The sequence below is a fragment of the Cnephaeus nilssonii genome (assembly GCF_951640355.1).
Source record: "Cnephaeus nilssonii genome assembly, chromosome: 10".
Taxonomy (NCBI): domain Eukaryota; kingdom Metazoa; phylum Chordata; class Mammalia; order Chiroptera; family Vespertilionidae; genus Cnephaeus; species Cnephaeus nilssonii.
In genome coordinates, this window is record NC_137081.1 from 92,006,957 (window position 1) to 92,295,314 (window position 288,358).

General features: G+C 46.3%; 3 protein-coding genes, 1 long non-coding RNA gene and 1 pseudogene across 7 annotated transcripts in view; 2 read left to right on the forward strand and 3 right to left on the reverse strand.

Annotated features, from left to right (window-relative positions):
* Positions 1-59,799: 59,799 nt before the first annotated feature.
* On the reverse strand, positions 59,800-101,299 carry ERCC3 (ERCC excision repair 3, TFIIH core complex helicase subunit). The gene is made up of 15 exons (XM_079781782.1): positions 101,182-101,299; positions 100,776-100,981; positions 99,599-99,835; positions 97,648-97,697; positions 97,236-97,371; positions 96,891-97,055; positions 96,496-96,700; positions 94,694-95,008; positions 88,334-88,518; positions 81,575-81,777; positions 74,810-74,906; positions 73,647-73,764; positions 70,212-70,330; positions 68,286-68,438; positions 59,800-66,666 (listed from the first exon to the last, which is right to left on the reverse strand). The coding sequence occupies exons 1-15, from the start codon at positions 101,207-101,209 to the stop codon at positions 66,535-66,537; spliced, it is 2,349 nt and encodes a 782-aa protein (XP_079637908.1). The 5' UTR covers positions 101,210-101,299; the 3' UTR covers positions 59,800-66,534.
* On the reverse strand, positions 81,788-88,316 carry LOC307105870 (D-3-phosphoglycerate dehydrogenase-like; annotated as a pseudogene). Its single transcript has one exon. The product of its transcript is annotated as a D-3-phosphoglycerate dehydrogenase-like (transcript).
* A 50-nt stretch (positions 101,300-101,349) lies between the features above and the next one.
* Positions 101,350-117,673, forward strand: LOC307105874. Of its 2 annotated transcripts, none has more exons than XR_013814065.1 (3): positions 101,350-101,487; positions 113,820-114,001; positions 117,212-117,673. It is a non-coding gene; the product is annotated as an uncharacterized lncRNA (long non-coding RNA). The 2 variants fall into 2 exon arrangements; XR_013814066.1 differs by lacking the exon at positions 101,350-101,487 and adding an exon at positions 105,569-106,284.
* On the reverse strand, positions 117,647-223,082 carry MAP3K2 (mitogen-activated protein kinase kinase kinase 2). 2 transcript variants are annotated; one of them, XM_079781784.1, is made up of 18 exons: positions 222,018-223,082; positions 200,270-200,423; positions 162,838-162,906; positions 159,196-159,314; positions 158,062-158,102; positions 156,320-156,419; positions 144,898-145,011; positions 144,436-144,523; positions 140,432-140,562; positions 138,591-138,670; positions 137,365-137,432; positions 137,100-137,192; positions 136,146-136,352; positions 134,315-134,463; positions 133,816-133,947; positions 129,537-129,666; positions 124,363-124,540; positions 117,647-123,104 (listed from the first exon to the last, which is right to left on the reverse strand). In XM_079781784.1, exons 3-18 carry the CDS (start codon positions 162,842-162,844, stop codon positions 122,879-122,881), a joined length of 1,863 nt encoding a protein of 620 aa, XP_079637910.1. In that variant the 5' UTR covers positions 162,845-162,906; positions 200,270-200,423; positions 222,018-223,082; the 3' UTR covers positions 117,647-122,878. The 2 variants fall into 2 exon arrangements, with proteins under 2 accessions (XP_079637910.1, XP_079637909.1); XM_079781783.1 differs by lacking the exon at positions 200,270-200,423.
* Positions 223,083-274,947: 51,865 nt separating this feature from the next.
* Positions 274,948-288,358, forward strand: part of PROC (protein C, inactivator of coagulation factors Va and VIIIa) — a gene marked incomplete at both ends in the record, with an annotated part of 14,862 nt that continues 1,451 nt past the window's right edge. The window contains 8 exons of the mRNA XM_079782092.1: positions 274,948-274,993; positions 276,363-276,446; positions 283,242-283,408; positions 284,555-284,579; positions 284,688-284,828; positions 286,150-286,284; positions 287,869-288,008; positions 288,214-288,331. Of these exons, the coding sequence (XP_079638218.1) occupies positions 274,948-274,993; positions 276,363-276,446; positions 283,242-283,408; positions 284,555-284,579; positions 284,688-284,828; positions 286,150-286,284; positions 287,869-288,008; positions 288,214-288,331 (856 nt within the window). The remainder of the gene's footprint in view (positions 274,994-276,362; positions 276,447-283,241; positions 283,409-284,554; positions 284,580-284,687; positions 284,829-286,149; positions 286,285-287,868; positions 288,009-288,213; positions 288,332-288,358) is intronic.

Consider the following 288,358-nt stretch of genomic DNA (forward strand, 5'->3'; position numbering starts at 1 on the left):
AGGGGGTGATCAGGCTGGCAGGCAGAAGTGGTTAGGGGCAATCAGGAAGGCAGGCAGGCAAGCAGTTGGGAGCCAGCAGTCCTGGATTGTGAGAGGGATGTCCGACTGCCCGTTTAGGCCCAATCGGTGGGATCAGGCCTAAAAGGGCAGTCGGACATCCCTCCAGGGGTCCCCGATTGGATAGGGTACAGGCTGGGCTGAGGAACAACCCCCCTCCATGCACGAATTTCATGCACCGGGCCTCTAGTGGAAATTATAAAAGAATGGGCAGATTTTATATGTCAGTATTGGCATCAAGCCAAGAGAAGGGCAAACAACTTCAAAATGCTCCATTAAAGGGTTTGACAAAAGTTTGGGGAGAGGAAGTGGTTGGAAAATGGAGTCTTCTCATGACATGTAGTTCTATGGGCACGCTGCACCTGAAATTAAAACAGCAGCAAGAGCTGGCATCACTGGTCACCCTAAAAACATGATTTATTTTTAGTAAAACAATAGCCTTCATCACATTTTTTCTAACTTTTTCTAATGGAAAATGTTAAACATAAAGAAAAATGGAAAGAATCACCTCAATACAACAGTGTGAATACTTTGCCACATGTTATATATGTGCTCAAAATTATGTAAGTGTGGTAAAAATTACATGTGCATATATGTAAACTATATGTATATTATGATGTATAGTATATGTAGCGCTTACATGTATAATATGTATGAACCATTTGAGAGTCAGTTGCAGATACCATGACACCTCATTCCTAGAGACTTCAGTGTGCATCTCCTAAGAATAAGGGATTTCATAAATTCATCATCTAAAAAATTTAGCAATAATATGTTTCATATCATCTAATATCCAATGCATATTACATTAGATTTACTTTTGCCAGTTGTCACAAATACATATTTATAGGGTGAGGTTTTGTGGAGGAACAGGATTCAATGAGGCGTGACACATTGTATTTGTTGCTGAGACCTTTTAGTCCATTTTGAACAGCCCCTCCCTCACCTTTTGGAGGCTATGATATTGCCTGTTGGAAGACACCAGGTCAAGTGTCTTATAGAATGTCCCATATTCCAAATTATGTTTCCTGGGGGTTTGCTCTGACCTGTTCCCTGGGTGACGGTAAACTGGAAGCTAAGTCTAACCACTCTCTGGCAGGCGCCCTTGGCCTGAGGTGCTGTGTACTTCACACTAGATCACAACAGGAAGTGCCTAAAGGTAGTGGGTCCCACTGTGAGTGACACGCGGTTTGGTCCCTAGGCTAAGGCAGTGGCAGCCTGTGCTCCCCATTGTGAAGGTATTTCATCTTGCAATTAGCAGATGAGCTGTGGTGTAGTAGTTTGGAACCACATAAGTATTGTATCCTCAGCAAGCTTTCAACTACTTATTATTCATTGGGAATGCAAAATGGCTATTTTCTAATTCTAACTTTACTTGTACATTTCCTGCTTAAAATATACTATAAATGCTTAATTCTTTCTCTTCATTTTCAGAATAAGGAATTGGTATAATAGTCATCAATAGTGTTAAATAAGGTGGGTTTTTCCTCTTTATCTTTCTCTCTTTTCAAATAAAAACCCGTGAGTCCCAATTGCTCTGGACTCCTGGGTGTTTATTGACACCTGACTCCATGTCCTTTTGATATGCCCCATTAGTCTTTGAAGGTGTCTCAGACAGGATTCTCCAGAGATACCAAGCCAATGCGATATATATACATATGTGTGTGTATGTATATAAATTTGTATGTATATAAATATATTATTGTAAGGATTAGTTCACATACTTGTTGGGAATGAGCAAGTTTGAAATCTACGGAGCAACCCACAGGGTTTTTATGTTATTTTCAGGCAGAATGCCTTCTGCTCTAGAAAAACCTCAGCTTTTGCCCTGAAAGCCTTCAACTTTAAGATGTGTCACCCACATTATCAAGGGTTAACCCCTGTAGTTAAAGCTCACTGATTGTAGATGTTCACACATCTATGATACCCTCACAGCAACATCTAGACTTGTATTTGACCAAATGACTGGGCAGCACAGCCTCGCCAAGTTGACACACAAAATTTACCATCACAAAAGGCTTTCTTAATCGCTGGCATAAGATATCCAAAACTCACCTTGTATTGATCCCTCCATCCCTGAAATCAGTCCTTTCTCTAAGAGATCTCATTTTTTTAAACTGGAAAGTGGTATTTAAAAAAACAAAAAACAAAATCTGGGGGCTCATTGGTCCCTATATGTGATTGTTCTTGGGCCCTTTTAGTGGACATACCAGAAAAAATAAGTTTACAAAAAACATGCATTCTAATTGATATTTCTAATTCAAATGTAATGCTATAGGGTTTTTCCTCCTTAACTTCTTTTATTTTATATTTATACTAGAGGCCCAGTGCACAAAATTTGTGCACGGGGGTTGGGGTCTGTGTGTCCCTCAGCCCAGCCTGCACCCACTCCAATCTGGGACATTTCTCTCACAATCCAGGACTGCTGACTCCCAACTGATTGCCTGCCTGCCTGCCTGATTGCCCCTAACCACTTCTGCCTACCAGCCTGATCACCCCCTAACCAATCCCCTGCCAGCCTGATCAACACCTAACCGCTCCCCTGCCGGCCTGATTGCCCCTAACTGTCCTCCCCTACCGTCCTGGTCACCCCTAACTGCCCTCCCCTGCAGGCCTGGTCACCCTTAACTGCCCTCCCCTGGTGGCTGGTTGCCCCCAACTGCCCTCCCTTGCAGCCCTGGTCCTACCCAACTTCCCTCCTCTGCCGGCCTGGTCACCCCCACCTGCCCTCCCCTGCAGGCCTGGTCACCCCTAACTGCCCTCCGCTGGTGGCTGGTTGCCCCCAACTGCCCTCCCTTGCAGGCCTGGTCACCCCTAACTGTCCTCCCCTTCCAGTCTGGTCCCCCCAACTGCCCTCCCCTGCTGTCCTGGTCCCCCGCCCAACTGCCCTCCCCTGCAGGCCTTGTTCCTCCCAACTTCCCTCCCTGCAGGCCTGGTCACCCCCAACTGCCCTCCCCTGCTTGCCTGGTTCCCCCCAACTGCCCTCCTCTGCCGGCCCAGTCACCCCTAACTGCCCTCCCCTGCAGGCCTGATTGCCCCCAACTGCCCTCCCCTGCTGGCCATCTTGTGGCAGCCATCTTGTGTCCACATGGGGGCGGCCATCTTTGACCACATGGGGGCGGCCATCTTGTGTGTTGGAGTGACGGTCATTTTGCATATTATCTCTTTATTAGATAGGATATCTCTTCTCTTAAACTGAAAATCTTGGCTTCAATTAGTATATTTACTTACTTTAACCTACAACATGTATCAAATAATTTAAAAATTTTGGGCACAGCCCCAGTAGGGGGTGTGCAAGAGGCAGCTGATCGATGTTTCTCTCTCATTGATGTTTCTAACTCTCTATCCCTCTCTCTTCCTCTCTGTAAAAAATCAATAAAATATATTTTAAAAAAAAGAAGAAAAAAAAAATAATTTAAAAATTTTAAAGTTTACTCAGAGGACAAAAACTACTGACTGAAGTTTAAGACTAATTATTAATTTTTTTATCCTTGAAAGTCCAGATGGGCTGAACAAAGGCAAAGGGAAACAAAAGCACCCACACAAGGAAAGACACAGTTTCCAGTCAAGATGGCAGAGTAAGTAAATGCTGTACTTGCCTCCTCCCGTGACTGCATCAAAATTATAGAACCACCATCATTGGGAACCAGCTGAACCAGCTGAACACAAGTCCTATAACTAGGGTCTAAAGAAGGACACAACAGCTTGTCCACTGTGTCATAGCCAGCCCTCACAGCCACTCCCACAGTGTGCCATTAAGAATAGGGAGGACTATCTCAGCTGTGGAGGGCCCCCTGGAGAGCAAAATGTCCCAGCCCCACACCTGGCTTCCCAGCCTGGCACCAGCACTGGAACACGGTCCCCGTAACAGCTGGCTGTGAAACCAATGGAGATTGCGTCTGAATGAGACAAAGTGCTTCTGAAGTTCGAGGCATCCCTCTTGAGGGGCTACACATGTACTCACTCACTTACAGACTCTTTCATTCTGAGCTCCAGTGTGAGAACAATAGCTCAAAGAGGGCCAGGAACAAATAGGGAGGAACATTGATCGGCTTCAGGGCAAGGGCTGGAAGTGGAGGGGTCAGGAAGGCTCTCTTCTGGACAAAAGAGCTGGCAGGTGTCATTGCTCCTTTCCTGACCCTTCTTATCCCCATCCAGTCATCAGATGCACATATGGACCAAATCTGATCTCTATTAACACTATTGCCCTGCCCTGGTGACTCCCTGAGACCCTGTCCACCCAGCTCATGAGACCAACCCAAGCTGCTTCCAGCAGCCTTTTCACACAAGTGGCCTGCCTTGGCTGATGCTGCAGACTTTTCTAAAAACCCTCAAAAGTCCACAAATTGCAAACAAGCAGCACCTTGCCTTAGCATGCCCTCTACCTCTTGCGAAGCAGCCCTGAGCACAGCACAAGCAGTGACCTGTCTTAACTTGCATTGTAACTCCCATCAAGTGGCCCCAAGCCTGGCATAAGCTAAGGCCAGTGTTGATCTGGAAGGTGGCTTCAACTAAGCAGCCAAAAACCCAGCACAAGCAACTGGCCTTGGCCGGCATCACGGTGCCCATCAAAGTGCACCAAGCTGCATTAGTTGCATCCAGTCTCTGTTCACAGGATAAGCTCTCCCAGTGTTTCCAAGTCCAACATAAACAGCAACCAACTGAAGATGACTTTGTAGCACCCACCAGGAAGCCCCAAGCTCAGGAAAAAAAAAAAACCAGCAGCTGAATTCTCACACTGAAACCCTCGCAACAACAGCTTCCAGAATGAACACACTGGGTGGCCAGTTTCAACCACCATAGCACCACCCATCCAACTCCACAAATGGCACACCCAAAGGGAAGACTCAGGTGGCACCAGAGTCTTGCTAAAGTCACTCCCATTCAGTGGGGGCAGCTCCTGCACAACAGCTTGTCCACTGTGTCATAGCCAGCCCTCACAGCCAGTCAGCCTAAAGGCCAATCCCACCAACTATAGTGTCAATAGCAATCAAGGCTCAACTATAACAGGCGTTCATACACAACCCACACAGGGAAAACACCTGGAGCACCCAGTTCAGATGACCCGGGAGACTGCAACACTGGACCCCATAGGACACCTGCTATGTAAGGCCACCATGCCAAGACTTGGAGACATAGCAAATCTACCTAATATATAGAAACAAACATAGAGAGGCTGTAAAAATGGGAAGATAAAGAAACATGTTCCAGATGAAAAAAAAAGGACAAAATGGAATTGAAACAAGCCATCTATCATCTCCAGAGTTCATACCACTGGTTATAGGATGCTCAATGAGTTTAGGTGATGAATAGATGAACTCACTTAGAACCCCACAAAAATATAGAAACCATAAAAAAGATCCAGTCATAAATAAAAAATAAAATAAAGGAAATGAAGAATACATTAGAGAGAATCAATAGCAGATTAGATAAAGCAGAGGATCAAATCAGCAATTGGGAAGTCAAGGTAGCAGAAAATGCTTACTCAGAACACCAAAAAGAAAACAAAATTTTAAATATAAGGAGAGTTTTAGGTACTTTGTGGACAGCATCAAGCATACCAACATTCATTTCAAAGGGGTACCAGAAGGAGAAGAGAGAGAAAATAAAGTTTAAAACCTATTTGAAGAAATAATAACTAAATTTTTTTTCTAACCTGGCAAAGGAAATAAACATACAAGTCCAGGAAGCACAGAGTCCCAAACAAGATGAACCCAAAGACAAAACATAATTAAAATATCAAAGGTTAAAGACAAAAAAAGAATCCTAAAAGTAGTAAGAGAAAACCAGTTAGTCATGTACAAAGGAGCTCCCATAAGATTGTCAGCTGATTTTCAACAGAATTTTTGCAAGCCAGCAGGGAATCGCATAAAATAGTCAAAGTGATGAAAAGCAAAGACCTGCAACCAAAACACTCTACATAGCAAGGCTATCATTTATAATTGAAGGATTTATAAAGAGTTTTCCAGAGAAATAAAAGGTCAAAGGAGTCCATCAGCACTAAACTAGTATTACAAGAAATGTTTAAGTAGAAAAGATTAAAAAAAAAATAGGAAAAAATTTCTCACTAACAAAGGCAAACACAATAAAAGCAGTAGACCATCCACTACAAAAATAGTAAAAAGGTTAAAAGTAGAAACATCATGTGTAATTACAATAATAAGTTAAGGGATAAACAAAAAAGAAGTAAAAAATAATGATAAAAACATAAATGTGGAGGGGGTGAGTAAAAATTGTAGTGATTTTAGAATGTGTTCAAACTTAAGCAAACAACAACTTAAACTGCATTAAATATTGTTTAGTATATATGAAACACATGGTAACCAAAATAAAAAATCTTCAAGAGATATGCAAGAAAAAAAGACATCTAAACACAACACTACAGAAAGAGCAGGGGAATAAGAAAGGAGCAGAGAGGAACCATAAAAATTCAGAAAGCAATCAATAAAATGGCAATAACTACATACCTATCCATAATTACTTTAAATAAATAGATTAAATGCTCCAATCAAAAGTCATAGGGTGGCTGAAAGGATAAGAAAACAAAATCCATACAAGATAGCCAATTCACCTGGGTCCAGGTGAGGCCGTGGGTCCCTGGATCCGGGTGAGCCTGGCCCCGGGTCCGGGTGAGGCCGTGGGTCCCTGGATCCGGGTGAGCCTGGGTCCCGGGCCCAGGTGAGGCCGTGGGCCCCTGGATCCGGGTGAGCCTGGGTCCCGGGTCCGAGTGAGGCCGTGGGCCCCTGGATCCGGGTGAGCCTGGCCCCGGGTCCGGGTGAGGCCGTGGGTCCCTGGATCCGGGTGAGCCTGGGTCCCGGGCCCAGGTGAGGCCGTGGGCCCCTGGATCTGGGTGAGCCTGGGTCCCGGGTCCGGGTGAGGCCGTGGGCCCCTGGATCTGGGTGAGGCCACGCGACCCTGGGTCTGGGAGAGGCCACGCGACCCTGGGTCTGGGAGAGGCCACACGCCCCTGGGTCCGGGGGAAGCTAGATCCCGGGTCCGGGCGAGGCCGTGTGCCCCTGGATCCGGGTGAGGCTGGATCCTGGGCCCGGGAGAGGCCACGCGCCCCTGGGTCCAGGTGAGGCCATGCGCCCCTGGGTCCGGGTGAAGCTGAATCCTGGGTCTGGGCGAGGCCGTGTGCCCCTGGATCCGGGTGAGGCTGGGTCCCGGGTCCGGGTGAGGCCGTGGGCCCCTGGATCCGGGTGAAGCCGTGCCCCTGGGTCCGGCCGAGACCAAACCAGAGGGAGTCGGACCTGCATTACCACCATTTGTCCACCATCCAGAGCTGAGGGGTCAGTACCGACATGTACTCATAAGGAACTGGTGGACATTGATATTGGGTCTCAAAAGAACTGTTGGTCCAGAAAGAAACTCACTACAGACTGATTCATTTGCCTGTCAGCATAACTATTATTGCTCCTCGCACATTCAATTCCTATAAGTATATCTCTAGTGACACATGATTTCGCTCATCTAGGGGAAATGATGAACAACATAGACTGATGAACAAGAACAGAACCAGAAACAAGGAGGCATCGATCGGACTATCGGGCCTCAGAGGGAGGATAGGGGAGGGTGGGGGGAGGGGGGAGAGATCAACCAAAGGTCTTGTGTGCACGCATATGAGCCTAACCAATGGTTAAGTTCAACAGGGGGTTGGGGCATCCATGGGGAGGGGTGTGGGAGGGGAATGGGGGGATGAGGACAAATATGTGACACCTTAATCAATAAAGAAATTTAAATATATATTTAAAAAAAAGATAGCCAATTCAGATCAAAGATACACACAAACTGAAAGTAAAGAGATAGAAAAGATATTTCACACAGTTGAAAAAAAATGCTGGGGTAACAGTACTTATATTAGACAAAATAGATTTTAAAACAAAGACTATAATAAGAGCCAATGAAGGGCATTTCACAATAATAAATGAATTGATTTATAAAAGGACATAATTCTCACAAACAACTATGCACCTAAGGTAGGAGCACCTAAATACATAAAGAAAATATTGCTGGACATAAAGGGAACGATTAACAGTAATACAGTAATACTAAGGGTCTTGAACACCCAATTCATATCAATGGCTGTTCAATTGTATAGACAGAAAATCATTTAAGTGGCCTCAAATGACACAGAAAACCAGATGGATTTCAGCAATATTCTTTTGACATTGCCCCTAAAAGGAGGAGAATGCATATTCTTTTCAAGGATACATTGACCATTTCCTATGAAACATTTTCCAGGATAGACCACAAAACAAGACTCAATAAATTTTAAAAGATTGTAAATATATCAAGCATCTTCTCTGATCACTATAGTATGAAACTAAAAATCAATTACATAAGGGAAAAAAAAAACATACAAACACTTGAAGCCAAAATAACATGCTTTAAACAATGAATGGGTTAAACACAAGTACAGGAAGAAATAAAAAGATGCCTTGAAACAAATGAAAATATAGACATAATGAGCCAAATTTTATGGGACACAGTCAAAGCAGTTCTAAGAGGGAAATTTATGCAATATAAGTCTATCTCAAGAGACAAGAAAAATCTCAATATAACCTTACACCTAAAAGAACTAGAAAAAGAAAAACAAAGCCCAAAGTAAATAGAAGGAATGAAATAATAATGATCAGAGCTGAGATAAATTAAATAGTCTAAAAAGGCAATATAAAGATCAATAGGTAATGCATACACATTCTTCGGTTCATTTCTTCCCACTCCCCACCGCCCTTCCCTTCCCTCTAAGGTTCATCAGTGTGTTTTGTTTCCATGCCTCTGATTCTGTTTTATTCATCAGTTTATTTTTTTCATTAGATTCTTTGTTCATTTATTTTGATTTTTAGATTCAATTGTTGATAGCTATATATTTATTGCCATTTTATTGTTCTCCTCCTCCTCCTCCTCCTCCTCCTCCTCCTCCTCCTCCTCCTTCTTCCTCTTCTTCTTTTCCTCCTCTTTTTCTTAAAAAACACCTTCAACACTTCATGTAATACTGGTTTAGTGATGATGAACTCCTTTAGCTTTTTCTTGTCTATGAAGCTCTTTATCTGACCTTCAATTCTAAATGAGAGCTTTGCTGGGTAGAGTAATCTTGGTTGTAGGTCCTTGATATTCATCACTTTGAATATTTCTTGCCACTACCTTCTGACCTGCAAAGATTCTATTGAGAAATCAGCTGACAGTCATATGGGCACTCCCTTATAGGTAACTAACTACCTTTCTCTTGCTGTTTTTAAGATTCTTTCTTTGGCATTTTGAATATGATGTGTCTTGGTATGGGCCTCTTTGGGTTCCTCTTGTTTGGGACTATCTGCACTTCCTGGACTTGTAAGTGTAGTTCTTTCACAAGTTAGGGGAAGTTTTCTGTCACTATTTCTTCAAAATAAGTGTTCAATATCTTTCTCTCTCTTCTCCTTCTGGCACCCTATAATGTGAATGTTGGTATACTTGAAGTTGTCCCAGAGGCTCCTTACACTATCTTCATTCTTTTTTCTCTTCCAATTGTGTGTTTTGTGCTTTCTCATATTCCAAATTGCTGATTTTATTCTTGGCATCCTCTACTGTTGATTTCCTGTAAATTATTCATTTCAGTTAGTGTATCCTTCACTTCTGACTGGTTCTTTTCCATGTCTTTGATGTTCTCACTAATTTCCTTGAAATTCTCACTAAGTCTCTTGAAGCTCTCATTAAGTATTTTTTAAAAATTCTTTATTGTTGAAAGTATTACAGATGTCCCCTTCCCCCCCGCCCCAACATTGTCCTCTTAAGCCTGCCCCAGTCCACCAGCCCTGGCCTTCACTCCCCCCCCCCCCGCCATTGTCTGTGTCCATTGGTTATGCTTCTATGCATACAAGCTCTTTGGTTATCACTTATGCCCCCACCTATCCACCCTATTTTGTCACATATAAGTATTGCTACCCTAATTTTTTTTCATTTCCATTTGCCTAAAAATTTTTTTCCCATCCCTTCACTTTCCATATGTGCTAGTACTTTGTTTTGAGATGGGTCTCTTGTACACAGCATATATATGGGTCATGATACTATTTAACCAAGGAGTTAAAAGATCTGTACTCAAATAACTACAAGACATTGAAGGGGAAAAAAACTGAAAAAGACACAAATAAATGGAAGCATAGATCATGCTCATGATAAGAAGAATTGACATTGTTAAAATGTCTATGCTACCTGCTGAGAGCTAATTCCAGCATGTCATAAATGCAAGAAGTTCATCAAAAGGTTGGTGGACCTGGAGGCTTCAGCAGGGCTGAATACATATTATTGCCTGCTGGAATAGCTGAAAGCATTTCCCCAAACCTGAAAATCTGCATATATTATTGCCTGCTACTGGGACAGCCGAAGGCAGTTCCCCCAACCTGACAATGCCTACTGTATACCAAACCTTACCTTTGATATGTATTTCTGCTTTGCTTTAGGGCAATTTGTGTTAATAAAAAGCTAGGGATCCAGAGACTCAAAGAACTTGGTTACTGAAGCTAGTCTACTCTGGCTCCTCAAAATGCCTTCCAAATTTATATTTCATGTCTAGCCTCTTTATTAATTTACTCACAGCCCTTCTCCAGATTCCTGAACCCTTCTAGATGCTGAGAATCACCCTGGCAGCTACCCAAAGCAATCTATAAATTTAATGTAATCCATACCAAAATACCAATAGCATTTCTCACAGAAGTAAAATAAATAATCCTAGGATAGAACCAAGATGATGGCATAGATAAACATGGTATTCATCACCTCCCACAACCTCATCAAAATTACAACTAAGATACAGAATAACAATCATTTAGAACAACCTGAAATCTGGCTGAATGGAAGTTCTACAACTAGAGAAGTAAAAAAGAAAGCACATTGAGTCTGGTAGGAGGGGTGGAGGTGAAGAATGGGCTGGTCTGACACCACACGTGGTGTTTCCTTAATTGGGAGGGATATCTAGGCTGTGGAGGCCTCCCTTGAGGAGCAAGGGGTCCCAGCCCCACACTAGACCTCTCATCCAAGGGTTCCAGTGCTGTTAAGAGAAGCCCATGTAACTTTGGCTGTATAAACCAGCAGGGATTGAAGCTGAGTGACACGGAGGCTACTGGATACCCAGGCAGTTCCTTATAAAGAGCCAGTGCAAAGACTTCCTCAGACACAGTTCCCTCTGAGCTCAAGTGCTGTGGCAGTGGCTTGGTGGAATCCAGGGACAGACAGGAAGGAATTGGATAGTCTGGCATTGGAGCAAGAACTTGGGGGCAGCTTTCTCCAGTCAGGAGCACTCAAATACATAAAAAACCTTCTGGAAGATATCAAGGGAGAGATCAATAGCAAATCATAGTAGGAAACCTTAATACCCCATTGACATCACTGGAAAAATCTTCTAGACAAAAAATCAACAAAGAAACATCCATCCTAAACAACTCACTAGATCAGATGGAACTAATTGACATCTTCAGAATATTTTACCCCAAAGCTATGGAATATACATTCTTCTCAAGTGCACACAGGACATTTTCAAAGATAGACCATATATTAGGACACAGGCAAAATCTCTTCAAATTCAAGAGGATTGAAATCATATCAAGCATCTTCTCAGATCACAATGGCATAAAATTAGAAATCAACTACAATAAAAACAATCATAAAAAAATCAAACACTTGGAGGCTAAATAACAGGCTATTAAACAATGATTGGGTTACCAAAGAGATAAAATAAGAAATTTAAAAAAAAACATCCTGGAGACAAATGACAATGAAAACACAACAATCCAAAATCTATGGGACACATTGAAAGCAGTCCTGAGAGGGAAGTTCATAGCACTATAGGCCTACCTCAAAAATAAGAAAAACTTGTAATAAATTATCTAACCTATAATTTAAAGAATTAGAAAGAGAGCAACAAGAAAAGCCCATAGTAAGCAGAAGGAAAGAAATAATAAAGATCAGAGTGAAAATAAATGACATAGAGACCAAAATATTAATTAATTAACTAATTAATTAATACAAAAGATCAATAGAACCAAGAGCTGGTTTTTTGAAAGAGTAAACATGATTGATGAACCTCTAGGCATGCTCACCAAGAAGCAAAGAGAGAGACCCCAAATAAACAAAATTAGAAATGAAAGAGGTGAAGTAACCACCAACCCCACAGAAATACAAAGGATTATGAAAAAATACTATGAACAACTCTATTCCAACAAAATGGACAACCTAGACAAAATGGACATATTCTTAGAAAAATACAAGCTTTCAAAACTCAATCAGGAAGAATAAAAAAAAATTTTGAATAGGCCGATAACTACTGAGGAAATTGAAGCATTAAGCAAAAAACTTCCAGCAAACAAAAGCCCTGGGCCAGACGGCTTTACAGGGGAGTTTTACCAAACATTCAAAGAACTAAAACCTACCCTCCTCAGACTATTCCAAAAAATTCAAGAAGGAGTACTTCCAAGCTCTTTCTATGAAGCCAGCATTATCCTAATCCTGAAACCAGATAAAGACACTACAAAAAAGAGAATTACAGGCCAATATCCCTGATGAACATAGATGCAAAAATCCTCAACAAAATACTAGCAAATCACATCTAACAATACATTAAAAAGATCATACACCATGACCAACTGGGATTTATTCCAGGGATGCAAGGCTGGTACAATATCTGCACATCAATAAACATGATACATCACATAAACAAATTTAGAGATAAAATCCATATAATCATATCAATTGATGCAGAAAAAACATTAGACAAAATCCAACACCCATCCTAATATATAAAAACCCTGGGTCCACAACGACCAGGAGGCTCGACCAACCTGAAGTCAGTCCTGCAGTCAGCACTGGGTTGCTGTGGTGACCCAGCACTGACTGCTGAGGGGGCTGCGAATCAGGCCCAGAGAGAGGCCTGAAGAGAGAAGAAGGGTCTGATCTGTTGATCAGCACTTGCCTCTCTCTTTAGCTCCGGGCCTGATCAGCACTTGCCTCTCTCTTTAGCTCCACGCCTCCATTTCTCTCCAGGCCTCCAGTTAGGCTGCTAATCAGCCCTGCCGTTCTAATCAGGCCCCGTTTATAGGCCCAGAGACACTGACTGGCATAGAAACTGACCAATCAGAACCAAATTGGCCAGCAGAGGAGGGCAGTTAGAACGAGATCAGGTCTGCAGGGGAGGGCAGTTGGGAATGAGATCAGGTTGGCAAGGGAGGGCAGTTAGGGGTGATCAGGCAGGCAGAGGCAGTTGGGGGCAAGATCAGGCTGGCAGGGGAGGGCAGTTGGGGGCGATCAGGCTGGCAGAGGAGGGCAGTTGGGGGCAATCGGAGCAGTTAGGTGTTAATTAGGCCATCAGGGGAGTGGTTAGAGGGTGATCAGGCTGGCAGGCAGAAGTGGTTAGGAGCAATCAGTCAGGCAGGCAGGCTAGTGGTTAGGAGCCAGCAGTCCCGGGTTGTGAGAGGGATGTCAGACTGCCAGTTTAGGCCCGATCCCTGTGCATGAATTTCATGCACCAGGTCACTAGTTGTTGATAAAAGCCCTCAGCAAAGTGAGAATAGAGGGAGCATATCTCAACATGATAAAGGCCATATATGACAAACCTACTTAACAGACAAAATTAAAACATTTCCCCTAAGAAAAGGAACAAGACAGGGATGTCTGCTTTCACCACTCTTACTCATCATAGTACTGGAAATCCTAGCCACAGTGGTCAGACAAGAAGAAAACATAAAAGCACCCAAATTGGAAAAGAGGGAGTAAAAGTGTCATTTGCAGATGACATGATATTGTACATTGAATACCCCCAAAGACTTCACAAAAAACTACTGGATTTAATAAACGAATTGGGCAATGTAACAGGATACAAAATTAACACCCAGAAATCCATGGCATTTTTATATGCCAATAATGAATTCTCAGAAAGAGGAACTAAACAAATAATCCCATTTACCATTGCAAGAATAACAACAAAAGGATATTTAGAAATAAACTTAACCAAGGAGATAAAAGACCTGTACTCGGAAAACTACAGGACACTGAAAAAAGAGCTAGGGGAAGATATAAACAAGTGGAAGAATATACTGTGTTTATCGATTGGTAGAATCAACATCATTAAAATGCCCATACTACCTAAAGCAATCTATAGATTCAATGCAATCCCTATTAAAATACCAACAGCATATTTTACAGGTCTAGAACAAATATTCCAAAAATTTATGTGGAACCACAAAAGACCCCGAATATCCGCAGCATTTTTGAGAAAGAAGAACAAAGTCGGAGGGAATCACAATACCAGACAGTCTCTTCAATAAATGGTGCTGGGAAAATTAGTCAGATACATGCAAAAAAATGAAACCAGACCACCAACTTACACCATACACAAAAACAAACTCAAAATGGAAAAGGACTTAAACGTAAGATGGAAAACCATAAAAATCTTAGAAGAATTCATAGGCAGTAAAATCTCAGACATCTCTCTTAATGACAGGGCAAAGGAAACTAAGGAGAAAATCAACAAATGGGACTATATCAAAATAAAAAGCTTCTGCACAGCAAAAGAAACCATCAAATGAAAAGGGAATCCACAGTATGGAAGAATATATTTGGCAATGATACATCTGATAAAGATTTAATATCCAAAGTATATAAGGAACTTATACAACTTAACAAAAGAAAGACAAACAATCCAATTTAAAAAATGGACAAAGGACCTAAATAGACACTTCTCCAAAGAGGACATACAGAAGGCCAAGAGACATGAAAACATGCTCAAAGTCACTGATCATCCGAGAGATGCAAATTAAAACGACAATGAGGTACCACCTCACACCTATCAGAATAGCTACCATCAACACATCAACAAACGACAAGTGAGGATGTGGCGAGAAGGGAACCCTGTGCACTGCTGGTGGGAATGCAGACTGGTGCAGCCACTATGGAAAACAGTATGGCATTTCCTCAAAAGTTAAATATGGAACTGCTAGTGATCCCACTTCTAGGACTATATCCTAAGAAACCCAAAGCACCAGTCAGAGAATGTATTCACTCCTATCTCCATAGCAGCACAATTTACAATAGCTACGAGCTGGAAACAGCCCCAGTGCCCATCAGTAGATGAGTGGATAAAAAGCTGTGGTACATTTACACCATAGAATACTATGCTGCTGTAAAAAAAGGATCTCTTACCCTTTGAGACAGCATGAAGGGACCTGGAGAGCATTTTGCTAAGTGAAATAAGCCAGTCAGAGAAAGACAATTATCACATGGTCTCACTCATATGTGGAATCTAATGAACAAAATAAACTGATGAACAAAATAGTTCCGGAGACACAGAAGCATAGAACAGACTGTAGAACCTAAGAGGCAAGGCGGGGGAGGGTGGTGGGTGTGTGGGAAGAGATCAAGGAACTTGTATGCATATATGCATAACCCATGGATGCAGACAATAGGGCAGTGGGGGTAGGCTAGAAGGGGTCAATGGGATAAAAAGGGGACATACGTAATACTTTCAACAGTAAAGATTTAATAAAATAAAATAAATGGAAGAATGTTCTTGGGTGAGAACAAAAAGAAATGGCAAAAATGCACAAATTCAGTTTTTGTATTTTTCTATAATGAGTGACTTCTATAAAAGCTTGTATCATTCCTTCGAACTAAAAAATAATTTAAAAAACAAAGCTATCTGTAAGATATTATGTAAGCCCACACTTGTTTTTCTGTATAAATGACGAGCACTGCTATCGGCCCAGACTGGCTTTAGAAAGAGCAGACGTTCCTGGTGCTGCTGGAGGAATCACAAAGAGGTGGCTGCCTTGGAGGCAGGCCAAGTAAGGAGCCCAGGTGCCCTGGCTCATTATTTTATGGCAGAAAATGATGGGCTTGTCCACGCTGCCTCTTCCCCACACTCCGCCTGAGCCAGCCTTGGAGATGGAGCCACTCTGAGGGTGTGCCGTCCAGTGGTCCCGCCTCGCACACCCACTGCAGCTTTCTACCTGTCTTGTTGACTCGGTGCAAGGGTTGCTTTTCACTTTTTTACGTTTAAATATATTTAAAATGTTATTCATGTTTGACATCATGTTGATTGCCATCTCTTCCCAACACATTACTGTATACATCTATATCATTTTTATTTTTGTTTTATTACGTAACTAGAAGCCTGGTGCATGAAATTTGTGCACTCGGGGTGGGGGTCCCTCAGCCCTGCCTACGCCCTCTCGCAGTCTGGGAGCCCTTGAGGGGTGTCCAACTGCCAGCTGTGAGCCCGGCTTCTGGGATTCTGGTTGAGCGATGCACCCCCTATGGGAGTGCACTGACCACTAGAGGGCAGCTCCTGTGTTGAGCGTCTGCCCCCTGGTGGTCACTGCACATCATAGCGACCAGTTGTTCTGCTGTTCTGTCGATTTGCATATTAGCCTTTTACTATATAGGATTTTTTTTATTTTTCTGTTAGCGTTGACATACAATATTATATTAGTTTTAGTTGTACAACATAGTGATTAGCCATTTGTATAACTTACAAAGTGAGCACTTTAATAAGTCTAGTACCCATCTGACTCCATATGGAGTTATTACAATATTATATGCTATATTCCCTTGCTGTACTTTACATTCCCATGACTCTTTTTATAATTTGTAATGTTTTTGAAATTTGTATTCCTTAACCTCATACACTTTTCACCCATCCCCCCCACCCCTATTTTCCCCTCCCTTCTGGCAACCAACAAAATGTTTTCTGTATCTATGAATTTGTTTGTTTTGTTTGTTGGTGTATTTATTTTTTTAATTAAGCATATAACCGAAATCGTATGACATTTCTCTTTCTCTGTATGACCCATTTCACTTAGCATGATATCCTCTAGGTCCATCCACATCAGAAATGGCAAAATTTTATTCTTTTTATGGCTAATATGCCATTGTATGTATATATGTACCACTTCTTCTTTAGTCAATCAACCATCAATGGACATTTAGGTTGCTTCTATATCTTGGCTATTGCAAACAATGCTGCAATGAACATATATCAATGTATATGTCTTTTTGAATTAGTGTTTTGGTGTTTTTTTTTATAAATATCCAGAAGTTGAATTGCTGTGTTCTTCTCTGTCTCCTGTTGTAGTCCTTGTTTTTAAATCTATTTTGTCTGATATAAGTATTTCTACCTCAGATTTTTCATGAAATATTTTTCCATCCCTTTAATTTCAGTCTATGTGTCTCTTAATCTGAAGTGAGTCATAGGTAGTATATGTATGGTCTTATTTTCTTATCCATTCAGCATGTGATTGGAACATTTTGGCTATTTAAATTTAAAGTGATTATTAATAAATATGTAGTTATCTCCATTTTCTTATTCATTTTTTACCCTTTTTTTTTTCTTCTTAAAAAAGTCCCTTTAACATTTTTTATAATACTGGTTTAGTAATGATGAACTCCTTTAGCATTTTCTTGTCTGGAAAACTCTTTATCTCTCCTTTCATTTTACCTGACAGCCTTGCTGGTTAGAGTAGTCTTAGTTGTAGATAAAGCATGTCAAACTCAAAGGCTATGCCGAAACCGGTTTGGCTCAGTGGATAGAGTGTCGGCCTGCGGACTGAAAGGTCCCAGGTTCGATTCCGGTCAAGGGCATGTACCTTGGTTGCGGGCACATCCCCAGTAGGGGGTGTGCAAGAGGCAGCTGATCGATGTTTCTCTCTCATCGATGTTTCTAGCTCTCTATCCCTCTCTCTTCCTCTCTGTAAAAAATCAATAAAATATATATTAAAAAAAAAAACTCAAAGGCTAACACGGGCCAAATAAACAAGGTTTAAGTTTATGTGGGCTGCAAAAAAAAAACAAAAGCTTCCATTTTCATAGAAATGTAGGTTTATTTTGATAGAGACATGCTGAATACAAAGGGCTGAAATAAATGAGTAATCATTAACATAAAATAATAGAACATTTTAATAAAAATTAATACTTTTTCTTGAACATTAACTTACCAGACACTGAATAAGTGCATAAATTAATAAGCATAATGCAAATAAACCTATTTTTCTTGTTCTCCGAAAGCGAAATATTCCCTGTTGCGCAAACCAAGCAAGTCAGTACAAGACTAATAAAGTAGCAATATTCGCTGCTAGTATTAGTGGAAAAAAATGGTGCGCCTGCGCGTGAGGTGCATAAGGGAAATGAATGCAACACAATTATAGTAATCAGTCATTAGCGAATGTTATAGTTCAGTATTAATGATTATGTAGTGGTATAATAGGATATTGTAAAAATTAAGTTACAAAATTTTTATTAAAATGTTTCTTACACACCATTATATTAGCTGGGCCACAAAAATATTCGTTGTGGGCCGCGTGCGACCCGTAGGCCATGAGTTTGACATGTTTGTTGTAGATCATTGTTTTTCATCACTTTGAATATTTCTTGTCACTCCCTTCTGGCCTGAAATGATTCTGTTGAGAAATCAGCTGACAGTCTTATGAGAGCTCCTTTGTTGGTAACTGTCTTTCTCTTGCTGCTATTAAGATTCTCTCTTTGTTTTTAACCTATGACATTTACATTATGATGTGTCTTGGTGTGGGCCTCTCTGGGTTCATCTTGTTTGGGATGCTCTGTGCTTTCTGAACTTGTATGTCTATTTCTTTACCAGGTTAAAAACATTTTCTGTCATTATTTCTTCAAATAGATTTCAATTCTTTGCTCTCTCTTTCTCTGATCCTTCTGGTATCCCTATAATGTACATTGATATGCTTAATGTTGTCCCAGTGCCTGTTAAATTAGCCTCTTTTTTTAGAGTTTTTTTTTTCTTTTTTCTGCTGTTCTGAGTTGGTGTTTTCTGTTACCTTATCTCCCCAATTGCTGATTCAATTCTGTTTTATCTAATCTGCTCTTGTGTATTCTTCATTTCAGTTATTGTATTCTTCATTTCTGACTGGTTCCTTATTTTCCTTTTACATTTTTATGTTTCTTTTCTCTTTGTATAAGTTCCTCACTGAGTTCATCTGTTATTCACCTAAGTTCATTAAGCATCCTTATAACCAGTGCTTTGAACCCTGCATCTGATAGATTGTTTATCTTTATTTTCTGTTGTTTCTTTCTGGGTTTGTGTTCTGTGCTTTCATATGGGACATGTTTCTTTGTTTCCTTGTTTTGGCTGCCTTCCTGTATTTGTTCCTATATATTAGGTAGACCTGCTTGGTCTTGGTAGAGTAACTTTACATAGTAGGTGTCCAATGGGGCCCAGTGGCATCATCTCCCTGTTCATCTGAGCCAGGTGCTCCAGGTGTGTCCCTGGTGTGGGTTTTATGTGCCCTCCTGTTGTACTTGGGCCTTGATTGCTATTGGTACACCAATGGGAGGGATTCACCCTCAACCTGACTGGCTGTGAGGACTGGCTAAGATTACAATGGATGAGCTGTTGTGCAGGGATTCACTTTAGCAGCGCTCTGTTGCCTGCTAAATCTGCCTTTTGGGTGTCATCTAGGATGACCTTTGGGTGGTGTCTGGTGTGATCTGAAGCTAGCCACCAGGTGTTTTGGTTCTGGGGCCTCTTGGGGGGGTTCTGGTTCAGGCCAAGTTCAGCTGCTGCCTGTTCCCTGCACTGCACCTCCTGGTATGAGCTACAAAGTGATGTGAAATGGTTGCCACTTGTGCTGGGCTTAGACGTGACGCTAGATATTAAGCTGTAAACTGAGGGTGACTGCCACTAGTGCCTGGCTTGGGGCCACTTAGCAAGAGGTACAGGTCACATCAAGACCAGGCACTACTTGTCTGGGGTTTGTGGACCTTTGAGAGATTTTTAAGAAACTTTGCAGCATGAGCCAAGGCAGGCCATTTGTATGGAAAAGCCACTGGAAGTGTCTTGGGTGAGTCCACAAGTTCAGCTGGGCAGGGTCTTAGGAATCACCAGGTCAGGCAGAATGGTTTACACAGTTGGATGCAGACTCTAACTTGATGCCCACTTGCATTTGCAGACTGAGTGAGGGAGGGCTCCACAAAGGAGCAATGGCTCTGCCAGCACTTGTGTCTTGAGAAAGCTGCTTCTCCAGCCTTCACCTTGAAGCCAAACAATTCAGTTCCTCCCCTGGTGCTTTCTGCTCTGCTGCCCCAGCGCTGTTGCTCAGAGCAAGTGAGTCTGAGTGAGTCCATTCATGGGCCCTTTAAAGGAATGCCTGGGTCTCCGCAACCCTCTATCTCACTCAGCTATAATCCTCTCAGCCACTCCCCACTGGTTTTTACTGTGAGAAGTTATGAGGACTTCTTTCCCCAGCACTAGGACTCTGAGCAGGGTACCCAGTGTGGGGCTGGAACCTCTTGTTCTTCAGGGGGCACATCCAAAGCAGAGAGATCCCTTTGGATACTCAACCACCATGCGTAGGTGTGGGGCAGGCCTGTCCCGTATCTCTGCCCCTCCTACCAGTGTCAAAGTGGCTTCTTCTGTGTCTCCTTAGTTACAGAACTTCTGTTCAGCTGGTCTGCAGGTGGTTCTCAATGATGGCTGTTCTATAATTTAGTTGTAATTTTGATGTGGTTGTGGGAGGAGGCGAGCACAGTGTTTACCTACCCCACCATCCTGACCAGAAGTCGGGGATGCTGTTCAATGCCTATAAATGCATCCATATCTATGGTATGCACATGTATACACAACTCTTTGCCTTCCACCCTGTTCTTCCTTCCTCTCTGACCTTCTGATTTCATGAAGCTAGATCATAAAAGCTAGAAAGACCATCACACACCATCTTGTTCACATTTTAGGAGTCTAGAAACCTCATTCTAGGAGTCTAGAAACCAAATTCCAGAGAGGAGAACTAACTAGCCGATGTCCACGTATCTAGTAAAGCAAACTTCCTGCTCCTGTTCTGAATTCTGTACTTGACTTTTTTCTCCTGTGTCCTCTAGGCACACTTGACAAGTTCACAAAATGCTTCTCTCCCACAATTCCACCTGAAAAAGGAGGGCGTGAGGACCATGAACTGGGCAGCAGAGAGCAATTAATTCAAACAATGGGATTTCTCCCACAATCCCTTGCTGCCTCCCTTAAAAGCCTGAGAAAGTTAAATGCTTACTTTACTAGCACCCCTCAAACTGAGTGGACATTGGACGTAGCTCTGGGAAATGGGGCTTCAGTGAAAATTTTCTGGGATTGGGTAAAGTTTCCGCTTTTTGTGATTGAAGGAAATATACAACTGGCACTTCTTTTCTCCTTCATGCTATCTTGAATACAAATATAATGCCTGGTGCTGCTACAACTGTTTGGGAATCGTGAGGCAACAAACAAAAGGAATTGCAGCTAAGACCTCATGAGCTGTGGAACCAATGCAAGCAGTTCCCTGGTTTGGAGAATCTTGTCATATGACTACGCCTCTATAAATGGGATTTTCTGTTGTTGTTTTGTAGCAAAAAAAAAAAAAGCATTTTAATTGACACAAAGATACACCACTTGCAAACAACTTAATTTAACAGATATTTACTCAGCACCTATCCTGAACCTGAATCTAAGGACCCAGACATGAATAAGGCATGGCCCCTGACCTCAAGGAACTCACAGCACCAGGATTATATTTTCGTTCTCACAATTCTATAAAACAAACATTGCCCCCATTTGGCAGATGGGATAAATGGAGGCTCAGAGAGGTGAAGGAACTTGCTAAAGTTCACACAGTTCTTGGAGTTAACCCTGATCCATCAGGGCAATCAGTCCTGAAGAAGCTGGCCACCAAGACAGGATTACAATGGTGATGAGTGCAGCCACCAGAAACTTCCCAGAACCCCTCTCCCAGGTTTCTTCTTCTTTGAATTGGGAACTCAGGGATCAGCTGGTCAGCAAGGTATGCTGAAGTGAAAATTCATGAGGGGGAAACACCCCCGGAGTAAGGAGCACGGGGTGGGGATTGAAGTGAGGAAAGGAAAGAGGACTGGGGAGGGAGGGGGAGGTGGGAGGGTAGGGGAGAGAGGAGAGCAAACATGCAGAGCCAGGATGGCAGCAGTGTGGGGCCAGGCCCAGCCGGAAGCAGCTGCAGCTGAACCTACGGCATCCCAGGAGGACAGAAGCTGTGGTGGCACCACAGGAAGCAAGAGGAGAGCCGGAGTGCCCGCCCGAGCCGGAGCAGAGCCACTGGGCCTCAGGGAACTCCTCCTCAGTCTGTAAGAATGTGGCCACTCATTTTGCTCTGACACTGAAACAACTCCATCTCAGGTTCGAATAACAGACACTGAATAAGGTCAACTCAAGCAAGCGGGGATGCATGGCACAAACTCAGATGACAGTCCAGGGCTCCGGGCCCCATGCCACTTCCCCTCCCCTGACTCCTCACTCAGCCCTCTTCCCACAGAGCACTCACTGAGCAGAGACCTGGGAGGGGGAGGCTCCTCAGAGTTGGGGTCTCCAGTGCCCAGGCCTTCAGCCCCGACCCACAAAAACCACTCCCGCAACACTCACACCAGGACCTACGCTGACTATTCTGGAAACTGGGGCTTTAAATCGGCTTTAAACACAAACAAAAATGAAGCCCAAACCTCTGTTCTGCTTTCTTTACATTTCTTTTTCCTCTTTTTGCTTTCAGAAGTCACCAGAGAAGACTAGGGAAGGAGGCACGGGAAGGTGGAAGTAGAGAGAAAGGGGAAGTCTCAGTACTGACTGGGAGGACCGCTCCCTTCTCCTCACCTCCTCGTCCTCTCCCTCTTCGTCCTCCTCTTTGTTGTCCTGCTCCCCCCCGCCCCCCCCGTGTCCTCCTCCTCCCCCTAATCCTTGAGAACTGCCTGGCTGTCACCACCACACCTGCGGGCAGGCGCTGCCCCAGGAGGCTCCCTGCTTACCACGCCTACCACTGTGCCAAGTTCGGAGAAGACACTCATGCTGTTGACCAGGGGTCCTCAAACATTTTAAACAGGGGGCCAGTTCACTGTCCCTCAGACCATTGGAGGGCCGGACTATAGTTTTAAAAAAAAACCTATGAACAAATTCCTATGCACACTGCTAAGTCAGCTGCTAAGCAGGACAGGCAGCGGCGGCAAAAACACCCGGCGGGCCGGATAAATGTCCTCGGCGGGCCGCATGTGGCCCGCGGGCTGTAGTTTGAGGACCCCTGCTGTTGATAAACAGTTACCGAGAGCCCCATGCTGAGCCTGTGCTCCCAGCAGGCACTGTGCACGTGCTCCCCATGCAGTCTCTACTTTAACCTCATAACAACCCTGTGATCTCATCCCCTCTTTCTGAGTAGCTGAGTGACACCCCCCAAATCTCTCTGAAAACCAGTGGTAGGATCTGACTCCAAAGCCTGTGTTCTGGATACCTCATCAGAGGCTGCCAAGCGAGGGCCCTGGCGCCGACTGCAGCCTGCACACAGGTTTGACTTGACTCACATGATTGCCGCCTGCCCGGTGTTTTAAATTGGATTTGTTGTCAACATTTGACAATCAGGAGATTTTACATAAAAGTTCATGTTTCTGGATTCTCTAGAAAAATTCTTTTATCAGACCCCACTGAGCCCACATCTGCTCCCTACTTCCCCCAGTCTTCACCACTCCCTGTTGCATCTCCAGCACAAGTGAGAGCATCAAAGGCCACTGATCATCCTCCTTCTGGTCTGGTCCACTCACTCATGATACCCCATGGTCCTGTGAACAACTGAGTTTGGGAACCTGCACAAAGCAACACTGCTTCATGGAAGGAAAGAAGGAAGGGAGGATGGGTGGATGGATGGGTAGATGGATGGTGGAAGGAAGGATGGGTGTATGGATGGTGGGTGGATGGGTGGGTGGAAGGATGGGTGGATGGATGGTGGGTGGATGGGTGGGTGGAAGGATGGGTGGATGGATGGTGGGTGGATGGGTGGGTGGAAGGATGGGTGGATGGATGGTGGGTGGATGGGTGGAAGGAAGGATGGGTGTACGGATGGTGGGTGGATGGGTGGGTGGAAGGATGGGTGGATGGATGGTGGGTGGATGGGTGGGTGGAAGGATGGGTGTATGGATGGTGGGTGGATGGGTGGGTGGAAGGATGGGTGGATGGATGGTGGGTGGATGGGTGGGTGGAAGGATGGGTGGATGGATGGTGAGTGGATGGGTGGGTGGAAGGATGGGTGGATGGATGGTGAGTGGATGGGTGGGTGGAAGGATGGGTGGATGGATGGTGGGTGGATGGGTGGAAGGATGGTGGGTGGATGGGTGGAAGGATGGGTGGATGGATGGTGGGTGGATGGATGGTGGGTGGATGGGTGGGTGGAAGGATAGGTGGATGGTCCCGGGCCCGGGTGAGGCCGCGCACCCCTGGGTCCGGGAGAGGCCACACGCCCCTGGGTCTGGGTGAGGCTGGGACCCAAGCCCGGGTGAGGCCGCACGCCCCTGGGTCCGGGAGAGGCCACGCGCCCCTGGGTCTGGGTGAAGCTGGATCCCGGGTCTGGGTGAGGCCGTGCACCCCTGGATCCGGGTGAGGCCACGCACCCCTGGGTCTGGGTGAAGCTGGATCCCGGGTCCGGGTGAGGCCATGCGCCCCTGGGTCCAGGTGAAGCTGGATCCCGGGTCCGGGTGAGGCCGTGCACCCCTGGGTCTGGGAGAGGCCACGCGCCCCTGGGTCCGGATGAGGCTGGGTCCCGGGCCCGGGTGAGGCCGCGCGCCCCTGGGTCCGGGTGAGGCTGGATCCCGGGTATGGGTGAGGCCGCGCGCCCCTGGGTCAGGGTGAGGCTGGAGCCCGGGTCCAGGAGAGGCCATGCGCCCCTGGGTCCGGGTGAGGCCACGCGCCCCTGGGTCCGGGTGAAGCTGGATCCCGGGTCTGGGTGAGGCCGTGCGCCCCTGGATCTGGGTGAGGCTGGGTCCCAGGTCCAGGTGAGGCCATGCCCCTGGGTCCGGGAGAGGCCACGCGCCCCTGGGTCCGGATGAGGCTGGGTCCCAGGCCCGGGTGAGGCCGCGCGCCCCTGGGTCCGGGTGAGACCACGTGCCCCTGGGTCCGGGTGAGGCCACGTGCCCCGGGGCCTGGGTGATGCTGGGTCCCAGGTCCAGGTGAGGCTGCGCCCCTGGGTCCGGGTGAGACCAAACCAGAGGGAGTCGGACCTGCATTACCACCATTTGTCCACCATCCAGAGCTGAAAAGTCAGTGCCGACATGTACACATAAGGAACTGGTGGACATTGAAATTGGGTCTCAAAAGAACTGTTGGTCCAGAAAGAAACTCACTACAGACTGATTCATTTGCCTGTCAGCATAACCATTATTGCTTGTCTCACATTCGGTTCTTATAAGTATACTAGTAGCCCGTTTGCACGAAGATTCGTGTAATAGACCTTCATTCACCGGGCTGCCTGCACCAGTTTTCTGCCAGCACCGGGGACCCAGGCCTTGGCTGTGGCCACCGCCTTCTGCTTTCTTTCAGGGTCGGGGCTTGGCCCCGGGCAGTGGTCTTGGGCTCGGCCGCACCCAACATCCCTGCTAAGGATCGCAGGAGCCGACCCCCAGTGGTTTCCTGCGATCCGTGCAGGCTCCCCGCTGGTGCCCAAGGCCGGGAAAGCCTCGGGCAGCTTTCCTGGCGTTGGGCTCGGCCGCACCCATCGTCCCTGCTACGGATCGTAGGAGCCGACCCCCTGGTCGTTGCCTGCGATCCATGCAGGCTCCCTGCTGGTGCCCAAGGCCGGGAAAGCCTCTGCCCGAGGCTTTCCCGGCCTTGGGCTCCGCCACACCCCAAAGTCCCTGCAATGTTTTCCTGGTGGGCGTGGTTGGTGGGCGTGGCTTGGTTGGTGGGCGTGGCTTGGGCGTGGTGAAGGTGCGGTCAATTTGCATATTTGTCTATTATAAGGTAAGATTTCTAGTAACACATGATCTCACTCATCTAGGGGAAATGATGAACAACATAGACTGATAAACAAGAACAGACCCAGAAACAAGGAGGCATCGATCGGACTGTTGGGCCTCAGAGGGAGGGTAGGGGAGGGTCGAGGTAGGGGGGAGAGATCAACCAAAGGACTTGTGTGCATGCATACGAGCCTAACCAATGGTTAAGGACAATAGGGGGATGGGGGAATCCATGGGGAGGGGTGTGGGATGGGAATGGGGGGATGAGGACAAATATGTGACACCTTAATCAATAAAGAAATTTAAAAAAAAAAAGAAGGATAGGTGGATGGATGGTGGGTGGATGGGTGGGTGGAAGGATGGGTGTATGGATGGTAGGTGGATGGGTGGGTGGAAGGATGGGTGCATGGATGGTGGGTGGATGGGTGGAAGGATGGGTGGATGGATGGTAGGTGGATGGGTGGGTGGAAGGATGGGTGGATGGATGGTGGGTGGATGGGTGGGTGGAAGGATGGATGGTGGGTGGATGGGTGGGTGTACAGAAGAGCTCAGGTATCTCCGCTCCTGCCCAGGAAGTATCTATGGACAATGCTCAGCATCCTGTCAGCCAACTCACCAAGTCCAGGACATGTGTCCTAACAAGTCAGCCTGGCCACTCACCCTCTTGCCCCTGAAACGCAGACATGAAGAGTCCCCAGTCCCATGGAATGATTCGCCCCTCATTCATCTGTCCCTGTCAGGGCATCACTCTATGTCAACACCTGGGGCAGAAGGTCCCTAGAAGGGCAGAGCACTCACTTGTTTCCCGAGCTGTGAGGCACACAGCACCTAAACACAGGTTTTTTGTGAGGACGAGCCAGGAGCGATGGGTGGCCTCTGGGAGTGGATGGCACCCAGTCCCACTGGGCTCATTACGGACACCTGCAACAGTCAGACACCAATACATGAGCTGACAGTAAAAAGTTCAGCTGCCAAGGTCCTGGGTTCCCCTATGTGGCTGGCATGTCCTCTCCCCATGGGAGCATTGCTCTGGGAGGCCCCAAAACAGCTAGGAATTTCTGGGTGAGACTGGCTTAGTGCTAACGGAAATGGTTGGTCAAACCTAACGGCCCTTGGCCTCAACCTATTTCACCCTGATGGCCCCTCTTTGCATCCCCTGCCACAAGGACCAGGAAGTCAGGCGTTGGGGCCAAGACCTCACCTGAGGCCAGAGCTCCAGTCTCCTTGGTTGAATCAGTTTTCCAGCAGCCCTTCTAGCGACGTGCACTTCCTTCAGTCCCACGGGCAGGGTCTGAAAATGGCCGTCTCTGAGGCACAGGACATGCACCCAGGTGCTCATGCATGTCTGTGTGTGTCTTTTCGACAGCAGCATTGACAGGCCCTGTCCTAGAGGTCACGCAGCCTCACGGCGGGCGTGGGGGGCCTACCCTGCAGGGCCGCACATGCAGGGAGACCACACCCATTCCACACAGCCTTCATCAGTCTGGCTCCAACTCTTTTTTTTTACATTATTTTTTATTTCAAGAAAAACTATTTTAAATATGTTACATGCAATAAACATCCATATTTCAAGAAAAACAATTTTAAATATAATAATGTTACATGCAATAAACATTAATATTTCAAGAAAAACAATTTTAAATATAATAATGTTACCATATTTCAAGAAAAATGATTTTATTTTTTTTAAGAAAAATTATTTTAAATATATTACATGCAATAAATATTAATATTTTAAGAAAAAAAGATTTCAAATATAATAATATTACCAAAACTGTACTAACATAGTATAATATCACAAAAGTTGTAGGAAATATTAAAAATCTGCAAATAACAGGATTATTTCTAGTATATTCTACAATATTTTTCCCCTGGCTCTATTTTTATTCATTTATGTTGCTCATTATATTCCACAAATGAGTGAGATCATGTGATATTTATCTTTCTCTGACTGGCTTATTTCTCTTAGGATAATGCTCTTCAGTTCCATCCATGCTGTTGCAAATGGTAAGAATTCCTTCTTTTTTACAGCAGCGTAGTATTCCATTGTGTAGATGTACCACAGTTTTCTAATCCACTCATCTGCTGATGGGCATTTAGGCTGTTTACAAATCTTAGCTATTGTAAATTGTGTTTCTATGAACATAGGGGTGCATATATCCTTTCTGATTGGTGTTTCTGATTTCTTGGGATATATTCCTAGAAGTGGGATTACTGGGTCAAATGGCAGTTCCATTTTTAATTTTTTAAGGAAACTCCATACTGTTCTCCACAGTGGCTGCACCAGTCTGCATTCCCACCAGCAGTGCACGAGGGTTTCTTTTTCTCCATATCCTCACCAGCACTTGTCGTTTGTTGATTTGTTGATGATAGCCATTCTGACATGTGTGATGGTACCTCATTGTCGTTTAGATTTGCATCTCTCAAATGAATAGTGACTTTGAGCATGTTTTCATATGTCTCTTGGCCTTCTGTATGTCCTATTTCAAAAAGTGTCGATTTAGGTCTTTTGCCCAATTTTTTTATTGGATTGTTTATCTTCTTTTTGTTAAATTGTATGAGTTCTCTGTAAATTTTGGAGATTAAACCCTTATCGAAGATAACATTGGCAAATATGATCTCCTGTGCAGTGGGCTTTCTTGTTGTTTTGTTGATGGTTTATTTTGCTGTGCAGAAGCTTTTTATTTTGATGTAGTCCCATTTGTTTATTTTCTCCTTAGTTTTCATTGCCTTAGGAGCTGTATCGGTAAATATATTGCTATGACATATGTCTGATATTTTGCTGTCTATGGAGTCTTCTAAGATTTTTATGGTTTCTCGTCTTATGTTTAAGTCCTTTATCCATTTGGAGTTTATTTTTGTGTATGGTGTAAGTTGGTGATCTAGTTTCATTTTTTTGCATGTATCTGTCCTATTTTCCCAACACCATTTATTGAAGAGACTGTCTTGACTCCATTGTATGTTCATGCCTCCTTTGTCAAATATTAATTGAGCATAATGGCTTGGGTCGACTTCTGGGTTCTCTATTCGGTTCCATTGGTCTATATGTCTGCTCTTGTGCCAGTACCAGGCAGTTCTGAAAACAGTGGCTTTGTAATACAGCTTGATATCTGGTGTTGTGATCCCTCCAACTTTGTTCTTCTTTCTCAAAATTGCTGTGGCTATCCAGGGTCTTTTTTTATTCTAGATGAATTTTGGAGAGTTTGTTCTAGGTCTGTGAAATATTCCATTGGTATCTTAATGGAGATTGCATTGAATCTATAGATTGCTTTGGGTAGTATGGACATTTCAATGATGTTGATTCTACCAACCCATGAACATGGTATATTCTTCCATTTGTTTATGTCTTACTCTATCTCTTTTTTTCAATGTCCTGTAGTTTCCCAAGTACAGGTCTTTTACCTCCTTGGGTAAGTTTATTCTTAGGTATCTTAATTTTTTTGTTGCAATGGTAAATGGGATTTTTTTTCCGTTTCTTTTTCTGTTAGTTCTTTATTGGTGTATAAAAAAAGTCATAGATTTCTGGGTGTTAATTTAGTATCCTGATACATTGCTGAATTCATTTATTAAGTCTAATAATTTTTGATGGGGTCTTTGGGGTTTTCTATGTACAATATCATGTCATCTGCAAAAAAAGACAGTTTTACTTCTTCTTTTCCAATTTGGATGCCTTTTATTTCTTCTTCTTGTCTGATCACTATGGCTAGCTCTTCTAGAACTATATCAAATAAGAGTGGTAAAAGTGGGAATCCCTGTCTTGTTCCTGTTCTTAGGGGAAATGGTTTTAGTTTTTGCCCATTGATTATGATGTTGGCTGTAGGTTTGTCATATAAGGCTTTTATTATGTTGAGGTATGATCCCTCTACTCCCACTTTGCTGAGTGGGAGTAGAGGGATCATAATCATGGATGTTGGATTTATGGAATTCTTTTTCTGCAACTATTGATATGATCAGTTTGTTTATGTGATGTAGCAGGTTGATTGATTTGTGAATATTTGTTTATGTGATGTAGCAGGTTGATTGATTTGTTTTTCAGTTTGTTTATGTGATGTAGCAGGTTGATTGATTTGTGAATATTGTACCAGCCTTGCATCCCTGGAATAAATCCCACTTGATCATGGTGTATGATCTTTTTAATATATTGCTGGATCCGATTTGCTAATATTGTGTTGAGGATTTTAGCATCCATGTTCATCAGGGATATTGGCCTGTAATTCTCTTTCTTTGTAGTGTCTTTATCTGGTTTTGGAATTAGGGTAATGCTGGACTCAGAAAAAGAATTTGAAAATGTTCCTTCCTCTTCATGGATTTTCTGAAATAGTTTGAGGAGTATAGATCTTAGTTCTTTTTTGAATGTTTGGTAAAACTCTCCTGTGAAGCTGTCCGGACCTGGGCTTTTGTTTGGTAGGAGTTTTTTTTTATTATTATTATTTCTGCTTCTATTTTATCAGTTGTTTTGTTCTATTCAGGTTTTTCTGATTCTTCCCGACTCAGTTTTTGAAGATTGTATTTTTCTAGGAATTTGTCTATTTCATCCACATTTCCAGCTTGTTGGCATATAGTTGTTTATAGTATTTTCTTACAATCCTTTGTATTTCTGTGGTGTCAGAGGTTACTTCTCGACTTTCGTTTCTGATTTTGCTTATTTGTGTCTTCTCTCTTTGTTTCTTGATATGTCTAGCTAATGGTTTATCAATTTTGTTTTTCCTTTCAAAGAACCAGCTCTTGGTTTCATTGATTTTTTGTATTGTTTTTTTTTTAGTCCCTATGTTGTTTATTTCTGCTCTAGTCTTTATTATTTCCTTCCTTCTACTTACTCGGGGCATTTCTTGTTGTTCTATTTCTAGTTCTTTAAGTTTAAGTCTAGTTGTTTAAGTTGTAGATTTAAACAGTTTATTGCTGATTTTTTTTGAGCTATGCCTGTAGTGCTATGAATTTCCCTGTCAGAACTGCTTTTGCTGTGTCCCAGAGATTTTGAGTTGTTGTGTGTTCCATTTTCATTTGTTTCCAGGAAGTTTATGATTTCTTTCTTGGCCTCATTGGTAACCCATTCATCCTATATAATAAAAAGCTAATATGCAAATCGACTAATCAGCAGAACTACCAGTTGCTATGATGCACACTTACCACCAGGGGGAAGATGCTCAACGCAGGAGCTGCCCCCTGGTGTTCAGTGCGCTCCCACAGGGGGAACACCGCTCAGCCAGAAGCTGGGCTAACGGCTGGCAAGCGCAGCGGCAGTGGCATGAGCCTCTCCCGCCTCCGCGGCAGTGTTAAGAATGTCCAACTGATGTCTTAGGCCCATGGGGAGCAGGCCTAAGCCATCAGTTGTACATCCCCCAAGGGCTCTCAGACGGCAAGAGGGTGCAGGCCAGGCTGAGGGACCCTCCGGAGTGCATGAATTTCATGCACCAGTCCTCTAGTTGTTTAATAACATGCTATTTAGCCTCCATGTGTTTGAATATTTTTTAGTGTTTTTACTGTAGTTGATTTCTAATTTCATTCCACTGTGATCTGATGTGTTTTTTATTTGTGTGATATCATTCTTTATCTCAGACTGTTCTTTTTTCATAGTTACTATATCTTTTCTCACGCTGTTGAGCATCTTTACCATCATTACTATGAATTCTGTTTCAGATAAATTTCTTATCTCTGCTTCATTTATCTCTTCTTCTGGACAATTCTCTAGTTCTTTCATTTTGGGGTTGCTTCTTTGTCTACTCATTTTGGCTTCCTGTTTGGTTTTGTGACTATGTATTAGGTAGATACTCCTACACCTCTCAGTCTCTAGTACAGGACTGTTAAAGGTTGTTTCTGACTAATAACATCAAGCAAAGACTCAAGGCCTCCAGAGACCACCTCTTCCTACAGACTGATAGGATTCTGACTTGAATTGCCCACCAGGCAGTCATCCTCAGGTGTGGGAGAGTTTTTTTCAGCAGGGTGGGGCAGTTGCTTCTGCCTGGAGGCTAATTGTTGTTTTTAATCTCTTCAGTGGGCTTGGGGCAAGGTGTTTTCCAATAGGGTGTGTTGACTGTCTTCCCCCCAGGCAGGGCAAAGGTCTCTGTGGGAAAGATGTCCTCTGCTGTGTGAGGGAATGACTCAGCCCACGAAACTTGGGGGTCTGCCTTCTGAGCTCTATCTCCCAAGTCCCCAGTCCTGGCTTCTGCTCTCACAGCTCCAGTCCACTTCACCCTCCCTTTGTCAGAACACAAGGTGGGTGGCTCCACAGGGAATTTTGTGCCTTGGTCCTTTAAGAGGGTGCCCCAACTTTCAGCTGTTACTCTCTGGCAGACAGCACCCCACTGCTTTTAATAGCTGGATGTTATGTGGGTACCCTCCTCAGTCTGGTGCTCTCTGCTGGGAGGCCCAAATTGGGGATTAGATCCCAGAGCTCTCCATGGCAACCCCCCCACAGCTGAGCTATCTCTCTGGAACTTCAGCTGCTGTCTGTGGGAGCCCGGCCAGCCCTTTCACACCTCTGCCCCCCCACCAGTCTCTATGTGGTCTCCACTTTCAGTCCTCGGGTATCAGGGTTCTCTCCTGTGAGTCTTCCATTGATTATTCAGGAAGTTTTTCTGTATTTTAGTTGTAATTCCAGTTTGTCCCTGGGAGCGTGTTAGTGCAGCATCCATTTACTCTGACTTACTTTTAATCCTCTGACTCCAAGTCTTGAATGAAGATTGATGTCACTGCTTACTGCTGAACCACCAGCAGGCCAACTAAGCCCAAGTAAGCAGTGGCACTAAGAAACGAGAAGGAAAATCTTCTAAAATAATTGCTATTGAACCTTGACCCATAGGATGGAGCCTGGGCACGGCTTCAGCAGCTCAGCCCTGCCCCCGGTGAGCGGTGAGCGGTGAGCGGTGAGCGGTGAGCTGGTTGCCCGTCCTCTGCTCTGCCTGTCTCGGTGTTGATTTTGCCCAGCTGCTCGCCTAACCCTGACACAGAGAGGAGGTGTCAAGTCTCCTGGTGTCTCTCTTGGAGAATGACACTTCTTGTCTGTGGTAAAATACACATAACCAAACTTGCCATTAGTGTAAGGTGACCGGATTTTAACATTGGTGAAGCGGGACACCATTGACCGGGGGGCGGGTTCTTGATTAAAAATTTGGTCTATATGGAGCAACAAAAATTTTCATAGAACGCAAAAATAGTATTGTAATATTTTTTTAAATTTCAATGTAAGTACAATTTACAAATATAATAAATAAAAAATTATGTATAGTATTATTTTATTCTTTGGCATATTTCTCATTTGAGTGAATTTTTTTAGTAGATTGCTGTCGTTTAAAAGGTCATGAATTTGCCGTAACGTAAGTCGTAAGTGTCACTTTCAAGGCCGGCGCTAGACTTTTTGCTGCCACTATAAAATATAAATAATACGAGTACTGTCTGCTAAATTCAAGAAAATTTATGTATTTATGAAATAAATAAATAAATTACTTACCTAAATTATCTGAATAGCTGATTTGTAATGACATCACTTGTTTAACTAGCTTACTAGCACGCAGTACGATGTGTATTGTCTGAGAGACAGTTACAAAATGTTTTCCTCGTTGCCAATCCCCAAAAATGCCATTGTTCATTAAGTCCAAACAATGGTGGTCGAATTCTAACAACTGATCAACAATTCGAACTTTGATAAGCAGTTCTCGATAATCAGTTCTCAGCAATTATTTGTTATTATTAAAGTTTAACATTATAAAATTAACAAAAATAATATAAAACTCATATCCTGGCTAAATAGCCACCTGGCCGCCGAAAACCGTATATTCCCTTCCCGTTCTCCCGCCGTTCCCTAGCTTGTCGTGCATTCTTTCCAAAAATCGGGACTTTTTTAAAACGCCACGGGACGCGGGACAAATTGTTAAAAATCGGGACTGTCCCGCCAAAAGCGGGACGTCTGGTCACCTTATCTTTGGGGCGAAAAGCAGGAGAGGACATGGGAGGGAGCCGACGCGGCCGGGGCTGCTGGGAGCGGGAGGGGGTGCGCCTGCCCGGGGGAGGGGGGCTGGTGGGAGCGGGAGGGGGTGCGCCTGCCCGGGGGAGGGGGGCTGGTGGGAGCGGGAGGGGGTGCGCCTGCCCGGGGGAGGGGGGCTGGTGGGAGCGGGAGGGGGTGCGCCTGCCCGGGGAGGGGGGCTGGTGGGAGCGGGAGGGGGCAAATGGGACGCGGGTGCTGCCTTCGGCCAGGGCGGCCTGTGCAATCCCTCCGCTCCGAGTCGCCCCAACCCACGAAGTCTGGATAAACTTCATGGTCCCGTTTGCTGCCTCAGAGAGCTCGCAGGCCGGTGTTTACACAGTGCAAACTGCCTTCCAGAAGCTTCTGTGTGGCCACAGGCGTGGGCGTGGAGGGCCGTGTAAAGGCAATCACCCCCACGCCGGCTCTCCCTCCGGAGGCTCCGGCCGAGGACGCGTTTCTTATCTCTGGGATTGAGGGATTTGCTAAAAGCATCAGAAGGAAATGATCAATACGCCAACAAGCTTTCTCTCAGAAGATGGATTCCCAGTAATTATCGCTTTCATCTTAAGAGCTTTCGGTATCATCTGAGTTGTTTTACAATGATTATACTCAACACTTTTAATCAGAAAAAAATCTTAAACAGCTTTGTATACTTTGGACTTAGTGTGTACCTAAATTCCTTTAATTAGACCGAAGGACAGAGTACTAAAATATCCATCACCTGTCACCCTCCTTTTGAGAAAGCAAACCCCTGGCCGTAAAAATAGCCCCTCAGAGGGGAGGGTTTTAAAAATAAAAAAAGGTAAAGGAACAGGAAAAGCAGAAGGAAATTGTCTGTTAGCAAAGTCTAAGTCAGACCCATGTCTGAGGGACTGAAAGATGGGGTGGTGCCGGCCCAGCTCCCCAAGTTCCCTCTGCGGGGGGAGGGCTGGGTGGGTGGCTGCAGGTTAATTTTAGAAGCCCTGACATGCCTGCCCTCCGAGGTGGCCTGCCTGGGGCTCCCAGCCAGCTTCTCGGGTGTCCTGGCCTCTGCTCCGCAGCTGGGGGGGGGGGGGGGGGGCTTGTTCCCGTGGGCAGTGCCATCTCACCGCGAAGGACTGGGACCACCCACCCAAACACACGCTGCGAGTCCCGCCAGGCCTATTTCATGGGCAATTCAGAGACAGCCGGCAGGAGCATACCCGTCAGAAAGCTGACTCCAGCCTTTCCCTTATGTCAGCAACTATAAAGCACCTACAGTATACAAACACGGTGTGGGCGATGACCCCCAGACCAGTGGTCGGCAAACTCATTAGGCAACAGAGCCAAATATCAACAGTACGACAATTGAAATTTCTTTTGAGAGCCAAATTTTTTAAACTTAAACTTCTTCTAATGCCACTTCTTCAAAATAGACTCGCCCAGGCCGTGGTATCTTGTCAAAGAGCCACACTCAAGGGGCCAAAGAGCCGCATGTGGCTCGCGAGCCGTGGTTTGCCGACCACGGCCCCAGACCTAATCATCCATGTCCATAGGAAGCTTATTAAAATATAGATGCCGGGGCCAGCTCCAAGTTGCCGGTTCAGACATCTGAGAAGGGGCCCTGGTCATCCAGGTCTGGGAACCACTGCTGGGGGGCGTGAGGGGGGGAGGGGCATCCACAACTGAGTGGCCCGACCAGGGAGCAGACCAGCTAACGGGCGAGCTGGGCCATGGTCCACTCCTGGCTGGGTGGGCGTTGTCTCATCCCAACACATGGGCTGAGAGAAGTAGGGGGTCCCCAAAGGAAACCGGGGTGGTTGTTATGGAAAAGGGGGATGAGTGTTAGGCTGACAAAAAATAGCAAATGTCAACCTCAGTCCACTATCTCAGCAGCTTACCACCCCAAGCAGCTTCAGCATCGAAGAATCCAGTAAGCATCGTGGGGCAAACACCATTTTCACCTGCACATTCCTCTACAAAGGTCAGACCCTCTGCCCCCTCAGCCACAGTCTGACCACGCGAGCTCCTGACGGGGGTGGGGCCCCGCAGAGAGCTTCCCGGGAGTCTGAACTGGGGGGGCAGGCGGAGGTCGTGTTCCTCGCTGGGCGAAGAAGGCCGAGGGGGAGAATAAGGGCAGATCCACACAGAAGCAGGAGTCACCAAAGAGGGGCATCTGGTGACGCTGAGGCCCGTCAGCACAGCTACTACTCAAGTTTTTGGGTTGGGTTTCTGTCACTTGCAACCAAACAGTTATAACTAATATTCATGTTGCACAGTATATTAATTTACCCAAAAAGAGGATAAATAGGCTGAAAAGAACTACTGGGGCCAGAGTCCCCCCTCACACTGGACAGACCTACCTCTCACACAGCACTGATCTATTCATCGGCCAAGTTCAGGTCTCGTCGTTACAGGATTCAATCAGAGATGCCTGGCAAAATCAAGGCAGGCCCTGGAGGAGGGGCCTTTAAAGCTGGATTTGAGGGGAGGGACCGCAAAGCACTCCCAAGCAGCATGGCAGGCCCGGGCTCTGTTCCAGGAAGGAACATAAAGTGCACTGATTCACGCTGCAACGTGGGTAACGTCTGCAATACTCGGGGCTCCATGGGAGGGCCTTTTGAGGCGCACACACTGTACTCACTGTTCTCAGCAACAGGCGTGGCTCAGGAGGGCTCAGAGCCCAGGGCCTCACGTCCTGAGGGGAGGATGAGCTGGCCCCTCACCTGTACTGCCCTGATCAGCTAGTGAGCTTGTCAGTGTGCACTGGACTCACATGGCAGCTGGGACTAAAGCTGAGGCGCTCCAAGAGGCTTCCCTGGGGAATGGCTGAGTTGGAAGCGTGTGCAACTGACATGCTCCTTAAAACCCAACGGATGGAGGCGATGCACCCTGAGAACTCGGAAGGACCTTGTCCCCACGGGCTGGACAGCATTAGCCAGTTGGTCTTCATCGCCGTCACTCTGCGTGGGATTCTGGGCTTGCCTCTCTTCCAGCGTGGGTTACGGGACCCACAGAGATCCTCAGCTGTCTCTTGCAAAAGGTCTCGGTAATAGATTGACAGGGACAGGGATTCCTGGCGTCTCAAGATTTCTCCTAAAACATCTGTATGCATTTTTAACAGCTTTATTAAGATTTAATTCCCATACCATACAGTTCACACATTGGAAGTATGGTTTTTAGTATATTCACATAGTTGTGCAACTATTACTGCAATCAGTAATAGAACATTTTCATCACTCCAAAAAGAAACCCCTTACCTTTGAAGCCATTATGTCCCGTGAACCCCCACCCCCTGCAGCCCTGATCTACTTTCTGTCTCTATAGATTTGACTATTTGGGGGCATTTCATATAAATGGGGTTATACAATAAGTTCCCCTTTGTGGGGTTCTTTCACTTACCTTACTGTTTTCAAATTTTATCCATGCTGTAGCATGAATCAGCACATTTTTATGGCTGAATAATATTCCATTGTATGGATATGCCACATTTGTTTATTCCCTAGTTGATAGACATTTGGCTGCTATGAAAATGCTGCTATGAACATTCATGTTCAAGTCCTGTCTGGATATATGTTTTCATTTCTCTTGGATATATGCTAGGGGTGATATTGCTGGGTAAAATAGTGACTCAGTCGGCTATTTCAGGAGCTCATCAAGCAGCTTCAACATCAAAGAATCCAGTAAGGTCCATTAATGGACATAATTTGTTGAAAAAGTGCACCTTCTTCTATAAAGGATTTGACTCTCCCCTCAGCCATGTAGTTTGACCCACCTCCTGGCCTCAGTAATTGGTTGAGAGGTGAGTACCTGAACTGCCAGACTGTTCCCAGTGGCTGTACCATCTTATTTTCCCACCAGCACTGTATAAGGGTTTGGATTTCTCCATATCCTTGCAAACACTTGCTACTAACTGTCTTTTTTATCATTGTTATCCTACTGGGTGTGAACTTGTATTTCATTGTGCTTTTGATTTGCATTTCACATTTCACTAATGACTAATGAATTTGAGCATATTTTCATGTGTTTTTTGGCTATTTGAATATCTTCTTTGGGGAAATATTTATTCAGATTCATTGCTTTTTTACTGGGTTGTCTTTTTTAGTTATAGGAGTTCTTTACGTATTCTGGTTACAGTCCTTATCAGATATAGGACTTTCAAATACTCTGTCCCATTCTTTGGGTTAGCTTTTACTTCCTTGCTGGTGCCCTTTGAAACACAAAAGTGTTTAATTTCAATGAAGTTCAATTTATTTTTAAATTTTGTTTCTTATGTTTTTGATGCCATAATTAAAAACTATTACCAAACCCAAAGTTATAAATTTATAAAGAGCTTTAGCTCTTACATTGGGTTATTAATCCATTTTGAGTTAATTGTTATATGTGGTATGAGGTAAGGGTTCAACTTCGTTTTGTTTTGTTTTTGTTTTGCATGTGGATGTCCAGTGGTCTCAGCACCATTTATGGAAAGGAATTGTTTTTGCCTATTGAATTGGTTTTACACCGTTGTCAATAATTAATTGACCATAAATGTGAGACATTTTCAGATTTTCATCTATTTCAATTCTTCTTTGAAAGAATGTTCTAGCCCAGTGGTCGGCAAACTCATTAGTCAACAGAGCCAAATATCAACAGTACAACAATTGGAATTTCTTTTGAGAGCCGAAAACCGACTTCTGTGCATGTGACACGAAGTTTCAATCGCACTGAACGTGCACGCCCGCACGTGGTATTTTGTGGAAGAGCCACACTCAAGGGGCCAAAGAGCCGCATGTGGCTCACGAGCCGCAGTTTGCCGACCACTGTTCTAGCCATTCTGGGCTTCCATATGAATTTTAGAATCAGCTAGTTAATTTCTACAAAAAAAAAACAACTCAGGTCCTGATAGGGATTGCATTGAATTTGTAAATCTATTTGGGGTCTATTGCCATCTTAATAATATTAAATCTTCCAATTCATGAACATGGAATATCTTCCCATTTATTTAAATTTTCTTTAATTTCTTCCAATGAGATTTTTTGGTTTTCATATGCAGTCTTATACATCATTTGTTAAGTTTATTCCAGAGTATTTTATTCTTCTTAATGCTATTGTAAGTGGAATTATTTGGTTATTTAATTTTTATATTTTTCATTCCTAATGTATAGAAACACAACTGACTTTGCCCTGGGCAGTGTGGCTCATTGTCCCAGGCACCAAAGGGTTGCTTGTTTGATTCCCTGTGAGTACGTGCAGGAGGCAGCTGATCAATGTTCCACTCTGACATCAGTGTTTCTCTCTCTCCCTCTCTCACCCTCTCTCTCTAAAACAATTCAATAAAAATGTTTTTTTTTAAAAGAAATACAACTGGCCTGCCCAGTGTGGCTCAGTGGTTGAGTGTCAACCTATGAACCAGAAGGTCATGGTGTGATTCCCAGTCAGGGCACATGCCCAGTTTGTGAGCTCAATCCACAGTAGGGGGTGTTCAAGAGGGAGTCAATCAATGATTCTCTCTCATCATTGATGTTTCTATCTCTCTCCTTCTCCCATCCTCTCTAAAATCAATAAAAATATATTTTTTAAAAGGAATACAATTGATTTTTGTATATTAAGCTTGTGTCCTCCAACCTTGCTGAACTTGTTTGTTGGTGCTAATATGTTTTTTGTAGATGAGTGGATAAAAAAGCTGTGGTACATTTACACAAAATGAAAACTACTTGGTTGTAAAGAAGAAAAAGCTCTTACCCTTTGTGATAGTATGAATGGACCTCGAGATTATTATGCTAAGTGAAATAAAGCAGTCAGAGAAAGACAAATATCATATGATCTCACTTATTTGTGGAATCTAATGAAAAAATAAACTGATGAGCCAAATAGAGGCATGGATACATGGAACAGACTGACAGAGGTCAGAGGAGGATGGTGAGGGCGGCTGGATAAAGACGGTGAAGAGAGGAGACAAAGAACATATATGCGTAGTCCATGGGCACAGACAACACAGTGGTGATGGCCAGGGGAGGGGTAGGAGGGGCTGGGGGTTGAAGGGCAAAAGGGAGGAAATGGGGAAAATCTGTCTTAATATCAACAACAAAAAATCTAACTTCACATTTAAGGGAACTGGAAAAGAGCATCAAACAAAGCCCAAAGTGAACAGAAGAAAGGAAATAATAAAGATCAGAGCAGAGATTAACAAAATAAAGTCTAAAAACAACAACAACAACAAAATATCAATAAATCCAAGAGATGGTTCTTTAAAAAAGATATAAAAAGATTGACAAATCTTTAACCAGACTAATCAAGAAACAGAGAGGACACAAATAAATAAATCAGAAATATAAGAGGAGAAATAACAACTGACATCACAGAAATACAAAGTATTTTAACAAAATACTATAAAAAATATATGCCAACAAATTGGACAACCTGGGTGAAATGGACAAATTTCTAAAAATGCACAATCCTCCGAACTGAATGAGGAAAATCAGAGAACCTGAATAGACAGAATACAATGAATGAAATTAAAGCAGTAATAATTAAAAAAAATCTGACAAAAGCCCTGGACAAGATGGCTTCGAGGAGAATTTTACCAAACATTCAAAGAACTGACACTTACCTTTCTAAAACTATTCCGAAAAATGCAAGCGGAGAAAAGACTCCCAAGCTCATCGTATGAGACAGCATTACCCTAATTCTAAAACCAGATGAAGACACTACAAGTAAAGAGAATCATAGGCCAATATCCCTGATGAACATGGATGCTAAAATCCTCAAGAAAATATTAGCAAACTGGCTCCAGCATTACATTTTTTAAAAATTGCACACCATGTCCAAGTGAGATTTCTTCTGGGGATGTAAGGTTGGTACACTATCTGCAAGTCAATAAACTTGACACACCACATAAACAGCATGAAGGATAAAAGCCATATGATCATATCAATAGGTGCAGAAAACACATTTGAGAAAAACCAGCACCCATTTAGGATAAAAACTCTCCACAAAGTAGAAATAGAGGGGTCACATCTCAATGTAATATAAGCCATATATGACAGACCGACAGCCAACATCATATTCAATGGGCAAAAACTAAAAGCATTTTCCTTAAGATCAAAAACAAAACAGGGATGTCCGCTTTTACCACTCTCATTCAACATAGTCCTAGCCACAGCAAAAAGACAAGAAAAATAAATAAAAGACATCCAAATTGGAAAGGAGGAAGTAACACTGTCATTATTTGCAGATGACATGATATGGTCCATAGAAAACCCTAGACCACCAAAACGATACTGCATCTAATAAATATGTTTACTGCAAAGTAGCAGATTACACAATTAATATTCAGAAATCAGTGGCATTTTTATACACCACTAATGAACTATCAAAATATAAACTAAGAAACAATCCAATTTACTATTGCATCAAAAAATAAGGTACCTAGGAATAAATACATTTAACCAAAGAGGTAAAAGATCTGTACTCAGAAAACTCTAGGGCAGGGGTCGGCAAACCTTGGCTCGCGAGCCACATGCGGCTCTTTGGCCCCCTGAGTGTTCTAACACCACTTCTTCAAAACAGACTTGCCCAGGCCGAAAACCGACTTCTGCGCATGGGCCACCAAGTTTCAATCGCACTGTACGTGCGCGCCCGCACGTGGTATTTTGTGGAAGAGCCACACTCAAGGGGCCAAAGAGCCGCATGTGGCTCGCGAGCCGCGGTTTGCCAACCACTGCTCTAGGGCATTGAAGAAAGAAATTGAAAAAGATACAAATAAGTGAAAGCATATACCATATTCATGGATTGGAAGAATTAACATCATTAAAATTCCATACTATTCAAAGCAATCTATAGATAGATTCAACACAATTCCTATTAAAATACCAATGTCTGGGGGACATCTGTAATACTGTCAACAATAAACAACTTAACTTTACAAAAGAAAAATAAATTTTAAAATACCAATGGCCTATTTCACAGATCTATAACAAATATTCCAAAAATTTATATGAAACCAAAAAAGACCCCAAATAGGCTCAGCAATCTTGAGAAAGAAGAACAAAGTTGGAGGGATTACAATACTTGATATCAAGCTATACTACAAGGCCATTATAATCAAAACAGACTGGTCCTGGCATAAGAACAAACATATAGAGCAATAGAACAAAACAGACAGCCCAGAAATCAGTGCAACCCTATATAGTCAATTACTATTTGACAAAGGAGGCAAGAGCATACAATGGAGTAAAGGCAGTCTCTTCAATAAATGGTGCTGGGAAAACTGGACAGACACATGCAAAAAAATGAAACGACCACCAGCTTACGCCATACACAAAAATAAACTCAAAATGGATAAAAGACTTAAATGTAAATCAAGAAACTATAAAAATTCTTGAAAAAAACAATAGGCAATAAAATCTCAAACTTCTCTTGTAACAATATTTTTGCCAATATGTTTCCTAGGGCGAGGAAAGCAAAGAAAAAAATTTTAAAATGTGATTATATCAAATTAAAAGCTTCTGCCCAGCAAAAGAAACCATAAATAAAAAGAAAAGGGAGCCCACTCTATGGGAGAACATATCCGCCAATGATAAATCTGTTAAGGGGTTAATCACCAAAATACATGAACTTATACAACTCAACACCAGGAAAACAAACAAACAATCCAATTAACAAATGGGCAGAGGACCCTGGCTGGTGGCTCAGTGGGTTGGAGCATTGTCCTGTACACCAAAGGTTACAGGTTTGAATCCTGGTCAGGGCACATATGTAGGTTGCAGGTTCAATCCCCAATCTGGGAACATATAGGGGGCAACCAATCAATGTTTCTCTCTCTCTCTCTCTCTCTCTCTCTCTCTCTCTCTCTCTCTCTCTCTCTCTCTCTTCTTCCTTCCTTCTCTCTCTAAGATTGATAAAAACATACCCCCAAGTGAGAATAAATTAAAAAAAAAAAACACTTGGCCCGGTACCTCAGTTGGTTAGAGCATTGTCCTGATACCCCAAGGTTGTGGGTTCGATCCCATCAGGATATAGACAAGATCAACCAATAAATGCATAAATAAGTGGAACAACAAATCAATGTTTCTCTCTCTCCCTCCATTCCTCTCTCTAAAATAAATAAATAAATAAATAAATAAATAAATAAATAAATAAAATAAAACTCAGAAGAGAGAAGAAAAATGGGAAAAGGGCCTAAATAGACCCTTCTCCAAAGAGGATATACAATTGGCCAATAGACATGAAAAATGCTCAGTCTCTAATCATCAGAGAGATGCAAATTAAAACCACAATGAGATACCACCTCACAGGTGGCCGCCATCAATAAACGACAAGTGTTATTGGTTTACTATTGTTACTTTTCTCCATGATATGTAAATGTTATATTAGATGCAGAAAAGCAAAACGTAAGACAAACAGCAAAAAGACTCGGATCATGGTGGCTCAAAAATTAGAAATGATCCAGAATACTTTTTAACAAGGACATATGGGATCTGACTGCCTCCCATTTACCTGCCTTTTTAAAATATATATAATTCGACCTTAAATGCCATCTAAGGTTATGGTCTTGCCCCCATCCCCAGTGGTCCACCTGTTCAGCAAGACATGCTGACACTGAGACATCCTAGGAATGAGCCTTCCTAGCATCATGGGACTCCATTATCCAACCAAAAGGTTGGTCATCAACGCATCCTTTGGATTGATTTATGACCAAAAGGGGGATGTGTGGACGAAAGGAGCCACATGCTAACCTGACATAGCTCAGGGGAGGCCTACATGGCAGTCTTGCAAACTCAGAGACCTAAAATAACCACAAAAGATGGTTTGAAAATTAAATATTTAACTACAAACAGGTTATAGTGGGTAGTCATGTCCTAGGCCAATATTTTCCCTGACAAAGATCAACTTAGATCTTCTTTACTGAACCCATTTTGCTTTTTTGCCTCTAAGATAACATATCTGTGAGATGTCTGGGTAACTTGTAACTTCCCTTTTATCCCAGACTCCTCAGGGCACAACAAATGGCACCAGGACATTTCCTCATTGTTATTGTTATCAAGTTAATTGTCAACTGTTAATTATGTTAAAGTATCCTGTATCCATCTCTGTAAGAGAAGCACATGTCCATCATTTCACTTTTCACCCTATCCCAGAGTTTTCTCCCCTTTGCTTTATCCCACCTCCTTAAACAATCACCAATGAATTTCATGTAACTCACCTACATCCCTTTCCTTTGATTGCAATGTATAAATATAGATGTAACCCTCCATTCTCCAGAGCATTATCTCAATTCATTGAGGTTCTGCTTCCCGGCATATGTCGACAGTTTGGCTCAAAGAAACTCACAAAAAATTCTTTACAGGTTTCAATGGTTGTTTTTTTTCGTTAACAACTTTAACAACAAAGATGGTAGGTTTGTTGTTAAAGTGACAGGGATAATATTTGTTTCATTTAAGGCTTATTTTGCAGAATGATTAAAGAGGGGAATGATTCATGGTATAGATTAGAAGGAAAATAATATTGCATTGATTGTGTAAAAACAATTATGGAATTGAGAGGAAGGGTTCAGTCATGATGCGCAGAGAGCATTCTGCAATCCTGTTTGTTTACCGGGCACCAGCCAGCGGCATGGCGGGCAGCTCGAATCTCACATGAGCACCCACAGCCGGCCTCTGGGGTCGGACATGCAAAACAACACCTCGAAGATAAACACATGGTTTTGTCTGTAGCGTGTCTGTTCATACATTTATTTTTCCTTGAAATAACAATGTTCTAGTTAGTTTTCCATGACGCCTGTCGAATTTTCAGTTCTTCCGTATCTGTTGGTATTTAGGTTTGATTAGAAAACCGAATTATTTTTCATTTCGCCAGTTTTAATTTGTGAGTATTTCTTTCACACAGAAACTAAAACTGTTCCTTCGGAGCCGTGAACAGGGAGGAGCACCAGCTGGGGAGACAGTGGCGGTCCCCTTCGCGCCCGCCCCCCGCAGGACCGGTCTGGTGCTCGGGCGGAGCGTTCCGGGCCGTCCCCGTGTCCCTCTTCCGATGCCCGGCCGGCTGCGGGCCCTGAGGCGGCGGCACCGCACGGGGGCTGCGGGGACGGGGACGGGACAGCCGCTGTGCCCCGGGGGCAGGTACCCGGGCTCTCGGTGACCCACTCAGCCTCCCGGGGCCCTTCCCTCCCGCACCGAGGGCGGCGGGGCGTGCGTCCCGCCTGCTGACCGTCCGTGCGCGGCTCCGACAGCTTTAGTCCCCAGGAGGCTCCGTCTCAGACGCCGAAGCGGGAAGACAGAGAGGGAAGGGCGTCAGCCTGAGGCGCAGGCAAGTCCGAGGGTCCCCCTGCGGGCCGAGGGCTGCGGGGGGCCCGGCGGGGGGGGGGGGGGGGCCTGGCCGCTGCAGCTCCCGGAGCCCGCCTGGGCCCGAGCCGGGGGCGGCTGACAGCGCGGAGCAGACCGTGCCGGGACTCGCCTGTCCCGCCGCTTCCGCCCTCAGCCTCGGCCCAGAGGGGGGCGGGCGGGGGGACCCGGCGTGCTGCTGGGAGGCTGCGGCCACCCGACACCCAGGCGGACAGGGGCGCCGGACGGACCGGCAGAGCTGCCGCCGGAGCAGGGGTCCCCCACGCCCCCCGGAAGGCGGCGGCCGGAGCCGTCCTCGGGTGGGCGGACACCGCTTGCTGGGAGAGAAGGCCCTCCGGTGCTGGTGTGCTCGTGGCTGTTGAATGTTACCCGTTATTGGGGGGGGGGGGGGGGGGGGGGGCGGGGGCATTATGTAATCTTTCTCCTTTGATTTGTCGTCGAGATAAGTTCAGTCGGCAGGTTTTCTGGTCGTGGGCCACCCTTGCATCCCGAACAGCTGACTTGGTGTGGCTGCATTTCTGTTTCACGCGTTGCTGGATTTAATTCGCCAATGTTTCATTTAGGCTTTTCATGTTCCTTAATATTTCAGCTTGGCCTGTAGTTTCCTTTCTCAGATTATCCTTTCCCGGTCTGAATGCGAAGGTGAGCACGGAGCTGCCTCTTGCTACTCTGTCTTTGTGTGAGATGGTGATGGCCCGTTCACGGAAGGTCTGACAGAACTTGACAAACCGTCGGGCTCTGGAACATTTTGGAAGTAGTTCTGTTTACCACTGACTCAATGTAGCAATATCTGGGGTCAATTCTCTTTTGAGTCAATTTGTGTAATTTACATTTTTTAGTAAATTGTACATTTTATATAAATCTTCAAATGTATTAGAAAAAAGCTGTTGCAGATTTTCTTTATTAAAAAAATCATCGACTGCATCTCCTTTATTATTCCTACTGCTGTTTATATGTGCGTTCTCTTTAACTTGGCAGCTACTAATAATGACGCTCCTTTTCTATACCTGCTCAAGTGGAAATAAGAAGTCTTTAAACAAAAACTTCAACAGGTGTATTTGTACGTTAATAGTGTAAGCAACAATATAAACGGAGCCATTTTGCTAAACAGAATGTGTAGTATCTGGAAAATGTTTCTTGAGTTTAAAAGATCTGTATTTAAAACTAAATTTCTGTCACTAAAGGTGGGGCAATTTTTCAATTTCCCCATTTGTAAAATAGTGGTGGTACACTTGGTTCGTTAGCACTGTAAAGATTTCATGAATGTACACACAAGGCTTAGCATGATGCCTGGTGCCAGAGGTCAAAACCAGCTGTAGTTAGCATGTTAATGCGATATTAAGCAGGGCTGAAAATCAGCATAATATTGCCCTGCTGTTGGCCAAATGGCTGAAGGCAATTTCCTAACCTGATAATCCTTTTACTGTTTACCAAACTTTACCTTTGATATGCCTGTTTGCCTTCCTAAAGGGCAAATGTGTATTCAAGTGAATAAAAGCAGATGGGACCCAGAAGTCAGGGAGCTTCCCCACTAGAGGGAGGTTTCCAGCCTGGCCCCCATGCCTTCTAAGTTCACATTTCTTGTCTTGTGCATTCGTTCGTGTGCGGCCCTTTTCCAGATCCTGAATCCTTGCTGCAAAAGGTTGCGGCAGCCTGGGACACAAGAAATGCTCAATAAGTGATAACTGCCATTTTTGGCAAGTGACCATTCTCCCATCTTTTCTACCTGCTGACATCACCTCACCTTCCATTGACTATTTGAAGAAAAGGTCATTGACATTGGTCACAGTTTCTCCATCTTCTGCCTGGCTCTTGAAGATGTAGATTCTTTTAATTAAATCAGCAATAGCATGGTTGATTTCTCCTGGGGAAAAAAAAATGTCTGCCTCTTTCAACTTCAGAATTCTTTGTCTCAATACACTTCTCTTCTTGAGCCACTGCTCATCTCCCTGGAAGAATAAAGTGAGAGTCAGATCATCCTACTTACAGTGTCATTCCAGAACACAATTCAGGGGATGTCTGAAAACTGTCCTGCAACAAAGATCAGCAAGATCTGCCCATGCAATGGAGTGAAGCAGGGAGGACGGTGTGCAGAGGGCGAATCTCAGCCTCAGAGTCCGTTAGAACTTAAGCTGTTGCCCTTGGAGCAGACGTTAAGGAGGAAAATGCCACTGGAAATCATTTCTATTAAAATTAATTTTACTTCATTTTAAAAACCTTGCAATAATCTAAATAATAAAAGCGTAATATGCTAATTAGACTGGATGTCCTTCCAGACGTCCTTCCTTCCAGACAAAGCTGCAGCAGGCGGAGGCCACGGCAGTGGTGGGCAGGGACCACAGTGGTGGCAGAGGCCCCTGGCTGTGGCAGCAGTGAGTGGGGACCACGGCAAAGGTCCCCAGCTGCTGCGGCAGTGGGCAGGGGCAGGGGCTGGGGCCAAGGCCCTTGACCAAATTTTGCCCGCCCTGCCAGCCTGGTCACCCCTAACTGCACAACCCCCCGCTGGCCTGGTCACCCCTATCTGCCCCCCCCCAACATCCTGATCACCTCTTACTGCCCCCCTCCGTGCTGTCCTGGTCACCCCCAACTGTCCCCCCTGCCGGCCTGGTCGCCCCACGCAGCCTGCTTGTTCAGTCATTTGGTCATCCCTCACTAATCCCCCTGTCCACCTGGTTGTAGGCAGCCATCTTGTGAGGGCGTGAGGGTCAATTTGCATATTACCTCTTTATTATATAGGATTACACTGGAGGTGCCAACCAGGGCAATTAGACAAGAAAAAGAAAAACATATTGGAAAGGAAGAAGTAAATCGATTTCTGTTTGCAAATGACATGAACTCTCATATAGAAAATTGCAAGGAAGACACACACACTAAAGCCAACAATTTGAGCTAACAAACAAGTTGAGCAAAATTGCAAGCTACAAGGTCAATATACAAAATTGGTAGTGTCTCTGTATACTAGCAATGAACAACCAAAGAGAAACTAATAAAACAGGTTCACTTACAACAGCACCAAAAGAATAAACTAGTTAATTTTTTTCATTCGGAAAAAAATGGTAGAAGACCTGAAAAGACATTTCCCCAAAGAAGACATTTTTTTATCCTCACCCGAGGATATGTTTATTGATTTTTAGAGAGAGAGGAAGGGGGAGTGGGGGGAGGGGGGGAGAGAAACATTGATGTGAGAGAGAAATATTAATCAGTTACCTCCTGTATGCACCCCAATTGGGGGTCAAACCCACGACTAGGTATGTGCCCTAAGCAGGAATCGAACCCACAGCCCTTTGGTGCACAGTGCTCCAATAACCTGGGTCACCTGGCCTGGGCGGTAACGCTCGCTTTAAGTGAAGTACAGTTGACTTACGGTATTATCTTAGTTTCAGGTGAACAACAGGGTGATTTTGTTGGACACAGGGGGTCCGTGCTGCCTGTCACTACTTGAGCCAAACTAAGCAGAGACAGGGTGGAATCCTTCAGGCATGTTTATTCCGATCCTGCCGGCAATGTGGGGGAGCAGTCCGTCACACTGGAAATTCTGCTCCAACCCCTCGCCAGTTGACCGGTTACACACACGAGGGAGAAGATAGCTACATGCAACTGCAGTGCAACAAGGCAAGGGGCGGGAGGGTCTGCAGTCAGCCTGCAGGAGCTCAGAGTCCGATGACAAGGTGGCTAATCTTCTGTGATGTGGCACAGCTCAGCCCGTTCCTGGGACCAGAGGCTGGTCAGTGTTCCTGAGAGAAACGCCCGAGGGGGTCAGGGTCTGGGCAACCAAGTCAAAGCGTGTCCTGTCCTTGTCTGTTCTCAAGATGTATTTCTTCTCTGAGTAGTGGACCCATCGAGGCATCTTACCTTTTTACAGTCTGTTTCATCTGTAAGAAAACTTTTCATCTGCACTGAGTAAGGTGACAATTGTTAGACAACTGTGGCTGTCTTCATCACATGACTTCCCCACTAGCAGCTTCATATTCCTGTGCCTTACAAAGCGGTCCCCATGAGAAGTCCAGAGCCATCCATCACCATACAAAGTTACTGCGATTTTATTGACTGTATTCCCTATGCCTACCTTAAATGTTTGTGACTTATTTTTGTTATAAGTTTGTACCTCTTAATCCCCTTCACTTTTTTGCCCATCCCCCACTTCCCAACCCTCGGGCAACTATTAGTTTGTACTCTGTATCGATGAGTCTGTCTGTTTTGTTTTGTTTGTTTTTGTTTGTTAGTTTTTTAGTTTCCACATATAAGTGAAATGAAATCGTATTTGTCTTTCTATGACATCTCACTTAGCGTGACATCCTCCAGGTCTGTCTACCCACGTTGTCACACATGCAAGATTTCATTCTCTCTATGGCTGAGTAACATCCTCACCTCCTCTTTGCTCATCTATGAATGGCCGCCCAGGCTGCTTCCATATCATGGCTCCGGTAAATAATGCTGTGTGAACATAGGGGTGAGCTATCTTTTCCAATTAGTCTTTTTGTTTCCTTCAGATAAAAGCCCAGAACTGAAACTGCTAGATGGTATGGCACTTCCATTCTGTTTGTGGAAACTTCACACGGTTCTCCACAGAAGCCGTGCAATTTGCAATCCCACCAACAGTGCACAGGGTTTCCTGTAGTCCACATCCACCCACACTTGTCTCCTGTGGTTTGGGCCAGCCATGCTGACAGCTGTGCGGTGACACCTCGTGGTGGTTTTACTTGCATTTCCCTGGTGATGAGGGATGTTGAGCATCTTTTCATGTCACTTGGCCATCCATATGTCTTACCTGGGGAAATGTGTTTTCAGGTCTTCTACCATTTTTTAATTGAATATCTTTTTTTATGCAGAGTTTTATACATTTTTATATATTTTGGATGCCAACCCCTTATCAGTATATCATTTGCTAATGTCTTCCTTCATTCAGGAGTTTGACATTATGTTTTGTTGATGGTTCCCTTCCCTGTGAAGTGTTTTGGTCTAATGTAATTCCACCTGTTTATGGTTTATTTTGTTGCCCTTGCCCAAGGACGTATTTCTAAGACTGACGTCAGAGAGTTTCCTCCTGTTTTCCTCTAGGAGTTTCATGATTTCAGGTCTTAAATTTAAGTCTTTAAGCCATTTTGAGGGTTTTTTTGTATAGTATAAGAAAGTGGTACAGTTTAAAATTTTTTGCATGCAGCTGTCCCGTTTTCCCAACAGCATTCGTTGAAGACCTTCCCCCATTGTACACGCTCACCTTCTTTGTTGTAAACTTAAGTGATGATAAAAGTGTGGGTTGATCCTGCCGGTTGCTCAGTGGTTAGAGCATTGGCCCTCTTGCCTAAGGGTCGCAGGTTTGATTCCTGGTCAAGGGCACACACCTAGGTTGCAGGTTCAATTCCAGGCCCCCATCAGGATGCATGTGGGAGGCAACCAATCAATGTGTGTCTCTTATCTCTCTCTCTCTCTCTCTATCTCTCTCTCGCTCTCTCGCTCTCTCTGTCTCTCTCTTCATCCCCTCCTCCCTTTCACTCTCTCTCTGAAATCAGTGGAAAAATATCATTGGGTGAGGATTAACAACAACAACAAAAAGATAAGGCCCGTCCAGTGCTGCTCAGTGGTTCAGTATTGACCTATGAACCAGGAGGTCATGGTGCAATTTCCCATCAGGACACATGCCCAGGTTGGGGGCTTGATCCCCAGTAGGGGGTGTGTGGAAGACAGCTGATCAATGATTCTCTCTCATCATCGATGCTTCTCTCTCTCCCTGTCCCTTCTTCTCTGAAATAAATAAAAATATAGGGGTGTGTGTGGTTTTTTAAGGTAGGTTTATTTCTGGGCTCTTAATTCGTTTCCATTAACCTATATGTCTGTTTTTGTGCAAGTACCATACTGTTTTGGTTACCACAGCTTTTGAATATACTTTAAAATCAGGGAGAGTGAGGTCTCTAACTTCAATTTCATTTACTTGTCTTTATTACTTCCTTCCTTCTCCTAACTTTGGACTTTTTAATATGAATTTATTGGGGTGACACTAGTTAACAAAATTGTACTGGTTTCAGGTGAACAACTCTATAACACATCATCTGAACACTGTAATGTTTGTTCACCACCCACTTCAAATGTCTATCCACCACCATTTAGCCCCCCCATATCTTCCTCCACTGCCCCCCACCCTCTCTCCCACACTGTTGTCCAGGTCCATGAGGTATTACCTTTTTTCCCTCTATCCCTCTGCCCTCCCCACCCAGCCCACACCCCACCCCACCCTGGAGAGCTGTCAGCCTGCTCTCTATCTATGAGCCCGTCTCTATTTTGCTTGTTAGTTCATTTTGTTCATTAGATTCCACATGAGTGAAATCACATGGTACTTGTCTTTTTCTGACTGGTTTATTTCACTTAGCATATTGCTCTCCAGGTCCATCCATGCTGTTGCAAAGGGTAAGATTTTCTTCTTTTTACTGCCAAATAGTATTCCATTGTGTAAATGTACCACAGCTTTTATACGTATATCTACTCATCTACTGATGAGCACTTGGCTATTGTAAATGGCACTGCAATGAACATAGGGGTGCATATATTCTTTCCATTTAGGATTTCAGGATTATTAGGATATATTCCCAGAAGTGGGACTGCTGCAAGGCAGTGTCATTTTTAATTTTCTGAGGAAACTCCATACAGTTCTCCACAGTGGCTACACCAGTCTGCATTCCCACCAGCAGTGCACGAGGGTTCCCTTTTTTCCACATCCTCGCCAGCTCTGGCTCTTTGTTGACTCATTGATGATAGACATTATGACATGTGGGAGGTGCTATCTCATTGGGGTTTTAATTTGTGTTCCTCTGTTGATTAATGGCATTGAGCATCTTTTCATATGTCTATTGGCATCTGCATGTCCTCTTTGGAGAAGTGTCTATTCAGGTCTGTTGCCCATTTTTTAATTGGATCACTTGTTTTTTGGTGTTGAGTTTTATAAGTTCTTTATAAATTTTGGATATTAACCCCTTATTAGATATATCATTGGTCAATATGTTCTCCCACTGAATGGGAGAACATATTTTATTTTAATGGTTTCCTTTGCTGTGTAGAATTTTTTTTTTACTTCGATGTAGTCCTGTTTATTTCTGTTTTTATTATCTTGCCTGAGAAGATGTATCACAAGAAATATTGCTATAAGAAATTTCTGAGACTTTACTGTCTATGTTTTCTTCTAGGATTTTTATGGTTTCAAGTCTAACATTTAATCCATTTTGAGTTTATTCTTGTGTTTGATGGTCGTTTCACCATTTTTGCACAAATTTGTCCAGTATTTTCAACTCCATTTATTGAGTAGACTCTTTACTCCATTATAATCTTTTGCCTCCTTTGTAAAATATTAATGACTTTATAAGCACAGGTTTATTTCTGGACTCTCTATTCTGTTCGATTGATCTGTGTGTCTGTTCTTGTGCCAGTACCATGTTGTTTTCATTATCATGACCTTGTAGTATAGTTTGATATCCGGTAGCATGATTCCTCCAACTTTGTTCTTCTTTCTCAAGATCGCTGTTGTTATTTGGGGTCTTTCGTTGTTCCATATAAATTTTTGGACTATTTGTTATAGTTCTGTGAAATATGCTGTTGGTATCTTGATAGGAATTGCATTGAATCTAGAGATTGCTTTAGGTAGTATGGACATTTTAATGATGTTAATTCTTCCTATCCATGAACACGGTATGTATTATTTGTATCTTTTTTTATTTCTTTCTTCCATGTCTTTAATGTTTAATGTCTTATAATTTTCTGAGTACAGGTCTTTTAATTTCTTGATTTAATTTATTCTTAGATATTTTATTCTTTTTGAAGCTTTCCTACATGAAGTCAATAACCCACACACTACTGGCCAGCCCAAGGAAGACCTGCTCTGGACCCTGACCCTTTCTGCTGATATATTTTGGCAGCCCAGATGGGCCCGAGTTGTTTTCTCTATACTTTCTCTCTAACTCATCTTTCCTGCACTCCTCATCATCAGTGTGGGGAAACCTACCTGTCAGCAGCCGAGTAAAGCCTTTGTCAAAACACACCTCATCAGCCCTAACTGGTTTGGCTCAGTGGATAGAGTGTCGGCCTGTGGACTGAAAGGTCCCAGGTTTGATTCCAGTCAAGGGCATGTACCTTGTTTGCGGGCACATCCCCAATAGGAGGTGTGCAAGAGGCAGGTGATAGATGTCTCTCTCTCATCGATGTTTCTAGTTCTCTATCCCTCTCCCTTACTCTCTGTAAAAAAATCAATAAAATATATTTAAAACATACACACACGCACGCACACACACACACACACACACCCCTCATCAGTGCTGAGATGGAAGGAAAGCCTGAGCTCTGGACATGAAGTCATCTACCCACATGACCATTCTCAGGTGACACCTAGGTGACAGGGTCCAGTGAGTCAGGACCTGATCACCCCTGATGTCCAAAAGGACCCCTCCCCCCTCATTTTGCCAGTGTGGACTTGAGTCCCCTGTCTGAGCTGGGTAAATCCCTCCTGGCCACCACCATGATCATTGATAAGACCATTCTCAGGTCACATGGTAAAAATGTCCACAGGACAAACACACTTTCTCTTTGTATTTCTTCTCTCTCTCTCTCTCTCTCTCTCTCTCTCTCTCTCTCTCTCTCTCTCTTTCTCTCTCTCTCTCTCTCCTCTCTTTTATGTTTTTATTGATGTGAGAGAGAAAGGAAGCAAGAGGGAAAGAAGCATCAATGTGAGGGAGAAACATCGATCAGTTACCTCCTGCACACACCCCAACCAGGGATGGAACCCACAACCTGGTCATATGCCCTGACCAGGAATCAAACCAGCAACCTCTTGGTGCACTGGACAACACTCCAACCAACTGAGCCACACCAGTGTTCTCTCTCTCTCTCTCTCTCTCTCTCTCTTACTCTCTCTCTTTCTCTCTCTCTCTCTTACTCTCTCTCTTTCTCTCTCTCCCTCTCTCTCTCTTACTCTCTCCCTCTCTCTCTCTCTCTTACTCTCTCTCTCTCTCTCTCTCTGGCTCTCCATCTGGAGCATTTATCACAGCAATTTTGACAACTTCATTCTTGTCATGTCACATCTTATCTACTGTCACCACTTTTAACAACTTTTATGATGTTACATATGTAATTTCTTGAATTGGGGTAGAGATTTTTTTGTTTTCACTGTCCATTGACCGCCCTTAAAGGGTTCATTTACAGTCGTAATAGGTCTTCCTGCTGAATAATTAGAATCTACCTCCCCTTCTCCAGTCTCCTTGAAAGTTGTCAATAGCAAGTGAAAAACATATTGTGCCTTCTCTACAAAGTTAGTGATTCAGATCATGTGTATGGTCCTTTTGTGACATACACTCATCTGTGTATGATATGTGGTACCTTTTCTGCCTCTGGATGGCATCACTATGATGTAATATTTTATTAGCTTAAAGATAATAAATGCTCATAAGCAGGATCACATGGTCTGGAGAAAATATTTAATACTAAAACTGGTTTAAGTTTGGTTGATGTCTTTAGAGTTATTACCATAAAACATGTTTGTTTTACCTGAGTTTATAAGAAGTTTATGTTAATATCTTATGTTTGACAACTTTCCCAAGGTTTAAATTTTAAGAAACTTTTTTTCTCAATCTAGAAATGACTTTGGGTTATTCCAATGGGCCCCTTGAGTGCCTCAAGGATTTGTTCTCTCTCCTTATAAAAGAGAAGTTTTAAATTAATTAGGTCTAGTTTATATGTTTGAAATTACATGGGAAGCTTTCACAAATAAAAAATAATAATGACTATGTTCTATTTGTACACATATATTTTTATCAAAATGGATATTTTAGAGATTATATAAAAACTAGAGGCCTGGTGCACGAAATTCATGCACGGGGGGTGGTGTCCCTCAGCCCAGCCTGCACCCTCTCCAATCTGGGACCCCTTGAGGGATGTCCGACTGCCCGTTTAGGCCCGATCCCTCTCACAATCCAGGACTGCTGGCTCACCTGCCTGCCTTCCTGATTGCCCCTAACCACTTCTTCCTGCCAGCCTGATCCCCTAAACTCTCCCATGCCAGCCTGATTGATGCCTAACTGCTCCCCTGCAGGCCTGGTCACCCCTAACTATTGTCCCCTGCAGGCCTGGTCCCCCCCAACTGCTCTCCACTGCAGGCCTGGGTCCCCCCCCCCAACTGCCCTTCCCTGCATGCCCGGTCACCCCCAACTTCCCCCCTCTGCTGGCCTGGTCCCTCCCAACTGCCCTCCCCTGCTGGCCATCTTGTGGCAACCATCTTGTGTCCACATGGGGGCAGGATCTTTGACCACATGGGGGCAACAATCTTGTGTGTGTGATGGTCAATCTGCATATTACTCTTTTATTAGATAGGATAGAGGCCTGGTGCACGGGTGGGGGCCGGCTGGTTTGCCCTGAAGGATGTCCCAGATCAGCGTGGGGGTTCCCTTGGAGCATGGGGCAGCCTGGGCGAGGGGCCTGTGGTGGTTTGCAGGCCGGCCACACCCCCTGGCGACCCAAGCAGAGGCCCTGGTATCTGGGGTTTATTTATCTTCTACAATTGAATCTTTGTAGCCTGGAGCAGAGCCAAGCCTCCTGCTCGCTCCGTGGCAGCAGCCATTTCTGTTGGAACTTATGTATCTTCTATAATTGAAACTTTGTAGCCTTAAGCGGAGGCCTGGGCCGGCCAGGGCTTCAGAAGCTTGGCTTCCTCCATTGCCAGGGGCAACCCTAGCCTCCTGCTCTTCCAGCTCCATGGCTGCTGCCATTTCTGTTTGGATTTGTTTACCTTCTATAATTGAAACTTTGTAGCCTTGAGTGGAGGCCTAGGCCGGCAAGGGCAGGCAGAAAGCTTGGCTTCCTCCATTGCCTGGGAAACGCAAGCCTCCCTCCTGCTCTCTGTGGCTGTAGCCATCTTGGTTGGGTTTATTTGCATATTCGCTCCTGATTGGCTGATGGGCGTGGCTTTTGGGGCATGGCTTATGGGTGTAGCAGAGTGATGGCTAATTTGCATATTACACTTTTATTAGATAGGATTTCCAACATTCTACAAAGTTGTGATATACTTTCATTCGTAATTCTAATTGTTATCTTGTAATGTTATATCTTACAGGGATAAAAGTTCTTTATCAAAATTGCATTATAACCAAGTCTATAATCATGTCATTTTAAGTTTATCATATCCAGATAGTCATTGTTCTACTATGATGCATTTGCAAATAGGTTTCATCTTTAAAATCTATGGAAAGAAACATTCCAAAAATGGGTGGATGGGTTTGTCAGTCCTTTGGGTGACAATCCAATTCTTGAGATATTAAAAATGATGTCCTTGTCTTAAAAATGAAGTCTTTACAGGACCAGAGGTGTGGCTCCAGAAACAATTCAAAGCCCAGACTCTAGGGATAATTTAATGGATGCTTCATCCCATGTCCAACATCCTGGTACTGAAGGCTCATAACCAGTTATCAGCTGTATTGCCAGGTAAAAAAGAGATGAAATGGGCAGCGCTAAAAGCATTCCCGAGATTCCTCCTAGGTGTCTTCTTATTGGGCCACCTTTAAGAGTGAGGACCAAAAGGGGAACAAGCCTCATTTTCCCTCACAGTGCCACCTGGCCTCAGTACAAACTCGATGACCGGGAAGTCAGGCCTGTAACTGGATCTCTGAATGATAATACTATTTTCCAGTTACCGTAGATTTGTTTTGCAAAAATGAAAGCAAATGGAGTGAAATATCCTGTATTCAGTGTTCATGGCCCTTTAGCAAGATAGGGATTTAAGGAAGTTTTGTAGTATGTGCATTGCCACAGTGCCAGACGAATTCGATGACACCATCCTCACAGCCCAGCAAGATGCCCACTCTGTCCCTATGGACCAAACAGGACAGCCTGCTTCCCAGCTCACTCCCCTGCTGTCCCCTAAAATGTAGCCACCATAATCTGAGTGGCCAGATTATTATGACCACCCCATCAGTACTTCGTTGGGCCACCTTTTGCCTTCAATACTGTGGCGATTCTTCTTGGCATTGACTCCACGAGATGTTGAAAGGTGATGTGAGGAATCTGACACCATGCCTGATGAATAGCACTGTCCAGTTCTGGGAGATTTGATGGTTGTGGAACCAGCTGCCTGATGGCTCTTTTAACTTCATCCCACAAATGCTCACTTGGATTGAGATCTGGTGATTGTGGGGGCCACCTAAGCAAGGTAAAGTCTCCCTCATGTTCTTGAAACCACTCCTGCACAATACGAGCACCATGGCATGGCGCATTGTCTTGTTGGAAGAAGCCATCACTATTGGGATACGCCATCAACATGATAGGATGAACTTGATCAGCAACAGTACTTAGGTATGTTGTGCTATTCAGACGTTGTTCCACACCAGTGGTCGGCAAACGGCAGCTCGCGAGCCACATGCGGCTCTTTGGCCCCTTGAGTGTGGCTCTTCCACAAAATACCACGTCGGGCGCGCACATACAGTGCGATTGAAACTTCGTGGCCCATGCGCAAAAGTCTATTTTGAAGAAGTGGTTCTAACGCCGAGCCACACTCAAGGGGCCAAAGAGCTGCATGTGGCTCGCGAGCCATGGCTTGCCGACCACTGTTCCACACAAATTCAAGGGCCCAAATCATGCCAGGAAAACCTGCCCCAAACCATAACACTGCCCCCACCAGCTTGAAGGGTTGTACTCATGCATGTGGGGTGCATGCTTTCATGCTGTTTCTGCGAAATTCTCACTCTGCCATCTGCATGATGCAACTGGAAACGTGATTCATCGGACCACATGGCTTTTTTCCAATGTTCGACTGTCCGATCCTTGTGTTCCTGTGCGAATTGGAGACGTTTTATCTTGGTAACTGCGGACAGCAAAGGTGTTCGAACAGGCCTTCGGCTTTCATATCCCATACGATGCAGTGTACGGCTAATTTGCCTACAAACGTCAGGTGGTCATAATAATCTGGCCACCCAGTGTATAATCCCTCCTCCACTACAGAGCAGCCGTACCCAGAGGAATTATCTGGGTACATGTTGCCTTCTCTATTTCTGACCTGGCCTTTTGCAAAGAAAAACTCAGTCTGTTTTCTGAGGACTCTAGCAAATTCACAGAGGCTTCAATCACCTAGCACTGACTTGTGACTTAATTTGGAGAGATTTCCAGATTGTCCTCTCCTGCTGCTACACCGCAGATCAAAGGCAGCATGTACAGAGGCCACGCTGATCAACTAGCTGCACATTGCATACTCCCGCCTGAGGGAGACACAGCTCAGGTCGGGACGCTCACTGGGTCTATCAGGCAGGGACAGATGAAGGACGAGAAGGAAGGCAGCGCCGGACTCCTCTGTTTCCTTGTCTCATAGACTGGATGAAAAGAGGTATTATCAAGCCTGTAATTATGCAAAATGAAAGGGGATACTCAAGGAAATGATGAAAACCGGGCTTTCTTGGGGGCAATTAACAGAAGTTTAACGAAAGTACACAAATACTGACCCCCAGCCTGCCGATTCTGAGCAGTTCTGGGGATGCATATTACCCAGCAGGCAGCCCCAGACATTAGCAGAAAGTTAAAAAACTAGCCTTGGGACCCCAGACCCCCACGTTCAGTGTTTATACCGCTGAGACAGGGCAGAGACCAAAAAGCCCGATGAAAGCAGAAGGTTCACTTGCTGGCCACAGCTTGAAGTCCTGCGGCACCTCAGGGTCGCTGAGGCTACAACAGACTTCAAGGGTGATGCTGCTCCTGCGACCAGAGGGACCCGTGCCAGTAAAGCGGGGTGTCCACACGAGCTCTGGCTCGGCTGCCTCCGCACTGTGCCCTCTGGAGAGGAAAGGCCATTGCCAGAGTGAGGGTCCTAGGCTCCAAGGGGAACCTCGTGCCTCCAAGCCAATGATGGCTGCAGCTCCGGAGCTGAGGGTGCCAGAGGCTTCCTTCCACCCCCGCCAACCTCGCCATCGTGCCAGAGGCGCCTCGGGTCACGCTTGATGTGGCTCCAGGAATTCCCGCCCAGCCCCGCTGTGGAAGAGCCAGCGCCTAGCCCCTGACCCAGTCTCAGACCCAGGCCCCTGTCCCCTTAGGTCAGGCAGGAACCACAACCCTCGTCACAGGAAGCAGTTACTGAAGATGGACCTTCCTCCCTCACCAACCCTGAAAGATTTTAGGGATGGAGTCTCTGAGGGGTGAGTGAGCCAGGACATGTGGAATAGGGAAACTGAGACCGATAGCTCAGTGGGTGAGCAGTTTGCAGTTATCTAGCTAACCCCCAAACCCCACCTTCCCTAACTGCAGACACGCAGAGGAAAATGGCCTGCACGCCTCCCCACCAAGCCCGCCCTTTGTTTCACTGTCCCCAGCTTTAATAAATGGACTCTTGCCCGGCTGGCGTGGCTCGGTGGTTGAGCATCAACCTATGAATCAGGAGGTCACGGTTCGATTCCTGGTCAGTGCACATGCCCAGGTTGCGGGTTTGATCCCCAGTGTAGGACATGCAGGAGGCAGCTGATCAATGATTCTCTCCCTCATTGATGTTTCTCTCTCTCCCTCTGTGTGCTCACGGGTTTCCTCTCTACCAGCCTGTGCAGCACGAGCTCTGTGTCTCCTCCTCTTCTTGTGAGAGCACTAACCCCGTCCTGGGGGCCCCACCCTCACCCAGATCCAGTCCCCTCCCAAAGGTCAAGGCTGTAACGTAAGAACCCTGAGAGCACACAGACCTAACTGTGACTGAACTATGGACACTCACAAGGAGCCACTACGGGGTAGTAAAGCATAAACAGAGGAAGATGTCTGCAAACTGGTATGATTTCCGGGAATTACTTGTTAAGTTTTTAAAAAGCGAAGTGCAAAAGGTTATTTAGATAGAGTGTACTATCTATTGTGTAAGAAAGGAATAATAATAAAGAAAATACACATGATCTACGCGTCTGAGCAATAATAAACACAGGCAAGGTAACCCATAAGCAGAGACTGGGCGCCTACAGGCCTGTCAGGGAATGAATGGAACGACAGCGGAAATACGTGTGCAGGAGAAATACTTCTCCAAATATAATTTTTGATGGGGTCCAGACTTTTGGAGCCATGTTAATGTTTCACATACTCAAAAAGGAAAATAAGGAAAGTCACTAAGGTTGGGGAAATTTTAATACAATGTAAAATTTAATAACAAACACAAATGAACCAAACCATGTATTAAATGAATAACAACCACAGTGAAGGGCCTGGGAAAGGACCCACGGAATGTCTGACTCAGTGTTAGAACTACATGCCAGCAGAGTAAAAGCCCAACGTCACACGCAAACACTGAACTCTAATTACCAAACGGCTTTTCCACAGAGGCAGAAGTTAAGGCTTCTGAAACCACCTGACCTGCATTCTAGGAAGAGCAAATAAAGATGTTGTCTGAATGGGAGCAGTTTCTCACTGTCAGAGAAAGAAGTGTAACATGAAAAGAAGGATAAAGTAAATGTCGTGTGGTGAATGAGAATTACAGGTTTTAATGTGAACTCATAGGGAGATGGATAGATGATAGCTGATTAGATTATATATATAGATAGATAGATGATAGAGGATAGATAGATAGATAGATAGATAATAGATAAATGTAGGGAAGGAAAGACGAAGAAAGAAATAAAGAGGGAGGGAGGGAACAAGGGAGGGAAATATTAGATAACTAGGGGCCCGGTGCACGAAATTCGTGCACTGGGGGTGGAGGGTCCCTCAGCCCAGCTTGCCCCCTCTCACATACTGGGAGCCCTCAGGGGATGTCCTACTGACGGCTTAGGCCCGATCCCCGTTGGGAGTGGACCTAAGCCCCAGCCTGGCCTCCCTTTGTGGGAGGCAACCGGGCTGATCAGGGGAAGGCGCCAGCCCCATCACCCCACTGCTGCAGCCACTGCCAGTCACCACAGCCACCAAGGTGTTTTCATCAACACGACTCCAGGCCCCTCACCAAGAAAAAATGACAACTTTCTTTAGGCATTTTCAAGATGTGTCTTTCATAGGATATGCATTTCTTTCTTTATTTTTCTTTTTATCCTCACCTGAGGATATGTTTCCATTGATTTTTCCCCCTTCCCTCCGATCCCAGGCTCGGCCCTTGCCCAAGCCAAAATCCTCCACCCCAGGTTTAGGCTTGGGAAGGGGACCCCCTGCCCCTCTGATCGCAGGCTCAGCCCCTTCCCAAGCCTAAAGCCTCCACCCGATGGCCGGCTGGGAGTGACCTGGGTGCCGAGGAGGTTCCCAGGACCCAGGTATGTATGCAAATTAACCATCTTTGTTGGGTTAATTTGCATACTCACTCTGATTGGCTGTGGGCATAGCGGAGGTACGGTCAATTTACATGTTTCTCTATTATTAGGTAAGATACTAAATGCATGTATAAGCATGAGGTGTGTATAGACACTCACATCATGCTACTTCTATCACAGATCAAATTTTAAACAATGAGCCTTTTTCTAGGCTTTCTATTTCATCCCATTCATGACATTTTCTGTTCCTGTGCCTACAGCAGTCTTCTTATAAATTATCTTTAATGTTTTTGTTTACTCTTTGATATTTATTCCATAATTAGCTTGTAAATTTCCATAAAAACACCTGGTTAATATTGTGATTTAAAATCCTACCTAATAAAGAGGGAATATGCTAATTGACCCTCATGCCGTCGCAAAGATGGCGGTGCCCACAACCAATAAGTAGGGAATATGCTGATTTCCCCGCCCTCAAAGATGGTGGTGCCCACAGCCACAAGATGGTGGTGCCCAGTCCCCTCAGCCCCACCAGGATGGCAGGCGCACGGCTGCCTCCAGATTCTCCCAGTCCCCTCAGCCCCCCAGCCACCCAGCGTCAGCCCGAGGCTCAGGCAAGCCTCGGATGGCGGCTGCCCAGCCATCCAGGGTCGCCTGAGTTTCAGGTAACCAGGGCTGGCCGAGGCTTGTGCTGCCGGCAGTGGCAGCAGCAGAGGTGTGATGGGGCCTTCCCGATTGCCGGGTCGCCTCCTGCCCCTGAGGGCTCTCGGACTGTGAAAGGGGGCAGGCCAGGCTGAGGGACCCCTCCTCTAGTGCATGAATTTTCATGCACTGGGCCTCTAGTAGATTTAATATATAAGGTAAGCAGAATTGGTATATTTTGTTATATTAACCCTAAGCACTTCATATTTTTGCTATTGTATTTTTGTTTCAATTTTTTTGGTGCTGGTTTGTAATAACTGTTATATGTTGATATTATATCCTGAAACCATGCAAATTCATTCATTAGTCCTAGGAGCTTTTTCTGTAGATTCCATGAGGTTTTTTATATAAATATTTAATCTGTAAGTAAGGATAGTTTATTTCCTTTCCTTCCAGTCTGTATTACTTTTACTTTTTTTCTTACTTTTATTGCACTGGCTAGAGTCTCCAGGACAATGCCAAACAACAGGAGTGAAAATGGACATGCTTGCCTTGTACCTAATCTTAGCAGGAAAGCATTCCGTCTTTCGACATGAAATGTGATGCTAGCTGTAGGTTTTCCTGAAGATGGATGCCCTACATGGGTTTGAGAAAGTTTCATCTACTCCTGGTTTCAGATTATCTACTGAGTCCTCTGCTTCCTTATTAAATCTACTGTTGATTCCCTCTAGTGTATTCTTCCTTTCAGTTACTGTATTCATTTATGGCTGGTTCTTTTTTGTTTCCAGACCTTTTTTATGCTTACTATCTCTTGTTGAAGTTCTCATTGAGTTTATCTATTCTACCCCTAAGTCCCTTGAACAACCTTGTAACAAACATTTTAAATTCTGCATCTCAGAGATTGCTTGTCTCGGTTTTGTTTAGTTCTTTTTCTGAAAGTTTGCCATGTTCTTCCATTTGGAACTTCTTTGTCCCCTCATGTTGGCTGCCTCCCGTGTTTGTTTCTATATATTAGGTAAATTTGCTCCATCTCTCAATCTTAGCAGGTGACCTTAAGTAGTAGGCATCCTGTGGGGTCCAGCAGCAGTCTCCCTAGTCACCTGAGCCTGGTGCTCCAAGGGTGTCCTTTGTGTGGGTTGTGTGTGCCCTCCTGTTGTAGTTGAGCCTTGACTGCTGTTAGCATGTCAATGGATGGCGTTGTCCCTCAGGCTGACGAACTGTGGAGGCTGGCCATGACTGCAGCAGGTGAGCTGCTGTGTGGGGCTGACCCCATGGAGCAGAATCACTTTTGCAGAGCTCTAGTGTCAGCTGAGTCCACCCTTTAGGTATGTCATTTGTAGAGCTGGTGGCTGGCACTTTGTTGTGGTCTGAAGCGGGCCACTGGGTGTGTTGGTTCTGAAGCCTCGTGGGAGGGGTTTGGGTGCAGATCACTGTTAGCACCTGCTTGTGCCTAGCTCAGGCCACCTGGGAGGAGCTACAAAGTGCTCTGCAGCTGGCTGCCATTGTGCTGGGCTTGGAGGTGCTTGGAAGAAGCTGTTCTGCAAACCAAGGCTGGCTACCGCTTGTAACACCTCCCTGTGAGCTGAGGCAAGCTGCCATGTGGGACAGGTTTGCGCCACTCAATGGAGGCTATGTTCCAAGCGGAGACTGGCCACTGTGCATGCCAGGCTTGGGTTACCTGATAAAGTTACAATGCCAGTTGATACCCATCATTGCTTGTGTTGGACTTGGGGTTCCCTAGCAAGAGGTATGAGGAATGCAGAGGCCAGCTATGGCTTGTTTGGAATTTAGGGACCTTTGAAAGATTTTAGGAAAGTCCGCAACATGAGCTGAGAAGGGCCACTTGTGTGGGAAAGCCACTCATTGGTAGAGAGCTCAGATTTGGCACTCGCCCCTTGGTCCATTGGGTGGGGAGAGGGCTCAACAACTTGTGCCTTCCAGCTCTTTCGTCCTCGGAGAGAGCAGGCCTGACCGCCCCCCAGCCCTTGCCCTGAAGCTGGCCAGTTTAGTTTCTTCCTCTAGGTCCCTGGTGGTTTTGAGCTGCTGCCTCTACACGGGAGCTCAGGGAGTCTGAGTCTGTGCAGGAGCCCTTCAGACTGCAAGGCCTCGGTCCCCAGCAGCCTTCCCGCTCACTCAGATGCAATCCCACAGGTTCCACCATGTCAGGGAGACTTCTATTCCCAGCACTGGAGCTCTGGGCTGAGCAGCTGTGTGGGCCTGGGACACCTCACTCCTCAGGGGAGACTCCTCAGCGGAGATATCGCTCCCAATTCTTAAATCAGCACACCGTGGGCACGGCCTGCCTGTTCCACAGTCCAACCCTGGGTAAGCTCTCCCTAACCTTGTCCTGTGGCTCCTTCCCACTGAGGCAGCTCCCTCCTGGGCATGCTCACCAGTGCTTAGGGGGACTCGAGGGGCCCTGCGCAAACCTCTACAGCCCCTTGTGCAGCTCTCCGATTTTGGTCTTGTTCTTGCGAACCCCCTGCCACTGGATGTGAGGGCTGATTCCGGGGACCAGCAGGAGGAAGGATCCCGGGGTAGACTGTCACCAGTGGACATCTCACTCAGCCTTCCTAAGGCACAGACAGGCGGGGCTACTGGGTTCAAGTCCATAAGCTTTGCAAAGTGTCCAACTGAATAATCACTGGGTAGCTACTATATGCCAGCTATCGGGGTAGGGATAAAACTCAAACTGAGAAGATACACACGTGAAAACCGAAAGAGGGAGAGAGCATGAAGGACGTAGCACAGCAGGGGATACTATCAGGGGTAGGAGCAGGAGCGAGCTTCCTGGGGATGCTCTCAGCTTCCTTTCAGAGAATAAACAGGCATTTGTTACATGGGGTCAAATAAAAAACAAACCCAGACTTGGTAAAGAGAGACTTGATGTGAAAGAATTATTTCAAAGGGGGTGGGGCAGCTATTGCACAAGGGAGCACACACCGACTCGGAGACCTAGGTCTTAAGGGTTAGGCCGAGTTCTACCGGGAGGAGGAAACGAGGAGGAAGCGTGTCAGGAAGGAGGACAGCCGGGAGGCACCGCCAGTCAGTTTACCGAGTCAGCCTGTTCTCGGGAGGGGCTGTCAGCAAGGGGGGCCGAAACCCTGGGGCCAGGCGGAAGGAGAAGCCTACCCAAGGTTTGGGTAATAAGCATTTTGTTCCAATTGATCAGTGGGGAGACAAGTCAACTGATCGTTTGAGGCAAGGGATGGGTATTTGGAAGGCCTGTGTCCGGGCTTCTCACAGGTAGTCCGGGGGCACCCATGGCTCTTATCTAATCATATGGGAAGGCGGCTCTCTGCACAAACGGTTTTCCAGAACACAGAAAATGGGGTTTGACGCCCCTGCTTTTCAAGGTCACAAAGCTCAGCTCAAATTCAACGTTAGATTAGGGAAGAAGGAAGCAGCCGGTGCCCGCCCGCTGGGGAGGGACAGGCAGGTCTGCAGGCCTAGGCACAGGCCTCGGTACAACTGCTCAGGGCCATCTCCAGGGTTTGCACTTTCGCGGAGCAGCCTATGGAGTGAGGGCAGGGGGGCTGGGGATTGACAAGCAGCCTATGGAGCGAGGGCAGGGGGGCTGGGGATTCACAAGCAGCCTATGGGGTGAGGGCAGGGAGGCTGGGGATTGACAAGCAGCCTATGGGGTGAGGGCAGGGAGGCTGGGGATTCACAAGCAGCCTATGGAGTGAGGGCAGGGAGGCTGGGGATTGACAAGCAGCCTATGGGGTGAGGGCAGGGAGGCTGGGGAGCAGATGTGGACGCAGGGTCGGGGCTGCCACTGGCACAGGCTCTCGGCACACCCCACGGGAATGCTGCTGCACATTAGAGTGAGTTTCCTTCCTGACCGATGCCTGTGTGCGCCGTCTCTTAGGGAGCAATTCTGCCTTGTCTTTTCCTTAACACCTTTCTTTCAGACCAGGAGCAAGAGAAAAAAAGCCCATCTGTTCAGAATAAAGGAACCAGCTCCTGAAGGCTCAAGGTACCCAGCTGCTAGTAAAAGCGGAATCCAGCCTCCCGGAAGTACCAGAAATGCATCTGGGAGAATAAGAGGTCCGCCATCAGCTGAGTGCACTGTGCTTCCCACGAGTGATGGCCTTCGGGCACCTAGAGGACCTACCCCGAGTGCCCTCTGTGGAACCCCCCAGGGCTCAGCAGGAACAGGCAGCACGCAAGCTGTTCAAGCTCTTCCCTGTACCCCGTCCCCCAACCCTTCAACACCAAAGAGCAAGTCTCCCCTCGGCACGCCAGCAGCTCCCTGGGAAGGGCTCCACCTCACTGCTCTGCCTGCTACAAGGGTGGCCTTGATGGAGGGCTGGCACCCAGACGTGACCCGTGCCTGACAAGAATAAGGACATCCACAGCGAAGAGTGGTTCAATGGTCCATTTGTTCATTCAAGAGAACAGGAAGGAAAGTATACCTTAAATATTGCAAATTTTATATACTGGAACAACCACTCCCAACAAGTTTGAAGAGTGGTCTGAAAAGACCATAAAAATAGAGTCCTCTACTTTTTTAAACCCTGGACTAACGCATGAAGACAGACCCACGTTCTTACACATTTTCTTCAACAGTCAGACCCTAAACCGACATCAGCCTGGCCGAGGCTGGAGGAGAGCGGCTTCACAGGCCTGGCCCCCATCACTTCCGGAAGCGCTTGAACAGCGGGTGCACGTGCTTGCTGGCAGCCTTGCTCCGCGCCGAGTGGTACTCCATGTACACGGTGTCGTCCGCCCCAGACATGGAGCTCATGGTCCCAAAGCGCCGGGACACCTGGGGGGACATTTACCACAGTTTGATACAATGTCTCCGTTTAACGACTCTTATTACTTTAACACCACATCTACCCACCACTCCCCGTCTCAGGCGTGGTTCTAAGCGGTACACAGGCGTGGCAAGTTCTCACTTACCCAGCTCACGCCTTCATCACCCCGCTTTAAGAGGAGGGGGCCGACGCAGAGTTCAGTAGCTTGTAGGCGAGCAGTCAGCTCTCGAAGGGCAGGCTGGCTGCGGAGTCCCTTCCTTACCCTGACGCTGCCCTGCCTCTCTTCATGACAAGTTCTGAAGAGAATTTTCTAACAGTGAGGGCAGACGTCCCTCAAAATTCCCTAAGGCCCCGCCATGAGGCTGTAAGCGAGAGGAAAGCCAGGGCCCTGTGCCGAGCCTGGCTCTACGCAACACGTGACCCTGGGCACACACGAAAGCCTGCGCCAGTGACGTCACTTCCAGGGGGACAACACACTTGCCAGGCCTGGGTGGAATGAACAGAAACCCAGAGCCCGGCCCACCCGTGGGCATCACAGCGAAGGAGACAGGCCCGGTCAGCGCCTGCAGCAGCGTGGCCGCAGGGGCCACTGCAGGTGGACTCACTCGGTCCGACGCAAGACGCTTCCCGGGGCTTCCCTGCAGCGTCCAGAGATCCAGCCCCAGCTCAGCCCCAGGGGAAAGGGTCTCGGGCTGCAGGGAGGGCAGCACCCTGCCCCAGGTGACGCTGCTTCTCCCTTTCCTTGTTCCAACCATTGCTCACCTTTCGGCTCTAATTCCAGTTTACTTTCAAAAGCACCAGCTCACATTTCTCACCTTGCAGGGCCTGATTAAGAATTTTCTATGATACTTTCATCTATTATGCCCTATATCTGCCTGACACACAGTAGACATTCAATAAGTATTTGCAAAATAAAACGTTGCGTCTTTTCCGAACCTACTTTTTTTCACAGTAAGTACTGAAACTACACGAGCTGGTCCTCAGGCTGTCTGACAGGCTGGAAGGCTGTGGCTGAGGAGGAAACGAGTGACGAGTGACTTGCCCAAGGCCCAGAGTGGCGTCCCCGCCTGTCACACTCCTGGGCGCAGCCACCCTGGTGAGACCTGGGGCCAGGCTTGCCATCCTGGGCTCCAACATAAAAACACTAACAAATGTTCACACCAGGCTGTTTTGTGAACAGAGCAAGAGACCAATGACAGCCACTGTGGGCTCAGCCATGAAAACAGTATGTACAGAAGGAATGATACAGCCCGGCCAGCATGGCTCAGTAGCTGAGCATCAACCTATGAACCAGGTCACCGGTTTGATTCCCAGTCAGGGCACATGCCCAGGTTTCGGGCTCAATCCCCAGTGGGGGGCATGCAGGAGGCAGCCGATCCCTCAATAACTCTCTCATCACTGATGTTTCCATCCCACTCCTCCTCTCCCTTCCTTCTCTGAAATCAATAAAAACATTTTTTTAAAAAGAAGGAATGAGACATACCAACAGCTTAGCAAGTCATTACTATTCTCCTCTCTACACGTTTTCAGAAAGCTGCACAGGCACATTCCCACATGAGGGTACGTGTGTGTCTAACCACTCGTTCCTTCCGGAGAATGGCACCTGGAGCCTCACCCACTCACTCACCTGGCTGGACTTCGAGCCAAATTCTCCTGCCACCACCTCTTCCTCAGCGTCCAGGTCAGTGGCGGCCAGGACTTTCTGTAAGAGCTGCTGCTGTTCTTCTTTCGTTGAAAATGCCAACTCTTCCTCCTCCATGCCAGCAAGCTTTGTGATCACCTGCAAAGCCAAAACCAGCAGGCGACTCATCCATCTCCTCTTCCTTACTCCCCACCCCACCCCCGCCTTCTCCTGGCCTCACTTGCTCAGTCACTGCCTCCCCCAGGCCATGGAGCGCCCCACAGAGCAGGTGGCTAGCAGTGGGGCTCCTTGGGCAGTCCAGAGACTAGCTTTAGGAGTCACCTTCAAAACAGAGAGTAACCCATGACTGCAAGACAAATGCTAAGAAAATTCCAGAGAAATCTGCTCCCAAGCCACGGCAGCTAAATGATCATTACAGATCAGCAGGATCTTGGCAATTTTAAAGCCCCTGCAGCAGGCGATGAAGGGGACCAGAGCGGCTGCCTCCTCCCCGGCCCCCAAGAAGGGCTGCAACCTCCTGGCTTGGACCCAGGGCTCCCAGCAGGAGGGAGCACTTACAAATAACAAAATGTCGAGAACAGATTTATAGGATATTTTTTCAAAGAGCAGGATGCCAGCCTGGTGCATCTGGTTTTTATTTCTTTGCAGATAACTTACTACAAGGCCTACCTATACCTGCAAAAAACTTGGATTGATTATGTAAAGGGAACCTTTTTCCTCTCTCTGATTCTTCTCATAATTTTAATTAAAAGAAAACACCTAGAAGCAAGGATGTGGCTGGCTCTCCCGGGGACCACGACCTGGAGCACAACATGGGGCCCCTCTGCGCTGGCTGGCCCGCCCCACGAGTCACGCTTCTGGGAACTCCGGTCGGCTGCTCGCCCTGCAGCACCAAAGGTGAGGCACACAGAGAAGCTGCCACAACACCGACAACCCCGTGGCAGGGCCTTCTCGTCAAGCGCACCCGTCAGAGAGCCCAGAGCGCTCCTGAGCCGGCGCTGCTGCGACCCCGCCTCGCCCAGGGACCCAGAGCAGGAATGCTGTCAGCAGCCAAGGCCACGCTGCAAGGCCTTCGGCACTGCTCCCGGAGCCCTGTCCCCCAGCCCAGCAGGGGCGTCCGCGTGTCCCTGCCTCTGGCTAAGGCAGGTGGTGTCAGACCACGCTACCCTCTTGTCTAAGGCTGCTAACAGAACCTCTGTCAACACACCGTAGTCTCTCTCAAGTCAAGACCCTGGGAGCCTGTACACCAAGTCCTAGTGGTCCTCTTAGTCCCCTGCTCCCAGCATCTCCCTCCCCACCCCTCAAACAAACCTCCTGGGACACTAACCCCTGATAAAAGCTTACTATCTGTGTCAGCAGGAAAGAAAATGCCTCAGCAAATGAAAGCTAAAGCTTTAGAATTTCCCAAGTTATTCAAATACCTGGTTTGTAGTAGACCGGGTGGCTCTCCTGTCTGTGAGGCCCACTGAGGCCCAGACTCACCAGCTGACTATGGCAGAGCTGTCCCAGGCACCCGGAGGGAGTGCCCCTTAAGAAAGTAACTCCCGGCGCTGACTAACATACTTAGGGCCAGTTTCTTAGCGCCTCAAGTCCTCTTAGCCTTGCACATTTCCCACCAACATCTAATGTTCTTTGCATAAGACAACTGTAAATTGTGACTAAGCAGATTCCAGCTTCTTGCTTCAGAGGTTCTTTGACCATTCGCTGGGATGGTGGCAGGAGGGGATCCACGCAGTACGTTCCCTCACAGCCCCCTGCAATTCACAGAGGGCGTCTGCAGAGGGCGCCCAGCCTGGCAGCGCGCGCCTGAGCTCTGCCCCACCCTGGGACTACAGGGCCCCACTTCTCCTAGAAGCCCGAGTGCAGAAACGCTGTGGTCCTGTTCTGACCAAAGACCAAATAGAAACATACCTTAAAGCTATAACCCTGATCTACCAAGAACCTCTGCCGCTTGGTTGAGTAAGCCATTTCCTGTGTGTCCTGGGAGACCAGCGAGTAGAAGAAGGCGTTGTACTCCTCTGCAACCATCCCTGGGGAGAGGGCAGGAGAAAGGACATGAGCTGTGAGCACGCAGGAACTCAGGGTCCAGGGCTCAAAAGCAATCAATTCGGTGGGAGAGTTCTGCAGGCAGGGCGACTGCCCTGATTTGGCATGGGGACTTCTTCAAAATTAAACACTTCTGCACTTCAAAGAACACATCAGAAAACTGAAAAACCCACAGAATGGGAGGAAATGTTTACAAAGTATATATCTGATAAAGGACTTGTATCTAGGTTACATAAAGAACTATTACAACTCAATAATAAGACAGCCCGCCAGTGTGGCTCAAAGGTTGATTGTCGACCCATGAACTAAGAGGTCGCAGTTCAATTCTGTCAGATACATACCCAGAAGTGGAACTGCTGGATATCATGGTAGTTCTACCTTTAAGGTTCTGAGGAACCTTTATACTGCTTCCCATGGGGGCTGTACCAATTTACAATCCTTCTAACAGTAGGCACCAGGGGTGCCCTGTTGCCCACATCCTTGCCACCATTTCTCTCCTGTCTCTTTGATGACAGCCATTCTAACAGGCACCGTGGTTTTGCTTTGCTTTTCCCTGATGATTAGTGATGAGCATCCTTTCACGTACCTGTGCCCATTCTTTATTGGGCTTATTTTGGCTTTTTGCTATTGAGTTGTATGAGGTCTTCATATTAACCTCTTAAGATATCGTTTGCAATTTTTTCTCCAATTCCATAGTTTTGCTGATTATGCCATAGGTTTGCTGAACATTTCTTTCACTGTGCAGAAACTTTTTAGTTTGAGGTGATTTCAACTTTTTATTTTAATCCTCACCAGAGGATATGTTTTCCATTGACTTTTAGAGAGCAGATGGGAGGGGGGGGGAGGGAGAAGGAAACATGGATGTGTGATTGGCTGCCTCCCGCACATGCACCAACCAGGGCCGGGGATCGAACCTGCAACCCAAGTACGTTTCTTTGACCAGGAACTGCACCTGAGACCCTGCGGTGCACGGGCTGCCACCCTACCTGCTGAGCAGCAGGGCCAGCTGTTGACTTTTGCTTGCTGCTTCAGGTGTCTTATCCAAAAAATCATGGCGCAGACACGCATCAAGGAGTTTTTTTCCCCGCATGAGTTTTACGTTTTCTGGTCTTACATTTAAGCCTTTAATCCATTTCAAGTTAATTTTCTAAGTGGTATGAGAATGGGGTCTAGTTTCATGCTTTTACATGTGAATATCCCATTTTCCCAGCACCATTTACTGAAGAAACTTCTTCTCTCGGTTGCGTATTCTCGGCCCCCTTGTCACATATTAGCTGACCATATTCCCTCAAGTTTCTTTCTGGGCTCTTGACTCTGTAACACTGTCTGTGTGTTTCTGTGCCAGTGCCACACTGCTTTGATTACTTTGGCTTTATAATATAGCTTGAAATCTACAGGGTGATGCCCCCACTTTCCTCTTTCTTGGGACTGTTTTGGCTATTCAGGGTCTTCTGTGGTTCCTTATAAATTTTGGGATTTTTTTTCTCATTCTGTTAAAAATGACATAGGTGTCTTCACAGATATTTTACAGTGAATCTATAGATGGCTTTAGGTAGTGTGGACATTTTAACAATATTAATTCTCCTAATCCATGTACACAGGATATCTTTCCATTTACTTGTGTTCAATTTCTTTCATCAATGTCTTGTAGTTTTCAGTGTAGAGATCTTTTCACCTCCACGGTTAAATTTATTCCTAAGTACTTTATTATTTTTTTATGCTACTGTAAATGGGATCATTTTCTTTATTTCTCTTTCAGAAAATTCATTGTTAATATACAAAAACACTGGCTGGCTCTCCCGGGGACCAGCCACCCAGCATCAGCCCGAGGCTCAGGCAAGCCTTGAATGGCGGCTGCCCAGACTGTTTTGGCTATTTATGTGTTACCATTTTAATAAACTGCAACTTTACTGAATTCATTGATTAGATCTGAACAGTTTTTTTGGTGGAGTCTTTAGGATTTTCTATTGGAAATCATGTCATCTGCAAATAAAAACAATTTTACTTCTTCCTTTCCAATTCTGATGACTTTCATTTTTTTTCCTGCCTGCTTGCTTTGGTTAGGACTTCACTATGCTGAATAAAAGTGATGAGAGTGGGCATCCCTGTCTTGTTCCTGATCTTAGAGGAAAAGCTTTCAAGCTTTCAGCCTTTCACCATTGCTAGTTTGCCAACATTCAGTTCGCTAGTATTTTAATGAGAATTTTTGCATCTATACTCATTAGGGATATTGGCCGGTAATTTTCGTTTCAATAGTGTCCTTTTCTGGTTTTGGTATCAGAGTAATACTTGGGAAATAAGTCAAATATATATATATATATATATATTTTTTTTTTAATTCTAATTCAAATTCAAAGGGGTTTTCAAATGACAATTGTTTCTTTTTTGTGGAGAAAAGTAAGGAATAAGTCATAAATTACTTTCACACATGTTAATCAGGTTATGCATGTCAGGCTATAATTTGTCCAACAGCCTGCTATACTCTGCTACGTAAGTCTCACTCCTCATAATAGTCCTGCAGGATAGGCTGTCCCTCCTACTTTAGAGGGGAAATCAAGGCTCAGAGGGACAAATTACTTGTCCAAGGCCACATGGTGGCCTGTGCTCAAGTCCATGCTTGCTATTTCTAATTTGCTCTGTTCTCCACTTTCAACACAATCAATTATGCTTCTTAAACATATTCAGATACAGTACGCTTCCACCATGTGCCCACCCGTTTTGTCATTTTCAAACTTCCTACCAGTCCAGATGCCTCCTAAGTACGTGGATTCCTTGAGCACAACCGAAGTCCAAGGCCTGTTACCGCCCACAGTGAACAAGCAGAGCAGCCACGCCCTGCGCTTCCCCCTTCACAGGGCACCACAACTCAGACTGGGAGGGCATGGCCACCTGTGGCTGCTCAGTAACCTGTGGCTACTCCTAACTGGAGCTTCAGGGGACAACTTCCAGCTCTGACTCTTGCACCGGCGGTCGAGCTCCGCTTTCTCCCTTCTATGTCTACGTCCTTAAGCACTGCATCCTAGCTCCTCTTACTATCTACGTGTAAGAGCTCAATTTAGAGGGTATGTGTGAGTTCCAGGCAGCTGTCATGGAAAACATCCACATACTCAGCCCCAATGCATGACAAATAACAAGGGCCAAGGACCCCTCAGTCCTCGCCTTGGGACTGCCGTCCTCAGAGTCTGCCTGGCCCAGGAGCACCAGGTCACCATCACACAAACACAGCAGCTCAGGCCTCCCCTCCCATCTGCGGTGGCTCAGGAGGGACCTCCCAGAGCAGAAGGGTAAGGCCACCTTTACCTTTCTTGGCTCGGAGCACTCGCCCTAGCCTCTGGGCCTCCTGCCGCCGGGAGCCACCGTGAGAGGAGATCTGAATGAGGACATTTGCTTCTGGCAGATCAAACGATGTGTCACCCACCTACAGAAATGAAGCAGCTGTGTGTCTGGGAAGGTTTTCATATATGAGGCGACAAGAGAAAAACATAAACTGGCCTCACATTAAGTAAGCTCTGCAGATAACTTAGAAAGGCAATCATGACCCTCTTCTCTATGCCAGGCCCTTCAGATGCAGCAGCCCTCGAACCCAGTGCGAATGCTCCTGAGAGCTGTACCCCTTACCCATCAGGGCCCACAGGCACCACCATCCTCTCAGCCACACTCTGTGTGGGCTGCTAACAGACCAAGACAAGAGGGTCCTATCAACACAGACTGTCGGTGAGTTGCTCTTCTTGTTTTTTGCTACAGAAATACGTCTGCATTAACCACCCACACTCTTACTCCTAAACGAGGCCACTGGGACCAGCAGCACGTGTCAGACAGGTGACCTAATGGCTGGATTCTGATTCAGAGCAACTGTGTCAGTTTGGGGGCTACAACCACAGAGATCCCCCCTTTTCCTCTCCCCTCCCCTCCCCCGACATCCAAGTTTGGTACTTCCAGACCCAGCCAAGGTCACTTTTATGGGTAAATCTCATTTTGGGGGGGTGGGTTCTGGGTCTATTCTAATCTGAATGACTGTTCCAAACAGCTGGGCCACAGCTTCTAACTGCAAATGAAAGCCATCCCCAAGCCTGGCCGACACAAGCTCAGCACCCACCACAGCACAGCAGGAGCCAGGCCCAAGGCCACCCGCACCTGTAGGAACCGCCAACTCCATAGAGAATCTAATCCAATGCCTACTTTTTCCCTAGTAGGTCATGAACTTTTTCCCTTTTATAAAGAAAATACAACTTAAAATTCCTGCATCCCAAAAAGAGATGGGAAAACTTTAGTCAAGCAGAAGGACTTTAGAGATTCTGCATAATACATAAATCCTAAACCTGCTTCTTTACCGCCCTGACACACGGGAAGGAAAACCAACATGTGGTGCTCCTTCAACCACCACCACCTCACTGCCCAGATATCACCAGTGTCCCCCAGGCCTCGGGCTGCGAGGGCCTCCCACCACTGCACGCCAGACAGACCTTGGATATGAAGATGGTGTTGATTTTGGGGTTGTGCTTGAAATTCTGGAGGATCTGCATCCTTTCTCCCTGAGATGTAGGACCATAGATATAGGGTCTAGAGAAGAAGAAGACCATATTAGGAAGACCACAGAATCACTCCGTTATCCTAGAAACACGAGAGGGAAAAGGCGCTCCTGCCAAGTACTCTCTCCCAGGAGGCCGGCCACCCAGGAACACCTGGAGGAGGCCCATTAACATGAGTGGCAATGCACCTTCCCCACCCCCTTCCAAAACACACACACACGCCACCCTTCACCGCTGAGTGAGGTTCAAGGTCACCATTCTCCCTGGGATCCCTTCTTTACCTTTTCTGTTTTTGGACTGGGTCTCTAGCTCCAAGTTCAGTGTCTATACAAAGAGAACCCCCGGATTTCAGGAAGCTCAATGGGGACGCAAAGGGAACAATGCTATTTGCAAACCAAAGCTTGGAAACAACCCTTTTCCTAACGACACAGACATCCTCCAAGAAAGGGGTAGAAAGGCGCAAAGAGCCCCTTCCAGACTTTTCTCTACTGACCTCCTTCAACACCAAGTTCAAACCCATCTATTTAATTCCCAGTTCTCGGCCAAAGAGCACAACCGTATCGGCCGGCCTCGCTGGTCATCCATCACCTCTTGGCACCTGGCAATGCCATTCATGGAATGACCTAGTTTCTGTGGCTTTCCCGGGGTAATAACAGTGATGATGATGATTACAAGGACGACTACCTGATATGATACACAGGTCCCCCACACACCAAACACCACGCAAGACACCATGTTGAAAAAACCCATACATCCCTGCCGACAGTCCTGCCTGTAAAAGGTAAGCTTCACATTCCCGCTTACACACGAGGAACTAAGGGGCAGGAGACTGAAGAGGCTGAACCCAAGTGTAAACGTCCACCGCTCAGGCCATTGCATGGAGGCTCAGGAAGCACCGTTTCTGACCCTCCACACGCTTCCCAGCCCTGTGCTGCTAACGAGGAATGGGTGTACCTGAGAGCGCACAACCCTTGCCGTGAGGAAGCGGGCTGGGGCCTGGGACAGATGGACACCCAGGGGGATGGCCTCGGTTCACCCCAAACACTGCAAGCCTGTCATACAAGAGTGTTCAGGCACCATACAAATCTTGTTCTTTCCTCTGCGTGTCATGCTGGGAAAACCCCCTCTTCAGAACCACCTGTCTCTCAACACCCAAGTTTTATGTGGTTCTTCTCCTCCTCCCCCATCGTAAGAAACTACTCACATGATGGCGAGCCCTGTTTCTGAAGACTCCCCCCACAGGAAATGAACAGAAGGGGAATCGGCCTGCAGAAGAGCCCCTCACATAAGCCGAGCACCGATTAATGCTGGGCACAAGAATCGTGAGGCGGGGGTGGTAGGTGAGCCCACGTGACAGAGCGAGAGGAGGCCGGGAGAGGTACACAGCACTCCTGAGGGGGCACAGCTAACAGGAGGAGCTGCTGGGAGTCAGATCCAGCCGTCAGAATCCAAAGTGGTGTCATTCCCACCTCAGATACCAAACAAGCCCAGTCTCTCCTGCAAAGTGCTGAGGGACACCTACTCCTTTCTTAGCAAGGCTGGATGAACCAGAGCTCGGAGACTCCCTGCCCCACCTCAGTCCTAAGCACATGCCCAGGACCCACAGGATCATTTTAAAGCAAGAAAACAAGACAAGCAAAAGCACTTCATATACTTAAAGGCCAGAGGTACACAAGAAAGGGAAGTAAAAGTTGTAATGATCTTTCCAGTATCCCTGAGAGAGCCATGACCTGCTGCCCTCCAATTAACAAATGCTTCAATAGAAGGGCTGGCAGACAAAGGGAGAAAAAAAATAGAAAAAAGAGAACTGGGGAAGTTGTTCAAAGATCTAACATCTTACAACAGGGATTCAAGGAAAGACAGAACAGAAAAAAACAGAGAAGATGAGTTAACAAAGAAAAAAACAGAAATTCTCAAAACTGAAACGAGTTTTCATATTAAAAAGGTCTAATGTCCCTGGCCGGCATCGGCCCCAAGCACTGAAGGGTCACAGGTTCAATTCCGGTCAAGGGCACATACCTGGGTTGCAGGTTCGAACCCCAGGCCCGGTAGGTTGGGGGGTGTGCGGGAGGCAACCAATCAATGTGTCTCAGGTGAGGATTAACCAAAAAAGGGTTAAGGACTGCCCATCACAATGAAAGAAAATGACCACACTAGACATAGAGTTTTGAAATCTCAAAAAAAGATTCTAAAAGCTTTCTGAGAAGGAAACAGATACTACCGCAGATCCTGTGCAGAGAGGGATCCGAAGGGCACCAGGCTTCCCAGCAGTCACAACGGAAGCCCCAGCAACACTGAGCCTGCCTTTAACATTCTGAGGCTCAGCCAAACTACTCGTCAAGTGTAAAGCTGAATAATTAATTTGCAAGGAAAGTCTCAAAAATGTTTCTTCCCTCAGAAATCTACTGGAGGACATGCTCCTTCAAAATGAGTGACCAAGAAAGAGGAGACTTGCGATACAGAAAAGGGGGCTCCCACACAGGGAAGCGGTCAGGGAAGGACAGGGCTGTCAGAGGGAGCCCACCGACTCTGCCGAGCAGCTGTTCTCGTCAGAGAATGGTATGCTGGTAGGCACCCCACCAGGGAGAGAGATTTAGAAAGTACTATGTGTCTGACCCTGTGGAGAAGGGTTCAGGGTTGCAAGAGGGGTCTGAAGAGGAACAATTAAGTGTGTCTTAAAAAAAACACAAAAAAACACAAAAACTAAAGCAATGACAAGGTAATTACTAACTCCAGAAAAAAAAAATATTTTTTAAGTCTTAGTGTTTTTTTGTTTGTTTTACATTGATTTTTAAAGAGAGAGGAAGAGAGAAGAGATTGAGAAATACTGATGAGAGAGAAGCATCACTGATTGGCTGCCACCTGCACATTCCCCTTTGGGGGTCAAGCCCACAACCCAGGCCTGAACCCTGACCAGGAATTGAACCAGGGAGCTCTTGGTTCCTGGGCTGATGTTCAGCCACTGAGCCACACCAGCTGGGGCAGGAAAAAATATTTTTACAAAAATAATGTAGTCATAATACACTATGTGCCTTGGCTTGAACAATACACATACAGTCAGTCACTGAATTCTAACTTAACACCAAACATACTGCGAGAATGGGGGCAATACATGCAAGAGAGCTAAATCCTAAACTCACATATTAGAAAGTTAACAGGCAATCTCTATAGTTAATAATAAAGAAATTGCTATATAAATTATTACTTAGAAATATGGAGAATAGAGTTGAAGGTGGCTCGCCTTGGGGAGAACCAAGATGGCGGCATAGGTAACCTCCAGTACTTGCTGCCTCCATACCATGTCAAAATTACAACTAAAACAGAACCACCATCATTCAGAACTGCCTGAAATCTGGCTGAATGGAAGTCCTACAACTAGGGAAGTGAAGAAGGCACAACGAGAGTGGTAGGAGGGGCAGAGGTGCAGAACAGGCTGGTGTGGCATGTTTTTAATCGGGAGGGATTTCTCCACTGCAGAGACCTCTTGAGGAGCAAGGAGTCCTAGCTCCATACCAGACCCCCAGCCCAGGATTCCAGAGCTGGGAAAAGTCCCTTAATGTTGGGCTGTAAAAACCAGAGGGGATTGTGGCTGAGTGACACAGAAGGTGCTGGAGCCCCAGGCAGTTCCTCTTAAAGGGCCAGCACATGAACTTACAAGGCCCCACTTCCTCTGAGCTCCAGCACCAGGCAGCGGTACTGGGGGATCCAGACACATAAGGAGAGGAATTGCATTGTCTGGCATCAGGAAAGGAACTCAGCAGTGGCCTCCTCTCAGAAAGAGGCAGGGGGGAGGAGGGTGTGCTTTCAGGGGTCATTGCTCCTGTGCTAGGACCTCCCCTGTCACTGAGCTGACTGGCAGCCATATCTGACTTTCCATCAGCCTGGCTCACACAGTTTGCTCCACCCTGGTAATTCCCCGAGAATCCATCCCATTCCAACCTGCAGCTCTACCCAAGCTGTTTGCAACAGCTTTCCATATGGCCTGTCCTGGCTCAGGCCTCAGACTTTCCTAAAATCTCTTAAACAAGCAGCAGCTGGTGTCAGTGTACTCCAAACCTATAAATAAAAAGCCCAAGACCTAGCTCTAGCACCAGCCTGCCTTGCTTCACAGCTGGGCCTCACCTGGGCACTTCCAAGCCTATCTGCAGATCTCTCTGTAGCTCCTGTCAGGTGGCCCCAGCCAGTGGCTGACTTTGCCCCTCCCTGGAGGCACCAGAGCCAGTGCACCTGGTGGACAGCTTCAGACCACAGCAGATTACAACTCCACACATCCACAAGCAACACATGCAAGGAGCAGACTCAGTGAGCACCAAAGCCCACTGAAGCAAGTCCTGCCCCATAAGAGTGTCTCCTGCACAGCAGCTCTCCCACTGTAGTCAGAGCTGGTCCTCGCAGCCAATTGGCCTGGAGGTCAACTCCTTCCAGAGATGCCAACAGCAATCGAGGCTCAACTACAAAACTGTGCACACAGCCCACATGGGTGCACCCAGAGTGCCCAGCTCAAGTGACTGGGGAGGCTGAGCCACTGGGCTTTACAGGACACCTACTACACAAGGTTACTACCAATTCCAGGAGACATAGCAGCTCTACCTAATACATAGAAACAAACACAGGGGAGCAGTCAAATGTGGAGAAAAAGAAACGTTACAAATGACAGAATGGAAACAAGCGAACTACTGGATACAGAGCTCAAAACCACGGTAATAAGGTAACTCAAGGATCTTAATGAAAGCTTCAAGGAACCCAGTGAGACTTTCAAGGATTTTAGTGAGAATGTTAAAGACATGAAAAAGGAATAGTCAAAAATTAAGCATAAACTAACTAAAATAAAGAAGTTTACAGATTCATCAGTAGAGTAGAGGATTTCAAGAATCAAAAAACACCTATTCGGGAGAGCAAAAAGAAAAAAAATCAAAAGAATATGAAGAGAGTGTAAGGAGCCTCTGGGACAACTTCAAGTGTACCAACATTCACATTATAGGTGTGCCAGGAGAAGAGAGAGAGCAAAATATTGAAAACCTATTTGAAGAAATAATGACAGAGCTCAGCTGCCATGGCTCATTGGTTAAGGGTTGACCTATGAACCAGGAGGTTGCGGTTTGGTTCCCAGAGTCAGAGCACATGCCTAGGTTTCGGGCTCAATCCCCAGTAGGAGCGTACAGGAGACAGCCGATCAATGATTCTTTCTTATCATTGATGTTTCTTATCTCTCCCTCTCCCTTCCTCTCTGAAATCAATAATACATATTTTATATAAATCGAAAGAAATAATGACAGAAAACATCCCTTACCTGATGAAAAACCCAAACAAGAGGAACCCAAAGAGGCCCACACCAAAAAATGATTAAAATTCCAAGAGTTAAAGACAAAATCAAGGGAAACCAAGATGGCGGCATAGGTAAACACCTAAATTGCTGCCTCGCACAACAATTTCAAAACTACAACTAAAAGACAAAACGTCTATCACCCAGAACCACGGGAAAGCTGGCTGAGTGGAAGTTCTACAACTAGAAGGAAAGAGAAAAGAGCACTGAGATGTGCATAAGCGCTGAAAAGCTAAGGTACGGAGGTGGGCGAATCGGGCTGGCAGCGGGCAACTGGGTGCGCTACTTTTTTTAACCCGAAGGGAGACAAGTTCCCAATTACTCTGAACTCCAGTTTCTGGGGAGACGCTGGGGACCCAAACTCCTCTGGGAGAAGCGGACTGTCTGCCATCGGGTCGGAATGTGAGGGTGACTTTCTTGCAGAGGTGCGTGCAGCAATCATTGTTTACTGCGCTGGAGCGTGGGACACGGGGACTTGGAAACGCGGAGACGCAGAGACGGCTGACTGGCAGCCATCGCTGTTTGCCACGCCCTAGCCTAGTGACTCCCTGAGACCCCGCCCTGCACAATCTACAAACCCGCCCAAGCTCCACACAGCGGCTTTTGCATATAAATGGCCTGCCCTATCGCAGCTTAACCTAACAAACTGCAGCTCTTGCCAGACAGCTCCAAAACCTCCAAACCCCAAGCAAAGAGGAGAAAACTGTAGTTCTCGCTGTAGCTCCTGCTGGGTGGCCTCAGACAGTAGCTGACCTGCACCCCGTTGGAGATCCAAAGCCAGTGTACCTAGTGGTCAGTGTGAGACGACACCAGATTTCAACTACTCACATTCATAAGTGACACATTCAAGAGGCAGACTCAGTGAGCACCAAAGCCCCACTGAAGCAAGTCCTGCCCCATAAGCGTGTCTCCAGCACGGCAGTTCTTCCATTATAGACAGAGCACAGTCCTCATCCTCCTCACTGGCAGGGAATTTACAATAGCCAGGCTTTACACACAGGCAGGTGGGCTGGTGAGGACTCTGATATGTCCTAAGAAGCTCTTTCTCAATGGGAGGCCATAACAGGGATGCTGGCCCAGTCTGCCTTGCCTCCCTGGTCCCTGGCCCATACAGTCTGACCTCATCACAACCCACAGTGCTCACTTGGTCTGAAACTTCCAATGCCAACCTCTGCCCACCCTTGGGAGTCCAGGTCCAAAGCAGCATTACTCTAGTCCCTGCTCCTCTGTCTTTCCTGGTTCCTGGGTTGGGGCCACAGAACCAGACCTTTGGATCCTAGAAGTTCCTAAAAGCTTCAAAAAAACCAGGCACTTCTGCACTCTCACAAAGGGAAGGTAACTGGCTTAGGAGCCAACTTCAACTTTTCAATGCTTACTTGTTCAGTCGAATGGCATATTCCTTCAGGGCAAACACATTATCAGCAAAGACAATAATCTTGTCATTCCTCCTTTCATGAAACTTAATCAGAAACTGGCAAGCTCTGAATTTGTTGGGGTTCATGGTGTACAGCAAGATTCGTTTCTTGGTTTTGATTGCTACATACTCCCTGTAAAACTCAGGAGACATCGGGCACCAAACCTGTGATACAATAAGAATCACAGGTTAGTGTGCAAGTTTAATTACACAATTAGAAACTTGTGAAGACCATTCATTTAGCAGAATTAACTTTAAAACAAAGGTTTGTAAATTATATCTCAATACAACTGTAAACACACACCCACACAGAGACACACACCCACACAAACCAAAACCAGACCTAATAGGTAATGTGGAGCCAGGGCACTCCACATGCTAAAACACTGCTTGGAGTGAAGCATAGTGATCCCCTCTTTGGAAAACTGCTGTTTGAACTACTCTGTTATTCTTAGATAGTCTCTTATCCTGTAGGTCAACTCTGTTATTTTTAGACTAGAGGCCCAGTGCACAAATTCGTGCATGAGTGGGGCCCATTGGGCAAGGCCAATGGGGGAGAGAGGCTGAAGGTGGTTGGCCAGCTGGCCCCGCCCTCAATCGAGGTGTTGGGGGCCGATCAGGGGCAAGGCAGCCTGGGGGCGGGGGCCGATCAGGCCTGGATCAGGCTGGTTGGCTGCTTGCTGTAGTGTGGGTCATAGCCACCAGTCGTTCTGGTTGTTCTAGTTGTTCTGCTGTTCTGGTGGCTGGGCTTTTATATATATAGACTAGTGGCCCAGTGCACAAACTTCGTTCACTGAGGGGGGTTCCCTCAGCTCAGCCTGCACCCTCTCCAATTGGGGACCCTTTGGGGGATAACCGGCAGTCAGACATCCCTCTTGCAATCTGGGACCACTGGCTCCTAACCGCTCACTTGCCTGCCTGCCAGATCGCCCCTAACTGCCTATGCCTACCTGATCACCCCTAACTGCCTCTTCCTGCCTGCCTGATTGCCCCTAACCCCTCTGCCTGCCTGCCTGATCACCCCTAACTGCCTCTGCCTGCCTGCCTGATTGCCCCTAACTGCCCTCCCCTGCTGGCCTGATCTTGCCCCAACTGCCCTCCCTTGCAGGCCTGGTTTCCCACAACTACCCCACCCTGTCAGCCTGATCTCGCTCCCAACTGCCCTCCTCTGCTGGCCTGATCTCACCCCCAACTGCCCTCCTCTGCAGGCCTGATCTCACCCCCAAGGGTCCTCCCCTGCTAGCCAATTTGGTTCTGATTGGTCAGTTTCTATTCCAGTCAGAGTCAAAAGCTCTGCCTCCTAGGCAGCCATTGGCTCCTCACAGTTGACCCAGATTTGGTTCCCTTTTTTTTTTTTGGGTGGGGGGGCTGTTTATTAAGTGGTTATCACAGGGGTCAGACCACATCAGTGGGGTCAGCCCCAGGAATGTGACCTGTCAATGTTGATCACAAAGCCCCCAAGGCTGGTCCTGGTGAGCCCCAAGGTCAGAAATGAAACTGAAAGGCCTCGGTCACATGCTGCTTCCAGGCGTCCAGGCTGAGCAGCAGGGAGGAGATGTCCATGACGTGCCAAGTCTCCCCATCGGACACCACCGAGGTCTAGTAGGACACCAGCTGCACGCCTGCCTCTGCCAGGAGCCTAATCATGGTAGGCAGCATGGCAGGGTTGGAGGGCTGAGCCCGGAACAAGAGCAGGGACAGACTCCTGCTGAGAGGCACTTTTGGTCTGAAGGCAGCTCTACTGAGTGCCTGCAGCACAGGTCTGGTGCCCTGGACAAAGCCCACAGCCTGGTAGGGGGCACCTGCCAGGGCCACGCTCAGGAGACCTTCCCTGCATCCTTGCTCTCCTGGCACAGTGGGGTTATGGGAGGTGGTTACATTGAGGCCGGCCTCCTTCACCAGCAGCTTGGCGTTCACCAAATTCACATCCACAGATTAGAAGCGTCTTTGAGGAGGCTGACAATGAATGCTGCGCTCAGGTAGTTCCCGGCATTCTTCAGGGATAAGCCCTGTGTTACCACCTGGATGGTCCCTTTGGGGAACCCTGCCCAGGCTCGCATCAGTCCCCAGATCTTTTGCCAGACCAATGCAAGGTTTGGTGTGTGGAGAGAAGGTGCTGGTAAGGGCCTGGGCATTCACGAGCCCTGCGAGGGCTCTCCCCTTCACCATGTCCACGAACTAAACTGTGACCTCCTCCCCGCAACGGCTCTGGGCCTCCTTGGTGCTGGCGCCCAGGTGGGGGCAGCTGATGACGTACTGGTGGTCCACCAAGGCGCGGTCCCGAGGTGACACCTCCATGAACACGTCCAGCACTGTGCCTGCACACTGCCCCAACTGCAGGGCCCAGAGCAGGACACAGTTCACCACGCGCACGGCCTTCTTGCACAGGGCGAAGGTGCTGTTGTTCAGCAGGCCTGTCGTGGAGGGCAGGAGAGGGGTATGCACGGTGATGAAGTCACAGAGGGGCCAGATCTCCTCCAGGGGCAGCTGCTGAATGCCGAAGGAGGCCGAGACCTCTGGTGAGATGATGGGGTCGTACCCTACAGTCTTCATCCCGAAGAACTGCATCCGGACGGCCACCTCTCTCCCGATCCTCCCCAGGCCAAGAATTCCCAGGGTCTTTCCATTCAACTCGGTTCCCATGAACTTCTTTCGGTCCCATATGCTATCCTTCATTGAAGCTGTCACCTGGGGAACCTGCCTGGCCAGACACATGATCATCCCACAGGTGAGCTCCGCAGCACTAAGACTGTTCCCATTGGGAGTGTTCAAGACCAGGATACCCTTCCTCGTGGCAGCCTTCAAATTCATGTTGTCCACACCGGTGCTGGCCCTGCCCACCACCTGGAGCTCCTGTGATGCATTGATGACATCTGCGGTCACCTTGGTGGCCGAGCGGACGATAAGGCCTTCACAGTCTGCAGCTCAGCTATCAGCTCCTCTTTGCTCAGGTTCTGCTTCTCCACCACCTGCAGCCCTCCACCTTGCAGGATCTTCTGGCAGCAAGGGTCCAAGCTGTCACTGATGAGCACTTTCTGTAGATTTGGGAAGGCCATTGCTGGAGCCGGCCTCGGGATCAACCCCTCTCTCTGGACAGAAACACCTCTAAGCCCTTAGAGATTTGGTTCTGATTAGTCAGTTTCTATGCCAGTCAATGTCAAAAGCTCTGCCTCCTAGGCAGCCATTGGTTCCTCACACTTACCCAGATTTGGTTCTGATAGGTCAGTTTCTATGCCAGTCAGCGTCTCTGGGCCTATCAACAGGGCCTGACCAGAAAGGTGGGGTTGATCAGCAGCCCTGGTGGAGGCCTGGAGAGAAATGGAGGCGCGGCTGCTGACCAGACTGGGAGAGAAAAAGAGAGGCAAGTGCTGGTCAAAGCTGCCACAGAGGCAATGATCAGTCCCTGCTTCTCTCTTCAGGCCTCTCTCTGGCCCTGATTCGCAGCCCCCTCAGCAGTCAGTGCTGGAGCACCGCACCTGCAGCTGAAGCAATCAGCTCTGGGTTGCCACGGCAACCCAGCACTGACTTCTGGTCTGGTCAAGCTTCGGTTGTAATGGTTGCTACACCCTGGCTCTTTATTATGGAGATAGTCTCTTATTCTGTAAAATAACTGTTTTAGTTTGAATAATAAAAAAAGATAAAAACTTAGCTGTCTGACCATGCAAGCTAGCCATCTGATGCAATAGACTAATACTGATAATAAGTCCCATATTCTTATGCCAAGTGTTGATTCATTAGGTTTTCAAGGTTACAAACTGTTTGTAACAATAACCTACACAGAGCTCTTTGTGAAATCTGCAAAGAAACTCGAAAGGTATAAATGCGGAAAACTTCCTGTATGTTTTTGCTCAGAAATTTGGGAAACACCTCCCTCTGGGCAGCGCAAATAAAGATGACTCCTAACTAATTGGCTCATTAAGGCGTCTTATCTAGCTCGCTGATTTGCGATACAACAGAAGACCTTTCAGTGTCTCTGTGTGCAGGGAATTGTTTTCACACCAGCTTCACGAGGGCACCAGACTGTCCACCACTAGTGCGAGGGTCCCTCTCAATTGGACCCACCTCCACAGGGAGAACTGCACACACACTTCCTAGCTCTGCCTGTTCAGTGAGCCCAGGAATGACACCCTAGTAGCAATGGATGCACCTAACACTCAGAAATTGGTTTGCAAGTTACATTCTCCACTGAAAGAGCTCCGTGGAAAATGACCGATTCCAGGGCGAGGGCAGGACAAGTATTAGATAAGTCAGGAATATACTGCTGGGCCAGGAAGCAAGGAAGTGCTCACAGAATGATGGGGACATGTCATCTGGCCATAGAAGCCAGCTTGAAGGTGGTCTGCCTCGTTGGTCACATCTAAAACAATCTGAGCACCCAAATAAGAATGACAGTAACACTGCCGAGGGCCTCTTCTGTGCTAGGCCCTGGGCTTGGGCTGCTGACAAGCTAAAGGAAGCTCAGGCAAATACAATGACTGATGTGCTGTGAGTTTCAAAGGTCTCAAGGCTGCATACAAATACACAATGACCCCCTGGGAGCTCCGCACTGGAACAGGCCACACAGACCACACTAACAGACCGAGTTTCTGGCCAGGACCAGTGCACCTCCACATGAGCACCACAAGCCACTGCATGCTGCCACCCCCTGCGTGCCGCTCAAATCCGTGAGTTTTGCTGTTCATGTTTCCTGGTTTCCTCTGAGTCATCTCCTGTCATGACTCCATTAGAATTTCTCATTCTTTATAATCACAGCAATTCTTTTCTCACAGTAAAGTGTTTAAAATCCTGCAATTCACAAAATATGAAACATAAGTGGCTAATAACTATCTGATAAGACTCTCATTGTCATTAGTAAAGCAGAAAACACAAATTAAGACCATAAAGGAATGCCATTTCACACTTACCAGGTTAGCAAAAGTTAAAAGAAAACAAGTAGCTACTGGGCAGTGGAGGTGTGGCATGCCCTCACTCGCCCGATGGGGGTTAACTGGCACACTCCCTCTGGGAAAGTCTGCCGTAGCATGACGAGGAGAGCAACCCTCCAAGGAGCCTTCAGCCCAGCAGTGTCACTTCGAGGGGCATGTGCCAGAGCAGTGGCCTATAAACTGGGATTACGTTACATCACAACCTAAACATTCACACACACAAGCACAATTCTATGAAACAATATATACCCTTAATACATATTATGCATCCTGGTAGATTCTATTCTATCCTGACCATGCCCCACCAAATGGTGATGTCACAGTCCACAGCATGAACAACAATGCTTTAGAGAAACTGGCATGAGGGCCCCAGGAAATGGGTACAAAAACATCTGCAGCAATGTCATAAGCTATAATCTATAGAGACAGAGAACAAATCAGTGGCTACCTAGAGCGAGAGTACAAGCAAAGCTTCACTACAAATGGTCACAAGGGAACTTTGGGGATAACGGAAATGTTCTAACACAAGATTGTGGGGATACATTAACTAAAATCAAATAAGTTATAAATCACAGTATCTACTTAAAACAGGTCAATGTTGCAGAATGCAAACTAAATTTTGATAAAAGCATTAAAAACTTTAAACAACTTAGCAACCCAAATGTCTGTCAACATTGGACGATTAATAGCCCTAAGACAGCGGGCCCCCTGGAGGGACAGGGCTCCCAAGGTTCTGGCAACTCTGTCTCATGGGATGGGTGGTGATTACAGAGACACAACTAGAGATAAGGAAGTTTTCAACAGAGCAAGTCTACCTGCACACGGTCTTCACACTCTCCCTTACCCAACAGCCCCTTTCCACCCTTTCATGACAAAGGCCACCCTACTCTAACCACTAAGTCATTTTTAGGTGCCAGAAAGAATTCTTGTTCTTGTTCCTTCTGAGAAGACTTATCTTTGAAGATATATTTTTATCATATACTTGTGCAGGTAGGTATTCATTATAGAACAACTAGAGGCCCAATGCACGAAATTCATGCATGGGTAGGGTCCCTAGGCCTGGCCGGCAATCAGGGCCAATCTGTGGGTCGACTTGGTGGGGCGATCAGGGTCCCCCTGCTGGCACCTGCCTTGGCCAGCCTGGCGCTGCCTGCTCGCCGGTCCTGCCCCCTGCCGCCAGTCGTCTCTCTCTGTGGGAGGCAACTGGCAGGTGATTGGGGGCCCCTGCTGGAACCCACCTTGGCTGGCCTAGGGCCTGCGGGCTGGGGGCAGCTCCTGCATTGAGTGTCTGCCCCCTGGTGGTGAGTGCACATCATGGTGACTGGTTGTTCCGCCATTCAGTCAATTTGCGTATTAGGCTTTTATTATATAGGACACTGGGGAAAATGCCATCTTAGAAATAAAATGATCAAGGCCACGGGCGCCTTCTGGGGGCCACAGGTGTTGACCACTAGGCTTTGGCAGTAGGGGTGGCCAGGATGACTGCCCACGTAGGACCAGCCCAGTGAAGGTGGGCACTCACTCCCAGAAAGGAGGCGAGTGGACTCTGGAGCCAAGCCAGCCTGGATTAGCGCCCTCACCTGGCCACTCCCTGCATGCCCTGGACAGTGGTTGTTTCCCACTTCTGTGAAGTGGCAGAACCGCACCCAGCTCACAGGGACAGAGGGTGCACGAGATGCAGCAATTTTGCTCAGGACCTGACTTGTGTATCTGTCTGGGAAGAACGTACCTGATGCACTTCCCCTGACCCCAGGAGGAGCCACTCCCCAAGAGGCTGCAAGGAAGGGGACAGCTACCTCAGCACACTGGACTTTGGCGATGTAGCCGTTGTTCTGCAGCTCCATCCAGTTGGCTTCATAGAGCTTGGGCCCGATCAGAAAATTTAAGTCGACAATTTTGTCATCTTCCCGGACCAGGGTTGCGGTCAAACCCAGCTTGCAGTGGGCCTGCACAATGGTGAGCACCCGTCGAAACATCTTGGCTGGGGAAACAATCGGTAATTCACACTGTCACTTTTGTAAATGCTCAGATACCACATACAGCCTTGCGACTTCACATTGGCCTGTGACATACGTGGCTGACCCCGGGTTCCTGGACCACAGGAGCCCGTCTGGACAGGAATGACCATGTGGGACTCACACTCATCACAGCCAGAACTCTAAAAAGAAGGGGGACAGGAGAGCAAGGGAGCAGCTGCCAGGGAGCTCCATGTGAGCACTCCAGCACTGCCTATTTGAGAGCACCAGTGGCAATTCGAAGTGGGAACGACAGCACTGACCATGCCACCGAGCTCTGAATTAGCCAAAGGATTTGCCACCCTGAGACTTGCACTGAGGTTACCAGGAAGATGGTTGGGCACATGGAGACCAGAGGAACCAAGGGAGCCAGACCTGCATGACTTCCCATCATCTCCCCAGAAACCAAGGAGAGAGCAGGGGGACGAGCCAGGTTTAGGAAGCTCTCTTCTCCACAGCCCTCCAACCAGCTGGCAGAGCAGCAACTTCCCGTCTTCCTTTCTTTTGAACGTTGTATCTTTCTGATTTATCAAATTAAATAAAATAAACACATAAAAGGAGGTTTACTTTTAAAGACCCAATTTACGGGTTTCCATGGGCTCACCTTTTTCAAATTCTAATAGTTAGCCCTTGAACACCGCAAGTTTAAAATGCATGGCTCCATGACACCACTGTGTTTTCTACCTGAGGTGGGGAATCTCACCGAGTATGCTGAGGACCAGCTTCAGTTATACAGAGGCTTTTCTGATTCACGAGGACCGGCGCCTCTAACCCCCGAGTTATTCAAGGGTCAACTGTACTCTGAAGGAAAGTTAAAATGCTCATCTTACCACAGTTAAAGGTAAAACCTGATAATGATCTGAGGAATTCGAGGTCAGACTGCACCAAAACACGAACCAAAACCTAACAGTGAAATAGCAGAGGGCTGTCCAACCCCAGGCAAACAACAAGATCTTACAGAGTTCCACATACTGCAGCATAACGTGGATCTCACACACACACACACACACACACACACACACACACACACACACGGGAAACAAACAAAAAACCAGAGTCTGGGGTAGCTCCAAAAGAATAGCCGAGAACTCCAGACCAGGTTCCCCACATCTGGACATGGTTGCCACGGCAATGGAGGCACCAACCTAACGTGGGCCCCAGGAGGCAGCACTACAGATGGGCCAGGGATTACCGGCTTCAGGGATGCACGAGTTGGACGCTGCTGGGTACTCGAGCCCCAACACGCCCTTCCTGGAGCATTTGTCTGCAAACCAGTGACATGGCTGCAGCATCTCGGACAGCCGTGACAGCTGCCCCGGGGAAGAACTCCCAGCTGCTGAAGCACAGGGCTGGTAAATGTTTACACAGGTACACACCTGCAGAGCCATCCAGGTCAAGATATGAGTGACCTTAGCACCCAAAGCCTCTCCTCTGACCGCTGGTCAACACCCTCAAGGCTCTCCCTCAAGGCACCAAGGCTCTGGCTTGTCGTCAGGATGTCTGAATTTCAGATCAACAGTCACAGCAGGTGCTTCTTGTGCGTGGCCTGTTTCGCTGCACATTATGTCAGTTGTTGTTTGACATTTACTTGTGTGATTCTTTGTTTCGTGCCAAGCACAGTGCCTGCCCCTTAAAAGGTTCTCAATATTAATACTTGAAATTGGCACAGTGCCTCCCATACAGTAACCACTTAATATATACAAATGCTGTACTAAGAATTTCTTATTCATATAATGGTCTAACAGGGCTCCTTTTGGAAGATCTGTAAAAGAGCACAGCCTAACAGTCAAGAAACTCCAATTTGCTAGAATTCCCTTACTTAACATTTGCTCTCGGCTCAGTTGAGGGCCTGACCTCAAAACTCTTTAGAGCTGTTTGGTTTCCCTCTTCTACTAACCACAGGAGACAAAAATCACATAATCTTATCAATCGATGCAGAAAAAAACATTTGACAAAACCCAACACCCTTTCTTGATAAAAACTCTCAGCGAAGTGTGAATAGAGGGATCGTACCTCAACATAATAAGAGCCATATATGACAAACCTACAGCCAACATCATACTCAATGGGAAAAATTAAACTCATTTCCCCTAAGAACAGGAACAAGACAGGGATGCCCATTTTCACCACTCCTGTTCAACATAGTACTGGAAGTGCTAGCCATAGTGATCAGACAAGAAGAAGAGACAAAAAATATTTAAATTGGAAAAGAACAAGTAAAACTGTTTTTATTCACAAAATGACATGATACTGTACATAGAAAACCCCAAAGACTCCATCAAAAAACTACTAGACCTAATAAATGAACTTGACAATGTAGCAGGATACAAAATTAACACCCAGAAATCTATGGCCTTTTTATACACCAATAAGAAACTCACAGAAAGAGAAGCAAAAAAAAAAAAAAAAAAAAAATTCCATTTACCATTGCACCAAAAAAAATTAAGATACCTAAGAATAAACTTAACTAAGGACATAAAAGACCGATACTCAGAAAACTACAGGACATTGAAAAAAAGAGATAAAGGAAGACATAAACAAATGGAAGAACATACCATGTTCATGGATTGGTAGAATCAACATCATAGAAATGTCCATACTACCCAAAGCAATCTATAGATTCAATGCACTCCCCATTAAAATACCAATGGCATTTTTCAAAGATCTAGAACAAACTCCAAAAATTCATCTGGAATTAAAAAGGCCCCAAATAGCCACAGCAATCCTGAGAAAGAACAAAGTTGGAGGGATCACAATACCAGATATCAAGCTGTATTACAAAGCCACGGTTCTTAAAACTTCCTGGTACTGGCACAAGAACAGACATATAGACCAATGGAACAGAACAGAGTACCCGAAAATCAAATCAAGCCAGTATGCTCAATTAATATTTGACAAAGGAGGCAAGAGCATACAATGGAGTCAAGACAGTCTCTTCAATAAATGGTGCTGAGAAATTTGGTCAGATACATGCAAAAAAATGAAACTAGATCACCAACTTAAACCATACACAAAAACAAACTCCAAATGGATAAAGGACTTAAATGTAAGACAGGAAACCATAAAATCCTACAAGACTCCATAGGCAGCAAAATAGCAGACATGTCGTAGCAATATCTTTACAGACACAGCTCCTGGGGCAATGGAGACTAAGGAGAAAATTAACAAATGGGACATCAAAATAAAAAGCTTCTGCACAGCAAAAGAAACCATCAACAAAACAACAAGAAAGCCCAATGCATGGGAGAACATATTTGCCAATGATATTTCCAGTAAGGGTTTGATCTCTAACATTTACAGAGAACTCAGAAAGTTTAACAAAAGGAAGATAAACAATCCAATCAAAAAATGGGCAAGGCACCTAAATAGACACTTTTCGAAAGAGGACATACAGAAGGACGAGAGACATATGAAAACACATTCAAAGTCACTAATCATCTGAGAGATGCAAATCAAAACAATGCGGTACCATCTCAACCTATCAGAATGGCTATCATCAACAAATCAACAAACGACAGGTGCTGTCGAGGATGCGGAGAAAAAGGAACCCTCATGCACTGCTGGTGGGAATGCAGACTGGTGCAGCCACTGTGGAAAACAGTATGGAGTTTCCTCATAAAATTAACAATGGAACTCTCATTTGATCCTGTGATCCTACTTCTAGGAATACATCCCAACAAAACAGAAACACCCATCAGAAAGGATATATGCACCCCTATGTTCATAGCAGCACAATTTACAATAGCTAAGATTTAGAAACAACCTAAGTGCCCATCAGCCCATGAGTGGATTAGAAAACTGTGGTACATCTACACAATGTAACACTATGCAGCTATAAAAAAGAAGGAACTCTTACCATCTGCCACAGCATGGACGGACCTGGATAGCATTATGCTAAGCAAAGTAAGCTAGTCGGAGAAAGATAAATATCACATGATCTCACTCATTTATGGGATATAATGATCAACATAAACTTATGAACAAAAATAGATCCAGAGACAAGGGGCGGGGAGGGCGGGGCGGTTAGAGATCAACGAAAAAACTTGTATGCATGCAATTAGCATAACGAATGGACACAGACAAAGGGGCAGTGGGACCTGCCCTCGGGGGTGGCAGTGGCGGGGAGGGGGATCAATCAGGGAAAAAGGAGACAGATGTAATACTTTAAACAAAAACAAACAAACAAAAAAGAATGTCCTAACACAGGCACGGCACCCTATGTACCCTGAGACAGGCCAAGCACTCCGCCGGCTGCCTGCGATCCGGCCAGGCTGTCACATGCAGCAGCAGGGTGGCCTTCACTGCGGAGCAGTGTCCGGGGACTGATGCCCGAGTCTGTCTCTCTAGTCTCCTGATGAACATGACGGTTGTTCTGGAGACTGACTAGAGCGGGAATAAACATTCACATACAGGTTTTTGTGTGAAGTTACATCTTCATTTCTCTGGCACAGACACGCGGTGGGACCGAGAGCCATGTGGTAACTAATACCCTGCCCCACTCTCCCAGGGACTGCGCTTTGCACTTCCTCTGGCAACGCGTGGAAGTTGCTCTGCGCTCCGCCAGTACTTGGTTGCGAGCTTTTTATTTGGCCACTCTCCGGTGCGTGGTAGTGTTCCATTGTGCTTTTAATATGCATTTCCCTGAGAGCTAGTGATGCAGACCTTTTCAAGGGCCAATAGGGATCTGTACATTCTCTTTGGTCAAGTGTCTCTTCGTGTTTTCTGCCCATTTCTGACATTTTTGCCATTGCCTGAATGTCTAAAGGCAATCAGATTAACACGTCTGAAGCCCAATCCTCATCGGCACTCTCCAGGCCTGTCCTCTACTAGTCCGGTTTCTCCTCCCAAGTAACGTCCGCTCTCGCCTTCCAAGTGTCCCGTCACACCCGACAGCCATCTCACCTTCTCTTCCTCAGCTCCACATCCAACAGCTGATCTTTCACAACACATCCAGAACCAGGCCACCTTTACTCTGACTGGGTCACGCCTCTTGTTGGGATTCCACAACCTAACCCACTTAGCTGCTTCTACCCGCTTCCTTCGATGACTGCCAGCACAACAGCCCGAGTCAGGCCATGTCACCTCTGCTCCAATCCCTCCAATGGCTTCCCGCCCACCAAGAGTATCAGCCTTACTGTGACCACAAGGCCTACCCTGCCCACCGCCCCTCACCTCAACCTGACTGCTCTCCTCTGCCCCCTCTGGTCACTGGGCCACCTTGCTGTGGTCAGGCCACGCCAAGTCCTCTCCCGCCTCAGGACCGGCACCCGGTTCCTTCTACCCGAGCGCCCTGATCTCCGCCTGGTGCTGTGAGCATCCAGGCATCGTCAGACACCCAGAGGTGGAGTACTCCATTCACACAGAGCAGATGGTAGAGCCATTCTGACAATATTGTGAATACTCATGTGAGAATGCCTCTGCTGCCATTTCATTAATCATATTCTTAATGAAATTCATCCAATTCCTCCAATTTGTCTTGAGAGGTTTGCCTGGAACACTGCTCAGCAGTGAGAGGACACTATCGACACATGTCCAGCGGGGAAGAGCCCTGAGCGGTGGAAGCAGCAGACACAGGAAGAGATGGATGCTGCTGCTCACAGGTTTCAGAAAAGGCCAGGCTACAGCCACGGCGCAGCTCAGCGGCCGCCTGGGGGGAGTGAGATGACTATGAGCGTGAGGAGGAAGGTCTCAAACTGGAGCATGGTGAGCAGCATACAGCTCCATAAAGTCACTAACAATCCTGAACTGTATGCTAGTAATGAGTGGCTGCTATAGTTCATACATTTTGTCAGAAGAGCTACTTCTAAAACTGGATTGCCTGCGACACTGGAAGTAACATACTAAGGATCACTACGTTAGCCTTCAAATGAAACAAACACTACTGCAAAGGATGCTCAGTACTCTAGTCCTTTCGCAGGGTAAGCTGAACTCCAGCAGTAAGATGCAAAGAGGAGAAACACACCATCTCTTAAAGAACTCCTCTGGCCAGTGATTCAGGAAGCTGTGACTGTGCCCGCCCTCACCCCATGTGCTATGACTTATGGAAAAGCTTTCCCCAGGAAGGCCCTCCCTCTGCCCCACAGCTGGAAATCCCTTCCTGTCCCTACAGTGAGTGGGCAGCTCAGCTCCTATCCTGCTCACCAGGTATGGTGTGGACCTCGTCCAGGATCATGAGGCCCCACTCCTGAGTTCTGAGCCACTCCATGACGCGCTCCGCCTCCCAGGACCTCTTGGTGGTATGGCCCAGCATGGAGTAGGTGCTAATGGCAATGGAGCAGCCGATGGGCTTGTCCTTGGCATCGGAGGTGAAGCGGCAGATCTGGCTGTCGTCGATGGTGGACCACATCTTGAACTGGGCTTTCCACTGCTCCACAGACACAGCGGAGTTGCCCAGCACCAGACAGCGTTTTCTGACAGTGCAGGCAGCTGTCACGCCAACCAGGGACTTCCCAGCACCTACGAGAAACCAAGGAATAATTCTACCCAAGGCCAGCCTGAAACACGGGACAGAGACAGGCAGACTCGTGAGCACACAGAGCTGAGCAAATTATTTCTACCCATCTTCACAGCTGACACTGTGAGGCACTAACTGCTCTGGAGCCTCTGTTTTCTTCTTGATAAAGAGGAGACATGCCCACTTTACACACAAACGTAAGAAGCAGAGACAAGTCCCAGCCCCTATTGTAGCGTTTTATGTGTATCTTGTTTAAATGCTAACATCTCCAAACAGAGATAAGAGACACGATTACTGCCACTTCAACATGGTCAAACTAAAGCCAGGGCCTGGCAGTCTGCCCAGCACACGGCTGCACCACGGAGGCCACAGCAGGACAGCTGCTGTCACCCCACAACCAACTTGGCTGAGCCATCAGAGGTGCAGGTGTGGGCACTGCTGGGGAAGACGGAGAGCCTGCAGGAGCCTCCAGGAGCCTCCACGTTTACTCCCACTCACCATTCGAAGATTAAGATAAAAATCAAGCTATTCCTCTAAACAGCAATTCTTCCTTTACCAGGAATGTGCATCAAAATAGCTCATGGAGCGTTAACAGAACCACCACCTGAGGGCACAGGTCCCTCCCCTGAGCATCTGCCTCCTTAAATCAGGGACAGGGCCACCCTCCCCTGAGCATCTGCCTCCTTAAGTCAGGGACAGGGCCACCCTCCCCTGAGCATCTGCCTCCTTAAGTCAGGGACAGGGCCACCCTCCCCTGAGCATCTGCCTCCTTAAGTCTGGGACAGGGCCACCCTCCCCTGAGCATCTGCCTCCTTAAGTCTGGGACAGGGCCACCCTCCCCTGAGCATCTGCCTCCTTAAGTCTGGGACAGGGCCACCCTCCCCTGAGCATCTGCCTCCTTAAGTCAGGGACAGGGCCACCCTCCCCTGAGCATCTGCCTCCTTAAGTCAGGGACAGGGCCACTGGGTGAGTCTGTTGCAACTGCTGGCCACGAAGGCAGGCCAGGAGCTGGCAGGACTCAGGACAAGCACCGTCTGACAGGAGCCCAGGGGCTGCCGCTGCCTTTCAGGATATGCACACTGTAACAAGCTCTCCAGGAACAAGCCCCGTTTCTGTGCTGGGGAGCCCCCCAGACAGACCTCCCAGACTCGCTGCAGAGAGCAAGAACCCAACCCCAGCCTGTAAAGTAACACACTCCCAGCATCACCATCTCACCCCTCACAATGCTCAGCTTTTCCTCGCTGCCCAACACGTCACCAGTGCTCAGGCGATTTGTCCTGCATCTGCCTGCACCTCACGAGACTCAGCCTACGATCAGGAGCCCCCCAGTGTGAAGGTCAGGGCCCGCGCACAGCAGCACTCACATACTTGTCGAGTCTTGAATCAGGGAGTCATCTGAGCGGGGCTGCTCCTGGCCAGGGATGATTTAGAGAAGGGTACAGGGAGAGGGGAGGGAGCCTGGACATCTCCTTCACTGAGTCTGACTTACCGCAAGGAAGCACAATGACCCCTGACCGCGCACGCCCATTCCCAAACATCTTCCGCAGGCTCTTCTCCTGGTAAGGCCTAAGGACAGCGGTGGGTTTCAGGTCAATGTTGATATCAGGGTTAACAGAATCGTTCCGAAAGTCATATTCTGCCAACAGAGGGTACTCAAGGTGGATGCAACGTTTCTGAAGTTCCTCAATCATCTCCTGTGGAGGAAGCACAACGCGTTTATAGTCTTAACTCCAAAGCCTGCTCATGAGCAGCACATATTCTAAGGCAGTGGTCGGCAAACTCATTAGTCAACAGAGCCAAATATCAACAGTACGACTGAAATTTCTTTGGAGAGCCAAATTTTTTAAACTAGAGAAGGAACAAGGAGGGGACCTCTTCACTAACCTGCTTGACTTCAAAAGATACTGTCTGTGTCTCTTCTTCCTCCTCCTCATCCTTGTCCATTTGCTCATAAAAGTCAAAGAGGTCCGTGGGGATGTCAGATTTACCCTGTGGATCTGTCTCCCGGGAAGTGGAGGGCCCACCACTGCCTTCAGCAGTCTTTGCGATCTGTCCGAGAAAGACAGGGTCTATATGAGCATGCAACGTTTAACTCCACTGTTACCAAGCAAGTCCTATAGTTGCAAGAAAACTGCAGGGTCACTAGGCTGCAAAGACTGAACTAGAAGCATCTGAGGGAGCTGCAGTACTAAATGCCCCCACCCCAGAGGGACCCAAAAGCTCACGCACAGCAGATCTGCTTGTGAAAGTCTCTGTGATGAGCTCAGTGGCCTCCCCCTCGGAGCTCCTCAGGCGGCACTCCCGAATCACTGGATCCTGAAGAAGATGCTGGATAACATCAGGGTGGGAGCTTTCAACAAAGTACCTACAAGAGAAAGGATGTGCCTACTGACCAGCCACCATTTTCAGAAGGTTCCGCTGCTCAATTACATGGTCTAAAAACACTGGCCTCAGGCCTCTCCCAAGACCCTTCGCCAAGTGTGAGCTATGAACCATTGGCTATGATATAACCTATGAGGGATGTGGGCAAAGCCATACTTTAAAGACAAATAAGCCGGGATCTGAGCCTCCCCTCCACTGCTTGGGGGAACATGGTGGCCAGTGAAAGTGCCTTCGACGAGCCTGTTATGGCATCCCTTACCTGTTGTGCTTCAGGACCAACTTGACTTTTCCATAACTGACAGTACACAACTGCAAGTGACAAATCAAAAGGCAAAATTAGCAGCCTGTAGCTCACTCAGAACGCACTCATTCCCAGGTCCTACCACCATGACCCAAGTGGAGAGTTCAAGTTAGTGTGGGAAACTCAACATGCAATCCTAATAGGGTCAGAACTGCCTAGATTGAGCTTTTTCTATCAGCCTCTTCTTTTTTAGAGCAAAACCTTCCTCTTGACTGGTTAGTTTTGATGCACATCTCTTAATTAATTAGACACAGCTTAAAATCTTTATATTCCCTTTCTTCTTCACTCCCATAGGCCCCATCCTAACCCACAGGTCCATCCTGCTACACCAACATTCCTCCAGCTCCCAGCACACAGCTAGCCAGTGAGTGTGCTCAGTAACTGTTTGCTGTGTAAATTAAATGCAAAGCCTCCTCGACTCCTCCCCAGATTCCCTATTTCCCCAACAGCTTGCAAGCTTCTCTATGACAGAGACTACAATGCACAACCTTCCCAGTCCCAGCAGTCTTCAGGGTGGTATGCAGCAGAGGCGGTGTGTTGTCCACGAAAAGCCACCCCTCAGACTCAGGGCTGCTGTCCTTCTGAGAGGACCCACCACTGCACCCACATTCCTGCAGGCTGCTCCCAGCAAGGACTGAGGACAGCAGGGTGCTGATAGGGGCTCATTCCAGCAAGGTGCAGTCCCTTCTCCTGGGGCAGCCTTACATACACCAGGGAAGAGCTCTCCCAGGGCCTGCCAGCTTCTGAGGGTAGAGGCATTCTGTCCCCCGGAGGCCGGAGGCACTCACCTTCTGCCACTCAGACTTGGGGTCTGAAACCAACTTCCTTTAGGTCAGCAGAGGGCAAGGAAAGCCATTGTCCATCTCTTCTGAACGGCATTCGCGTATCGCGCAGAACAAACCCAAGCATGCTCACGTGGAACCCTGCCCACTTCAACATTTGAAGTCCTTTTTGACTTTCCCTAATGAAAATTGTTGACTGTTTTCTGGTGCAGATACTCAACTCAACCTTAGATGGAGTTTACCATCTGTATTAGTCTACTTGGCTATTATATAGAACAACAAAGACTGGGTGGTTTAACAACAGAAACTTATTTCTGGAAGTCCACAATGAAGGTGCCAGTGACCCCGTTCCCGCCTGGCTCACAGAGGCTACTTCCTTGCTGTGTACTCCCATGTACATGCAGAGAGAAAGAGCGCACAGGCCTTCTGCTGTCTCTTCTTGTAAGGACACTAATCCTTTTGGATCAGGGCCCACTCTTACTTCCTTACTCCAAATACAACTCATTAGTGGTTAGGGGCCCAAGATATTAATTGTGGAGAGTACACAATTCAGTACGTAACACCAACAACTTTGGGCTGCATTCCTAAATAACCCTGGCCAGTGTGAGCCCACTGGCTAAGGGCAGCTCCTGGGAAGTGTGGCCTCAGCAGGGACACAGTGCTGGATCCACAGGAGTAGCAGCTGGAATAATCCGTTATTTTGCTCCCCACACTAGTTCTGAATGGCATTCTCTTTTTTTAATCCTTACTCGAGGATATGTTTTTATTGACTTGACAGAGGGAAAGAGGGGCGGAGGGGGAGAGACTGTAAGAGGGAGAGAGGGAGAGAGGGAGAAGGAGAGAGGAAGAGAGGGAGAAGGGGAGGGGGGGGAGAGAGAGAGCGAGAGAGAAACATGTGAGAGAGACAGACATCCTGACCTGAGATCAAACCCGCAGCCTAGGTATGTGCCCTGAACGGGAATCAAACCTAAAACTTTTCTGGTGTGCAGGACAATGCTCCCACCGAGTGAGCCCCCGGCCAGGGCTGACAGGCACTTTCTTGACTCCACAGCTAACCATGTGTCGCACTTGTCCCCATTATTACTATAGCAACGGAGAGCAGAAGTGCCGCCTTTGCCCCCACTTGCCTTAATAAACTGAACAATTCCATCGGGGACTCCCGTCTTGCTGAGCTTCCTGAGGTACTCAGTGATGTCACTGGTCTGCAGCCCCACGCTGACGGCCGCATACAGGGAGTAAGCGGTCAGTTTGTACTCATGCACATGGGCTGGCCGGCACACTGGCTCTGCAATAGCCACCAGGAAGTCTTGGGCATATTTGTACACTGGAGAGAAGGCTTCTAAGAAAATGTGGCCATCAGGAGCCTGAGAAACACCAAACGGACACGAAGAAACTAGTGAGTTTCAGACTATTAGGTTCTTTTCCGTATCATCTCTCTATAAAAATAAAAGCATAATATGCTAATTAGACCGGATGTCCTTCCACAAAGCCAGGTTTGGGAGGGAAGCCCTGGTCCCAGGTGCCAGAGGGAAGCTGGTGCCAGAAGCAGGGGAAGGGTGCCCACAGGCGGGGGAAGGAAGGTGTACTCTTGCACAAATTTCCTGCATTAGGCCTCTAGATACCTATAAAAGACACGCTGCCCCAAAAGTGGTCTTTAACCCTTTTTACGCCATAAGCGTCTATAGATGCTTTAAGAGCATTTTTGTAAGAATTTTCAACTGAAAATATTCAAGACCACCCGAATTGTAATATATTTCTTTTTATAATATTCATTGCAAATTGATTTTTAAAATTAAATTCAAAATATTGTGGCGTGTGGGGATAGTTTCTGTTTTGGACACGTGGCAGTTAACTGGTTAACCTACCCAACACCAGGGATATTTTTGTGCCTATTCATTCGGCCAACTGTTGGCCAGTTTGATCAGATACAGCAGTGCAGAGAAAATAGAATAAAGTTTGTAAAATCAGTAGCTGCTTCCCACTACTCTTCACATGAAAATTCACCTCACTAGCTATCTTCAAGTTACCGTTTGGCTAGATTTCAAATGAACGTAGAACATTAATTGCTCCAAGTTGAGCAAAAAAACTGCCTAGCAAATATGTCTTCAATTCATTTTTTAAAGTTGGGAATTAAACTGTTACATAAATGTCATTTATTCGGTAGATAAAAGTATTCCCAAATCTGCGGCAGAGCTGGCGAGAAAGAGTGAAAGGAGGGATTAGAGACGAAGGAAGCCCACCGCCCCTCCCCCCGGGCCAGCACCGGTGCGGCCCGCTGCTGCCTGCCCCGGAGGGCGCGCTCACCACCCAGAGGGGCCGGGAGGGGTGGTCGTCCTTCAGCGGCATCTGCGGCCGGTAGTCCTTGGCTCCGTACTCGTCCAGCTTCGTGCTGGCCTCCTCCACCTGCTTCCCCGCAGCCGAGGGCACCGCCTCCTGCGGGTCGTTTCCAGGGGCGTCGTCTTCATCTTCCTCCTCGTCCTCGTAGTGCCGCCTCTTGGCCTTCTTCTTGTCTGCGGGACCACACGCAGTGAGCCGGCCGCCGAGGTCCGGGCCGCCGCCTCAGGAGCCCCGCCCGGCCAGACTCCGGCGCCCCGGCCCCGCCCCCGCACTGCCCCGCGGGCGCCCCTGCCCCGCCCCCGCACTGCCCCGCGGGCCCGGCCAGACTCCGGCGCCCCTGCCCCACCCCAGGCGCCCAAGCGGGGAAGCTCACCGCGCTCCGCCCGGTCCCGCTTGCCCATGGCGCGCACAGGGAACGCGCGGCCTCCGGGGGCTGCTCCCGGGACACTTCCGGTCTACCCGGAAATTCTCGGTGCCGACACAGGAAGTCCCGCCTCCGGACCTTGGCCGGCCGCAGAGAGCTGTGACCCGAGCGCGTTTCCTCCCGTCCTTCGCCGCCGCGGGAGCACCTCGGGCGCCTGGTAGGGTCTCGGCGGCTTCGGCCGCGCTCCGGACGGCGAGCGACGCCAGGACCCGGCCGCCCGCCCCCGAGAGCCACGGAGGCCGCGGGCGCGCGCAGGTGCTAGGAGCGGGGCCCAGAGTGCGAACCCCTCGCCCCGGGGCTGGTATTGGGGCCCAGAGCTGGAGGAAGGGAGGGCAACAGTCCAACAGATGTCGTCGGGGCCAGTCCGATGTCAGTAGGAATCCCCAACTTGGGATGCCCTGAGAAGGAAACAATATTCAGTGCAAAACTGCTCCATTGTGACCCAGCAGGCTGTGGGGCTCCAGCTAGACGCTCTGCCCTGCACTGCCCTGCCCTGCGCTGGCTCTGCCCTGCCCTGCCCTACACTGCCCTGCCCTGCCCTACACTTCCCTGCCCTACACTTCCCTGTCCTGCCCTGCCCTGCCCTGCCCTGCGCTGGCTCTGCCCTGCCCTGCCCTGGCTCTGCCCTGCCCTGCCCTGCCCTGCCCTGCGCTGGCTCTGCCCTGCCCTGCCCTGGCTCTGCCCTGCCCTGCCCTGCCCTGCCCTGCGCTGGCTCTGCCCTCCCCAGGCTGGTCTGGAGCGGAAACCCCCGTCTTCAGTCTTCTGTGCACAGGGAAGGCGCGCTCCCTGAGCCAGGGGAGCTGACGTATAAACAGAAGTCTTCCTTCCTGGCCCCTGGTTAGTCCATCCTCATCAAATAAATCCTCCCAGTTTGGTGCAGACTGCACTGCTCTGGTTGGATGGGCACTGTGTGTTGGTTGAAATGGGATCCCAGTCCTTTGTAAGGCTGCTCAGCTGGCAGGAGCCTTGAGCAGGCAGGCAGTTCAGCGCAGAGGCAGTTCTGTGCAGGCTTCTCCCTGAAGTGCGGTTTGCAGTGGGAGGCCCTGTGGAAAGGGCTGCTAGGCTCTGTGGTGGTGGTTTTTTCATTTGAGCCCTGTTTAGTAGGTACCTGCTTTCTCAAGGTCCACAGCAGGTGTGCCAGTTCAGAGTCTGGACCAAAATGGGCTCTATAATAAATCTGACAAATGCAGTTAGGAAGAGGAACCGCACAGGGTGATCTGGTTACAAATCCCTAACTGGGCAGTCAGGGTGGGCAGTGATGTTCTGGGCCTTTAGCACTCTTAGCAAAGGTCAGTGTTTACCTTAAGTGGGTCCTGTCCATTGTTCTTGTGCATCTAGGTTCACACACCTTTGAAATGCCTCTTTTTGCAGCACTCGAGTTGAGAAATGGCTGGCTTATGAACCCAAAGAGGCCCACAGCAAAACATAATAATTAAAATGGCACAGGACAGAGACAAAGAGAGAATCTTAAAAACAGCAAGAGAAAAGCAGCTTACAGGGGGACTCCCATAAGACTATCAGCTGATTTCTCAACAGAAACGGCAGGCCAGAGGGGTTGGCATGAAATACTCTATCAATGTAAGAAATGTCCAAACATGTAGAGAATTTTTATATTTGAGCCAAACTGATGACATACGTTGGGGAGCAGGATCTCAAGTGCTTCAAAGAATAACAGTTTTGCAGCACCTTTTAAAGATTTGAAATTAAGGAGGGAACTAAGGAAGATAACATGAAGGTGAGAGAAAGCAGGGTGGAAATTGGGTAACAAGACAGTTAACAAGATGATGTGCTCTCTTGAGAGTGGTTTCAGTTTATTTCAAAGCTTAACCTGGATGCACAGAAACAATGAGCAGGGCTTGCATAAGGCAAAGATAAGCCTTTTACTACAAAGCTATGTGCCTGGGGTTTGACTGCCCACCATGACCTGCCCAGATAGGAATTTGTGATCAGATCACCCTGAGAGATTACTTTCCATGGAAAATGCCCACATACACACACCTTTTTTTTGTTCACAATTCAAAGGACCTACAACCAAGATGACTCTATTCACAAAGGCTATAAAAAAAAATTCAGAGTCACAGGAGAAATAAAGAGCTTCCCAGACAAGAAAATCTAAAGTCCATCACAGTAACCCAGCATTATAAGATGTTAAAGGGACTTAACAGTAATGGGGGGGGGGGGAAAGAAAGGAATAAAAAATATGAATAAGAAAATATCTCCAAAAAAAAAATTCGCACAGGCAAAGGCAAACAATAAAAGCAATGGATCAACCAACACTAAAGCTAGTACAAAGCTTAAAGGCAAAAGTCGGAAGATCATGTGTAATTACAACAGTAAATTAAGGAGTACACACATACACAAAAGAAGTAAAAAATAATGACAAGCCCTAGCTGGTTTGGCTCAATGGATAGAGCATCAGCCTGCAGACTGAAGGGTCCCAGGTTCGATTTCAGTCAAGGGCACATGCCTGGGTTGCAGGCTTGATCCCCTGTAGGGGATGTGCAGGAGGCAGCCAATCAATGATTCTCATCATTGATGTTTCTATCTCTCCCTCTCCCTTCCTCTCTGAAATCAATAATGATATATTTTTAAAAAATAATAATGACAAAAACAAATGCGGAGAGTGAGTAAAAATGATAGTGATTTTAGAATGTGTTTGAACTTAAACCATCATCAACTTAAAATAGACTGCTATAAACATAGTTTGGTATATATGAAGCATATGGTAACCACAAATCAGAGATATACAAAAAATAAAGAGAAAGGAATCCAAACACAAAATTTCAGAAAGTCAACATACAAGACAGAACAAGAAAATAAAGGAACAGAGAAAAACTACGAAAACAATGTAATGGCAATAACTATATACCTGTCAATAATTACTTCCAATTATTGTATTATTGTAAATGTATTAAGTGCTCTAGTCAAAAGACCAAAGGATAAAGATATGGTGCATATACACAATGAAATATCACTCAGCCATAAAAATCATGACAGTTTACCATTTGTGACAATATTATGGACCTAAGGATATGATGCTGAGTGAAATAAAGGCAGAGAGAGAAAAACAAATATATGATTTTACTTATATGTGGAATCTAAAAGACAAAATAAAACAGAAAGATATTCATAGACACAGAGAAGAAATTGATGGTTGCCAGATGGGAGGGGCTTGGGGGACTGGGTGAAAAAAGTGAAGGGATTAAGAAGTACATATTGGCAGTTACAAATAGTCCTGTGATGTAAAAGTACAGCTTAGGGAATATAGTCAATAATATTGTAATAAATATGGTGTCAGGTGGGTGCTAGACTTATTGGGGGGATCACTTCATAGTTTATGTGTCTAACCACTATGTTGTACACCTGAAATTAGTGTAATATATATTTTTTAATATATTTTATTGATTTTTTCCAGAGAGGAAGGGAGAGGGATAGACAGAAACATCGATGAGAGAGAAACATCGATCAGCTGCCTCCTGCACACCCCCTACTGGGGATGTGCCCACAACCAAGGTATGTGCCCTTGACTGGAATCGAACCTGGGACCCTTGAGTCCGAAGGCCAACGCTCTATCCACTGAGCCAAACCGGTTTTGGCTGAAACTAGTGTAATATTGAATGTCAACTGTAACGGAAATTTTTAAAAAGTTGATTTTAAAAGAAATTGCTGCCCTAGCTGGTTTGGCTCAGTGGATTAAAGGGTCCTGGGTTTGATTCCAGCCAAGGGCACATGCCTGGGTTGCGGGCTTGATCCCCCAGTGTGAGGTGTGCAGGAAGCAGCCAGTCAATGATTCTCTCTCATCGTTGATGTTTCTATCTCTCCCTCTCTGAAAGCAATAAAAAATAATAAATAAACTGTGAAAAAAGATTAAAAAATAAATAAAAGAAATTGCTGGCTTTTCCAGTGTGGTTGGTAGGGGTGAAGGTCCCAAATAGTGGTTCACTTCTGAATATATTTTGAAGATAGAGCTGGAGGAGTGAAGGATAAGTCTAAGACTTTGGGCCTGAGAAACTGCATAAATGATGTTCTTAGGAAAGTTCAAATTTGAAGGGTAGTTTTAGACATACTGTATTGAATGTGAGTAGTTTGTATTAGTCTCCTCCAGTGTAACAACAAAATTCAGCAGACTGTATGAGTTAAACAACAAAAATTTATTTTCTCACCCTAACCGGTTTGGCTCAGTGGATAGAGCGTTGGCCTGCAGACTGAAGGGTCCCAGGTTCGATTCCGGTCAAGAGCATGTACCTTGGTTGCGGGCACATCCCCAGTAGGGGGTGTGCAGGAGGCAGCTGATGGATGTTTCTAACTATCTCCCTCCCTCTCTGTAAAAAATCAATAAAAAAAATATTTTTAAAAAATATATGTTTTCTCAAAGTTCTGGAGACTGAAATATATGCTCAGGGTCTTGCTCTCTTCCTGGCTTACAGATGACGCCTCTGACCTTCTTGCTGTACCCTCACATGGGGGTTGGGAAGGACCAGCTCTCTGGTGTCCCTTACTCCGTACATAGGCTCATCAGCTTTGTTGGATTAGGGCCCCACCCTTATTACCTAATTTACCTTTATCACCTCCTCACAGCCTCTATTTCCAAATACAGTCCCATTGGGGTTTAGGGCTTTAAGCAATGAATTGTGGGAAGGGTGCAATCCAGTCCATAGAAGTGGCCTATTAGACAATTAAATGCTATGTCAAGAAAGCAGTTGCACATCAGTCCAAAGTTCTGGGACCTAGAAATATAATCTTGGGAACTGTCAACATGTCTGGTGCTGAAGCTGTTGAACTAATCAAGGTTGCCTGGGGGATGCCTGTGTGTGGAGGAAAGGTCTGAGAACACATCGGTGAAGAGGCTGGCAGATGAGGGAGGACTGGGCACCCCCAGCTGGGGAACAGTCCGTGAGAAAGGAAAAGCAGGGTCCTGGGAGTCCTGCTTCCAATTCGTTGTAGTTCACGGTGGAGGAACTGTTGTGATTAGCTGAGTGAACTGAAGACTGAGGTTCAGCCCCAGGACGTGCACACGGAGATCAGTCTCAGGAAGATGTCTTCAATGAATGGGTGAGTTGGTCCCTGCTTCACATACATTTCACTTGTTCAAGAAGTGGAGGAGCCAAGCCTTTAAAACTGGCTTTTGCATTTTACTATTTTCTCCACTTAAAGGAATACATGTCATGCAAAATCTTGGAAAACAAAGGAAAGCACAGTGAAGGCTACTTAAATCGCGCACAGCACCTCTAGCTGTCCACAGTTTGCATTTTGGTTTCTTTTCGTCCAGGATGTATGTATATATGTTGCCTGTAGGTGCTTTTACACCATGAAGATATTACTTGGACATATATCATTTTATGTTCTCCTGACATAAGCTTTGTTCACCTTTCATTAAAAAGAATGCCCAAGGACTACTTTTCACTGTAGGCAATATCGTACTTTACTTACCCATGCCATGACGTCAGGTATTGGGATGGTTCCAGTGTATCTCATTATAAGTAGCTCTGTGATGGATATCCCTGGATATAAATCTTTAGCTGCATTTTGGGTGGTTTTCTTAAAAGCAAATTCTGAGAAATAGAAATGTTAAACATATGTCCTTTTTAAAACTATTTTTTAAATCCTCATCTGAGGATATGTTTTTATTGATTTTTGGAAAGAGAGGAAGGGAGAGAGAGAGAGAGAGAGAGAGAGAGAGAGAGAGAGAGAGAGAGAGATATTGACATGAGAAACATTGATTGGTTGCCTCCCATACATGTCTCGACCTGGAACCTGAAACTTTGGCATGTGCCCTGACCAGGAATCGAACCCACAGCCTTTTGGTGTACGGGATGATGCTACCACCAACTGAGCCACAGGGCTGGGTCAAACATGTCCTTTTAAAAGCTCTTCCTAACAAATCTTCTATTTTACTGAAGGAGATGATGAGGAAGAATGAGTAATATAACATTTTCATAATTAAGAAAATATTTCGTGAACAATACTCAATGGGTAAAAGACAGTCTCTTCAATGAATGTGTTAGGAACACTGGATAACCACGTGCAGAAGACTGAAATGGGTTGCCTATCTTACACCACTCACAAGGTTAACTCAGAATGGATTAGAGACTAAAACATAAGACCTGGAAACATATAACTCCTAAAAGAAAATATAGGGAAAGGAATTCTTGACATTGATCTTAGCAACATTTTTTGGATATGACAACAAAAGTAATGAAGGCAAAAATAAGTGGGACTACATGAAAATTAAGAGGTTCTGCACAACAGCAAAAGATCAACAAAATGAAAAGACAACCTCAAAATTGAGAAAATATCTGCAAACCACACATCTGATAAGGGGCTAGTATCCAAAATATACTAAAACTTATACAACTCAATGCAAAAAATAACCCAACCAAAAATTGGGCCAAGGGACTGAATAGACATGTTTCCAGAGACATACAAATGGCTAGCAGGCACGTGAAAAGGTGCTCATCCGCAGTGATCCTCAGGGAACGCAAATCAAAACCACAATGAGACTACCTCACACCTGTGAGAACGGCTGTCATAATAAAAATGAGAGGCCAAAATTGTTGGTGAGGATATGGAGAAAAGGGAACCCTTGTCACTGTTGGTGGGAATGTAAATTGGTGCAGCCTCTATGGGAAACAGTATAGAGTCCTCAAAAACTTAAACATAGATCTAGCATATGACCCAGGATATCTACCTCTGGGTATATATCCAAAGGAAGTGAAAACAGAATCTTGAAGAGATAGCTGCACTCACATATTTATTACAGCATTGTTCACAGTAGCCAAGATGTGGAAACAACACACACACACACCACACACACACACACACACACACACACACTGGAATAGTATTCAAGCCAAGGGAAATCCTGTTATTGTAACAACATGAATGGACTTTGAGGGCATTATGCTAAGTGAAATAAGTCAGGCAGAGAAAGACAAATACCACATGCTATCATATAAATGTGAAATCTAAAAGAGAATGTGACCTTCTAGAAACAGAGTAGAGTGGTGGTTACTTGGGTCTAAGCGGTGGGGGAAATGTGAAGATGTTGGTGAAAGTGTAAAACTTCCATTTACTAGTAAAAGATGAGTGAGTTCTGGGAATGTAATTTACAAGATGTTTGTAATAATTAACAATGCTGTATTATACTTGAAAGTTACTAAGAGTGTACATCTTAATGTTCTCACCACAAAAAAAGAAGTGGCAATTATGTGGTATGATGGATGATGCTATGGTAGTAATATTGCAGTATATGTGTATCAAATCAACATATTGTACACCTTGAACTTACACCATGTTGTATGTCAATTATATCTCAATAAAGCTGAGAAAAAGAAGAAAATATTTTGTACTAAGCAAAACACCCACATTGTCATACAAGTTTAAAATTACAGATAAGCAAAAATAATCACTTATAACTCCTCCAACCACTTGAGTGACACCCAATATTTTTTCTATTCTTTTTTTTTAATGCACTCAAGCAGATATATATATTTTAAAACTCAAAAAATAGAAACGAATACATGTGTATATGTGTATAATATACTAGTACATTACATTTATATACATATATTCTATCTATGTTTATATACATATAATTTTTTTAAAGGAACCTGACTTTTGAGATTGGACTCTGTCTTAGGTGGTTGAGTCATGGGTCAGAGCTTGCATTGTCGACTGCTGTGTGTTTATAAGCGATGCCATCTTGTCCAGAAGGCCCAGACAGAGAACCCAGAATGGTGCCGCAGTTCTTACACTCCCCCTCAGTGTTGGGCTCTCCTCCCTGTGATCCAGTCTCCTGCCATTATTCTTTCTTCTGTGTTGTTGTTATTGTTTTTCTTTTGATCTCCTTTGCATATTCTTATGAGAACAGCACAGGCCCCTGTACTTTACTCCCAGATACACACTACCATGTTATTCCAATATTTTTTCTATTCTTAGACAAAAAGTGAGATCATAGTATACATCTCATGTAACTTGCTCTCTCTTTTAAAAGAATATATTTTATTGACTTTCTACAGAGAGGAAGAGAGGGATAGAGAGTTAGAAACATCAATGGGAGAGAAACACCAATCAGCTGCCTCCTGCACACCTCCCACTGGGGATGTGCCCACAACCCAGGTGCATGCCCTTGACCGGAATCGAACCTGGGACCTTTCAGTCCGCAGGCCGATGCTCTATCCACTGAGCCAAACCGGCTAGGGCTAACTTGCTCTCTTTTAATCAATAATGTAAGAGTTCCATTATGTGGATCTCCTACAATTTATTTGCTTAATCCATATGGTCAACTTGGCTAGGCTTTGGTGTTCAGTTGTTTTGTCAAATACCAATCGTGATATTACTCTTAAGGTATTTTTAAGATATAAGTAACATTTACAATTAGCATCCAATCAGTTGAAGGCCTTAAGAGTAAAGACAAGTTTCCCAAGAAAAACAAAAATTATGCCTCTAGAATGCAACTCAGAAGTTCTGCTTCTCTGGAGAGTGCTGATACAGATTTTGTTAAATGAAAGGGATGTGCTGCTGTAACAAACACCTAAAAATGTGGGAGTGGCTTAGAAATTGGGTAATGGGTGGAGGATGGAAGAATTTTGAGATGCATGATAGGAAAAGCCTAGATTGCCTTGAAGAGACTGTTGCTAGAAACATGGATATCAAAGGTGATTCTGCTAAGTGCTCAGATGGAAATGAGAAATGTTATTGGAAACTAGAGGAAAATGATCCTTGCTTTAAAGTGGTAGATGACTTAACTAAATTGTGTTCTGTTGTGTGGAAAGAACTTGTAAGTGATGAAACTGGTTATTTAGCTGAAAACTTTGAAGCACAAGTTGAAGGTTTAGCCTTACTACTAATAGTAATGTGAAGGAAGAGATCGGTTGAAGAAGGAATTGTTAAGCAAAAAGGAACCAGAATTTGAAGATTTGGGAAATTCTCATCCTAATCATACTACAAATAATGAGAAAGTATGCTCTGGAGAAAACACCAGGGTGTGTGGCTGAACAACTATTTGCTAAAGAGATCAGGCTGTGGCTTACGGGCACAGTCAGCAATCGGGGCAGAAACCCCGCCCGTTTAGACAGAAGGAACTAAAGGAAGGAAGGCTGCCAGACCTGGACCTCTGTGGGCAGGAAAGGACTGATAGAGCTGTTTGGCTGCAACCACGTTCTACTTTCAGGAAAGGGAAGAGTGACTGGAAGGCAGTCCAAAGGCTGTGGGCACAGGCTGGGAGGCACAGGCACGGAGGGGGTGCCTTCGGGGCACCTCCTGGGTCCTGAGGGAGTAATGCCACACACAGTGGGCTCCTCAGGACAGAGCACGGGGCCCATGAGGTTTCCCTCCAGTCTTACCATCGAATGAAGCCTGTTGGCCCTGTTAGGTTTGACTTGCTTGGGACCTAAACCCTTTTCCTTCTGCTTTCTCCCTTCTGAAGTAGAACTGTCTACCCTCCATCTGTCCCACTTGAAAGCACTTAGTCTGGTTTGATAGGTTCACAGATGAAAAGGACTTTTGCTCCAGCATGAACCATACACCAAGTCTAACCAGTGATTGATTTGAATGATTTAGATGATGATTTTGAGTTGTTCAGATGAATATTGGCCTTTGCGTGGATGCTGGAATTATTGACTGGTATATGGTGGGATGGGATGAATGTGTTTTGCATGTGAATAGAATGTGAATTTTTAGGGGCCACATAACTGACTACAGTGGGTTTGCATTTCCCCCAGAAGAGAAGTTTTGATGTCCTAACCTCTGGTACCTCGGAACGTGACCTTATTTGGAAACAGGGTTTTTAGAGGTAATCAAGTTAAAATTAGGTCATCAGGGTGCGCCCTAATCCAATATGACTGTGGTGTCCTTATAAAAACGGGACACACACACAGAGGGTAGACAGAAAGAGAGGGACACCATGTGAAGACAGAAGGCAGAGAATGCAGCTGCCAGCACGAGCCACGGAGAACCTGGACCACCGAGAGCTGGAAGAAGCGGGAGACTGCCCTGTGCTTTCACAGGAAGCATGGCCCTGCCGACACCTTGATTTTGAACTTCTAGCCTCCAGAGTTGACAAATTTCTAATGTTATAGGATACCAGCCCGATTGTGGTATTTTGTTACAATAACCCCCATTGTTGAATACAGCCTCAATTTGGGGCTTTTATAGCTACACTACAGGCCCAGTGCATGAAATTCGTGCATGGGGGTGGGGAGTCCCCTCAGCCCAGCCTACACCTTCTCCAATCTGGGACCCGTTGGGGCTATCCGGCTGCTGGTTTAGGCCCGATCCCCAGGACAGACATCCAGCAGCCAGACATCCCTCTCACAATCCTGGACTGTGGCTCCTAATCGCTCACCTGCCTGCCTGCCTGCTCACCCCTAACTGCCCCCCTCTGCCAGCCTGGTTGCCCCTAACTGGTTCCCCCCCCCCCCCCCGCTGGCCTGGTCGCCCCCAACTGCCCCCCCCACCCCGCTGGCCTGGTTGCTCCATGCAGCCTACTGTTCAGTCATTTGGTCATCCCTCATTAACCCCCCTCCCAACCTAGTTGCCCCACGCAGCCTGCTTGTTCAGTTGTTTGGTCGTTCCTCACTAACCCCCTTGCCAGCCTGGTCGCCCCACGTAGCCTGCTTGTTCAGTCGTTTGGTTGCCCCTCACTAACCCCCCTGCCGGCCTGGTCATAGGCAGCCATCTTGTGAGGGTGTGAGGGTCAATTTGCATACTACCCCTTTATTATATAGGACTAGAGGCCCGGTGCACGAAATTTGTGCACTGGGTGGGTGGGGTCCCTCAGCCCAGCCTGCCCCCTCTCACAGTCCGGGGAGCAGGCCTAAACCAGTCTGACCTCCCTCTGTGGGCTGATCAGTGGAAGACGCCACCCCCATCACCCCGCTGCTGCTGCCACTGCTGGCTGCCAAGGTGTTTTCATCAACACGGACTCTAGTCCCTTCACCACGAAAAGACAACTTCAGGCATTTTCAAGATGTGTCTTTCATAGGATATGACATTTCTTTCTTTTTTTAAATCCTCACCTGAGGATATTTTTCCATTGATTTTTAGAGAGTGTGGAAGAGAGAGGGAGAGACAGAGAGAAACATCAATGTGAGAGGGATTCTTTGATTGGTTGCCTCCTGCATGAGCCCTGACCTGGGCCCTGGCCAGGGAGGAGCCTGCAACCTAGGTACATGCCCTTGATCAGAATCGAACCCGGACCTGCAGTCCGCAGGCCGAGGCTCTATCCACTGAGCCAAACTGGCTAGGGCAGGATATGACATTTCTTAGCCCTCCAGCAGTGGACCTTCGTTTTTTTTCCTCCAGGAGCGAGGTGGAAAAACCCTAATCACCTTCTTGGATTCTTATTACCCAAGTTACCAAGAACAGTGTGAGTGGCATACTGGGAACTTAGCCAGTGAGCGGTCAGAAATGTGTTTCCTCTGCAGCTCACGTGCAGAGGCGGGACTGCAGGGGCGCTGTCTCCCGGCGGTGGTGGCCTGGGCACGCCTCCCCCCCCCCCCCCCCCGCCTCTCTGCTCCTGTTCCCGGGCAGGTGGCGGGGGCAGCCTGGGCGCACCCCCCTGCCTCACCATTCCCACTCCAGGGCCTGCTGGGGCCGGCAGGCGGGGGTGGTGGCCTGGGCACACCTCCCCTCGTGTTGTTCTCTCAGGCTCCGGGCCATGCCCGGCCCCTCCTCCTTAGCTGGTCATGACCGTTACGGCGTCCCACCCTAATTTGCATATTGCTTACACACACACACACACACACACACATATATATATATATATATATATATATATATATATATATAGAGAGAGAGAGAGAGAGAGAGAGAGAGAGAGAGAGAGAGAGAGGGGGGGGGGCCTGGTGCACAGATTTGTGCACTAGTGGGGTCCCTTAGCCAGGCCTGCGGGGATCAGGCTGAAAAGAGCTCTCCAACATCCCCCAAGGGGTCCCAGATTGCGAGAGGGCGCAGGCCAGGCTGAGGGACCCCACTGGTGCATGAATCCATGCACTGGGCCTCTAGTATGCATATAGGATCTTTGGTTAATTTCTTCCCACCTTCTCCCCTCCCTCCTCCTCTCTTCGATTCATCAGTCTGTTTCATGTTTCCATGTCTGTGGTTTCTGCTCCTGCATTGAGCATCTGCCCCCTGATGGTGAGTGCATGTCATAGCTAGTGGCCAGCTGGTCACTTAGGCTTTTATATATATTAGCTATATTTTCTAACCCAGCAATTGTTAGAAAAAAGTTGCAATCATTGCCACAGAATTAATTCATAGATACAGAATAGCTGGGTTAGAAAATATACAAGATTCTGAGCCTTTCAACTTGCATTGCTAAGTTGCCCTCTATGTGAAAGTATTAATTTAAACGATCTCTTGGTGACAGAAGATTTGACTTTGGGTGGTGGGCACATGGTGTAATATACAGATCTTGTAACATGCAAACTCACACCTAAAGCCTATATGTTTATGTTGACCAATGTCACTCCAATCAACTTAATAAATAAATATAAAAAAAGAATAATTTAAATGATCTCCAATAATGTGGGAACGCCCATTCCTTACACTTTGACTAAGTAGGCTTTGTTCATGCTATTTTTTAGAAATGTTTTTAAAAGAGCAGTTCAGTTGAGCGCTGAAGAGCCCTTATAACAAGCCCTTGGACTCTACACTGTTGCTTGGCCATGAAGCTACGCCCAAGACCTGTGAGGCTCAAAGGGAGTGTTTATGCTGTTCCTCATCACTGTTAACTTCTGACTAGAGTAATCAAGGTGTCCAGAAAAAGGTATGCCAGAGCATGGGGGTAGGACATTACAGGTTTACATCCTGGAAAGACTTAGTTGCAATGTTTCTAGGTTGGTCAGTGCTTGAGCTCCTAGAAAGGGATCAGCTCAGGCCAGGGAGGGACAAGTAGGAGGAACACACTGCGTCCCAGAACAGATTTGGACAAACCATCACAGTGGAAATAAATATTAGCTTTATTAACACTCAGAGTGCCGTTCATTTATATTCCATAACCCAGGTTACTTAGAGTAACCCTTTGCACCACAATCTTTCAAATGAATTAACATGTTTAAAAAAAAAAAAGCAATTTTCATTGTGCTAATTATTGCAGCCTTCATGCATGATAAATCTAAAAAAATGTGTGCCAACAATATACAAATTTTCATATAAACAAAGTCACTGATCACTAACAAAATATAAACATGGTTTCTTTCACATTAGATTTTTCAAAAGCTATTTACCAGCAAGAAAAACAAATACATAAAAACTCCGAAATTTTATACATTTTTACAAGCACAACTTTCAATGAACAACACAAAGTCAAAATATGCATGAAATGTGGCACATACCACGCTGTATCTGGCTTCTGGGAGGTGTTAATCATACTGGCTCTTGTAACATAATAAGCTTAGTGACATTCAACTTCAACAGCGGACTGTATTCCTAACACAAGTAACCTTACGTGGTACCGCATATTAAAAACAAGGATTTCCTTAAGTACAAGAACATTGTCAGATTGGAAATTTAATTGCCAATTCTTTTTTCTGCCAGTTACTTAGCATACACAGTACAGTATAGAGACACTCAATGTATGTTTGGACATTTCTAAACCAATTTATAGTCAATTGCAGAGAATCATAAACGAGGTCTGACCTTGCCCAGTAAGAAAAAACCTAACTGTTAACATCCTTTAGGGTAGGATGAAGGAAACAGTCAACAACAGTAGGACCAGCCAAGAGAGTCTGGAGACATAAAAGTCTTGGCATCTTTTCAAGATGAGTAATTTTCTCACGTTTTTTCATAGCTCTGAGCATTCAAAGGCCATTTTAGTTGGCAGTGTGTTTTTGCTACTGCTTAAGATCTCTTTTTTCCTCTTAATTTGCACTTCAGAGAATTCTCAAAAGAGAATCAATGCTCTTCCTTCCAGGAGTATTTTTAACTTATATCTAAGTAAACTTGTATCTAATTCGGAAATACAAACATGTTTTGCATGGTTAAAAACAAAATTTTAAAAATATTTTTGATCAGCCAGCTGAAAATATATTCATATAGTAAATAATCTCTCAGAAAGATTTATATATATTTAATTCTAACTAAACAGTACCCTTATAAAAAACAAGTTCATAAAAATGTAGAAACAAATGAAAACAAGAAATTTCTGGGATATATAAATGTGCCTACAGACAGACAGAGACATTTCCACACACAACATCCCCTGATACATGGAGTTGCAAGCATACTTTCAACTTAGTCATAGATTTTCAAATACATATAAAATCAGAAAGTGAGTTGAACTCCTGAGTTCTTCAACAAAGAGAACCAAGATGAGCATCCGTTGTAAAAGCAGTAAGGTCCATTTAAGTCTGTGACAGCAGTGCAGTTACTGACCACATGCTGACAGAAGTTAAAACAGAGACTCAGACAGTAGTTCAATGCACACATTCATGATGCTCATACACACATCAACAATTATTGGTCAAAGTAGTACATCAGTGTACAAATTAAAAACTTCCAAAAATGTGCAAAAAGTCAACCTTGTAGGAAAAAAACATTATTATTTGTACATTATTATAAACTGCCCAGCATTGAACTGAGATTAAAATTTTTTACAGAGAGAAACTAATAGGTTAAATATAAAGAATGTAATGGCTACATTAAAAAAATGTACATTAGGCCAAAAAGTAAATTTACAAATTGATAATTATAGTTTGTAACAATTAAAGTTTATTCTCAAACTTATCCAAGTTTACTTTTATTTATGATGATATTTGAATAAAAAGAACCATGTGAAATGTAAGAGATGTCAGACATTAAAAGTATTCTTGGTATTAACGATTTTATAATATTTCTGAATGCAGAGTAGCAAATTTTAAAACCAACAGCAATAGAAAAAATGTAAACCTTTTACTAATGAACATTGTATTAAAAACAATCATGTTTTTAAAGAAGTATTCTTACCCTCAGACACGGTGCTTTTGCTTGAATAGGGTATATTGCAAGGTTTGGCCCACTTTCCCACTTTCTTTTGCCCATAAGCCTTTTCATCTCAGTGTTTCCATTAGTCCTCCCTTCTTATTCTAGGTGGGAAAAAAAAGTCTTTGGAAAAATTAGAATATGGCATTTTGGAATCTAATTATCTACTAGAGTTTAAGATATAATTTTGTTACTTATCTTTCCCCTCTAAGTAATGCTAATGCTAAAATCACCACTAGTTACATATGCTTTTAAAAATTAAATTCTAAAAAAAAGTAAATGAACATAAAAGTGCTTTTCAGTACAATCACAAACTTTACTGTTCTCAACTGTCATTAAGGGACTCAGATATCCTTATTTGTGGACAAATGCTGCATATACACTGGAATGCAGACTCTTTTTTATGTTCCAAAGTGTCTATGGCACAAAGCAGACATCGGACTATAATTTACATGTCTTCACAGCTTTCCTGAAATGTCTTTCAAGTCAATCATAAGTTTGTGAGGACACTAGGAAGAAAGTACACTTCCAACTTCAGGCATCGCTAGTCAATGTGTCCATGGTCAGCTGATGTTAGTAAGATTGGCCGGAGTACAAGCTCCAATTTGCAATGTCTATATAGTTCCATCAGAGCTGAAGGGAATTCTGCTGCCTCAATGCAAACACGGAGCACCTCTCCTTTTACCTGAAGGGTAGACTGAGCTGCAGACTCTACCAGTACCTACTTTATCCTTTCTATCCTATTAGCTAACTGGTGGGCAGAAGTAACAGTGGAATCATTTTGGCAATGTGTGCAGGGAATATAAAAGCTTTGGTTTAAAGTGATTCTGATAATGCAGATTGTGAATGCAATCAGGAGTAACAGGCATAGGGAATAACAGGACTCAATACTTTAATGCCTTTGCTGTTTTAACAAACATATATTACTGTCAATTAAAATGCAGAATGATGAAAAACATGAAGAATTACATAAAAGACTGGGTGCAGGCAACAGGTAAGATTCTATTCTTTTCTCTAGCTGACTCCTCCCTGTACTTCTGAAACGAATCACCATCACGTCCGCTCTTGCTATCACCGAGAGGAGTCTCCAGACTCTCCTAAGAGCACGAGGCGAGCATGGGAACTGCTGGCTCTGACCCTTCGCTTGCCTGCTACGGCATCCCGCTCAGATGGGCAAGGTCAAGCACAGCTGACGACCCCTGTGAAGCAGGATCGGTGGCTCCACAGCATGCGCTCCCTAGCCAATCAGGAAGAGTTGTAAGAAAATTTCCTTCTGAACGTTTCATAAACTAAGGAAGCTGGTTTTGATAATGTCTGGCAGAATTTCTATCCCAAAGAGTTCATGAAGAACTATGCAAAATCAATTACTTTCTATTTAAGGGTTATATATAAGCTATTATACACACATACAAATTTAATTTTAATCTACTTTTAGCAACCAAGAGCTTGGCAATTCACAATAAATACCTTTATTAAACAATCATTTGTACTAGTTACTGGTGGAGAATGCTGGTATTCCTACCCAAGGATGATTACTCACCCATCATCAGTAGGTCATACACATTTGAGTTGTTCCTCCAAGAACAGAAACTAATCTAACTGAACATTCATACCTTTCCTCTCTTCCCATCCCTGTTCCACTCCACACACACACACACACACACACACTTCACAGAAATGTAAGTTAGAGTTTTCATTACAATATTAGATTAGAAATTTGCTATCCCTGGGTTTCTTGCTCATTGCCCTAAGTCTCATTGCCTGCACATTTGTAAACCATTTAAATACCTCTTTAGGGCAAAAACAACCATTCTACCTCTGCGATGATAATCAGAACTGAACCATGATATACAGAGAATCGGGACAGTGTCAATCTGATTGAAAATCAAGTAACCCACCCGGAAGACACTTGACCGTCTGTCTTTAGAATTAGAATACTCTCTCCTATCTGAGCAGCCCACATCCAGTGGAGATGTGGTGTGTCTGTGCAGATTAATGCTGATATTTGTCTTCTAACATTAAAAAAGGAGGTAGGAAAGGGTAGGAGGACGAAGCAGGCAGTAAGAAATATTGAAGGGCTAATACACAGTCTCAGGCCAAATCAATTCTTGAAACTCCTGATTTTGGGGAAAAAACCTTCAGTTTGGTGGCTAACATGAATTATTTATATAAAATAAAATTAAGGCATAGAGAGAAAAAGGCACTACCAAAAATTAACAATTAAATTGCTTTTCATTAACATTTAACCGATCTTAAAATTCAAATAAATATGAACATTACATTCGTAACAAAGGGCAAACCTAATATAAAACAGGAAGGTTTCATAAATTGCCCGGATCTTAGTATAAATAACACTGTTGACAGAATTCAATTTCTATAACATTTTGTTAGGTATTTTGACAACTTAGACCAAAAGAAAGGTGTTTTTTTTTTTCTTTAAAAGAAACAGAAGGAAAAAGTACTATTTATGGAATAAATGCCCTTCATTGCCGGAGCTGTTTGAGCAGAGGCTGGGTTTGTGCGAGGGAGTCCTGAGAGAGGCTGCCTGAACAATGGAGGTGCCTCTGATTTGGGGCTACTTTTAATCCATGTTGTTAATGACATTTTAGTTTATAACAGCCAATAATTACCCCAAATTGCTATTTCCTTACATCACAAAAAACCGTAAGATTTAAAACATCATTGCTGAGCTTTCAGAGTTAGGTACTGTGAGCCCATGTTTCCTCCCATACTGTGATCGCCTGAAGTTAATTCAGTACTGATACAATAAGCCACAGTTACTGAATAAGCAAATAAAAAAGATTCATCTTATTTAAAAAAACCACAAAACTGATAGATTACTATACTTGACTGACACCAGATGATCTTATATCCAAGCTATTGGTCCCTAGACCCCAAATGAACCCCCTGGCTCGGAACTCTGCCATGGGCCAAGGCGTTGGCATGTGGCAAACATCTTGGCTTTTGAGCCCCTATAAACTATTTTGAGCCCTGGCTGGTGTTGCTCAGTGGATAGAGCGTCCGCCTGCGGACTGAAGGTCCCAGGTTCGATTCCGGTCAGGGGCATGTACCTTGGTTGTGGACACATCCCCAGTAGGGGGTGTGCAGGAGGCAGCTGATCGATGTTTCTAGCTCTCTATCCCTCTCCCTTCCTCTGTAAAAAAATCAATAAAATATATTTTAAAAAAAACCAAAACTATTTGGAGTCCCTATAAACTATTCAGATGTGATTTTCCTAATGACTTCACACATCCTTCCCAACTCCATCTCAGAAATACTAGAGATCAGACCTGACACATGTAAGAGGTAAAGTAGCAGAAAGCTGCTCTAAGCAAACAATTTTCCTTTTTAACGTAGTTTCTAGAGAATAAGATAGACTCTCAAGTGAAAGCCAATTCAATTTACTCTAAAATAAGCTTTAATTTTTTTGTAGTTCATTCAACCTGTGCGTTTCAATCTCAGATAAATATGGAAGGTTGACGATGCCTCTGAAAACTGTCTAAGGCAACAGTCTTTAGCCATTTTTTCAAGTGAGACACATGTTTGTAAATGAGGAAAATGAAAAAATTTAAAGATATTCATACAGAAAATTTTAAATGCATTTGAAAGAATTACTAACCATTACTAAATTTCCATTAGTCATTCATTTTTCAACCCTTTTATTCAATGCATTTTGTTTGCAATGTAAAATCTATTGGCCAAAACCGAGGGCCTGCCATTTTGATTCCTGCAGGGCCAAGTAGAGACACTTCCTGAAAAGCACGTCAGACTGCCGGGACCTCTCCAGCACCAAAGTCCGCCACAGTCAGAGCGCGGCATCGTCAAGGCACAAGTCAGCAGTCTGACCCCTTTCCAGCCTCAGCAAAGCACTACCGTACAGGAGAATGAGCTGTGCATCTAAAAAACGAAACACATTTCGAGTCATCTTAAAAAGTTCAAATTTCATTTGTTGATCCATACCATTATTAGAAAAAAAAAGGGTGGAGTGTTATATCTAATTGCCCCTGATAAAGGTGTTTTATCTCAAAAATTTATTTTTAAAATTTACTTTTGGTCTTCCATATGTCATCCTACTTCAAGCTTTTTTGTTCTAGTAGCTTTTATATATATTAACTTTTCTTGTGGTTTTGGTACCTTTACAACTTATTTAAAATAAATTCACATCACATTTTATATAATAACTCTGTAAACTATTAGTCTATTTTTAAGTCTTTACATAAAGAACAGTACTTTCCCATAGCTAATAATATTTTCCCTATAAAACAAAGGTCTTCTGCAGCAGTGTTAAAGTAGCGATTTCTTTTCAGGTGATTTGTTTTCTATGCATTTAAAAGTCAAAGGGAGACCAAAAAAAGCAAACAATTTTGCTTTGGGTGTCACAGTCTCCCAAGATCTCTCTAAAGAGCATTTGTCTCAGATTCTGCACCACCGGTGACCCCGACAGACACCGGGTCAGCAGGAACCACAAAGACAGAACAAAGGAAAAGCCCTCGGCCCAGACACTGGCTCGCTCCAGCAGAAGCGATGCCTTCCCTCATGAGAAGATGAGAAACGGGACAGCTCCTTGTCCTCGGGACTGTGCTCACAGCACAGGGGTGCCGCTGACTTCCCAGGGGAGACCACTGAGTCATATTCTTCCTGTGAACTGCTTCCGTTGATTAGAGGGTATGAGAATCTTTGTGTTTTGACTTCTCCTCAGACTAGCTGGTAGAACTTCAAATTTCCTACAGGGAATGACAGATAGGACCTGATACAGTAAATCTAACGAACTTCAGAAACAGCAAAGTCCCCAAAGACATACTTTTTAGCAGAAAATAAAGTATCTGCATCCCCTATGAATCCCCTAAAAGGCATCACATGGAGGGCCTCCAGGAAGCCTACTGTTTTCTAGATCTTTAAACATAAAGAACTTCGCACTTGCTTTAATAAACTGGGAAATATTGCAAGTGGCCACATCACTGATATCATTCATATTTTTCAGTAGCTCCAGTCCGTCAGGGATCATGGCTTCTCCTAGCTGTCTCCTTCCATTCAAAGTCCCTGCTCTTAGTGGATACACACTAGAAATGCCTGGCAGCTTTAACTTTCCTATGAAGTAGTTAATACTTGTTTTGATATGCTTTGCTTTTCCCACGACTACAAGCTGAGTTGAGGAAAGAACATACGCAGACAGCAGAGTTAATGAGCCGTGTGGAAAGCCATTCTGTCTCCAGCACGGGAGTCCTGCGTTGGGTGCGACGAGCAGCTGGAAGGCATGGCGGCTACTCCTGGTGCTGATTACCCGACTGGACGTAGTGGTATTTGCTCTTGTAACACACTCACTGTGCACCGTATCGCCTTCTCTCTGCAACTACTGCTTGCAAAGAGCCTGCTTTGTGAACGGCTGTGGCAGCCTGTACCTGGAGCTGGTCTTTACCACCGGCTCCTGAGCTTTGGCACTCGGACATGCTGAGCAGGATGGTTCTGTTGGGAGCAGGTGCGGTCCTCTACACTGTGGTCTGTTTAGCAGCATCCCTGCCTCGACTCACTAGATGCCGTTGGCAGCCTCCTAAGCTGTGAAGCCAAAACTGTCTCCAGGCCTTGCAGGTTGGAGGGAAGCAGCCCGCCCGCCCTGAGAGCCGCGGTTGCACTATTTCTGAGTGGCCTAGTATTCTGTGATCCCAAGAACAAGGGTTTCTCTCATGGAAACTCCAGGTTAAACTCTTAGTTCCTAAGAAATGTTACCCTGTGGGGAATCAGGAGCTAGAAATAGGAAGATATAATATACATTATTTTGATTATTTCTCCTTTCTCTTAATTTTGGGACTTTCTCTTTCAGGTAAAGATCACACTTTAAAATACACTAAACAACACATACTTCTGCTTCTCATTATTTCTCTTGATTGGCAAACGTGGACGCTTCTACTGCGCACACATTAATTAAAGCAACCTCCTTCTGTCTTTTAATTTGGATTTGATCATTGACTTTCATATCTGTTTTAAAATAAAATAGTATCTTTTTTTTTTTTAAACAGAAAGCTATCCCACAAGGTTTATAGATCCTAGTAACATGGATCTTCTATAGTGTATTTGCTTATTGTACTGGTTAGGATTAACAAATAAACATAGCTCTTAGACATTCATATTTTCTATCATGATTCCTACTGAGCAAGAAGCTTGGTATACAGAGGTTAGGATCTAAAGAATACAGATATAAGGAGGAACCTATATTCTTTAAGTTGAGTACCCACCCTAGACTCAAGTTTAGGGCTCAAACCCCCAAATGAGGATCTATTTTAAGTACTATCATTAAAAACTACAAAGTAGATATCATTTTCTTCTTGTTTTCCATGTCTCTCAATCACCACCGATTTGCCAGTAGCACAGAGAAAGACGCTCCAACCTTTAGGTGTTCCAGATGATTTGTTTGTACTAGAAAGAGTGACCATGTACTAAAGTGCTTTATATGTCTGAACCACATCAGTACACTATAAAAAATTTAAAAAAAGTTTCAAGTTCTTGTAAAGGAAAAAACGATTAAATATAAAAAATTTATGTTACTATTATTAAACAAATTTAACCAAGAATCAAGAGAAACACTTTCCCTCTTGTCTTTTTTCTCCCCATCTCTCTTTTTTATAAAAAGAAAAGTGCCGTCAGAGAGAAGGTGCAGGGCCAGATGGGAGCCGGGGGCAGGGAGGGGCTGCTAGTGGCAGTGCACGAACATGTGCCTCAGCAGCTCCTCCGCCGATGGCCTCAGCTTGGCCTCTGTGAAGATGCGCTGGAGGAAATCTCGGGTGTAGTCTGAGACGTGAGGGGGCAGCTTGGGGTTTGTTGGCTGAGTGGCGATTTTAAAGATGGCAGCCATTGCTTCATATTCTGCCCACGGAGGCTTTTCAGTTAGCATTTCTACCACAGTACAGCCCACACTCCTGAAAAGGAATTTAAAAATTACATTACACAAACAATATCATCATAAAGAAAGTTACTACAAAATGAGAAACAGGAGTGAATATACATTAAGTGTGACTTGATTTCAAGTTTAATTTCATTAAAAGGTTGTAACTATATATAACATCCTATGTAATAGAAGTAATATGCAAATTGACCATCACTCCAACACACAAGATGGCCTCCCCATGTGGTCAGATAGCTGCCCCCATGTGGACACAAGATGGCTGCCACAAGATGGCCAGCAGGGGAGGGCAGTTGTGGGCAATCAGGCCAGCAGGGGAGGGCAGTTGGAGGGAACCAGGCCTGCAGGGGAGGGCAGTTAGGGATGACTGGGCCAGCAGGGGAGGACAGCTAGGAGCAATCGGGCCTGCAGGGGAGGGCAGTTGGGGGTGACCAGGCTGGCAGGGGAGGGCAGTTAGGGGCAACCAGGCTGGCAAGGGAGGGGTTAGGGATGACTGAGTCAGCAGGGAAGGACTGTTGGGAGGGACCCAGGCCTGCAGGGGAGGGCAGTTGGGGGCGACCAAGCCGGTAGGGGAGGGCAGTTAGGGTTGACCAGGCCAGCAGGGGAGGGCAGTTAGGGGCAATCGGGCTGGCAGGGGAGCAGTTAGGTGTCAATCAGGCTGGCAGGGGAGTGGTTAGGGGGTGATCAGGCTGGCAGGCAGAAGCGGTTAGGGGCAATCAGGCAGGCAGGCAGGCGAGGGGTTGGGAGCCAGCAGTCCTGGATTGTGAGAGGGACCAGACCAGATCAGGCCTAAACGGGCAGTCAGACATCCCTCGAAGAGTCCCATATTGAAGAGGGTGCAGGCTGGGCTGAGGGACAAGCCATCCCCCGCACGAATTTCGTGCACCGGGCCTCTAGTAGTTTAAAGATAAAAATCAATGAAAATAAACCACAATTTAAGGACTGACTCAAATGGTTAAGCACAAAGAATTACTTTAAGAATAGCTGAATTATAAGAGACTAACAGTAAAAATTAATTACTTCTAAAGTTCTTAGGGAAATGAAAAGTAGTTTTCTAGTGCTGAAGTTGCTTAAAATAAAACCCTGCGTAAAGAATGGAAGACAGGCCCAGGAGCTCTCTGTATTTAGTCAATGATTAAGCTTCAATGAGGCAAATTAAAACATTCACCCTGTAACCCTGACATCCTATTTCAAAAGTGCGAAGGTTTCAGACTTGGCGCAGACACTGCCACCCCGCGGAGAAGGCAGGCCGCGCAGCCCCACAGCAGACCTACCAGATGTCCGCTTTCCGGCCGTAGCCTTCCCCGCTGATCACCTCGGGGCTCATCCAGTAGGGCGTGCCCGTCACAGACTTCATTCCTGTCCCCGAAAGGCAGATTGTTTGAAGCCGTTTGCTGGCCCCAAAATCTCCTAGCTTAACGTTGCCTGTTGAATCTCGCAGAATATTTGCGCCTAAAAATACAAAACATCCTCATTTCATTCTTTCTATTGGCAGTTTGTAATGTATAAAAGGACAACAGCAGAGAATTAAATGCAGCAGACTCTTCAATCTGTCTCCAAACTGCCGCTTGCACTGCCAGTCACGGGCAGTGCCCAGAAGGGTTCACTCACACACTGAAGATTTAGCAGCAGGGTGTGCGTGACGCCCCGGAAAGGCAAAGTGGGTGCGGGGGGGGGGGGGGGGGAGGGGAGGGAGGGGCAGCGAAGGGAAGGGGAGGGCAGAGAGGGAGGGGCAGCACAGCAGGCTCTGGGCCAGTGTCTCTGTCCTAAAGCAAGAGGCTGCGGCTAAAGCTCATTTCCCTGAGGAGGAATGCCCATCATCAAAACTTCCAGCACTTTCCTCTCCTGCTATAACTTAATATTAGTTATCTTATATAGTTTCTCTAAATATTGGGTTTTGCTTTATATTAATGTTACTTCTCAATTTCTACATGTTAAATCTCTTCTAAGCAAGCTTCCAGCTTTCTGTTTTTAGGTTTCATTTATTTTTATAATAAACTTATTATAAACTGGCTTGAGGTTGTGGAAGTCTCTACGGTGAAGTGCCCCTTTCCCTCGCCACAGTGTCCCTGCGAGGGCGCGCACAGCAGGCGAGCGGAGACGGGAGTTACTGGGGATCATTCTGCACAGGAGCTTGTCTCCTCCCCCCCTGGCTTCTTCGCCCATTTGTTGGTATCAGTGTGAACACAGGCTGTGTCTTTTCCTTTGGGTTATAACTAACGTGACGTTCTCGTTGCTCAGTGTTCCAGCTTCGGCCAGTGGGAACTTTCTATTGGCTCCCGTGTCCCTTGGTCATAACCCATCGCAGCGTTCCTGTTTTTGGTGTGGGGTTGGTTTTTAGTATCTTCTTACTTTTGGGCACTATTAGATGCTCAAGTCCTAGAATCAGCCCTCTCTCCAAAGAGCCCTAGTTACTTTCATTTTTTAAAATATATTTTTATTGATTTCAGAGAGGAAGGGAGAGGGAGAAAGAGAAACATCAGTGAGAGAGAATCATCGATCAGATGCCTCCTGCACACCCCACACACTGGGGATCGAGCTCACAACCTGGGCATGTACCCTGACCAGGAATCACACTGTGACTTCCTGATTCATAGGTCGATGCTCAACCATTGAGCCACACCGGCTGGGCCCTAGTCACTTTTAATGGTATCAGAAACCAAGACCCAGGGGCTAGGTTCATTTATGTTTTTATTCTCTATTTCCCCTTTATTTACCATTTTAAAACTCAATCTTTTCTTCTGGAATTACAAGTCTTGTTTCTGTCTTATGTAAATTATTTCTATTCTCATTTTTAGCTTTTCCTATAAACTACCAGTTTTTAAATAAGCAATTTATTTTAACCTATCTAATTTTGAAACTTCATTATTTTTTAAAAATATTTTTATTGATTTTGAATGAGGAAGGGAGAGGGAGAAAGAGAAACATTGATATGAGAGCAGAACACGGATTGGCTGCCTCCTGCTTGCCCCCCGAACCTGCAACCCGGGCATATGCCCTGATCAGGAATTGAACCAGCAACACTTTGGTGCACTGGACAACAACCAACAGAGCCACAGTGGCCAGGGTGACTTTGTTATTTTTTAAGTCTCCTTTAACCATAACTACATATTTTTTTAAGTGGAGGGGAAATGATAAAAGGTCTTTTAAGTATTTTCTTTTTATTGATTTGAGAGAGAGAAGGAGGGAGAGAGAAACATTGATCAGTTGTCTCCTGTATACACCCCAACTGGTGATCAAACCCGCAACTGGGTGTGTGCCCCAACTGGGAATCAAACTGGCAATCTTTTGGTGCATGGGACAACCGATGCTCACTGAACTGAACCACACTGGCCTAGGCTTAACCATCTATCTCTATATATAAAAGCCTAAGTGATCAGGCGACCAGCCGGTCACTATGACACACACTGACCACCAGGGGGCAGATGCTCACCACAGGAGCTGCCACCTGGTGGTCAGTGTGCTCCCACAGCAGGAGCACCACTCAGCTGACAGATGGGCACCAGACGCCAGGCTCACAACTGGCAAGCGCAGCTGCGGCCGCGAGCCTCTCCTGCGGACACTCCCCTGTACGACTGAGGGGCAGTGGCACAGGCACAGCGGGGCCAGGATGAGGAGTGGTGTGGTGCCCAGCCTAGGCTCGGGCTCCTCCCCGGCCCCTGCTGCTTCCCGCACTGCTTCGTGCTGTGCGAGACCTACATGGACAGTGGGCTGGAGCCCAATGAGCTGGCAGGTAAGGCTGGGCTGCAGCAGTGTGGAGGTCCACTGATCCCCGCAGGCCAGGCCAAGGGACCCCACCAGTGCACCAATCCGTGCACCAGACCTCTAGTATTTCATATTTTTAAAAATCCTTTTCTTCTTCTTCCTTTTTTTTTTTTTAATGGCCTCTAAGGAGAGTGAGTAGTGGAGAAAAGCTACACTATAGACGGGAGCTTCCCACTGTGAGCTTCCGTACTTGTCTCTGTTCTCCCAGAACCCCCAGCCTGGTGGGGGTGGCTCTCCGCAGCTCTGCCCATACCGGATGCCCTCCCAGCGAGCCGCAGGTCTGAGGGAGGCACACACCAGTTGTCCTGCGGAACAGCACTGTCCACCCTGTTCAACATCTCCCTGGTCACCATGCAGAGAGGACTCTGTCAAAAAAAGCCACTATCTCTCAAATATTTAACCAGGGAAGGACAACAAACAAGTCAGATTTTACTGGCTACAAGCAGGGAAGGAACAGTGCCAGGCGGATCACAGACAGGCAGAGCTAACGCTGGGGAGTAATCACCCATGGTGAATCAATGCCCATCCACACAAAGGGCTGAGTGAAAAACGTGTAACCAGGTTCCCAATATAGACTCCTAAGTTTTCAAAACTTATTTTGGACACCTTAAAAGAAAACTATGAAGGAGATTTTCACACATATACAAAAGCAGGCAGAATAGTATATCTATCCATGCCCCAGCCTCTCCCCATCCCCCTCGCATATCATTTGAAACAAATGCAGACTTCCTGATCGATAGTTCATTAGCTTGCAAAGATAATGGCTCTTATTACACTGAACAGGATGGACAGTAACTCCTTAACAATGTTAAATATATACTCAGTGGTTTTTACATTAAAAAAAAATCAGAATCCAAATCAGGCCCATACATTGAGACTCAATGCCTCATATTTTAAGCCTCCCCTGATCTGAAAGTCCCTGTGATATTTTCCCTGCACGTTAGGAGGGACCTGAGTTGTCTGCCCGTGGCTTTTCTAGTGTCTAGGTCTGCTGACTCCGTCCCAAGGCATCCTATTTGCCATGTCCGTTTGCTGACATGCATGTTCTACAATTCTACAATTTGGTAGCTGAATCTATAGACTCAGATTATTATTATTTTTTTTTTTTGCAAAACTACTTCATAGATATGATGATGTAATTTAAAGATAGGAAGTATGTCATGCTCAACTGTCTATGTTTTATTTTTTAAAAATATATTTTTATTGATTTTTTACAGAGAGGAAGGGAGAGGGATAGAGAGTTAGAAACATCAATGGAAGAGAAACATCTATCAGCTGCCTCCTGCACACCCCCCACTGGGGATGTGCCTGCAACCAAGGTACATGCCCTTGACTGGAATCGAACCTGGGACCCTTAAGTCCGTGGGCCGATGCTCTATCCACTAAGCCAAACCGGTTAGGGCTCAACTGTCTATGTTTTAGATGTCAGCACCTGTTAATGTTTAATGCTTATACCTATTAATTCATCAGTGGTTGTAAAATGGCACTATTCCATAATTCCTTCTTCATTTATTAGCCAAAATAGTGCTATAAAGACAAGTTTTCTTTTACCCACTATGTGGTCCTCAATGGCACAGTCAGTAAAAGAAAGGCAGAATAAAGGGACCCTGTTATGAAATAATGAGTTGGTTCCCTAGCAATAATGATCAGTTAGTTTTTTCTTTTTTTAATATATTTTATTGATTTTTTACAGAGAGGAAGAGAGAGGGATAGAGAGTCAGAAACATCAATGAGAGAGAAACATCGATCAGCTGCCTCTTGCACACCCCCTACTGGGGATGTGCCCGCAACCAAGGTCCATGCCCTTGACCAGAATCGAACCTGGGACCCTTCAGTCCGCAGGCCGACGCTCTATCCACTGAGCCAAACCGGTTTCGGTAATCAGTTAGTTTTTATCCTAGGGTTCATTATGAACTCACAGGCCTAAGTTTAAAAGTCATCAACTATCTTTCTTTTTCCCTCACAATTTAAAAATTTCTCATCATAAAATTTGGGAAACACAGAAAAAGTAAAAACTGTGTCAAAGAAAACAATTATCATTCATTCATCCTGCCATTTGGAAGTGACCACTGTTAATCATATGAACATTTTTCTTCTAGGCAATACTTTCATTTTACAAACGTGTGATCATATTGCATCTCTAACTTACACTTGACGTTCCTCCTCTCCATGTATTTGCCCTATCATGATTGTAAGTCAGCTTGTTTCCAGATTCATCTGACTAGTGTGGTTCATCACTCCTGGCAAGCCCGTCTGGGGTAGCTCCCCTGTCCCTGTACCTCGTCTCATTATGAGTACTAAAGAGAAACGGGCTTGAATAGAGATCATTCCTAAAAGAATAACCCCCAGTGTGGTTCTTTAAGTTGTCAGCTGTCCTTGACACCTGAGGCCTGCCTACGCGGACAGATCTTGAAATGAAAGCAAGCTCCTATCTCTTCCCGTCATGAGCCACTTCCTTCTCTCGTACGCTTCCTTCTGGTGCGATGGTCTGGCTCAGCGTTCTGTAGCAGAATCCACTCTACCACTAGACACTGGACATCAGAACTTCCGCAATATGACTGAGTCCTACATTATTTTAAAGGCAGATGTATTGGTTTAGATGTTGAATTTCTTAAGCATATTACTCTTTTTATTCACACACACAAAAACTGTGTATTTCAAATGAAAAGGCCTCATTCCTTACCTTTGATGTCTCTATGAACAATCATATTACTATGCAAATAGTGGATGCCTTCCAGAATCTGACGGGTGTACTTCCTAGTTACATTCTCAGTAAGAGCTCCATATGCTTTTAATTGGTCCTTAATTGAACCCTAAATGAAAACAAAAGAAAACTATGGTTTTCTTTGAAATGAACCACTATATTACATCTTTATTTTTTAAAGAATCCTAGCTGAGTGGGAAAGCACGGGAATTCTCAGTAAGAGCGCATATGCCATCTCATTTACATACAACTCAATTATATGTTCCCTGACAAGAGCTGTGGAAGAGCATGCATCACCACTAAAGGAAGCCTTTACAGCGGTTCTTGATCCTTGTCTGTATCACTATCTTGGTTCTAACTATCTCATATTCCTTGCAACTGTGTTTCTAAAAATTCTCTTGTACTTTCATATCGTTTTGCCCAGAATATATTTTTGCTTTTCCTATTTGTTCTTCTATATAGGTCCCACTTAATTATGTGTTTCTTTCTTTCTGCTTTTAGAAGCGTTTTATTATTATTATTTTATTTAGAAGCGTTTTATTGATATTTGCCAATTTATTTCTCAGGAGAAAGAATGGGTATGATCAGAAAATCAGAACACATGAAATTTAAGTTTTTCCTTTATATACTCAACATGCTAATTCAAAACATGAGAAAATATACTAAAGAGGAATTTCAAATTTTCCTAAGTGTTTTTAAGGCAGGACGAGGTGCCATCTCTGAGAATGCTCAGTCTGAGGTGAGACAGACACTTGAAGTTTACAACAGCTGCCCTACTGGTTCCAATGTGCGAATCCGATGAATAACAAACACTTCAAAAGATGGAAAGAAAATGCTTCCCGAGGGACAGGTCTTCTCTCTTAAGATTTACTAGTGCCTACAGCACTAACGATCCATGGTGTAGCTGTTTTACCTTCGTGCACCATAAAACGTCACCTTCTTCAGTAGGAACAATTGGAATGGGTTGGGAAGCACTGTGCTAGCTAAAAATTGCATGTGTGTATGTAAAATTAACAGAGATAAAAACGACTGCTAGTTCAGGTACTGAAAATAAAGGAAGTTATAGTTCTAGTCTGAAAGTAGTTCTAGATACACTAAGGAATGGGGTGCCGTGCTGACAATTTTGGCAAATCTTGAATCCAGCACACTTAATTTACTGAGAGAAATTATACAGCATCATTCACAAACTTGGAGATTCAGGAAAGTCTAGGAACATGGACCGTATGTCCAATCCGCTGATGCCATGGGCTTATCATATTTACAATTCATTCAGATTGTCAATTAACTATAACTAATTTGGTAATGAGCTTTTCAAATTCAAGGAATTGAAATCTATACTTTGACGAGATAGCTGCTTTTACAAAACCAAGTGTAGGTAATGAGAAACGTGATCTAACACCTCTTCCTGAAGAGTCCTGGTTTATCCAAAGATTGCTAACTATATAAAGATTATCCATCTCCATTTGGGATATAAATCAGTTTTAACCAATTAATCATTTTAATTAATCTTATCTTCAACAATCTGAGTCTCTATTCACTGTTACTCATAATTATTTTCTAACTTAATTTAAATATTTATTGCACAAACAGTAATGAAAATAAAAAGACAAATCCCAATCCCAATATAACAAATTTTTCATTTTCCTAAGTTTCTCTGTCCTTGTCCAAATACAGATACTTTTAAAATATCATAATCATTATTTAAAAGCACTTTATATTCTTTTTTTCTTTCTTTATGTAAGTACTTCCTTCAACTTTGCCACAATTTTAATTTTTAACATTATTTTCTTGGACAATGCCATCATAATTTACTTCCACCATGGGCAATGAATTTCCATTTTCCCCATCACAGATAATACTATATAATAAAATAAATATATGCAGCTTTTTCCTTCTTTTGGATTACTTCTGTAGAATAAATTTCTGTGAGATTACCAGGTCAAAAGGCTTCAACATTTTTATGGCCTTTAATACATCCCACCAATTTGTTTTCCAAATGGGTTTTTTAAAAACTAATTTACATTGCCAACAGAATATCTGAAAATTAAAAGTAGCAATAATGAGTAAAAGCAGAATCACTATAAACAACCCATAATTCAGGATAACAGAAACAAAGTAAGGTTTGCTGTTGCCCTTGTGAGACTGAGGATGGTGAGGACCATTACTATCAGATGCTGGTCCTTTTTATGACCCATAACCTTACCCTGCAACCTTGTACATTCTACATATAATTCTAACAAACTATTCCCTTCAAGATCCATAAACCAATCCTTTTTTTCTATCACATACGGCTTATTAAATTACAAGAATGCATGTATTTTTAAAATATAGATATATTTTTATTTCAGAGAGGAAGGGAGAGGGAGAGAGATAGAAACATCAATGAAGAGAATCATTGATTGGCTGCCTCTTGCATGCCCCCTACTGGGGATTGAGTCCCCAACCCAGGCATGTGCCCAGGCCAGGAATCAAACCATGACCTGCTAGTTGATAGGCCGATTGATGCTCAACCAATCACTGAGCAACACTGGCCAGATTGCATTTATTTTTAAAGATGGAATGTTAACATACCATCTTTAAAATCATTAGTATTAGAATGTATTCTATTAGTACATATTATAAAAATAACACAGAGGGATGACAGAGTTTTGCAAATCACATTTTGCAGCTCCTAATGAAATTATTTACTGAGACGATTAATACCAAACTGTGTTATAAACATTAGGTGATGGCTGAAAAGGAATTGTGTGTCACTGCTCTAGCTCATTACTTTCTGGTCTTCAGGAAAAAAACAAAACTTGACAATGGAAGAATCAGGGTATCGAGCACCCTAATCTAGCCATCAATCTTAGCATCACTAACGATGAAACAACCAAAAACTGTATCTCCTAATGGGATGCAACATAAAGTACACAGCATGATCTATGGCACATTCTAATAAAAAATGTTAAATTTGAATCTAACTTAGACTTTAGATCTAACCTGGAGTTTATAAAAAATAAGGGGATAAAGGAACAAATTATACAATGCCATATGAGATGAGACTGTCAACAGAAAAATAGCCTATCAAATCTGTCACATAAAGACTGCTCTAGAGTAAAAGAGGCGCGCCCGGCTGCTGTGGCTCAGGGGTTGAGTGTCGACCTATGAACCAGGAGGTCTCGGTTTGATTCCTGGTCAGGGCACTTGCCCAGGTTGCAGGCTTGATCCCAGTGTGGGGTGTGCAGGAGGCAGCCAATCAATGATTCTCTCTCATCACTGATGTTTCTATCTCTCTCTCCCTGTCCCTTCCTCTCTGAAATCAATAATAACATATTAAAAAATAAAAATAAAAGAGGAGTAAGGCATATAGCAGCTAAATGTACTTTGTGGTCCTGAACTGGATCCTGGTTTGGACAAACCAGCTATTATGAATATTTTTAAGGCTCTTAGAGAAATCTCAGTATGGACTATGATGCTTGTAACCTACTTTAGTATATATCAGAATTTTTAAAAATGAGTTAAAAAATAAAAAGATAGATGAAGATAGAAAATAAAATTGGAGAGCATTATGCTAAGCGAAATAAGCCCGTTGGAGAAAGATAAATACCACATGATCTCACTCATTTGTGGAATATAATGAACAATATAAAATGATGAACAAAAACAGTCATAGAAGCATCAAACAGACTGTCAAACCTCAGAGGGAAGGCAGGGGTGGTGGTGGGGGTAAGAGATCAACCAAAGGACGTGTATGCACGCATATGAGCATGACCAATGGGCACAGACAGTAGGGGGTTTAGGGCATGTGCGGGGGTGGGGGGTGGGAGCGGCTGGGGAGAGGTCAATGGAGGAAAAAGGAGACATATGTAATACTTTAAACAATAAAGAATTTAATTTAAAAAAATAAAGAAAAGAAAATTATATTACTAATTTAAAGTAATTCCAAAATTTCATTAACTAGGTATAACATTTTATAAATCAAAGTTTTATTATTTTTCGTTCCTCAACTAAATCTTTAAATAAAATGTCTATTTTTTTCATATGTTTTTATTGATTTCAAAAAGAGGAAGAGAGAGGGAGAGATAAAAACATCAATGATGAGAGAGAACCATTGATCAGCTGCCTCCTGCACGCCCCCTACTGGGGATCAAGCCCACAACCTGGACACATGCCCTGATCAGGAATCCAACCATGACATCCTGGTTCTGGGTCAATGCTCAACCATTGAGCCATGCTGGCCGAAAGCATGTTACTTTTCAATGATATGCTAACTTACCCCTGGCATATATTCCATAAATATGGAAAGTTTTTTTTCCTGGAGATCCCGCAAACAGCCATAATATTGAACGATTCGTTCATGCAGTAAATTTTTCAACAACTGAATTTCACACTCAAGTGCATTTACTTCCTGAAAGACAGAACTCACTCTTAAATCTTTACAGCATTGTTAGTAAAAGCAAAAAATTAGAATTTCATTGATCATCAAGGTGATTTAATTCTGAAATTTTTACATCCTAAGGAATAAATATTTTAAAGTCTGTAAATAATAACTGTTATAACAGTCCTTGAAAGTATGCTAAAGCAACACTAAATCAGAATGTAACTGAGCATTAAAAGAGAAAAATCCACAGAACAATGTAGATAAACATATCTAATAAATGATTTATTTTGCAAATAATTTGTGTTAGGAAAAAATAAACATTCTATCATGTGTTACATTTATTTTATTAAAAACACTTGTTTTCTGTGTGCAGCGACTGTGCAGCGATTCTTACCTTGCTGGTCTCAGGTCTATCAGGGTCAAACTGAACTTGCTTAACCGCCAACTCTCTTCCTGTATCGACATCATAACAGAGGTAGACCCTGCCAAAGGCTCCCTGGCCAAGCAGTTTGCCCAATCTCCAGTTTATTGGAGCACGAGGTGCTAAAAAAGAACACTTTCTTAAAATGAAATATCTAGATTGCACAAAAATGGTTAAGGACTAAATGAGCATGTTGCATTTAGTAACATTCTTAATTGAATATGCTTGGGTGTGAGGGAAAATCATGGTCATCCAAGTTCATAATGATCATCATGTTTTGGGTTTTTTAAACATTTTCTTTATTGATTTTTAGAGAGAGAGGATGGGAGAGAGAGAGAGAAATGTCGATCGGCCACCTCCTGCACACCGCTACCTGGGCATGTGTCTTGACTGGGAATTGAATCAACAACCTTTCAGTGCACAGAACAACACTCAGCCAAGTGAGCCACACAGGCCAGTGCATGATCACCATCTTTTAAAAATTGACTCTTCAGTCAATTTTCTAAGAATTCTAAACCCAAACAAGGTTCGTCATCCCATACTCATTTTTTTCCAATGCAATGGGATTATTTTCTTTCTTGGTTATAAATGTAATAGTATCTTTCACTCAATCTAAGATGCCACTGCTTATAAGACAGACTATCATCTTTGCTGCAGCAATATTTATAGTCAGTTTTCCATCTGCCTATGATGTAGAAAGATGGAAAAAGCACCACTCTAATTCTAACAAAAGAAAACCTTGAAAACAGCCAGAGGGGGAAAAAAGCAAATTACAGGCAAAGGAACAAAGACAAAAACTACAGAACACTTCTCCTCAGAAAGTATAAAAGCCAAAAAACTATGAAGAAATATCTTTAAAGTGCTGAAAGGAAAAAAACAAAACTCCAGAATTCTACACCCAGAAAATAAAATCTTTCAAAAAGAAAGGAGAAACAAAGACCTTTTTCAAAAAAACAAAACCTGAAAGAACTTATTACCAGCAGACTTGTATTAGAAGAAAGGTTAAAGTAGTTATTCAAGCAGAAGAAATTTAATACCTGACAGAATCTTAGATCTACATAAAGATCTACAGCAATAAACCGAAGGTATATATAAAAGGCTTTTTTTTCCTCTTATTTTTTACTCCTTTAAAAGACAGCTGTCTAAGGCAAATGTAGTGTGAGGGCATAGATGTAAAAGTAAAATATGATGATGCTAGCACAAAAGGGAGGAATTCAGAGAATGCAAATATTGCTGCAATCTTTGAGCGTGCATCTTTGTATGCTCAGATTACATGATAAAGTTCAAATACTTCATAATCTGACCTGAGTTACCATTCTAGTCCTATTTCTACTCTTCCAAGTAAGATAGCCTCCCCTTCAGCCAAAAATAAACTATTCCCCATCTTCAGAATATGCCATGGCCTCTGCACATGTCACCTCCTTACTGGTGAATTCTTACTCACATGTAAGATCTAGACTGAATGTTACACTATAATTACTGCTCCAGATATCATTCTGGAGACTGTATCTTCTTAGAGAGTGTATTTGAAACCTCAGTGCAGGAACTCAACACAGAAATGTGAAATGAATAAACGGATGACTAATTGATGACACTTCTCCCAATGAAAGAGGACAGAATCATCTAAAGTAATTCAGCAGCATAGCATGCTTATACCTGCCATTCCAATCACCTTTAGAAATGCAACTCTGTTGAGAAGTTGGTCTCACTCTTGAGGACTGGCTTGATATTTATTCTTTTTAATACTATACAATTCTGCACAGGTTCTATTATACATTTCATGATGCCAATGGCTCTTACTTACAGCGGCTAGGTGGGCTGATGTCCATTACAGTCAAAGTAGGGTTATCTATGTCACTTCCCCTTCTTCTTATTCGACTATCATCATACTCTGGGGTAAAGATACTGCTTCCGCTACTAGTGCTTAAGGAGTGGTCAGTAGGACTGAAACTCACAGGAGACCGGAAGCTGGTCCCCTGCGTCCTTCTAGCTCTTGGAAAAGTTTTACGACCTACAAAACAAAAATAGAATCACCTTAAAACTTTTATTAATATGCTGCAATTGAATGTTTTTAAAATTTGTAATGTAAGGAACAGAAATTTGTCCCATGACTAGGCTAAGAAATGAAACAGCAATGATTATTTAATTATATGTTTTAAACCTAAAATTAGTATTTTTTAAAGAGTTCAAGGAAAAATCCTTGTTAACAATAAATTATAAAGTGAATAACAAAAATACAAGGAAAAAAGGTGAACGCAGAAATGAAAAATAGGAGAAAAACCAACATGATCTGAATACAAATTCAAATAATTCTTATGTTAACACATAGATACACACATTCATAAAAATCATAGACCTCTCACTTTGGGATAAAAAGTAGAAAAAATATAATTTAGTCTCATTTCTAATCACGATTTAAAATATAAAAAAAAATTGGAAAGTTAAAGATAGCAATATTTTTTTCCCTTAAAAGGGCCATGCAAGTATGAATTTTATGAAGGAGTAACTTTCTGAATAATATTTTTAATTACTCCTTTCCTTCTAAGGGAAAGATAAATACTATGAGGTAAGTTGGCATAAAGCTAAGATGTTATTATAATTTTAGTTATGACCCAATTTAAAAAATGTTAGGCAGGAAACTAAATGATTGAGAAACAAGTTTATTTCTAATAGTATTACTTAAATATGAAATTTTTATTTTTTATTATTTTTGAGAATTTTCACAAACTGTTCTGTGGTCTGAATGCCAGCAACTTACCATCATTATAGTCTTGATGGTGATATGAAACATGATACCTCCTTGGGTAGGTTCCTCCTTTTCCAAATTTCTCAAAGATAGGGTTGTCATAGTCTATTAAGACACATAAGAAACTTATGTTATTAAAAAAGCCAAGTACCTCTTTCAAATAATGAAAAACATATTTATGTTTTATTTTATTTTTAAAACAATTCCCCTCACCCTTCCCGCTAAACCATTATTTAATAGCATAAACATTAAACATTTAGAATGTGGATAATCTAACCTGAAAATTCCTGATGATTATCTGGGTAGCTCTGTGCCCTAGGCATCCGTGATTTTGGATAGCTGTCTCTAAAAGTAGAAAATGTCACATTAAATTGAGAGAATGTAAATAAAACATTAAAAAACTATATGCAATATCAATATCTGTATCTATGTGTGGAGACCATATATATATATAAAGGAGCTCATTCTGAAATGTTAACATAACTCAAAAAAGAGGAACTTCTCCTTAAACTCTTGTTTGGTACATGCAGACACGAAGCGTGGCTTTAAAGGTGAGCCCACGGAGTTCAGTGGTCAGATGATGTGCTTAGGAACACGTGCTCGGGAATGCCTGTGTTTGATCCTAGCTGTCACTGCACTAGCTTCTGTAACCTTGAAAGCACCTTTCTGAGACTGCTTCCACATCTATAAAAAGGAGGCAATTTCTGACTCATCAAGTATATATATTTTACATTACTATTTCCCTGAATTTCTTAAATGTTTTAAATGACTGTCTTGATGTAGATGCAGGCAAAGACAAAAGCTTCATGTACACAGGTAACAGAAAATTAAATGTCTATTCCCTTACAATATTAGTTATATTTTTATAATTTGCTTTCACAAAGCAATCCCAGAGGAGATTAAATAGATAAAGATTTTAATAAAGACACTGACTGTATGTCCTAATTAAGACCAGGAGAGAGGGAGCACTTATAACAAAAAATTCACTTGATCCGCCTTATATTTTTGAACAGCTATTTCACAAAACAATAGTATTTCCATTTTAAATCACAACCAACATACTGGGCCACAACTACCAAGACTGTTAAGTTATTTATAATTTGGTGCCAGAACAATCATAATTCTGAAAAGGTGAAACAACTCACAAAATCTCCAAAATAAAAAATCTGATAGCAGTTTTGCCAACACAGTTTTAAAAGTAAACGTACATAAATTCTAAGCTTGCATTTAACTTCAAAACACTATTATGGCAAGCAGGAATACTCAAAATATTATAATAAAGTGTCAGTTTTAATTAATAATGATACTGAGTCCCATGAGGTTAAGGGATTTGTCTACACTATACAAAAATTAATTTGCCATAAGTATGTATAAATAGTATCGGTTATATTCCTCTGAATGTAGAACAAAAACACTGATAACTCAACATACTGCATATGTACATGTATATGTATGCATATTTACCCACATATGTTAAAAAACAAAAAATACAATCAACATTACCCATCCAAAGGACTATCAAGTGATGGACAACTTCCTGAGCCAGAATTCTCAGGGCTGCTTAAAAATAACGGGTCCAGCATCTAGAAAAACAGAGAGTTCCACCATCTGATGTGATGTAACCAGAAGTTACTGTTTTTTAAGAAACAGCTTTATTGAGATATAGATCATGTAACATAAAATTCATTCATTTCAAGTGTACAATTTAATGGTTTTTAGCAAACATATTGAGAGCTGTGCGACCTCTTGACAATCTCAGAACACGGTCAGTCCCTGAAAGAGAAACCCCAGACCCAATAGCAGTCACCCTCAGAGCTACTCATTTTTAAATGTTTAAAATGGATATGTTCCTTATAGGCAGGCTACAAATTCAAAATATCCTGAGAGAAAAAGGTTGTTTCTCTATGGACTAAATCATGAAAAGCTAAAAGATTTCACATAATTTTTCTTACTGTAAACTGAACAAAGGCCCCACTCAAATGAGACTAAAGACGCGACGGCTACATTAGAAAATGAAAACTGCAATAGAAACAGCCAGTACAACGTTACGGAAACTGAAGGAACTCCGTGGAAATATTCCAATACTGCAAAACTTTTCATAACATTTTTTCTATTTTGTTCATTAGATTCCACAAAACTATGGAGCGCCCCATGAGTTCGTTGTCACCCTCGAGCAGGGGACATGCTCATCTTCTCTGTCTGGGTCACTTATCGGTACATACTGCCGGAGTGAGCACTTAGTAACTTTTTTTACATGTGCCTTTTTAAACAATATATTTTTATTGATTTCAGAGAATAAGGGAAGGGAGAAAAACATCGATGATGAGAGAGAATCAGCAATTGGCTGCCTCCTACACACCCCTTTCCAGGGATTGAGATAGAAACCCAGGCTTGTACCCTGACCAGGAATCAAACTAACTTCCTGGTTCATAGGTTGATGCTCAGCTGAGCTACAGCAGCCTGGCAGCATTTAGAAACATTTAAAAATGTTTTAGAAAGTTGATAAACCTCATCTTCACAAAGTTAAATGTTTGTTGTTTTGACTATATGTTTCAAATATTAATTTAAAAATCTGAATATTAACCCCAGGATTACAAATACATGCAGTCATTTATTTATGGACTAGAGGCCCGGTGCATGAAATTCATGCACGGGGGTGTGTGTCCCTCAGCCTAGCCTGTACCTTTTCCAATCTGGGACCCCTCGAGGGATGTCCGACTGCCTGTTTAGGCCCAATCACGATAGGATTGGGCCTAAACGGGCAGTCGGACATCCCTCTCACAATCCAGGACTGCTGGCTCCCAACTGCTCACCTGCCTGCCTTCCTGATTGCCCCTAACCACTTCTGCCTGCCAGCCTGATCACCCCCTAACCACTCCCCTGCCAGCCTGATTGATGCCTAACTGCTCCCCTGCCAGCCTTTTTGCCCCTAACTGCCCTCCCCTGCAGGCTTGATAGCCCCCAACTGCCCTCCCTTGCAGGCCTGGTCCCTCCCAACTACCCTCCCCTGCTGGCCATCTTGTGTGTTGGAATGATGATCAATTTGCATATTACTCTTTTATTAGACAGGCTGGGCAATATAAAATAATCCACCTTACCCTAACTTCCTTTATGCACAAATGCACACAGGCACACATAAATTAGTGTAGGAAATTAGGCATTTTCCTACACTTTTTACTATTTTGTTCACTTAAGGAAGATATGGGATTGAAGAAGAGGTGTAATACACACACACACACACACACACACACACACACACACTCACACACACACACACACACACACACACTGACCTAGGCACATCCCTTTAATAAAATGAAAAACCACACCCAACTCCTGCTTACTTGGTCCATGCTCTCTGGAATGAACTCCCCTTCACTGTGGATGCTGGTGAAGGACCCGTTCCTGGCGACCTGATGTAATTCATCCGGAATGTATCCTGGGGGAGGGGAGCTTTGATCTCTACTAGTGGAACCTCAAAGAAGAAAATTATATGATTTTATAAAAATCAGCATGGAATCAATGTTTGTTTTAATGAAATATACATAGAACTTCTGGACTATATTACCAATAATATTAGCAACTGAAACCCAGTTTTTATTAAAGCTTATCAAAACTTTCATGTCTGTAAAACTTCAAATATTTTTATACCTTCCTAACTCCCACCTACTGTAATTATTGCCTCACGGTAACATTCATTCACACTTAGGTGGTGCCTTATTCTGGCTGCTGACACGCACTAGGGGCTGATAATACAAGGAAGCTCTCCAGATGAGTGCCACTGCTCTGAGCTCCCGGAGGCCACTGTGCCCGGTGCGACCTGTGTCATGCACGGAAGGCATCCCGATGTAGTGGAGAGAACATGGCTTCAGAGTCAGACCTAGTGTAAATCCCAGTTCTAGCTATTTGTCAGCTCTATGTCTTTGGGAAAGTGACCCAATCCCCAGAAACCTGTTTCCTCACCGGTAAACATGGGACTAAATCCCTTCTCTGCAAGAGTACTGTGACTATAAAATTATTCGTAATGAGCATATGCTGTGCACATCTGGCTCCACGATTTTCCTTCCATTCCCTCTTTTTAATCTTTTTTAAAAATATATATTTTATTGAATTTTTACAGAGAGGAAGGGAGAGGGATAGAGAGTTAGAAACATCGATGAGAGAGAAACATCGATCAGCTGCCTCCTGCACACCCCCTACTGGATATGTGTCCGCAACCAAGGTACATGCCCTTGACCGGAATTGAACCTGGGACCCTTCAGTCCGCAGGCCGACGCTCCATCCACTGAGCCAAACCGGTTAGGGCCCTCTCTTTAATCTGAAATGACTTTAAAGTGAGATGACTTCTCTCTTTAAAGTGAGATGACTTCTTAACCATGTAGCTTGTATTAGAGTGCTTTCAATTTGGAGTCCTGAATTTTATTATTGGATACTTAAAATTAGGCTGCTGTTTTTTGTGGCAAGCCATGTTCCTGAAATGTACATTTCATAATGTTGAAAATTGGAGAATCTAATATAGTTGGTCTAATTCATCACTTAATTTCTTATTAGACAATAATCCACTTTATTTTTACCTGGATGTACAGAAATAATGTCATGTTTATTAACACAGTTTCTCTCTGTTCCTAATTTTTTTAACTTAAACTTTAAAAAACATATGGGGAAGTTACATGAGCATTAAAAGCTCTGGTCAGATTTAAAAGAAAAGAAGTTGAACCTTATGTAAAGGGGTCATTGTGAATACACGCCAGTATCTGTTAGCGATGAGACCAGGAAGAGTATGAAATGAGTACCAGGAGATGTGCACAAAGAGATTCTTTTCCACACTGGACTCTGAAGTGAGTAGGGACTCAACTCTAAGCCAGAGGCTGACTCAGGCTTTGTCACAACTATGACCACATTGCCCGGATGTTTTTATGTCTTCCATATGCCCTTGATTATAGAAGAAGACCAATATACTCGTTACTAAAACGAGACAGGGAAGAAAAAAAGACTATAAAAGTGTCTTCATCTCCTTACTTAATAACCCATTTTTCTTAACTTTTGTTAGTAATGGGTATGCCAATGCACTCATGGTCAAAACCTCCGCACCAGTATAGAATCCCATCTCAAAGGAAGTTTTCCTCTTGCTAGCTTTTATGAAAATAATTAAAGGGAATAATTGTTAGTAAATAAGGAAAGAAGATAATGATCGTATCTATCAAAGCCATTCCAAGTTTAAAGAAGTAGCAAATGGAAGACCAGTAATTTTTTAATTTGCAATTTACAATTTCTTATCTAGCAGTGACATCAAACAAGAATGTTTATAACAAGAATAAGAGTGAGCCATTCAGTATAATTGTAATTAAAAATGAATTGAAAATGTCAATTTAACTAATACATTTAGCTTGTTCTGTCTAATTCGACTAAAATAAATCGGCAATGTTTGCCCTGGCTGGACCAGCTCAGGTGGTTGGAACTTAGTCCTGTGCATCAGAAGGTGGCAGGTTCAATCCCGGTCAGGGCACAGGCCCAGGCTCTGGGTTTGATCCCCGGTCAGGGCGCGTATGGGAGGCAATCGACCAATGCTTCTCCACATCGATATTTCTCTCTCTCCCCCTAAAACCAATTAAAAAATAATTATAAATAAAAATAAATTGAGAATATTTTACTTTAAAATGATAGGTACTAAAATGTGACAAGGGAAGAAAGAAATGTATAATTACTAGTAGCCATGCTTCCTAGTTTGAAAAGCAAAATGTACTTTAAAGGTGCTCTCTCAATTTATTGCTACAACAATCCCATAATTTAAAGTGGACAAAGTTACAGAGCTCAATCAGAGAGATGGAACTGAAATTCAGGTAACCCTAATGTTCTTTCAACAGACTTTTAAATTATATAAAAATATAGTCAAATGAAGACAAACAATTTTTGTTTTACTTGTATATTTTCTTTGTTGCTCACATTTTCAGCATTTCTGAACAGTAGAATTTATGTAAGGACCAAATTCAGAAGGACCAAACAGAAGATAAATAACCGATATTTTTTGGTGATTCACATGCTAATTTAATCTTTTCTCTCGTAATTAACAAATCTCTTCTGTTACCAGTCTTAGATTCCCAATCACATCTCTTATTTTGTCATACTTCCTGCTTCCTCCCTATCCATCTGTTTGCCTCTTCTACTTCTTCCCTTTAAACCCTTCGCTCAAATATGTTTTCGTTCTATCTTTAATGACCATAATCACTGCTAAACACATTTACACCGGTGGTTTCTGAGCAATGTAATGCTCCTGCAATATAAAAACGTGGCTTATCAGTGTTCCATACAAAGAGAAGACTGGGGAGCTCCGAGCACCTCTGCCCAACCCATGCCCCTCTAACAGGCCTCCTGGAAAACACGGCACACAGCATCCATTTCTCTTTGCACCATAGCTTAATTGTAACAGTATATCATTACTGAGAAATAAAAACTGAATACTAATCCTATATAACAAAGAGCTAATATGCTAATTAGACAGAACAGCAGAAGGACCCTCCGGACGGAGCTGGGGCTGTGAGGGCCAAGCCCCTTGCACGAATTTCATGCATTGGGCCTCCAGTAAAGTAATAATGAAGCATAATCTGGAAACTCTTTATTTTGATAACATTCTTGACATTAACTAAAACACAGAGAAAGGCTTATGAACATAGTCCATCCATTAATTTTAGTTTTTAATCCTCACACAAGGTCATGCTTTTAGAGAAGAAGGAAGGGAGGGAGGGAGACAGAGAAGGAGGGGAGGGGAGGAGAGGGGAGGGGAGGGGAGGGGAGGGGAGGGGAGGGGAGGGGAGGGGAGGGGAGGGGAGGGGAGGGGAGGGGAGAGGAGAGGAGAGATCAATGTGAGAGAGAAACATTGATCAGCTGCCTCCGCATGCTGCCCGACTGGAGATCAAACCTGAAACCCAGGAATGTGCCCTGACGGGGAATTGAATGGCAACCTTTCAGTGCAGGGACGATCCTCAACCAAGCGAGCCCCTCTGGACAGGCCATCTATTAATTTTAATATATTAAAATACTTCTTTTAATTTTTTCCCTCCAGTTCATTTGTATAGTTAAAATTTCTATGAGTAATTTGAATTTGTTCAACATTAAAATACCCTGGGGGTGTATAAAGAAAGAGAATGTGTAAATTGGAGATTGCTAATCCTGTAATACTTGACATAATTTTTCAAGAAATATCAGATACTAGAACATAGTTAACTTAGATAAATTATAGAGAGTTAGAGATAGCCTGCTATTTATCAGGGTTATGTTTAGGATATATAAAAGGTTAGAGAAAAAAACTGAGAAATCACCCTTTTCACGATTCAGATACTAGCTCTCTTACCTATTACAGAAAGCCGTTTTTTCCTCTCTGCTTCAAATACTGTGTTATCCAAATCATCTAGTGATGGCGATGGTTCTAAATTAGTAGCCTACAGAGGAAAAAGGATGATTAATGCGATTCTTCTCCTTTAAGGTTTTAAACAAAATCCTCTCCCCTACTATAAACATCCTAGATATTCTATATTGTTTGTGAGTGTTATCAAAACTACTCTTTAAAATTTTAACATTACTTCTTCCCAAGTTCTCAGTTTCTGCTAGTTTCATATGTACAATATATTACACTTGTAATATTGGCTATAGAGTTTTGAGGAGTAAGGATATTAAACGATAGCAGTTACAATGTGTAAGTTTTCATTTAATCATATTGAAAATATATTAATAATTATAGACTGTAACTATGTTTCATATATTAATTTTCACAGGCACAAACCCTATAGTCCTTACTGACAATCCTGATTCATACCTGTGTACTTCCATTTACTACAAGTAATATCTTGAGGCTCTTCATATGAACACTGCGATCCAGCAGCTCCACAGCTTTGTCCAAGTCATCTTGAGTAGTTAATGGGATCACCAGCTACACAAAAAGGAACGTCAGGAATCATGCAGCCATCAGGTCCTTCCAGGACCATCTCATTCCTATGGGATTATAACTTAGAGCCCTCAGAATACCTGCCTCTTTGATTTGTCAATATAATGGAATTACGAAAGAATATATGTATCCAGACTGCTTTGCTCTTCCGATCCTACCACCACTAAAATCACAGAATAAATATAAACACCTTTTTTGCTTCATGAATCATTAAATTATTCCAGAAACACATTTAAAATTAATTATCTAGGATATTTCCATAATATTGCTAAACTTAAGTTATAGTACCTTCACTCCAAAACAGCATTAAAGAGTACACACAAAACTATCCTATCCTATATAATAAAACCCTAATATGCAAATCAACCGAACGGTGGGGCAACTGGCCGCTATGGCATGCACTGCCCCCCAAGAAGGAAGTGACTGGTGGCGGCGATCGGGGGGCGGGGCTGGCCAGCGAGCGCCCTGCCGGTTGCCTCCCACAGAGGAAGGGGACCGGCGGCAGTGATCGGGGAGTGGGGCCGGCCAGTGGGGGGCCTCCCTAATCGCCCTGCCTGCAGGTCGCCACACAGATTGGCCCTGATTGCTGGCCAGGTGTAGGGACCATACCCTATATATTGGGAACAGTCTCTTAGATTTAAAAATTAAAACCTGGCAAGGCTACTGTAACACTGAAAAAACAGGATGATGCAGCGATGACATGCATGGACTCTGGCTTACACATTTTGTGGTCAGCCCTGATTCTGACACTTATAACTGTGTGGCAAAGCCAATTACTTAACTTCTCTCTGCTTCAGTTTTTCCACCCATAAGATGGGGAAATGGTACTACTGCCTCAAAAGGATCATGTTATGTACTACTTTATATAATCAGGGCAAAAAAATGTAACTGCCCATACAACAGCAAGATGCCTTTCACCTGTATGAAAAGTATGGTTGCTCTAACCAGTTTGGCTCAGTGGATAGAGCGTCGGCCTGCAGACTGATTTTTGATTCCGGTCAAGGGCATGTACTTTGGTTGCGGGCACATACCCAGTAGGGAGTGTGCAGGAGGCAGCTGATCGATGTTTCTCTCTCATCGATGTTTCTAACTCTCTATCCCTCTCCCTTCCTATCTATAAAAAAAATTAATAAAAAATATATATTAAAAAAAAGTATGGTCACTGGTGCATGCAGCGTCCCGGATTGTGAGAGAGATGTCCAACTGCCAGTTTAGGCCCAACATCCCCCGAGAGATCCCAGATTGCGAGAGGATGCAGGCCGGGCTGAGGGACACCTCCTCTGTGCACGAATCTCATGCACCAGGCCTCTAGTCTACACTAATAAAAGAGAAACATGCAAATTGACCATCCGTCTGCTACGCCCACCAGCCAATCAGGAGCGAGTATGCAAATTAACCCAACAAAGATAGTGGCGGCCATGGAGCTGGAGCGAGCAGAAGACTGGGGTTGCCCCTGGCGATGGAGGAAGCCAAGCTTCCCACCCGCCCTTGCTGCCTCTCAAGGAGGGGCTGGAGAAAAAAAAAAAGGAGGGGCTGGGAGCCTGGGTCGCCGGGGAGCATGGCTAGCCTGAAAACGGCCCTCAGGCCCTTACCCAGGCTGGCCACACCCCCACTGAGTAAGAGTCCTCGCTGGGGGCGTGGCCAGCCTGCAAACAGCCATTAGCCCCTCGCCCAGGCCGCCCCACACCCCAAGGGAAGCCCTAACCTGATCCGGGACACCATTCAGGGCAAATTAGCCAGCCACTACCCATCCATCAGGCATCTATCTATACTAATAAAAGGGTAATATGCTAATTAGACTGGGAGACCTTCCGGACGTTCTTCTGGACAAAGCCATGGTGGCACAGCTGAGGTAAAGGCAGTTAGAGGCCAACAGAGGAGGGCAGTTGTGGGTGATCAGGCCAGGATGGGACGGCAGTTGTGGGTGATCAGGAAAATGGGGGGGGGGGGCGCGCGTTGGGGGTGATCAGGCCGGCGCGAGGGGGCAGTTAGGAGTGAGCAGATCAGCAGGGGAGCCAGTTGGGGGCGAGCAGGCCGACAGTGGGGGTCAGTTGGGGGAGATCAGGACAGCAGGGGGGGGGCAGTTGGGGTAAGCAGGCCAGCAGGGGGACAGTTGGGGGTGAGCAGGCCAGTGGAGAGGGAAGATGGGGGTGAGCAGGCCAGCAGGGGGGCAGCTGGGGGAGAGCAGGCCAGCAGGGAAGGCAGTTGGGGGCAAGCACACTGGCACGGGGGGTAGTTGGGGGTGATCAGGCTGGCAGGGGGGCATTTGGGGGTGAGCAGGCCAGCGGCGGGGGGCAGTTGAGGGCAAGCAGGCCAGCAGGCAGAGTGGTTAGGGGCAATCAGGCAGGCAGGAAGGTGAGTGGTTAGGAGCCAGCAGTCCCAGATTGCGAGAGGTATGTCCAACTGCCGGTTTAGGCCCAATCCCTGTAAAATGGCAGTAGGACATCCTTTGAGGAGTCCCAGATTGGAGAGGGTGCAGGCCGGGCTGAGGGACACCCCCCTTCCGTGAACGAATTTCGTGCATCATGCCACTAGTCCTATATAATAAAGAGCTAATATACAAATTAGACCAAACAGCCAAACGACCTTCCAGACAAAGCCGACCTGCAAGGGACTGCGAGGGCCAGCCAAGGCTGTGAGGGCTGAAGCCCTTGCACGAATTTTGTGCATCGGGCCTCTAGTATAAAATAAAAGGTACTGTTATGTTTCACTGATGAAACTTTAAGTTGTTTTTTTAATAGGAATGATGAATTTGCATTCTCACTGGCTGTGCTTAGCTATATCCCAACACAAAGAGTATCTGTGACAGCTGCAATGGAGGGGCTCATCTCCCTAACCCTGGTGACTTGACCACTACACTCTAAACAAATATAAGCTAAATAGCAAATCCTGAATGTGGAAATCTGCTTTCAAGTCTGGTCTCCTACTGGATCAGACATTATACAAGACTAAAGCACCTGGGGGATATATGAGAACAAGCATGATACAATTAAACAAAATCAAAATACCTTTTTCTTTTTAAAACACATTGCAAACTTAGCATAAGATGACTCTTTCAATAACCTTCAAAGTATATCCCATTTCATTAAAAGAACAGAATAAAAACTGTGAACATATCCCACACTTAGCCTGCTCTAACTAACACTGTAAATAAGCCACTCAAATGTAAAGGCCTAGTTAGTTTGGAGTCCTAGCCTATATAATAAAAACCTAATATGCAAATCAACCAAATGGTGGAACAACCGGTCACTATGACATGCACTGACCACCAGGGGACAGACGCTCAATGCAGGAGCTGGCCCCAGCCCGCAGGCCCCAGGCCAGCCAAGGCAGGTGCCAGTGGGAGCTCGCCCCCATTTGCCCCACAGAGGGAGGTGACTGGTGGCGACAGGGCGATCGCGGGGTGGGGCCGGCCAGCAAGCAGGTTGGCGCCACCCCCTGATCTCCCTGCTGGTTGCCTCTAAGGCAGGTGCCAGCAGGGGTCCCCCGATCGCCCCGCCAGTCGCCCCACAGATCGACCCTGATCGTTGGCCAGGCCTAGGGACCCTACCCATGTACGAATGTCGTGCACTGGGCCTCTAGTACAGTGTAAATTCCTTGAAGACAAGGATGCTGCTCCGCACTCACCCCCCAAACACACACACTGCCAGTTAACATGGAGCACACAGAAGAGAGCGAACACTTGCTAAATGTTGTTTAATAAGTATCATAGAGTGAAAGCTTCACCTACACCCAAACCCACTAGCTGATATGGTGTGCATTCCTTCTCTACTGATTTATGAAAAAAATTCCTTGTTTTAAGAAAGACTGACAGAAACCAAGATGGCGGCATAGGTAAATACCTGAACTGCTGCCTCGCACAACAATTTCAAAACTACAACTAAAAGACAAAATGGACGTCATCCAGAACCACAGGAAGGCTGGCTGAGTGGAAATTCTACAACTAGAAGGAAAGAGAAAAGCACACTGAGACTCAGAGGAGCTGCAGAATGCAGAGGTGCGGAAGGCAGAGGTGCGGAGGCGCGTGCGCGCGGAGAGGGCTGGCAACTGAGTACGCGGCTGGCTTTTTCAATCTGGAGGGAGAAAAAAAGCTCCCGACTGCTCTGAACTCCAGTTCCGGGTGAGACTCTGGGGACCCAGACTCATACGGGGAGAAACTGGACTGTCTGGCTGCGGGTGAAACTCGAGGGAGGCTTTCTCTCAGAGGTGCCTGCAGCAATTACCGCAGGACACGGAGACCCAGGGGCATCTTAGGGCAGGGCTGATGGGAAGCCATTGTGGTTTGCTCCGCCCTGAGATCCCGCCCCATGAAGCCATTGCTGCTTGCTCCGCCCTGAGATTCCAACCCATCCAAGCTGAGCACAGAGGCTTTTGCATATGAATGGCCTGGTCCTTTGAATTCTAAACTTACCTAACAAACTGCAGCTGAGTCAGTGAGACCCAGAACATCCAAAAGAAGGCCCAAGGCCCCGCAGCAGCTTGCATTGCTTCACAGCTGGGCCTCATCTGTGCACCTCCAAAACCCAAACAAAGAAGAGGAATCTGCAGATCTTTCCATAGCTCCTGCTGGGTGGCCTCAGGCAGAGGCTAAATTAGCACCTCCTTGGAGATCCAAGAGCCAGTGTACCCAGGGGTCAGAGTGGGACCATCCAGATTACAACTCCTCAGATTCATAAGGGACACACTCAGGGGGCAGACTCAGTGAGCACCAAAGCCCCACTAAAGCAAGTCTTGTCTCATAAGGGTGTCTCCAGCACAGAAGTTCTCCCAGCATAGACATAGCTGATCCTCACAGCCAATTGGCCTGGAGGTCAATTCCTCCCAGTGATACCAACAACAATCAAGGCTTAACTACAACAAGACTGTGCACACAGCCCACAAAGGGGTGCACCAAGAGTGTCCACCTCAGGTAACTGGGGAGGCTGAGCCACTGGTCCCTATAGGACACCTAGCACACAAAGCCACTCTATCAACTCAGAGAAGCAGCCAAAATGCAGAGACAAAGAAACATGTCACAAATGAAAGAAATGGAGGAAAGTAAATGACTGGATATAGAGTTCAAAACCACGGTTATAAGGTTTTTCAAGAATTTTCTAGAAAAGGCCGATAAATTTAGTGAGATCCTTGAGGATATGAAAAAGGACCAACTAGAAATTAAGCATACACTGACTAAAATAAAGAATAATATACAGAGATCCAACAGCAGACTAGAGGAATGCAAGAATCAAGTCAAAGATTTGAAATACAAAGAAGCAAAAAACACCCAACTGGAAAAGCAAAAAGAATCCAAAAATATGAAGATAGTGTAAGGAGCCTCTGGGACAACTTCAAGTGTACAAATATCTGAATTATGGGGGTGCCAGAAGAAGAGAGAGAGCAAGATACTGAAAACCTATTTGAAGAAATAATGACAGAAAACTTGCCCTACCTGGTGAAAGAAATAGACTTACAAGTCCAGGAAGCGCAGAGAACCACAAACAAAGGGAATCCAAAGAGGGCCACACCAAGACACATCATAATTAAAATGATAAGAGCAAAAGACAAAGAGAGAATCTTACAAGCAGCAAGAGAAAAGCAGTTAGTTACCTACAAGGGAGCACCCATATGATTGTCAGCTGATTCCTCAACAGAAATTATGCAGGCCAGATGGGAGTGGCAAGAAATATTCAAAGTGATGAATAGCAAGAACCTACAACCAAGTTACTCTACCCAGCAAAGCTATCATTCAGAATTGAAGGTCAGATAAAGAGCTTCACAGATAAGAAAAAACTAAAGGAGTTCATCACTGCGAAACCAGTATTATATGAAATGCTGAAAGGTATTCTTTAAGAAGAGGAATAAGAAGAAAAAGGTAAAGATAAAAATTATGAACAACAAATACATATCTATCAACAAGTGAATCTAAAAATAAAGTAAATAAAAAATCTGATGAACAGAATAAACTGGTGAATATAATAGAATCAGGGGCATAGAAAGGGAGTGGACTGACAATTCTCGGGGGGAAAGGGGTGTGGGGGGTGCGGGAAGAGACTGGACAAAAATCGTACACCTATGGATGAGGACAGTGGTGGTGGGGGTTAAGGGCAGAGGTTGCGGTGGGAACCGGGTGGAGGGGAGCTATGTGGGAAAAAAAGAGGAACAATTGTAATAATCTGAACAATAAAGATTAAACAAAACAAAACAAAACACACACACACACACACACACACACACACACACACACACACACAAAAGAAAGAAAGGCTACCAGACACAAATACACAGGTCCTGATGTGCAGGAACGTAACTCTGTTTATTTCAATTAGCCTGTGGTAAAATTGGTTCCATTATAAGTTGTTTTGCTTAAAGTCACAGAACCTGTCCATACTATTAACCTTTTGCACTCGGATGTCGAGTGTGACTCGACACGGTTAGCATCGGTAGCAGCTCTTTTTATACTCTTTGAATGTATCAATAATTTGAAATATAAAAAAATCCAAATAAATAAATTTGTATGAAAAGAAACTCCAGTTTTTTATTCTACTGCCGCGCTTTGTAAAATCTGGGGTATTTAAAAAATTAAATCCTGAGTAGAATAAAGGAATCGAGAAAAAAGCAAGCAAGTCCAAAGGGTTAAGTGAGGCCTCACCGGACTAATAAGAAAGAATTCACCCGGCCAGTGTGGCTAAGTGGTTGAGCATCGACCTATGAACCAGGAGGTCATGGTTCCATTCCCATTCAGGGCTCATGCCTGGCTTGCAGGCTCCATTCCCAGTGGGGGACTGTGCAGGAGGCAGCCAATCAATGATTCTCTCTCATCATTGATGTTTCTATCTCTCTCTCTCTCCCTCTCCCTTCCTCTCTGAAGTCAATAAAAATATTTTTAAAAAAGAAAAGAAAGAATTCCATCATACAATCTGTTTCTGTTAACTTACTCAGTGCTTGAAATTATATTCCCAATTTCTTTGAGTAGTTAATTTTATACATTACAACTTATCAACTAGCCAGACCCTTTGTTTCTCTATGAGAATTTTTTTCTAATAATAAAAAAAATTAACTGTTTGGTATTATAGAACAAGCCTAATCTCCTTAAATTATTTTCATTATCTATCAATTATGAACCATATTGGTATATCTTGTTCCTATCTTTAATATTCTTTTTTATTATATCTTAAGCACTAGAAAACATTTTAATGAAATGAAGATTGTTTTGCCAATTTTTCATTTGAGGGGAAAACCTGAATATTTACTTTTACTATACATTTAATTATAATTGGAATTATTTACTTCTCCACAATATTGTTGCTTTGAGGGAAAACGCTGGTTTAAATTACAGTATCAAAATATTACGGAGAGTGATTTTGCTCTTCTTCGTTTGCAAACATGAGATGTGGACATTCTGGAGCGGGTGCCTGGAGCAGAGCCTGGACTGCTGCCTGTAGTTCTGATGGGTTCCTTGTATGTTCTAAGGCCACCTGTTACAAATTTTACAAGTCCCTGCTTGTCTAAATTATATTAAATAAATCACCCAACATTTTCCTGCTTCATAAATTCAATTTAGGCTAATTTATGAAATCTATTTCCTTCTTGCTTATTATTGATAAACCAGTTGTGTGCTAATATTAAGCCCTTCTGGAAAGGAAACTAAAAATTGAGTTTAAAAACCCACTAAACAGAAACTAAATTTGAAAGGAGTAAATTATTTTCCTGACTTTACATAGTGAAACATGAAAACAGGCCATAAAAAGGTTTTCCAAATGGAAATGATCTTAAAAATCCATTTACTTTCTTTTTCCCCCCCTCTGTTAATCCTCACCTAAGGATATATTTTTATTGAATTTCAGAGAGAGAGGAAATGGGGAGAGAGAAACCTAGATGTGAGAGAGAAACACTGATCTGTTGCTTCCTGTATGTGTCCTGATCAGGGATCAAACCGGCAATTGAACCCCCAACTTTTTGGTGTACAGGACAGGACGACACTCCAACCAACTGAGCCAACCAGCCAGGGCAGAATATCCACTTACTTTATTTCAATGCACACCCCACATTTACCCGCCACGGTAAAGCACACAGACAGAGTCACCTGACACATTTGACATAAACAGGAGCCCAACTAACAAATCCAATCATTGGCTTAAAGTTACTGGTTGTTTTGATTCTGGCAAGCTAGAAGTTTATAGAATAACTAGTAGCCCTGTGCACAAATATGTGCACCAGTAGCTCGCTGCCACCCTCCAGTAGCTCTCTGCCTGCTGCCCCGCCCTCCTGTAGCTTTCCCCGCCCTCCCTCATAGCTTGCTGCCCTGCCCCGTCCTGCAGCTCTCCGCCGCCCACTTGTAGCTCGCTGCCCCACCCGCCTGATGATCCATGATCCGGTCGTTACACATCAAGGCGTAACGACTATTTGCATATTACATCTCTATTATATAGAACTAGAGGCCCAGTGCATGATTAAATCATGCACGTGTAGGGTCCCCTACACGCTTTCGCTTTCGATCACGGGAGCTGGATGCCTGTCCGCTGGTGCACCAGGCCTTTCGGAAGCCTCCGGCTCAGCGGAGGCTTCTGAAAGGCCTGGTGCCGGAGCAGACAGGCACCCAGCTCCCCCCCTTGATGGTCCGCGGCGGGACGTGAGCTCGCTGCCCCAAAGGCTGTCGACGCGAGCTCAGCGTCCTGCTGGCCCAATCGGCTACCCCGGCCACCCCGAGTCCCGCCCCCTGTGCCTCCCGCTGGCCCAATTGTGGGCGTAGCAGAGTGATGGTAATTTACATATTACCATTTTATTAGGTAGGATGGCCCTTTTGGAAAAAATATTATATTACACTAGAAAAAATATTTATAGACCTGGAATAACAACAGTATAAATGAGTTTTTGCTTATCCACAGGCCAAGAAAACTAACATTCCTTGTAAGTTCTTTCCTAGTGCACCCATGTCCAAGGAGGGGCACTGAGTTTGTCATGATGTAACTTATAACATGGCTAATTCACAGAATCACAGGTTCTCACAGAATCTGAGCTGCAAGAAAATTTTAAACAACATAATCTCATCCTAATGCCTCCTCTACCACATCCCACCCAGAGATATTGGCGGAACCATTCCCAAAAATCCTTCAAAAGTATGGGGGGAGGGGGGGAGATACCTGTCAATGGGGAAGTTTTTCAATTTTTAGAACATGGAAGAGGGTTCCTAAAACAACAGATCAATTAGCTTGATGTCAGTCCTCAAGAAAACCCTACAAAAATGTATATATAAACAAATTTGGAGAACTCAGAAAAAAAAAAACACAGTAATTCTAGGAACAAGAACAGGTACAGTATGAAAAAGTAATGCCAACTAACATCATTTTTCTTGATAGACCTATTTGCCTGGTAGATCAAGACAATACTGTAGTTTTAATGTACTTGATATCTGAAAATTTTCTATGAAAGAATTCTAGAACAAACAAAAACAAAGATGCATCTGGGTTCCCCTAGAATCATACCATGAGATAAAGATTCAAGTTAGGTAAGACTGTTTTGCTTTAAATCAATTCATTCATATTTTCAAATGTTTTTATTTGCAGAATGTTTCACATGTTTTCTAAAATTAATTTTTACTAAGCTTCCTGTAGGAACCCTGTCTAGAGTACACCAGATGTTCAAGGCCACTCTGAGCGTGGGAATCCTAATCAGGGTGTTCAAAGCTAACTTACTATAAGCAGGTGCAAAAGCAAGGGCGCAGAAAGCTATACACTGTGCAGGCATACCTGTCTGTAGCCCAAATACTGAGGTCACTATTTGGCATGAAGCCTCTTTTGTTTGAGCTTAAGCTGTATATAAGTTGCTTCTGACCAGCCCATACGGGGCTCATTATAGGGAAGATGTATTACTGATCAGCGGTGTGTGGCTGCTTGGTCAGGCTACTTTGTTAGCAGTGGCTCCCGTGTTTGCTACTATATTAGCAAGGGCTACTGGGTCTTCAATAAAGTCTCTCTTATATGCCTATGACTGCTCATATCTTCTCCGTCTGATACCTGGCATCCAAGGAGGTCCAGTCCCTGGCATAGGGACTCGGACACAACACTTCCCCTGTCACTCCATTCCCACTAGGACTTCTGTCCCTGGAGCGCAGAAGTCTTTTCCAGGTTAGGGCCTCCCACTGCTCACAAGCTGCTTTCTCTACAAAGAATGTTCTTTCTCTCAAAGTCTTTGCAGGGTTGTCTTTTCCTACCTCAATTTTCAGTAATTAAACATTAGCACCTCAGTCAGTTCTTCCTTAGTACTATCTAAATAGAATACCTACTGCCCTTGCCTTTATTCTTTATCACAATATTTTATGCATTTCCTTCAAAGAACTTAATATATTTAAACAGTTCATTTATTAACTAACTGCTTCTACTACTATCCTATCTAATAAAGACAGAGTATGCAAATTGACCGTAACTTTGCAACGAAGATGGTGGCACCCACAGCCAATAAGGAGGGAATATGTAAATTGATGCAACTAGGAGAGAGGTGGAAGGCAGCTCTGGGCCGGAGTGAAGGCGGTGCCAGCAGCCAAGGGAAGGAAGGCCTATTCTTGCACGAATCTTTGTGTATTGGGCCTCTAGTAAGTCTATAAATTCCATAAGGGGCTGTAATTCCTAACTCATAGCATTATGCCTAGCAAATTCAACAGGTATTTTCTCAGTGGGTAAACAAACAAACAAACAAAAGTACAAATTAACCAGTTAACTACATTGTCCCTGAAAATTTTAAGGTCTTGAGATCTTGAGATCTCTTCATAGGATCTGAAAGAAACCTCAGAGATCATCAAATCTAATCCAGATTTTACAGAAGTTTCAAAAGGGGTTCCCCCAGAACACAGAGCTCCTCAGGGCCACAACAAGCCCTTAAGATCATGTACCAACTCCCAAATATAAACATGATCTAATCATGTCTTAACCACCATGAAAATAATCCTGTAAGTTTTAACTAAACTCACTACCAAAGCTCTACTGTCTCTTTAGTAAGTATAGAGTATGAGAAAAGATAATTTATCAATAAAGCACACAGAGTAAAAATAAAATATAAATAAACAGCAAATGTTTAAATAACACATATATATTTCCTCCTTTAGTAGATTCTCAATTATCTTCACATTAGTACCTTTTAATATTTTGACAATGGAAAAATCCATTTTAATTAAATTTACAAATTTGTGCTCTATCATTCCTCTAACATACCATATCTGCATCAATCCCTGAATAAAAACACAACAGTCCTAAAACAGTCTCTGAAATGAATACACTACTTTCCAAAACAAGAACGACTTGAAGTTAAACTTCCCATTTACCTCGTTATTGGTGTAATGGAGCTCCATGGACTGTCCAAAGGCAGTTCTAGCTTTCGACCTCAGATGCTCCAGTCTAACTGGTCTGGGGAATTGAAGGATTCTGTGTGAACGAAATTTTAAAACATTTCATTTTCTTAGGAATAGCTGGCATGACTCAACAGTTATCTTTTGGGTAAATTAAAATTAAGTAAAGATATAAACACCCACTGTACCTGAGCACCACAATGGCTTGTTTTTGATCAAGTGCACTAATTCTCAACACAAAGTCCACAAATGCTGAGTCTGTTCTATTTGAATACAAATTATAAAAAGGGAATCCTTACAAAGCTGTGCAGTTTGTAATTTGCACTGAAACTGTTATATGAGTATTAAAGGGAAATGTAAAATTTTTGCTGAAGAAAATAATTAACTATGTCATATTCATACCATGAAATGGACTAAAACTTTTAAAAAGAATAAAGTCATTCTTTGGGGGTTCAAATTTTGATTTCCCGTACCCTTATCAACTCAACGTTTAAATATAAATATTTTTAAAGAATTAAAAAAAATTAATTATAGTATTTCTTCCTATGTTGCAACGGATTGGCCTGTGCTGCTCCCGGGAACATGCACCTAAGCCTGGAACTACTCTACTAGCCTGGAAACTCTGTAAAGGAGGGACCACCTGCTCCACTGACTGTCACCTCAGGGCCTGGCAGATAAGAAACACTCAATAAATAGTACTCCATGAATGAAAAAAACAAACTGAAATGTCCATGAAAGAACTGTAAATAGAAAAAGTAGAATGGACTAGACTTACATAGTATATCTAGCATACCGCATTTTTAAAAACCATGTATCTGTGTAAAACATTTTACATCTCAGGTTGTATGATTTCTGAGCCTTTTTAAAGTCCTTAAAATGGATAGATCTTTCATTATATTAATGAGACACGAATAACAAACATGGAATCTGATATTCTCCAACTCCAAATAGTCTTGTTAATAATTCTGTTGTTAACCATCACCACCCACCTCTACTACTGTATGGAGATACAGACCCAGAAGAAGACTAGACTTCCCTCTCCTAGATAATTCACAGCCACCATTCCAACTCATTTCCCTCAATGTTACTCATTAAGTACATGTTGTATGTTGAGAATAATCAAAATTGTGAATGTTGCCCAGTCAGTGTGGCTCAGTGGTTGAGTGTCAACCTATGAACCAAGAAGTCACGGTTCGATTCCCAGTCAGGGCACATGATCGGGTTGTGGGCTTGATCCCCAGTGTGAGGCATGCAGGAGGCAGGTGATCATTGGTACTCTCTCATCATTGATGTTTCTCTCTCTCTCTCTCTCTCTCTTTCTCTCTGAAATCAATAAAAAATATATATATTTTAAAAATTGTGAATGTTAAGTCCACATACATAATTCTGTAGAGTATAATATGTATGATAAGGAGATAATATGATTACGATAAGTAAAAATAAAAGAAAATGGCAATATTCAAAGGCTGCATTACGTAATGATCTTATTTACTTCCGAATATTGCAAAGTAAAAACATTTATCTTTGTAATGTTTAGCCTGAATTTTGACAGTTTCTATCTTAAGTTTAAATACATGCTACACGTTACCAAGGACTATTCCATTCTCAATCTGTAAGCCAAGAGCCTTCATTAAAATATAGAAAGAACCTCTAATGGCTTTAACTAGAACACGCATTTAATTAAATTGATAATCTGAAAGGTAATGTTCCTTCCTTACCTTTTTTCTCCTCTATGTTCAAATTTGACTCGGACATCATTCTGTAATGAAATGATAAATCATTTCAGAAATTAAATAAAATTTCTTTTTTTTTTCTTAGTCACGTATTTAAAACAGAGCAGAGGGGCCCTAGCCGGCTTGGCTCAGTGGATAGAGTGTCGGCCTGCAGACTAAAGGGCCCCAGGTTCGATTCTGGTCAAGGGCATGTGCCTCATTTGCAGGCTCAATCCCCAGGAGGGGCCGTGCAGGAGGCAGTCCATCGATGATGTTCCTCTCTCATAAATGTTTCTCTCTCTCTATCCCACTCCCTTCCTCTACTCTCCAAAAATCAATAATAATAATAATAATAAATCACAGAGCTGACGGGGAAGGTTTCATTTCAGTATCAACTCCAATAAATTGATAGGGTCTGCCAAAGAGCCAGATTGAGAATTATGTTGCTGAATTTGGGGTCAAGAGGGAAGATCAACAGGATCTGTTAATGATGGCATCATGGGCATGAGACATTTGCTAATCCTGTTAGAGGGAAATTTAGCATACTGTATTTCTACTTTTTAGGGCAACATCCCAAACAAATTTTATCTATAAGAATCAAAATGGCCCTGGCTGGTGTTGCTAAATGGGTAGAGCCTTGGCCCCAGCACTGAAGGTTTCAGATTCGATTCCTGGTCAAGGGCACATAGCTGGGTTGTGGGTTCGATCCCCACCCCCTGGTCAGGGCACATGCGAAAGGCAACCGGGGATGTGTCTCTCTCACATCGATCTCTCTCTCTCCCTCCCTCCTCCCTCCCTCCTTTACTCTCTGAAAAGCAATGAAAAAAATATCCTCTGTTGAGGATTAACCAAGAATCGAAATGATCCTCATTTGTAAAAATATACAGAATAGATGACTTTAAATAAAAAAAATTGTTAAGTGCTTTAAGAATGAATTAAACAACTTCAGAGAACAGTTACCAGATTAAATGTAATTCTACCATTTTTAAACACACACTCATAAAAAATGTTTAACAAAATATTTGATTCAAAAGTATAAAATTTAAGTACTTTAAACAAAACCTCTATAAGATCAAGATATTCAAGAAAAATAATTCATAAAACAATATAAATTTATTAAAATATTATTGAAACAAATACCTGTTTTTTTGGTGATAAAGATTTTGTTTTTCTGGTTTCTTGTAAGGATAATGCTGGTCGACTGGCCTTATGAAGAACAGCCAAATCTTGCATGATTGAGTTCAAAGCTTGCTGATCATCTAGGTATTTTTAAAATAATACACTCAGACTTGTAATTTCAATATGTATTTACTATTGACATCAAACACAACATTTATAATAAAATTTAATGCAAAAATCTAGAACATTTTCAATGCCTATGCTTGTTATTTTGGTGAAATAAAATTTTTATTTAAAAACTGAAGGCCAGTAATGTTAAAATTGCACTGGACACAAGCAATAGCATCGTACTGGGTGTCCACACAGGAGACTTTTCCAGGCAAAATAAAGTCATTCTGCTTCTTCCAATGATGTACCATCCTAGAATATAGGTCGGAACAGCCCTGTTATGACAAGTTCTTTTCTATGACACCTAAACAAAACAGTACATCTAAAATCTTACATAATAAAAAGGTAATATTTAAATTACCATCACTCCGCTACGCCCACGATTGGGCCAGCGGGAGACACAGGGGGCGGGACTCGGGGTGGCTGGGGTGGTGATTGGGCCGGCAGGATGCTGAGCTCGGGTTGCCAGCGGCTGGCGACGCGAGCTCAGCGACGGGCCTCGGGGGCAGCGAGCCCAGCCAGCGTTTTGGAGGTTTGGAGGCGGGGGGTGGGGTGGGGGGTGGGTGGGGGGGTGGGGGGGGGCGCGGGGAGGGCAGGCGGCGCGGCTCCCCGGGGAGGAGTCTGGCGGCAGTTGGGCCGCAGGAGCACGTGGTGGCGGCCCCAGCCTTCCTGGGCGGGAGGCAAAGGCAAGACCCCGGCCTGGGCTCTGGCGCAGGAGGACCACGCCCCGGCCCCGCCTCGCCCTAGGGGCCCAGGGACTTCGGAGCTGCCGACCAGCGGACAGACAGCTTACACGTGCATGATTAAATCATGCACTGGGCTTCTAGTATTAAATAAAACAAGTGTGTGTGGGAGGATAACTTTCTATAAATACCATCTTTACTTAGCATTTATGTTCAAAGTACAGAATTCCTTTTAGAGTTTTTCTCTTTCATCAGACTTCAAGTCAGAAACAACAAAAGCTTTGCCTACTGATTTTATGAAGTGTTTTCTTGAACTTCTCCATAAGGTTCAATAAGACAAAGATCTTTAATGATCTCAGCCAGGAACAATTCAAAAGGTAACAATACAAGAAAATCCATTCCCAAGGGAAAAAACACTAAACCCATAAAACTGAGTAAAAGAATCATGAACCATAAATTTTTAATTTTTTCCAGACAGAAAAGATTTATTCATATGACTATGAGCATGAGCCTCCTAGTAATGCCAATTATATACTCTCTGGAAAACTTCAGGGACAACGTAATTGATTTTCACTAGTAAATCAATTCCACTAATAATAAACAATTGGTTTAAAAAAAAAAAAAAGGAACTGAGAGACTTTACAGCTTACATTTTAAAATGTAATCATTTTGACCCAGCCAGTGTGGCTCAGTGGCTGAGTGTTGACCTGTGAACCAGGAGGTCACAGTTGGAGTCCCAGTCAGGGCACATGCCTGGGTTTCGGGCTCAGTCCCTATTAGGGAGTGTGCAAGAGGCAGCCAATCTATGATTCTTTCTCATAATTGATGTTTCTATCTCTCCCTCCCTCTCCCTTTCTCTCTGGAATCAACACAAATACATTTTTAAAAAAGTAACAATTTTGGTGAGTAATAATTTATGTTCCAAAATAGTAATAATTAAAACATGCTTTATCTTGTAATGAAAATCATTTAAATGGATGTGGCAATTCAATGGCCTCATCGTCTTTCAAACACACAAATACCTGACTTCTCTAGTGTATTAATTTTTATAACACTCAACATATTCTGTTTTGTAGTGAAAATATTTGCAAATTAAAGTGAAAATTAATGGCTCCAAGGGTTTTATTAATAAATTCCAGGTTTACAGAAAATTTTATAAGTAATCTTCGTAAAATAAAATCTCATCAAAATGTTAGCTTAGCCCAAGAGTAACTGAGTCCATGGGCATGTTATAATCAGAACATGCGTACTGTCCATGGGTCCAAGCCAGACTATGTCATTTATTGATAAAAATAAATCTTTCCTTAGAAAAAAATTAGCTGAGAATGATCTCAACTGAAAAAAAATTATATGACATAACCTTCTTGAGAAAGGTAAGATCCGAAATTCTGTACTGGGTAAGGGGAATTCTAATACTTAAACATATTTATGTTTTAATTACTTTCTTCATTAGAAAAAACTTAAACACTTGAATTTAGGTATTTTTACATGTTTCATGTCATAATCCTACATAATAAAATGGTAATATGTAAATTACCATCACTCCGCTACGCCCATGATTGGGCCAGCAGGAGGCGCAGGGGGCGGGACTCAGGGTGGCCGGGGTAGCTGATTGGGCCAGCAGGATGCTGAGCTCGCGGCGCCAGTGGCGCCGCGAGCTCAGCGTCTGTGTCATGGCTGCGCCGGAGGCTTTCGGAAGGCCTGGTGCACCGGCGGACAGCCAGCCCGCTGGTGCACCAGGTGCATGATTAAATCATGCACTGGGCCTCTAGTACCAAAATAAACAAGTGGCTTAAATCTCTTACCACATTTAGATAGACTAATTTCCTTGTTTTGTTTTTTTAAAAAGTACCGTTTTCTATCATACATGTACAAAAATAAATATAAGTAACTTCTTAGAGAGATGACATACTAATAAAGAGTAACTTAATTGAGTTCCTGCTTTTTCTCGCTTGAAGAAGAATCACCTGGTAGATACTAGTAAATACCCAATAGGCAATCTACTTTGAGGAAGCTGACAAGATGTAAGCTAACAAATCCACAAAAGATCAAGCAAAGTGTGAGCAGAAATACACCACGAGAACTTTTCTAACAATTCTTAGACTGTTTTTCTCAAGAACTTCTGTGGTGGTCATAGGTACTAGACCGATAAGACAGGCTGTAAATGTCATAAAGATCATGAGTTGATCAACAGGCAATAAGGATGCCCAGAGGGCCCACGGTCTGACCGACAGTTACACAGACAAAGCAGTGGGTTCTGACACATGCTGAAAGGACATTTAGTTGAGCACAAAACCAGAATATATTTGGGAAATCATTTCAAGTAAAATATTTTATTAGGCATGTTTAATTAGATACCTTATATGCTTATTCATTATACTTAAAATAATTATAGGAGAATATCCTCAATAAAAATTTCAAATATCTGTGAATCATGCTTTAAAATATTCATGTTTTTCTATGACTTCTTTGGTATATGTTCTTAATCAATGGCTGTTCTTTGTTTTGTTGTTTTATATAGTACAGTATTATTTGAGAAGGTAGAAATCAATTTGGTTAACACACAGCCCAGATTGCAAGTATGAGCAACCAAAATGAAAAGTAATAGGAGTTCAGTAAAAGGATATTCAATTTAAAGCTGACAAAACTGAAGAATTTGGACCACATGATGGCACTGCACTCATGGTTACAAAGAAAAACCTCCATGTTGTTTTCCATAGTGGCTACAAGTTTATCATGCGTGCAGAAAAAAAATTTTCTCCCCTATTTTAGCATTCAATTGTAGACAAAAAAACTTTTAGTTTGAACTTACCCATCATGGCAACCAGCTCAACAATCTGAAAAATTAGGGAAACGGCTCTCCCATCAGTATTCTTTATTGCTTTAGGAGGTAAAAACAAACATTAATAATAAGAAACAGAAGAGGCAGACATGCATACACAAAAATACCAGTATAAAAACCACTAATGAGAAACATACAATATTAATACTTTATACATTTTGCTGAGAACAAGGTCCTTTATTTTTCCCAGACACTCAATTATTGAGAATGAACAAAAATATCATTATTATTTTAAATTAAGTTTAACTCAGTGTTTTTCAGGCTCTTGGCTTTTTAAGCTAAAAACAAAACCCAGAATTTTTGAGAGTCAAAAATTTTCTTAAAGAGATAATCTAATAAACTCAAATTCCTACAGGGCAATGGCAGGTATGAAGATGAGTAAAAAGGGTCATGCTTAGAGACGAAAGAGAACCAAAAGCGAGGACATCAACACACACAGTAAAGACCTACAAAATTCTCTCTTGCATAAAAGAAAACACTGTCAGGATAAACTTTTTCAGAACTCTGAAATTAACCAAAGGCTTGCAGCAATCTAGAAGGCATTTAAGTATCTCAATAAAAAGAGAGAGACCCCGCTCGCTGGGTAGCTCAGTATGCTGGAGCATCGTTCCGATGCACCAAGGTTGAGGGTTTGGTCCCTGGTCAGGACACATACAAGAAACAACCAGTGAATACATAAATAAGTGGAACAACAAATCAAGGTCTCTCGCTCTCTCTTTCTGAGAGCACGAGCGTGCAAGAGACCGCCTTGTGGTGTTCTGACCCTCCCTATTCCTATCGCCCTGCCCTCTACTCCCAGCGCCAAAATAGCAATGTAAACCAACAGCCTGCAGGCAGCCCTTAAGCCACAGGAGAGGACAGAATGGGTTGGAATGCTTTCAAAGTCCATTCTCCCACAATTGTCATTGTTTGACCCCTCTAGTGGTTGGATGGTGAGCACCACTTGAAAGGCTGTCTTTATTTAACCTGACTCAGAGCTCTTCCAATGCAAAAGCTTAGGGTGTTTGTTAAAACCAATTAGGTAATTATTGCATTATTTTAACTGTCTGAGGAAGAGGAAAACAGTTGTGGGCAAACCAATAGATAAGAAAAAAAAGTTCTTTAAAAGAAAAGCCGAGGAACAAATGGTCAATTTTAGAAAGCTCTGAGAAGCTCCAACAGGTTCCTGAGAGTCTAGAAGTCACACCAATGCCCAAAGCTGCTGCACACTGAAGAGAGGCCTCCGACCAAAGTGGAGTTGTAGAGAATGCTGAAGGCCAGCTTCAATGCACACAACAGAGAACTTCTCAAAAAGGCTGTCAACTTATTGGTTCCAGGCATCTAAGGAACTAACTGAGCAGTCTTCAGTCACCACACACAACAAAGAATATGGACTTTAAAAAATTAGTTCTTGCCCAGCGGTGTGGCTCAGTGTTTGAGTGTCAACATATGAACCAGGAGGTCATGGTTCACTTCCCAGTCTGGGCACAGGCACAGGTTGTGCGCTCGATCTCCAGTAGGGGGTGTGCAGGAGGCAACCGATCAATAATTCTCTCTCATCTTTGATGTTTCTATCCTTTCTCTTCCTTTCCCTTCCTCTCTGAAATCAATACAAATATTTTTGTAAAAATTAGTTCTTAAAAGTCACTAAATGAATAAATAAGAATAAGCAAACAAACAAAAAAACTGAGAGGAAAAAGAATCTGATTTCCAGAGGTGGCACACTACAATATTTTAAATAATCAGTGTTCAAGAAAAAGTCATAAGACATATAAGGACAGCATGGCTCCGTATACAGAAAAAAAAGAAATCAACAGAAAATGACCCTTTGGAAACCTAAGTTAGAGTCAGACTAATAAAACAAAGACATTAAATCAACTGTTTTAAACATGTTCAAAGAACTAAGGAAGCCATGTCTAAGGAGCTAAGGCTGTCTGAGATTGATTTCTCATCAAACAGACTATCAACAAAGAAACAAAAATTATACAAGAGGAACCAGACAGAAATTTTGGAGTTGGAAAGTACAATAACTGAAAACCATCAAGCATGCCAACAAATGCATAACAGGAATCCCAGAGAAGAGAAAAAGAAGGGGGAAGAAATAATATTTTAAGAAATAATAGCCAAAACCCCCAAATTTGATGAAAAACAATGTGTATATCCCAAAAACTCAACAAACTCCAAGTAGGAAAAAAATCAAAGTGATTCACATCTAGAAATGTCATAATCAAACTGTTGAAAGACAAAGAATCGTAAGAGCAGCAACAGAGAAGAAACTCAGCATGTACAAGAGATACTCAACTGATTTCTCACTGGTAACCTAGGAGACCAGAAAGCAAGAGAATGACATTTGAAGTGCTAAAGAAAAAGACTGTGAAACAAGAATTCTATATACAGCAAAACCATCCTGCAAAACTGAAGCCAATATTAAGACATTCCAAGATAAACAAGCACAGAGAATTCATTACAACCAGACTTGCCTTACAAGAAATATAAAAGAAGTCCTTCAGGCTGTAATGAAGGACACTAGGCAGCAGATCCAATCCACAGGCAAAAAGAACACCAGTAAGGATAATTATATAAATAAAGATAAAAGGCAAAATCAGCATACCTTTGTTTCTAACTCTTCATTTCTCCGGACTGTGGTAAGTACAAAACTGACCCACCCCAAAGATTTCCAAGCACTAATTCCTAGAATCTCTGCATATAATCACTTTACATGACAAAAGGGACTTTAAAAATATGATAAAATAAGAAAGTTTAAATGGGAAGATTATCCTGGATTATTGGTTGGACTCCACACAGCCATAGTGGTCCTTGTAATGACAGAACATCAGGGAAGGGAAGTGTCAGAGAGATGCTGCACCAGAAAGGCGTGACTAGTCACTGTTAGCTTTGCACATGGAAGGGGCGGGGCGGGGGCGGGGGGGGGGTAATTCCATGGAGTGGATGAATGCAGGAAGCTTCTAGAAAGTGGAAAAGGCAAGAAAATGGGTTCTCCTCCTGAACCTTCAGAAGGAACACAGCAATGCTGACACTTTGATTGTAGCCCAGAGAAACTAATTTCAGATTTCTTACTTCCAAAACTATAAGATAATAAACTTAAGTTGTTTTAAGCTACCACATTTGTGGGATTCTGTTATAGCAGTATGTAGGAACTATTCAAGACCACCCCAGTTTCCTACCATCAACAAATCAACAAAGGACAAGTGCTGGCTCGGATGTGGAGGAAAGGGAACCCTGTGCACTGCCGGTGGGAATGCAGACTGGTGCAGCCACTGTGGAGAACAGTATGGAGTTTCCTCAAAAAATTAAATATGGAACTGCTAGTGATCCCACTTCTAGGACTATATCCTAAGAAACCCAAAGCACCAACCAGAAAGAATGTATGCACCCCTATGTTCATAGCAGCACAATTTACAATAGCTAAGATCTGGAAACAGTCCAAGTGCCCATCAGTAGATGAGTGAATAAAAAAGCTGTGGTACATTTACACCACGGAATACTATGCAGCAGTAAAAAAGAAGGATCTCTTACCCTATGAGACAGCATGGAGGGACCTGGAGAGTATCATGCTAAGCAGAATAAACCAGTCAGAGAAAGACAAGTATCACATGATCTCACTCATATGTGGAATCTAAGTAACAAAATAAACTGATGAAGAAAGTGGATCCAGAGACATAGAAGCATGGAACAGAGTGCGGAATCTCAGAGAGAAGGTGGGGGGAGGGTGGTTGGGTGGGGGACAATCAAGCAAAGACCTTGTATGCATATATGTATAACCCATGGACACAGATAGTGGAGCGGTGAGGGCCTGGGGTGGTTTGGAGGGGGTCGATGGGGGAAAAAAGGGGGCATATGTAAAACTTTCAACAATAAAGATTTTTTTTAAAAGGCCACCCCAGTTTCAATAAATTGCTGGAGGGACTCATAGGATTCAACAATGTTAGGGGCTGATCATACAGACACATGATCTACCAAGCACATACCAAAATTTCAGATTCCCAGAATAAAAGCAGGTGTTCAGCATAAACTATATTGTTTGTAAGTAACTTAGGCATAGTACGCCATTCTTATTAGTTAGGCAGGTGGGAACCCTTCTGAAATTCAAGTTCTCAGATGTCAGCCATGGGTTGACATAGCAGTTCTTTCTAACAACAAGCAGTGAGGACTGCTATGTAACTCCTTCCTACACTAGCAGCAACAGGAAACTAACACACACACGAATTTAAAGAAACGGCATAAAGCAATCATCGTAAGTGTGCTTTTGGATATCAATATATAAAGATATAATTTGTACAACAGCAACATAAAGAAAAGGGAAAAGATGAAGTTTTATTAAAGAAATATGTTTGGATCCCACTGCAATTAAGTTGATATTAACTCAAACTATGCTGTTTTAATTGAGATGTTAATTTTAATTCCAAGGTTCAATCATTAAAAAATAGTAAAAGAAACAAGATAATTAAAATAGCATACTAAAAATATCTAACCCAGCTGGCATGGCTCAGTGGTTGGGCATTGACCAGGAGATCATGGTTCAATTCTAGGTCGGAGCACGATTCCAATCAGGGCACATGCTGGGTTGTGGGCTCGAACCCCAGTAGGGGACGTGCAGGAGGCAGCCGATCAATGATTCTCTCTTATCATTGATGTTTCTATCTTTCTCTTCCTCTCTGAAATCAATAAAAATATATTTTAAAAGATCTAACACAAAAGAAGATAGCTGGTGAAGGTGTGGAGAAACTGGTAGCATCTGAATCAGTATTTCCACTGCTACGTAAATACCAAAGAGAACTGAAAATATATAAACACACAAAAAAAATGTGTGCACTAACACTGGATGGGGCATTATTTATAAGAGCTAACAAGTAAAAATTCGCCTTAGCCAGTTTGGCTCAGTGGATAGAGCTTCGGTCCATAGATTGAAGGGTCATGGGTTTGATTCCAGTCAAGGACACATTCCTCGGTTACAGGCTTGATCCCTGGCCTCAGTTGAGGTGCATGGGGAAGGTAACCAATCAATGTGTTGCTCTCACATCAATGTTTCTCTCTTTTCTTTCCCCCTCCCTAAAAATCAATGAAAAATATCCTCTGGTGAGGACTAACAACAACAATAAAAGTAAAAACTTCAACATTACAACTGCTTGAATTTCTTTTTAATTGTAAAATTATTTTGAAACTAGAGACCCAGTGCACGGATTTGTGCACTGGAGGGGTCCTTCGGCCTGGCCTGTGGTGATCGGGCTAAAACCAGTTTTCTGACATCCCCCAAGTGATCCCAGATTGTGAGAGGGCACAGGCCAGGCTGAGGGACCCCACTGGTACACGATCTGGGCCAGGGAGGTACCTCGAGAGGGCTCCAGGCTTGTCTGGCCCACCTCGCCAGACCCCAGCAGCAAGCTAACCTACGGGTCACAGCGTCTGCCCCCTGGTGGTCAGTGCATATCATAGCAACTGGCCAAACGGTTGAATGAGTGGTCAGTCACTTAGCATATTAGGCTTTTATTATATAGGATGTCAAATAACATTAAAGAGCCCTAGCCAGTTTGGCTCAGCGGACAGAGCACAGGCCTGTGGACTGAAGGGTCCCAGGTTTGATGCTGGTCAAGGGCACAAGCCTGGGTTGTGGGCTCGATCCCCAGTAGGGGGTGTGCAGGAGGCAGCTGATCAATGATTCTCTCATCATTGATGCTTCTATCTCTCTCCCTCTTCCTTCCTCTCTGAAATCAATAATATATTTTTTGAAATTGGTAAAACATGAAAAAGTTACAAAACTAAGTGTTTAACAAATTAATAGGGGGGAAAACTAAGCAAAGGTGAATCACATCTGTACCTAAAAGGTCTTATTCACACAATATTTTAACTTTTTTGTCAACTGTCTGTGGGTAAACTTGTAACGGCTACGCATGTCGGTATATCATCCTTTGAAACTCACTACCAGTATTATTCTGTCAGCATTCCACTCACCTGAGAGCACAGAATCAACATCGTACTTTATCGATATCTGGCACTCTGCTATTTCCTTTATCCCTATGGGTGCAAGATTAGATAGCTTAAGATTTTTCTTGTTTCTTGAGGTAGGCTTCAATTGCTATGAATTTCCCTCCCAGGACTACTTTAGCTATATCTCATAGATTTTGGGTCATTGTGTTCTCATTTTCATTTATATCAAAGTATCCTTTGATTTCTTCCTTGATCACACTGTCAACATTGTTTACTAACCTATTATTTTCCCTCCATGTATTTGTGCATTTTCCCATTATTTTTTGTTATAGTGGTGGTGGCTGTAATTGATTTCTAGTTTTATACCATTGTGGTCAGAGAAGATGTTAGATATGATTTCAATCTTCTGAAATTTATTGAGACTTGTCTTGTGGCCTAATGTAGTCAATCCTGGAAAATGTTCCATGTGCACTTGAAAAAAAAAAGTGTCCTTTGCTGCTTTGGGGTAAAAGGTTCTAAACACTTCAATTAAAGCCACTATTTCCTTGCTAATTTTCTATCTGAAAAAAAGCTACCCATTGATGTCAATGCAGTGTTAAAGTCCCCTTCTATGAGGGGTAGGGGAGGTAGAAGAAGGTAATGGGAGGTTAAATGGTGATGAAAGGAGACTTGACTTGGGATGATGAACACACAATACAATATACAGATAATGTATTAAAAACTATACATCTGCCCTAACCAGTTTGGCTCAGTGGATGGAGCGTCGGCCTGCGGACTCAAGGGTCCCAGGTTCGATTCTGGTCAGGGGCATGTGCCTTGGTTGCGGGCACATCCCCAGTAGGGGGTGTGCAGGAGGCAGCTGATGGATGTTTCTCTCTCATCGATGTTTCTAACTCTCTATCCCTCTCCCTTCCTCTCTATGAAAAATCAATAAAATATATATTAAAAAAAAACAAAAGCAACTATACATCTGAAACCTATATAATTTTATTAATTAATATCACACCAATAAACTCAATTAAAAACAATAAAGTCCCCTTCTATGACTGTATTACTGTTGATCTTTTTCTTTATCTCCATCAATATTAGATTTATTTATTTAGGTGCTCCTATATCGAATGCAATTGTTTACAATTATGCATTTGCTTGTTAAACTGATCCCTTTGTCATTATGTAATGACCTTCTTTGTCTCCCATTGTAGCCTTTGTTATAAAGTCTATTTTGTCTGATATAAGTATTCTTACCCAAGGTTTTATGTTTATTTGCATTTGCATGAAATATCTTTTAACATCTCTTTACTTTCAATTTGTGTGCCTTTCATTCTGAGGTGGGTCTCTTGTAGACAACATATATATGGGTCTTGTTTTCTTATCCATTCAGCTACCCTACATATTTTTTTAAAAAATATTTTTATTGATTCCAGAGAGGAAAGGAGAGGGAGAGATAGAAACATCAATGATGAAAATCATTGATCAGCTGTTCCTGCATGTCCCTACTGGGGACCAAGCCTGCAACCAGGGCATGTGCCCTGACCAGGAATTGAACCCTAACCTCCTGGTTTATAGGTTGAAGCTCAACCACTGAGCACACTGGCCTAACCTACATATTTTGACTACACTTAATCCATTTACATTTAAAGTGATATTGATAGGTATGTAGTTATTGCCATTCTATTATTCATACTAGAGGCCCAGTGCATGAATTCGTGCACTGGTGGGGGCGTGGCCTGCGGGGATCGGCCGCTGTGGGAGCGCCGCTCATCCCAGTCAACTGAGTGGATGCTGAATGAGGAAATTAGTCTGAGCTGATATTTTGGGGTAATGTCTTGGGTAAAGGCGTGTTCTGTGTCCTGGAGGAATCTGGCAGAGAGCTTCGTACCCCAAAGCCACTCGATGAATGTCCTTGATGTGTGATGCCAGGTCGGTGACACCATCGAGGATGTTCAGGGCAGGATCCTCAGCCATCAAGACAACCTCCCCAGGGGTCCACAGTCATGTCCTCTCTTGCCATCTGCCTATGCCAACTCCCCGTGCTCTTTCTAGAACACACCTTAGAGGGCCTGTATCAGCTGGTGGGGTTAGGCCAGAGTCTGGATCATCTCAGGTATTTGATAGGTGCAGAGACTCAGCCTCACCCTGGGCCTGCTAGTGGCCACTGTAGGAGTGCACTGACCACCAGGGGGCAGCTCCTGCATTGAGCGTCTGCTCCCTGGTGGTCACTGCGTGTTATAGCAACTGGTTGATCTGGTCATTCTGCCATTCGGTCACTGGGCTTTTATATATATATATAGATTTATGTTCCTTTCCTTTTATTTCTTCTTAATGAAGTCCCTTTAACATTTCTGTAATTTTGATTTGGTGGTTAGAACTTCTTTAGTCTTTTCTTGTCTGGAAGCTTTATTTCTCTTTCACTTTTACATGGCAGCCTTTATCGTTGAGGAGTTTTGGTTGTAGGACCTTGATTTTCATCACCTTTAACATTTTTTTCCAGTCTCTTCTGGCCTGAAATGTTTCTGTTGAGAAATCAGCTGACAGTCTTATGGGAGCTTCCTTGTAGGTAACTATCTTACTCTTGCTACTTTTAAGGTTCTCACTTTGTCTTTAACCTTTGCTATTTTAATTATGATGTGTCTTTTTTTTATTTTAATCCTCAACCAAGGATATTTTTCCATTGATTTTCAGAGAGAGAAGAGGGGAAAGAGGAGAGGGAGAGAGGGAGAAAGAAAGGGAAGGAGGGAGGGAGGGGGAGGAGGGAGAGAGAGAGAGAGAGAGCATCAATGTAAGAGAGACACAACTGGTTGCTGGGAATCAAGGCACATGCCCTTGACCAGAATCGAACCCATGATGACGCTTCAGTCCATAGGCCCATGCTCTAACCAGCCAGGGCAATTATGATGTGTCTTGGGGCCTTTGAGGTTCAACCTGTTTGAGACTCCCTGTGATTCCTGGACTTGCATGTGTTTTTCCTTAACCAGGTTAGGGAAGTTTTCAGTCATTATTTCTTCAAATAGGTTAACAATCATTTGCTCTATTCTCTTCTCCTTCTGTTACTCCTCTAATGTGAACGTTGTTATGCTTAATGTCCCAGAGGTCCCTAAAATTATCCTCATTTTAAAAAATTTTTGCTTTTTGCTCTCTGGTTGGGTGTTTTCTACCTTATCTTCCAAATCACTGATTTGATCCTCTGCTTCATCTAATGTAATGTTGATTCCCCCCAGAGTATTCATTTCAATTCTTTTATTCTTCATTTCTGACTGGTTCTTTTTTATGGTTTCTTATGCTTACTACCTTGAAGTTCTCACTAAGTTCATCTATTCTTCCCTTAAGTTCTTTGAGTACCCTTACTACCAGTATTTTGAACTCTGTCTCTGGTAGATTGCTTGCCATCATTTCATTTAGTTCTTTGTCTGGAAATTTCTCATTTGGGCATGTTTCTTTGTCTCTCTAGTTTGGCTGTCTTTCGGTGTTTGTTTCTATGTATTAGATCTGTTACATCTGCCAGTCTTGGAAGAATGGCATTATGTAGTAGGTGTCCTGTGGGGCCCAGCGATACAGTCTCCCTGATCACCTGATTTGGGTGCTCCAGAAGTGTCCTTTGTATGGACTGTGTGTGCACTCATGTTTTAGTTGAGCCCTGATTGTTGTTGGCATATCAGTGGGAGAGACTGACACTACGGCTGGCTGGATGTGACCACAAGCAGAGCACATGAGCTGCTCTGCAGGGGCTGACACCATGACACAGGATTCATCCCAGTGAGGTCTGGTGTCTACTGAGAGCAACCCCTTAGGTGTGCCACTGTGGAGCTAATCTGGAGGTGCTCTGTTGTCTGAAGCTGACCACTGGGTGTGTTGGTTCTCGGGAGGGTCTTTGTTGCAGGTCAGTGTTAAGATGCTACCTGTGACTGGCCTGGGGCTACCTGTTATTAGCTACAAAGTGATCTGCGGTTGGTAGCTGTCTGTGCTGGGCCTGGATGCTCATGGCAAGGGCCATACTGCGAACTGAGGTTGGCTGCCACTATCACTGGGCCTTGGGAAGGTCAGCAGAAAGCCAAGGCACCTGAGTTCCGCTGCCGGCTGCCCATAAGGCTCAGCGGCTGACAGAGCCTCAGGCAGTATGCCAGTTGGGTTAGGCAGGTCTTAGGGAGTCTAAAGAGTAAAATGAGTGGTATCACCAGGTTAATACAGATTCAGATTTGGCACCAGTGCTGGGCCTGAGGCCACTTCACAAAAGTCTCAGGGTACACCGAGGTTGACAACCATCCACCCATTGGGGAGCACATGAGACTTGGTTAGAAAGTTCAAGGAATAATTAGGGGTGCTGCCTTTAACACTCCCCGAAGTCGGAATCCCTATAAACAGGGCAGGCGGCCTTCACACACTTCCCTTTTCTCAGAATGTCCTCCTTACAAACTTTCCAACCAAGTCTGGTGTGCTCCCCAACATCAGCCTAGTGCCTGTAGAATTTTGCAATGGGGAGGGCTCTCAGGGAGTCGTCAGGGTAAAGCTGGTAGAGTCCACCAAGATAATGCAGGTTCAGATTTGTTCTCTTTGGGGGAGGGCTCAACACAGGGAATATGGCAGTATTTTGAACTCTTTATCTGGTAGATCCCTCTACCCCTTGCCCTGAAGCCAAACAATACAGTTTCTCCCTGTATGTCTCTGGCACTCCTGCCGCACCTGAGCTTGACAAAATCCATCGAGAGTTTTTAAAGAAAGACTGTAACGTGGGGCAAGGCTGGCTGACACCAAAAGAGCTTCAGGCTGAGTTGGATAGGGCTGGATATAAGGGAGTCACCAGGGTGGAGCTAGTAGAGGTCACTAGGCTAATGCAGATCCAGATTTGGCTGTGTGTGGGGGAGGCTCAACACAAAAAAGATGGTACCTGTCAGCCATGCAGGAAGAAAGCCAATGTTGGCCATCCCTCCAGCCCTTGCTCTGAAGCCACACAGAGCAATTTCTCCCTGTATGTCTCAGGTGACCCCGAATGGTTCTTTAAAAGGACACCTGAGCCTGGCTGGTATGGCTCAGTGGTTGAGCACTGACCTATGAACCAGGAGGTCAGGGTTCGATTCCTGGGCACATGCCCAGGTTGCAGGCTCAATCCCCAGTGTGGGGGAGGCAGGCGATCAGTGAATCTAATCACTGATGTTTCTATGGCCATTCACTGTCTCTCCCTCTTTCCCTTCCTCTTTGAAATCAATAAAAATATATATATTTTTTAAAAAGGACACCTGGGTTTCCAGCAGTTTTTAGTCTTACCAGGACAAACAGAATCCCTACTAGTTTTCATAGCTAGAAGTCATGTGGGCTCCTCTTCCCGGCACTGGTGTTCCGAGCTGGGAAGCCCAGTGTGGGGCTAAGACACTCTCACTCCTTAGGGCAGTGGTCGGCAAACTCATTAGCCAACAGAGTCAAATATCAACAGTACAATGACTGAAATTTCTTTTTTTTAAATATATTTTATTGATTTTTTACAGAGAGGAAGGGAGAGGGATAGAGAGCTAGAAACATCGATGAGAGAGAAACATCGACCAGCTGCCTCCTGCACACCCCCTACTGGGGATGTGCCCGCAACCAATGTACATGCCCTTGACCGGAATCGAACCTGGGACCTTTCAGTCCGCAGGATGACGCTCTATCCACTGAGCCAAACCGGTTTCAGCTGAAATTTCTTTTGAGAGCCAAATTTTTAAAACTTAAACTTCTTTTTTTTTAAAAATATATTTTTTATTGATTTTTTACAGAGAGGAAGAGGGAGGGATAGAGAGTTGGAAACATCAATGAGAGAGAAACATCGATCAGCTGCCTCCTGCACACCCCCCACTGGGGATGTGCCCGCAACCAAGGTACATGCCCTTGACCGGAATCGAACCTGGGACCCTTGAGTCCGCAGGCCGACGCTCTATCCACTGAGCCAAACCGGTTTCGGCTTAAACTTCTTCTTCTTTTATTTTTTTGAAATATATTTTATTGATTTTTTACAGAGAGGACTAGAGAGCTAGAAACATCAATGAGAGAGAAACATCGATCAGCTGCCTCCTGCACACTTCCCACTGGGGATGTGCCCGCAACCAAGGCACACGCCCCTGACCAGAACCGAACCTGGGACCCTTCAGTCCACAGGCCGACACTCTATCCACCGAGCCAAACCGGTTAGGGCAAAACTTAAACTTCCTCTAACGCCACTTCTTCAAAATAGACTCGCCCAGGCCGAAAACTGACTTCTGCGCATGGGCCACGAAGTTTCAATCGCACTGTAGGTGCACACCCGTACGTGGTATTTTGTGGAAGAGCCACACTCAAGGGGCCAAAGAGCCGCATGTGGCTCACGAGCCGCGGTTTGCCGACCACTGCCTTAGGGCAACCTCTGCAGCTGAAATATTCCCTCTAATTTCTCAACCCCCCCCCCCCCAATGGGTGTGGGACCAGCCCATTTCACATCTCTGCTCCTCCTATCAATCTCAACATGGCTTCTTTATATTTTTAGTGATAGGACTTCTGTTCAATTAGTCTTCAGATGATTATCTAGATTGATTGTTCTATAATTTAATTGGTCATATATTTAAAAAAATACAAAAAAATCTATGAAACCAAGAGCTGGTTCTTTGAAAAGATAAACAAGATTGATAAACCATTAGCCAGACTCATCAAGAAACAAAGAGAGAAGACACAAGTAATTAAAATCAGAAACGAAAGAGGTGAGGTAACAACTTTCACCACAGAAATACAAAAGATCATAAAAAAATACTATGAACAACTATATGCCAACAAGCTGGACAATGTGGATGAAATGGACCAATTCCTAGAAAAATACCATCTCCTGAAACTGAAACAGGAAGAATCAGAAAGCCTGAATAGGCTAATAAATAAGTGATGAAATTGAAGCAGTAATAAAAAAACTCCTATAAAACAAAAGCCCCCATCCAATACCCTTTTTAAAAAAAAAATAAAAACTCTCAGTAAAGTGGGAATAGAGGGATCATATCTCAACATAAAAACCATATGTGACAAACTTACAGCTAACATCATACTCAATGGGCAAAAACTGAAACCATTTCCCCTAAGAACAGGAACAAGACAGGCATACCCACTTTCATCACTCTTGTTCAACATAGTACTGGAAGTCCTACCCATAGCGATCAGACAAGAAAAAAATAAAAGGCATCCAAATTGGAAAGGAGGAAGTAAAACTCATTATTCGCAGATGACAAGATACTGTACAAAGAAAACGCTAAAGACTCTATAAAAAATATACTACATTTAGTAAGTGAATTCAGGAACACAGCAGTATACAAAATTAACAGCCAGAAATCCATGGCATTTTTATACACCAATAATGAATTCTCAGAAAGAGAAACTAAACAAATAATCCCATTTGCCACTGCAACAAAAAAATTATGATACTTAGGAATAAACTTAACCAAGGAAGTAAAAGACCTGTACTCGAAAAACTATAGGATGTTGAAAAAAGAGATACAGGAAGATATAAATAAGTAGAAGAATTTACTGTGTTCATGGGTTGGTAGAATCAACATCATAAAATGTCCATACTACCCAAAGCAATCTATAGATTTAATGCAATCACTATTAAAATACCAATGGCATATTTCAAAGATCTAGAACAAAAAGTCCAAAAATGTATATGAAACCAAAAAAGATCCCGAATAGCTGCAGCAATATTGAGAAAGAAGAACAAAGTTGGAGGGATCACAATACCAGATATCAAGTTATGCTACAAAACCACTAAACTCAAACAGCCTGGTGCTGGCACAAGAACAGGCATATAAATCAATGGAACAGAACAGGACAATAGAGCCCAATGCATGGGAGAACATATTTGTCAATGATACATCCAATAAGGGGTTAAATTTCCAAAATATATAAGGAACTCATACAACTTAACAAAAGACAATCTTGATTTAAAAATGGACAAAGGATCTAAATAGACACTTCTCCAAAGTGGACATACAGAAGGCCAAGAGACATATGAAAAAATGCTCAAAGTCACTGATCATTCAAGAGATGCAAATCAAATAGTGAGGTATTACCTCACATCTGTCAGAATGGCTATCATCAACAAATGACAAGTGCTGGCGAGGATGTGGAGAAAAAGGAACACTTGTGCACTGCTGGTGGGAATGCAGACTGGTGCAGCCACTGTGCAAAATGGAACTCCCATTTGACCCAGTGATCACACTCCTAGGAATGTATCCTAAGAAACCTGAAACATCAATCAGAATGAATATATGCACCCTTATGTTCATAGCAGCACAATTCACCATAGCTAAGATTTGGAAACAGCCCAAGTGCCCATCAGCAAATGAGAGGATAAAACACCTGTGGTACATCTACACAATGGAATCCTATGCCGCTGTGAAAAAGAAGGAATTCTTACCATTTGCAACAACATGGATTTACCTGGAGAGCATTATGCTAAGTGAAATAACCCAATCAGAGCAAGATAAATATAACATGATCTCATTCATATGTGGAATCTAATGAAATAAATTGATGAAAAAAACAGATTCAGACATAGAAGCACAGAACAGATTGTTCAGAGGGAAGAGATAAAAAAAAAAAAAAGGTGGCAGCATAGGTAAACAAGCACTCACACTCTCCATCAACCACATCAAAATTACAATTAAACCACAAAACCACCATCATTCAGAACCACCTGAAATCTGGCTGAACAGAAGTCCTACAACTAGAGAATTAAAGAAGCCATATTGAGGCCAGTAGGAGGGGTGGAGGCATGAAATGATACTCACATATGGTGTGTGTTTTTTAAATTGGAAGGGATATCTTGGTTGTGGAAGTCTATGTGAGCAGCAAGGGGTCCCAGCCCTACACCAGACCCCTCAACCCAGGGTTCCAGTGCCAAGAAGAAAGTCCCCGTAACTTTGGGTTGTAAAAGAGGCGGAGATTGTGGCTGAGTTACATGTAGGCTGCTGGAGATCCAGGCAGTTCCTCTAAAAGGGCTGGCACATGGACTTACTCGGACTCAATCCCTCTGGACTCCAGAGCTGGGGCTGAGGCTTGAAAGGATCCAGGGACATATGGGGAGGAACTACATTGTCTGGCATCAGGGCAAGAACTGGGGATGGAAGGGTGATAGCTTTCTTCCAGACAAAAATGAAAGCAGAGGTCATTGTTCCTATCCTGAGACCTCTCCCACCACAGAGCTGACTGACAGGCGCCATATCTGAGTTTCCATCAGCCTGGCTGACACTGTTCACCTGGCCCTGGTGACTCCCCAAGACCCAGACCTACCCAATTTTTAACCCCACCCAAATTGTCTTTCCATATGAATAGACTATCCTGGCTCATTTAAAATCTTTCAAACAAGCAACAGCTGAACCCAGCATGCCCCATACCTCTCAATAAGACATCCCAGGCCTGGTACTAGCAGCTTGCCTTAGTTAACAGCTTGGCCTCTCCTGGGCACCTCAAAACCCAACACAAGTAGCAGCCATCTGCAGCTTTTGCAGGGTGGCCCCAGGGAGGGCACAAGCAGTAGCTGACTTTGCACCGCCCTGGAGGTCACCGAGCCAGTGCACCCAGTGGACAGCTTCAGATCATGCCATATTACACACGTACCACATCCACAAGCAAAACACTCAAGGGGAAGAGTTGGAGAACACCAAAGCCCCACTAAAGCAAGTCCTGCTCCATAGTGGTGTCTCCTGCACAGCAGCTCTTCCCCTGTAGTCACAGCTGAACCACACAGCCAATTGATCTGGGGTCAATCCGTCCCAGTGATGCCAATATCAAGCAAGGCTCAAATACAACAGGACAGTGCACAGAGGCCACATATGGGTGCACCTAGAGCAGTGGTGGGCAAACTCATTAGTCAACAGAGCCAAATATCAACAGTACCACGATTGAAATTTCTTTTGAGAGCCAATTTTTTAAAACTTAAACTTCTTCTAATGCCACTTCTTCAAAATAGACTCACCCAGGCCGTGGTATTTTGTGGAAGAGCCACACTCAAGGGGCTAAAGAGCCGCATGTGGCTCGCGAGCTGCAGTTGCCGACCACGGACCTAGAATGCCCAGCACAGGTGACAGGGGAAGCTGAGCAACTGGACCCTACTGGACACCTACAACACAAGGCCACTCCACCAATTCCAGGAGCTATAGCAGCTACCTAATACACAGAACAACCAAAGGAAAGCAGCCAAAATGCAGACACAAAGAAACATGTCACAAATGAAAGAACGGAAGAAATCTCCAGAAAAAGAACTAAATGAAATGGAAGCAAGCAAACTACCAGATACAGACTTCAAAACAATGGTTACAAGGATGTTCAAGGAACTTAATGAGATATTTAAGGAACTCAGTGACCATCAATGATATAAAAAAGGACCAGATAGAAATGAAGGATACATTAATTTAAATGAAGAATAATTTACAGGGAATCAACAGTAGAGCAGAGGACACAGAGAATCAAACCAGTCATCTGAAATATGAGGAAGCAAAAAACACTCAATCAGAACAGCAAAAATAAAAAAAAAAATAATTCAAAAATATGAATATAGCCCTAGCTAATTTGGCGCAGTGGATAGAGCATTGGCCTGCAGACTGAAGGGTCCCGGGTTCGATTCTGGTCAAGATCACATGCCCGTGTTGCAGGCTTGATCCCCAGTGTGGGACATACAGGAGGCAGCCAATCAACGATTCTCTTTCATCATTGATGTTCCTATCTCTCTCTACCTCTCCCTTCCTCTCTGAAATTAATAAAAAATATATATAAAAAAAATAAACATAGTGTAAGGAGCTTCTGGGAGAACTTCAAATGTACCAACATTCGCATCATAAGGGTGCCATAAGAAGAAGAGAGTGAACAATAAACTGAAAACCTATTTGAAAAAATAATGACAGTGAACTTTCCTACCTGGTGAAAGAAATAGACTTACAAGTCCAGGAAGCACAGAGACCCAAACAAGAGCACCTAAAGAGGCCCACACCAAGACATATCACATTTAAATTGCCAAAGGTTAAAGACAAAGAGAGAATCTTAAAAGCAACAAGAGAAAAGCCGTTAGCTGCCTACATGGGAGTGCCCATACGACTGTCAGCCGATTTTTCAACAGAAACTTTGCAGGCCAGAAGGGATTGGCAAGAAATATTCATAGTGGTGGAGAGCAAGGACCTACAACCAAGATTACTCTACCCAGCAAAGCTATCATTTATAATTGAGAGTCAGATAAAGAGCTTCACAGACCAGAAAAAGCTAAAGGAGTTCATCACCACCAAATCGGTATGACATGAAGTGTCAAAAGGTCTTTTTTAAGAAGAAAAAATATGAACAATAAAATGGCAATAAATACATATCTATCAACAACTGAATCTAAAAATCAAAATAAACAAACAAGGAATCTAATGAAAAAAATAAACTGATTAATAAAATAGAACCAGAGGCATGGAAACATGGAACAGACTGATGAATCTCAGAGGGAAGAGGGGGAGGGGGAGGAAGAATGGGGAGAGATTATCCAAAGATCTTATATGCATACTACAGGTCCAATGCACGAAACTTGTGCAAGGGGCTGGGCCCTCGCAGCCCCGCCCTCCTCGGCCGGCCCTTGCAGCCCCAGCTTCGTCCAGAAGGTCGTCCGGATGATTGTTCTGCTGTTCAGTCTAGTTAGCATATTAGCTCTTTATTATATAGGAAGGATAGGCATTACCTATGGGGCTGGGCAGGAACCAGATGGGGAGGGACAATGGGGGAAGATGGGGGACATCTGTAATACTCTCAACAATAAAGAAAAAAAAACAACCACTGAAAGTAAACTAGGGATTGCCCAGGGCTGAGAAGATAGAAGGATAGGGGGTAGGTGGAGGAAGGGGAGAGATGGGAGAATTTGGGGCTGATGGCAAAGGGTTCGAGGCATCTTTTTGATATAATGAAAATGTTCTAAAATTGACTGCAAGATGGTTGCATAACTCTAGAAATATTACTAAAAACTACCGGAATTATACTGGTACACTGCAACTGGTAAAGTATCTTAATAATAAAAGGCCAAGAGGTATCACGACCGAAACGACCAAACGAACTGTCACCATGAGGGGACCCCCACCTGGATCGGGGGCGTGGCCAGCCTTCAAGCGCCAGCAGCCCCTAGCCCAGGCTGGCCAGCGTCCCACAGGGTACCCCTGCCACGACTGGGGGCGTGGCCGGCCTTCAAACCATGGGCGGCCACTAGTCCAGGCTGGCCCAGTGCCCTAGAGGGGACCCCCACTATGATCGGGGGCGTGGCCAGCCTTCAAACCATGGGTGGCCCCTAGCCCAGGCTGGCCCAGCACCCCAGAGGGGGACCCCTGCCATGACTGGGGGCATGGCCAGCCTTCAAATCACCGGCGGCCCCTAGCCAGGGGAGGCCTCCTAGCCGAAGACGCCCGAGTCTGTTCTGGACCTAGGGCCGCGCTCTCCCCACGAGCGACTTGGAAGCCACCAGTGTCTAACTACCAGTCTCCAGGAGGTTGAAGTGCGTCCACCATCCACCAAAAAGTAGGACCATCGAACCATTCACAGTCTCAGTGCAGGCACAGTCCGTGGCTGAGGGGGTGGAGGCCAGACCAAAACAAAACAGCAGAAACACCTGCCCACCTGGGCGGGTGCAGCTGCAGTCCACGTGGCCTGGGCAGGGTAGAAAGCACTACCTTCTCTCAGGTCCTGCGCTGGCACCACCGCCTCGCTCACCCTCAAGCCCCCCTGAGTCCTGACAGTGAAGTGTGCAGGGCATCCTGCAGGAGTTGTGCTGTTCTGGTGCTTTTGCCCAAAGACACCCTTTGGGATGAATTCAGAGCCACATCTCACTTCCCACGAGACTGGAAGAACCATGTAAAAGGATTTCGACAAAAGCTTTCCACATCTCTGTTTCTTCTTTTGAATCCATAGAACGACTTAAAAAAAGCATTCGGCCACCTAAGAGAGAAGGCACTTTCTGCCAGAGCATGCAGGATTTTTTTTCCCAACAGGTTAAAGGAAGCAGAGAGCTGGCACAGTGGAAATGGCCCTGGTGCCCTGAGGAGACCGCAGGAATGGGGTTGCAGAAATTCCACAAGCCTCTTGCCACCTTCTCCTTTGCAAACAACACCATCCAGATCATCAAGACTGGAGGCAACTGGGAGCCACAGACGTGGTTTGGGACACGGTAAGCAAATCCTGGGGGCCTCTGAACACATCTGCAATTGATTATAAGACTGGTCTTTATTTGAAAATAAAAGAAAAGCTGTGTTTAGATATAAATCATATACTGTACATGTCACCTGGAGTGTACAATGAACTGGTTTTTTAAAGTAAATTCAGAGTGGTACAACCATCACTATGCTCAATTTTTAAATATCTTCACTACCCCATCCCCTCCAAAAAAAACTTCTACCCACTAGAATCACTTTCCTGATCATCTTCCCCAAAAGAGACTGCATTTTAAGGGTGGGTAAAGGAAAGTTGAGGGAAGTTAAAATACTGCACAAAGAATATTGTAAAATGACAAAGCCCAAAGTGAAGATCATGTGTTTTCTTTTTAAAAAAATATTTTTTTTATTGATTTCAGAGAGAAAGGGAGAGGGAGATAGAAACATCAATGATAAGAATCACTGATCAGCTGCCTCCTGCAGGCCTCCTATTGGGGATCAAGCCCGCAACCCAGGCATGTGCCCCTGGCCAGAATCAAACCTGGGACCTTTCAGTCCACAGGCCGATGCTCTCTCCATTAAGCCAAACTGGCCTTTTCTTTAAGTTCTGCGTGGTTGTAATGGTCCCCAAATCTATACTAATAACAGGGTAATATGCTAATTAGAGTGGACGTATTCTGGACATCCTTCCAGACAAAGCTGCAGCGGCTGTGAGGGCCAAGGCTCAGGCAACCATGGGCGGCTGCAAAGGGCTGAGCCTCAAGCTGGCAGTGGCAGCAGCAGTGGGGTAATGGGGCGGTGCCTTCCCCTGACCCACCAGGTCACCTCCTGCAGAGGGAGGTCAGACTGGGGCCCAAGGCAGAGGCAGTTAGGGTTGATCAGGCCGGCAGGGGGGCAAGGTAGGGGCGATCAGGCTGGCAGAGGGGCAAGGTAGGGGCGATCAGGCCGGCAGGGGGGCAAGGTAGGGGCGATCAGGCTGGCAGAGGGGCAAGGTAGGGGCAATCAGGCCAGCAGACAGAGGGGTTAGGAGCGATCAGGCAGGCAGGCAGGCAGAAGGTTTAGGGCAGTGGTTGGCAAACTCATTAGTCAACAGAGCCAAATATCAACAGTACAACGATTGAAATTTCTTTTGAGAGCCCAACTTTTTAAACTTAAAACTTCTTCTAACGCCACTTCTTCAAAATAGACTCGCCAAGGCCGTGGTATTTTGTGCAAGAGCCACACTCAAGGGGCCAAAGAGCCGCATGTGGCTCGCGAGCTGCAGTTTGCCGACCACGGGTTTAAGGCAATCAGGCAGGCAGGTTAGTGGTTAGGAGCCAGTGATCCCGGATTGCACAGGGATTGGGCCTAAACCAGCCATCGGACAACCCCCGAGGGGTCCCAGATAGGAGAGGGGGCAGGCCGGTCTGAAGAACTGCCCCCCCCCCCGTGCACGAATTTCATGCACTGGGCCTCTAGTCTATATATAAAAGCCTAAGTGACCATTGTGAACATGATGACCAGACGACCGGACAACCAGATGATAGCTATAACAAGCACTGACCACCAGGGGGCAAATGCTCAACACAGGAGCTACCCCCTGGTGGTCAGTGCGCTCCCACAGCCAACCTCCTGTGGCTGGCCAACCTCCTGCAGTCCCTCCCCCCGGCCAGCCAGCCCCGATCAGGACTGGGTGAAACAGCACCAATAGGCCCCAATTGCTGGCCCAGGCTGAGGGACCCCACCTGTGCACGAATTTGTGCACCAGGCCTCTAGTCTATCCTAATAAAAGGGTAATATGCTAATTAGACCAGATAGACTGAATGTCTTCCAGATGTCATTCCGGACATCCTTCTTGACAAAGCTGGGGGCGTGGCCAGCCTGCAAACCGCCTGTGGCCCCTCGCCTAGGCTGGCCCCATCCCCCAGCGGGGATCCCCACCCCAATCAGGGGCGTGGCTAGCCTGCAAACCTCCTGCAGCCCCTCATCGAGGCCAGCCCCGCCCCCAGTGGGGATCCCCACCCTGATTGGGGGTGGGACTGGCCTGCAATCCCCACGGCCCCTCACCCTGGCCAGCCCTGCCCCCGAGCGGGAACCCCCCAACCCTGATCCAGGGTCCCCTTCAGAGCAGGCCAGCCAGCCCCCACCCGTGCACCAGGACTCTATGCTATATAATAAAAGGGTAATATGCAAATTGACACTAACAGCAGAACTACCAGAATGACTGCTGGACCAGTCACTATGAGGCACACTGACCACCTTTGGTCCCTTTCCCCGGCCGGCAGGCTCCAATCACCCGATGGCAAACAGGGAAACGGGGATGGGTAGCGGGGGGGGGGGGGGTGGAGGGCTGGCTGAGGGCAGCTGGGAAAGATGGCCCTGATCGTAGACCAGGCCTAGGGACCATACCCGCGCACGAATTTCATGCACCAGGCCTCTAGTATGGTATAAAAATTGTAGGTCAATGACAAGGTGCTAGAGTTATGGGGAAAGACAAATATTTTCTATAAATGGTGGCAGAACAACTGGAAAACTCAGTCTTTACTTCATAACATACAAAAATTAATTCACATCACAGATCTGAATATAAAAAACTAAAGTGATAAAACTACTGAAAAAAAACTTGGTGACTTTGAGTTTGGCAAATATTTCATTTTCTTAGTGTCTTTTGAAGAGCAACAGTAAAAATTTTAAAAGAAAATAAATTTTCAAAAGCCTCCTAATATTTAAATCAAAAAGGGGGGGTAGTAGAAGAATATCATGTAAAGAAAAATATCCTGTAAGTAAATTACATCTAGAAAATTTGTACTTTAGACAATTAATCGTAAGGCTAAAAGCAAGACACCCATGAAAAACACACATGGTATCAAAACAAGCCAGAGGAAAATCATTTGGGCAAAAAATGAAAAAGGATCCCAAGTCAAATTTATAGAAAATACTAGAGGCCCGGTGCATGAAATTCGTGCACAGAGGGGGGTTGTCCCTCAGCCCAGCCTGTACCCTCTCCAATATGGGACCCCTTGAGGGATGTCCGACTGCCCGTTTAGGCCCGATCCCACCGGGCAGTCGGACATCCCTCTCACAATCCAGGACTGCTGGCTCCCAACTGCTTGCCTGCCTGCCTTCCTGATTGCCCCTAACCGCTTCTGCCTGCCAGCCTGATCACTCCCTAACCACTCTGCTGCCAGCCTGTTTGCCCCCAACTTCCCTCCTCTGCCGGCCTGGTCACCCCTAACTCCCCTCTCCTGCAGGGTTGATCACCTCCAACTGCCCTCCCTTGCAGGCCTGGTCCCTCTCAACTGCCCTCCCTTGCAGGCCTGGTCCTTCTCAACTGCCCTCCCTTGCAGGCCGGGTGCCTCCCAACTGCCCTCTCCTGCTGGCCATCTTGTGGTGGCCATCTTGTGTCCACATGGGGGCAGGATCTTTGACCACATGGGGGCAGCTATATTGTGTGTTGCAGTGATGATCAATCTGCATATTACTCTTTTATTAGATAGGATAGAGGCCTGGTACAGGGGTGGGGGCCAGCTGGTTTGCCCTGAAGGGCATCCCAGATCAGGTGGGGATTCCCTTGGGGTGTGGGGCAGCCTGAGCGAGGGGCCTGTGGTGGTTTGCAGGCCGGCCACGCCCCCTGGCAACCCAAGCGGAGGCCCTGGTATCTGGAATTTATTTTTTTTCTACAATTGAAACTTTGTAGCCTGGAGTGGAGCCAAGCCTGGGGCTCCCTCCAAGGCCGGCAGCCATTTGTGTTGGGGTTATAATTGAAACTTTGTTGCCTTAAGCGGGTGGGCCCGGCCAGGGTGTGTGGAAAGCTTTGCTTCCCCTGTTGCCGGCGGCAACCCTGGCCTGCTCTCTCAAGCTCCATTCTGCCGCCATTTCTGTTTGAATTTGTTTACCTTCTATAATTGAAACTTTGTAGCTTGAGTGGAGGCTTAGGCCTGGCAAGGGCAGGCAGAAAGCTTGGCTTCCTCTGTTACCTAGGAAACCTTGCTCTCTGTGGCTGTAGCCATCTTGGTTTGGGTTAATTTGCATACTCGCTCTGATTGGATGGTGGGCATGGCTTGTGGGTGTGTCGGAGGTATGGTCAATTTGCATATTTGTCTATTATTAGATAGGATTCCTTTATTAACTTTTGGTCGAGAATATGTTTGTATATTTTCAGAAAACAACTCCGAGACCATGTGGATTCCGGCAACAGAGAGGAATCGACAGAACTACTCCAGCCATGAAGACAGAAGAGAAGCAGTCCAGAGATGGAAGACGCTGATGTCGCCTTGCCATACTAGCAGTCAGCAGCTGTGCATCACTGCAGGTTGCCCAGGACCAAACCAGAAAGGGTCGGACCTGCATTACCACCATTTGTCCACCATCCAGAACTGAAATATCAATGCTGACATGTACACATAAGGAACTGTTTGACATTGAAATTGGGTCTCAAAAGAACTGTTGGCCCAGAAAGAAATTCACTACAGACTGATTCATATGCCTCTCAGCATAACCATTATTGCTTGTCTCATTTTCGGTCCTTATAAGTGTATTTCTAGTAGCACGTGATCTCACTCATCTAGGGGAAATGATGAACAACATAGACTGATGAACAAGAACAGACCCGGAGACAGGGAAGCATAGATCAGACTGTCAGACCTCAGAGGGAAGGTAGGGGAGGGTGGGGATAAGGGGGAGAGATCATCCAAAGGACTTGTGTGCATGCATATGAGCCTAACCAGTGGTTAAGGACAACAGGGGGGTGGGGGCATGCATGGGGAGGGGTGTGGGATGGGAATGGGGGGGATGAGGACAAATATATGATACCTTAATCAATAAAGAAATTTAAACAACAACAACAACAAAAAAAGAAAGAAAAGAAAAATGCATTCTACTTCATTAAAATTAGTAACTCAGCCCAGCCGAGTGGCTCAGTGGTTGAGCATTGACCTATGAATCAGGAGGTCAGGGTTTGATTCCCAGTCAGGGCACATGCCTGGGCCTGCAGGAAGCAGCTGATTAGTGATTCTCTTTTATCATTGATGTTTCTTTCTCTCTCTCTCTCTCTCTCTCTCTCTCTCTCTCTCTCTCTCTCTCCCCCTCTCCCTCTCCCTCTCCCTTACTCTCTGAAATCAATTTTAAAAAATTAGTAACTTATGTTCTTCAAAACACACTATGAAGAAAATAAAAATGCAAGCTACAGAGCAGGAGAAAATATGTATAAAACATATATTTCACAAGGAATTTGTATCTAAAATTTGTAAAATACTCTTATAATCCAATTTAAAAATACAAACAACCTAATAAAGAAAGGGCAGAAGATTTGGATATACATTTCACACACACACACACACACACACACACACACACACACACACACACAAGATATATAGATGGCAAATAAACATATGAAAGATGCTCATCATCATTAGTCATTTTGGAAATGCAAATCAATACCACAATGCAATCCCAAAAGATTGGCTATCCAAAGTGTTGGCAAGGATGCTATGCAACTAAAATGCTCATACACTGCTGCTGAGAATGTCAAATGGCACAATCACTTTGGAAAACAGTCTGGCAGTTTTGTAAAAAACAAACAAACCAACAAAAAGCTAAACATACAATCCAGCTATCATATTCCTTGGTTATTTACCCAAATATTATGTTATCATGATTTGAAAAGTTACGTTCATACAAAAACCTGCACACAGATGTTTAGTAGCTTTATTCATAACTAGAGGCCTGGTGCACGACATTCGTGCAGGGGGACCCCTCTCGCAGTCTGGGACCCCTTGGGGGATGTCCGCCTGCGAGGAGTTGGCCTAAGCCGGCAGGCGGACATCCCCCAGGGGTCCTTAGCGCTGCCTCAAAGATGAGAGAGGCTCCCGCCACCGCCGCTGCACTCAGCCAGAAGCCAGGCTCGCTGCTCCTTAGCGCTGCCTGGGAGGCGGGAGAGGCTCCCGACACCGCTGCTGCACTCTGCCCACCGTGAGCCGGCTTCTGGCTGAGCGGTGCTCCCCCTGTGGGAGTGCACCGACCACCAGGGGGCAGCTCCTGCGCTGAGCGTCTGCCCCTGGTAGTCAGTGTGGGTCACAGCAACCAGTCGTTCCCTCGTTCAGTTGATTTGCATATTAGGGTTTTATGATATAGGATTGCCAAAACTTGGAAGCAAGCAAGATGTCCTTCAATAGGGAAATGAGTAAAGAAACTGAGGGACATCCAGACAATGAAATATTATTCAGTGGGGGAAAATATTGAGCTATCAAGACACAAAAAGATATGGAGGAACCTTAAATGCATATTTCTAAGAGAAAGAATCCAATCTAAAAAAAAGCTATATACTGTATGATTCCAAGTATATGATATTTTTGTAAAAGGCAAAACTATGGGGACAGTAAAAAGGTCATTGGCTGCCAGGGGTTCAGAGCAGGGAGGGATGAATAGGTGGGCCACAGGGGATCTTTAGGGCAATGAAACTGTTCTGTCTGATACTACATTAATGGTACATTTGTCAAGACCCATAAGATGTTCAACACAAAGAATGAACCCTAATGTAAACTGCAGATTTTACTTTAGTTAATAATGTGTCGATATAGGCTCATCAATTGTAATAAATGTATCACATTAATTCAAGATGCTAATAATAAAAGGAGCTTTGATGCAGTATGGGATATATGGGAAATCTGTACTTTATACTCCATTTTCCTATAAAACTAAAACTGTTTTTGTTTTTTTAAAAAGTAAAATTACCTGCTCTTCACTGTGGGAAAGAAGCAGCAAAAAAGAAAAACACACAATGAGATCCCAAAAGAATGGCTATCTGAAGTATTGGCAAGGATATTACACAACTAAAATATTCACACTGCTGGTAAGAATGTCAATGGGCCCAACCTGCGTGGTTCAGAGGTTGAGTGTCACCTATCAACCAGGAGGTCACGGTTCTATCCCGTTAAGGCATATGTCTGGGTTGCAGGCTCAATTCCCAGTAGGGGGTGTGCAGGAAGCAGCCGATCAATGATTCTCTCTCATCATTGATGTTTCTATCTTTCTCTCCCTCTCCCTTCCTCTCTGAAATCAATTTAAAAAAATATTTTTTTAAAAACTTACCAAATTACAAACTTTAAATGAGCAGTTTATGCCAATTATTTCAATCAAGCTAAATAATTTTTTGTATATATTATATGTAGGGCAAACCATTCGTCCCAATTTGCACAGGAACAACTAAAACTAGATTGTAAATTTCTTAAAGGCTTATTTTACTAATTCCCTTTGAATAAGATTTTCAATAACTGAATAGTTACTGAAACTGAATTTTAAAATTAAAATAGTAAGAAAAATAAAACCAATATAAATACTTCTATTCAAAAACCAATTACATAGTCTCTAACCATACAATAAAAATTATTATTAATAAAACATCCATAAAGCCTTTTATATCTGGTTATATGGCAGAAAACAGAAATAAAGTAGTAGTTATAAAATAATAATAATCTAGATTTTCATACACAATAAGAACTAAAGATTTCCGAGAGGAAAAAAAGATGGCGACCGGCTGGAAGGTAGGGAGAGAGTGCGAGTGAGGAACCCATAGAGGAGAGTGTAGACGTGTGTGGTGTGTGTGTGTGTGAGCTAGGGTCAGTTAGATTCTGCACGTCTTCCAAGGGGCTCACTAACTGGGCAGTCCTAGACGGCGCAGCCCCGCGCACAAAGCGGACACTTCTCAGCGGCTGGTGCGGACGCGGAGACCACGCCATCTTGGGAAACAGAGCTGCCTGAGACGCGGATCCTGGCTTCTGACACAAACCAGGACCCTGCAGCCACTGGGCACAGAGAACTGCTATCACAGCTTCAGACCAACAAACAAGAATCCAGACTTCTCAGCAGAATTCCGTGAGTCAAAGAGCCTACCCCACTCCCAGCAGGCACGCGAGCGCCATAGTAACTGATAGACCCGCCCCTCCCCCAAGCTGCTGAGCGCTCACAGGCGCGCCAGAGAGCGCCATAGTAACTGATAGACCCGCCCCTCCCCCAAGCTGCTGAACGCTCACAGGCGCGCCGAGAACGCAGTAACTGATAGACCCGCCCCTCGCCCAAGCTGCCGAGCTTTGCGCAGGGACGCGCTCCCCACTAGGGAATTTGGCGCGGCACGGGACAGAAGCAGCTCCCGGTCGGGGAAATCTGTCAGTGCGCACAGAGGGCTCCCCTTCGGGGAATTTGGCTTGCGGGTCACAGCTCCCCCTTCTGGGAATCTTAGAGCGTGCACAGAAGGGCTTCCCTTCGGGGAAGTTGGCGCGCAGGACGGACTCCGCCCCACTTCCGGGACTTTGGGAGAGTGCACCACAGAGTCAGCTCACCTTCAGGATTTTAAGAATGTGCGCTCTAGCCGGTTTGGCTCAGTAGAGAGAGCACACACAGGACGCAGCTCCACTTCAGGGAATTTGGCACGCCGGACACAGCTGCCTGGGATCCCTGACTCACAGCGCCTTCACACTAAGAGCCAGCGACCCCAATTGTTGGTGCATGCACACACAAGGACCCTGATTCTCAACGAGAAACCTCACAAGGCAACAGAGACTTTGACACTCGAGTCTTGGTGCAGACACAGGGAAACTCTGACTCCTGGCACATCCTAAGGATCTCATTTTCGGCGCATACCAACAGTGTGGTGCAGACAGGGCCCCTGATTCCAAGTGTGCACACGAGACCACACAGAACACTGGGGACACTGACCCTGGGCAAGTCTGGTTCCCACCAACCAAAGGCAGCCACACGTCCTAGTGTCAGAGCACTCCAGTGAAACTCGGGTGGAGCGAAGTCCCCACAGCACACGGCCCAGGTCCACGCAAACGGAAACTTGAGCTTTCTGGTAATAGCCAGAATGGGGAAACGAAATATCTCACAGAGGAAAGAAAATGTGGAGTCGCCAAGAAAGGAAATTAGTGAAACTGAAGCTTGCAACATGACCGAAAAGGAGTTCAGAGTAATGGTCGTGGAATTTATACAACGGATGGATGAGAAAATCAACAACTTATGCAAGAATCAGGAAGAAATGAAGAGTGATATAGCTACAATCAAAAACACCATGGAAAGTTTCAACAGTAGACTACAAGAAGCAGAGGACCGAATTAGTGAGTTAGAAGATCAGGTACAGAAACAAGCTCAAGCTGAACAGCAATTGGAGAAAAAAATTAAAAAGCAGGAGGAAAGCCTAAGGGAGCTTCGGGACAACATGAAACGAAGTAACATGCGTATAATAGGGCTGCCAGAAGGACAAGAAGAGCAGCAGGGTTTAGAAAATCTATTTGAAGAAATAATGACAGAAAACTTCCCGGATATGGGAAAGATAAAAGTTACGCAAGTAAAGAGAGTCCCAAGCAGGATCAACCCCAAAAGACCCACACCAAGACATGTCATAATTTCAATGGCAAATATAAATGATAAAGAGAGAATCCTAAAGGCGGCAAGAGAGAGACAGAGAGTTACCTACAAAGGAACACCCATCAGATTGTCAAATGATTACTCATCAGAAACACAACAAGCTAGAAGTGAATGGAAGGAGGTATACAAAGTGTTGCAAAGCAAAGGACTGAATCCAAGAATACTATATCCAGCAAGACTATCAATCAAAATTGAAGGGGAAATCAGGAGCTTTGCAGACAAAAAAAGCCTCAGGGAGTTTATCACCACCAAACCAGCAATGCAAGAATTGCTAAAGGGAATACTGTAAAAAGAAGAAATAAACAGGTAAGAAGGAATACAGACACAAAAATAGACATGACTGCAAACAAATACCTTTCAGTAATAACTTTAAATGTAAACGGACTAAATGCTCCAATCAAAAGACATCGAGTAGCTGAATGGATAAAAAAACACGACCCATGTATATGCTGTCTACAAGAGACCCACCTCAGAACAAGAGACTCACACAGATTGAAAGTGAAGGGATGGAAAAATATCTTTCAGGCAAATGGAAATGAAAAAAAAGCAGGGGTAGCAATACTTATATCTGACAAAATAGACCTCAAAGTAAATGCCATAACAAGAGATAAGGAAGGCCACTTCATAATACTAAAGGGAGAAATCCAACAAGAAGAAATAATTCTGGTAAACATATACGCTCCCAATATAGGAGCACCCAAATACATAAAAAAACTCCTGGAGGATATCAAGGGAGAGATTAATAGCAATACAATCATAGTAGGAGACTTTAATACCCCACTATCACCACTGGACAAATCCTCTAAACAAAAAATCAGCAAAGAAACAGCAATCTTAAATGACTCACTAGACCAGATGGAACTAATTGACATCTTCAGAACATTTCACCCCAAAGCCACAGAATATACATTCTTCTCAAGTGCACATGGGTCATTTTCAAAGATAGACCATATGCTGGGTCACAGGCAAAATCTCTTCAAATTCAAGAAGATAGAAATTATATCAAGCATCTTCTCAGATCACAGTGGCATAAAACTGGAAATCAACTACAATAAATACAATCCAAAGAAATCAAACACATGGAGACTAAACAGCATGCTATTAAACAAGGACTGGGTCACCAGAGAGATCAAGGAAGAAATAAAAAATATCATGGCAACAAATGACAATGAAAACACAACGATCCAAAATCTATGGGACACAGCGAAAGCAGTCTTGAGAGGGAAGTTCATAGCTCTACAAGCCTATTGCAAAAAACAAGAAACAATGGTAATAAATTACTTAACCCTACAACTCAAAGAGCTAGAAAAAGCGCAGCAAGAAAAGCCCAGTGTAACCAGAAGGAAGGAAATAACAAAGATCAGAGCGGAGATAAATGACATAGAGACCAAAGAAACAATACATAAGATCAACAAAACCAAGAGCTGGTTCTTTGAAAGGATAAACAAGATTGATGGACCTCTAGCCAGGCTCACCAAGAAGCAAAGAGAGAGGACCCAAATAAACAAAATCAGAAATGAAAGAGGTGAAATAACAACAGACCCTGCTGAGATACAAAGGATTGTTACAAAATACTACGAACAACTCTATTCCAACAAACTGGACAACCTGGAGGAAATGGACATATTCCTAGAAAAATATAACCTTCCAAAAATCAATCAAGAAGAATCTAAACAGCTCAATAGGCCAATAACTATGGACGAAATTGAAGCAGTCATCAAAAAGCTTCCGGCAAACAAAAGCCCGGGGCCTGATGGCTTCACAGGAGAGTTTTACCAAACATTCAAGGAAGAACTAAAACCTATCCTCCTCAGACTATTCCAAAAAATTCAAGTGGAAGGAACACTTCCAAGCTCCTTCTATGAAGCCAGCATCACCCTAATACCAAAACCAGATAAAGACAACACAATGAAAGAGAATTACAGACCAATATCCCTCATGAACATAGATGCCAAAATCCTCAACAAAATTCTAGCAAATCGGCTCCAGCAGTACATCAGAAAGATCATACACCATGACCAAGTAGGATTTATCCCAGGAATGCAAGGATGGTACAATATCCGCAAATCAATAAACGTGATACATCACATAAACAAATTGAAAGATAAAAATCACATAGTCATATCAATTGATGCAGAAAAAGCATTTGACAAAATCCAACACCCTTTCTTGATAAAAACTCTCAACAAGATGGGAATAGAAGGCTCATACCTCAACATAATACAAGCTATATATGATAAACCCACAGCAAACATCATACTCAATGGACAAAAACTAAAAACATTTCCCCTAAGAACAGGAACAAGACAGGGATGCCCACTCTCACCACTCCTGTTTGACATAGTACTGGAAGTATTAGCCATTGCAATTAGACAAGAAGAAGAAATAAAAGGCATCCAAATTGGAAAAGAACAAGTAAAGCTGTCTTTATTTGCAGACGACATGATATTGTACATAAAAAATCCAAAAGACTCCGTCAAAATACTAATAGACTTAATAAAGGAATTCGGCAATGTAGCAGGATACAAAATTAACGCCAAGAAATCTATGGCCTTTCTATACACCAATAGTGAACTTACAGACAGAGAGACTAAAAAGGCAATCCCATTTACCATCGCGCCAAAAAAATTAAGATACCTAGGAATAAACTTAACTAAGGAGGTAAAAGACCTATACACGGAAAACTACAGGACACTGAAAAAAGAGATAGAGGAAGACGTAAACAGATGGAAGAACATACCATGTTCATGGATTGGTAGAATCAACATCATTAAAATGTCCATACTACCCAAAGCAATCTATAGATTCAATGCACTCCCCATTAAAATACCAACGGCATATTTCACAGACCTTGAAAGAACTCTCCAAAAATTCATCTGGAATAAAAAAAGACCCCGAATAGCCACAGCAATCCTGAGAAAGAAGAATAAAGTAGGAGGGATCTCAATACCAGATTTCAAGCTGTATTACAAAGCCACTGTTCTCAAAACAGCCTGGTACTGGCACAAGAACAGACATATAGATCAATGGAACAGAATAGAGAATCCAGATATTGACCCAAACCACTATGCTCAATTAATATTTGACAAAGGAGGCATGAACATACAATGGAATAAAGACAGTCTCTTCAATAAATGGTGTTGGGAAAATTGGACAGATACATGCAAAAAAATGAAGCTTGATCACCAACTTACGCCATACACAAAAATAAACTCAAAATGGATACAGGACTTAAACATAAGACGGGAAACCATAAAAATACTAGAGCAATCCACAGGCAGCAAAATCTCAGACATATGCCAAAAGAAATTCTTCACTGACACTGCTCCTAGGGCAATGGAAGCTAAAGAGAAAATTAACAAATGGGACTACATAAAAATAAAAAGCTTTTTCACAGCAAAAGAAACCATCAACAAAACAACAAGAAGGCCCACTACATGGGAGAACATATTTGCAAATGGCATCACTGATAAAGGTTTAATCTCCAACATCTACAGGCAGCTTATGCAACTTAATAAAAGGAAGATAAATGATCCAATAAAAAAATGGGCAACAGACCTAAATAGAATCTTTTCAAAAGAAGACAGAAGGAAGGCCAAAAGACACATGAAAACATGCTCAACGTCACTAATTATCCGAGAGATGCAAATCAAAACAACAATGCGGTACCATCTTACACCTGTCAGAATGGCTATCATCAACAAATCAACAAACGACAAGTGTTGGCGAGGATGCAGAGAAAAAGGAACCCTACTGCACTGCTGGTGGGAATGCAGATTGGTGCAGCCGCTGTGGAGAACAGTATGGAGTTTCCTCAAAAAACTGAAAATGGAACTCCCATTTGACCCAGTAATCCCACTCCTGGGAATATATCCGAAGAAACTAGAAACACCAATCAGAAAGGATATATGCACCCCTATGTTCATAGCAGCACAATTCACCATAGCTAAGATTTGGAAACAGCCTAGGTGCCCGTCAGCAGATGACTGGATCAGAAAACTGTGGTACATCTACACAATGGAATACTATGCTGCCATAAAAAAGAAGGAATTCTCATCATTTGCAGCAACCTGGATGGAATTGGAGAACATTATGTTAAGTGAAATAAGTCAGTCAATGAAAGAAAAATACCACATGATCTCACTCATTTATGGATAATAAAGAACATTATAAAATTGAACAAAAAGATAGATACAGAGACAGTAAAGCATCAAACAGACTGTCAAATTACAGGGGGAAGGTTAGGGAGAGATGGGGGAGATAAGAGATCAATCAAAGGACTTGTATGCATGCATATAAGCATAACCAATGGACGCAAAACTCTGGGGGGTGAGGGCATATATGGGAGTGGGGTGGGGGGGGGCAATGGCAAGATATGTACACATATAATACCTTAATAAAAAAAATTGGAAAGAAAAAAAAAATAATAAAGAACTAAAGATTTCCAAAAGAAATCACAATTTATCACCAACAGACACACTCAGTTGAGGAACTTCTGAAAAAATATACTTCAAAAATAAGGAAAGTGATTCCAGGAGAACAAAAACTAGCAGGAAACTGGTAAACATGGTAAAGCTAAACAAGTATTAATTGCATAAAACAAGAATAAGATGCTTAATTTGGGGAGCTGAAAGGAACAAGATAAAATTTTAGTACAGAACAACTCTAACAAAGTGAATGATTGAAGCAATTCACCCATAATCGTCTTCTTCTGGAAACTTGTCCCTCTACCACCCACCACCACCACCTTCAACCACCTACTTGATTACCAAGTGTCACCAAATTAGCAAAGTGTGGTCCCAGACCCTAGGCCCTAACTCACTGATGGCCCAGAGGTGGGCAAGTGATCCAAGCAGGAGCAAACAAAGATAATCTCTAAAAATTACAAATAGATTACCAAAAGTAAAGAGTAGGAGTCAATAGGTATTGAGCTGTACCAATGAAGAGCTGCATGCCTTGCTGATACCCACCTTTTACTTCTGCTCTGTCTGAAACACTTCCTCCCTTTTTTCTATGTGTCCAAACCACCTTTTATGGACCCAGCTTATGCCTGCCCTCTCCCCCTCACCCAGTCAGCTTTTCCTCTACAAATGACGTAAGTGGGAAATAAGTACCCTCTGCGGACAGTCAGTGTGCTAGGCACTGCATATCTATCACCACCTAATCTTAGCTGCACTCTTCACGGCAGTCATCTTTCTTAAAGGACATTAACTCACACAACAGCTTCCTCACTAACTATTCTATACGTTTACACGTTCTCTGCAGCTAGACTACAATATTCTCAGATATAGGAACTGTATCTTCTACTTTATCTTATCTCCATCCATCTTCTCTCTCCCTCCACTTATCCCTCTCCCCTTTCAAAGCACACCCTTTCTATTTCTCAACCCCTTCTCATTATTATTAGAATTACTACTATAATAAAAGCTAATATTTATAATAGTTTGCAAATTGCTGGCACTCTGCTAAATGCTTTACAAACATTTCATTTAATCCTCACAACAATCCCATAAGGTAGATATTATCTCCCCATTTCACACAGGAGGAAAAAGGTTTGGAGAATTGAAAGGACTTGCTTTCTCACATTAGGATGAACCTACCACTATAAAATATCACTGTTGCCCAGCAGGATGTGGCTCAGTGGCTGAGCGTCGACCCAGAAACCAAGGGATCACCAATTCGATTCCAGGTCAGGGCTCAATCCCCAGTAGTGGTCACGCAGGAGGCATCCAATCAGTGATTCTCTCTCATCATTGATGTTTCTATCTCTCCCTCTCCTTCTTCTCTGAAATCAATAAAAATATATTAAGAATAAATAAATAAAACATCACTGTTGACTCCATAACCATCACATCTCCCACAGTGATTCCCCATCCCCACTTTTATTTGCTGTGGCAGTTTGTACTATACTCAACTTGAGTAAGTTCAAACTCCATTTCCCAGAATCCCATATGGTTCAAGGTTTGACTTGGGCAAAAAGGCAATTGCTCTCCAAAGATCATGGCTAGATAGACAGACGCAGAGTCATCAGCAGATTCCACTGTGTCTCTGCTCTCCCCTGCTCTATATATACTCTTCTGCCAATACTGCTGGTTAAACTGCAACCTCGGGTTCACCACTGAAACCCGGCTGAAGACCACAGAAGAGGAACTATGCAGAGGCCGTAGCTTCCGATGAGCTTTCCACCAGTTCTACTGTGGGGTCCCAAACTCAACAGCTGGGCATACCTGGCTTCTCAGATTCACCTGCAAACTCTGACCACTGCACCACTACTTCGGGAAGGGTGACTAGTGACTTTGATCTGACAATTCCCCTTTACAGACGGCAATTTCTGGGTTTCTTTGTGAGGTCTTATTCCTTTCATAAATCCCTTACTTCATAATATCCTAGCAGTTCAGCTTCCCTGACTGAACCCTAACTAATGCAACTACTCAAGCCTCCTCCAAATCTACTGACCAAGAAATCTCTGCAACTTGCCTTCTGAGATCTGTCTCCATAACCAAGTCTAGGCCACTGGGGCCTTTCACAGCTTCCATTTTGCCTTGACCAGTTCTACACTACCAATCTTTGATTCCAAACAGGCTGAAATAGGTCTCATTCTAAAGAAGTCATCTCTCAGTGTGGCGAACCTATGACACGCATGTCAGCACTGACACGCGTAGCCATTTTTGATGACATGCGGCCGCTGAGGCAGCCGCATGCTGAGGATGAAACATTTGCTGCTCCTGAGGATGAAACATTTGTGACTAGAGTCTTGGAGTTAGAGTCTAGACTCTAGTCGCAAATGTTTCATCCTCCCCTATTAGACCCTCTGTGCCGGAGGTCTGTAGGCCAAAACAACAGAAGTCCGGCACAGAGCGTCTAGTTCTGGGACTTCCGGTTAAGCCGGGATCTTTGCCCTCACTTCCGCCGGCAGAGCAGGGAGCAGCGGAACGCAGCGGGGGACGCATCTTTGGGGGCCCTGCCATTACCAGTAACCAAACAACAGTTAACCACAGCAACCATTATCTACTGTTCTGGGGTGTCATGGATTTCTAATCCATCATTACTGAGATAAGTGAGGGGGAGGCTGGGAGAGGCGAGGGTTTGTGGCGTGCTATGGGTGCCGTTTCCCGCCATTAGAAATAGCGGCAGCCATTTTAATTCACATAAGGAACACCATCTTGCTCCATAGTGCAGACTCCATTTCACCACTATTACTGTTGTGCATCCTTATTAACCCCTATTTCTGCTTATTAACCCTGCCCTTTCCTAAAAGACAGTTATATGCACCATTTTGTGGTTAGTTAGGCTAGTTAACCCCTAATTGCCTGCAGGCCTAACAAGCTATCTATAATTCTATCTTCTGTCACTGCCCCCCTGATGGAGAACCCAAAAATAAAAAAAACTAAGGTTAAGTAAAAGAAGTGGTAGTAGCAGTGGCCGACCCTTTCAAGAGACTTGGACCGAGATGTATGGCTTTATAGAAAAAAAATGGCAGATCATTTTGTGTTCTATGTACTGAAACGGTAGTAAGCAGAACGTGGAATATAAATAGACATTTTGAAACTAATCATTCCCAGCTCTTGGAAAAAAGTGAGGATGAAAGGAAGGAATACATTTCCAGGCAGCTACACCTTTATAAGAGCCAATCTAATTCCATCCTTAAATTTATGAAAGGCTCTACAAATTTAACATCTGCAAGTTTGAGCATTGCTCACTCTATAGCTCAGCATGGAAAAGCGCTCAGTGAGGGAGAATTTATGAAAGAAACTCTCCTAAGATGTGCACCAGTTCTATTTCACAATATGCAGAATAAAGATGCAATTATTAAGAGAATATCTGAGTTACGACTCAGTAGAAATATCATAAAAGACGAATAATAAGACTGAACACAAATGTACAACATCAATTAAAGAGAGACATAAGGAAGTGTAAATATTTTTCGATCTCTCTTGATGAAACTACTGATGTCACATCACATGCCCAGTTGGCCAATATTAGTCGATATTCTGATGGTCTCACAATGAGAGAAGAGTTGATAAAGTTAGTATCAGTGTCAACAAGTAAATCAGGAAGCGAAATATGTAAGGTTGTTATACAAACATTTCGTGACCTAAGCATTGATATCTCTAAAGTTGTGTCAGTGACAACAGATGGGGCACCAAATATGGTGGGGGAAAAAGTCGGATTTGTCAAATTGTTTACAGAAGCTATTGGACATCCGATTGTGCCTTTTCATTGTATTACCCATCAGGAGGCTTTATGTGCCAAGGCAGGACTCACCGACTTAAACGACTTAATGTCGGTTGTTACAAAAATAGTTAATTTAATAGCTGCTCGCCCCCTTCACAAGCGAGAATTTTCGGCACTTTTACTGGAGATTGATTCCACCTACAGTGGACTGCTGATGTACAATAATGTAAGATGGCTGAGCCGAGGCAAAGTTCTTGAGCGCTTTGTGGAGTGCTTTGAAGAAATTAAGGTATTTCTTGATGCTAAGGATCTGGGAAACTTTCCTCAGCTTAATGATGATAAGTGGGTCAACACCCTGATTTTTTTACAGATCTCTCTGTTCATATTAATGAACTGAACTTAAAGTTACAAGGTTTTGGCAAAAGTATTGACGTTATGTTTGGATACATAAAAGCTTTTGAAAGTAAAGTTAAAATTTTCAAGCGAGATGTAGAAACTAAAACTTGTAAGTATTTTCCTCGAGTAACAAAGTATGTTGAGAAGGCCAGTGCAGCTGTACAAAATGAAATGGAACTCTTGCATATGAAGTACCAGCATGTTTTAGACTCGTTACTTAACCAGTTTAGTGATAGATTTAGTCAATTTAGAAGTCTAGAACAGACCATGAAAATAATTAAGTATCCTGATGTAGTAGTCTACAGTAGTTTGGAATTAAATGGTTTCCAATGGATGCAAATTGATGATTTGGAGATGCAACTTACAGAATTTCAAGACAGTATCTGGGCTCAGGTGTTTGTCAACTTGAGGTCAAAGCTTGAGAATCTGGAATGGTGCCACTTGGAGAATCAAGAGGAGTGCCACTATGAACAGGAAATTTGGAGTGCCTGGAACCGACTACCAGACACTTTTAGCACCCTGAAAAATATAGCAATGGCTTTACTCACAATTTTTCCCTCTACATACTTTTGTGAGGCCTTATTCTTAGCGTTAAATAATATCAAAACCAACAAAAGAAACAGATTGACAAATGAAGTTAGTAGCGCTTGCTTGGGCCTGAAGTGTACAAAATACCAATCTTCAATTGAAGATTTAGCCAATGAAATTCAGCAACAAAAAAGTCACTAATAGGCAGGTTAGTTAAAGAATTCCTCCTCCCCCTCACTTATCTTAGTTCACGGCACCCCACACAAGCTAAATAATATCAAGACCAACAAAAGAAACTGACTGACGGATGAACAAAGAAGTCACTAAGCAGGTAAGTTAAATATTTAGTTTTTGGTTTATTAAATACAATTATATATAACAATTATACATTTATGTTATTTAAACTATAAATATCGCGAAATAATGTTTTTTCCTCAAAGTGACACACTACCCGAGTTATGCTCAGTTTTTTGGTGAAGTTTGACACACCAAGCTCAAAAGGTTGCCCATCACTGTCATATCTCTCTACTTGATCCTCCCATCTGCACAAAAAAAACAAGATTCAAATTAAAAAACACACACACTAGAGTGGATATCAGATCAACCAATGGTAATACCAACTTATTAACTAAGAATGAAATAAGCTAAGAACACTAGGTTATTTTACTTCTATGCAATGGTTAGAGATGTAAAGATGGAGAAAAGAAGAACAAGGAACAGAAAAATTCAGAGAAGAAAAATGTGTTGCTATGTGGTTTATCCCAAATGTGTTTTCATTGGGAAGCAGGGAAGCTTCTTTTAATGTAATCATGGTGGGCTTATCCAAGAATATCCCTAGGTTATTTTAAAATTTTCTAGTGGGCATAAAAGACTGCAGGTACAATTTTTCCAGTAATTTCTTTTCCAGAAAAATCTTCCTTACTTTTTAGCTAAAGTATTTCAAACCACATATTTCACTAGTCTTGGGTCCCCTTTCATACCCTGAGAATAATTCAGTTCTCTGTACTTTCTAAAGCTCAATGCTTATTATCCTGGATTTTATCCTTAAACTGTCCCACTGGTGATTCTGATTTCCCTCACATCAGTCCTGATGTTATTCATTCACTCTTTGAACAAGTATTTACTGACAGCCTACTATTTGTCAAACACAGTTCAGTGGAAGGTATCTGGTTGTAAAATACCTTTAATAAGTCAGAGATCTCATCCTGACAACGTAATCACCTTTAAACAGAGCTATTTATCTTTCAAATGCTCCCCTATTACAAATCTTCCCTGGACTGCTGTCATTTTAACAACGTCCCAAGCAAGAAAACTTAAATCTCTTTTGACTCTATTATTTTCTATTATGTGGTAGGTCTCACAGAATCACAGGCTAGACAGTTCTTTAAGAAATCACCTACTGCAACTTTTCAAATTCAGAAATGTTGAAGTCACTCTGTCACGGTGTATGTATTCCTCTGTCTCTGTCTCTCGTTTTGTTAGTTAATCCTCATACGAGGATATTTTTCCCATTGATTTTTTTAGAGAGAGTGGAACGAAGGGAGGGGGTAGAGAGAGAGAAACATCGATGTGAGAAAGACACCTGGATTGGTTGCCTCCCACACATGCCCTGACTGGAGCTGGGGAAGAACCCACAACCCAGGCGTGTGTCCTGGACTGGAGTCCACAGGCAGATGCTCTAACACTGAGCCACGCCAGCCAGGCCATGTCACAGTCTATTTCTAATGAATGGCAGGTTTCAGACTGAACTCGGGCTTTCTACTTACCACCAGTGTTCAACAAACAGAATGCAATACAGTTTGTAGTCCTCTCTTCAGGGCTCTAGGGAAGAAATCCCTCAGGCACATCCCTGAGTAAGCCTTCCAACCCTAAGGCTGTAACAGTCCGTAACTATGGGCATAACTTTCTGACACTGACTGATATACATTACATGATCTCAGAACACATAACCAATCTACCCTTTCTCAAGCCAGGGGCAAGGCTTATATCTGCAGGGACATGCGGTTTGCGGGCGGTCATTAGACTGTCGCCATGTACTGCTCACAGGCTAGGTGGTTAATGGTGCACTCTCTCTCAAAGTAGATTTGTATCAATACTAGGGCTACCTCCTACTTCTTTTGTTTCCTTATAGTGTCTGAGCAACATAGATATTTTGTAAACATTGTCTGGCACACTGTTCTTATACATTATGTCATATTATATAATAAAATTACTAATTTTAAAAAGCAGTCAATAGGCTACTTAAAATACCTAAACTGATTTAAAAATACATTAAAAAGCCACCATATAAATCTCTCCTTAAATTAAATCAGAGGACACTGTCTCATTTCCTTATATTAAAACAAACAAAATATTTTGAATGAAAACTCCACAATACCATTAAAATGTAGTCAAGTCTGCCAAAGTTAAGAGTAATCACAAACTTATCAAATAATGATAATGAAACAGCTTTAAGTCACAAATCTAAAATACAATACAATTTGGGAACATTTTATAACAGCACAGAAACTATTAAAAACTGACTTTATCTTGGACTGCAGATCTGTTCTCTAAGGCTTGTTAAATAAGCACTATCAACTCAAATTTTCACCACTGGCTCCTATTAGTTTTCAAGAATAATTTTGAAAAACTTTTCTACAGCACAGCCTCTGTGCTAGGGCTGTCACAAATACAGCTGGCCCTTGAACATGGATTTGAATTGTGCAGGTCCACTAGCGGGGTTTGTTTGGGAGTCAACTGTCCTTCCCTTTCTCCTTCTGAGCACACGGAAATACTGACCTTCCCCACCTGTTCAACTCAGACAGAGCCCACAGACTCCCAATACATGAGGGTGGATGCAGTGAATGTTTCTTCCAGGTAAAGCTTCAAGAGCCACAGTGTGCTTTGACACATTTTACTCTCTCCCTCTGACCTGGTGTGACACTGATTTATAAGAAATATGCAGCCCAGCCGGTGTGGCTCAGTGGTTGAGCATCGCCTGTGAACCAGGAGATCATGGTTCCATTCCCAGTCAGAGCACATGCCCAGGTTGTGGGCTTGATCCCTAGTATGGGGCGTGCGTGAGGCAGCAGATCAATGATTCTCATATTGATGTTTCTATTTCTCTCTCCCTCTCCCTTCCTCTTTCTAAAATCAATAAAAATATATATTTTAAAAAGAAATATATATTTGGTCTTTGTCCCCATTTCTGGCCCAAGAGCTCCTAAAACACTTAAAAGTTCCTAAGCTGTGACAATATAGATGTCTTTTAAAAGGCTGCCTCCTGCACGCCCCACACTGGGGATCAAGCCCGCAACCTGGGCATGTGCCCTTGACTGGAATAGAAACTGGGACCCTTCAGACCGCAGGCCGATCAATGCTCTATGCACTGAACCAAACCAGCTAGGGCAATATAGGTGTCTTCTGATATTCAAAACATATCCCTTTAGACCACACCTGGGTTTATAATAATGACATGCCGGTTGACAAGCACTAGAGAAGGAGGCTGGTAGCTAGGGGGAACCGACCAGATGATTAGATGGCTAGAACCCCATTTCCTAGCCTCTGGAAAGGAGAGACTGGAAATTAAGTTCAAGTGCCAAAGGCTAATGATTTAATCCATCATGCCTAGGTAATGAAGCCTCTATTTCAATGCAGATTTTTTTTCTTTTTTTCAAGAGAGAGAGAGAAAGAGAGGAACATCGATTGGTTGCCGCCCACACACACCCCAAGGAGGGGTTGAACCCAAAACCTTTTGGTGTATGGGACAATGCTCCAACCAACTGAGCCACGCTGGCCAGGACTCAAGGGGGCTTTTTAACCCAAAAGGATGGGTTTAGAAAGCTTCCGGGTTGGCAGACAGCTGGAGGTGCTGAAAGAGGGGCACACTCAAAGAAGGCAAGAAAGCTCCACTCCCGCTTCCCTGCACCCTGCCATTTGGTGTTCCTCAGTCATATCCAAGTGTTTCCTGAGTTCTGGGAGCAATTCTAGCAAATTAATTGAACCCGAGACGGGAGGGATAGGAGCTTCCAATTAACTGGCCTTACAACTGGGTCAGAAAAGAAATGGAACTCTTGTAAGACTTAACCTGTATGCTCTGACACTGTCTCCAGGTGGACCGTGTAAGAATTGAGTTAAACTCTGTCACACCTCGCTGGTGTCGCAGAATTTCTTGTGTGTGGAAAACCCACATTTGGTGACCCAAGGTATGAGAAGTACTCAGTGCAATATTAAAAAATGTATTTTTCTTTACACCTGGCAATCAGTTGTTCCAGATAGTGGCTGCTCCCAAGGGAGGTCCCAAAGTGAAGATCCTAAGTGGGACCCAAAGTAAAAAAGACAATACCAAGTGGAAACCCTCAAAGTGATCCTTAATGAACACACAGAATGAACAAAACAAAACAAAACAAAAATCAAACTTTCTGGTTTTAAGCCACTGAGATTTGGGGAGTATTGTTCAAAGCCTATTCAGAATGCTATAGTTTGAAACTTAATTTAAAATCACACTGAAAATTCCTAATGCTCATTCTGTTCATTTCAAAACATGTCAATTCTCTAAAGTACATTAAATTCTCCCATAATACTTTTTCTAGATATCAGAAAAAAAAGACACTGCCCATACCATTTTTTAAAATATATTTTTATTGATTTCAGAGAGAAAGGGAGAAGGAGAGAGAGAGAGAGAGAGAGAGAGAGAGAGAGAGAGAGAGAGAGAAACATCAATAATGAGAGAGAATCATTGATTGACTGCCTTCTGCACGCCCCCTACTGGGGATTGAGCCCACAACCCGGGCATGTGCCCTTGTTCGGAATTGAACCGAGGACCCTTCAGACCCCAGGCTGACGCTCTATCCGCTGAGCCAAACCGGCTAGGGCCCATATCTTTTATTTTAAATGTATTCTCAGTTTTACCCCACTGAAAAGTGTACATAATACAAGTAAAGAAATCATTCAGGTTTACCCAAGTATTTCTCAGAACTCTTTGACTTAGAGATTAGATGTGACTTGGAGTGTGTTTTTAAGTCATGTTCGCCCTATTCCCAGAAGATTCCATGGCACATACTCCCATGGAGAAGGCTACATGGAATGAGAGCATAGAGGGAACCCTGGCTTTAACTAGAAGAGCCATACAAAATCCCCAACTCTACTATATGACTTTGAGCAAGAGGCTTTAAAAATATATATTTTATTTATTTTAGAGACAGAGGAAGGGAGAGGGAGAGAGAGAGGCATCGATGTGAGAGAGAAACATTGATCAGCTTCCTCCTGCACACCCCCTTCTGGGGATTGAGCCCACAACCTGGGCATGTGCCCTAAATGGGGACTGAACTGGTGACCTTTTGATGCATGAGATGACACTCAACCAACTGAGCCACACCGGCCAGGGCTTGAGCAAAAGTCTTCATACCTCTGAGCCTCAGTTTCCTCATTTGTAAAATTAGGATAATATATGTGACCTATCATAGTTACTGTGAAGTTGATGTGTAAAGTTTCTGGCACTTCTTCCTTCCAAGATAGTCTGAAGTTCATAGAACATTGTGTGACATCCTCAATGCAGAAGACATGCCTTTATGAAACAAAAATGGAAAGCTAAAAGAGACACTAACCTAAGATGCAAAACAAGATGAGAGGAAAAAGGAAACGGGTTAGATCAAGGATTGCCAAGATAATAAAGATTCAACTGCAGAATTAAATACGCATGGGATGAAAAATTTTGTAATGCATATTGGAGGACTAAGAGAACAGAGCTGTCAATGTGGCTATGAAGATCAAACCCAAGAAGCTCGCCTAGAATGCAAAGTAAAAAGAGATCAAAATATTAAGAGACAATGACAAGTATGAAGGACGGAGAATGGAGACCTAATGTACTAGTAAAAACAGCACACACTGCCAAGTAACCAGAACACAAAGAAACAACTAAGGCACACACTCCAAAAAAACTGAAGGAGCTGAAGTAAAATTAAAATATTATCACCATGTTGCTCTGACTCCCTCATTTAAATACTTGTTTAATACACACATCCACATATTCAAAGACACCATACACAAAAATAAACTCAAAATGGATAACAGACTTAAATGTAAACCATAAAAATCCTAGAAAAAAACCATAAGCAGCAAAATCTTAAGACATTTCTCGTAGCAATATGTTTATAGATACATCTCCTAAGGCAAAGGAAACTAAGGAGAAAATAAACAAATGGACTACATCAAAATAAAAAGCTTCTGCACAGCAAAAGAAACCATCAACAAAACAATAAGAAAGCCCCCTGTATGGGAGAACATATTTGGCAATGATACGTCTGATAAGGAGTTAATATCCAAAAAATATAAGGAACTCACACAACTTAACAAAAGAAAGACAAACAATCCAATTAAGAAATAGGCAAAGGACCTAAATAGACACTTCTCCAAACTGGACATATAGATGGCCAAGAGACATACAAAAAAATGCTCAAAGTCACTGATCATCCGAGACATGCAAATTAAAACAACAAGGTATCACCTCATACCACCTGTCAGAATGGCTACCATCAAAAATTCAAGGAATGACAAGTGCTAGGGAGGATGTGGAGAAAAGGGAACCCTAGTGCACTACTGGTAGGAATGCAGACTGGTGCAGCCATTATGGAAAAAAGTATGGAGTTTCCTTAAAGTGATCCCACTTCTAGGAATATATCCTAAGAATCCCGAAGCACCAATCAGAAAGAATGTATGCACCCCTATGTTCACAGCAGCACAATACACAATACCCAAGATCTGGAAACAGCCCAAGTGCCCATCAGTAGATGAGTGGATAAAAAAACATTGGTACATTTATACCATGGAATATTATGGTAAAAAAGAAGAATCTCTTACCCTTTGAGACAGCATGGAGGGACCTGGAGAGTATCATGCTGAGTGAAATAAGTCAGTCAGAGAAAGACAAGTATCACATGATCGTACTCACATGTGGAATCTAATTAACAAAATAAACTGATGAATGGAGTTGATCCAGAGACATGTAACAGAGTGCGGAATCTCAGAGGGCAGGCGAGTGGGTGGGAATAGTCTACCAGCTCCTCCAACAGTCCCAGCTATCGGTAGTAAGTCCTCCTGAATCCAAACTACCTTCCTTGGTCCAGATCTGGCCTTTATTTGAATATTTTCTTTTTTCTCTTTCTGTGGGCCAGATTCCCTTCATCTGAGTGGATTCATGATTCCATCTCTTGACTTCAAGCAGGAGATTCAGGTTTGGGTTTTTCCATCACTACTTGTCTACATGAAGCACCTCAGGGAACCTGGACCCTTGATCCAGGTTAGGACTTAGTCCATAAGGTCTTTCTGACCAAGAAAGGGAACCTTCATCTAATTTTGGGCTTGGTCCACAGTGGCAGACTGTAGGAGGTGGCTATGGGATTAAGCCTCGGACTGACCTGTGGCAGGGCCACAAACAAGTCCCAGTTTGCAGGGCAAAGCCCTGTTAGCATAATTAAGCTTAACCTTATAGCCCTCCCTAGTTCCTTCCTAGGTAGCTAATGGGCTGTGGGAGGTGCAGCAAGTGCTGCCAAAACAAGGTAAAACTCACAAGAACACTGTAAACATGTTGACCACTACCCTTGTTTTGATCTGACTATAAAATAAAGCCTTGGTTGCCCTGACCGGTTTGGCTCAGTGGATAGAGCGTCAGCCTGCGGACTGAAGGGTCCCAGGTTCGATTCCGGTCAAGGGCATGTACCTTGGTTGCGGGCACATCCCCAGTAGGGGGTGTGCAGGAGGCAGCTGATCGATGTTTCTCTCTCATCGATGTTTCTAACTCTCTATCCCTCTCTGTAAAAAATCAATAAAATATATTTAAATAAATAAATGAATAAAGCCTTGGTTTACAGGCTGGGTCTTTCTGTGTCCCCATCCAGGCACAGGAGATCCACCCAGCTCCAGCTGTATTCTCTTGTCTGTCTTTTCTTTAATCCTTCACCGCCCCTCCTCAGGCTCACCGAACCCTTGGCAGTGCTGGCGTGGCTCAGCAGACCTCATCCATAAGGCTCAGACTCAGCCCAGTGCATAGGTTTGTGAGGACACACATGCTGCTTAAGGTGCACTCAAGGGGATGCCTTCATCAGGCGAGTGCAAATGGGTAACCCAAGTTAAACTGTAACTAGCTAGGTCTTTGGACAAAAATTACCAGGATTTATTGCTAAATTGGCCCTTATGGGAAACTTTATACCTCTCCTGCAGCTATAAAACAAAACTAAATGGTATACCTATTTTAAGTTATACCTTTTTTGAGGCTTCCAAATGTATTGAGGACTCTAACCAAGGCGCATGAACAATCAAAAGAAGTAAAGAAAAAATAAGGCATCTGAGGCTTCCTCTCCTCCTTCCCCTCCACCTTCTTTGCTTCCAGACATGTGGCAGCAGCCACCTTGTGCTCAGGCAAAACCCAGCTCCGACTTCCTCCAGGAAATCTGCTCCTTTACAACCAGGCCTTCTGTGGACAGTTTCCTTGCATTCTGAGCTTTCTAACTTTAATGTGCACATTTTTGTTTGTGTTTATCAGTAGATCCACCTCAAGGGGCACCCTTAAAAGAGAGGACCTCATATCTCTCACAGACAATAAAATGCATTCTATGATCGATTATAAAGTGATTTTTAAAACAGCTTTAAAGAAATTCTTACAGCATGCAAAGCTTCGGTCATCTGAGAAAAACATTAACTTAGTCCATCTGTGAAAACCATAAGTTGGATCAGTTATTGTCATAATTAGCTAGTTTATCCTATCTAATAAAGAGGGAATATGCTAATTGACCCTCATGCCATCACAAAGATGGCAGCGCCCACAGCCAATAAGGAGGGAATATGCTAAATGACTGCCCCGCCCTCAAATATGGCGGCACCCACAGCCAATAAGGAGGGAATATGATAATTGACTGCCACGCCCTCAAAGATGGCGGCGCCCACAGCCACAAGATGGTGGCGCCCAGTCCCCTCAGCCCCGTCGGGGCGGCAGGCATGCGGCAAGGCCAGGCCTGCTCCCTGGCGGGCCCGGCCTTGCCGCGTGCCTGCCTCCCGAGTCCCCCAGTTCCCTCAGCCCCCCAGTCACCCATGGCCGGCCAGAGGTGCAGGCAAGTCTTGGATGGCGGCTGCCCAGCCACCCAGGGCCAGCCAAGGCACAGGCAAACCTCGGATATTGGCTGCCCAGCTGCCCAGGGCCGGCCGAGGCTTGCGCTTCCGGCAGTGGCAGCAGCAGAGGTGTGATGGGGCGTTGCCTTCCCCTGATCGCCGTGTCGCCTCCCGCCCCTGAGGGCTCCCGGACTGTGAGAGGGGGCAGGCCAGGCTGAGGGACCCCTCTCCAGTGCATAAATGTTCATGCACCAGGCCTCTAGTATATTATAAAAAAAGAAGAGACAAAGTAAAAGAGACAAGAAAAGTTGTAAGGTTTGTGGGGGAAAATCTTTTCTTTATTCCTTTTTTTTTTTTAGAAATTGGAGTAGGGGTGCGGAAGAGGGGAGAAAGGGAGGAAGAGAGAGAGAAAGAGAGAGAGAGAGAGAGAGAGAGAGAGAGAGAGAGAGAGAGAGAGAGAGAGAGAGATTTGTTGTTCTGCTTATTTATGCATTCATTGCTTAATTTTTTTATGTGCCCTTACTAGAGATCAAACCTGAAACCTTGGTGTATTAACCAAAGGAGCTACTGGCAAAGGCAGGAAAAGAAATCTGGAGAAAAAAGTTTATGTGCTGTGAGAATAAATGAGTAATATTTTCTGCCAAAGAAGGGAGTTTAGGCAACCACCATTTTGAAACTGCAGAGGTCAACCCCTCCCTTTTTCCTTTAAATTAGCCAATCACACAAGAATGTGAGCCTAAACTCTGGCCAATCAAGAGTGTCAGAAATAAAACCTGGAGCAGACCGCCCACTCAGTGTGTGTGCACGCTTGCCCAGACCCGGTGTAGGCTGTGCACCCTCTGCAGAAGTAAAGACATTTGTCTTGCTGTCTGGCTCCCGAGTATCCTTTGCATTCTATCAGGACTGCTGGTTTGGGGGTTTGTCTTCTTTCTAACATGTGCAGTCAGCAAAATATGATTAAAATGAATTTAATTAAAATATCAAAAGCTGATGCAAACTTCCGAGTTTGGTTCTTCCTCTCTGTGTTAAAATGACAGTTTTCCTGTACTATTAGTATGTGCTTAATAAGAAATTATTAAAAAGAGGTGTTATGTTGTACTAAAATTATTTCCTTTGCTCGGCATCAGCAGGTCTTTTATTGCTTAGGTAAACCTTAATTTTAAGAGTTAAATTTTGCTTCTAACCATTTAAATTTATGTAACAAAGGGATAACTAAAGTAAGGGAATCTCTTTACAAAAGGGGAATAGTAAACTAATGGCTTGTGATTTGGAAAGCGGGTTTGAATCCAATTGCCCCCTTTCAAAGAGAACAATGGACTAGTGATGGTTTGCATGTATTCTCACTGGGTAGAGCATCCCCATGTTGAAGGGCCACAGCTGCAGCAGTTACCGAAATACCTCAAGAAAGCATTTTCCTGCTGGAAAAATCCCGTCACAGCCTCACAGCAATTGGGGAGCCCACTTTACAAGACAAATTCTACACCAGATATGAAAATGGTGGCCGATATTGCAGCATTTCCATTGGCTGATCATTCCCAGTCCTGTGGTTTTGTAGAACCAACCAACGAGGTAGTCAAAACTCAACTTGTTGAAGCCTTTAACCTGTCTTGGCCCAAAGCCCTTCCCCTGATATTGCTTAACTGGAGATCTATACCCTTTGGTAAACATAGATTGTCCCCTTTTAAAACCATCATCAGAAAGATTGTAAGACTAGACTAGGGATTGCACGAACCTGCCTTAATTGAGACCCTGTGACTTATTTAAAAGAACTTATCCTTGCATTTCCCTTGTACAAGAGCTGTTTTGGACCCATATGCATTTTCCTTTGTTTCTGATGAGTCAAAGAAACCAAATTTGTATGTCCTAGTAAAATAAAGTTTATGAAAGGTACATCATTTTTAATGTGAATCATTTATTTTATCTTGCTAGAAAAAATTTAAATCTATATTGATATATGATCAGTTATTCAAGTGGAAAATACCTGTATTTCAACGAGGTCATTTAGAGCAACATGGTAAAATAAAATTGATGGCTAAGAAAAACTGTTTGTATATAATCTTCATGAAAATTTTAGAATGTGTACTGTCTTTTTTCCAATACTTTAAACTGAAAAAGAATTTCAAATAGAAGAAAAAAAAATTTTCAGATAGAATAATTTCAATAGCAGTCAGTCTGCCAGCTTTAAGAATATAACTTTTCTTACTTCAGTTTCAGGGCTAATTGTATTGAAGAACTCAGTATATTGAAGATTACTTCCCTTTTGAGTTCCTTGTCTTCTACCTCATACCAATATTTAAAACGGAAATGCATTTTAAGTAATGTCAGAGAGAATAAACCCAACATGTTTTTTAAAACCCACCAGAGTGTCCACCCATGAACCAGGAGGCCACGGTTTGATTCCTGGTCAGGGCACAGGCCCAGGTTGCAGGCTCAATCCCCAACAGGGGAGGTGTAGGAGGCAGCTGATCAATGATTCTCTCTCATCATTGATGTTTCTATTTCTCTTTCTCTCTCTTCCTCTCTCTGAAATCAATAAAAATATATATATATTAAAAACTTATCAGGATGAATAACATTTAATGTAATTTTTAAAATTAATGAGCCTATAAATTGTGTTATCGTACTTAAAGTGGCATCTGATTAATCAGTGCTTTTTGTTTTTTGTGGGATTTATGGGGTCTTTTGAAACACAAAGGGGAAAATAAACATTTTTTTGGTATCATCTATCACATAGTACTCATGTCCACAACACTTAGGAGGTGGTATAGAGGATATAGGAAAGAAATGAGACCTGGTCCTATTTACTAAGAAACTTTAATTTGATAGAAAAGATCAAACTATTATCTGGCAATTATGAAAGAGTCTGTCTTCATTGGCCATTGGCGTTAAGTTCTCAATTGTTGATCCAGAAAATGTTTCAACAAGAGACATGGCTTTCTGGACAGAATTCCTGAACAAACCAGCAATATTCTGGAAACTAAAAAATTCAATTCATTGGATCTGATGGCCTACCTTAGCCTGAACATCACAATGAAACTAATACTAGATTTATGAGAATGGGTGAAAATGATAGAGAAATCGAATTGTTCCCTTTCTGCCTCTGAAAGTATGGGCTTTTACCCTTATACATTTGAACTGTTTGCACAATTGGTATAATCTGATAACATTATTACTATGTTTATAAGGTTTTGTTCTATTTACCATTACAAACTTAACAAACCATTAGTTATATAAACAAATTATTATGTCTCTGTAAATTTGAGTATGATTCTAGTGCTTCTGTGGATGTTAGTACTTTTTTAATTCCAACACTGGTTTATGTGTATAGCAAATAAACCCAGTTATAAAATTTTAAATGCAATAAGTAGAAAGCACATAAAACAAGGTTTTAAAAAAATTAGAAAAGTTTTCTTTAGCTCCTGATTTCCATCAGCCCATTTCTTTTAACTCTTCTCAGATGTAGCTGAATCTTGATCATTCCAAGATGATGGCAGGTAGAATTCTGAGATTAATATGGGAGCAATCACCTCCTTAGAACTGTAGGCTCATGAACCGGCCTTGGCACTACTCAATTAGATATAATGTGAAACCTAACCAGCACAGTAACAGAACAGCTGGCTCAGCAGCTAGAGCCATCTGAGCTCAAAGATCTTCAGACCTCCTGGCCTAGGAATCCTCCACAACTGAGGGGCCTTGGACTATTTGCTTGCAGCCCCTCGAGGAGTTCCGTGCCAGAGCTAGTATCTCTTGCTGTAACTGGTTAAATCTCTCTTTCCAGGTAGAATTTAAAACAACCAAACTTCTTAAACTCAAAAAATCTCTTAAGGGACATTCCACTTTTGCATCGAGTTAGGGGTTAGGGCTTATTTCTCTGATATTTTTCATCTGGCTCCCAACTGGGCTCGGGCTATTTGAAAGTCTGGACTGCAAAGTGACTACTCACCACTGTCCCGATTTGTTTAATGTACCTCATTGTCAAGCTGTTGTTGTATAACCAGGTAAATAAAACCCCCTATAAAGACTCAAGCTGATGGTTGCACTAAGAATAAAAATGATATACCAAGTCACTACCTCCTTTAATTTAGAATGGTTTGAACTCTTTTCCTGCTATAAATAAGCTGCTTGAATATATATCTGGATCAAGAAGATACAGGCTAGCCCCGACCAGGTAGCTCAGTTGGTTGGAGTGTCATCCTGTGTACCAAAAAGGTAGTGGGTTTGATTCCAGGTCAAGGCACAAACCTAGGTTGCAGGTTCAATCCCCAGTCAGTAGCGTAAAAGAGGCACAGACTGATGTTTTTCTCTCACCTTTCATCTCTCTCTCTCTCACTCTCTCTCTCTTTTTCTCTCTCAAAACAATAAACATAGCCTTGGGTGAGGGGGAAAAAAGAAAGATACAGGCTAACTAGACTCATAAATATAACTGTCTTTTGCCAACCGATTTACCCAATGTTTGCAGAATTAATGCCTGTATCTATTTTCCAACTCCTTTTATACTATTCATTCCAGAGGTTAGAGGACAGTGTTGAAAGGTCTTGCTAAAGCCTCACCAATTCAATGCCTCATGGCAAAATCTGCCTCAAAACCTTCCAGGTTTAACAGGTACCAGATGAACCTCTTAAAGGGAGGTGGCTCTAGTTGCTCAATGAGCTATAGCCCAACCTCGGGAGTATCACCAGGGGACTAGATAAACCAACAGCAGGTAGCCAAACCACTCCAGTACCCAAATGGCACAACACACACCTAAGACAAACAAACATGATAGACTCTCAACACTATCTGCCAACGGGTTTCTATAGAAAGGGGGAAACAGGGACCCCAAGAAGATTCATCAGATGTGGACCTCAAGAAGGAATTTATCTGCTGAGATGAGCTCTCCATGGTCAACGGAGGACCCACATTTTATAAGAGCCATTTGCTCACAGGGGCTTCTCACATACTCTGTATCTGGGAGAACCTCAGAATGAACCCTCAGCTTCTCACAAAATGCTCCATTTGTTTATATCACCTGAGTCAACAGACACTGCAGGGAAACTCTGGTTTCATCTTTCTACCAATGGACTGAGACTTGCCCCATCCAATCAGAACTGCACAATGTGTTGCCTCATTTACATAAAATAGACCTAACTGGGAACCATGGCAGGAACTTTCACTATAAGAGGTGGTCTCCCCTTTGTCTCGGTGGAACACAATTCAGGTTGCTACCTCAATCTGTACCCCAGGCTGCAGATCCTTCTGTTCAAATAAATGCTTCTTATTTTCCTTATAGTCTAAAATTAATTTTGGTTTACATCTGTGTAGACAGACTACAGAAGATTTCTACAATAACTAATAATGGTTTTTGAACTCTTATTATACCCTAGCAGCCCATCAAGTGACAGCACGTGCAGTAGGCCGCGGGCCACTTCTGCGGGAGCAGTGGGAACTGCAGCGCACCGCCGGGGGCCAAGCTGCTTCCACGGGCCCGTGCGGCTTCCGCAGGAGTCAGAAGTGAGCGGGATGTGCCCATGGGAGCCGGGAGGGAGCCGGGAGGGAGGCGGGAGGGACCCATGTGGCTTCCGCAGGAGTCAGAAGTGAGCGGGATGTGCCCACGGGAGGCGGGAGGGACCCGTGTGGCTTCCGCAGGAGTCAGAAGTGAGCGGGATGTGCCCACGGGAGGCGGGAGGGACCCGTGTGGCTTCCGCAGGAGTCAGAAGTGAGCGGGATGTGCCCACGGGAGGCGGGAGGGACCCGTGTGGCTTCCGCAGGAGTCAGAAGTGAGCGGGATGTGCCCACGGAAGCCGGGAGGGAGCCGGGAGGGACCCGTGTGGCTTCCGCAGGAGTCAGAAGTGAGCGGGATGTGCCCACGGGAGGCGGGAGGGAGCCGGGAGGGACCCGTGCGGCTTCCGCAGGAGTCAGAAGTGAGCGGGATGTGCCCACGGGAGGCGGGAGGGAGGCGGGAGGGACCCGTGTGGCTTCCGCAGGAGTCAGAAGTGAGCGGGATGTGCCCACGGGAGCCGGGAGGGAGCCGGGAGGGACCCGTGTGGCTTCCGCAGGAGTCAGAAGTGAGCGGGATGTGCCCACGGGAGGCGGGAGGGACCCGTGTGGCTTCCGCAGGAGTCAGAAGTGAGCGGGATGTGCCCACGGAAGCCGGGAGGGAGCCGGGAGGGACCCGTGTGGCTTCCGCAGGAGTCAGAAGTGAGCGGGATGTGCCCACGGGAGCCGGGAGGGAGCCGGGAGGGAGCCGTGTGGCTTCCGCAGGAGTCAGAAGTGAGCTGGATGTGCCCACGGGAGGCAGGAGGAAGGCGGGCCCGCCGTCTCCTCTCCGGGCCTGCGCTTGGCCGTGGAGGCGGCGGGCCGGCCCCCTGTCCCTGTCCGTGTCCACTCCGACTCCGGGGGGCTGGCCCGAGCCGGGCGCAGCGACGAAGCAAGCATTCCGCCAGGCCGCTCATGCAGCCTGCTCTCAGAGCCGCCCCCTGGGACTGGGGAACTCCGGCGGGGCTGAGAGGACTGGGCGCCACCATCTTGTGGCTATGGGTGCCGCCATCTTTGTGACAGAGTGATGGTTAATTTGCATATTACCCTTTTATTAGACAGGACTAGGCACATATTATCTCATTTTTTCCCTTTTTTTAAAAAAAATCCTCACTTGAGGAGTTGAGGTATTTTTCCCATTGGTTCTAAAGAGAGTGGAAAGGAGGGAGGGAGAGAGAGAGAGAGAAACATCAATGTGACAGACACATCAATTGGTTGCCTCCCAACATGTGCCCAATTGGGGGGGGCGGGGGCAAGAATCTGAGCTGCAGCCCAGGAATGTGCCCTTCACCAGGAATGGAATCCTCACCCTCCTGTGAGCAGGCTGATGCTCTCACCGCTGAGCTGCTGGCCACAGCCATACTATCTCATTTAACCCTCACAGAAGTCTATGAGTTAGGTACTATTATCTCTATTTTACAGATAAGGAAAGTGAGGCTTAGAGAGGTTAAACAGTAGAGCTGGGACACACATTCAGATCTGACTCCCAAGTTCATACTCTTAACTGCTTATTACTTTTATTTTCTTCCCTATCTTTTCTCTATTTAAGATGTGCTTTTTCAATAAACATTATAATCACAATCATTTAACATGTTTGCTAATTTAGTTCAACTCTTGTTTCATCTTCAAAGCCTTCTGAAAGTGTTCTTTCCACTCGCGTACACAGTAGGTACTCTGTGCATATTATTCCTTTGGTAAAGCAAATCCAGTTTTTGGTTGCCCTGATACAGCATGGTACAGCTATTCAGAGCCTAGATTCTGGAGCCAGACTGCCTGCATTCAAGTCGCAGCTCCATCACACACAAGCAGAGTGAGCATGGACAAGTGACTTACTGCCTCAGTGTCTTAGTTCCCTCTTCTGTTACACGAGTACAGTAACAGCAGCACTGAAGCAAGTAATAATTCACTGGGTTGCTAATAAGGATTAAATGAATATCTTTAAAGTAGTACTTAAAGCAGTGTCTAGAATGTAGAAATTGTTTTACGTTTGCTAAATAAAATGAATACTACCGAGAGAGAACAAAGAAAACCAGTAAATTAAAAAAACAAACAAAAAACTTTTGTAAATCATCAGTTGATTTGGTAGGCATCACCTTTTAAAAAAAATTATCTTTATTGTTGAAAGTATTACAGATGTCCCCTTTTTTCCCCCAAAGGCCCCCACCCCACACCCACCCCTCCCAGGTGTTCACTACACTATTGTCTGTGTCCATAGGCTATGCATATCCATCTCTGTATATAAGAAGCCAGCTACGGTAACGGCCATAACAACCTAAAGACCAGTCGCTATGACGCCCACTGTGGCCAGCAAACTGGCCCGATCGGGGGTGGGGCCGGCCGGCCAACCTCAAGGCCCCACCACCCTGACGGCCTGCCCCTGATCGGACTGGACTCTCCCACCCGGATCAAGAGCTGGCCGGCCAAACACCCCCTCCCTGCCCCGCCCCCCGACCCACCCTCAATCAGCCGGCCCCACCATGATAGGCCCGCAGCCACTCCCCCTGGCCAGCCCATCCCTGATCGCCTCCCCACCCCAATAAGGGGCGGGGCCAGCTGGCCAACCTCCTGCAGCCCCCGCCCCAAGCCGCTGGCCCCCAATTGGCATCTCCCACCCCTTTTGGGGGCAGGGCCAGCCAGCCCACCACCCACAGCCCCTCCCCATGGCTGGCACCACCCCCAATCCGCCCCCCAACCCCAATCAGGGGTGGGGCCAGCCGGCCAATCACCCACAGCCCCTTCCCCCAGCCAGCCAGGCCCTGATCAGGCCCCCATCGGGAAGGCCCAGCCAGCCAACCTCCCACCATCTCCTCCTCCCAACAGGCCCAGCCCCGATCCGCCCCGATTGGGCTGGGCCTGCTGACCGGACCCCACCTGTGCAGAAATTCGTGCACTGGGCCTCTAGTATGCATCTAAATTCCCCTGATCAATTCCCCCACCCCCACCTTCCCTCTAAGATTCGTCAGGCTCTTCCATGCTTCTATGTCTCTAGGTCTCTTTTGTTCATTGTTTATTTTGTTCATTAGATACCTTTTAGGAATCGTGGAACACTGTAAAGGATGGTCTCCTCTGTTTGCCAATACTCCATTAAATAAACATTTGGCTCCAAGCACTGTTCTAGGTGTTGGGGAACCAAACTTAACCAAACACTGCCTCTGTCCTTGAAGAGCTAACTTCTTCGTGGAGGACGCAAAGATGACAGAGAGTGCAATGTGGTGAAAACAATCGGGAGGCAGATGCAGAGTGCTCCAGGAGCATCTGGCCTGAGGGAATGGCCATCAGGGGTCCGAACTTGGGAATTATCAAAAGAACACTGACAAAATCACGCCTTAAACTATTTTTTGATTTGTCATTATTAAAGTCCACGCTAAGTGATTACCTGCATAAATGGGAGAAAAAAATACCTTTAGAAAAAACTTCTAAAGTTTACAAACCACACAGTGATTTTTAAATTTATGGCACTATGAATCTCAAACAAAACACTCTTGAGCACGTTTAAGAAAGGAGATGTGCTAGTCACAGGAGGGACTCCAAAGATTCTATTCCTATCCTCCTGTCAACTGGGAAGGCAAAATATAACCAAAAAATTAAGAAACAATCTAAGAGTTAAGTAACAATAAAGGCAACAATTCAAGATGTTATAAAGGAATCATGTAATATTAACCACCATGAGAAAGGAAAGTCAACCAAAATTCCCAACAAATCTCAGGGATATCCAAGACAAAAGATAGTTATACAGACACATTTCTTATAACTGTGTGGGTGTATATAGAGATATACCTCACACAACACTTCAGGATAAGAAAAAAGGTTTTATATCTCCACATATACAGTTCATCCTGATTTACAAAAGGTGTGTGAAAAACTTCACGTGAACTGTTTCATTAACTAAATCACATTATTAATGAGAGAACATGTTAGTTACGTAAACCCTATTATAAACCCTTCTTTAAAGTCAGTTAATTAGTTAGGAAATAAATTCAACGTTATAGTACACGTATTTGATTTACTTCTATCTGGCTTAATTAAAATGAGGTTCACCTCTAAGTGTAATCAACACATTTCATTATCAGAAATTCTGATAATAATTCTGAAAATGTTTACTAATTTAACCATTATGAAATGAGAACAGAGTGAAGTTAAAAAAAAAACACGTATAAATCTTTAACTTCACATAGTGGTAGAATTAGGACAATTTAGATCTTCTAACTCTTAATCTAGTGCTCCTTCCATTACACCAGAAAATGGACCATTTTCTCAAAAGTCTTTTTAGTAAATCCACTCTTCCTTTATTATTTTTTGGTTATTTCTGTGCAATAAATATTGCCGAAGAAAACTTAAACACACTCCTTGAGTAAAATACAGAAAAATAACTACATTTAATTTTTCCCATTTTTCTCAAGCCAGTTTTTTTTAATTTATGTATAACAGGAAACACCTTAAATTCATAATTTAAAATCCACAAAATCAGAATGTGCTTAATACTTATAGCTGCACTGGATATTTTGAGAAATCCTGTCATTTTGTTTCTATCTACAGACCAACAAATGATTGTTAACACTGAAATTCAAAAGCTAGCTTTACAAAGATCAGCAATAAATGCTACAACTATTAGGTGAAAGATTAATGGAGAAGAGACTACAGTGCTAATTTATTATGCCACAGATTACATGCTAATTGCAATAAAGAAAAAACACCTTACCCCAAGAGCCATGTGATCAAACTCAGCATTACAAATAGGACTTGATAGTTTATGTCTCCTGATGGGAAGCAATATGAACTACACAGCATCACTTAGTAGTTATTCTTGACCCAAAATACTTAATTTGAAAATAATCAACCCTTTAAACCTAGCTTACAGTTAGCTAATAAAGGAGGAAATAGAGGAACACCCTAAGTGATACCATGAAGGGGGAAAAAAACCAGACAATTCAAGAGTGTGATTCATTCTAGATTAGAAGAGATCAGAGATTTAACAAATCCTGGTTTGGTGGGGTTGGGTGTAAAAAGCCATATAGACCTTTCAGTACAAATGGGGAGACTTAAATATGGATGAATATTAGATTATATTAAGGAATTAGCGATAAAAGACTATTAACTATCAATAATATTAACTAAGAAAATTAACATAATGGTATTTTGTGTATGTAAGAAATGGAGATGCATGTTGACATACTTAGGCATAAAGTATCATGATGTCTACAGCTTAGCTTCAAATGATTCACCCAAAACTAATATTTATAGATGCAGCAAATATGGCAAGATGTCAACAAATACTGAATCTAGAGGGTCATCATATATGGATGTTCACTATAGCCAGTTTTCTGCATGCCTGAAATTGTTTCGTAATAAAAGGGGGAGGCTAAAGAGTGCCAATTTTACAAAGGGAAGAAGGAAGGACAAAAACCTGAAACCAGAGCTGTGGGGACTGTGAAGAACCAAACATGACTTCATTTTTAGCATCTGTTAAATATAGCTTATCCCTTTGGTAGCAATAAGGTTAACAAGGAATGAAAGCTCGACCTAAAACATTGCTTAAAACATTGAGTCTACAATGTAATCCAATCTTTGAGATAAACCGTTAACTGCTAGTTCTCTCAAAAGACACATGGAGCGCAAGACCAGAAAACCATTCTTTAATGGCATCATATTCAACATAATTTAACAAGGCTCAACATGTTTATATTTTAACCAAACAACAAGTTAATCTGTGAGCCATCCACTTGTTAACTTTATAATTTGCTATTCCATTCAACTACAAATTTTCTCAAACCTGGTAATATACCAGAGAAAATTATACAGTACTATAATTGTGCATTAATAGATTAAACATTTGCAACTATGCATAAAGCTTCAAAAAGAAAAGGCTCTTTACTTTTTCACTAACCATAATCAAAGAAGTACTGCAGGCGGATGCTAAAATGAGAATCGGTAGTTTATAAACACCGATTGGTGGCCACACACAATGAAAGAAAAATCACGCCATTAAAACGTAGCTTTCTTCAATATTCTTTACTGTAAATTTCTGACACTCAACTCAGAAATATTGCTTAAGACTACACAAATGACAAGTGTGTTGCCATTGCCACATAACCCAGCAACAAGTTTTGCAATAAGGAAATATCAAGCAAATAGCCCATCTGCAAGTTCCCTGTATGCATCAAGAATAAACTGCACAAGTACAATTGTAACTTTCCTTTTTGTTAATCCTCATATGGGATATTTTTTCCCATTGCTATTCAGAGAGAGTGAAACAGGGGGACGGGGGGCGGGGGGCGGGGTAGATATCGACGTGAGAGAGACACATCCACTGGTTGGCTCCTGCATGGAGAGCGAACCGCAGCCCAGGTACAGGCCCAGGACTGAAATCGAACCCGCGACCCTCACGGTGCACGGGGTGGCGCTCCAATGAACTTGAGCCACACCGGCCAGGGCATCGTTGTTGTTTTTCCAAGCCAAGAAAATGATTTGTCTAGGCTGCAGCAAAACACATCAAACAGTCTGTGATGGGGGCAAATAAGCTACAACTATCTATATATAAAGAATTTACTCCCAGGAAGAAACTCTCCAGCTATTCTCATTTTCCTTAAATATTTGTTTTTGCAAGATGCAGAAATACAGTTCTGCAGAAAAGTCATCGTAATCTGGCTTCCCAGATTACCAGCTCGGTCCAATTCCGGGGTCTAAGCCTCAGGCTGATGATCTGTGACATGGAAACGCGTGCCCACTGCCCGGGCTCAGAAGACTAGGGAGACCACGCACGCCGGCTCCCCGCGCACAGGAGGCGCCGGCGCCGGCTGCCCGCTCCGCAGGGAGAAGGCGGACTCACCCTGCCCCACAGGTGACCGTGAAGCGGGACGTTCCTGCCTCTCCCAGGACCCGGCAGAGCACAGCCCAGCAGTCCGCTCCCCGCGGGCGCGCGCGCACACGTACACACACACACACACACACACACACACACACACACACACGTACACACACACAGGCACGTACCGGCCGCTCCGCGGGACGTGGGGAGCCGCAGGCCCAGAGTGGCCTCCGCCGGCCTGTGAACCCGCCCCTCCGCCCCGTGCGGCCTGTCACCGCGCCCCCGGCGAGGGAGGCCGCGGGTCCTGGGGGCAGGAGGGGCGCGCGAGGAGGCGGGTGCGGGCCGGGGGGCCGGGGGGCCGGGCCCGTCTCTCCTTCACATGGAGTCCGGGCTGAGCCGGGCGGCGGGCGCGCGGGAGGTCGGGGCCACTCGGCGCCCCTCGGCCCGCGGGAAGCTGGCAGGAAAGAAGGAAGCCGCGGGCCGGGCGCCGCCAGATGCCGGAGAAGGGGCGAGAGTGTCCAGTCCTCGGCTGTGGGCGCCGGACCTCCGGATCCCCGTCCGCGCGAGCCGGGCGACCCCCGAACGCCGCACTCAGCGGCCACACCGCCCTAGCCAGGCGCCGCCGCGGAGGGCAGCCGGGCCGCCACCACACACGGACCCGTGACGTCGGGCGTAGAGCGGCCCACGTCACGACCGGCTTGCTCGTGCGCGCGCAGCCCTGCCCGGACCGGGCCGCGGGGAGCGCGCCGCGCCTGCGCACGCCCGCCGCTCCCGGCAGCCTTTTCCGGCCTGAGCGCGCGCGCACGTCGTCGCGCCGTCCTCCGCTCCCTGTCCGCTCGGGCCCACGGAGTTGCCGGCGCCCACACTTCCAGCAAATCCCGGAAAGCATCCGCGTGGGTCGCAGGCGTGAGTCGCGGAGTCGGAGGTCCGGCGACACTCGCCGTGCCCGGCCAGCCGCGTGCCGGCGGAAGTGGTGGACCGGGAGGCCTGGGCCCAGAGGGGCACGCCCCCGAGCTAGTGGCGGAGTTAACCCGAGCCCTTCCTGCGTCCTGCTCGCCCGTCGCCCACGGGAGGTCCTCTGTGACGGGACTCACTGCATTCCATGTTTTCACCCCATCTCCTCTGATCCCTGAAGCACCCGTCCCTCCACCGGCCTGTCCCCGCCCCTGGCGTCTTCCCGCGGCCGCCTTTCCCTCGTTGAGCGCGTCTTTGGGTTCTCCACGTCGGAGCCCACCCCCACCCTGCCCATCCGCGGCAGCCCCCATTTCCGCTCCCGCAGTGCGGATGGGAGGTGGAAGCGCCCACCGCCCGCAAGCGGAGCTGGAGCGGCTTCTGCGAGGCCAGGACTGGGGGAGAGGGCGACGTCGCAATATCTGGGTCTCCTCCCTGGGATTTTTATCGCAGACCCGTCAGCAGAGGTGTCAGAGGCGCGGGGTCAAAGGTGCTTGTCTCAGTGAAAGCCTGAGCACAACCAAGTGACTGTCAGACCCAGCTGGTGGCTTGTATGCTTCGCAGAGAAACAGGCGACCAGCACAGAGAGGGGCTGATGCCAATACCGGAGGGCCTCGAAAATACAGAGCTGAATAGGAAATCCCACTTGTTTAAAAAGTGGAGGAATTTTAAGGGTCTGTACATACAAAATCAAGGTCTTTAAGATTCCTTTGGGTCCTAACATTCTAAGCCTGAAATGGCTGGGGTTTCAGTTAAATTTCTACCTTGTTTTCCACAGCCCTGCCTGACGCACGGAGTGGGCATTTGATAATTACTTGTGTGTTAGGTAATCTAGACATGGATTTTTCCTCATGCCTCTGCTCACTAGCTTCTCTTACCTACCACACCAGGGGACCTCATTCGCTCTGGTTCCTTAGAAACAACCCTCATGTATATTTGAAAATATTCTCTTTTTTTCATTCTCTTTTTACATTGGTGATTTTTCCTCTTCGTTAGACATTAAATCCCCAGCATCCTTGGCTATTTTAGTATATATGACTACAAGTTAATGATCTTGGGGTGTTTTCTTCTTGATGAAACTTTCATTCAATATTTTTTTTTACCTTCCTGCTCTGTGCCTGGTATTGCAGTGATAACATGGTAGTCCCTGCTCCCGCCCAGGAACTCAGAACTTGTGAGGACAGTAGACTGGTAAATGAATCGATGCAATGCCTAGAGTATGAGGTACCACAGAAGCAGTAAGGACGATGTCACAGGTGTGCCTGGGAAAAAGGAAGACTTCAGAGAGGCCACTGTATTTGTTTTCTATTGCTGCATAACAAACTGCCACAGACTTGGTGCTTAAAACAACACCTATTTGTTAGCTCATAGTTCTGTAGGTCAGAAGTCTGCTCAGCATCATGGCTGAATTCTCCATTTGGTATCACAAGGCTGAAGTCAAGATGTCAGCTGGCTGAGTTCTCACCTGGGGGCCCGAGGAAAGATCTGCTTCCAGCCTCGTTTTTGGCAGAATCCAGTTTCTTGTGGTTGTAGGGTTGAGATCCCCATTTTCTTGTGGGCAGTCAGCTGTCGACTTCGAGACCCACCATCTTCAAAGCCAGCAACAGATAATGTCTTATACTCAAATCCCCCTCACACACTGACTCTCTGACTTCCTCTTTTACTGCCAGTTGGAGAATACTCTGCTTTTACTTTTATTATTTTTTGTTGTTGTTAATCCTCACCTGAGGATATTTTTTCCATTGATTTTTAGAGAGAGTGAAAGGCAGGGAGGGAGAGAGAAACACTGATGTCAGAGAGACACATTGATTGGTTACCTTCTGCATGAGCCTTGACTGGAGCTGGGGACCAAACTGTAACCCAGGTCTGTGCCCTTAACCAGGAATTGAACCCAAGACCCTTGGTTGCACAGGCCGGAACTCTAACCACTGAGAACACCAGCCAGGGCTACCCTCTGCCTTTAAAGAGTTCGTATGATTAAATCAGGCCCACACAGATAATCTGTTCTTAAAGTCAACTGTGTTGTGCTACATAATGTAATTATTGAGTACCATCCTATATAACAAAAGCCCCGCAACTAAATGGCAGAAAAACCGTTCTACTAGTCGCTATGACATGCACTGACCACCAGGGGCAGACACTCAACTCAGGAGCTGCTAGCCCTGCTCTCCCACAGTGGGCTGATCCCTGCAGGCCTCACCCCCCACCAGTGCATGAATCCGTCTGTGCATAGGGCTTCTAGTTTACATTACCTACAGTTATGCAGGCTATGTTCAACAGTGGGCAGGGATCACAGGGAAATGAGAATCCTGCATACCACGCATGGTAAGCTGAAACTTGAATCAGAGCTAGTTATTTGCTGGGAGAAATAAGGATGGAGGAGTAGACATCCAGGAAGAGGGAATCAAGTGTGCACAAGCTTGGAAGTGTGAGAGAACATGCCCTGTCCTGGAAGTGATAAGAGTTGCTGGCCTCCGGGTATCGGGAGAAATGCAGGCCGTGGGTAAAGCCAGAGAAGGAAGACAGCAGCCAGATGAGGAAGAAGGGAGTGTTGGAGTAGGCTAAAGAGCATGGTTAAGGAATGAAGATCTACACAACCATGCTGGCCAGGAAAGTGATATATATAAAGAGTGTTGGTTGGGATGCATTCAGCTGCAAGGAATAAGACACCTGGCCCCAAACAGCTTAAACTGAACTTTATTTTCACAAATAACAAAAATCCAACACATGAATTTAAAATTGGTAAGGGTTGTGAATTGTCATCTCTGCAGTCAGAAGATGGCTACCTCAGCTCTGAACATGATGACCTCCCACACAGGAAAGGGGAAGGATTCATTAATTTTCATTCTACCTCTCCCTCTTCCAAACTTTTAATTTTAGATCAGTTTTAGGTTTATTAAAAAATTGAGAAGTTAGTACAGAAAGTTCATATATACCTCATACCTAGTTTCTCCTATTATTAACACTTTACATTAGCATGGTACATTTGTCATAATTAGGAAACCAATACTGATTCATAATCATTAACTAAAGTCCATACCTTATTCAAATTTTCTTAGTTTTAACCTAATGTCCTTTTTCTGGTTCAGAATCCCATCCATGATATCACATTATATTTAGTCATCATGTCTCCTTAGGCTTCTCTTGACTTTGAATTCCCTTGTTGTTTATTATTGTTGTTCTGTTTTATTTACTGATTTTTAGAGAGAAAAACATAGATTTGTTGTTCCACTTATTTATGAATTCATTGGTTGCTTCTTGTATGTGCCCTGACCAGATATTGAACCCACAACCATGGCATATTAGGACAATACTCTAATCAACTGAGCAACCCATCCAGAGCAGACTTCCCTTGTTTTTGATGACCTTGACAGTTCTTTTTCAGAATATTTTTATTTTTAAATTGGAGTTGACATACAATATTATATTAGTTTCAGGTGTACAACCTCATTATTAGACATATACTTACAAAGTTATTACCATGATAAATCTAGTAACCATCTGACACCATATATTTATTACACTATTATTGACTATATATTCCCTGTGCTGTACTTTATATCCCCATGACTATTTTGTAACTACCAATTTGTACTTCTTAATCCCTTCAATTTTTTCATCCATCCCCCCTCAACACCTCTTCAATTTGGCAACTGTCAAAATGTTCTCTGTATCTATGAGCTTGTTTCTGTTCTGCTTGTTCATGTATTTTGTTTTTATAGATTCCACATATAAGTGAAATCATCTGTCATTTGTCTTTCTCTGTCTGACTTCTTTCACTCAGCACAATACCCTCTAGGTCTACCCATGCTGTTGCAGATGCAAGATTTCATTCTTTTTTATGTCTGAGTCATATTCCACTGTATATATGTACCACTTTTTCTTTAAACATTCACTTATTGATGGACACTTAGGTTGTTTCCATTCTTGGCTATTGTAAATAATGCTGTAATAAACATTTGGACATATGTTTTTCTATTTAATGTTTTGGGTTTTTGGATAAATACCCAGAAGTGGAGTTACTGGGTCCTTCTTCATTGTTATAGTCTTTGTTTTAAAGTCTCTTTTGTCTGGTAGAGGTATTACTATCTCAGCCTTTTTTTTTTTTCTGTTTCCATTTTTTTTTTAATTGATTTCAGAGAGGAAGAGAGAGGGAGAGGTAAGAAACATCAATGATGAGAGAGAATCATTGATCGGCTGCCTCCTGCATGCCCCCTACCAGGGAGCAAGCCCACAACCCAGGTATGTGCCCTGACCGGGAATTGAACAGTGACCTCCTGGTTCATAGGTTGATGTTCAATCACTGAGCCATGCCCCACCAGGCTCCATTTTTTAAAAAATAGATTTTTATTTATTTCAGAGAGAAAGGGAAAGGGGGAGAGATATTAGTCAACCCCTGAGCCACACCAGTCAGGCTTCTGTTTCCATTTTTTTTCCATTTTCATTAAATATATTTTTCCATTCCTTTACTTTCAGTCTGTATGTGTCTTTCAATCTGAAGTGGGTCTCTTATAGACAACATATATAAGGATCTTGTTTTGTTAGCCCTTCATCCACTCTATGTCCTTGATTGAACCATGTAATCCATTTGCATTTAAAGTAATTGTTGATAGATATGTATTTATTGCCAATTTTAATTCATAGTTTTGGTCTTTTTCTATGTCTTCTAAAAGAAGATCCTTTAACATTTCTCATAATACTGATTTGGTGGTAATGAACTTATTTACCTTTTTCTTGTCTGGAAAGCTCTTTATCTGTCCTTTGAGTCTAAATGATACCTTCACTGGGTAAAATAATCTTGATTGTAGGTCCTTGTTTTTCATTACTTTGAATATTTTGTTTCAATCCCTTCTGGCCTGCAAAGTTTCTATTGAGAAATCAGCTGATAGTCTTATGGGAGCTCCCTTGTAGGTAAATGACTGCTTTTCTCTTGCTGCTTTTAAGATTCTCCCTTTGTCTTTAACCTTTGGTATTTTAATTAGGATGTGTCTTGGTGTGGGCCTCTTTGGGTTGGTGGTGTTTGAGACTCTAAGCTTCCTGGACTTGTATGTCTATTTACTTCACCATGTTAGATAAGTTTTTGGTCATTTTTTCACATTGGTTTCCAATTTCTTGCTCTCTTTCTTCTCCTTCAGGTACCCCCATGATGTGAATGTTGGTACACTTAAAGTTATACCAGAGACTCCTTACAGTATCTTCATTTGGGAGGGGGTGTTCTTTGTGCTGTTCTGATTAGGTGTATTCTATTTCCTTATCTTCCAAAATGCTCATTTGATCCTCTGCTTTATCTACTCTACTATTGATTCTGTGTAATGTATGCTTCATTTCAGATATTGTATTCTTCATTTCTGACTGGTTCTTTGTATGTTTTCTATCTCCATTTTTGTTTCCTACCTCTTTGTTGAAATTCTCACTGTTTCTATATTCTTCCCCTAAGTTCATTGAGCATCCTTATAACCAATGTTTTGAAGTCTGCATATGGTAGATTGATTGTCTCCATTTAGTGTAGTTCTTTTTCTGGAGTTTTGTTCTGTTCTTTTATCTGGGACTTGTGTTTTTTTTGTCTCCTCATTTTGGCTGCTTCCCTGGTGTTTGTTTCTATGTATTACATAGAACTGCTATATCTCCTGGATGTAGTAGAGTGGGCTAAAGTAGTAGTGTCCTGTACAGCCTCCTGATCACCTCCTGGTACATCTGGGAACTCCAGGTGCACCCCCTATGTGGACTTTGTGCACCCTCCTGTTCTAGTTGAGCCTTGGTTGATGCTGGCACATTAATGGGAGGGATTTACTTCCAGGCCAATCAACTGTGAGTACTAGCCATGATGAAAGTGGAGGATCTGCTATCAGGAGCTGACCCCATGAAGCAGGACTCACTTCAGCATGGCTCATGTACCTGACAAGTCCACACCTTGAGTGTGTCACTTGTGGAGGTGGTTGGGAGGTGTTTCAGTGTGGTATGTAGCTTTCCAAAGAGTATGCTGTCTCTGGGGCCTCCTGGGAAGTACAGACCAAGGTCAACTGCTGCCTGTGCTTTGCCCAGGATCACCCAGCATGAGCTACAGAGTAATCTGCAGATGACTGCTACTTCTGCTGGGCTTGGAAATGCCTGGGAGAGGCCAAGCTTAGAGCCAAGGCCAGATGCCACTAGTGCTGGCCCATGGCCATTTAGCAAGAGGTAGGGGTATGCAGGTGCCAGATGCTGCTTAAACACTGCAAAGCATGAGCCAAGATGGGCAATTTATATGAAAACAAAACAAAACAAAACAAAACAAAAAACCTGGAAATGGCTTACATGGGCCTGAAAGTTGGGTGGGCCATGGTCTCAGGGAATTACCAGGATGGGGCCAACAGTGTAAGCCAGATGATATGGCACCTGCCTGCCGGTTCTGTGGATGGAGAGCTCAGAAAAGGAACAATGGTTTCCACCAGCACTTCTGTCTGTGAGAAAGCTGCCCCTCCAGCTCTTGCCCTGTTGCCAAACAATTCATTTCCTCCCCATATGTCCCTGGTGATTAAGTCCAAGTAAGTCCGTGCACTGGCCCTTTAAGAGGAAAGTCTGGGTCCCCAGCAGCCTCCATGTCACTCTGCCACAATCCCCCTGGTTTTTACTGCTAGAAGTTACGGGGAATTCTTTTCCTGGCACTGGAACCTTGGGTTGGGGTTGCTAGTGTGGGGCTGGGATTCTGTGCTCCTCAGGAGGGACCTCTGCACCAAGATATTTCTCCCGATTTCTATCTGCCACTCGGGTGTGGGGCCAGCCCGGTTCACATCTCAACCTCTGCTATCAGTCTCAGTGTGGCTTCTTCCATAGAGTCTTAACTATAGGGCTTGTGTTCAGCTAGATTTCAGGGCATTCTGAATGATGGTTGTTCTGTAGTTTGCTGTGATTGTGATGTGTTTGTTGGAGGTTCTGAGTAACAAATTTATGCTGCCATCTTGATTGGAGACCTGACAGTTCTGAGGAGTACTAGGTAGAATATTCCTCCATTGTTGCTTATCTGATGTTGTTCTCATGATTAGACTAGAGTTATGGGTTTGGAGGATGAAGAGCACAGCGGTAAAGTGCCATTCAAGGGTACATTCTATCAACATGGCTTAGGACTGTTGAGGTTGACCTTCATTGCCTGTTTGAGGTATTGTTTTTCAGGGTTTCCCCCCTTTTCTGTACTGCACTTTTCCCAAAAACACTCCCTGTGCTCACACCTAAGGAGTGGGGAGTTATAACTTCACTTTCTTGAATAAAAAATGTCCACATAAATTTCTAAGAATTCTACATGGAAGACTTGCCTCTTCTCCCTCATTTAAGTATTTTTATATGTTTTTTTTACTTGCTTTCAGAGAGAGGAAGGGAAAGGGAGAGAGAGATAAAAACATCAATGATGAGAGAGAATCATTGATCAGCTGCCTCCTGCATGCCCCCTGCTGGGGATCAAGCCTGAAACCTGGGCATATGCCCTGACTGGGAATGAAACCGTAACCTCCTGGTTCATGGATTGTTGTTCAACCACTGAGCCACAGCAGCTGGGCTCCCTCATTTACTTATGCAATCATGGATTTAAATTAAAATGGATTAACATATTTATTTTACACTTTGAGTTATAAATAACCTCTAGATAGAGGCCCAGTGCATGAAATTTGTGCACTCAGGGCGGTCCCTCAGTCTGGCCTGCACCCTCTCACAGTCCAGGAGCCCTCAGGGGATGTCTGCCTGCTGGCTTAGGCCCACTCCCCATCTGGCACTACCAGATGTGCTGGACTCCTCTTGAATATTTCCTGCCCCAATCCTAGAATAAGCCATTTCTTCAAGGAGCCCTGTTTCCTTTTATTGGAGAACTAGAGGCCCAAAATTCGTGCATGGGGAAGAGGGGGGAGGTCCCTCAGCCCGGCCTACACCCTCTCACAATCTGGGACCCCTTGGGGTATGTCCAACTGCCAGTTTACAGGCCTAAACCAGCAGTTGGACATCCCTCTCGCAATCCAGGACGCTGCATGCACCAGTGACCATACTTTTCATACAGGTGAAAAGGCATCTTGCTGTTGTATGGGCAGCTACATTTTTTTGCCCTCATTATAAAAAGGGCTGTATAACATGATCCTTCTGAGGCAGTAGTACCATTTCCCCATCTTATGGGTGGAAAAACTGAAGCAGAGAGAAGTTAAGTAATTGGTTTTGTCACACAGTTATAAGTGTCAGAATCAGGGCTGACCACAAAATGTGCAAGCCAGAGTCCATGCATGTCATCGCTGCATCATCCTGTCTTTTAAGTGTTAGAGTAGCCTTGCCAGGTTTTCATTTTTAAATCTAAGAGACTGTTCCCAATATATAGGGTAGGGTCCCCAGGCATGACTGGTGATCAGGGCCATCTGTGGGGTGACTGGCGGGCGGGGCAATTGGGGGGCCCGGGCTGGCCCCTGCCTTGGCTGGTGGCCTCGCACCACCTTCTGGCCAGCCCCGCACCCCTGCTCACCAGTCATTCCACAGGTCATTCCGCCATTTGGTCAATTTGCATATTAGGGTTTTATATAGATAGATGACATTAGAAACCAAGAACTCAGGTTAGGTATGCTTCGGATTCTCTTTTCATTAAGGACAGTCTCACGTCGCCCCTCAGCAGACTGTCCTTTTGTTTTTGCAGCAGAGTCTGCTAGTAGTGTCCCCAAGTCCATTCTCTTCTTCCCATAATAATCAAATTTTAGCTGAGCACATAGCCCCCCTCCCCATAATAAAGAGTTCATTTTCCACTTGATTAGAGTGTTATCCCCGTACACCAAGATTGCAGGTTTAATCCCTGGTCAGGGCACATAAAAGAATCAACCAACAAATGCATAAATAAGTGGAACAACAAATTGATTTCTCAAAAAAACAAACAACAATAAGGACTTAATTTCCCAGCCTCCCTTGCAGCTAAATATGGCCATGTGACTAAGTCCTGGCAAAAGGAGAATCAGTAGAAGTGTCCATCCAGGAACCTTCCTGAGAGACCCTTGCTCAAGAGACCACTGCTTTTACCCCTCTGTTTTTATCCCTTCCTCCATCCTGAAATACCTACAGGCTAGTTGGGAAAATGAGGGCAAGGGGCCACTCAGAAATGGTGGAGCTGGAAACAAAACCCACTTCCTAGTCTGGCCCAGAGGGCTCCCTACTTTCACATGAGAGAGAAGTAGATCTGTTACTGGTAGCTGAACCTACTACTAGTAGCATATTATTGGCTGGAGCTGTGCCTGAAAAGGAGTTAGCATTCCCACGATGGCTTCAGCCTCCAGGCGGTTTGCCTGTGGGTTGGCACACTGCCAGGCCATGGTGAAACTGAGGCTAGGTGACAAGGGAGATGAGGGATGGTGGGGCTGCCCTGAGAAGCACAGGGAGAAGCAGGAAGTGGGGACCCAGAGCAGGCCCCTCGGGTGGACAGTGCTGTATAAATGATCGCTGGCAAATCTATTATTATGCTTTCACTCCCAGGGAAGTTGGGTGGAAACTCACTTTACTGTTTCAAAAACCAAAGGTAAAAAGTGCTTCCACAATCAAAGAAAAGTCATATCTGGGATTTCTGCTGTTTGAAATTGCCCACGAAGTGTTCTGAATGTGGAAAGAGGCCTTATGACAAGATTTCTAACAGAATTAATAGTCTTGAATTTTCTGTGATCTTGATCATCTCTAATTCTTTCATCAGCTGCCAGTATGTATATTTTTAAATTGTTGGTTACATATTTTACATTATGTTATAGATATTAATAATAGAACATGTGGAAAAACTTCTCACTTCTTCTGTAGCTCTGTTTCCATCCAGTCTTTTCTGCATACTAGTAGATCTTTGTTGTGCTGGTGTTTTTATTTTTAGATACATTTTAAAATTTTTTTAGGTAGCTGTAATCATCCTATGAATGCATTCTGTATACTACTTTTTCTCTTACATGGAATAGTTTTACTTTATTTTCTCTTATAAACAAATTTGAATATTTGATATGTATGCTTAAAATTTTAACTTTATTCTAATATTTTATTAAAGATGTTCATAAAACAGATACAGAGTTAATGGCAGTTTCTGGGTGCTGGGAAATGTAATGGAGAGATTGTTTTTGCCCTTAGTGTTTGCGGCAAAATTAGAATGACCATTTGAGACCCCTAAGCTAACTTAAATCTGAGAAGTGAAACTCGTAAGGAATGACGGTCCCTTTCACCTTCTGTAGTGCTTGTCCCAGTGTTGGCTAATTTTTCTCACTTTCATGACACAATGCTACGATGCAGAAGGAATGTTATGGGTTATAGTAGGGGGAGAACTTCTTCCTATTTTGAAAAAGGCCTCAAAGGTGCTTCAGTCATATGGGTTATGTAAGTTAGTGCATTCTAAGACTTTATACTAAAAGGTATGCTTTTAAAACATCAAGTTGCTAATAATATTTTATTTTTTTAATATTGTATTTTTTTAGAACTTGGCTGTTAGCTTGGGGCCCCTGGTGGTTCCCACCACTGCAGCATCACCCCGCTGGTCAGCCTCTTGCTTCTGTCATGTGTCTTATCTTTCTCCTGTTTATATTGTCTGTTTATTCTCTTCTTCTTCTTCCTCTTTTTTTTCTCTCTCTGCCTCATCTCATCTCTTTAATTTACCATATTTTCTTAGTTTTCTCAAACACCCTGAAAAATGCATCAGCAGAATTATGATTCTCATTTGCATGTGAGGAAAAAGTGGCAGAGGAAGGTTGGGTGGCCGTCGCCAGGCTCCTGGGACACCTAGTGGAGCAGCCTTTGAAGGGGTCCATCTGTCTGGCCCTCCTAGTGCCTGGAGTCTCAGGATTTCTCCCTGACCCAGATCCCACATCTCTTCACTGGCTGCCTAAGGCCCCAGGGCACCACTCCCTGCCTGCCCCTCCAGCTGCCCTCACCCCTGGGCCTCTCCCCTCCAGGTTCTGCTTGCCTTTCTTGAAACCACTGGTTTCCTTCACTCCCAGCCCTTCCATCACCCTCCAGGGCTGGTTTGCAGTCCCCTAAAGCCCCTCAGTATGCCATCAGGGGGTTGGCACCAGCAGAGAAAAGAGTAAGTCATTCTCATACTTATGACTCATCCTACCCTCACCGGATGTGAGGTGGCACCTTTTCCTGTGGTTCCTAGAAGTCAAGTCACAGAATTGGTGTCCTTTCTTCATCATAGGTCAGCCTGGCTGAAGTGAGCGGGGCCAGGCTCAGTACCCTTGAGGGAGCAATGCCATGAACCCTCAGCCCACAGGCTGCTCAGGCCAGCCTCAGGGTGAAGGGGAAAATAAGACATTTGGGGGGCTAGCTATCTGAATCTGTGCCAGTAGCCTGCCTTCTGACGTACACCCTTGCTGGCCGATAAACATGCATTCTTGCTTGCCAATAAACTCCATTCTGTTTTAAAAATATATATTTTATTGATTTTTTACAGAGAGGAAGGGAGAGGGATAGAGAGTTAGAAACATCGATCAGCTGCCTCCTGCACACTCCCTACTGGGGATGTGCCCACAACCAAGGAACATGCCCTTGACCGGAATCGAACCTGGGACCCTTGAGTCCATAGGCCAACGCTGTATCCACTGAGCCAAACGGGTTAGGGCAATAAACTCCATTCTTATCAAATTCCATTCTTATCTGTGGTGCCTGTCCTGCCTTGCAGAACCTGTTTTCTGGAATACTCCCATTTTACAGAGACCATAAACCATGAGCCATATACAGTCCCCGGAGGGGCTGGCGCCAGTGCTGGCAGGCCTCTGGGTGTGGTCTCACTTCCCCCATCCCAACTCCCGGGGGGCTGCAAAGCCTGCTGAGGGTCCAGAAGCCTGATCCATATTTGGGGGACAAAGGAACTAAAGGGTATACAGGGAGAGCTTCGTCCATATTTATCACTCAGGATTTGGAGACTGACTCCCCTGAGTCACAGCACTAGTGCAATCTGTAATAAAGGCTACTTTTCTGAATATCCTGAGTGCCTGGCTGATTAATTCTCTCACGCTGCCTGGCAGCTTATCTACAAGAGAGTGGGACTCCCTGTGACTCAGACAGTGGCTGCCCTGCTGTGGCAAGGCCTGAGCCCTCGCCAGGCTGGACCGAGAGCACTAGAGTCAGCAGAGACGGGTACCTGCCCTTCTTGGCCTCTCTCTCCTTAGCATCTTCGTCTGGAAGACAGAAGAAGGCCTGCTGCCCTAGGACTGTGGTGGACACCAGTGGGCTAAGCATGTGAAACCTGTGGAAACACAGGCACTGGTCCCCATCTGCGGCCCCGCCCAGGAGCCCGCAGAGCCGGCAGGCCCTTCAGAATGTAGGGTGCCCAAACATGACCAGAAGGCAGTTATTTTCAGGGAAACTAACTCTGAAATTGTGGCCCCACTTTATGAGTCACACCTTTAATTCCTGGAGTTCCCTCCAATGATTAGGCTCCCATTAGCCAGCCGGCCAGTCGGCCTTGAATGTGCAGGATCTGTGCCAGGAAAAATCCATGCAATTTTCTGTTGCTATGGAGACACACTCTCCCTTCTGGAGCTCCTGAGACCACCCTTTCCCTGCCATACCTGCCCCTCCTCCCCCCTCCACCGCTGTCCTTGAGACCCAGCCTCCCTCCGACCTCCTTCTCTCTGGAAGAGTCACATCAAAGCAAGAAGGGCTGAGAGATGTTAACCTCGTGGATGAAAAACGGGAATGAGTTCCAGGGAAGTAACTTCATGGGTGATCTGACCTTGCATTCCTAACGGGCAGGGCATGGTGGGCAGTCATGCCCCCGGCCTGTAACTTTTTAGTGAAAGGTTTTAAGCCAGCCCTACCCTTCGTCCTGTGCACCCAGGTTAACACACCTTTGAAAGGAAAACCATCCCCATGAGAGCACATATTCTGGCTAACTACCCTGTAATCCAATGCCTGCCTTGCTTTCTGCCACCTCCATGAAGGTCCTCTTTAATTTCAAATGCATAAGAAAAGCTGCAAAAACGGTTATTCCCTGGAGCATTTGAGATCTTGCTACCTGGCATATGTCATCAGTTTAGTTCAAATGAACTCATTAAATTATCTGCAGGTATGGACTTTCTTACATTGATGCAAAATGGAGGTTTATGAATTTGTGAAATTTGTAGAGATATTTCTGAGCAGAGCAACTGCGCTGTCTGGTCGGCCTGGCCTCGGTCCCCCCACCCAGTGAATTTGCTATAAGTTCTCTAGTCTTCAAAGACCACTTGCTGAGCCTCACATGCCCTGTGTCTTGGCCCTACCTTTCATTTCACCTTCTGCCTTAAGCCCCTGTCGGTTAAGGGAGCCGGAAGCGGGACGCAACCCAGGAACAAGGAGTACAGCGAGGGCCCGGGTCGGCGTTTCTGAATCCCGCTCTCCAGTGGAAGGACCAGGCGCTGCAGAAGCACCAGAGCCAGGAGCATCTCGGCCACAGAGAGCCAGTGCCCTGGACACCGGGGAGGCCGGCCTAGGGGTGCAGTGGTCAGCCCCAGGAGACGGCTTCTGGCCAGACCTGGAGCCACTGGATGGGGAAGCTCTGATGGGTATTCATAGAGTAAAATAACCCCGGGGCATGCTGATCTAAAGGAAGAGGAGGAGAATGCTCTCCCTAATGGGAGAGTGCCAGGAAAGGAATGGTGGGGTTAGGAAATTTACAACGAACTGGAAACCAGTGGTGAAAGCTTGATGGGGAACCAGATACTTAAAAAGTCTGTGCTCTCAAGAACTAATCATGAAGGAAAACGGAAACTTTCGAGTAGAGAAACCTGGCAAACACCACCTTCCCAAAGGGAAACACCCCACAGCCTGCGCTGAGGCTTCCAGAATCACCCACCGCCCGCCCGCCGGGGAGTGACTGCACAGCTCGCTGCCGCCTGTGCTCGAGCCCGCCTGCTGCTGCAGCCGCCCCTGAGCACCGCTGGGCTCAGCCGCAGACGCTCCCTGCAGTCATCCCGGCCAGAGAAGGACTTTTAACTCAAAAACTGCCCACCTCCTGGGGGTGACCCCGGGATAAAGGTCAGCTTGGCTCTGACTTTCTGCCTCGCTGTGTGAACTCAGGCAAGCTGCTTAACCTCTCTGAGTTCCAATCCTTCAGCTGTAAAACGAAGAGAGCGATACCTACTTAATGAAGCCGCAGTTCCACTCCTAGGTTGCGAGTGTCCCACATCCCGCGTGGTTCAGGGTTCAGGTTTGGGCTCCGGAGGAGGCCGTGCGTAAATGAAAGAGACAAGACAAGAAATAATAATTTGGAAATTGGGGGCCAGGGAAGCCCAAGGAAGGACTCCACTCCGCTCTGGCCTTGCCATCCCTCTTATTCAGGTTTGGGGTACACCCACAGCCCTTAGGCAGTAACAGCTCGGTGACAGCCCATCAGCAAGGATTCACCTAAGACTGAAAGGCGGAAGTTGCTTCGGCTCCCTTTGTCTCCACCAGACAGTGGGTGTCGTCAGCCTTACGGGTTCCTTGTCCTCACCTCTCTGCTAGTGAAGACAATGGGCGGCTTCCCGCACTAGAAGTTTCCTCAAGAGAAGTGGAAACACATCCACACAGACGCACACACCTATGTTCATAGCTGGTTTTTTCATAAGAACCCCAAACCGAAAACAACCCAAATATGTATCAACTGGTTAGCAAAGAAAGTAACAAACTAACGATAACAGGAGCGAACGTGAAAAGCCAGGTGACCGTGTCCATAGCATGACTGCGTATGTGTGGAAGCCTAGGCGAGGGGGGGGGGGGCTGTCTACAGGGGCAGACAGGCATCTCCGGTGACGGGGTGTCCCATCATGAACGTAAGGTGGTGGGGGGATAAGACTGTATACTTCTGTCAACACTCACCAAATTGTGCAACTAAAACTGGTGACTTTTGTTAGGTCGAGGCAGGGGGGAAGTCCAGAGGATGCATGCATCTGCAAGGTAGATGGTGACAGAGATAACCGGCGCCTTCCTAGACCCCTGGCCCGAGGCAGGAATTCCACACTCTCATGCCCTCCACCCTCCCCTCACTAAACAGCTGTATAAAGGAAGTACCTATGTCCCCTTTTTGGCGCGAACTTCCCTGGCCCACCCTCAGACCAGCGAGTTTCTCCCAGGAGCGCAAGATTAAAACCTCCCCCCTTTTAATCGCCTGGACTCTGTGTCTTGTCTCCTGTGTCTCAAACCTTTCATCTGGAGCCGAAACCCGGGAGGGGGAGTGTGTATCCCATTTGACTGTTCACGGTCTGGGGTACCCCCCCCCCCCCACTCTTGTCTCCCTGGAACCCTCAGGCTTCTCTCCAACTCAGCAGCATCAGCGGGTGAGTCCCAGTCCCTATTGATTCCTAGTGCTCGTCCTTCCAGCGTCTCTGCCCTTAAATCGCAGCCCGTGTCAGAGATTGCCTTCCGGGCATAGCCCTCCCGACCTCTCCAGGGAGGCTCCGAGCCTGGGGAGGCAGTGAAGACGTTCCTGTCCCCCTTGGCTCTCCGGCCTTTTGGCCTCACTCCAGACCCCATGGGGTAGGGGAGATGTCCCCTGCCGTCCCCCGGATCCCTGTCCATAGCCTTGGCTCACCGATTGGGACGCCGGTCCTTGGGCCTCTGCTACTGACCCTAGGTTTCAAAATGGGCAATCAAAAATCCAAATCTGACCCTAAGACACCTCTAGGGTGTCTCCTCACCAATCTGGCTAAGCTGGGCCTGTCCCAGGATCTACATTCTAAATGCCTCATTTACTTCTGTAACGTGGCATGGCCTCAGTATGAATTGGACAACAGGTCAAAATGGCCTGAACATGGGACTTTCAATTTTAACATTCTGACCGACCTCAATAATTTCTGCCAACGAGCTGGGAAGTGGCTGGAGGTTCCATATGTCCAGGCCTTTTTCTATCTGCGCTCCCGTCCCTCCCTCTGCTCCTCCTGTTCCACTGTCCAGGTTCTCCTAGCTCGTGAGAAACTCCCTCTGCCTACCGACACCCCTCCACTTTCCGCCTTATCTGAACCCCCTGAGAATCTTTCCTCCCCTCCGACTCGCCCGCCTCCCTACGACAGGGCTCCTCCTGCCCTGCCTCCTTCTGCCCTGCCTTCCGTTCCCTCCCTTCCCCCATCCTCACTCCCGACCTCCCTCCACCGCCCCCTCCCCCGGAGCCTTCTCCCTTTCCTGCTGACCTTCCCCTTCCCCCACCCCGCCTGCTTCCCCAGTCAGCAGGCACACCCGCTCCCGGGCCCTCCTCTCCTCTGCCCACTCCGGGAAGTTGCAGAGGCTGAGGGAGTGGTCAGGGTCCATGTTCCCTTCTCTCTGTCGGATCTCTCCCAGATTGAGAAGCGGCTGGGGTCCTTTTCCACCAACCGCACCGCGTTCATCAAGGAATTCCGATACCTTTCTCAGGCCTATGACCTCACCTGGCATGACATCCATGTCATTCTTTCTTCTACCCTAACATCAGATGAAAGGGAAAGAGTCTTAGGAGCGGCGACGGACCACGCAGATCAGATCCACCTTACAGATGCCTCTATGCTGGTGGGGGCCCAGGCCATTCCTCGTCAGAAACCAGGCTGGGAGTACCAACTAGATACCCCTGAAGTTGCAACCAGATGCTCCAATGCCTAATAGCCGGCCTACAGGCCGTCTCCCACAAGGTAGTTAATTTTGACAAGCTGAGGGAAGCTACTCAGGGACCAGATGAGAACCCCGCGGTCTTCCTTAACAGGCTGACTGAGGCTCTGACCTTGTATACTCGGCTAGACCCTGGGTCCCCGGCCAGAGCAACAGTTCTAGCCACTCACTTCATTTCGCAGTCAGCCCCAGATATTCGAAAAGAGTTAAAAAAGGCAGAGGATGGCCCTCAGACCCCTGTCCGGGATCTGGTGAATATGGCATTTAAGGTTTTCAATGCCCGTGAGGAGCAGGCAGCATCAGATCGGGAGGCCCGCCTTCAACAAAAGGTGAACCTTCAAACTCAAGCCTTGGTAGCTGCCCTAAGGCCAGCAGCCAGGCATGGTCCAAGGGGGACTGTGCGTGGTGGGGGTGCAACGAAAGGACGAGTGCTACCTGGAGAATGCTTCAAGTGTGTAAACGAAGGCCACTGGGCTAAACAATGCCCTCAACCCCGGGCTCCAACCCAGCCCTGCCCGGTGTGCGGTCAAAGCGGCCACTGGAAAAGTGACTGCCCTGGAAAAGTGACGGGCCCTCTGCGTCTCAACATAGAGGGGCCGTCCTTCCAGGTCATGACCCGCCGCTGGCCATGCTGGGACTGGCTGAACACTGAAGATGCCCAGACTCGGCGACCCCTATCACGCTCGCCGAGCCCCGGGTAAAGCTCAAGGTAGCGGGTAAGCAGATCTCCTTCTTGATTGATACAGGGGCTACCTTTTCTGTCCTGCCCTCTTTTTCCGGGCCACTGTTCCCTTCCACGATCTCAGTCATGGGTATTGATGGCAAATCCACCTGCCCGCTGGCCACTGGGCCCCTTCCCTGTCTCCTCGACAATAGCCCTATAACCCACTCGTTCCTAGTCATGCCTTCGTGCCCCGTGCTCCTTTTAGGACGAGATATCCTCACCAAACTAGGGGCCACTCTGCAGCTCACTCAGAGTGCTTCAGCCTCCCTGCTTCTTCCGCTCCTGGCTCCCTCCCTTCACGGGAACACTGATCACCCACTGCCTGAGTCCCTTGTCAACCCAAAAGTATGGGACACCTCTACCCTGGTGGTTACTAGACACCATACCCCAGTCAGGATCAGACTTAAGGACCCCACCTCGTTTCCCTCCCATCCCCAGTTTTCCATCTCCCTAACTCATCGCCGAGGCCTCAAACCTCTCATTACTCGGCTTCTGGAGCAGGGTCTCCTCATACATATTGACTCTCCCTGCAACACCCCCATCCTCCCCATTAGGAAGGCAGACGGGACCTACTGGCTGGTGCAGGTGGTCCCCATCCACCTGGTGGTCCCCAATCCTTACACTCTCCTTTCCCGCATCCCATCTGGTACCACCCACTTTTCGGTCCTTGACCTCAAGGACGCCTTCTTTACCATCCCTCTGGATCCAGACTCTTACCATCTGTTTGCATTTACTTGGGAGGACCCAGACGAGCAGGTATCCCACCAACTCCCCTGGACAGTTCTGCCCCAGGGATTCAGAGACAGCCCTCATCTGTTTGGCCAGGCCTTAGCCAGAGACCTCCAACAATGCTCATTAGAACCCAGCACTCTTCTTCAGTATGTAGATGATCTCTTTCTCTGCAGCCCCTCTTTAGACATTTCTTGGAGGCAAACAGTTGGCCTCCTCAACTTTCTAGGGGACAAAGGATACCGTGTGTCTCCTGCCAAGGCGCAACTGTCGGCCCCCACTGTCACTTACTTGGGGATCTGTCTGATGCCCCATTCCCGAGGACTGACAGGTGACCGAGCACAGGCAATACGAGACCTACAGCCTCCCACTTCTGCGGAACAGATCTTGTCCTTTCTAGGGCTGGTAGGATTCTTCCGCCATTGGGTCCCAAACTTTGCTCTCCTAGCTAAGCCTCTATACCAGGCCGCTAAAGAAACACCAATAGGCCCCCTCTCCTCACCCTCCCTCATTCGCCAGGCTTTTTCTAAGCTCCGGGATGCCCTTCTGGCCTCTCCCCCTCTTTCTCTCCTGACATCTCTAAGCTTTTCCAACTATTTACTGATGAGAAACAGGGAATAGCTGGGGGTCCTCACCCAGCCCCTAGGGCCAGCCTTCACCCCTGTAGCCTACCTGTCCAGACAGCTTGATCCCACGGTTCAGGGATGGCAGCCCTGCCTCCGGGCTCTGGCTGCAGCCGCTGCTCTCACCAAGGAAGCCCAGAAGATCTGCCTCCAGGAACGCTTACAGGTCTTCTCCAGGATCTTCTGTCACACCGATCCTTATCTCTCCTGGCCCCCTCTCGCATGCAGGAATTTCATCTCCTGTTCCTCGAGAGTCCTGACATCTCCCTAACTCAGTCCCCAGCCCTGAACCCAGCCACTCTCCTTCCTGCTGCCTCCACCCAACCTGTGGCAACACACTCCTGCCCCGAGGTCGTCGAGACCCTCACTCAACCTCGGGCGGAACTCGCAGATCTTCCTCTCTATAATCCTGACTTAACTCTGTTTGTGGATGGAAGCTCGTGCCTAGACCCCCAGGGACGTCAGAAAGCCTCCTACGAGGTAGTTACACTCGAGCGGATCCTGGAGGCGGCCCGGCTCCCAGAGGGTACCACCTCTCAAAAGGCTGAGCTCATTGCGCTGACCAGGGCCCTGCATCTGGCCAAAGGGAGGAGGACAGCTGCTCCGGGAACACGCTGACAGGTTTCTGCCCAGGCCAGAACCAGCTGACCAAGGCTCGCGAGGACCACCCCTCGAGCCCGGGGACTCAGTTCTCCTTAAGAATCTACATCCCAAGGCCTTGGAACCCAGGTGGACGGGACCTCACACAGTAATCCTCACAACCCCCACTGCGGCCAAACTACTGGGAGATCCATCGTGGCACCACCTCTCCAGACTCAAGAGGACCCGGAGCAGCATAACTTCTATAAATGTGAGGTGTTAGGCCCCACTAAGGTCCCCCTTAGCTGCCCTCCCCCTCCTCCTTCTCCTCCCAGCCCTGGGCAACCTACACCCTCCCACACCTGCTTATGTGTGGAGGTTCAAGGTCCGTGAAACCTACGACCAGGACAGCACACAAGTCACCCGGCAGGTAGGATCTCAGGACTGCCCTCTGGTTGGATGCCAGGCGGAGATCCTGATTGCTGTCGGCCTCCGGTCAGTGTCCAACGGTGGCCGACCATATGCCTACTCTGCTTACAACCAGCGGAACCCAGACAGGTGTAATCGAGACGTCAACACCTATGGGGGTTGCCACTGGTCAGGCTGTGTCATCCATGATGCCTACAACGAGGTCAGGTCTGGTCCCTTTTTGTGGAAGGACGGGACCTTCAACATCAGGGTCCGGGACCCCTGGGACCAGCGATGGGTTGCGGGCGTTATGGGAAAACTATATGGGGGTGGTTGGAGCTCGACCCCTTCAGGGACCATCTACATCTCCCGGGAATATATCATGGCCCAGGAGGCCCAAATCCAGGTCTCCAACAGCATCCTACAGGCCGAACATTCCCTTAAAGGGAAGCTGCCTGATTCCCCCCCGGGTAGAAGTCCTGTCTTCTTGGCTCCAATTTATCCAACACACTCTACTATTCCTTAACGAGACCCACACCCTGCCCAATGTCTCGCACTGCTTTTTATGTGTCTCTCTCCAAAGACCTTTGCTGGCTGCCGTCCCACTCATGACTCCTCCAGAAACCCAAGGACACGGTGAATGTCAGCCTCCCCTGGCTGGCATTCCCCTCTGGGAACCCAAAACTCCAGAGCCCACCTTGCCCCACGGATATGCTACCAGACCAGCAAGCCGGTAACTGTGGGACGGGTCACTTGGAACTGTACCCAAAACCACACTGCAGCCAGTCCCACAAGGCCAGCTCGGGTACCTTCTTTTGGTGCAATGGCACCTTAAGCAACTGCGTAAACTCCTCTGACCCCGGGCCTTGCTTCGTGGTCACAGTAGTTCCCCAGCTAACCTTGTATGGAGAGTCGGAGCTTGCCTGGTTGCTCCCTTCATCCCACCCCCGGGCCCACAGGGCCGCCTTCCTCCCTGTCATGTTGGGGGTAAGTATCGCTGCCTCGATAGGCCTCGCTGGGGGGGGGGGGCCCTCGGGAACAGCATAATCTCTGCTCAGGATTTCAATGACAGACTCCAGATAGCCCTGGAGTCTACTACCGCCTCCTTAGCCTCCCTGCAGCATCAAGTAACAACGGTAGCCCAAATAGCCCTGTAGAACCGAAAGGCCCTAGACCTTCTTACTGCGGAAAGAGGAGGAACCTGCATGTTCCTTCAAGAAGAATGCTGCTGCTACATCAACGAGTCCGGAGTGGTGGAACAGAACGTGCAGACCCTGACTGAGCTGAGTGAAGATTTACGTGCAAGACACTCCCGGGACAACTCCCTTTCGGCTGGCTCCAAAGCCCTTTAGCTACCTGGATCCTACCCCTGATAGGGCCCCTAATTCTCATCTGTGTCTTTTTTTCCCTAGCTCCCTGCCTCCTCAAATTCATCCGCTCCCCGATCGCGGAAATGTCTCGGGTAAACCAGCTCTAGCTCCACCCCTACACTCGGCTGCCCTTCGACCCACCTCTGCCTGACCCTGGCCTTTAACATCCCCCACCCTCTTCACCCCTGGTCAGCAGGAAGTAGCCAGGACAATTTCGGCGCCCCCTATCACCAAAAGGCCCGGATGTTAGGTCGAGGCAGGGGGGAAGTCCAGAGGATGCATGCATCTGCAAGGTAGATGGTGACAGAAATAACTGGCGCCTTCCTAGACCCCTGCCCAAGGCAGGAATTAAACAGCTGTATAAAAGAAGTACCTAAGCCCCCTTTTTGGCGCGAACTTCCGTGGCCCACCCTCGGACCAGCGAGTTTCGCCCGGGAGCGCAAGATTAACACCTGCCCCCTTTTAATCTCCTGGACTCTGTGTCTTGTTTCCTGTGTCGCAAACCTTTCAACTTTATTGCCTGTAAATTAAGCCTAATGAAGCAGATAAAGCGATAATACTGTGGATGAAAGGGGCCACGTGCTGACTGACAAGCTCAGGGGAGGCCTGCATGACAGTCTTGCAAACTCAGAGCCCTAAAGTCACCACAAAGGATGGTCTGAAATTAAACTTTAACTAAACGCAGTTATGGGAGCAGTTACATCCTAGGCCAGTATCTTCACTGACAAGGTCAAGCTTTACCTTAACTGGGCCTATATGTCTTTTTGCATCTATGATAACATACCCTTGAAATGTCTGGGTAACTTGTAACTTCCCTTTTTCTGGACCCCTTGGGGCACAACCAAATGTGGTGGGCACCAGGACAGAGACCACAAATTCCTTCATTATCATGTTAATTGTTCCTGCACCCACCTAAGTATGTGTCCATCATTTTACTTTTTATCCAATCCCAGGGGTTCCCCCCCCCCGCCCCCGCTTTGCTTTTATCCCACCTCCTTAATCCATCACCAATGAATTTCATGTAACCCACCTCAGTCCCGCCTTTGATGGCAATGTATAAATACAGATGTAACCCGCTATTCTCCGGAGCATTATCTCAATTCATTGAGGTTCTGCTTCCCGGCATATGTCGACAGTTTGGCTCAAATAAACTCACAAAAATTCTTTACAGGTTTCAATGGTGTTCTTTTTTTTTTTTTCTTACGTTAACATTACCTACATTACAGTGTCATTTTGAGAATTACTGGGATGATACACCTGTGGCCCCAAGTTCGGCGCCTGCGCACGAAGAGGGTCCTGCAGTCACAGCTTAGTGCGAGCAGGGCGGGCGCGCGGGCCAGCGGCTCCCCAGGGGAGCTCCCGCCAGACGCTGCGGGCTGCCCTGAGGGGCCGGGCCGAGCGGGAGCAGGCTCCGGGGCGGGGAAAGGCCGGGCGGTCAGCGGCGGCCCACACGCCCTCACACCGCCCGCCTTGGCCGGCCGCCCGGCCCCACACCTCCTCCCCGCAGAGCAGCCCCGCCCCGGCGCCCGCAGCGCGTCGGGAGCACCCGCTGCCCGGAGAAGCTGGGGGAAGCGGAGGCCTGCGGGAGGAGGGGAAACAGCCGCCCGAGAAGCAGGCCTCGCGTCGGCGGAGGCTGCCGGTGTTTATGGATGTTGTGTCTCGTTGCTTGGCAACCAGGTCTCCGCCGGCGGCGGCGGGGAGGCGGTCCCGGGGAGAGCGGTCGGTGACTCAGCGCGCTCCCGCCCGGGGCTTGGGGCGCAGCCCGCGGCTCTCCGCTGCGATCGCCGGGCGGCCAGCCTCCGGGGAGACGCGCAGAGAGCCAGCCCTCCGCCGGGCTCCGGGGTGTGGCCCTGGCCGGCCTCCTGCCCGTGATGGAGCCGGTGCGATCACGCCGGGAGACCCCTTACCGGAGCACACACCTCCTCCGCACACGCCCCTCGGACAGAGGGCACTTCCTAAGGCGCCTCACCGGCAGGGGGCAGAGACCGGCCCGCTCCTGCTCAGAGCCACGGGGTGAGGCGAGAACCCGGGTGTGGCAGGGTGTCCTCCTCTCTCTCCAGCCCCAAGCCTGCTCAGCCCTAGCTGGGAGCGCCGGGTCCTCGCAGGCCCCGGTCACTTCATCAGGCCTTCTCCTCTCCTCCACCCACTCGCCAGGCCTCCTCGGCGCTCCCGGAGCCCTGCCGCGCTGTGCTGGGTGCTGCCCAGCAGTGTGACTCAGAGGCAGGCCTCACCCTCCCCACTGGACAGGCTCCGGAAGAAGACGCTCCCAGGGTGACGCTCCCAGGGTGACACTCCCAGGGTGACACTCCCAGGCGCCGGGCTGAGAGCTGCCCCCCCAGCTCTGTTCACTTCAATGTCCTCTGTGGGGCCTGGGTGTGCTCCCAGCGACCCGGAAAGCACCTGCCAGCGAGGCCCTCACACCGCACTTCCACCTCGGCTGCCTGCACCACCTGGAGCCCTTATGAGTAAGAGGGTGATGGGCAGGGGAAGGCAAATATTCACTTGAGCTAGGCCTCCAATATGAGGCATTTGGGCTGTTGAATAAGGGCAGGAGATCTCCGGTTCAAGACCCTTTGCCTAATTTCTACCAGCTCTTAAAACTTAAACAAATCTCTCATTATTCAGACCCATTTCTTCCCAATGGCTATGCAAATGCCGCATGGATTTGGAGGTCAGAAGTGAGTACCTGACAGCCACAGCACTTGGAGCACCCACTGCCTTCGGAGGAGTGTCCCTGTTCTTGGAGGCTGGCCCAAACGGCCTCCTACACGCTGCAGGTCCTATCCGTCTGTTAGTATGCTGTGAAACCAAACTAGCGGGAAATAAACAGCATTGAATGGAAAGTAGACTGTCACACACACTGAGTGAATATCGTGAGGTGGCGGTTTAAGTTGAATATGTGTCTGTACGGCAGGTCATGTAAAATACATTGTTTACTGTGGGTGACAAGCAGGAGAGGCCCTCTCCCTCCGGCCGACCCTGCCAAAGGCCTGTAGGCTGAGCCCACCACAGCCGCTCTCCCCAGCTCCACTGCTCATCAGTTGGAGAAAAGAAAACAATAAATGTAGACACTGCTAAAGGAAAAAATTGACAAGTAGACCTTATCTGTACGACTTTAAAATGAATAGAGGCTATGTGGGTTTTTTTTTTTTGTTTTTGTTTTTGTTTTAAAAACAACCATACCGAGAGAAACCAAGATGGCGGCATAAGGTAAACACCTATTTGTTGCCTACCACAACAATTTTGAAACTACAACTGGAAAACAGAGCGCACACCGTCCAGAACCACCGGAAAGCTGGCAGAGTGGAAAACCTACAACTAGAGAAAAAAAGAGAGGGGGACGCTGAGCCTCAGGAGCTGTGGAGGTGCGGAGATCCGTGAGCGCGGAAAGGGCGGGCGGCTGAATACGCGGCAGGCTTGCTCGCAGCACGCGGAGAGGGAGGGCAGCAGACGCTGCGTGGCTAGCTTTCTCGTTTGGGAGAAAAACAAAACCTCCCGACTGCACTGAAATCCAGCTGCAGTCGGGGAGAAACTGGGCTGTTTGGCAGCGGGGGAGGCTCGAAAGCTGCCTTCTCTCAGAGGCGCGCAGCCATTGATTAGGGCACGGAGAAACCTGCCCTCTTAGGGCGGCGCAGACGGAAACCAAGTTTGCCAGCGCCATTCTGAGACTCCGCCCCATCCAAGCTGAGCACAGCCCTCCCAGTGACTGGATTTCTCATTCGGGAGAAAAACAAAACCTCCGGTCTGCACTGAAATCCAGCCCCAGCTGGGGAGAAACTGGTCTGTTAGGCAGCGGGAGAGGCTCGAAAGCTGCCTTCTCTCAGAGGCGCGCAGCCATTAATTCGGGCACAGAGAAACCGCCCCTCTTAGGGCGGAGCAGACGGGAAACCAAAGCTTGTCTGCGCCACCCTGAGACTCCGCCCCATCCAAGCTGAGCACAGAAGCTCTCCCAGCGGAGACACTGCTGATCCTCACAGCCAACTGGCTTGGAGATCAACTCCTGCCAGTGATACCACTCTGAACTCCAGTTTCTGGGGACACGCGGGGGACCCAGACGCCTACGGGACTCTCGGCCATCGGTCGGAGAGTGAGAGTGACTTTTCTGTCGGTATGGACGACACCAGATTTCAACCACTCTCATAAGGGACACATTCAAGAGGCAGACTCGTGAGCACCAAAGCCCTACTGTGTCTCCAGCACAGCAATTCCATTATAGACACAGCAGATCCTCACAGCCAATTGGACCGGAGGTCAATTCCTCCCAGTGTACCAACAGCAATCAGGGCTTTTAACTACACCAAGACTTTCCACTCAGCCCACAAAAGGGAGTACCAAGAGCGACCACCTAGGGTGATTGGGGAAGCTGAGCTACCGACCCCTATAGGTCACTGACCACACAAAGCCACTCCATCAACACAGGGAGCAGCCAAAATGTGGAGACATCGAAGTATGTCACAAGTAGGAGAGATAGATGAAAGCAAACTAATGGACGACACAGTGTTCAGAACCATATTTATAAGGTTACTCAAGAATCTTCTAAAAACCGCTGAGAAACTTGAAGAGACCTTCAAGGACCTAAATGAGAATACCAAAAAAAATGGAAAAGGACCAGTCAGAAATTATGCATACACTGTCTGAAATAAAGAATATACAGAGTAGACCACCACACCCGAAGAGTCAAATCAAAGATCTGGAATATGAGGAAGAAAAAAACACCCAACCAGAGAGGTGGAAAGAAAGAAGAATCCAAAAGTGTGAGGATAGCATAAGGAGCCTCCGGGATGGCTTTAAGCGTACCAATATCCGAATTTTTGGGGTGCCAGAAGAGAGAGAGCAAGATACTGAAAACCTATTTGAAGAAATAATGACAGAAAACTTCCCCCACCTGGTGAAAGAAATGGACTTGCAGGTTCAGGAAGCGCACAGAACCCCAGGCAAGAGGAATCCAAAGAGGACCACACCAAGACACATCATAATTAAAATGCCAAGGGCAAAAGACAAAGAGAGAATCTTACAAGCAGCAAGAGAAAAACAGTTAGTTACCTACAAGGGAGCACCCATACGACTGTCAGCTGATTTCTCAACGGAAACTATGCAGGCCAGACGAGAATGGCAAGAAATATTCAAAGTGATGAATAGCAAGAACCTACAACCAAGACTACTCTACCCAGCAAAGTTATCATTCAGAATTGAAGGGCAGATAAAGAGCTTCACAGATAAGAAAAAGCTAAAGGAGTTCATCACCACCAAACCAGTATTATATGAAATGCTGAAAGGTATTCTTTAAAAAGAGGAAAAAGAAGAAAAAAGTAAAGATAAAAATTATGAACAACAAATACATATCTATCAACAAGTGATTCTAAAAATCAAGTGAATTAAAAATCTGAGGAACAGAATAAACTGGTGAACATAATAGAATCAGGCATAGAATGGGAGTGGATTGATCATTCTCAGGGGGAAAGGGGTGTCTGTATGGGGGGTATGGGAAGAGACTGGACAAAAATCATACACCTATGGATAAGGACAACGGGGGGGGGAGGGAACCGGGTGATGGGGAGATATGGGGGGGAAAAAGGAGAAACCATTGTAATAATCTGAACAATAAAGATTTATTTTTAAAAAAAATTTTAAAAAATAAAATAAAAATAAAAACAACCATACCATACTAATGCAAGGGAGAAAATAGAACTCATCCTCTCGCTCCCAAATTCAGGCATACCTCCGAGGCCAGGTCTGTGGGTCCCAGCGGCCCACGGGCACTGCTGCCCTGAGCGCATTCTTTTATTTGCACAGAGACCCACCATGGAAGTTCCTGCACATCCAGCTGGGTAATGTCCCTGTTCACCTTTCAGATCAGATCCGTCAGTGCACCAAAGTAAGTCAGCATGATCAATAGGAGTTTCCTGTAAGTCACTCCCAGGAGCAAGAAGGTGGTCAGTAAGTAAAATGCAATCAAGGGTCTTTGTCCTGTAAAGAAGGTAACCAAGTTGCTGGGTTAAGACTGTTACATCCAGTCAAAGCAATATTAGGTGCGGGAAGCAGGAATACTCCATAATAAAAGCGTGATATGCTAAGTGTCCACCTGATGGGTCTACCACTTGACCAGTCGCTATCATGCACACTGACTGGCAGGGGGCAGACGCTCCGACTGGTAGGTTAGCTTGCTGCTGGGGTCCGGCGGATTGGGACTGTGTGAGAGGGCCAGGCACGCCCTGGAGCCCTCCGGTGGTCCCTCCCGGACTGGGGAGTACCGTGCCTCTAGTACTCTATAAGAAACTAATCACTGACTGAGTAATGCTGAGTATGGGCAGGATTTTATCAAAGATTCAACAGAATGAGGAACTTAAATGGTTAAAGAAAAATCCAAAACGATCTCGTCTGTTTGTCTGCATGTCATGGCTATAGCATGCAGGGAGAGAGCCCTTTTGCCACTGAGTCTCATTGCTGACTATAATATCCTACAGGTCTATGACGATCTCCATGTTTCTGAGTTAGAACTCCTGAAGCATTTCCTTTTCTTCCATGGATGAAAAGGAAAGAAATAAGTTCATAATTAGGGTGTCCATGGTGGGAGCTCCCCACAATCCCTCCATTAGAGCTCACAGCTTGTTTCCCTTCAGAGTTCCACTGGAATGGATCAGATTGATCTGATTGCCATAGGACATATAGAGGCTGAGCCATTAATGAAAAATTGGAACCCAGTTGTGACAGTATCCAATCAACCATACAGAACCTCTGAGCTTTCTCGGAGCTCCTGGAAGAGGAGAGGAGGATGCCTCTGTGTCGTTCAGGGTTAATCAGCAGCCCGTCTGTAGGTGTAAGATGACCAAGGTGTTTTACTTGGGCAAACAGCATTGAAGCTTGCCCTTTGAGACCTTGTACCCCTTCACAGCTCGCCATTGTAACAGGTAAATTGTGTGCCCTTGGGGATTGAATGATACCCTGGAGCATAAACATAAATCATCCACATACTGGACTAGAGTGGAATCGCTGGGAGATTTAACACCATTCAACTCAGCCTTTAGTATCTGAGAGAAATAGGTGGGCTCTCTGTATATCCTTGGGGCATTACTGCCCAAGTAAATTTGCAATCTTCCAAGGTGAAAGCAAAACACATTGACTCTCTTTTTCTATAGGAATGCTGGAAAAGGCACGACATAAATCTATCACTGAAAAATAGTGACAGTTCACAGGCATGGCTGATAACAGTTTCTGTGGATTTGGAACCACAGGATGTCTGGGAATAACTATCCTATTTATAGCTCTGAGATCCTGTACAATTCTTCATCCTTTTCCATTTGGTTTCTTTACTGAAAGGATAGGAGTGTAGAGGGCCCCCTGGGAAGACACATGGACATTCTTCAGATTGCTGTTGACTAAGCCCGAGATATTGGCAGAGTCATGTCAGTTGCACCCCCGCCCCAGGAGTGCGGAGGTGTTGTCAGTTCCTGGCTTACCTTTGTCTAGGTTCCGGAAGAGGGCTTTGAGATGTGGAACCAGTCTAGCACTGGAAAAGAGGAAATGAAATGGACCTGGGCCCTCCCAAGCTCCTTTAATCTTAAATTTTCCGGTGAACCCCCCTTGTATATGGGAGTATAAATAAATGTGCTGCGTGGCTCAGGGAGTCGTCTGTCTCTCCAGCAGAAGAGGTCAGCGACCCACCCGGGACCCAGCTTGCATCTACTTCTGTGTCAAGTCTTTTTATTTCTCAATCCCCGGACGCCTCTATCAAGAACCAGTTTCATCTCTCTCCGTGCTGGCCACTGAAAAGGGAGATCCCCGCCGCATCAGGCCCCCGCATAGGAGAATTGCGGGGGCTTGTACATGGAATTATAAGTCCCCCTTTTAAGTAATTGATATATATAAAAGGCTAATATGCTAAGTGTCCATCTGGGTCATGACGTCACGTAGCAATGCCCGGCTTCCTCTCCCTGGCAACTAGCCTCCTTGGAGTTTCTTCAGCCCAGGAACATGACTTGCTTTATAGCCAGGTGCAAACATTTCACACTGTAACCAAATGTCTGTGAAGCATTTTCCCGTGTCTCATCTCATAGATCCTCACAGAAGTCCTGGAGTAGGTAGATAGGAGACTTGGTGGAATCCTATTTTATTTTCATTAGCCAGAAAATGGAGATTTAGAAAGTTTAGAAACTTCACCTGACTGAAAAGAAGCAAGAAATGGTGGACCTTGAAAATGACTTCAGGTTTTCTCACTGCACAGAATATAGTCAAACACTGCTGCAGTTAAATATTTCACCTGTGTCCTCCCTGTGAGATCTACAATAATAATCTGCTTCATGTTGATATTTACTGCTGTGTTGCTGACAATTACCTGAAAGAGAAGTTGGGGTGCTTCACTGGGCTGGGAAAAGTTTAGCTACATCAGAAAGCAGGTCTAATTAAGCAAGTTTATTCTATATCTATCAAAAGCTAAGTTGACTTGCACATGCACGATGCATATAAAGCTCATGTTGGAGCCAATCGCATGCATGTGTTTCCATCTGTCATTCATGAATTTCATTGACACCTCTATTATAGAGAAAGGGTGAACAGCGATATTAAAATATTTCTTCTAATTAATTTCATTTCAACATGCATGAATTCATGCACCAGGCCACTAGTCTTGTATAATGGGCTTAATTCCAGCTAGTGCAGCAGATCTTAGAGTATATTGGCAAATATTTGGTAGAGGTGAAGTATTACTAATAGTTATTGTAATGGGAGTGGCTGACTCGATCTTTTCAATATCTGTCCTGGGAAAGGCACAGACCCCTATAGAAACACGCTACAGCACCCCTGGCCAGTGTGGCTCAGTGGATAAATCATCAGCCTGCAGACTGAAGGGTACCAGGTTCGATTCCAGTCAAGGGCACATGCTCCATCCCTAGTAGGGGCGGTGCAGGATGCAGCCAATGTTATTCTCTCTCATCATTGAAGTTTCTGTCTCTTTCTCCCTCTCCCTTCCTCTCTGAAATAAATAAAAATATAAAAAATATGCTGCAGCAAATGTTCAGTCTCAATATTAGTTTCTTTTTGTGGAGGTTACTTTAAAATCATTACTTTTTCAATTGGTTCAGCATCTAATTCATTTAGTTCTAAATACATTTTGCCCTTCTAAGAAAAAAATATGTGGCATCATGGATTTCAAGGAAGTCCCTCCCAGTCAGGTGAATTGGGGCAGATTTGACGAGCAAAAATAGACCTTGTTCTATAATATCCCTAGTTAAAAACCTATGGGTTCTGATTAAAAACTGGATGATGTTGATTAGCAATCCCTGCCATTTATACAGAAGTTCTACTCGGAGGGAGAGGGAGGGTTAAGGATAGATAGAGTCTGCAAGGGCCTTAGTAGTTTCCCCTTCTTACGGTAACTTCAGTTTCTCTTAAAGTGTGGGTCAGGATGCCCTCACCACCCCGGAGCAAGAGGTGTATTAGTTGGAGCAGGTCTGCCTCTCTCTCTCTCTCTCTCTCTCTCTCTCTCTCTCTCTCTCTCCTGTCTCTTTTTGCTAGAGTGGGCAGTAGGTAGGTATCAAGAAGAGAGGAGGGAGCGAATGGAACCAGACACCTGATTAAGGAGGAAAAACAGCCTTACAGACACCCGGGGAGCAACCCACATGGTTCTGCCAAAGGAGCAAACAGGAAGGCGGCTTTCGGTCACGGGTCACCGGGAAGTGTGTTGCTGGTGGGGAGGGAGAGACTGCCTGCACAGTAGGAACCATCATGGTGACCATAAACGCGGGAGGGCACAGGCCTGGGAAGATCTGGGGAAAGACTGAGTAGGGACAGGGCACAGCCCGGGGAAAGCCAGGAAGGAGACTGGATCGTTTGAAAGAAAGCCTGCTCTTTCCCAGATCCAAGGAGCTACAAGGATGCTTAACTACGACCTCGGGGCCCAGCGCTGTCTCCCGGGTGTACTGTCCCTCCCTGCAGGAAACCTTGCCAGTCGCTTAAAACTCCTCCACGTGCGTGTCCCTGAGCCCTTTCTGGGACATGGCGGAGAACCACTCTCCTCTGTCAACCTTTCTTTTTCTGTCCTGTTTCTGTTTCTGCAGCCTTCCCTAGGTGACCTGCTTCTGGCGAGAGGGACCCTCCTTCCCTCGCCGCATAGGCCTCTGGGAGGCTGCCCTCGTTGCTCAGCTGCGGAGCTGCAAGCCCATAACGTTAGTAGCTTATTCCTTTCCTTCCTTTTGAATCGTTTTAACTAGTTGACCAGCAGAGTGTCTAGCTTATCAGCATGTGTGGTCGGACAGTTTAATTCCTGTTGTTTAATCAGAGTTAAAGTTCCTCACCTAACCCTTCCATCAATGCTGACTGGACACTACCTAATTTTGATGATCCTTAAAACTGTCCAGAGAAGCCCTAACCGGTTTGGCTCAGTGGATAGAGCGTCGGCCTGCGGACTGAAAGGTCCCAGGTTCGATTCCAGTCAAAGGCATGTACCTTGGTTGCGGGCACATCCCCAGTAATCGGTGTGCAGGAGGCAGCTGATCGATGTTTCTAACTTTCTATTGCTCTCCCTTCCTCTCTGTAAAAAATCAATAAAATATATTTAAAACAAACAAACAAAAAACTGTCCCGAGACAATCCTGAGTATTGTCTGAAAGTTTTCTCAAAACGTTCAAAGAAAGCAAGTACAGTTTCTTGAGGATTTCATCTGCATTGCTGGGTATTTATACAGTCTACTTTCCAGGGAAAAAATAGTAGGGATGGCGTGGTTACACCAGTGGGCCAATTTCATGCATTTCCTGGTCTATTTCTCTTTGTTTAAAAAGTTCTCTACAGAAGTTTTCCTGCAGACCTCGCCGAGGCATTATGCTGCTTTGCTTTCAGAAACCAGTAGGTTATTAGTTGGAGCAGGTCAGCATATCAAGAGCATATCAATAGTTAATAGATTTTAACTATTAAATCAGATTCCTTGGTAAACCCATCAGGGTCCTGGAGAGGATCCAAAAAAACCTTTAGTGAGAGTCCTTGATTCTGTTTTAGTCCAAGGAAAGGAAATGATTGTTGGTTCCCCTTGTCCTGAGACAGGCTCTCCTCTAAAAGGAGCTGCCAGAATTTCTGGTTCTTTTAGCCCAAGCTTGTCACACTCAAAGGCTAATGCGGCCCAAATAAACAAGGTAAGTGTACGTGGCTGCAAAAAAAAACAAAAGCTTCAATTTTCATAGAAACGAAGGTTTATTTTGAAAGAGACATGCTGAATACAAAGGGCTGAAATAAATGAATAATCGTTAACATAAAATGACTAGAGGCCCGGTGCATGAAAATTCATGCATTAACATAAAATAACCCTCAGCCCGGCCTGCCTCCTCTCACAGTCCTGGGGCTCTCAGGGGCAGGAGGTGACACGGCAATCAGGGGAAGGCAACGCCCCATCACACCTCTGCTGCTGCCACTGCCGGCAGCACAAGCCTCAGCCAGCCCTGGTTACCTGAGCCTCGGGAGGCTCTGGGTGGCTGGGCAGCCACCATCTGAGGCTTGCCTGCGCCTTGGGCTGGCCCTGGGCAGCTGGGGGCTGAGGGGACTTGGGGACTCCAGAGGCAGGGCCCGGCCTTGCTGCATGCCTGCCACCCCAGCGGGGCTGAGGGGACTGGGCGCCACCATCTTGTGGCTTTGGGTGCCACCATCTTTGAGGGCGTGAGAGTCAATTAGCATATTTCCTACTTATTGGCTGTGGGTGTCGCCATCTTTGAGGGTGGGGCAGTTAATTAGCATATTCCCTCCTATTGGCTGTGGGCACCGCCACCTTTAAGGGCGGGGCAGTCAATTAGCATAGTCCCTCTTTATTAGATAGGATAGAACATTCTTTTTATTAATATTTTTTCTTAAACATTAACATACCAGACACTGAATAACTGCACAAATTAATAAGTGTAACACAAATAAACCTATTTTTCTTGTTCTCCAAAAGCAAAATATTTCCTGTTGCCCACACCAAACAAGTCAGTACAAGACTAATGATGTGGCCATCGGCTGCTCAAATATTCGCTGCTGGTATTAGTGGAGAGAAATGGTGCGCCTGCGCATAAGGCACGTAAGGGAAATGAATGCAACACGATTATAGTGATCAGTCATTAGCGAACATTGTAGTTCATTGTTAATAATTACGTACAACAGGATAGTGTAAAAATTAAGTTACAAACTTTTTATTAAAATGTTTCTTACCGTTATATTGGCTGGGCTGCAAAATATTCTTTGTGGGCCGCATGCGGCCTGCGGGCTGCAAGTTTGACATGCTTGCTCTAGCCTATTGTGTCCTGGCTCTCTAGCCTTAGTTTTCCCCTTAGTCAGAAGAGGGCAGTGGTGGAGGAGGTAGAGCAGAGGAAGGGGAAAAAGGATGGCAAGTCTGAAAAACAGAGCTCAAAGAAGAGTGGTCCGGTCGGGAAAAGCGGGCAGTGGGACGCTGGCACTGAGCGGGTTTAGAGCCTTCTTTAGCTCAGAGGCCATCTCTAAAGGTTTCTTATCAACTTCCTGAAGCAAGGACATTTGATTTAGAGTTCAAAACAGTCTTTAAATTTTTCTTAAGGGTCAAAAGTTTATCTGTGTCTCTTTTAGAGGCTTCTATTTTCAATCAAGGTTTGTGCTAGGTCTGATCAAATAACTGAATCGATGCCCTCCCCCGGGAGCTGACCTTCAGGCCATTTCACGATGGACATTCCCTTTTGCTGAGATCACACGTCACTTGCTGAGACCACGTTCCATTATCTCTCCCCTCCCAACCTGCACAGAGAATTCTCCGCCCAGAAAAAGCCGCCCAAAGTCCTTTAAAAACCGCCAACTCCCGCCACTGAGTGCTGGAGCCATCCAGGCTCAGCCACCTGGTGTGCGATGATCGAATAAATTCTAATCCCTCACCATTCTGGCCTCGTGCGTTCCTCCTTCGGCGACCTAACATTTGGTGCTGAAACCCGGGAGGGTTCCACGGGATTGAGGAGCCATTACCCTGGCTTTGGTCACCCTGAGTTTGCTACTCGGAGAGCAGCAGGCAGCGGCAGCTCGGCCTGGGCTTACCTCCGAATCCTACTCAGGTGACTCGATTGCTGGCCTCAATCAGGCCTCCCTCCCTTATGGGGTCTCCCCCCAGCCAGCCAAGGAGGTCGCTGGACAGAGAATCTCTCCTCCATTGCTGACCATACCACACCAGCCAATCTTCTCTAGGTGAGTGACGTTCCACAATCCCCCTTGTCCTGAGTCTTCTGCTCACTCCCTCTCCCTGACTTCTCGAAAGTCTCTCGTCTCGAAAGTCCTAGCGCTAGGCCAGAAGACTCCTCAGCCATTCGGCTTTGGGTCCTTCTGGATTGGGGACGCCCAGTCCAGAGGGTCACCTCTCATTTCTTGTGGTGATTTGTTTAGCAGCAGGGACTCCTGCCCTAAACAGTCACCTTTGAATTTGTGGTCTGTCCCTCACAAATGGCCCATGACACACTCCCTCTGCACACTCGCAGGGGAGATCATACCCAAACTACAGCCTTGTTGTAGTTAAGTCTTGATTGTTGTTGGTGTCACTGGGAGGAATTGACCTCCAGGTCAATTGGCTGTGAGGACCCACTGTGTCTATAATGGAAGAACTGCTGCACTGGAGACACGCTTATGGGGCAGGTTTTGCTTCAGTGGAGCTTTGGTGCTCACTGAGTCTGCCTCTTGAATGTGTCACTTGTGGATGTGAGTAGTTGAAATCTGGTGTTGTCTCACACTGACCACTAGATACACTAGCTTCTGGATCTCCAATGGGGTGCAAGTCAGCTACTGTCTGAGGCCACCCAACAGGAGCTACAGTGAGAACTACAGTTTTCTCCTCTTTGCTTGGGGTTTGGAGGTTTTGGAGCAGTCTGACTGGAGCTGCAGTTTGTTAGGTTAAGCTGCGATAGGGCAGGCCATTTATATGCAAAAGCCGCTGTGTGGAGCTTGGGTGGGTTTGTAGATTGTGTGGGGCGGAGTCTCAGGGCGTCACAAGGCTAGGGCGTGGCAAACAGCGATGGCTGCCAGTCAGCCATCTCTGCGTCTCCACATTTCCAAGTCCCCGCGCCCCACACCCCAGCGCAGTAAACAATGATTGCTGGGCTCACCTCTGCAAGAAAGTCACCCTCACTTTCCGACCCGATGGCAGACAGTCCAGCTTCTCCCCATAGGGGTTGGGTCCCTAGCGTCTCCCCAGAAACTGGAGTTCAGAGTAATCGGGAGCTTGTCTCCCTTTGGGTTGAAAAGAGCAATGCCCGCCGCCAGCCCAATTTGCACGCCTCCGTACCTCAGCTTTTCAGCGCTTGTGCACGTCTCAATGCTCTTTTCTCTTTCTTTCTAGTTGTAGAACTTCCACTCAGCCAGCTTTCCCATGGTTCTGGGTGATAGACGTTTTGTCTTTTAGTTGTAGTTTTGAAATTGTTGTGCGAGGCAGCAGTTTAGGTGTTTACCTATGCCGCCATCTTGGTTTCTCCCTCCAAAGTCTTTGATAACTTAAAGGCTTTGGAGCATTGCTGGGTTAAATGATAAACATATAAATATTTTGAAATAACAGGATACTGAAACATTAATTAATTTGAGTTTGCCTCTTAGGCAAAATATAGGGGATGGATTTGAATCTATTAATGAATAAGTCTTATATTTTATTTGAAATATCTCTTAAAATGTGAATGCATTGCTAATCTGAGGAATATTAATTACTTACATGCCACCTAAAAATTAAGGTTTCTAAGGGTTAAGAATTCTAAAATTATGGTTTTCATATAATAGAGAAAGCATGAGGCATGAAAACACATTTTGAAGGAGAAAGAAAGTGGTTTCTAAAGTTGGTTATTTCTGAAAGTTTTAAGGTTTCTAAAGAAAGATTTGTGAAAGTTATAGAATGTTTGTAAAAAAAAATGTTGAAAAGAAGTTGAATAAATGACACAGGCCAGTAAGCCAGGATAAGTACAATAGGGGAATTGAAATAGTTAAACAGCAATTTGGAGCCAGCTAGTAAATCCCATCTTCCCTAAACCAAGGACACTTCAGAGTAAATGATTTGCATTTTGCCTCCCTAAACAGAAAATTGCTTATACAATGTGCTCAGGGATACTGATAGCAAAAATCCAATTAGTGTCACTTGCTGATCACACCCAAGGACAAACAAAGTTAGAAAATAGACCTTATTTTGGTTAGTCCTTTTCTGAAGCAAAAGTTCTATAAATTATTATATATTTTATTAATCAGGTATTAAAAAAAGTTGTGGGAACTCAAGTTTTACTAGCTTGTTTGTGTTTAATACCCTCTTGTCACTTTGAATGCTATATAATCTTTTGGTAGAATGGGTTTGACAACCTTCCTAGGGGTTAAATTTTAAGAAGTGTGTGTGTGTGTGTGTGTGTGTGTGTGTGTGTGTGTGTGTGTGTGTTGGGACCTAGAGCTGGCTGTAGGTGATTCCAATAGGCCCTGGAATGCCTCAAGATCTTCCTACAGTGGAAACTAGGGACCAATTTCTTCAGAACTGAGTACTGGGTATCTCTTCTACTTTAATCTCTCTCAGGTTAGAAGGCCTCCTGACCCAAGGCCCTCTGGAGTTTCCAGTTCATCGCCATTGCCTGGAAGACTGCTTGTTCTAATCCAGACTTAGAAGGGAAGTAAGTGGGAACCCTCCTGGGAAGGACCCTACCTGTCTTGCTTGCCACAGAGACTGCTGTTCGTACTGCAGAGCGAGGTTGGACCCATCACACACCGGTTAAGGGCGGACACACCTCAACTTGAACAGCCATACCAGGACATATCCCCTTGAAATAGACACTAAAAACTGTGAGCTGTCTTAATAACCATCATGTACTGGGCTCTATTTGCTTAAGGAAGCTGGCAAATTGCAGGCGCTTACAATGTGGGCTGGAGAAATGTGTACAATCTGGATCATGCTTACCCAGTTAAGTTATTGGTTATAGATAACTTGAATGACTTTGATATTTCAGCCTTTAGGTCAAAAGATTGGCTAGGACTAGATTTAGGAGGAGATGTCACAGAACAAGATCCCCTAGGCCCGTGGTCAGCAAACTTCGGCTCGAGAGCCACATGCGGCTCTTTGGCCCCTTGAGTGTGGCTCTTCCACAAAATACCACGGCCTGGGGGAGTCTATTTTGAAGAAGTGGCGTTAGAAGAAGTTTAAAGTTAAAAAATTTGGCTCTCAAAAGAAATTTCAATCGTTGTACTGTTGATATTTGGCTCTGTTGACTAATGAGTTTGCCGACCACTGCCCTAGGCCACTGCCACCACCATGCACATAGAAGTAGGACATAAGGGAACGAATGCCTGGGTGGAATGGATTAGATATTCTGTACGCGCCCTGAATAAAAGTGACTGTCAACGCTTGTGCGCCAGGAAGGCTAGAGGCCAAAGTGGTCCCATTCCCATTCGGATGGACCTCAAACAGTCACGGGATAGGATGTGTGCTTGCCTTGTACCAGGAGGAAACCGCCTGGGGAAACGCTTCCTGTAAGACGCGCCCTGTTGTTCCCATCCAACAGAGGTAAAGAGCTAGGACCCCACCCCCCCCACCACCAAAAAAAAAAAAAAAAAAAAACAATCCGGCCCATCCTCTGATGTAAACTATGCCTCCTGCCTCTCAAGGGAGGTACATATCCTCAGAAGCCCATCGTGCTGCACTGTCGGTACCCCGTGCTGATGTCTGGAGGTGTCATGGGGGACCCTGACTTGGGCCTTGCCCAGCGAATGGAGTGGACCTTGCGCTCTGATACCATTGGCTATCCCTTTCACGTTGGCACATCGTAAACCTTCTTCAATGGACAGACAGACTAGGAAGAGGAGAGAGTCCAGGGGGCTCCTTTGATCTCCATATACACACAGATCCCATTGGGGTTCCAGGAGGGGTGCCAAGGAGTTTAGGGCTAGAAATCAGATCACCACAGGGTTTGAGTCTGTCCTGTGCTGGTGGCCACTGTGAACAGGAATGTGGTGGATTAATTACATTTTCTAGAACCAGCAAAGGCTTGTTAACTAGGCTCGAGACGCAGCTAAAGGGATAGTGAGCAGTTAGATGCCAGCAGCAGGGTGACGGGGGAGAACAGGTTGGCCTTGGATAGGATTCAGGCAGGAGAAGGAGGAACATGTGTAATGTTGGGGCCAGTGCTATACATCCATCCCTGACAACACAGCACACGGACCGTCACTGAGCCTAAGGCATCGGCAGCTTTAGTGACGCACGAGCTGGAGCGTGGGACCGAGGGTCCTTTCTTTGATGCACTAGGGCAGTGCATCACTGAATTCACACACACACACACACACACACACACACACACACAATTCTGTGAACACTGAACTCACACACACACACAATTCTATGAACACTGAATTCACACCCGCACACCCGCACACGCACACGCACACGCACACACACACACACAATTCTGTGAACACTGAACTCACACACACACACAATTCTGTGAACACTGAATTCACACACGCACACACGCACGCACACACGCACACACACACAATTGATGTCAGACAGGAAGGGAGAGAGAGAGAGAAACATCAATGATGAGATCAGCTGCCTCCTGCATGCCCTACACTGGGGATCGAGCCTGCAACCCAGACATCTGTCCTGGCCAGGAATCAGACTGTGACCTCCTGGTTCATAGGTGACACTCAACCACTGAGCCATGCCGGCTGAGCTGAAATTTGAATTTTATACAATTTTCACTTGTTACAAAATACTCATCTTTCGGTATTTTTCAACAATTGTTAGCCAGCCAGAGCAAGGACAGTGGGCCAGGCAAGGAAAGTGCCCAGGGCAGGAAGCCCCGGGTGCCTAGCCAGGGGCAAAACGGGAGACAAGCACCTTGCCCTCAGGGTAACCTGTCCTCCCCGGCACATCACTGGTCCTGCGGTTTGGACGCTGGACCTCTCACCGCTGGCAGGTGGTGTAGACCCTGACCTTTCCTCCCTAGAGATGACACCTAGGCCTCAACTGTTTCAGCTCAGACCCGGAGACGCAGCACAACCAGACGAGTGGTGCCTGGCTGCCCCGGGCCTGCTGCACCGACCCTGCCCGGCTCCGACCTCTGGAAGCTGATGGAAATCCTAGAGACCCTCCCCTCACAGTGCCCCCTGCAAGAGAGATAAACACTCAGGACAAAAGACCACACGAAAACAAAGCAAAAACCCGCTCAGGACGAGGGACCCCGTGGGAGCTCTCCCTCCAAGGAGCACGGCCTTGCCATTCCCCCACAGGCACGTACCCCAACCTCTAAGGGACCCCAGGAGGTCTGTAACCAGGGAGGCGATGGGCAGCGGCAGCTCGTCCAGGCTCGCCCCGAACCTGCCTCCCAGGCCCTTTTCTCTGTGCTGCCCTTCCCATTCCACCCCTTTCCTTAAGCAAATTCAAGTTTCTCTGGATCTTCCTCTTAATGTGCTGTGAACCTAAAACGGCTCTACAAAAGTAAACTCTTACTTTTTGAAAGATATATATATATATATATATATATATATATATATATATATATATATATATGGTACATGTAAGGCTTTTTAAAAGGAGACTGTAAATATAGTAGCACTAATTAAACAGATATTACCAGTATTTAAAAAAAAATCAAAGACATTTTAATCCTATGATACAGAGCATATTTTTACCTCTTTTTGTTTCCTTGCCTGCAAGCTTTTAAAAAACCTTTCTTTTCCTTCCTTCCTTCCTTCCTTCCTTCCTTCCTTCCTTCCTTCCTTCCTTCCTTCCTTCCTTCCTCCCCCCCCCCCCCCGTTCTTTCTTTCTTTCTTTTTTCTGTTAATCCTTATCTGAGGATGTTTTTCCTTTGATATTTTTAGGGAGAGTGGAAGAGAGAGGGAAAGACAGAGAAATATCGATGTGAAAGAAACACATCAATTGGTTCCTTCCTGCACGAGACCTGACCAGGGCCCTGGCTGGGGAGGAGCCTGCAACCAAGGTATGTGCCCTTTACCAGACACAGGACCCTTGGACCCTTGACCCTTGATTCACAGGTCAACGCTCTATCCCAGGGGTCCTCAAACTTTTTAAACAGGGGGCCAGTTCACAGTCCCTCAGACCGTTGGAGGGCCAGACTATAGTTTTAAAAAAACTATGAACAAATTCCTATGCACACTGCACATATCTTATTTTGAAGTAAAAAAACAAAACGGCAAAAACACCCGCATGTGGCCTGCGGGCTGTAGTTTGAGGACACCTGCTCTATCCACTGAGCCACACCGGCTAGGGCTAAGAAATCTTTTTAAAATGCAGTGTTCCAACTAACGGTGGTCACATGTGAAATTCTTCGACTTGCAGCCCTGCTCTTATTGAGCCCACATACACTGATTTCTGCTGTCAGTCCCTGTGATGGCTTCAGGCTAACAATCCTCTCAGCAGCAGCTTTTGGGCATGGAACCCTTAGGATCTCGGGCAAGAGCAGGCTTTTAGGCTGGTAGCTGCAGGCTGGATTCGGTAGACCAGCGCTTTGCCAGTCAGCAGCTTTGCATCTATAAATTCATCATGGAGGGTATCCATGTCTAAAGCATCCATTCTTCCTACTTAACCATTTGAAGTCACTGAGGTAGAAGAAGTGAGCCGTAGAAGTGGGCTCAGGAAACAAGATACTGAGGCAAAAGAAAGGCCCTTGGAGCTTACTAGAGAAAAAAGTATGCGCCTTAGAGACAAACAGGGAGGGAAGTTTTGGCATGCTCCGGAAAAAGAGAGAGCAAGTGAGGGGGCCCTGACTTAGGGGCTTTATGTGATGGTCTCAGGGGAGGACCTCAATAGAATAGTCATCAACTTTCAAGGTGTGCCCCCTCAGGGTCACGGTCTCCATCGATTGGTCGGAACCAGGCAGGGGCTCATCAGTCGTCACAGCTGGTCCTGATGTCAGCCAAGGCGTAGCTCCACCTGATTTTGCTGTTTCTCTGGGCCTGGAGCTGAAACAAGCTGAGGCCTGGATGTCACCTGCAGGGGTGGATGCTGAAGGGAGTGGTGTGCAAGGGCTTGCACCTGGGGCCCTGGTGACCCGCTTTGCCTGGCCCATCGTTCCCACTCTGCTCGTGCTGATCCACTGATCTGCTACAGAATTATGATGTTGTACCTCTAAAACGAATACAATGTTATCTCAGTAGAACTGAAAAAAGAAATACCTCAATGTAAAAAAACCAAATGTATTTCTGTATATTAGTGATACCATTGTAATGACCTCGTTATTCATAATAGGAGAGGGCAAAGGGAGACCAGACATGCTAGGCGTGTCACCTGGGCAGCTGCACCGGGAAGCCGCATTCACACTCTCTGGGGAACCACCAGCCGTCCCCTGCGGATCCCGGGGGGAGGGGTCCAACAAAGGCGAGACGGACACATGCGCAGTGAAGTCGAGGTGACTATTACACCTGGGAACAGCCATCACTGGCAGGATGGGTGTGGCCACTGCAAGCCCAAGAAAACGTGGGAACACTTAATCCCCTAAAAGAGGGAGTTTGCTCTCTTGTTGCTCTTGGCTTTCTTGCCTTTGCCCACATAGTCCATGGGCATGTGGATCCCACATACAGTGGACGAATGGACTACAACTGGGAAAACACAGGCCAAGCTACCCTGATGCTGGACTGGACTCAGTTCCAATATGGAGCAGGAACTCTGGACACTGGCTCTCGTTCTGGCTCTACTGAAGCCCAGCTGCCTGTCTTCCTTGGAGGGACAGGGAGATGAGACCTTGGGAACCCAGGGTGTAATTCCACAGAAGTAAAACTCTCTACCATACCTCACCCTCCCGTGGGAGGCTCAGACAATTCCTTTGCTCGGGACATTGCAAGAACTCCACCCCCACGAGCAACAGGTGGGAACAAGGGCCTCTTCCCATCAATAACACTAGCAACAAACAATTGTGTGGAGAGCAGCTACAGCATTCGGACAGGTTCAAGCCTCGGACTGACTTGCGGCAAAGCAACATACAAGTCCCAGCTTGGAGAGCAAAGACCTCCCAGCACAATTATAGCCAAAAGGCTATGGTGGTAAGCTTGATGTTATAGTCTGACCCTGCAGTCCTTGGTAGGTAAGGGATGGGGGCTGTGGGGGGTGCAGCAAGTGCCACCTAAACAAAGCTTAATAGAGAGCAGAGAATGACAACAACAGGAAAAAAGCAGATTTGAAATTCACAAGAACATTGTAAACATCTTGCCCTTGTTGTGCTTTATGTGCTCTGACTATACAATAAAGCTTCGGCTTACAGGCTGTGTCACTGTTTCCTCATCCAGGCACAGTGATCCACCTGGTCCCAACTGTATTCTCTTGTCTGTCTTCTTTAATCCTTCACTGGCCCTCCTCAGGTTCACCCCTGGCTGTGCTGGACACGGTTCACAATTGTAAATTGAAATCTTTAAAGTGCCATTTACAGTAGCATTTTAAAAACATGAAATAAGTAGGCACAAGTTTAACAAAATATGTTCAAGACCTGTACACTGAAAATAGCAAACATTGGTGAGAGAAATTAGCAAAGACCTAAATAAATGAAGAGAAATTCTGTGGATCAGAAGACTCAATATTAAGATGCCTCTTCTCCCCAAATTGTCCTGTAGTGTCAGCTCAATCCCCAAAAAATCTCAGAAAGGATTTTTTGGTATAAATTGACAAGCTGATTCTAAAATGTGTATAGAAATACACAGGACCCAAATTAGCCAAAATAATTTTGCAAATGAACAAAATTGGAGGAATTATACTACCTGATTTCACAACTTACTACAGTCTCATAACAGCAATTAAGTGATTAAGACAGTATTATATAGGCATAAAGATGAACAGATAGATCAATAGAACAAAATAGAGTACAGAAGTGAGCAAGTACATACATAGTCTTTTGATTTTGACAAAGTACCAAGGTAATTCAATGAGGGAAGAGATAGTGTTTTCAACAAATGGTGCTGGAACAATTAGCTATCCATGTTGGGGAAAAAATGTGAATTAATCCCTGCCTCATACCACATATAAAAATTAATAAATTGGGAGAAACCAAGATGGCAGTATAGGTAAACACCTAAACTGCTGCCTCGCACAGCAATTTCAAAACTACAACTAAAAGAGAACGGACATCGTCCAGAACCACAGGAAAACTGGCTGAGTGGAAATTCTACAACTAGAAGGAAAGAGAAAAGCTCACGGAGAATCAGAGGAGCTGCAAAGGGCTGAGGTACAGAGACACGCGCGCAGAGAGGAAGGGCGGCTGAGTGCCTGGCTGGCTTTCTCTGGGGGGAGGGGGAAGGAGGCTCTCGACTACACTGAACCCCATGTCTGACTGCACTGAACCCCAGTTCCGGGCGAAACCCCATGGACCCAGGCTCATACGGGGAAAGTCTGGACTATCAAGTAGAGAGAAAGGCACACAGAGACTCGGAGACTCAGGGGAGCTGCAGCGGGCAGGGGTCAACAACAAATACATATCTATTAACAAGTGAACCTAAAAATCAAGTGAATCAAAAATCTGAGGAACAGAATAAACTGGTGAATATAATAGAATCAGGGGCATAGAAAGGGAATGGACTGATAATTCTCAGGGGAAAAAGCATATTGGGGGTGCAGGAAGAGACTGGACAAAAATCGTACACCTATGGATGAGGACAATGGCGGGAGGTAAGGGCAGAGGGTGGGGTGGGAACAGGGTGGAGGGGAGCTATGGGGGGGAAAAAGGAGAAACAATGAACAATAAAGATTTATTAAATAAAAAATTAATTAATTAATTTAGCCTGGCCCACATGGTTCAGTGGTTGAGCATCAATCTATGAACCAGGAGTTTGCAGTTCAATTCCTGGTCAGAGCACATGCCCGGGTTGTGGGGCATTCAGGAGGCAGCTGATAATGATACTCTTTCATCATTGATGTTTCTCTCTCTCTCTCTTTCTCTCTCTCTCTCTCCCTTCCTCTCTGAAATCAATAAAATATATATTTTAAAAATAATAAATTAAAAATGGGTTGGAGATCTAACTGTCAAAACTAAAACCATAAATGTTCTAGAAGAAAACATAGCGGAACCTTTGTGACCATGGGCATGAAGCATGAATCATAAGACATATGATAATTGGATTTCATAAAAATCAAAAGCATTTGCTCAACAAAATTTTTGCAAATACTTATGAAACAAAGAACTTGTTGCCAGAATATATAAAGACTCTCACAACTCAATAACAAAAAGGCCAAAGGGTTAAATAGACACATCACCAAAGAAGACATCTGTCCTGGCTGGGTAGCTTAGTTGGTTAGAGTGTCATCCTGATATGCCAAGGTTTCAGGCACAGACAAGAATCAACCAATGAAGACTTAACTAAGTGAACAACAAAGAGATGCCTCTCTCCCCCTCTCTCTCTCCCTTCCCTCTTTCTCTAAAACCAATAAATTCTATATAATAAAGAGCTAATATGCTAATTAGACCCAACAGCAGAATGATCATCCGGACAACCTTCCAGAAGCCAGGGCTGTGAGGGCCAAGCCCCTTGCATGAATTTCGTGCATCAGTCCTCTAGTAAAAATTAAAACATTTTCATCATAGAAGTTAAATAAGGCAAATAAGAATGTGGAAAGATCCTTATCATTGTGAGTGATTAGGGAAATGAAAATTAAAACCACAATGAGATACTACGACACACCTATTAGAAGAGCTAAAAATATTTAAAAACCAAACCCAAAACCACACCCAGCGATGGGAGCATGCACATCAATTAGAATGCTAGGTGGTACAGCCATCTAGGATAACAGTTCTTTTCTTTCTTTATTTTTTTTACAGAAGTAAACAGGTACTGCCGAGAACCAATTCCAGCATGTAATAATCACAAGAGTTTTACCAAATGGTTGGTGAAGCTTGGGGAGCTCAACAGGGTTGAGTCACATGTAGTTTACCTGTTGGAAACGGCTAAACGGCACTTCCCCCAAACCTGAATAGGATGATTGTTAACTGCCAGACAGCTCAGGGCATGTTATTGCCTCCTGTTGGCCAAACACCTGAACAGCTGTAGGCTATTCCCCAAACTGATAATGCTTCTGTATTCTACCCTTTGATACCTTACCCTTTGAAGTGTGTATTTCCACCTTGCCTTGGGACAAATTGTGTTAATAAAAGCACAGGGTCCTGAGACAAGGAGAGTCTTTAGCTCCTTCAGCTGGAAGCTCCTCTGACCCCCAATGCCTCTCAAAAATATCTTTCGTCCACGGACTCCTTCTTAATCATCTATGCACAGCCCTTTCTCCAGAATGCTGAACCCTTCGTAAGGCTGGGGAAAAAGAATCCCGGCACTTACCACATAAACCAGCAATTCCATTCCTAGGTATTTGTCCATGAGAAATGAAAACATATACCCACACCAGGACTTGTATATAATATTAATAGCAGCATTATTTAATAGTCAATTTGTGGTACATCCATATAATGGAAACCACTCAGCAACAGAAAACAAACTACTAATATACCCATCAACTATATGAATCTCAAAGCTTTATGCTGAGTGAAAGAAGCCAGTCCCAAAAGGCTATTTCCTGTAAAATTCCATTTATATGCCATTCTAGAAAAAGTAACAGCAATCAGATCAGTTGTTGCCAGGGTCTTGGGGTGTGGCCAGGGAGACTTTAAGAACTAGAAATGTCCTGCATCATGACTGTGGGTGGCAACACTAATCAGACACAAATATATATTTGTGATTTTATTATATGTATACCTCAATAAACCTGATTTTTTAAGAAGAATTGATGTAACATTATGTCTTGACATTCATTCCCACTTCTTTTTTTAAAAATCCTCACCAGAAAATATTTTCCCATTGGTTTTTAGAGAGGGGGAGGAGAGAGGGAAAGACAGAGAGAAATATCGATGTGAGAGAAACACATTGATTGGTTGCCTCCCGCATGCACCCCGACCAGGACCTGAGCCTAGCTGGTGATGAGCCTGCAACTGAGGTACATGCCCTTGACTGGAATCAAACCCAGGACCCTTCAGTCCGCAGGGCGGTGCTCTATTCACTGAGCCACACCAGCCAGGGCCACTCCCACTTCTTCTTCTATTCTTTTTAAATAAATCTTTATTTTTCAGATTATTACAGTTGTTACTCTTTTTCCCCCCATAGCTTCCCTCCACCCGGTTCCCTCCCCACCCTCTGCCCTTACCCCTCCACCACTGTCCTCATCCATAGGTGTACGATTTTTGTCCAATCTCTCCCCGCAACCCCACACCTTCTCCCCCCCCCCGCCCCCCCCGAGGACTGTCAGTCCACTCCCTTTCTATGCCCATGATTCTATTCTATTCACCAGTTTATTCTGTTCATCAGATTTTTAATTCACTTGATTTTTAGAATCACTTGTTGATAGATATGTGTTTGTTGTTCATAATTTTTATCTTTACCTTTTTCTTCTTCTTCCTCTTCTTAAAGAATACCTTTCAGCATTTCATATAATACTGGTTTGGTGGTGATGAACTCCTTTAGCTTGTTCTTATCTGTGAAGCTCTTTATCTGACCTTCCATTCTGAATGATAGCTTTGCTGGGTAGAGTAAGCTTGGTTGTAGGTTCTTGCTATTCATCACTTTGAATATTTCTTGCCACTCCCGTCTGGCCTGCATAGTTTCTGTTGAGAAATCACCTGACAATCATATGGGTGCTGCCTTGTAGGTAACTAACTGTTTTTCTCTTGCTGCTTTTAAGATTCTCTCTTTGTCTTTTGCTCTTGGCATTTTAATTATGATGTGTCTTGGTGTGGTCCTCTTTGAATTCCTTTTGTTTGGGTTTCTGTGTGCTTCCTGGACTTGTAAGTCTATTTCTCTCACCAGGTGGGGGAAGTTTTCTGTCATTATTTCTTCAAATAGGTTTTCAATATCTTGCTCTCTCTCTTCTTCTGGCACCCCCATAATTCAGATGTTGGTACACTTGAAGTTGTCCCAGAGGCTCCTTACACTATCTTCATATTTTTTTATTCTTTTTGCTTTTTGCTTTTCCAGTTGGGTGTTTTTTTCTTCTTTGTATTTCAAATCTTTGACTTGATTGTTGCATTCCTCTAGTCTGCTGTTGAATCTCTGTATATTATTCTTTATTTCAGTCAGTGTATGCTTAATTTCTAATTGGTCCTTTTTCATATCCTCAAGGGTCTCACTAAATTTATTGGCGGTTTCTAGAAAATTATTGAAAAACCTTATAACCGTGGTTTTGAACTCTATATCCAGTAGTTTGCTTTACTCCATTTCTTTCATTTGTGACCTGTTTCTTTGTCTCCACATTTTGGAGGCTTCCCTGTGTTGATAGAGTGGCTTTGTGTGCTAGGTGTCCTATAGGGCCCGGTGGCTCAGCCTCCCCAGTTACCTGAGGTGGACACTCTTGGTGCACCCCTTTGTAAACTGTGTGCACAGCCTTGTTGTAGTTAAGTCTTGATTGTTGTTGGTATCACTGGGAGGAATTGGCCTCCAGGCCAATTGGCTGTGAGGATCAACTGTGTCTACGATGGGAGAACTTCTGTGCTGGAGACACCCTTATGAGGCAAGACTTGCTTCAGTGGGGTTTTGTTGCTCACTGATTCTGCCCCCTGAGTGTGTCCCTTATGGGTCTGAGGAGTTGTAATCTGGATGGTCCCACTCTGACCCCTGGGTACACTGGCTCTTGGATCTCCAAGGAGGTGCTAATTTAGCCTCTGCCTGAGGCCACCCAGCAGGAGCTACAGAGAGATCTGCAGATTCCTCTTCTTTGTTTGGAGGTGCCCAGATGAGGCCCAGATGAGGTGCCCAGATGAGGTGCCGAGCTATGAAGCAATTTGGAGGTGCCCAGATGAGGCCCAGCTGTGAAGCAATGCAAGCTGCTGTGGGTACTTGGGCCTTCTTTTGGATGTTCTGGGTCTCTCTGACTCAGCTGCAGTTTGTTAGGTAAGTTTAGATTTCAAAGGACCGGGCCAGCCGAAACCGGTTTGGCTCAGTGGATAGAGCGCCGGCCTGCAGACTGGAGGGTCCCAGGTTCGATTCTGGTCAAGGGCATATACCTTGGTTGCGGGTACATCCCCAGTAGGGGGTGTGCAGGAGGCAGCTGGTCGATGTTTCTCTCTCATCAACGTTTCTAGCTCTCTATCCCTCTCCCTTCCTCCCTGTAAAAATCAAAAAAATGTATATTAAAAAAAAAAAGGACCCGGCCATTCATATGCAAAAACCTCTGTGCACAGCTGGGGTGGGGCGGGGTCTCAGGGTGGAACAAACAGCAATGGCTTCCCATCAGCCCTGCCCTAAGAGGCCCCTGGGTCTCAGTGTCCCGTGGTAATCACTGCAAGTAACTCTGAGAGAAAGCCGCCCTCAAGTTCTGCCCGCTGCCAGACAGTCCAGTTTCTCCCCATATGAGTCTGGGTCCCCAGAGTCTCGCCCGGAACTGGAGTTCAGAGCAGTCGGCAGCTTGTGTCTCCCTCCAGATTGAAAAAGCCAGCCGCGTACTCAGTTGCCAGCCCTCTCCGCGAGTGCCAGCCCTCTCCGCACTTTACTTCCGCACCTCCTCTGAGTCTCAGTGCTTTTCTCTTCCCTTCTAGTTGTAGAATTTCCACTCAGCCAGCCTTCCTGTGGTTCTGGATGATGTCCGTTTTGTCTTTTAGTTGTAGTTTTGAAGTGGTTGTGCGAGGCAGCAAGTTCAGGTGTTTACCTATGCCGCCATCTTGGTTTCTCCCATTTCCACTTCTTAAGGGAGGAGCACCCTCCCGTCTCCCCACCTCTTTTGCCCCAAGGGCCTCCTGGTTTCTCTACTCCTTCCGCACTGTGAGTGAGCCCTGATGGCATGGCTGCGCCCTGCACCACATGGATAACACACGGGGGAAGAGGACCGGGGAGACCGAGACAGGGCTGTGAGCTCCCACACCAGCTCATCTCCAACCACTGGGGTGCAGGCAGCTCAAGGTGAGTTCTGGCACCTGTGACCAGAGTTGGGCCAACACCAGGTGAGAACACTGGGTCCTGGTCCCTGGACCGAATGCTCCGCACTGTGGCTACTGAGCCGGCACAGGGGGCAGCGTCCCCGCCTCCCTCCCTTCCGGCCAACCTCCTCCCACCTGCACAGAAGCTCATGAAGGCGCATCCAGCTCACAGGCTTCGCTCCTCAGAGCCTCATGCGGCCCCTCACTTCTCTCTAGGGTACTGGGGAGCCAAGAGAGGAAATGGTTGTTGATTGATGACCCACCTGTAGAGGCTGCTTCATTTACTCCCCATAACAAGCACCCAGGTACAGGCTACCTATAGCCTTGTTTTACAGATGTGGAAACTGAGGCCCAGGGACGTTAACCCAGCCAGGAAGGAGCCACGATGAGGTTTACCCAGTGTAAGCCTGACCCCAATGTTGAGTTTTGAGCACCCCCTGTGGCTGCACCTGGTTTGTCTTCCTGTTTTCTCCCCAGACCTTTGCTCCTTGTTTCTCTGCCTGCACCCCACAACTACAGACTGTTTGCACACAAATGCCCTCCCCTCTGTAAGACTCAGCTGGCAAGGGGTCCATGGGGGAAGGGGGACATGGAATGCATTCAACAATAAAGATTTAATTAAAAATCGCAGCTGGCTCTGATACCACCGTCCTGCTCTGTCCTCTGGATTCACCTGGGGAGGGAAACCTCCACTCAGACAAGGCGAATCAGCACCACCCCCACGCGAGGAGGCAGGCGCCTTCCGCAGGCCGAGCAGGGTCCCTGCTGGGGACGCCTGGGTCCCGGCAGCACTCTGCGGGGTGGCAGCCTCTCAGAGCCAGCAGAGCTCAGTGGAGGTGGTGGCGCCCTCCCCTCTCGGGCCTGCCAGCCAGTGAGGGGGCCATGCTGCAGGTGCCCCCACCGCAGCCCCGCGGCCCAGGCACCAAGGCTCTGCTGGAGGCCCCTGACTCCTCGGAGCTCCCGGAGGCCTGGGGCGCAGCTCCTCCTCCTCTGCCGCGAGGCTGCCCTGCTCTGCTGGGGCCAGTGCGTGGGCATCTGGGCGGGGGAGGGGGCGCCTCGGGCAGAGCCCCTCCTGCAGGCCCAGGGCGGGCGCACCCTCTGCAGACAGCACTCATCAGGCCTCCTTTCCTGCAGCTGCTGTCCTGGAGGTGCCGTCTGCCAGGCCCAGGCCCTGGCCCTGGGGCTGGGCGAGGCTGTGGGGCAAGAGGAAGGTGAGGAGCTGGTGCAGGGGAGGTGCGCTTGGTAAGCGAGGCAGGGCGGGAGGGGACAGGAGGCGACATGGAGCGGGGAGAGCCCAGCGCACTGACTGCCAGGGACTGAAATGGGGGGGCACCTGGAGCGAAAGCATGGGCACGGGCATTTTTCCAAGTTCCCAGCTGGCAAGCTGCGCCTCGCATGTGGTCGGCGTGTGGTCGGCGTGTGGTTGGCGTGTTTCCTGCCTCCTTCCCCAGGCAGCTGCCACAGACCTTCTCCAGCAGCCCCGGCTCTCCACGCCCATAGGCTCCACCCCAGACACAATGGCAGCACCCTCTCCTCCACCCTCACCTCCCACACTGCTCCTCTCCTGGCCTCCAGCTGCCCGCCCCCCAGGGTGCTTCCTCTGTGACCTGGCCCTGCCACCTCCCAGCTCCAGCTTAAAGCTCCGCCTCCTCCAGGCAGCACTCCCTGCCCACCCCAGCCTGCGCCCACCTGCCCCTCCTCTGAATCAGGAACATCGCCCTCTGTGCCCGCCCCTGGCCTCCGCCCGGAGGGCCTCCTGGTTGGATTTCCACGCTGTCTCTTGTCTTCCAGGTGGGCTGTGTGCAAGCCACCAGCCAAACTAAGGACCAGAGAAAGAGGGGGTTTCCCAGGAGGCAGGGGGACCCTCATGAACCCAGAGCCAGGAAGGGCCCCCACCTCCTCTGGCTGCTTCTCTTGAGGCTCGAACATGGCCCCCAGCACTGGCCAGTTTGGCTCAGTGGATAGAGCGTGGGCCTGTGGACTGAAGGGTCCGGATCCCACTCCAGTCCAGAGGTGCTGGAGCTGGGGGTGCAGGGAGATCAGGACTCTGGCACCGGCCAGGCCAGGGCACAGGATGGCAGTCCCCAGGCCGGGCGCCCAGGGCCAGGGGCCTTCTTCCCAGATGAAGTGGGCATCAGCTGAGGGCCTGGGGGCCAGGGCCAGCGCCAGAGGCAGCATGGAGCCTGCACCCTCCACCCCCCACCTGGAGCCTGGCACCCTCCACCCCCCCCCCACCTGGAGCCTGGCACCCTCCGCCCCCCCAGCCCCACCTCTGGTTTAAACAAATGTCAGAACCAGCCTCAGTCAGTAGAAACAGAGAGGGTCCGACAGGGTGAGGATTAACAACAGAAAACAAACCTGGATGCGCAGACACTGGCTTCACATTTTCTGCGTCCAGTGCTCACGTGGAATGGGGCTCCGGGCCCCCCCTGGGCCCGGGGAGCGGATGGGGTGGCACTGGGACCAGTGACTGCCTGTGCATCACCACAGGAGGGGGTCAGGGCTGACCGGCCCGTCCCCCACGGAGGTGCCTGAGGAGCCGGGAGCGCTGACAGGCGGCGGGTCCGGGCCAACACTCCAGCCGGAGCCTCCGCTTCTGCTTCTCCCCCTCCCCCCCAACACACACACACACACACACACACACACGCACACACACACGCACACACACACGCACACACACGTCTGGGCCACGAGCTGACTCCATTCAGCCTTTCCGGAGTCTGTTCATTTCTCACCTGTTCACAAAGGCGGCCACGAGGTGCGAGAGAGCTGGGTCTACGCCAGGCCTGCCACCTCCAGCGCCATGAGTTCGGCAGGTGACAGGACTTCTGAGTGTCCTCCAAGCCGGGCGGGCGGCCAGGCCAGTGCGGTGCTTCCCGGCGCGACTGCCATTGCCTGGCACCCACGTGCAGGGACCTGAGGGCACATCCTCCCGGGCACGGGCACGGGCACGGCTGTAAAGCCGCAGTTCCCTGACACAGGCCCCGGAGCAGGGCCTCCCAGCGGCGCCCCGGCGGGCGGGCGGGCGGTCGGTCGGGGAGGCTGCGGCATTGCCCGCGCCGCTCTGGGGCGCACCGCAGTGTCTCTGGGTGAAATGTCAGCTGCCAACGGGGACGCTGTCCTCCCGTGAGACCCAAGTCCACACCCTTGCGCAGCGCCGAGGGGCCGTCCCCCATCCGGGGCCGCCGCTGACGGGCCAGGTGGGCCTGGGCACCGGGAGCTGTTGAGCGGGGACAGTTTGTTTATCTGTGGGGCGGGCGGCCGGGCACCGAGGCCAACAGGCAAATATTTGCAGTTACGGATTAACCAGAGGCCTGGCTGTCATGGCGGCAGGAGGGCGGCCTTGCGGTCTCGCCACGGCCCACCCCAGTAAGTCCCCTTCCAGGCAAGTCTGTGCGAGGGCTGGAGGAGGGCGGACAGGGCTGACGGAGGAGTCCCTGAGCCGGGTTGGAGAGGTGGCTGCAGCTTGGGTGAAGGGAGATCAGGACTGGCACCGGCCAGGCCTGGGTCCTGGTTGGCAGGCCTCAGGCCGGGGCGCCCAGTGCCAGGGCCAAGTGGACATCAGCTGAGGGCCTGGGGGGCCGGGGCCAAGTGGACATCAGCTGAGGGCCTGGGGGTCGGGGCCAAGTGGACATCAGCTGAGGGCCTGGGGGGCCGGGGCCAAGTGGACATCAGCTGAGGGCCTGGGGGTCGGGGCCAAGTGGACATCAGCTGAGGGCCTGGGGGGCCGGGGCCAAGTGGACATCAGCTGAGGGCCTGGGGGTCGGGGCCAAGTGGACATCAGCTGAGGGCCTGGGGGGCCGGGGCCAGGCCAGAGGCAGCGTGAGCCTGCGCCCTCCATCCGCCCGCCCCGCGGGGCCTCCGGTTTAAACAGACGTCAGAACCAGCCTCCGGCCATGGAGGTGGGGTGGGCGCCAGCAGGGGCGGCCTGGGCAGGGCCTACCCCTTGGTCTCGGGGGCAGGCAGGGTTCCCTGGCTTCCAGCGGGCAGGGCTGCCCCTGTGCCCTGTGGGGCACCTAGAGGTTTGGGGCATGGGCTTAAGTCCAAGCTCTGCCACCTCCCGATAGTGGGTTTTTAATACGTTATTTCGCTCTTCTGAGCCTCAGTTTCCTCCTCCGTAGAATGGAGTGACCACGTTAAACCGGCATCGTGGGTGGCTGGGAGCCTTGAGGAGGCGGTGCCAGCTGCAGTTTCCTGAGCATTTGCTACCTGCAAACCATATTTTAAGAGCTCTGTGTGATTCACTCATTTAAGTCTCACAATAACCTATAAGGCAAAAGTACAGTTTTCCAACATCTTACACATGACGAGGATGAGGCGTGGCCCGTTCGGTCCCTGCCCAGTGCTGCTGCCCTCAGGGGACTGGCACCTCAGGGCGCAGTCTGGCCTGGTGGCCCGCCCTCTGCCCGGGACATCCTGCTCGGAAGACACTGCTGGTGTCCGATAGACGCGGGCTGTGACTCTTGGCCTGGCCAGTACGCCAGCAGAGGCCCACTCTGAACTTTCACCCCAGATAGGGAGGGCATGAGCCTTCTGGGGGTGCTGCCACGGTCTTCTGTGCGGAGCCCCCTCCCACCCCCTCTGTCCCCCTCAGAGTAGGTGGCATGCCCTTAGCCCCTACCGCAAGGTGTCGGGCGGTGTCCGCCTGGTGGCCGGGCCGCTCCTGCCCTGACAGTCAGCAGTGGGGCTCCGTGAGCGGGGCTGGGGGGCTGTGGGCTCAGACGTCCTCCTCAGACAGGTGTCAGCAGTTCCAGAATGTGGCGGCTGGCCAGCCTCTTCCTGCTGCTGGCCGGGGGGATGTCCGGCACACCCGTCACTCCTGGTAAGACCGCCCCCCTCCCCCCGGGCCCTGGGCCTGAGTCCTTCAGCCACCCCCTGAGCAGCAGGCAGGTGAGAGGGCGGCGGAGCTAGCTGCAGGGCAGAGTGCTGGGGGCCCAGGGAGCCCCAGGTCACGGGGTCACATCCTGGAGCTCCCCCCTCCACCTGGGGAGTGGTCACAGCTTCCCCTTTGAGCTGGGAAAGCCCGAGGCCTGGCCTCGGATCAGTCACACCCCACCCGCCCACAGCCAACGGGAGCGGGCAGGGGGGGAGGCCTCGGGAAGAACGGCTGCCTGGTCCTTGCATTTGTGCCTTTTTTGGTTTTGTTAATCCCCACCCCAGGATATTTTTCCCACTAATTTTTTAGAGAGAGTGGAAGGGAGGGAGGGAGTAGGGGAGAGAGAGAGAAAAGTGAGAGAGACACGTCAATTGGTTCCTTCCACATGTGACCAGGAATCAAACCCGAGACCCTCTGGTGAACAGGCCAACACACTAACCACTGAGCCACCCTGGCCAGGGCTTTATGCCTCCCTTGGAGCTGCTTCTCTGCCTAGGGGGCCCTTCCCCTTCCCTCCCCCCCCGGCCCCTCCCCCTCCAGCTCCCACCGCAGGCACTCCCTGCTCTCCGGCCTTTGCCTTTTCTCTCAAGCTTCTCTTCCACACGCCCGGCCTTGATCCCCCACCCCAGCTGCCCTGTCCCCAAGACAGAGCCCTCGCGGCGCCCAGGAGGCGGCGGTGGTCCTCGCTGGGTGACGGCCTGTCGCCCCCGGGAGGAGCATGGGCAATGCCCGTGGAGGTGGCGAACAGACAGGGCTGCGCAGGCGGATTCCGAGGACGCGAACGGTTTGACTGCCTGGGAACCGCCGCACGCGGCCTGTGGCCGTAGGTGCCCGTTTCCGGACGCGTGGGCCAGCACACTCAGACAGCCCAGCTTGGAAGGAAAACTGAGGTGCAGAGGGGAACGGCGCTGGCTCAGGGTCACACTGACCCAGGTTGAGGTGCAAAGGGAGGTCTGAATGGTCAGGTCTCCTGTCCCCAGCCTCCAGCCTCCTGTGCAAGTGGGGAAGACGAGGGGAGTCTTCACCTGGAATCAGAAGTCCCCCCAGGCTCACCCCCTTGGGCCCATCCCAGCCCCGCCACCAAGTGAGCCCAGACTCAGTGTTCTCCCCTGGTGAGCGCCCCTCCCCCCCAAACCAGACTCAGTGTTCTCCCGTGGTGAGCACCCCTCCCCCCCAAACCAGACTCAGTGTTCTCCCGTGGTGAGCACCCCCCAACCCCCCCCAACCAGACTCAGTGTTCTCCCGTGGTGAGCGCCCCTCCCCCCCAAACCAGACTCAGTGTTCTCCCGTGGTGAGCACCCCCCAACCCCCCCAACCAGACTCAGTGTTCTCCCGTGGTGAGCGCCCCTCCCCCCCAAACCAGACTCAGTGTTCTCCCGTGGTGAGCACCCCCCAACCCCCCCAACCAGACTCAGTGTTCTCCCGTGGTGAGCGCCCCTCACCCCCCAAACCAGACTCAGTGTTCTCCCCTGGTGAGCGCCCCTCACACCCCAAACCAGACTCAGTGTTCTCCCCTGGTGAGCGCCCCTCCCCCCCAAACCAGACTCAGTGTTCTCCAGTGGTGAGCGCCCCTCACCCCCCAAACCAGACTCAGTGTTCTCCCCTGGTGAGCGCCCCTCACCCCCCAAACCAGACTCAGTGTTCTCCCCTGGTGAGCGCCCCTCACCCCCCAAACCAGACTCAGTGTTCTCCCCTGGTGAGCGCCCCTCACCCCCCAAACCAGACTCAGTGTTCTCCCCTGGTGAGCGCCCCTCCCCCCCAAACCAGACTCAGTGTTCTCCCGTGGTGAGCACCCCCCAACCCCCCCAACCAGACTCAGTGTTCTCCCGTGGTGAGCGCCCCCCAACCCCCCCAAACCAGACTCAGTGTTCTCCCGTGGTGAGCGCCCCTCACCCCCCAAACCAGACTCAGTGTTCTCCCCTGGTGAGCGCCCCTCCCCCCCAAACCAGACTCAGTGTTCTCCAGTGGTGAGCGCCCCTCACCCCCCAAACCAGACTCAGTGTTCTCCAGTGGTGAGCGCCCCTCCCCCCAAACCAGACTCAGTGTTCTCCCCTGGTGAGCGCCCCTCCCCCCCAAACCAGACTCAGTGTTCTCCCCTGGTGAGCGCCCCTCCCCCCCAAACCAGACTCAGTGTTCTCCCCTGGTGAGCGCCCCTCCCCCCCAAACCAGACTCAGTGTTCTCCCCTGGTGAGCGCCCCTCCCCCCCAAACCAGACTCAGTGTTCTCCCCTGGTGAGCGCCCCTCCCCCCCAAACCAGACTCAGTGTTCTCCCGTGGTGAGCGCCCCCAACCCCCCCAAACCAGACTCAGTGTTCTCCAGTGGTGAGCGCCCCCCCCCCAAACCAGACTCAGTGTTCTCCAGTGGTGAGCGCCCCCCCCCCCAAACCAGACTCAGTGTTCTCCAGTGGTGAGCACCCCCCAACCCCCCCAACCAGACTCAGTGTTCTCCAGTGGTGAACGCCCCTCCCCCCAAACCAGACTCAGTGTTCTCCAGCTGAGCACCCCCAAACCCCCCAAACCAGACTCAGTGTTCTCCAGTGGTGAGCACCCCCCAACCCCCCCAACCAGACTCAGTGTTCTCCAGTGGTGAGCGCCCCTCCCCCCAAACCAGACTCAGTGTTCTCCAGTGGTGAGCACCCCTCACCCCCCAAACCAGACTCTGTTCTCCAGTGGTGAGCGCCCCCCAATCCCCCCAAACCAGACTCAGTGTTCTCCAGTGGTGAGCGCCCCTCCCCCCAAACCAGACTCAGTGTTCTCCCGTGGTGAGCACCCCCCAACCCCCCCAACCAGACTCAGTGTTCTCCAGTGGTGAGCGCCCCCCCCCCAAACCAGACTCAGTGTTCTCCAGTGGTGAGCGCCCCCCCCCCCAACCAGACTCAGTGTTCTCCAGTGGTGAGCGCCCCTCCCCCCAAACCAGACTCAGTGTTCTCCCGTGGTGAGCACCCCCCAACCCCCCCAACCAGACTCAGTGTTCTCCAGTGGTGAGCGCCCCTCCCCCCAAACCAGACTCAGTGTTCTCCAGTGGTGAGCACCCCTCCCCCAAACCAGACTCAGTGTTCTCCAGTGGTGAGCGGGCCCCAACCCCCCCAAACCAGACTCAGTGTTCTCCAGTGGTGAGCGGGCCCCAACCCCCCCAAACCAGACTCAGTGTTCTCCAGTGGTGAGCACCCCCCAACCCCCCCAACCAGACTCAGTGTTCTCCAGTGGTGAGCGCCCCCCAACCCCCCCAAACCAGACTCAGTGTTCTCCAGTGGTGAGCACCCCCCAACCCCCCCAACCAGACTCAGTGTTCTCCAGTGGTGAGCACCCCTCCCCCAAAACCAGACTCAGTGTTCTCCAGTGGTGAGCGCCCCTCCCCCCAAACCAGACTCAGTGTTCTCCAGTGGTGAGCGCCCCCCAACCCCCCCAACCAGACTCAGTGTTCTCCAGTGGTGAGCGCCCCCCAACCCCCCCAAACCAGACTCAGTGTTCTCCAGTGGTGAGCGCCCCCCAACCCCCCCAACCAGACTCAGTGTTCTCCAGTGGTGAGCGCCCCCCAACCCCCCCAACCAGACTCAGTGTTCTCCAGTGGTGAGCACCCCTCCCCCCAAACCAGACTCAGTGTTCTCCAGTGGTGAGCGCCCCTCCCCCCAAACCAGACTCAGTGTTCTCCCGTGGTGAGCGCCCCTCCCCCCAAACCAGACTCAGTGTTCTCCAGTGGTGAGCGCCCCCCAAACCCCCCCAACCAGACTCAGTGTTCTCCAGCTGAGCACCCCCAAACCCCCCAAACCAGACTCAGTGTTCTCCAGTGGTGAGCCCCCCAACCCCCCCAACCAGACTCAGTGTTCTCCAGTGGTGAGCGCCCCTCCCCCCAAACCAGACTCAGTGTTCTCCAGTGGTGAGCGCCCCCCCCACCCCCCCAACCAGACTCAGTGTTCTCCCGTGGTGAGCACCCCTCCCCCCAAACCAGACTCAGTGTTCTCCAGTGGTGAGCGCCCAAACCAGACTCAGTGTTCTCCAGTGGTGAGCCCCCCAAACCCCCCAACCAGACTCAGTGTTCTCCAGTGGTGAGCGCCCCTCCCCCCAAACCAGACTCAGTGTTCTCCAGTGGTGAGCCCCCCAACCCCCCCAACCAGACTCAGTGTTCTCCAGTGGTGAGCGCCCCCCAACCCCCCCAAACCAGACTCAGTGTTCTCCCGTGGTGAGCGCCCCCCAACCCCCCCCAACCAGATCAGTGTTCTCCCGTGGTGAGCGCCCCTCCCCCCAAACCAGACTCAGTGTTCTCCAGTGGTGAGTGCCCCCCAACCCCCCCAACCAGATTCAGTGTTCTCCAGTGGTGAGCGCCCCCCAACCCCCCAAACCAGACTCAGTGTTCTCCCGTGGTGAGCACCCCCCACCCCAAACCAGATCAGTGTTCTCCAGTGGTGAACGCCCCTCCCCCCAAACCAGACTCAGTGTTCTCCAGTGGTGAACGCCCCTCCCCCCAAACCAGACTCAGTGTTCTCCCGTGGTGAGCACCCCCCACCCCAAACCAGACTCAGTTTTCTCCAGTGGTGAGCGCCCCCCAAACCCCCCCAACCAGACTCAGTGTTCTCCAGTGGTGAGCGCCCCCCAACCCCCCCAAACCAGACTCAGTGTTCTCCCGTGGTGAGCGCCCCCCAACCCCCCCAAACCAGACTCAGTGTTCTCCAGTGGTGAGCACCCCTCCCCCCAAACCAGACTCAGTGTTCTCCAGTGGTGAGCGCCCCCCCACCCCCCAAACCAGACTCAGTGTTCTCCAGTGGTGAACGCCCCTCCCCCCAAACCAGACTCAGTGTTCTCCAGCTGAGCACCCCCAAACCCCCCAAAACCAGACTCAGTGTTCTCCAGTGGTGAGCACCCCTCCCCCCAAACCAGACTCAGTGTTCTCCAGTGGTGAGCACCCCTCCCCCCAAACCAGACTCAGTGTTCTCCAGTGGTGAGCGCCCCCCCACCCCCCAAACCAGACTCAGTGTTCTCCCGTGGTGAACGCCCCTCCCCCCAAACCAGACTCAGTGTTCTCCAGTGGTGAGCGCTCCTCCCCCCAAACCAGACTCTGTTCTCCAGTGGTGAGCACCCCTCCCCCCAAACTAGACTCAGTGTTCTCCAGTGGTGAGCACCCCTCCCCCCAAACTAGACTCAGTGTTCTCCAGTGGTGAGCACCCCTCCCCCTAAACCAGACTCAGTGTTCTCCAGTGGTGAGCACCCCCCCACCCCCCAAACCAGACTCAGTGTTCTCCAGTGGTGAACGCCCCTCCCCCCAAACCAGACTCAGTGTTCTCCAGCTGAGCACCCCCAAACCCCCCAAACCAGACTCAGTGTTCTCCAGTGGTGAGCACCCCCAAACCCCCCAAACCAGACTCAGTGTTCTCCAGTGGTGAGCACCCCCCAACCCCCCCAACCAGACTCAGTGTTCTCCAGTGGTGAGCACCCCTCACCCCCCAAACCAGACTCTGTTCTCCAGTGGTGAGCACCCCCAAACCCCCCAAACCAGACTCAGTGTTCTCCAGTGGTGAGCACCCCCCAACCCCCCCAACCAGACTCAGTGTTCTCCAGTGGTGAGCACCCCTCACCCCCCAAACCAGACTCTGTTCTCCAGTGGTGAGCGCCCCCCAATCCCCCCAAACCAGACTCAGTGTTCTCTAGTGGTGAGCACCCCTCCCCACAAACCAGACTCAGTGTTCTCCCGTGGTGAGCACCCCCCAACCCCCCCAACCAGACTCAGTGTTCTCCAGTGGTGAGCGCCCCCCAACCCCCCCAACCAGACTCAGTGTTCTCCAGTGGTGAGCGCCCCTCCCCCCAAACCAGACTCAGTGTTCTCCAGTGGTGAGCACCCCTCCCCCAAACCAGACTCAGTGTTCTCCAGTGGTGAGCGGGCCCCAACCCCCCCAAACCAGACTCAGTGTTCTCCAGTGGTGAGCACCCCCCAACCCCCCCAACCAGACTCAGTGTTCTCCAGTGGTGAGCGCCCCCCAACCCCCCCAAACCAGACTCAGTGTTCTCCAGTGGTGAGCACCCCCCAACCCCCCCAACCAGACTCAGTGTTCTCCAGTGGTGAGCACCCCTCCCCCAAAACCAGACTCAGTGTTCTCCAGTGGTGAGCGCCCCTCCCCCCAAACCAGACTCAGTGTTCTCCAGTGGTGAGCGCCCCCCAACCCCCCCAACCAGACTCAGTGTTCTCCAGTGGTGAGCGCCCCCCAACCCCCCCAAACCAGACTCAGTGTTCTCCAGTGGTGAGCGCCCCCCAACCCCCCCAACCAGACTCAGTGTTCTCCAGTGGTGAGCGCCCCCCAACCCCCCCAACCAGACTCAGTGTTCTCCAGTGGTGAGCACCCCTCCCCCCAAACCAGACTCAGTGTTCTCCAGTGGTGAGCGCCCCTCCCCCCAAACCAGACTCAGTGTTCTCCCGTGGTGAGCGCCCCTCCCCCCAAACCAGACTCAGTGTTCTCCAGTGGTGAGCGCCCCCCAAACCCCCCCAACCAGACTCAGTGTTCTCCAGCTGAGCACCCCCAAACCCCCCAAACCAGACTCAGTGTTCTCCAGTGGTGAGCCCCCCAACCCCCCCAACCAGACTCAGTGTTCTCCAGTGGTGAGCGCCCCTCCCCCCAAACCAGACTCAGTGTTCTCCAGTGGTGAGCGCCCCTCCCCCCCAAACCAGACTCAGTGTTCTCCAGTGGTGAGCGCCCCTCCCCCCAAACCAGACTCAGTGTTCTCCAGCTGAGCACCCCCAAACCCCCCAAACCAGACTCAGTGTTCTCCAGTGGTGAGCGGGCCCACCAGGTGCTGCGGATCCAGAAGCGCGCCAACTCCTTCCTGGAGGAGCTCCGGGCCAGCAACCTGGAGCGCGAGTGCATGGAGGAGATCTGCGACCTGGAGGAGGCCCAGGAGGTGTTCCAAAATGTGGATGACACGGTAAGGACACCTGCTGGACAAGGCGAGCGGAGGGCTGGTGGCTGGTGGGGCCTGGAGGAGCAGGCAGGCTGGGGCGGCTGTGGGCACCGGCCCCCCACCCCTGGGGGCTGGGTCCTGGAATGAAGTTCGCTGGCACTCGGGGTCGGTGGCTCCAGGAGAAAGGACGTCGGGGCAGCCGAGGCCTGGGGTGCCCACACCGTCCTCTGTGGGTGTCGCCCACGCCTGCAGCCCGCCGCCTCTGCCTCCTGTTCTCTCGGTGACCAGCAGGCCACCCTCTCTCCTTTCACGCACAGCCTGCTGGCCAGGATGTGTGGCCGCCTTGATGTCTGTCCACAGCCTAGCTCTGTGCCTCAGCTTCCTTCTCAGGCAGAACCTGCTTGCTCCAGGCTCGTGTCCTCTGGCCGCGGCCGGGCTGCTGGCGCTGAGGAGGAGGCGGACTTGGCTTTCTGACACAGTCCAGAGCCTCCACCCCAAGCGCCGCCTGCAGTGGTGCCCCCTCCCCGCTGAGGGCACCTCCTGTGCAGGACTCCGGGCTGAGGCAGCTGGTCTGCTCCCTCTTGCCCTCCGCTGCCTCTTTTCCCAGGCGGCCTCCTCAGCAGACGTCACATGGCAGGCTGCAGGCCGCATGTTCCCCTGTGGCTCCCTCACCTCAGTCTCTGGGCGGCGGGCGGCGCCCATGCTGCAGGAGGGTGTGCGGCCCGGCGGCAGCAGCCGCGTCTGGTTAGAAAAGCAGCGGCTGCCAGACCCGGGGCAGCGCCTGTCCCCCGCGGAGGGGGCCGGGAGCTGCTCAGCTTGGGGCTCACTGGCTGTGGGGGGCGATGCAGGAGGGCTGCAGAAAAGCCAGGGGAGCGAGGCAGGCTGGGAGCGGGCAGAGCATCCGTCCCTTTCGCTGAGGCGCTGTGTCAGCAGATGGTCCAGGGGGCGGGCGTCCAGGCGCAGGGCCAGCCGGGGGCCAGGAGAGCGGGCCTTCTCTGGGTGCAGCGTGCCCGGGGCTGGTGACAGGCAGGGCTGACCCCCCTGTCCGGAAGCCCGTCTCCCCTGCCCGCTAGGGGCTGCCGCGCCCCACCTGAACCAGACCCGAGGCGCCCGCGGGCTCCCCACATACACAGCGGGCTGGCGCCCTGATGCGAACCCCTCTCTCCACAGCTGGCCTTCTGGTCCAAGTACCTCGGTGAGTGCTCCAGGCTCCTGCGGGGGCCGTGCCCCGGTCTGTCGGCTGCTGTGGGGACAGGGACGGGGTGGGTGGCACCAGTGCCATCTCCCAAACCCCATGTCGCAGACGGGGACCAGTGCACGGCCCGGCCGCCGGAGGAGCACCCCTGCGACAGCCCCTGCTGCAGCCACGGCACCTGCATCGACGGCATCGGGGACTTCCGCTGCGACTGTACCCAGGGCTGGGAGGGCCGCTTCTGCAGGAACGGTGAGGTGCTCACCAGAGGGGGGCACAAAGCTGGGGAGCACCGTGTGGGGTGGGAGGAGGCGGGAGCACCATGTGGGGGCGGGAGGAGGCGGAGCACCATGTGGGGGGCGGGAGGAGGCAGAGCACCATGGGGGGTGTAGGAGGCGGGAGCACCATGGGGGGCGGGAGGAGGCGGAGCACCATGTGGGGGCGGGAGGAGGCAGAGCACCATGGGGGGTGTAGGAGGCGGGAGCACCATGGGGGGCGGGAGGAGGCGGAGCACCATGTGGGGCGGGAGGAGGCGGAGCACCATGTGGGGGCGGGAGGAGGCGGGAGCACCATGTGGGGGCGGGAGGAGGCGGGAGCACCATAGGGGGGGCGGGGAGGAGGCGGGAGCACCATGTGGGGGCGGGAGGAGGCGGAGCACCATGTGGGGGCGGGAGGAGGCGGAGCACCATGTGGGGGCGGGAGGAGGCGGAGAACCATGTGGGGGCGGGAGGAGGCGGGGCACCATGTGGGGGCGGGAGGAGGCGGGAGCACCATGGGGGGGAGGGAGGAGGCGGAGCACCATGTGGGGGCGGGAGGAGGCGGGAGCACCATGGGGGGCGGGAGGAGGCGGGAGCACCATGTGGGGGCGGGAGGAGGCGGAGCACCATGTGGGGCGGGAGGAGGCGGAGCACCATGTGGGGGCGGGAGGAGGCGGGAGCACCATGGGGGGCGGGAGGAGGCGGGAGCACCATGTGGGGGCGGGAGGAGGCGGAGCACCATGTGGGGCGGGAGGAGGCGGAGCACCATGTGGGGGCGGGAGGAGGCGGGAGCACCATGGGGGGCGGGAGGAGGCGGGAGCACCATAGGGGGGGCGGGAGGAGGCGGGAGCACCATAGGGGGGGCGGGGAGGAGGCGGAGCACCATGTGGGGCGGGAGGAGGCGGGAGCACCATAGGGGGGGCGGGGAGGAGGCGGGAGCACCATGGGGGGCGGGAGGAGGCGGGAGCACCATAGGGGGGGCGGGGAGGAGGCGGAGCACCATGTGGGGCGGGAGGAGGCGGGAGCACCATGTGGGGGCGGGAGGAGGCGGAGCACCATGTGGGGCGGGAGGAGGCGGAGCACCATGTGGGGGCGGGAGGAGGCGGGAGCACCATGGGGGGCGGGAGGAGGCGGGAGCACCATAGGGGGGGCGGGGAGGAGGCGGAGCACCATGTGGGGCGGGAGGAGGCGGAGCACCATGTGGGGCGCGGGAGGAGGCGGAGCACCATGTGGGGGCGGGAGGAGGCGGAGCACATGGGGGGCTCCGTGGTCGGGCTGCCTGCCAGCGCTCCAACGTGCCCCGTCCGGCGCCCCAGAAGTGCGCTTCTCCAACTGCTCGCTGGACAACGGCGGCTGCGGGCACTACTGCCTGGAGGAGGCGGGCCGGCGCCGCTGCAGCTGTGCGCCCGGCTACCGGCTGGGGGACGACCACCGGCAGTGCGTGCCCACAGGTGAGCCCGGCTGGCGAGGCGCTGGGGTCAGGGCGGGCCGGCGTGGGCCAGGAACCGCGCCGAGACCCACAGAAGGGAGCCCCCCACCCCGGAGCACCGGGGCGCAGTGAGCCCACGAGGAGGCTGTGCCCTCCCAGCTGCCCGCTTCCTAGCGCGGGCCTTGCTTTGCAGACAGCACCTGGCGTCTGAGCCCGGAGGTAGCTCATCTCCCAACCCTGAACCACCGGGGTGGGTGGGGGGGAGCCAGGAACCCAGACCCTGCCTCCCTCCCTGTCTTCTCTCCCACCGATTTTAATTGTCACCTCCTCCTGTACGTACTAAAGGCAGTCTTACCGGTACAGCGCTGACCATGAATGTCAGCGGGCTGCGCCCCGGCCCTTCCAGCCACGGCCCGGGGCCTGTGCACCTCCAGGCACAGCTCTTGGGGGCCTCTTTGATGGCGGCACCTCCTATTCTCAGCTCTCTTCCTCTCAAAGATCTATTTTATTGTCTCTTCTGTTGTCCATTTCTTCGACAACGTTCTTTCAGGGAACGTTCCACAGCTTTATATTCCAATCCTTTTGCTGAAAAAAATCAATAGTTCTACCCTAGCCAGTTTGGCTCAGTGGAGAGAGCACCGGCCTGCGGACCAACAGGCCCCGGGTTCGATTCTGGCCAAGGGCACGTACCTTGGTTGCAGGCTCCTCCCCGGCCGGGGCCCTGGTCGGGGCTCGTGCAGGAGGCGACCCATCGATGTGTTTCTCTCTCATCGATGTTTCTCTCTCTCCCTCTCTCTTCCACTCTCTCTAACATCAATGGGAAAACATCCTCGAGTGAGGACTAACAAAAAAGTCAATAGAAACAGAAAGTCAGAGTTCTAACTGAGCTCCGAGGTAATTAGATGTCTGAGGTGGCGGCACAGCAGTCCTGGCACCTGCTTGCAGGCTCCCTGGGGACCCTCCAGGGCCCAGGCCTGGCCCAGCCCCTGCCGCACCCCAGGCTTCACTTCTGCCCCCTGAGGAGCCCATCCTCCCGGCGCCTGCTGGCGGCGCCCCCACCGCTCCCTCTGCCGGCACGTGTCACCCTGTCTGTGCCCCGGCGCCCCAGGCCCCGCCCGGGCCCTCTGCACCGAAGGTGTGCCCGCGGGTGGCCGCAGCCCCCGAGGCGCCCGGGCTCTCCCGCCGCAGCTGTCCCGCCCGGGCCGGCGTCCCTGTCACTGACGCGTGTGCTTCCTCAGCTGATGCTGCTCCCCTCCAGCCCCTGTTGCTCTCCGTCCCGCCTGGGGTCCCCACCGCTGCGCCCCTCCGCTCTGCCAGGCGCCCTCTTCTCCACGGGGCGCCTCGCTTTGGGGCTCTCCGAGAATGCCACCTCCTCCTCTCACAATGTCGGGCCTGTGAGGAGCTTGGCAGCACCCCTTCCTGTGTACCTCAGGGTCGCTCCCCACAGCCCGGGGGGGGGGGACTGAGCCCCGAGAGTTAACCTCCCCCAGGACACAGGGCTGGGCTGCCTCTTGTTCGTTGACTGACTGACCCGCGAGGGGGACAAGGACGGGGCACTGGGGGGGGCGGGGTGCCGGGCAGGCCCTCACCAGCTCCCCCACTCCAGTGAGCTTCCCCTGTGGAAGGCCGTGGAGCCCCGCGGAGAAGAAGGGCGCCGCCTTGAAGTGCTGCGCGGACCCGGCCGGCCAAGTGGACCCGCGGCTGGTCAACGGGAAGCTGACCCTGCAGGGCGAGAGCCCCTGGCAGGTGAGGGGCAGCAGCCCGGGTCCCCGGGGCACAGAAAAGGGAGGTGCTGCCTGTGTTGGGGGGCGAGGGAGGCGAGTGCTAAAGGCACTAAAAGAGGAGCGGACAGGCCGACTCTGACCTGCGCAGAAATGGAAAGTGCCAGAACAGGGCCGGGCGCCCGGGGGGCCTGGGTGTGTGCGGACCGGCGCCTGCCCCTCCCTTCCAGGTGCTCCTGCTGGACTCGAAGAAGAAGCTGGCCTGCGGGGCGGTGCTGGTGCACCCCGCCTGGGTGCTGACGGCCGCCCACTGCATGGAGCCCTCCAGGAAGCTCACCGTCCGGCTTGGTGCGGGCTGGGGCCCGGGGGTTGGGG

Coding starts and splice junctions, on each gene's coding strand:
- MAP3K2 (XM_079781783.1), bottom strand. Junction 158,103..159,195: donor CTTTATCACCAAAAAAACAG/GTATTTGTTTCA, acceptor ATTTCATTACAG/AATGATGTCCGAGTCAAATT. Junction 129,667..133,815: donor TTATGGAATATATGCCAGGG/GTAAGTTAGCAT, acceptor GTTTTCATTTAG/GGTTCAATTAAGGACCAATT.
- ERCC3 (XM_079781782.1), bottom strand. CDS start 101,209: ATGGGCAAGCGGGACCGGGCGGAGCGCG. Junction 97,372..97,647: donor TTGGTCCTGAAGCACAACAG/GTAAGGGATGCC, acceptor TTTCTCTTGTAG/GTACTTTGTTGAAAGCTCCC. Junction 96,701..96,890: donor TATCTTTTGAAGTCAAGCAG/GTTAGTGAAGAG, acceptor CTTCCTCCACAG/GAGATGATTGAGGAACTTCA.